Source organism: Globicephala melas, chromosome 3, assembly GCF_963455315.2.
Source record: "Globicephala melas chromosome 3, mGloMel1.2, whole genome shotgun sequence".
Taxonomy (NCBI): domain Eukaryota; kingdom Metazoa; phylum Chordata; class Mammalia; order Artiodactyla; family Delphinidae; genus Globicephala; species Globicephala melas.
Window position 1 is genome coordinate 111,251,454 of NC_083316.1, and position 213,438 is coordinate 111,464,891.

At 40.8% G+C, this 213,438-nt stretch overlaps 4 protein-coding genes, 1 long non-coding RNA gene and 1 pseudogene across 6 annotated transcripts; 2 read left to right on the top strand and 4 right to left on the bottom strand.

Annotated features, from left to right (window-relative positions):
• Positions 1–1,212: 1,212 nt before the first annotated feature.
• On the bottom strand, positions 1,213–22,693 carry PPP2CA (protein phosphatase 2 catalytic subunit alpha). The gene is made up of 7 exons (XM_070045195.1): positions 22,109–22,693; positions 9,371–9,580; positions 6,440–6,613; positions 5,774–5,863; positions 5,090–5,251; positions 3,726–3,844; positions 1,213–2,926 (listed from the first exon to the last, which is right to left on the bottom strand). Exons 1-7 carry the CDS (start codon positions 22,208–22,210, stop codon positions 2,854–2,856), a joined length of 930 nt encoding a protein of 309 aa, XP_069901296.1. The 5' UTR covers positions 22,211–22,693; the 3' UTR covers positions 1,213–2,853.
• Positions 22,694–28,773: 6,080 nt separating this feature from the next.
• CDKL3 (cyclin dependent kinase like 3) lies at positions 28,774–117,819 on the bottom strand. The gene is given in 15 exon segments (XM_070045194.1): positions 28,774–30,677; positions 31,450–31,558; positions 72,029–72,059; positions 72,061–72,121; positions 72,933–73,095; positions 74,517–74,607; positions 75,725–76,041; positions 76,148–76,301; positions 78,359–78,447; positions 83,563–83,702; positions 85,738–85,850; positions 102,704–102,882; positions 110,857–111,051; positions 113,978–114,160; positions 117,796–117,819. Coding segments are annotated over 14 exon segments (1,899 nt in total). The 5' UTR covers positions 114,143–114,160; positions 117,796–117,819; the 3' UTR covers positions 28,774–30,585.
• A 423-nt stretch (positions 117,820–118,242) lies between these two features.
• On the top strand, positions 118,243–132,615 carry UBE2B (ubiquitin conjugating enzyme E2 B). Of its 2 annotated transcripts, XM_030869623.3 has the most exons (6): positions 118,249–118,418; positions 120,553–120,633; positions 122,369–122,394; positions 126,106–126,195; positions 129,504–129,592; positions 130,851–132,615. In XM_030869623.3, the coding sequence occupies exons 1-6, from the start codon at positions 118,375–118,377 to the stop codon at positions 130,977–130,979; spliced, it is 459 nt and encodes a 152-aa protein (XP_030725483.1). In that variant the 5' UTR covers positions 118,249–118,374; the 3' UTR covers positions 130,980–132,615. The 2 variants fall into 2 exon arrangements, with proteins under 2 accessions (XP_030725484.1, XP_030725483.1); XM_030869624.3 differs by lacking the exon at positions 126,106–126,195 and having other exon boundaries at positions 118,243–118,418.
• Positions 132,616–140,070: 7,455 nt separating this feature from the next.
• CDKN2AIPNL (CDKN2A interacting protein N-terminal like) lies at positions 140,071–146,928 on the bottom strand. Its single transcript, XM_030869613.2, has 3 exons — positions 146,652–146,928; positions 145,237–145,336; positions 140,071–140,452 (listed from the first exon to the last, which is right to left on the bottom strand). Exons 1-3 carry the CDS (start codon positions 146,888–146,890, stop codon positions 140,441–140,443), a joined length of 351 nt encoding a protein of 116 aa, XP_030725473.1. The 5' UTR covers positions 146,891–146,928; the 3' UTR covers positions 140,071–140,440.
• A 24,955-nt stretch (positions 146,929–171,883) lies between these two features.
• Positions 171,884–192,956, bottom strand: LOC138842613 (uncharacterized). The gene is made up of 6 exons (XR_011377310.1): positions 192,797–192,956; positions 191,597–191,772; positions 176,232–176,735; positions 174,416–174,489; positions 173,357–173,430; positions 171,884–172,260 (listed from the first exon to the last, which is right to left on the bottom strand). It is a non-coding gene; the product is annotated as an uncharacterized lncRNA (long non-coding RNA).
• An 11,626-nt stretch (positions 192,957–204,582) lies between these two features.
• On the top strand, positions 204,583–205,143 carry LOC115860277 (ADP-ribosylation factor-like protein 2-binding protein pseudogene; annotated as a pseudogene).
• The last annotated feature ends 8,295 nt before the right edge of the window (positions 205,144–213,438 follow it).

Genomic DNA, 213,438 nt, shown 5'->3' on the forward strand with positions numbered 1-213,438 from the left:
CAATATTCTTAAATTTGTAGTTGGGAAACTGAGCAGCGGTTCTTAAATCTAGACGTAAATTAAAACCACTTGGGAAACTTAAAAATACTTACGCCTGGGCCTTCCTCCAAATAATTTAAATCATAACCGCTGTGGGCATCAACGTTAAGAACCACAGTAAAAAAAAATCCTTTCCCTATTAAGCTAAAGCTAGGTCTTTCTGAAAAATTATCCAATACTGACACGCTACACTTCTATTTAAAACACACCTACTGCAACCAAGAAAAGGAAGAGTCATCTATGTTTGCTTAGGATATTCAACCTAAGAAATGAGCACATAATTTTATCAATTCATTTTATCCTTATAAAATTAAGTTCCAAAGCAAATTTCTCCAAGTCCTCAGTCTAGAACACTCAAAAACATTCATTTTTTTTGAACAAGCTTTGTAAAACTGAAAATTCTATTTTAATCTGTTACTAATTGAGAAATCAGCAACAGCAATTATATGTTTTTAAAGGAAATTACTATACTTACCAATGCACTTTCTTTCTTTTTTAAAAAATTTATTTTTTATTGAAGTATAGTTGATTTACAATGTTACACCAATGCATTTTCTTTACCCATTTCATAATCAGGTAGGTTACTAACACTTTCTAGATTAGATGGCCAAAGTCCAATTATTCTCTACAATTAGCCAATTCATTTAAACCCTGGTAATCATTCTAAACCCAAGCCAGTCTGGCCACAAGCCCCACCCCACCCCCTTTTTTTTGGTCATGCCACATGGCATGCATTATCTTACTTCCCCAACCAGGGACTGAACCCCTACCCCCTGCAGTGGAAGTTCAGAGTCTTAACCACTGGACCACCAGGGAAGTCCCGACAAGCCCTTTTCTGTTAACCACAAGGTCTACTTTAGAGAGGTTGTACCTGAATGACAATAACACACCAATTACAAGATACTCGTTCTTTTGGAGTCAATTTTGATCACAGGACCTGAAAAATCACTGCTTGGTATCAATAGATCAGTTGGAAACTGGATTATGTACTGCACATTAATAAACTATTTGTTCGGTCAGAAAGAAAACGCATAAACTGACAAAACAAAAAAGAGACAAAGGGACGTATTTCTTATGAAAGCATAAAAGAGTAAAATTGAAAGGGAGAAATGCGGAAAAACTAAGGGCTTTTGGACAATCAACTCCACGAGCTACCAAAAAAATAGAAAGTGGACCACTTAAAAAATATATATATTGTGTATGTATTTTCTTCAAGCATCTTAGAAAGAGAAATGCAAAAATTTCCTCATCAGTTCCAAGTTCAACACAGTACAAAGCAAAGAAACTTTTATTACTATACCCACACAATTAATGATTAAGTGTCTTGAAGTCTACCCTGGTAGCTTAAGACAATGAAGTATTAGTTTCCATAGAAAACCTGTTTTAACTTTCTAATCCTATTCAAAGAATAAAAGGGAGGGGAAAAACTCAGTATGTGCTTATCACCGCCACTTCATTTCAAATGCCATTTTTGTCCTTGGGTGAATGTACATAACACTAAGCCATGATCCAGCAACAGTTTTCTATTTGGTTTAACTAGTATCATTTAAAGAGCATAATACAGGATAATGCTTTAACAGCTATATCTTATCTGAGACAAATTTAACTTTAAGATCACGTGACAAGTAATGTACAAATATTCGTTAAGAACTTACCACTCTGTCAATCATCTTACAGTGTCCACATTACATAGCAATATTTATAACCAGAAACTGCAGTGACTGATAAGTAGATACATTATTTAGTTTGTTAACCTCTACCTGAAAACATGCTTTTTTCATTAAAAAACAAAACCCGAAAAACATAAATCTCGATTTATATGGTTTTACAATCAGGTCTTACTGAAGCAGCAGAGACTTCATTTCCTTTCTTGCAGACAATATGCAGGAAGAAGAACCCACAAAGAGCATGCTGGCAATCTGACATATTGTACTATCTGGACTACAAATAAGTCCTGAAATTCATTTGAAGGATGTCAAGGAGTTACGAGAGAGATTATGTAGTGGCCTTGATTTTTATTTTTCTTTACCTAGAATTCTACAAATTCTAAAATTTATCAATTGATGTATCTTTTAAATAAACAGCACCAGTCTTGCCCATTGATACAATTAAAATTTGACTTTCTCAGTTCTTAGTTCACAAGTTTATTATGAAAAACACTGCAGTGCTCTTGTGCAGTAACATCGTCTTACAGGAGGGAGGGAAAAAAAACAGTTCTGTTCAAAACAACTCACCAGGATCTGACAGTAACAAAGAACAACATGAGGCTGAGATTTGAGAAGGGGAAAAAAACTGAGTGCAGACAAATCATACAATTAAATTAAACAGTATCCCTGAAAATAAACAAAACGATTTCAAAACTCACAAGTAGAGGGGAGGCCTTGGTACTTAATTTTAAAAATGTTCATTAAGCTCCAATGATTGTTTGCTGCTATTCTTATCTACAGTCATGCTGAGTAAAGCTATAGCTAAATGGAAGTTAAATTGTATTCACGAGGTGTTAATGTTTACATCTTATTATCTGCAGTCTCTCAGAGAAAGCAAAGTAACTACAAATAGCGCTATGCCAGAAACTGGTTTCTTGACCAACAATGTCGCTTCAGCATGCAATGAACTGGTTCATTCTAAAGTGGTCATGGCTGTTGATGACAAGAGGCTTTGTATTTTTATATGGCACATCTTTTTGGTCCGTGTGAAAACAAGTTTTTTGAATGTTAACTATTCTCTGACACTTTGTGGAGTTACTGTTGCTCTTCCCATTTCCGTTAGGTCAATATATGGTTCATGGCAATACTGTACAAGTTTAAAATTTCGTTACAGGAAGTAGTCTGGGGTACGACGAGTAACATGTGGCTCGCCTCTGCGAGGTGCTGGGTCAAACTGCAAGCTGAAAAACAAGACATATTTGTTGTTCATACTCCAAGACATCAATGTACTGACAATTAAAATCAAGAATATTAGTCTTTGACTCTACACATTTTTTTAATAGTTTGTTTTTTTAAAAACTGAAGTATAATTGACTTACAGCACTGCTTTAGTTCCAAAAGTACAACAGTGTTTTGAAATTTCTATACATTTCTATACATTAATTCTATACATTAATTCTATACAATTAATTCTATACATTTCTATACATTAATTATATGATCTAGATAAGTCTAGTTACCACCTGTCACCATACAATTATTACAATATTACTATATTCCCCATGTTGTACATTTCATCCCCGTGCAGATTTTTACACATTTTCCCCCCATCCAATAACTTAATGTATTAAGAGAACCCTAATCATGCATTTAATAAGGGTCTTCTGGCTGCACGCCTCCTCAAAGAACCAAGGCAACTTCAGCTAGACGATATGCTTCTGTATATCTGTAGTTCCTTCTAAGACCATTTGAAAGAAGGATTCTACTAAATAAATAAAGTTTAAAGAGCCTAAGGTACTGTTATCTATTATCTCATCCTCAGGATATATTTTATTAACTCTACAATAAAAACATGGATTTAAAAGTTAAATCCCTAATAATTCATATTAGGATCTAGGTTTCTGTTGATGTGTTTCAAAGGAAACTTTAAAAAATCCAATTGGAATCTGGATTTAGCATAAGCTCTTGAACTGTTCAACTTCACATTAAAACTAATATATTCAAGTAATGGTAACCAACGACTCAAGTGTATATACTTACAAAGAGTATTTTAGAGTATCATCAAGTTCCATGATTGCAGCTTGGTTACCGCAACGATAACAATAGTTTGGAGCACTGAAAATCGTTACTACATTTCGGTCATGGCACCAGTTATATCCCTACAAGGAAAAGAACAGAAAATAATCCCCTATTTTACTCCCTTATTTACACAACTAAATGTGACTTCTCTCAAGAGGGGAAAAAAATATCTCCCCTTCTGCCCAAAAGGCTTTTTAAAAAGTATTGCTTTGTTTCTGGATGATTCAATAATTTTCGTACTCCACACAACTTTTTTTTTTCTTTTTGCTGTGCCGTGCAGCTTGTGGGATCTCAGATCTCAGTTCCCCGACCAGGGAATGAATCCAGGCCATGGCAGTGAAAGCACCGAATCCTAACCACTAGACCACCAGGGAACACTCCTTCTGCCCAACTTAAAAAAGAACCAAACGTATTTATTTTTTCCCAAAAGTATAAAAGTTGTCTACTATAAAAAGAAAATCCCTAAAAAAAATCACCGATCAGAAAAGGATAAGCTACTTCTTATATACCCGACTTTCAGTAAATAACAGCATTTCTTCAGCCTCTCTTATTGCAGTAGCCCTAAACATGATACAAGAATGAGTATATGGCCATTTCTTGTAGAGGCAGACACATACTCCTGGAGACCAGAACCTTATTAATTCTGTCCTCAGTCAGTACAGGTATTACCTGTACTGCCCAAGGTATAAAGGAGAGGCGCCTCTAGGAACTCCAGCCTCATTGTCTCAAAGCCCATCTGAACGCATGAGTTACTTTTCAAGTATTAATCACAAATTTCTTTCCCTATCTCTAGCAAAGTCAGACTTTATTGATAATCACAATACAGCTGTATTAGTATTAATCTAAATAGGACCTTAATTTTATAAGTATGCTAATCAATGTCCTATGCTAAGAATTTAGCCCATTTCCCTTTAGCTTCTTCTTTCAAATCACCTGTAATCCTATCATCTAAAGGACCACTTAAACATTTTGGTGTATTTCTTCCCAAACTCTCTTCCATACATACACATGTTAAATACATGAAATAAAACTGAGACCATAAAATATTATTTTTCACTCTCCCCCATCTTACTTTCCCAGCCTTAAACCCCAAGCACTACTCAGTCATTAAGAGTTCTCTGAAAACATTTTACCTATGAATTTCATTTGGATCAAAAGTTTGAGATTTTAATTCTAGTGTGCATCTACTGAAAAGGCTAAGGCTATAATGGCAAATTCATCAGAAGAATACATGGCATGTTCTCACTATATCATATAATTTAAAATTTCCTAAGATCTTCCTTCATTAAGTTTACTTAAAAATCAAATCAAAGAACAGAACATACCTCCATCACCAGCTGATGAGCTCTAGACACCAACGTGAGGCCATTGGCATGATTAAATGTCTCAGAAATATCTTGCCCAAAGGTGTAACCAGCTCCTCGAGGAGATATACCCCAACCTCCACGGTCATCTGGATCTGACCATAGCAAGTCACACATTGGACCCTAAAAAGCAAGTTATATTTTAGATTGCCTTTTGCAAAATTGGTTAAAATATATGATCTGAGTAATTCACCAGAAGCAGCACCTACTACGTCACTTTTTGAATGGTGTTGGCTGAAAATGGTAAAAGGTTTTGCAGATAGAGTCAAATAAACAAACTACTTCCAGGTGTCTTTAAGAGGCAGAGCCTACATCAATGAGTCCCAATAGCAACAAGCCCTAACTAATTAATCTGCCTAGTGTATGCAAATTTCAATGTTAGGCAGCAGAGTTTAGTAACTAAGGGAGAAGCTCTTAAGACAACCAACACCTAGGTCCTAAACCCAGTCCCAGAGCTGTTGTGATCTTGGTAGGTTTCTTAACCTTAGCTTCTTAAGAATGGGGTCAACAACAGTGCTCATACCACATGATCATTTTTGAGAATTAAACAAGAAAATACATACAATGAACTAAGTTACAATTAAATATTTCCTCTCTCTAAAAAGTTTTTTGAAAAGATTTTATTACCAAAAATAAGGGCAATACCTCATGGGGAACTTCTTGTAGGCGATCAAGTGCTCTGATGTGATCCAGTGTATCTATGGATGGTGAGAGGCCACCATGTAGACAGAAGATCTGAAAAGAGTGGTTTACAACATTACCCTCATTTAAAATAAACTACAAACATTGTGGACTAAGCTGCAGGCTGTAGCCCACATCACTCGGCCCTGTTGGTGTTTCTGTGTTCTGCCAGAACCAGGCTTGTTTCTGCAGATCTATCTTTCTTGCCTCCCACTCTAAACTATGGAATACACTCCCTTTCTTCCTGATAAACCATCCCTACTGCACCCAAACCCCAATCAGCTCTTCTGAAAACATTTCTCTGACCTTACCCTCCATCATAGACAATTATCTTCCTTCTCACAGAATTTTCTTGCAGTTTCTTCTGTGCACTGCTGCTCTACTGGGACCAGTAAATAGCTAATTACATCTCCCTGACATGTCCAGAAACAGCCCAAAAGGATGGACGGGCTACATTTTCCATCCCCCTATGGTCCCAACATATAGTTCAGTGCCCCTCACAAAGACTGCACTTCATAGAAGAATCCCAAAGGGATGTGAGGATGGAAAAACAAGTTACTGGCACCTAAATGTAAGAAAGCAGATTCTTGAAAATAATCACCAATGTAAGTTTCAAGAAGACCTACATACCTGCCCATCCACCAAGGCAGTGAGAGGAAGATAGTCAAAAAGATCTGTAAAATATTTCCAAACATTTGCATTTCCATACTTCCGTAAACACTCATCATAGAAACCATATACTTGTGTGATCTGTCTGCTCTCATGATTTCCTCGAAGAATGGTGATGCGTTCACGGTAACGAACCTGAAACAACAAATGTGAAATCATGAACGGCTGGCTCCTTCAAAAACCAAATAAAAACCCAGCAAACATTCTACAGGGAAACAGAATTCCAACTTTGCTGGAAAAAACATCCCACACCCCTACATCACACAAAAGTGAAATCACACCTACAGATCATTTATCCCATGGGGTATCTGCCAACCCCATTTCAACTAAAATCAAACTCTCACTACCACTAACTTTATCCCACGCATAGTCACCAGCTGCAAAACTCCATCCATGAGTTTTTTTTATTACATTATACAACCACCATTGCAATCCAGTTTTAGAACCGTTCCATTAACCCAAAAAGATCCCTCGTGCCTGTCTGCAATCACTCCCGACTCCCACTCTCAGCAACTACCGATACTTTGTCTCTTGAGATTTGCTTTCTCTAGAAATTTCATATAAATGGAATCAATACAATATGTAGTTTTTTTGTGTGTCTGGCTTCTTTCACTTAGCGGAATATTTTTTAGACTCATCTGTGAATGGATCAGTGGTTTGTCTCATTTTACTGCTCTGCACAGTATTCCATTGTATGGCTATACCATATATAGCCATATTTTGGTTTTTTATTCACCAGTAGACTGAACATTTGGATTGTCTGCAGTTTTGGGCTATTATGAATAATGTTCTTATGATCATACCACATATAAGAAGTTTCTGTACGCATATATGCTTTCATTTTTCTCGGAGAGATTCCTAAGTTTCTAATCTCTCCAACAAACTCACTAACATACGGTATTACTAGCCTTATTGATGAAAGCCATTCTAATGGGCCTGATTCTGACTTTAATTTGCATTTCCCTGATGACTAAGGTTTGAGCATCTTTTCATGTGCTTAATGACCATTCATATATCTTCTTGGGTGAAACATCTATTCAAATATTTTGTCCACTTAAAACTTATGTCTTCTTATAGGTTTTAAATATATATATATGAATACAAGTACTTTTTCCTTAGTGATGTCTTTTGAAGAACAAAAAATCAATTTTTATGAAGTCCAATTTATCAGTTTTTTAATGGCTTGTGTTTTTGGTATCATATCTAAGACATCTTTGCCAAACCCAAGGTTACAAAGATTTTCTATGTTTTATTTTAGAAGTTTCACAGTTTTAGCACTCATATTTAGATCTATGGCTGACGTTGATCCATTTGTAAGGTATGAGGTAGCTAAGTTCATTTTTTGCATATGGATGCCCAACTGTTCCAGCACTATTTGCTTAAGTTTCCTTTCCCCTGTATTAAGTCTGCTAGGGCTACCATATGAGGTACCACAGAATGGAAGGCTTAAAGAACAGAAATTTATTTCCTCACAGTTCTAGAGGCTAGAAGTCCAAGATCAAGATCAAGGTGTCAGCAGGGTTGGTTCCTTCTGAAGGCCTCTCTTCTTTGGCTAGATAACGGCCATCTTCTCCATGTGTCTTCTCATCTTCCCTCTGTATGTGTCCTAATCTCTTCTTATAAGGACACCAGTCATATTGGATTAGGGGTCACCTGTATGACCTCATTTTACCTTAATTACCTCTTTAAAGGCCCTACCTCCAATACAGTCACATTCTGAGGTACTGGGAGTTAGGACTGCAACATATGAATTTGGGGAAGGGGTGGTGGTGGCACAATTCAGCGCATAACACAAACATGAACTCTTAAAGGTAGCATATTTATTCCTCCTCTGAGCACTGGGATTCATCCTGGGCTTTAAGTGCAGGTTAGCTTGCAAGGCTACTTTCATGGCATCTAGAGTCACTGCAGAAACTTTCCATCATTTAATTCAACTCCTTCAATTTACAGATGCAGAACATAATGACCTCCAAAAATGTTTTGTAGCACTTTACATGATTCAGACCTGTAGCTTCATGAACACTTACACTTTGTTAATTGCCTAAACTTCAGCTCTTGCCAAAACCACATCTCACTGCTTCTCCAGTACTAGAAGACGCTGGCAGCTATCTTACCATTCTACATATTCTTTAAAATAAAATCATCTCCCCAAAAGTAAAGTCAAATAATTTCTTTTAAGGGAGAAAGGTCATCTCAAAAAAGCTTTTTACCATTTTGTGTTTCACCTTCAGATCTCTGTATATTTCCCAAAGCTACAACTGGTATAAAACAACATGCTTTCTTTAATTATCATTTCTATTGTTCTAGATTATGTCATGTTTAATGGCTGCAAACTATTCCATTGAGGTAAGCCATAATTTAGAAATTCACTTACCATTAGATATTTATATCAATTCTTTCTGACATTTAAGATGCTACAATTTATGTTTTCATGTAAGTAAAGCTCTTTTCCTCTTAAACTTCTTCCTCTGTACAATTTTAATTATATGATTACTGTGTCAACGGATATAAACATGCCAATATTTGAAATATTTTGCTCCTTTAAAATACTTCAAAAATACCTAGAAAGGTAATTATATTACCTCTCATATCCCAAATTACTGAACTAAAATTTCTATTTAATCAGCCTTCTAGCATTTTTAAATCATGAGGCATTTTCTTCCTTAGAAAATAACCTTCTTGTTTTTATTCTGTACCATTCCCTCATTCAGAATGAAGATAGACCTATGATTTATTAAGTCCCAAACCTGAATATCTAAATTCCTAAATGTGGGGATTTATTCTAAAAGCTAACACGCAGATGGAGAAAACCACAAATCACTGGGTAAAAAAGGACATTCAAGAGGACTGCCATACCCAGTTCAAAATGCTCAAACATAAAATTGAAATTACCTTAAGAGCTACAAGCAGAGTAACTGTTTCAACTGAGTAATATCCTCTGTCAACATAATCTCCCATAAACAAGTAATTTGTATCTGGTGATTTGCCACCAATTCTAAACAGTTCCATGAGATCATGAAATTGCCCATGCACATCTCCGCAGACAGTGACTGGACATCGAACTTCTTGCACATTGGATTCTTTTGTCAGAATTTCTTTAGCCTACAGATAGAGAAAAATAAACCAAGACATTTCACATTAAAAAACATTAACAAAGATATGTTTAATTACACATAAGATATGTTTAAGTTACCCTTAATATAGCTTTAAAGGGGCAGACTCAGCATAAGATGAAACTGCAGATAATTACGATCCCATTAAAATAAGGGGGCAAGACATGCCTGGAACCTATCCACCAGCTATCTCACCTCTGATACCTAGAAAAAAAAAATGTATCAAGATACATAGTCCCATTCCTCTCATCAGTATCATGAGTTTTAGATCTATCAGTTGCCATCTAAGTGCTAAAGAGATCATGATTAGCAGCCATATACAATAAATGAAAATGAAGCAAGACACTCAGGTACCTAGTTCCTGAGCTTTAGAGTTCTAACTACAATGCACTCTAGGATTCCAGGCTACGAGGAGAGGTTTCTTAGTCCTACTTTAAAAAAAAGACTTTTGGAAGACATTAAAATTTTGTCTGTATTTTGGGTTTTTTATCCTCTTTATATCAAAACATAAACTTCTCATTTTACAACTGTGACTATTCAATATACATGGTTTTTATGCTGCTTTCAGAAAACCGTTTGGCATCCTATGCATTCCCCCATGTAACCACAAATTCAAACATCACTTTTAAGAGCAACATAATATTCCACTCAGTAGAAACTCTTTTATTCATTTCAACACACATTTATTATCATTTATTGTATGCCAAAAACTGTGAAGAGAACTGGGAGATAATCATTCATTTGCTCAACCATGAGTGATACTCTGTGCCAGGCCCTGTGCTAGCCCCTGGAGGTATAGTGAACAAGATAAAGATAGATCATTCCCACACCAGGGCTGGGGAGGGGGTATAGGGGAACGACCACAAACAAGTAATCAAGTAACAAAGTACAGACTGTATTAAGTGCCATGGAAGAAAGGGAGAGAGTAACTGGTGGAGGCCACTTTTTAAGATATCACAACAAACAAGACAGCCCATGAACACACACAGTGGAGCAGGAGAGGCAGACAATAAATAAAAGATCATTACAAAAGAAAGGGCCAAGTGCTAAGACATGCTAGAGTAAGCAGCAGTGTTCCGGGCTCACAAAAACTGAGAGCTATGAAAACTGCCTGAGGTGCAAATAATGGGCGGGAGCTACAGAAATGGGATGGGAATAGGAAACTGGAGGACATCAAACAGCGGCAGATGCAATCATGCGTATAAAGTCCAAGGAGTTAAGCAGAAAAGGTTAACATGGCTAAAGCATAGCACGCAAGAGTAGAGAAGAGAGCAGACCGGGGTGGGGTCAGGTTGACAAACTACCCTGGTTTTTAGCACCGATAGTCCTGCTTCCCAGGAAACGCCTCAGTTGTACCCAGGCAAACCATGATGACAGTTGGTCACCCAGCTAGGAAATGTAGGAGGAGAATGGAGCATGGATATGGACTGAAAACAAGTCTAATCAAAGTAGTATTAAAACAAAGATCCACTGGCAGAAAATTTGATTAGTGAATTAAGGATTTCAGAGGTAGGGCTGTGGATACGGATATCTGAGGTGTAGTAGAGCTTAAAGGCCACCCACCAGTATTCAGGGACCAACCCACCGACAAGTCTTGCCTAGTCTCCTTCCAAAACATCTCAATCCATATGCTTCTATCTTTTTTGCCAATATCCTGGTCCAAGACACCATCAACTAACCTGGATTACTGTGCTAGCCTCCACAAAAAACTCCCTGTTTCTAGTCTTCCTGCCTCCAATTTAATTTCCATGCAACAATCAAAGTGACAGTTTAAAAAATTATCACCAGATTCATTTTATCCACCATTGTCTACACAGCACCTCGCTAGAACAATGCCCCACGCGCTTAATATATATTTTGAGGGAATCAAGAACTTAAACTGAGACAGGTCATCTTTAGGGAGAGCCATGGATGTCTGCCAGGACAACAGCATAAGTACAAACCTGGAAAGTGGTACCAAGTTCTCTGGAGAATGAAGAAATAGCAGGTAATAACCGTAAGGAAAAATGTCCAGGTATCTAGGTAGAGGACAGAAGCCTGAAAAACACAGGGAATTTTATCCTCAAATAGAAGGATGCAGAACCCATCCACCTGGGAGGGCTACTAGAGAAGGTACAAGACTTCCTCAGGGAGAGTCAGTTAAGCCAAGAAGGTAAAAGTAATTTGTTCTGAGAATGGGTTTAAAGTGTTTTACTTCATATACCCAATCAACATTTATTGAGCATCTTCTATTTGGGATCAGCAGTATGGAATGGTGTCCCAGAATGTACAGTGGGAGGCTGGGTCAAGGGAAAGCAACACACTGCAATATGCGGGTGAAAATATCATAAGAGAATTGTTGCTAATGAGCCATTGCTCATTACATTTTGAGTGACAACCAAGGATGTCAAGGACTGGTTTTAAGGTAGTGGTATGCAACCTTAGCGGCACATTAAAAAATGACCTGGGAAGCTCTTTAAAAATATCCAGATGCCCAAACTACTCCTCTCCCAATTAAGTCAGAATCTTTGTCTGTGGGATCCAAGCGTCAATAATTTTTTTAAGTCTCCCCTCCCTACCCTATACTAGTGCTTTCTTAGGTGCTGCCAAGTTTAAGAACCACTATTTTCAAGTCTCCAAACATTTTGGGAAGCCTATTTCAGGACATTTACCAACCACTGACATCACAAAGTTAGTTATTAATTTCATCTAACGTTTTTAAATTTAGAAAAAATTTCCACTGTGTTTCAAAAAGAGTTATTTCTTAAGAAATACATATAATCCATCTCTCTACAGTAATTCCAACTTCCCAATTTATTATTACTAAAAAGTGGAAGTTCACTAGGCATATTCCATTACTAAACCTGTTTGGAATTAATACCAGGACTGATGTTTTCAGCACCAGTGCATACTAATGAAAACAGCTATGAATGAAATGATAGGTCCTACTTAAAAGAAATTTGCAGGACTCCCCTGGTGGCTCAGTGGTTAAGAATCCACCTGTCAATACAGGGGACACGGGTTCGAGCTCTGGTCCAGGAAGATCCCACATGCCGTGGAGCAACTAAGCCTGTGCTCCACAACGAGAAGCCCCCGCAATGAGAAGCCCACGCACCGCAACCAAGAGTAGCCCCCGCTCGCCACAACTAGAGAGAGCCCACACGCAGCAACAAAGACCCAACACAGCCAAAAGTAAAAATAAAATAAATAAGTTTATTAAAAAAATTTTTTTTTAAAAACGTACTTTTGGGGGGTTTGTCTCAACTTATCAGCTCTCAGATGATCACTACACAAAATACACTAGTCCCGGAACACCACAACAAAGAAGACTGTAGACGTCCTTATTAAAGATTATTCTAGTCAGGAAAACTAATCATAGCATAGCTTCTCTCAGACATCTCTTTTTCTATCACAGGAGTCAGGCCTTATAAATCCCAGAAGCACCTAATAGAACCCCCCTCTATGGGTCACCCAATGGGATCTCTAATGAGTCACCTTTAGTGCCTCCAGGCCTTCACCAACCATCAGTTTCAAAGATAGCTATACAACTTCAAATCTCTGGTTTAATACTCAAAGTAAATGGTACAACCAGACTCTCAAGGTAACTTAGTTAACATTAGAGACTAAAAAATTTTTAATAACTACCTTTTCACTCTCTGGTATTCTGACTCCCATAATTTAAAGCCTCATGTCACCTGAACCATGCAGAGAAGCAAAAGTAACACACACACCTCAAACTTTTGTTTCCCCTAAAACATTTTTCAGGGACTTCAAATGTCTCAGCTAATATAATTCATATTTGAAAAAAGAATTAAGATCAAGTTTTAAGAAACAGTGTAACTAGCACCGTACTGATTTATTTATTGGAACCCTACTGAAATTCAGTCAAATGATACAGACTGAAATGAATGAATTCAAGGGAAGAACCTTCCTAGAACAAGGTTAAAACTGGAACAAGCAATTCCATTAATGAGAGCTTATCACAAGTAACTGTGGAAAGTTAAAAATTTTTACACCTTCCTGAAATTTAAAAATTTAGATTCACCCAAAGACCAGCAACCTTCAGGAGCATTAATTTATTATTAACATCCTCTCAGCATTCTGAGTTCGGATTCAGAAATCTCACTCTATTTTCAACCTCCTATAAAAACATCAGGTAATAAGGCCAATGACCTGTAGACTTAAGTAAGTCTTAGATATGGACCATACCTAACCACCATAACAACATGAAATTACAAACAAATCAGATTTAAAACAGACCAAAAGACCAACAGATCATCCAATCCAAGATTTTTCAAGGAAGACAAGTAAAAGAAAAAAACATGAACCAACAACAGATTTACCAACCACTTATATATATCTATTAATTTCCTTAAGGATATACAACATTGATATCATTCCTACATAACTTACACAGTAGAAAAAGCCACGCAATGCATTTATGCATTTTTAATTATTAAAAGAAAAAACGTATTTATGCATTTTTATTAAATCAAGGAACCATTTTAAAATACAAAATGATTACAAGGTAAAAATTCTTTGTGTAAAATGACTGGAAAACAATAAAGTCTTAACAGATTGTTTATTTCAGCGGTGAGACTGTAAGAATGCTTTCTCAATTCTGCCACACCAGCAAAAACTATTCTCATTTCTTTGTATTCCCTTACAGTTTACAACTGGTCAACATCTCATTCTGTGTCCTGAATTTTCATATTCACTGACCCCATTTCCTATAGCATTACAGTGATCATTGTAAACCACTATATAATATGCTCCTGAACAGATCTACACACGTATTACTGTTTATTTGAATTATTTTCTTTCAGGAAAATTTCAATTGTGGGATTACAGAGCAAAACAATATTAACAATTTTTGTTCCCTATGTACCACTGGACCTATGCCTAACTTGTGCAGTAATAAATTTAAGACTGTATCCATTCTCAGCTATTTCAGATATAAAGTGTTATCTTCTAATTTAACTGGAACTTTTAATTTCAGGGTTTGAACTTTTTATTCCATGTTTATACAGTATCAGTTATTTCTCCTCTTGTATAACGTGTCCACACACATTCTTTGAGTATTCATAGGGAGCCAAATGTTCTTAGATATTTTTCTATTAAAAATCTGATTACTAATTATAATGTTCATTAGAACTCTAGTTAAGTAAATTTAACATTTCATACTCTAATCCCAGTTGAATACATCTTCTACCAATAGAGCCATAAAGACATAAGAGATGAGAAACAAAAAACAAAAAAAAGCGATAATTAATCTTTGAATTTTACTTCTCAGTTCAAGTAAAAACTGAAGACATTTGAAAACTTTTTTAAAAAGCAAAATAATTGGGACTTCCCTGGCAGTCCAGGAGTTAAGACTCCGTGCTTCCACTTCAGGGGGCACAGGTTCGATCCCTGGTCAGGGAACTAAGACCCACATGCCGCATGGCACAGCCAAAAAATATAAAATACCTGTAGGGTCAGGCAACCATGACACACATCCTGACCAGGCATGGAAAAATATTTTCTAAAATAAAATAAAAAGCAAAATAATTAAATTTGCAAGCAAGAATCAAGCTTTTCAATATCCTAAGAGAATTTCATTTTGCTTCATACTGCTTTTATGAATCAATGGTAGGTTTCTTTGATTTTCATAACTGTGGAAAAAAATTTAAGGTTCATGATAAATTAAGTGTATGTGGCTAGATTTTTATTTTGGTGTGATACATAGGGTAGGACATATTACTAGCCCTGGAAGCAAATGAATCTTTAGTTAATTGTCTTCAACTATCAAATCTTTCTCCATACCACTTGTCTTTCATTAATTATACTGATCAGATGCCTCTAATATTTTATGAAATATTTGTCTTCTTTGATTAAAATCTGTATGATTATAATACTTTCAAAGTATCATAACCCTTCACATAATGTTCTGCAAACAAGTATCTACTATTTGGTTTAGGGCCTAATGGAAAGAAAAGGTCAGGGATGAGGGATAATTCTAAATTTATATTAAGAGAAAATATGTAAGGTGATGTTTTCCCATCTGTTTCTGTAAAACAACCATCTTCACCTCTGACCAAAATGAATGACTGCTTTCTTTAAAGCTGTGTGTCTCACGTGCAACAGACTGGCCTCCATCTTTACCAAGGAACATACCCATGTGCATGAATTAAACAGTCTCAATCATTCCTGCATAGGGAAAAAATGTTAATCTACTGAACTGAGAAATGTTGCTATATACACAGTTGTTTAAAAATTTTCACCGTAACAATCCATGTTGAATGAGATTCAACCACTCTGGGTCTCAGTCTCCTCCCTCATCTGTGAAAGGTGACTTGGCCTAGAGGATCTTTGAGGTTTTTTTCATTACTAAAATTCTACACATCCTAAAGCACTTCACTTCTTAAGCCTTTTTAATGAAAATCAAAGCCACCCAACAGAGATAGCAGGCATTACTGCTAGTTTACAGATGATGGGTACCAGAGAAACACAATTAACTTGATCACCACTAGCACAAAAATTCTAAAATCTTTCCTATCTGGAGTTTACTACAAGTTCAACCTCCTGACTAATCCAAAACCCTGCTACTAGAGCAAAACAACTAACAGATCCCTACAATTATACTATTTAGACAAAGCTCAACAAATAGTGAAAATAGTACATATAAAGGAAGCATAATAAATTTTGCTTGAATGGACTTCCCTGGTGGCGCAGTGATTAAGAACCTGCCTGCCAAGGCAGGGGACACGGGGTCAAGCCCTGGTCTGGGAAGATCCCACATGCCACGGAGCAACTAAGCCCATGCGCCACAACTACCGAGCCTGTGCTCTAGAGCCCGCGAGCCACAACTACTGAAGCCCATGTGCCTAGAGCCCATGCTCCACAACAAGAGAAGCCACCGCAATGAGAAGCCCGTGACCCGCAACGAGAAGCCCGCACGCCGCAACGAAGAGTAGCCCCTGCTCGCCGCAACTAGAGAAAGCCTGTGCGCAGCAACGAAGACCCAACACAGCCAAAGAGAAATAAATAAAAAATAAATTTAGGGCTTCCCTGGTGGCACAGTGGTTGAGAGTCCACCTGCCGATGCAGGGGACACGGGTTCGTGCCCCGGTCCGGGAAGATCCCACATGCCGTGGAGCGGCTGGGCCCGTGAGCCATGGCCGCTAAGCCTGCGCGTCCAGAGCCTGTGCTCCGCAATGGGAGAGGCCACAACAGTGAGAAGCCCGCGTACCGCAAAAATAAATAAATTTATATATATAAAAAAATTTTGGTTGAATGTATTCCAAAAACAAATGCACACTGTCACAGTTAATAATAATACTGACACTCCATAACCTGTGTGAACTACACTTTGCATGACTATCTAGGTAATGTTTGTCTTCCAGGTGCACTCTAGAACAAAGGTTCTCAACCTTCTTTCAGGCCCCTCAACAACAGAAAGGTAAAAATTCCCATTGGTGGTAGTAACTAAATGACTAAGGCAGAGGTGGGGACAGGGTGTGCCAGAGTGACTGGCCAGCTGGTCATGTACAGTTTAGAAAACACCCAGATGCAGTACATACGTCTCTGTCACTGCTTTGTCTATCCATTCCAAACCACAATACCAATATATCAGTGGCAATAGCAACCTTGTATTGTGAAGAAATTAAGCTGTTAATCCCAGACTGCTCTTCACAGTTCTTCCAGACCCCACCCCCACCCCCAGCCATTTACTGGCAACCAGACCTCTCTCTGTCAGCCTCTTCTACAACTTCTGCTCCAGAAGCTGAAAGAAAACCTATTTTAAACAACAAACAAAATCTTTCCCCTTCCCAGTTCTAGTCCATTTCAGATCTCACTTGTGTAGGAGAGGGCAGGTTGAGGGTTTTTTCAGAAAAGGATGGTAATGTGAAATGCGTAAGGAAAAAGGTGAAAATAAGAGAAACAGGTCAAAGTATAAAGAAAACGGTAAGGGGTGGGGGGGTGGTTCTATGCCTCACATAACTTTTCCTACCTCTCCTCAGCGCCCTCAAAAAAGACCCCTCTCTGGCACTTCTCTGGTGGCGCAGTGGTTAAGAATTCACCTGCCACTGCAGGGGACACGAGTTCGAGCCCTGGTCTGGGAAGATCCCACATGCCGCGGAGTAACTAAGCCTGTGAGTGCGCCACAACTACTGAAGCCCGCGCGTCCAAAGCTCATGCTCTGCAACAAGAGAAGCCACCACAATGAGAAGCCCGCGCACCACAACAAAGAGTAGCCCCCACTCGCTGCAACTAGAGAAAGCCCACGTGTAGCAGCAAAGACCCAACGCAGCCAAAAATAAATAAATAAATTTACAAAAACAAAGAAACAAAAAACACCAACCCTCTCTACCATGCGTCAACCCAAACCCAATGTCTCCTGGTTTTCCTAGCTTATCTCCTCCAAACTAAACAAGCAATACTCCACAGGTAACTGACAAACCTGACTTACAATGAGATAGGGAAAAAAAGAACACCAAACTACTGTTAACTCAAATGCTGTCCCAGTGCCCATCATTCTTTCTATAGCATGAGTTTCACCTTAGTCCTACTGCCCATATTTGCAGACACAGAACTCTTGGCTCTGATAGAGAAAACAAAGGCAGAATGGGACAGGGGGTGGGGGGAACTTGTGTGTCTGAAGAGAAGAACTGTTCACCTTTTTGGTGTTTCCTCATTAAGTCAACTCAAAACCAACTGCACTACCGCTTCATGCCTGGGAGATCACAGAATACACACAGGCAAACAGCCTTGACTGTGGAAGCTATGAGGATAAAAAGAAAGGCATTTTAACAAGCTTAATGAAAAATTTAAATATCAGTTACATTTTATTAGAGTATTTTAGAGCTTGGTCTCTGGATCATGATTTACACTATCTGAGAATACATAGAAAATTAACTGGGGTTTTCATCTCACTAATCTTATCTGCGAGGCAAATGCAGTTAGCCACGTCCAAATTGAAAAATAATTAGTTTCCTCCTCCAGGAGAGAGTGGGACAACAGTATGTGACATGAATAGGAAGCTTTAAAGAACAAAAATTATGCTTTCTTTTACAGAGCTGTTAATTCTACAATTCAGTCTGGCCCCAATTCATCTGTGTCTTCATTATTAACACTACCTCAGAAAAGAGAAGGGGGCTGTGAAGCAAGACTAAAACATTGGGCTTACAAACCATAAACCTAGGCAATCTCAATTTAGCCCCTGTAGTCAAGTCACTTTATCTTTCTGAGCTGTGGTTTCCATCTCTAACTGAGGATAACTGTCTCATAAACCTGTTAAGAGAACTGTGTATGTGAAAGTATGATGACAACAATATTCTGTATCATGCTCCCCCCACAACTGCTTGTTCTCAATATTCAAATTACCTTTATGGAAATAAGCCAAACCACCTTTTAAATTAAACACACATACAGACTCACAAAAATATATTACCCATTTCATATAGGAATTTAACCTTGGCCAAGTACTTGCAGGTCATCCAACTAGCAGGAAGACTCATGCTGCATTTTATTTATAGTGCTTGTACAGCAATGGAAAACAGCATACCTAGGTAAAGAACTCCTTTGGAAAAAAAACCTGGCTATCAAACAACATTCTCCACAAGTTTGGTAAGACAAGAAAGCACAAAGCCAAAAATCATACCTAAATGAAACCACTGCTGAACATAACAAAAGACTGTTTACTATAGTTAAAGCAAAAGCAAGCTGATACTATTTACTTCTTCCAATAGGTAGATGGAAACATACCAGTCCAGTTATACAGGTGTAGTAAATGACTACAGACCTGTGACTATAGGCAAAACTGCTTCACTCACAGCAAATTTTTAAACAACCAACAAATTATGATCCCCAAAATGACAAGGTATATCGCACACACAACAACCCTGTCTTTGATATAGACCTTCATCACATCTTGGGGGGAAAAAAGCTTAACTAATTAATAACATAAAAACCATATTCACCCTTGTCTATAAACACACTTTCCTTCTTATAATCAAAAAATAATCAACTATTATCAAATAGCTATCTCCATCAAGTATCATTTCTTTAAAAGGAACAAAAGAAAGAAAAAAAACCTATTATACTAATGAGAACTTTTGCTTCACTAAAAAGATTTGTACAAAAGATGTTTCAAGTCATGCACCCTATCTTATCCCATAAACCTAAAGAGCTGCCTTCAAATTAACTTAGTCTGGAAGGTTAATAATGCTCCAAAAGTTGGAATACTTACAAGTTAAAAAGTTTGAAGGCTGTGTGATAGCCCCCCAAAAGGATTCATGTTTTAGAAATCTAGCTTCAAATATTTTCTCCCTTTTTTTGGCTCTAAGAATTAAAATCTTGACACAGTAGATGAGCAAGGGAGATTTAAGCATAAATTGATTAACCTCACTACATCTTAGTTTTACAAACAGGTGGCAAACAACGACCATTTACCAGATGGATCAAGCTTCAGCCACCCCACTGTAACTCCAGTATTATCTTCTATTGTCTCCAACACAAACCCTCTACTTCTGTGTTCCATCTACTACTGACTTCCAACTAGATTCAGGCTCCTTGAGAATAAGCATGATTGCTTTTCATTCATCTCATAAAAGTAAGCAATCTTGGATATCCAGTAAGCATTCAATATTTAAACACAGAGTACTAATTTAAAATGGAACTGTATAATCTAAGATTAGAAGGAAACTTGGAACATCTATTTTAATTTTAGTTTATAGACAGGAAAATGTGGACCAAGTGAAGTGGTTGCCTCAAGGTCAATCACAATTAGTTAGTGGCAGAAAGAGGACTAGTGTCCCGTTCTAACTCACAGTCCAGTGGTCTTCCAATTACATCACTGCTCTCTTGCGATGTTTTCTACACAAATGACTAGTCATCTAGCCAACTACTGACTCAAAGTCTTATACAGAGTAAAAACTCAACCTTAAAAGTCATTAAAATCATCACTTATAGTACCTAGAAACTAAGACCTAACACTATACATTAAATAATTTTTAAAAGCCTATTTCTAAACCTTTAAAACAAATATTATCCTCATTTGATGTAAGCAAATTAAGGATCAAGAAGCAACAAAAGACTACAATGCTACCATTAAAATTCAGCTCCAAGAGATTATGTGCCACCTCATCAACTAATAGGAGAGTTTTGTCGAAGCATGCGATAAATAAATCTGAGTTAGACTCACTTAAATTGCAATTATTCACAGAACAGTTTCTGAAAAAGCCGGTTTTAGGGGCATATACATCAAACTCATGAACATAATTTTCACATCAAGCCACAAACAAGTCAGCATAATTGCTTTCTAATAATTCTTCACTAATACAAAATGCTAATATGATATTCCACAATTCTGTGGAACTAAAAAGAAATGCTGCAAAGTTAATTTTGAAAAGGTAAATTGAAACATTCATGGTGGAGCTCATCATTTTCTCTACTTAGGAAACTGAATTATAACACAAACCCAACAGGCTATCTGTTTCCCCAACTCCTTGGAAAAAACAAATCAGAAATAGGTAATTTAAAACGGCCTTACTAAAATAGACTACAACATTCCATTTTCAACACCTGTGAGATAAATTATTTAAACCTAAGCACAATATCTGGGATACTGTAAAAGCTCAATCGACAGCTATTCTTATCATTACTACCACTATTTAAAGTCACAAATATACAAACAACTTTTCCAAGGAAAAGCCAGGATACAAAATTTGCTCTTACAGTTTGTTGCTCGTTTTAAAAAGAAATGGCAAAATGCCAAGTACGTTAGACTTAGAGAAGCGTTTCACACTACCCAATTTGAGTCGGCATATAAATCATAAACCGACACTTGATTTCCAATCCCAAAGCTACTTATGTAGTATGACTCACCAAATTCTCCATTCTTCCAACTATGAAAAATAAGTTATACTCCTCCCTATGACTACCACCATGACATTCGTAGAAACTAGGTTAGAAATTGATTCTAACGTTCTTTAAAAACACGCTTCAAATAAGTCTCTGGAAAAGATATCTCGGTGAATTTAACACAAACCACCCAAGACAGTGCTAAAGCTGTGTGACCTTTAGAGAGGTCCTAGATCTGGTCTACAAGGGCCGTTCGGGGAGCTTCTGGACAGCTTTGGACCTAAGAATTAGGTCTGAGTACAAGTAAAAAGCCTCTTACTCACCTGAGTCCCAGGCCCCACTCCCAGGCCATAGAACTCAAGTCCTCTTACCCACATCTCAAAACCGTCCCCAACCCTGACCCACAGGGTCTCCGCTCCCCACAGCCACCTCGCCCCGCGCCAAGACCGCGAAGCTCTGAAGCCCCGGAGTTGGGGCAACGGCGCCATTTTAGGCGGCGGTGGTAACGACAACCAATCCCTGCGCGGGAGGCAGAGGGCGCCGGGTCGCCCGGGAGCCGCCGCCGGGCCGCGCCGGGCGCCGGTCTGGGAGGCTCGGGGGGCCGGGGCCTCCGCCATGTTGCACCCTCCCCATGGCCGCCTTCTTCTTTGCGGGCTCGGCCCGCCGCGGCTTCCGCATCCGAGGTGCAGCTCACCTTCTCGCAGAGGCTCTTGACCTGGGACTCGGAGAGCTGCTTGCACTCGTTCAGCTGCTCGACCCACTGGTCCAGCTCCTTAGTGAACACCTTCTCGTCCATGATGCCACCCGCCCGAAACGGCTGCCGCTCCGCGCTCCTCCCGCGCCGCCGCCCGCACACGGGCCACACACACACGCCGCCGCCGGTTCCCGGGGTACTTGTGCGGGTACTGGCGGTTGCTCGGCACTAGCGCTGGCCCGCTGGCTCGCCCCTCCGTACTCGGCCACCGGCCGCGGCCGTCCTCCGCTCACTCTAGCCCCAAAGCTCTGCTCTCTGTAATGGCGGCCGCCGGCGTGGTGACGTCACGCCCGGCGTCAGGAGGCGGCGGGGTAGATGGGCCGGGACCAGAGCTGCGCAACTGCAGCGCCAGCCCGGATCAGCGGCCAGACTGGAGTGCTAGGGGCCGAGGCGCAGGCGCAACGTAGCAGGCTGGTAACAGACACCTTAGCCTTCAGGGCGTTGTCCTCCAGAAGGGAGAGGCCGAGGGGGAAGGGAAGACCGAGACCGAGCAGGGGGCTAGGCTTGCAGCTGGGAAGTAGGCTAATCCCAGAGCAGTACGTCCTGCGCGGCTGAGGCGCGGACGTGGCGCAGGCGCAGTCGGGGTGGGAGGGTGGCTCCTTGCTGCTGGAGACTTTTTCTCTAAGGCGATACGCTTCGGCTCTTCACGTGGCGACTGAAATCAAATCACGGAAATTAGAAATGCGACCCCATGCCTCCTCCGTGATACAACACTGGAATTGCGTGGGATTCCTGCATCTTGGGGGCAAGAACGGGCGCCGAGTGGTAGCCTGGTTGGAGTGGCCACCTTCGCCTCCGGGCGCGGCCGGCACCTTGTAATTAGGTCACTCGTAGGCGGAGGAGGGTGTACCTGTCGGGGGAGGGCCGCGCAGTGCACCTGACTCCCCCGGCACACACCTGTCCCCAGGCCTAGATGTCTCTTCCGGCGCGATGGCTGGGGCCTCGTAGCTCTCCTGGCTTCCGCACGCCCTGCGCAGCCTCACCCCTTGTACCCAAGGTGTGCGCCTTCCTCCTACTCCGGTTCCTCCTGGGGAGAAACGCTCTCCTCCCCCAACCCCTGCCCACTCGGGCCTACTTTCTCAAGGGAAGGCCGCAAGGAGATAGATGCACCCGTCCTGCCCGGGACCCGGTCGTATTAGAAGCGGCAGTGGTCCGCGCTTTAAATAAAGCTCGGATACCCTAGGATCGGACCTCTGTCTGGCTGTGAATCTCTTTGAGATTTGTGAACTGTTTTCACATTTCGTCGTCCTTCCCTTCACAGAAATATTTGGCTCCGTAGAGTGCCAACTATGTGCTAGATCCATGACTAGGAGACAGAAGGGTCATCCAAACAGACACGGTACCCTACCCTGGTGGAGCTTGTATTCTCCCAACGGTACTTCCTAGGATGGTCTGCGGATATGTAGGCAGAAGAGCGATTATGATGTCCACAGGACCTGAGAGATAGAAGCTTTACAAAAGACATTAAACCTTAAAGGGCAAGGCAAGAGGTGAACCTGGTCCCTGTCTTCTAGACTCCTTACCCGCAATAGCAGCCAACCCAACTACTCAGTAGTGTGCTGGAGGAGAGCTCTCACTCTGCAGCCTTGACCACATCATCCTGACCAACAGGCTGAAGAAGGCCCTAGAGGCCAGAATAAGCCAATGGTGGGACTGAAAATTCTCCTTCATCCAAGACAACCTGCTTGACGAGGCTGACTGGCGTGGTCTACCCGGGCTGGAAATTGCAATTCCACTTTCTCAATTTCTGACTATGTTTTGCAGTTAACGTCCCCAAACACAGAGGAATAAGAGTTAAGACTATGTGGAATGAATGAGGAAGAAAATCATCACTTGGTGCCCGTCATTATAAAGCTATGCCCAGGGCTTCCCTGGTGGCGCAGTGGTTGAGAGTCCGCCTGCCGATGCAGGGGACACGGGTTCGTGCCCCGGTCCGGGAGGATCCCACGTGCCGCGGAGCGGCTAGGACCATGAACCATGGCCGCCGGGCCTGCGCGTCTGAAACCTGTGCTCCGCAACGGGAGAGGCCACGGCAGTGAAAGGCCCGCGTACCGCAAAAAAAAAACCAAAAACAAATAAAGCTATGCCCAGTGTGCTATCTTATTCACCATTGCCCTGTACCTGTGAGAAGTGGTCCTTTCTCATCAGGCAAGAAGCAGACAGGCACTCAGAAAAGAGAAGGAAGTTGCCCAAGGTAGTAGTCAGGATTTAAAACTTCATACTCGCAAGTGCAAGGTCTCAGCCATACTCACACAACTGACCTCAAAGGACTGAAATATGGAGTAGGCTCAGTATAATTTCCCTTTGCCTGAGTTCTTTATCTAAAAAGGTGGGGGTGATGTTAGTTTGGCAGATTAAAAAGTATTGAGTACTCAGTATACTCCTAGATTATAATGAGTGGGTTTTTCCAAAATGCTGTGAGATCCTAGCTGGTAGCATTAATGCAGGTATTATTTTCTCTTGATGCAGATGACTTGGCTCTCCACCACCACAAAAATGGAAGATATAATTATATATACTTAAAACATCCTGCCAAATAATTAGATGCCATGACTTAACTTCTTAAGGAATGAATTCTAGGAAGCTCTTATTAGCATTCAAGCCGTGAAGTAAAGCATATATGATTATAAACAGTACAGAACTAAATCAGAATATCGTTTCCTTTAGAAGAAATCTAGAATTTTTTTTTTACTCTGTAGAACCCAAAATAACCAACGGATCTGAAAATTCAGTTTGATTTATCTGGTCTTGGCTAATTAGACCTGACTGTCTCAATTCTAGAGCTGAGGAATACCTGGAACAAAAAGTTAAAAGTGGGACTTCCCTGGTGGCGCGGGTGGTTGGGAGTTCGCCTGCCGACGCGGGGGACAGGCCTGTGCGCCGCAATTGCTGAGCCTGTGCTCTGGGGCCCGGGGGCCACAACTGCTGAAGCCTATGTGCCTGGAGCCTGTGCTCCACAGCAGGAGAGGCCACCGCAGTGAGAGGCCCACGCACCATGGCGGAGAGTGGCCCCTGCTCGCCGCAACTGGAGAGGGCCTGCGCGCAGCGGTGAACACCCAATGCAGCCAAAAAGATAGATAAATTAAAAAAAAAAAAAAAGTTAAAAGCAAGCCAAAAAGAATTGTTCTTTTTTGGGCTTCCCTGGTCGCGCAGTGGTTAAGAATCCACCTGCCAATGCAGGAGACACGGGTTTGAGCCCTGGTCCGGGAAGATCCCCATGCCGCGGAGCAACTAAGCCCGTGTGCCACAACTACTGAGCCTGCATGCCACAACTACTGAAGCCTGCGCCCGTAGAGCCTGTGCTCTGCAATAAGACAAGCCACTGCAATGAGAAGCCCGTGCACCGCAAGGAAAAGTAGCCCCGGCTCACCACAACTAGAGAAAGACTGTGTACAGCAACGAAGACCCAATGCAGCCAAAAATAAATAAATAAATAAATTTATTTAAAAAAAAAATTGTCCTTTTTTTTTCTTGGCAAAAACCAGAGAATGAATAAAGGAAATATGCTTTGAAAAAGAATCTTTGCTCAGGTGGCAAATTCAGTATACAGTGAGTCTGAGGGTTGCCTATGATGTTTAAACACAAGTATAAATAAAAATCATCTGATGATGGGGGCGGGGTATGAGGAAGATAACCTTGAGCAAATAGCTTTATAAAGGGCACTCTTAGCCAAGGTATAAAAATTGACATTAAACGTGGAGAAGGAATGAGATGTATTTTATTTGTCAGCAATTCTCTTTGCCTTATGTTAGGTATATTTTGTTGTTTCTTCTAGTTCCCTGACTTCTAAACTTACTGAGACAGAAAGTAGGGCTGTGTAGGTAAGAAATGGCATCTGGAGTCAGATGGACCAGCTTTGAATTCCAGTTCTGCAACTGCCTAGATGTGTGAGGTTTGGCAAGTTACCTAACTTTTCTGAGTTTTTTCATCTATAAAGTGAGGATCATTATAATAGCCAATAAAAGGGCTCTTCTGAGACTTAAATGAAATTATAAATGTAACACACCAAAGAGTATATCATAAATGTCCAGTAAGTATTATTATTATTATTATTATTATTTCTAAGTGGTCTCTGATTCTAAATATGCTTTAATGCCAGTTGGAGCCCCTCAGTGTCTGCCATGAAATACATAGTGGTCTTTGGAAACAAAACGTAACTATCAGAAACACTATATAGGGAATTCCCTGGCGGTCCAATGGTTAGGACTCTGCGCTTCCACGGCAGGGGGCCCAGGTTCGATCCCTGGTTGGGGAACTAAGATTTCCACCCCCAGCAAAAAAAAACATCATATAGACATAAAGCCATTGGATCAAGCGGGGAAGGGGGAGGATATTCAAAGAAAGAGAGTAGAGATGGAACAAAAAGAACACCCTCTCTCTTCCTTTGCCATCAAGCAAACATTCAGAAGGTTTGCTGTACAGAGAGTAAGTCACTTAGCAATAAATCCAAAAATTAATTCAGTTGGTCAGTCTTACGCTGTCTCCTCTCTGAAAAAGGTGCCATATCTGATAAGACACTCTTTGCGGCAAGGCCGTATATGCCCCAGAAACCCAAAAACAGACCTGAGCAGTCAACATCTTAGTGGCTCTGCCCATGAGAAGCCTGCCGTGCTCTGATCAACTGGGCCTGCCCAACTCCCAGAAGATTTTTGCACTCACGATACGCAATGATGCTTGCAACTCATTGGTATCTATCCCTGTTCCTTTCCTTTGTGGTTTTCAGAAAAAATAAACTTATACTTCCCTTTCACCTGAAATTAGAATTTTATAGATGTGATCAGAATTTTGTGACCAGGAGCTTTGCCACAGATATAAATCAGCCCTTTCCCTTAGCTCTGCAGTTTGGCTAAAGAAAATATGACCATGTCCCCTAGTAATGTCCATGACATTGTCAGTTACAGAGGGCATATTCTTTTCTGTTAAAGGAAAAAAAAATCTGAAATGGAAAGCAAAGTTCATCACTCGGGAAGGCTGGGTAAACCTTAAGAATACTGTCACCAACTGTGCAGCTGTTAAAAATCTTATCATAGAAATATGTTTATGACATAGAACATTATTTGCAATATATATATATTATATAACATATATATATACATACATACATATATATATATATATGTGTGTTTTTTGTTTGTTTTTTTTGCGGTATGCGGCCCTCTCACCGCTGTGGCCTCTCCCGTTGCGGAGCACAGGCTCCGGACACGCAGGCTCAGTGGCCATGGCTCACAGGCCCAGCCGCTCCACGGCATGTGGGATCTTCCCGGACCGGGGCACGATCCCATGTCCCCTGCATCAGCAGGCGGACTCTCAGCCACTGCGCCACCAGGGAAGCCCTATTTGCAATATATTTTAAGTGAAAAAAATACCTTTATAAAACAGCATGTATGAAGTAGTACTAAAAACTGAGAGCAGGTGTTTATAGAAATTAGGTACTGGAATCACTCAGTTATGTACCACAGTTAAAGAGATAAGGTCAAAAGTTCCCAAACTTTAACCACAGTTTTAATTCGATTTAAATGCTGGCATCATCTAAGAGTGGTTTTACAACTTCAGAAAGTTGGCTCTTTTACCCCATCCAAACTTCACTGGGTCAGATTATTCCAATTTAGATATGACTTGAACATAATAAACTTGTACCGTGTGGCAGCAAGCTCATGCATACATCACCTAACTGTACACTCTCCAAATGAGGCCTCTTAGTGAATATAAATATTCCATTAATCCCAGTGTAATTCAAACTATGAATGTACAGTGGTTAGGCTGGAGATACTCCTAGTTTATGGGGCAGATGACACAGGAAAGTTGGGAGCCAATAGTAGTGGCTGGGGTATGGAGCGGTGATGGGGAGCACAGACAGAAACTTTACCTTCAGTTTTAAAGATATTATGTATATCGAGATATAAATTTATTGCAGCAGAATCTTATTATAACATGGGGTTTAAAAAAATCATTTGCACTGGGGTTGGCAAACTTGTGTAAAGGGACAGAGAGTAAATATTTTAGATTTGCCATATGATCTCTGTTGTATCTACTCAGCTCAGTCATTGTAGCCAAAAAGCAGCCACAGTAAAGTGTAAATAAAGGAGTACAACTGTGTTTCAATAAAACATTATTTATAGACAAGGAAAAAAAATCATTTCCATTGTAAGGGGAGTCCTACGTTCCAACAATGAAAACACCTGGACAAACAAAACGCCTGGAATTTTCTGTTCTTCTTGTCTTCCTGGGCTTGTGCTAGGCTCAACGCAGTGCCACCAATGGGAAGTTCTCTGTGGAACTATATAGGAAGTTTTAAACATGTATGAGCTAACATCTATATTAAGTAGTTGGGCAAAAATTCCTTCGGTGATCTTGTATTAACTGAAATTTGGAATGTTATCATTTATGTGATAAAGTAATTGTAAAAATTACCACAGGCCTTAAAAAATAGCATGTATGATGCCGCGGAGCGGCTGGGCCCGTGAGCTATGGCCGCTGAGCCTGCGCGTCCGGAGCCTGTGCTCCGCAATGGGAGAGGCCACAACAGTGAGAGGCCCGCATACTGCAAAACAAACAAACAAACAAAAAAAACAGCATGTATGATATAACCCTAATTTTATTAAATATATATTATAAAATATATGTTTATAAGAGACTTTAGAAAGATACACAGTGAGGTGTTGACAGCAGTTGCTTCTGGTGAGTGGGATTGTTTGGTATTTTCTTTTTACTTCTGTAACAAAACATATTGCTTTTATAATTGAACGCTTTTATTATTGGGAAAAAAAAACCTTCAGAATACCTAAGTAAATATGACACGGCACATTTTAGGGGAGTCACAGGCCCAAAGAACATGTAGCCAACAGTTTTAGTAAATATTCTACCATGCCCTGGAATATTACTCAAGGGCCCTCACTTTCTTGAGAAAAGAAGTCTCACCTCTCCTGTGGTCTTCTCAAACGGTCTCCTCACAAAGCATTTCAATATGGCCTTTTCTCCTGCCTTACCTCTCACTAAAAGCTCTTCCACTCAGCTCAGTGGGCCCCTAAATCTCCCAGACCAAAGCTATCCTCATCCGTTCCATTCCTACTTTCACCTCTTTGCTCAGCCTGTCCCTGCTTCCCAGATAGCCCCTTGTATCTACATGAACCCTACTTGTCATTCAAGCCCCACACCCTCTGAACAGTCTTCCCTGATGACTCTAGTTCTCTCCTGATTGGGAGCGCCTAGCCCCAGAATCTAGTGGAACCTCAGAGAGACCTGGCACTTGTCAGAGCAGAGAGCTATGAATGGAGGACTTCTTGGTGAACCCATGAGAGGTGTTCCCTAAAGACTCCCAGAAACACTGCTGAGGAGGGGGACATTTTGCCGGAGGCGGGAGTGAAAAATCTGTTCATATTTTGTTCTTTATTTTCCAGATTAATCAGTTCACCACCGCTCTAACTTGATGCTAGGAAAGATTTAAAAATCAGATCCCCCAAAGAAGGTGAATTTGCAAGCACAGAGGCATTTAAACAGTGCTTTGAAGTTCATCTGTAAAAATAGAAAGATAGGACCATACTGCACTCCTGTCAGATGGAAAGAAACAAACTTTCCCCTCACCAGAGTGTTTGTTCCCTAAGCCATTAGAGGGAACACCAGACAGGGAGACCCCTTGATTACCAGGTACTTATGTGCTCCTCTTTAAGTTCTCATTGTGGTGGATGATAGTGGAATTGGGTCCACAAACAGAAGAAGGAACAGTGTGTGCAGAAAAGAGAGAACCGGTGGATAATTTAGTGCCTACATGTTGATGGTTGTTTCTTAGAGGAAAGATGCTAACCACTGTCTCTGTCTTTGGAGGAACAAGCAAGAGGAAATGAGCCTCTGTCAAGTAGTAACAATTATAAGGCCAGCATTAATTAAGTACTTACTATGTGTCAGGTACTCTTCTAAATGCTTTACATTTTTATATAATTTATTCCTCACCACTCATGAGGTAGGCACCATTATTATCCTCCTTTTACAGATGATGAAACTGAGGCACAAAGGGATTAAGTAACTTGTAAAATAACTAGTACAGAGTACCTGAACTCTTAACTACTGGAGAGCCTTTAGCATCAGATCACAAGCGATTTTCATAAAAGGAATATCTTGACCACTCGACCATCTGACACTTTCAATGCCTAGCAATCTCCAAGAATAGAACAATAACTGGTGTCCTTAAAGGCTGCAGCTTAGTGAGTGGCCTGTGGTCCAACCCACCCCATCAATCCTACTCCCTAAATACACCTATCCCATCCCCTCCTCCACTGTCTTCTCCTCCTACCATGCCTTTCTGCTCTCTTTCCTCCTGATGTCCCCTCTTTTTCTTCTCTTTTTTTCTCTCCTACTCCTCCATTGCTACCCTATTGGGATAACCCATAGGCACAGTTTGGCTCCCCTTATGGCACTCAGAATCAAAAAGGCTGCTGGTCCCTAAGCCACACCTTTCCAAGCCACCTTCTTTGGGAATGAGATCCTTCCCATCCATAGGCTGAGTACAGGCAGCCTAAAAAGCAATGAGAAGAAAAAAAAGACCAAATAATTCTGCAAACGAATTACCCAGCTTGCCCCCATGTCAGGGAATATCAGTTGCCCTGATTGGTTTGTCTTGCCTTTAAGTCAAGAAAATAGCACAATGTGGACAGCACTCTCTTCCTCTTAGGAGCCAGCTGTAGTGTAAGGAAAAGAAAGTGGGCTCATTTCCTCTTCTGCCTCCAACAATCTGTATGACTTTGAGCACATCATTTCCCATCAGTTTCCCCTCCAACGATGTAGAGATTAGACTATATTGGGGAGCTCTCAAATTAGGAACCATGGGTGAATTCAAGGGGATATATCAATTCCTAAAGGATAATGTACAGGATTTTTCTTTTTTATTGAAAATTTTATTGAGATAATTTTAGATTCATATGCAGTTGTAAGAAATAACAGAGATCCCAATTTCCCAGTGGTAACATCTTGCACTATAGCAGTACACAACTGGGATACTGATATTGGTAAAATCCACCTATTTTATTCAGATTTCCCCAGTTTTACACGCACTCATTTGTGTATTTGTTGGTGTGTGTGTGTGTGTGTGTGTGTGTATTTACTGCTATACAATTGGGAATTTTCTTTTGCATGTGTTTTCTGGGGAAGGGTTCTTAGCCTTCATCAGATTCTCTCCAGTATCAGAGATGCAAAAAGGGGATTGGATCCCAGCTCTGAGAATTCTAGAAGACCACACCACAAACCTCTACAGCTCTCTGTTCCAACAGCAATATTTAATTAGCACTTACCAGGGACTTCCCTGGCGGTCCAGTGGTTAAGACTCTGAGCTCCCAATGCAAGGGGCACGGGTTCGATCCCTGGTGGGGAACTAAGATCCCGCATGCTGCATGGCGCGGCCTAAAAAAAAAAAAAAATTCCAAAAAAAATTGCTAATTAGCACTTACCACATGGCATGCACAGGGATGCTTGGGGGGGAGAGTTGATGGAAAGAGATACAGGGAAAGCAGGGAAAACCTAGAGGTGTATAACACAGTCCACTGGGCTATGCTACAGCAGGGGAAGACAGACAGTCCGACAGGTAAACAAGTCATTTATTAAACATTTATAGAAGAGGGATGGCCTTGTTGCTTCAGGCAGCTTGGGAAGTATTTCCACAGAAGCTGATGCTTGAGCTACATCTTGAAAGATAGTCCAGAATTCTTCAGCTGAGAAGAGAAGAACTAACTGTTAAAATTCATTCCTCTTAAATCATATCTGTTCTAGCTGTTTTGAAGAAAACATGCCTACATTTGTTTATTCTACAATGTTAAGGTGTCAAGTTCTTCAACTCCCGTGTGTTGGTGTTGAGACCAAGGGATTTTTTCCCCCTGAGTCTACTTTCCACTGTCTTGTCCAAATTGGATACCATATCCTGCTGACTGAGCTTGAGAAAGGCATTTTATCTCTGACGCCTTGATCACATCAGAGCTTATATTTAAAGCATGAGTGATGAGAAGAGACCGCAGCCAAGTCCCTGGCTCTGTCCCATGCCTAGAGCACCCTCTTCTCTCTACCGAAGGCTCCGGATACCAATCCTAGTGCAATGGCTGGTGGGAGTTAGAGCTGGCCAGAACCATGAGTAAAAACATCTCTGCTCTCCAGTCAATTCTTCAATAAATGGGATCTCCTTTTCCACAAGGGCTCATCAGAAATCCTCAGGGCTGGGTGCCCTGGTTCCCCCATGTCTGCCCTCCCCACGTTCAATGTTTGGCTCCCTTGTATGGGCTCTGGCTCAGGCATCCCTTGGGGTCTCTTTCTCTGTGTGGATTTCAGGTCCACATCAGGCTGTTTAGTTCCCAGTGCTGTTTTCAGAAGCTCATTCTCTCTGGTGGAGCCATCCCTGAGTCAGGGAGACCAAGACCCTTCCATCAGGCTTACTCTTTGAAGAGCCCCCTAGAAGCCTGATTCAAGGCACCATTTCTTAGGACTTCTATGTCCTCATGCAAGTTATTTAAGCTAAAATTCAGTATCTTCATCTGTAAGATAGGGATCATAATAGTACCATCCTCACTGGGTTACTTTAAGCGTTAAATAAATTAACCCAAGTAAAGCTCTTAGCACATGACAAATACTGCATCTACATTAGCTACTACTATTAACATCTAATTTTATAATAAAATTATTTCTGATTGTAAAAGAATTAATGATCACTGTAGAAAATTTGTGAACTACTGAAGAGTTTAAGGAAAAAATAATCATAACATCTAGGCAAGAGTGATATAATCATTCTGATGTATAGTCTTCCCAGTTATTCTGTGTGTGTGTATATATATATATATACTTACAGGAAATAAAAAAACTGGGTTCATATTGTGTACGTCTGTTCTGTAACCCATTTTATTCAACTGATATATAGTATTTTCCATACATTGGTCCTTAAATACTCTTAGAATATTTTAAAAAGACTACCTTTTTTTCAAGCGTATCGATGTAACCCAACTTAGGTAACTAATCCCTTAGTTTGGTAGTTAGATTGTTTCCTATTTTTATATTTGTAAATACCGTGATAAATGTCCTTGTTCATAAATTTTTGTGTGCATCTCTGTTTATTCCTTAAGATAAATGTTTAGAAATAGAATAACTGTGCCAAGTATCAATAACTTCAGTGACATTTCTGGGACTGTTTTTATTTTATTTTGTTTTGTTTTAATATCAGGTTCTCAGAATTGAATTAACCACAATCTTTGGTTCATGACATTATCATAATTGTTACTGGATGGCCTGATTTTGTTAATTTAGGTGGTAAATTCATTTCAATAATGTAATCAGTACCTGTGAATCCACAACCTCAAACAAAAGCTAGGACTTCAACAATAACCAATATTTAACCCATAAGGGCTTCCCCCTCATTTCCCTGCACTCCCCAACCAAGGGAACCTGCATCAGATGTTCATTTCTGTACTTTTCCTTTTATATGGTTTTACTGTGTTTGTATATATTCCTAAAGAGTAATTTTTTAAAATTGTTCTTAGCTTTATAAAAAGGATATCATGTTACATGTAATCTTTCAGGATTTTTTTTTCACTTAATATTACTTTGCTAAAAATTCATCCATATCATTACATTTTACTGTAGTTCATTTTGACTGGTGTAAAATACCCCAGTGCGTAAATACACCACAGTTTACCATCCACTCTTCCACTCATGGGCAACTGCATTGTTTCTAGGATTTAGCTCTTGTTCACATTGCTGCTATGAACATTACTGTAAATGTCCCCTGTTGTACTTGCACAAGAGTTTGTCTATGGAGCCGGTTTATACTTCCACCAGCTGTAGGTGGGAGAGCCTCTGGGTCTATTGTCTCTGCTACACCATGAATCCATCTTGTCAGGTTGCTTTCCAGACGGGTGGATCAATCTACCTCCTTCCAGCAACGTATGAGAATGCCAATTTCCCCCAAACTCTTTCCAACCCTAGAGATCATTTAAAATGTTTGACCATTTGACAAGAAAAAATATCTCCCTGCTGTTTAACTCTGTGGCAAGGTACTGACCCCACTAAAGGCTGAGAGAGAAGGGGTTTGGCTCAGAGAACTGTTTCCAGTCTGATAACTTCAGTGACATTTCTGGGACTGAATCCCCAGTGGCTCAGCTGCTTTCCCATGTCCTAAAAGAGGTGACACAGTTGCAAAGAGTGAGGGGGGCCAGGATGGGAAACAAGCCCAACTCACCACAGTGTATGCTTGTCTCCTGGTCCCGGCCTCTGCCAGTGTCAGATCACTCTTTCTCCTTGATGAAGCAGGCATTCTCTCTCCCCATCCCCACCCAAGAAAAGCCAGTATAATGCTGCCCTTTGTTATTTGAATTGATAAATTTAAACCTCTTTCCCTGCTTTGCAGTAAAAGAACTTTCTATTTTGGGCTTAGTGACATAGCCAAAACCAAGCAGAGAGCAGCAGGCTGCAGCATGAGTTAATAGTCTTTCTTCAAGAAGAGAACTCACATGCAAACAGAAGGACCTTCCAAGATATGTCATCTGTATAGCAACATGCAGCCTTGTTGCCTGCTTTTCTGCTGACATAGATTTCAAGGTTCAAAATTGAACACTACCTAACTTTTGGAGTAAGCTGATGGATTAAGCCTGAACAATCAGGTTTCTTAATTCAAATCAATTTGATAGGATCTCCTCTGTGTACCTAGTGCTGCGCTGGGTATCGTCAGGGAAGAGAAGTCTGTCTTTAAGGGGAATTCTAGCCACCAAAAATTACACTAATTTGAGGAGATCCTAAACATTTACCTAAGAATATGCTTTCCTCTGCTAGTCTGCTTCTCTGCCTGAAACCTCCACATTAGTGTAGGGTCCTGGGTCTCAAGAAGCCCCCAGAAGTGCACAGAGATCATGTTTATAAGAGGAGCAATCTATTTAAACCATAGGCACCTGTTAGCACAAAACCACAGCCTGGAAGAATAGGACAGAGGACCTACCATCCTCTTTTGTCAAACTTTTTCTTATGGGAGTTTTCAAATATGTACAAAACTAGAGATAATAATGTAATAAACCCCCATGTACCTATCACCTGGCTTCGACAATTATCAACATATGGCGATCTCGTTTCATCTGTACCTCCCATCTCTATTTTAAAACCAATTTAAAGCAAATCACGGATATTTTCATATTTAAATACTTCTGTATTTATCTGTAACAAATAAGACTTTTTTTCAATAACTACTGTATCACATTTTAAAAATTATCAATAATCCCTTCTTTTATTAAAAAATCAATAATTCCTTCATACATCTAGTATCCAGTCAAAAGTCAAACTGCCCTGATTTTCCCAAGTATCTTTCTGTAATACTTTATTCTAATCAGGAGCCAAGCAATGTCATCTGTCTTTGTTGATATGTCTCTTCTGTCTCTTTTAGTTGATAATTTTTTAATATTTAATTTATAACAGTTTCCCTTCCTCTTTTACTGCTCTGCATTTTGGTGTTGTTGAAAATAACGGATATTTTAGTTACTAATGCTGTGTAACAAACCACCCCAGACTTAGTGGCATAGAACACCACCAATTTATTGTGCTCATGGCTTCTATGTGTCAGGAATTCAGAAAGGGCACGGTGGGGATGGCTTCTCTCTGCTCTTAGCTGTCTGGGGCCTCAGCTGGAAGGATTCAAAGTCCGATGATGACTTCACAGCTGGGAGCTAGAAGCATCGAAGGATTGTTTTCTCACATGTCTGATGTCAGAGCCTGGAGCACTCAAAAACTAGGACTGCTGACCAGGGCACCCACATGCAGCCTCTCCATGGCACCCACATGCAGCCTCTCCATATGGCATGGCTTCCTCAGAGCCTGGCTTTCCTCAGCATAGTCAGACTTCTTACATGGCAGCTGAGGGCTTCAAGTGCAAGTAAGCGTTCCAGCCAACAAGGTGGATGCTGTATCACTCTTTATGACCTAACCTCAGAAATCACAGTGTCAACTTTTGCTGTGTCCCGTTGGTTGAGAGTAAGTCAACAAGCTCACCCAAACTCAAGGAGAGTGGAATTAGTCTCCACCTTTATAGAGGCAGGAGCAAAGTTCCACAAGAGCATGTGGGATGGGAGACACTGTTGCTCCACCTGGCAATTAGGATGGTCAGTAAGGCCTGCCTTTCCTAGACCAACAAGCAAAGATGTTACAAACAGTGGAAACCCAGTGGAAGAGAGAAGAGGGGAGTTTATTTGTTTGCAGGGCTACTTCCTACCATTGTGCGGATTGTGCCCTGAACAGCAGAGGGGGTGAGTGGGGCTGCAACGCAGCTCCACTTGCCACACCTGTACCTGACTATGGGGTTGTGTCTTCAGGAAGAAGAGGCACATTTCTAATACACATAAGACTCCATACGGGGAAGAGGTGTCCCTGAATGGATGGTAAAAGATCACTCAACCTAGGAATTCCCTGGCAGTCCAGTGGTTAAGACTCTGCACTTTCACTGCAGAGGGTGCAAGTTTGAAAGATCATTCAATCTAACTTATGCTTATTGGGTACCTATTGATTGAACACATGCTAACTTGGAGAATATTAGGTCTTCTTTTGGTTAAAGTTGCACACACACTTGGCCAAGAAATATCTCAAAAATAAAAATTATATTTTTTAAATGGTGAAAGTTTTTAGCACTAGGTACTTTATGACTGCATTGGTCTAGAATGATCTAGACCTATCTTTGAAGAAGCCAAGACACTGTATTCCAATGACTGAGGGCCCAGTCTGACCCATCAGCTGCCAGCCTTCGCTGGATGCAAAAAGGGGATGCAGGATTTATAAGGAACCAGGCCAAAAAGAACTGAGGATTCTCTTTTCTTCTTTGCAGCCCCTATTCTTCATTCATATAGTTTTTATAGTTTGATTAAATCCCCAGGGAAGTAGATGCTTTCATTTCTGTTTATGGCTAACAGGAAAATAAAATAATATAGGTAAGACAAGGAATTTCCAAGGACTTTAAGGACCAGGACAGTATCAGACACCTCTGAGTTTGACAAAGGCAGGTGTGTTATAAGGCAGCTCACACAAGTCCAGATATAAATCTTTGTAAATGAGATAATTAAAAAGCTGTGATCATGCTGATCAAGCCATGCTGGTGGTCCACAGAAAGCCTCAAACCGCAAGGCTCAGGGCACTTAATTTAATTTTATTTATTTATTTTTTTACTTATTAGGCCTCAGGTGCAGAGTGTTAATCACTTTTCAGTTCATGCTGCGCTTTTATGTATGTACGCATGTATTTCCTCTTATGCCCACTCCTCACTCCTGTCCTTTCCACAAGCAACCATTTTATTTGTTTGTTTGTTTATTTATTTATTTACTGCACTGTGCGGCATGCAGGATCCCAACCAGGGATCAAACCCGTGCCCCCTGCAGTAGAAGCATGAAGTCTTAACCACTGGACCCCCAGGGAAATCCCAGGCAACTGTTTTAATCTTTAATTCCATTTTTTGGCTTGTATGTGTTCAAGGGAGTGTGTGTTGTTGTCTGGTTTGCATGCATTTTAATTTACATCCATAGCCTTGTGATATAGATCTCACTGTGTCTTACTTTTTCCACTGTGCACTTTGTTTTTAAGACCAATCCACACTGCCATGTGCACTCCAGTCCACCATTCCTGACGGCTGCAGAGGACTCCACCATGTACACACGGCATGTGGCCTCTCTGCTCCCCAGTAATGGGCACTCCTGGTGCCACCCAAAACAATGCTGCCATGAGCAGCCTCATGTGTGTCCAATTTTGGACCCATGTGGCAATCTTTTTAGACAATTTCTCATCCATGTGGTGTCTTTTTATGCATCAGAAAAGGCACCTCTTCCTCCTGGAGGACACAGCCCTTGCACAAGGCTTGGCAAGGTGGAGTTCAGGCTTGGTTTCAGCCCCTACTGGCCCCCTCAGTAGAAGCCTTGCTCAGGACACAATCTGCACAACTGTAGGAGGTGGCTCTGACAAAAATCATTTCCCCCATCCTCACTTCCACCAGGTTTCCACTCTTTTGAACAACACTCCTGATTGTTGCAGGAAGGGGAGGGTGTTAACAGACTGCAGAAATCTCATCATAGGATATGTGTATACTTAATGTGACCAAGTAGTGCCATATTGCTCGAGCACTGTATACTTGGGCTGTACACAGTTATCCTTCTCAAATGGTTCCAGCATGCTTCATCCCCTTCCATACCTCAAACCTGTGACACACTGCCACCTCAGTGCCCTGGAGCCTGCCTCTTGCCTCAGTGTCTCTTGGTTAGCTCGCCAACCTTACATTCTAGGAGTTACTAACTCATATCTTTGGCTTATTGATGTTCCCTTTAAAGACTTCTGGGTCAGGGCTTCCCTGGTGGCACAGTGGTTAAGAATCCGCCTGCCAATGCAAGGGACATGGGTTCGAGCCCTGGTCTGGGAAGATCTCACATGCTGCAGAGCAACTAAGCCCATGTGCCACAATTACTGAGCCTGCGCTCTAGAGCCTGTGAGCCACAACTACTGATGCCCGCATGCTTAGAGCCTGTGCTCTGCAACAAGAGAAGCCACCACAATGAGAAGCCCACACGCCGTATCAAAGAGTAGCCCCCGCTCGCCACAACTAGAGAAAGCCCATGCACAGCAACGAAGACCCAACACAGCCAAAAATTAATTAATTAATTAATTAGGAAAGAAAAGCCAATCAAAAACTGGGCAGAAGACCTAAATAGACATTTTTCCAAGGAAGACACACAGATGGCCAATAGACACATGAAAAGATGCTCATCATCACTAATTATTAGAAAAATGCAAGTCAAAACTACAACAAGGTACCACCTCACATAGGTCAGAATGGCCATCATTAAAAAGTCTACAAATAACAATTGCTGAAGAGGACATAGAGAAAAGGGAATCCTCCTACACTGTTGGTGGGAATGTAAATTGGTCCAGCCACTATGGAAAACTGTATGGAGGTTCCTCAAAAAACTAAAAATAGAGTTGCCATATGATCCAGCAATCCTACTCCTGGACATATATCCAGACAAAACTATAATTTGGAAAGATACATGCATCCCTATGTTCATAGCAGCACTATTCACAATAGCCAAGACATGGTAGCAACCTAAATGTCCATCGACAGATGAATAGATAAAGATGTGGTACATATAAACAATGGAATACTACTCAGCCACAAAAAAGAATGAAACAATGCCATTTGCAGCAACATCGATGGACCTAGAGAGTATCATACTAAATGAAGTCAGAAAGAGAAAGACAGATATTATACATATATGATATCACTTATATGTGGAATCTAAAATATGACATAAATTAACTTCCATGGAACAGAAACAGACTCACAGACATAGAGAACAGATTTGTGGTTGGCAAGGGGGAGGCGGGTAGGGGAGGAATGACTTGGGAGTTTGGAATTAGCAGATGCAAATTATTATATATAGAATGGATAAACAACAAGGTCCTACTGTGTAGCACAGGGAACTATATTCAATATCCTGTGATAAATCATAATGGAAAAGAATATGAAAATATATACATGTGTATAACTGAATCACTTTGCTATACAGCAGAAACTACACAACACTGTAAGTCAACTATACTTCAATAAAATAAACTTTTTTTAAAAAAGAAGTTATTGTGTCATCTCAGATGACTAATCAAGAAGAAATGGGCCGGGGACTTCCCTGGTAGCACAGTGGTTAAGAATCTGCCTGCCATTGCAGGGGACACAGGTTTGAGCCCTGGTCCGGGAGGATCCCACATACCACAGAGCAAATAAGCTCACGCGCCACAACTACTGAGCCTGTGCTCTAGAGCCCGAGAGCCACAACTACTGAAGCCCACGTGCCTAGAGCCCGTGCTCCATAACAAGAGAAGCCACCACAATGAGAAGCCCATACACCGCATCGAAGAGTAGCCCCCACTCACCGCAACTAGAGAAAGCCCACGCACAGCAACAAAGACCCAATGCAGCCAAAAAATAAACAAATAAATTAATTAATTTTTTTAAAAAAGAAGAAGAAATGGGCTCAAATTAAGGCAAGGGAGATTTAATTTGGCTCCTGATGAAGTATTTCACAAAAGAGGAAACACAGGCTGGACTAGGCCATGGGCAGGAAGATGGAAATGTCATCTCATTCCAGAGTCCTTCAAGGAACAGAAAGAGCAGGAGACCTTGCCTAGTCTAGACTCGAGGCATGCCTGTCTGCAAGCAGGGGAAGGCCAAGGTGCCTTTCAGATCTGTTAACACTTCTGCAGAGTGGCTAGATACTCTAGCAAGCTGGATTTTTCATTCTTAACAACTGACCAAGAACCTATTCCTAGAGGATAAAGGAGGGCTGAGAGCCTGGCTAGGAGTCCAAGAGCTCAGACTACCTGCTCTGTCTGCTCTCTGGAACCCCTGGAGCATGGGCCTAGTCACTATTCATTTTCTTAACCACTTTTACAGGGCCAAGGGAAGGGGAATCTTAAAAGTTAATGTCCATTTAGTGGAAGAAACTTTCAAATAATCGAAGCTTTCCTGTTGTATCACAGCCATATTTACCAATTATCCATGTAGAGCTGCTATAAAAGGTTTCTCCTAAAGAAAACTTCCTGGAGGTATTGAACAATGTCATACACAGAAAAAATGAGATCACAGCAGTTCCTAATGAGTTCCTTGGAGAACACATATGAGCAGGTCCATCCTAAGAGCCAGCGGCTCCCCAGCCCTTCTCAGCTGGGGCCCAGCAAGTGTATGAAAAAGTTTCCCCCTGTTGCTTCAGCCAACAGCTAGGAAATCCTAGCTGCACATACCAGGCTCCTTAAGCAATGATGAATCTGCTTCACTTCCTCCTTTACTTCCTAACCAAGAGTAGCAGTTTCAGTGTGGAAGCCAGAAAGGGCTGACAACATCACCACTTCCCCACAGCAGCTCACTCCGTTATCTTAGCACATTGCTTAAGAGGAAAGTCACCCTCCTCAAACTTCCTTTTGAAAGCCAGAACTAGAGATTATAGCTCTTAAATGGGGCACTCAATCTATCCCTTGAATCCTATCAGACTAAAATTTTCAAAACAAACCTCCAAGGTAGATCTCTAGGACCTAGGTGGAGGTGGGAAGTTGGCTGGTAGAACTGAGACCCGGCTTCTGGTATCAGCCGTGCTGTATATACCTGGCGCAAGACCCTGCACATTCAGGGTCTTTGGATAACCTTAAAAATAATGCTATGGCCTTTCACAGCAGTAAAATTTTCTAGAACTCTATGCTAAAAGAGGAAAAGAGGCTGCAGTTGCTACAGAAGATTTCTGGAAGCAATTTCACCTACTCAGAAGAGTTAAAGCTGTGTTGGAGATATACCAATAAGAAACAAGACCCAGGGTTGTGGGCACAGCCACCTGGGGACAGGTCCATTGTCCCTTCCACTTAGGAATGAATTTTGGAACAACCACTGGGTGACTGGAGAAAATTGCTGCCATTCTCACCCCTGTTTCCCTCCTTTTCCCCTCCTCTCCCTTTCCCATTCTGAGACTAGATTATTTCTGTTTTACAGGAAGAAAAAATATAATGTATTCCCCTTAGTTTCAAAGAGAATCACTGTTGGTGACTAAGTGAACTCAGCTGTTTCTGACACATAAACCAACATTTAGATAATCACCATCTTTTTGCAAGTCTTTTGAAAAATACTGGCTTACACTGTTTGATCTCCTATTTTATACTTTTAAATTTTATCATTCTTGGAAAGTCAGAGTACTCAGTGCTATGGAGTGAAGGGCTGATTACATGGAATGTCCTGACATGATGAGATTACTTATCTAATGCAAGAGAGAAGGCAAAGGTGAAAAAACTCTAGGAATACAGATAAAAGGCAGGCAAATGCATAGGACATTAATCATAGCTCTACAGAGTTAGTGTAGCCTTGGAGGCAGGTGATGGACAGAATAGTGTATAATGCATTACAAAGAGAAATTACTGGACTTGCACATTTTTCTAGAACCAATTCATCAGCATTTCTCCTTTTTCACTACAATACTCAACCCAAAATCTAAACATTGCTAATTCTGCCCTCTACATAAAGAGTGCTCATTTTAAAGTTATGTATAATTTAAAACATATAAAAAGTAGACCTTTTATAAAGCTAATAATTATTCACTAACATATAGTGAATAGTATGATTCCCCATGCACCCAGTATCCAGCTTCGACAATCATCAACTCATGGCCATTATTATTTTATCTACAACCCCCCACTGACTTCCCCCATCCTGTGCCATTTTGAAGCAAATTCTAGTCATCGTACACTTTCATCAATAAATATTCATTATGTATCTCTAAAAGACAAAAACTCATTTTAACATAATTGTTCCCACATTTGAAATTAATAATTCCATACTATACAGGTGATTATCTTTTAGGGAGCAAGTAAAAAATGTTGACCAGTGCAGAGAGGTGAAATATCCCCATAGTCATAGAGATGTGAAATGGTCATTGCCACAGGCTCTGTGGTTAAATAGGACATGCTTCTAGCTTTGCTGATAAGACCCAGAAAGTGGGTTATGAGGTCTCACAGTCAACCTAATTGTTGTTATTTGTTTACTCTGCACTTCTGGGTGGGGAATCATGGGATGAAATCCTCCTGAAAGGAAGATTAGAGAGCCTGCCTTCTCATGCGTGATTCCCTTTGGACAAGTTGAGACTGTGTAATTAGCCCATGTCACTGTGTCACACATTGCCTCAGAACTACACATACAGCTCAGGAATGTGAGCAAGCATCTTAAGCCACAGAATTACTTGTAGATCCAGAGCACAGCCCAGAAGCAACAGTCAGAGAGTTTTCCAATGCCTAATTCTACTGGTTTCTATTTCTTTGGAAATATTTCAGGAATTTATTGGAGATATAATAACATTTAGTGGCATTCATAAGGGTTAGAAGAGAAAGCAGAGTCCTGTAAAAAAGGGGGGTTTGTTTTAAGAGATATATACATATTCCCTATATTCCTTTGTAATGACTGATTCACAAATGTTCCTTTAAGAATGTTACATTAATACAGGGTGGTTTACACATTCACAGAAAGATAGACAAAATGAAAAGGCAGAGGACTTTGTACCAGATGAAGGAACAAGATAGAACCCCAGAAAAACAACTAAATGAAGTGGAGATAGGCAACCTTCAAGAAAAAGACTTCAGAATAATGATAGTGAAGATGATCCAGGACCTCAGAAAAAGAATGGAGGCAAAGATCGAGAAGATGCAAGAAATGTTTAACAAAGACCTAGAAGAATTAAAGAACACCTAGAAGAATTAAAGAACAAACAAACAGAGCTGAACAATACAATAACTGAAATGAAAGATACACTAGAAGGAATCAATAGCAGAATAACTGAGGCAGAAGAACGGATAAGTGACCTGGCAGACAGAATGGTGGAATTCACTGCCGCAGAACAGAATAAAGAGAAAAGAATGAAAAGAAATGAAGACAGCCTAAGAGACCTCTGGGACGACATTAAATGTAACAACATTCACATTATAGGGGTCCCAGAAGGAGAAGAGAGAGTGAGAACCCAAGAAAATATTAGAAGAGATTATAGTCAAAACCTTCCCTAACATGGGAAAGGAAATAGCCACCCAAGTCCAGGAAGCACAGAGAGTCCCAACAGTATAAATGCCGAGATACATAGTAACCAAATTGACAAAAATTAAAGACAAAGAAAAATTATTGAAAGCAACAAGGGAAAAACAACAAATAACATATAAGGGAACTCCCATAAGATTAACAACTGATTTCTCAGCAGAAACTCTACAGGCCAGAAGGGAGTGGCACAATATATTTTAAGTGATGAAAAGGAAAAACCTACAACAAAGATTACTCTACCTGGCAAGGATCTCATTCAGATTTGACGGAGAAATCAAAAGCTTTACAGAGAAGCAAAAGCTAAGAGAATTCAGCACCACCAAACCAGCTCTACAACAAATGCTAAAGGAACTTCTCTAAGTGGGAAATGCAAGAGAAGAAAAGGACCTACAAAAACAAACCCATAACAATTAAGAAAATAGTAATAGGAACATACATATCGATAATTAACTTAAACGTTAATGGATTAAATGCTCCAACCAAAAGACACAGGCTCGCTGAATGGATACAAAAACAAGACCCATATATATGCTGTCTACAAGAGACCCACTTCAGACCTAGGGACACATACAGACTGAAAGTGAGGGGATGGAGAAAGATATTCCATGCAAATGGAAATCAAAAGAAAGCTGGAGTAGCAATACTCATATCAGATAAAATAGACTTTAAGATAAAGAATGTTACAAGAGACAAGGAAGGACACTACATGATGATCAAGGAATCAATCCAAGAAGAGGATATAAAAATTATAAATATATATGCACCCAACATAAGAGCACCTCAATACATAAAGCAAGTGCTAACAGCTGTACAAGAGGAAATCGACAGTAACACAATAATAGTGGGGGACTTTAACACCTCACTTACACCAATGGACAGATCCTCCAGACAGAAAATTAATAAGGAAACACAAGCTTTAAATGACATAATAGACCAGATAGATTTAATTGATATTTATAGGAAATTCCATCCAAAAACAGAAGATTACACTGTCTCCTCAAGTGCACATGGAACATTCTCCAGGATAGATCAAATCTTGGGTCACAAATCAAGCCTCAGTATATTAAGAAGACTGAAATCATATCAAGCATCTTTTCTGACCACAACACTATGAGATTAGAAATCAATTACAGGGAAAAAAACATAAAAAAAAAAAACACATGGAGGCTAAACAATACATTCCTAAATAATCAAGAGATCACTGAAGGAATCAAAGAGGAAATCAGAAAATACCTAGAGACAAATTAGAATGAAAACACAACAATCCAAAACCTATGGGATGCAGCAAAAGCAGTTCTAAGAGGGAAGTTTATAGCAATACAAGCTTACCTGAAGAAACAAGAAGCATCTCAAATAAACAACCTAAACTTACACCTAAAACAATTAGAGAAAGAACAAAACCCCCCCAAAGTTAGCAGAAGGAAAGAAATCAGAAAGATCAGATCAGAAATAAATGAAAAAGAAATGAAGGAAACAATAGCAAAGATCAATAAAACTAAAAGCTGGCTCGCTGAGAAGATAAACAAAATGGATAAACCATTAGCCAGACTCATCAGAAAAACAGGGAGAAGACTCAAATCAATAGAATTAGAAATGAAAAAGGAGGAGTAACAACTGACACTGCAGAAATAAAAATAAAATAAAATCTCATTAGAGATTACAACAAGCAACTATATGCCAATAAAATAGACAACGTGGAAGAAATGGACAAATTCTTAGAAAAGCACAACCTTCAGAGACTGAACCAGGGAGAAATAGAAAATTTAAACAGACCAATCACAAGCACTGAAATTCAGACTGTGATTAAAAATCTTCGAAACAAACAAAAGCCCAGGACCAGATGGCTTCACAGGTGAATTCTATTAAACATTTAGAGAAGAGCTAACACCTATCCTTCTCAAACTCTTCCAAAATATAGCAGAGGGAGGAACACTCCCAAACTCATTCTACAAGGCTAACATCACCCTGATACAAAACCCAGACAAAGATGTCACAAAGAGAGAACACTACAGACCAATATCACTGATGAACACAGATGGAAAAATCCTCAGCCAAATACTAGCAAACAGACTCCAACAGCACATTAAAAGGATCATACACCATGATAAGTGGGGTTTATCCCAGGAATGCAAGGATTCTTCAATATATGCAAATCAATCAATGTGATACACCATATTAACAAACTGAAGAATAAAAACCATATGATCATCTCAACAGATGCAGAAAAAGCTTTTGACAAAATTCAACACCCATTTATGATAAAAACCCTCCAGAAAGTAGGCATAGAGGGAACTTACCTCAACATAATAAAGGCCATATATGACAAACCCACAGCCAGCATCATTCTCAATGGTGAAAAACTGAAACCATTTCCTCTAAGATCAGGAACAAGACAAGGTTGTCCACTGTCACCACTATTATTCAACACAGTTTTGGAAGTTTTACCCACAACAATCAGAGAAGAAAAAGAAATGAAAGGAATACAAATCGGAAAAGAAGAAGTAAAGCTGTCACTGTTTGCAGGTGACATGATACTTTACATAGAGAATCCTAAAGACTCGACCAGAAGACAACTTGAGCTATTCAATCAATTTGGTAAAGAAGCAGGATAAAAAATTAATGCACAGAAATCTCTTGCATTCCTATACAATAATGATGAAATATCTGAAAGAGAAATTAAGGAAACACTCCCATTTACCATTGCAACAAAAAGAATAAAATACCTAGGAATAAACCTACCTAAGGAGACAAAAGACCTGTATGCAGAAAACTATAAGACACTGATGAAAGAAATAAAAGATGATACCAACAGATGGAGAGATATACCATGTTCTTGGATTGGAAGAATAAATATTGTGAAAATGACTATACTACCTAAAGCAATCTAAAGATTCAGTGCAATCCTTATCAAACTACCAATGGCATTTTTCAAAGAACTAGAACAAAAAATTTCACAATTTGTATGGAAACACAAAAAACCCCGAATAGCCAAAGCAATCTTGAGAAAGAAAAACAGAGCTGGAGGAGCAGGCTCCCTGACTTCAGACTATATTAAAAAGCTACATTAATCAAGACACTATGGTATTGGCACAAAAACAGAAATATAGATCAATGGAACAGGATAGAAAGCCCAGAGATAAACCCACGCACATATGGTCACCTTATCTTTGATAAAGCAGACAAGAATATACAGTGGAGAAAGACAGCCTCTTCAATAAGTGGTGCTGGGAAAACTGGACAGGTACATGTAAAAGTATGAGATTAGAACACTCCCTAACACCATACACAAAAATAAGCTCAAAATGGATTAAAGACCTAAATGTAAGGCTAGAAACTATCAAACTCTTAGAGGAAAACATAGGCAGAACATACTATGACATAAATCACAGCAAGATCCTTTTTGACCCACCTCCTAGAGAAATGGAAATAAAAACAAAAATAAACAAATGGGACCTAATGAAACTTCAAAGCTTTTGCACAGCAAAGGAAACCATAAACAAGACGAAAAGACAACCCTCAGAATGGATGAAGCAACAGACAAAGGATTAATCTCCAAAATTTACAAGCAGCTCTCATGCAGCTCAATATCAAAAAAACAAACCATCCAATCCAAAAATGGGCAGAAGACCTAAATAGACATTTCTCCAAAGAAAATATACAGTTTGCCAACAAACACATGAAAGGATGCTCAACATCACTAATCATTAGAGAAATGCAAATCAAAACTACAGTGAGGTATCACCTCACACCAGTCAGAATGGCCATCATTAAAAAAATCTACAAACAGTAAATGCTGGAGAGGGTGTGGAGAAAAGTGAACCCTCTTGCACTGTTCGTGGGAATGTAAATTGATACAGCCACTATGGAGAACAGTATGGAGGTTCCTTAAAAAACTAAAAATAGAACTACCATACGACCCAGCAATCCCACTACTGGGCATATACCCTGAGAAAACCATAATTCAAAAAGAGTCATGTAGCACAAAGTTCATTGCAGCTCTATTTACAATAGCCAGGAAATGAAAGTAACCTAAGTGTCCATCAACAGAAGAATGGATAAAGAAGATGTGGCATGTGTATACAATGGAATATTACTCAGCCATAAAAGGAAACGAAATTGAGTTATTTGTAGTGAGGTGGATGGACCTAGAGTCTGTCATACAGAGTGAAGTTAAGTCAGAAAGAGAAAAACAAATATTGTATGCTAAAACATATATATACGGAATCTAAAAAAAAAAAAAGGTTCTGAAGAACCTAGGGGCAGGACAGGAATAAAGACACAGACTAGAGAATGGGCTTGAGTACATGGGGAGGGGGAAGGGTAAGCTGGGACGAAGTGAGAGAGTGCCATGGACATATATACACTACCAAATGTAAAATAGATAGCTAGTGGGAAGCAGCCACACAGCACAGGGAGATCAACCCGTGCTCTGAGACCACCTAGATGGGTGGGATAGGGAGGATGGGAGGGAGATGCAAGAGGGAGGAGATATGGGGATATATGTATATGTATAGCTGATTCACTTTGTTATAAAGCAGAAACTAACACACCATTGTAAAGTAATTATACTCCAATAAAGATGTTAAAAAAAGAGAAAGAAACAAGAAAATTCTCAAATAAACAATCTAACTTTAGGCCTAAAGGAACTAGATAAAGAAGAGCAAACAAAACCCAAAGTTAGTAGAAGGAAAGAACTCATAAAGATCAGAGCAGAAATAAATGAAATAGAAACAAAGAAAACAATAGCAAAGATCAATAAAACTAAAAGCTGGTTCTTTGAGAAGATAAACAAAATTGATAAACCTTTAGCCAGAATCAACAAGAAAAAAAGAGAGAGGACTCAAATCAATAAAATTATAAGTGAAAAAGGAGAAGTTACAACAGACACCACAGAAATACAAAGCATCCTAAGAGACTACTACAAGCAACACTATGCCAATGAAATGGACAACCTGGAAGAAATGGACAAATTCTTAGAAAGGAGTAACCTTCCAAGACTGAACCAGGAAGAAATAGAAAATATGAACAGACCAATCACAAGTAATGAAATTGAAACTGTGATTAAAATCTTCCAACAAAGCAGCCGCATAGCACAGGGAGATTAGCTCGGTGCTTTGTGACCGCCTGGAGGGGTGGGATAGGGAGGGAGGGAGGGAGGGAGACGCCAGCGGGAAGAGATATGGGAACATATGTGTATATATAACTGATTCATTTTGTTGTGAAGCTGAAACTAACATACATTGTAAAGCAATTATACTCCAATAAAGATGTTAAAATGAAAAAAAAAAATCTTCCAACAAACAAAAGTCCAGGACCAGATGGCTCCACAGGTGAATTCTATCAAACATTTAGAGAAGAGCTAACACCCATCCTTCTCAAACTCTTCCAAAAAATTGCAGAGGAAGGAACACTCTCAAACTCATTCTATGAGGCCACCATCACCCTGATACCAAAACCAAAGACACTACAAAAAAGGAAATGACAGACCAATATCACCGATGAAAATAGATGCAAAAATCTTCAACAAAATACTAGCAAAGAGAATCCAACAATACATTAAAAGGACCAAACAACATGATCAAGTGGAATTTATCCCAGGGATGCAGGGATTCTTCAATATATGCAAATCAATCAATGTGATACACCATATTAACAAACTGAAGAATAAAAACCATATGATCATCTCAATAGATGTGGAAAAAGCTTTTGACAAAATTCAACACCCATTTATGATAAAAACTCTCTAGAAAGTGGGCAAAGAGGGAACCTACCTCAACATAATAAAGGCCATATATGACAAACCCACAGCAAACATCATTCTCAATGGTGAAAAACTGAAAGCATTTCCTCTAAGATCAGGAACAAGACAAGGATGTCCACTCTCGCCACTATCATTCAACATAGTTTTGCAAGTCCCAGCCATGGCAATCAGAGAAGGAAAATAAATAAAAGGAATACAAATTGGAAAAGAAGAAGTAAAACTGTCACTGTTTGCAGATGACATGATACTATACATAGAGAACCCTAAAGATGCCACCAGAAAACTACTAGAGCTGATCAGTGAATTTGGTAAAGTTGCAGAATACAAAATTAATGCACAGAAATCTCTTGCATTCCTATACACTAACAACAAAAGATCAGAAAGAGAAATTAAGAGAAATTTTATTGCATCCATCATTGCAATAAAAAGAATAAAATAACTGAGAATAAACCTACTTAAGGAGGTAAAAGACCTGTACTCAGAAAACTATAAGACGCTGATGAAAGAAATCAAAGATGACACAAACAGACGGAGAGATATACCATGTTCTTGGATTGGAAGAATCAATATTGTGATAATAACTATACTACCCAAAGCAATCTACAGATTCAGTGCAATCCCTATCAAATTACCAGTGACATTTTTTACAGAACTAGAACAAAAAATCTTAAAATTTGTAAGCAGACACAAAAGACCCCGAATAGCCAAAGCAATCTTGAGGGAAAAAAATGGAGCTGGAGGAATCAGACTCCCTGACTTCAGACTATAAGACAAAGCTACAGTAATCAAGACAATATGGTACTGGCACAAAAACAGAAATATAGATCAATGGAATAGGATAGAAAGCCCAGAAATAAACCCATGCACCTATGGTCAACTAATCTATGACAAAGGAGGCAAGGATATACAATGGAGAAAAGATGGTCTCTTCAATAAGTGGTGCTGGGAAAACTGGACAGCTACATGTAAAAGAATGAAATTAGAACACTCCCTAATACCATACACAAAAATAAACTCAAAATGGATTAAAGACCTAAACATAACACCAGACACTATAAAACTCTTAGAGGAAAACATAGGAAGAACACTCTTTGACATAAATCACAGCAAGATCTTTTTTGATCCACCTCCTAGAGTAATGGAAATAAAAACAAAAATAAACAAATGGGAATCTAATGAAACTTAAAAGCTTTTGCAAAGCAAAGGAAACTACAAACAAGACGAAAAGACAACCCTCAGAATGGGAGAAAATATTTGCAAATGAATCAATGGACAAAGGATTAGTCTCCAAAATATATAAATAGCTCATGCAGTTCAATATTAAAAAAACAAACAACCCAATCAAAAAATGGGCAGAACACCTAAATAGACATTTCTCCAAAGAAGATATACAGATTGCAAAGAAGCACATGAAAAGCTACTCAACGTCACTAATTATTAGAGAAATGCAAATCAAAACTACAGTGAGGTATCACCTCACATCAGTTAGAACGGGCATCATCAGGAAATCTACAAACAAGAAATACTCGAGAGGGTGTGGAGAAAAGGGAACCCTCTTGCACTGTTTGTGGGAATGTAAATTGATACAGCCACTATGGAGATCAGTATGGAGGTTCCTTAAAAAACTAAAAATAGAATTACCTTATGACCCAGCAATCCCACTACTGGGCATATACCCTGAGAAAACCATAATTCAAAAAAACACATGCACCCCAATGTTCATTGAAGCACTATTTACAATAGCCAGGTCATGGAAGCAACCTAAATGCCCATCAACAGACAAATGGATAAAGAAGATGTGGTACATATATATAATGGAATATTACTGAGCCATAAAAGGGAACGAAACTGGGTCATTTGTAGAGACGTGGATGGATCTAGAGACTGTCATACAGAGTGAAGTAAGTCAGAAAGAGAAAAACAAATGTAGTATAATAATATGTATAAAATGGATAACTAAAAAGGACTTGCTGTATAAAAAAATAAATTTAAAAAAGTACCATATATTAACGCATATATGTGGAATCTAGAAAAATGGTACAGATGAACCGATTTGCAGGGCAGAAATAGAGACACAGAGGTATAAAACAAATGTATGGACACCAAGGGGGGAAAGTCGCAGGGTGGTTGGTGGTGGTGTGATGAACTGGGAGATTGAGATTGACATGTATACACTAATATGTATAAAATAGATAACTAATAAGAACCTGCTATATAAAAAATAAATAAAATTCAGAAATTCAAAAAAAAATACAGGTTGGTTTACATAGTTCCCCAAGATATGCAAAAAATTCTGTAAACCAAATCCTATTTTAAAAGCTCTCAAAGGGAACACATTTTGTAAAGCTAAAAATTATTTCCTAAATTATGTTCTTTTTTTAAGGGCTTTTTTATTATTATTATTTAAAAAAAATATTTATTTATTTTTATTTATGTATTTATTTGGTTGTGCTGGGTCTTAGTTACAGCAGGTGTGCTCCTTAGTTGTGGCTCATGGGCTCCTTTAGTTGCGGCACATGGGCTCCTTAGTTGTGGCAGGCGAACTCTTGGTTGCCGCATGCATGTGGGATCTAGTTGCCTGACCAGGGGTCGAACCCTGGCCCCCTGCATTGGGAGCACGAGTCCTAACCGCTGTGCCACCAGGGAAGTCCCTATGTTCTTTTTGAGTCTAGATTTTTAAACATGTTCTTATTTTTCTTAAAATGAAACAATCTCAACTAGGCTTGCAAGAGGACATCACATATTCTTGGGGCTCTGCATGCCTTTTCACTCCTGTACCACTACTACAAGAGCCACCTAACTGGTTTTTCTGCTTCTCATCCTGCTCCTTCACATCGAGTTGTCTTCCTAAAGCACATATCTAATCGTGCCACTTCAATAATAGGCATGTAATACTTCCATCACCTTCCAAAAATCCCTGATTCCTTAGGATAGCATTCCAAGTTCTCTGAGATGTGTCCCGGACTTATTGGAACAACCTTATCTCCCACTGTTCTCCAATCTCCACATATTCTATTCTCCAGCCACATCAACTAGTAAATATTTTTAGAACATGGTCCATGTTTTTCCAAACCCTAAAAGACTTATTTCACTTCCTAGGAAAAGGAACAGTCGCAGCCAAAAATAAATAATTAAAAAAATTTTTTAATTAAAAAAAAAAAAGAACAGTATAGCCCAGTGTTTAAGAGCATACCCATCATGTCAGACTAGATCCAATCCTGACTCTGTCACCTTCCAGCTGTGTGACTTTGATAAAATCACTTAATCTGCCTGAGCCACAATTTCTTCATCTCTAAAACGGGGATAATGATAGTGCTTTTCTCATAGAGTTGCTTGGAGGATTCTGTTGGATTATGCAAGCAAAATGCTTAGCACAGTGCCCAGCACATAATAAACATCCAATATATGATAGCCCTTATTTCAGTCTATTAAGGTCCATCTATCTGTCAAGAAACACTACCCCTTGAAGAATTTTTAGTTCCCCCAGTCTCATCTCTCCTTCTAGGATCCCATAGATCATTCATACCTCTTTCTCCACACTAACTACTTTCTGCCTTACATAATTATATTATTTAGATACATATCTTCTCTGCTTTACTTTACTGAATCCCTGCCATGTACTAAGTGCCATAGGGAAGAAAGGATGAAGAAAACTTGGTTCTTTGCCATACAACAGTTCACAATCTAGTTAGTAAACAGACATTGGTAACTCAATACAATTCACTCAAATACAATGATTGTTGAATAAAGCTGTGGCTCATTATCATTACTGTTATACTCTGTTTCCCTGAGGTCCTCTTGTACAGAATAAGCTCAAAGTATAAGCTAGATTTTAACCCAACGACCATGACCATTTCCCCTACTACCAAGCAGAATTTACCTCTTGAGAGCAAATACAGTGAAATACAATTGAACATAGCTGAGTTTAGGGGAATATCAAGGGAAAAGTTCTATCAGTGATGTTGTCAGATTCAAACGATATGATCAAACTATGACTTCCTCTGCACCCAAAGCTTTTTCCAAAATAAATGCACAAAGTGTTGGACCTAAAATATGGTACAGGGCTAGAAGCACTTTTAGCCTCCTTTTCCTGATGATGCAGTTGTGATGTGTATTCGTGGTGTGTTTGTAATTCGAGAGCAGAACAGATGGTGAAGGCTGCATATCCATGCTGCATCCTCTAACCCTATAGATTGTCAAGACCATGAGGTCAGTGATTACCATTGAGTTTTAGCTGCAGAAAGAGTCCTCTGCTTTGTACTAAATGATGCTTTATGTCAGTGCCAGGTTCTCAGTGTCAACATGACTTGAAGTGAGACCCGCTCAGGTCCCTGCCTCACCCAAATACCAGAAGATGACTCCTACAGCGCCTACTACAGCAGGAAACAATGCAGTTGGACAGCATATTGGGGGCATTAAACTGGGCACATGTCATCACGATGGCATCTCATGAAGTAATTGCTCTGGATTGCCAGAAAAAGAGGAGTGTCTTCTTGTCCCAGGCAGAGCTCACCTCCCCCTTTTCCTAGACTGCCTGAGTCCTACGACCAGGAGCAGAGCTAGGCTGGTTTTCTCCCTCTATCTCCAGAGTTCTAGCTCTGTGGGTAACTGTGGGAAAGGAAGCCTATTCAACTACAGGCAGTTTCGTGTTTCTGAAAACACATTCAAAAGTCAGGTGTATGGTCAAACATACATTTTGTTTAAATGTTTTAAGGACAGTTCATTCTCAGAAAGCTAAAAACATTATAAAATCCCCAATTATGTCTCACATTTTAATCTCACATTTTAAAAAACATTATAAAATCCCCAATTATGTCTCACAGTTTAATCAAACAATATATTTCCAGCACTTACAGATATTCTTTCTTTTTTTCCTTTCCTTCACAACTGAATACGTCATCTGACATGTGACATCTGGCATGTAAGAGTCCAGATGAGGCTTAAGATTAATTAGCACCCTCTTAGCACCCCTAAGGAGCTCATCTTTGTCTTAATGCGATCACATTCATGAGAGTGAGGCTTCTTTTGTGTGTGTGTGTGAGGAGTGAGGCTACTAATCACTAGCATCAGCAATCTCATTTTTCCACTGCAAATAATTTTCATTTTTACCCCCCAAAAAAGTAAAATATTCAAATTGTCACATAAGCACCACTATGGCAACAATGAGAGCAGCACTTTCAAGACTGCACCATGGACCTGGCAGAGGATACTAGACTGCATAGCCCAAATGATGGATGAGAGCCTGAATATAAGACAGGTGAACTAAGGAGAAGCTGGGATTACAGTGAGTACGAAAGTAAAATGTTTGAGAGAGGAGGCTGCTTGTTCTGTTAAAACAACCTGTGGGGCTTCCCTGGTGGCACAGTGGTTGGGAATCCGTCTGCCAATGCAGCAGATGGGGGTTTGATCCCTGGTCCGGGAAGATCCCATATGCCGCAGAGCAACTGAGCCCGCGCGCCACAACTACTGAGCCTGTGCTCTAGAGCCCGTGAGCCACAACTACTGAGCCCACGTGCTGCAACTACTGAAGCCCACGTGCCTAGAGCCCGTGCTCCGCAACGAGAGAGGCCACTGCAATGAGAAGCCCGTGCACTGCAACGAAGAGTAGTCCTTGCTCGTCGCAAGTAGAGAAAGCCCACGCCCAGCAACGAAGACCCAACACAACCAAAAATAGATAAATAAAAATAATAAATAAATTTATAAAAATTAAAAGAAAACAAACAAAAAAACCCCACAACATGTGCACAGATAGCACCTGATGGGTTACAATCTACTTCCAGGTACATTATCATTTGGCCATCACCTCACTCTTTCATCTCATCCCACAACCCTTCCTTCGGTTTCAAGGAAGAACAAGGATGGTAGGATGATGGAAGTAAGTATTTGTTTAGCATGGATTATATGTAAACAGAAAAGTATTATTTATACCTTTCCTTGATATGGTAAATATTGAGTAACTGCATAACCATCTAATAGGCTGCTAAGAAGAAAGATATGTTACAGGAGTTCTTTACCCAAGGTCTATAAAAAGGACAAAAAACAACATTATCACAGAGTTAAATGATTATCAGTGATGAACAAACCAGGCATCTGTGGGAATGGCTGCTGGTTTCCCACAAGCCACCTGAAGAAGTCTAGATTCTGAGCCCATCAATGGAGTGAGTGAGCTGCCCTTCACTCAGAGTGAGATCTTCAGCCCCGCACATTTTCAATAGAACTTCACTCAAGATGGGCTACCCTTGCACAGGGTAGCCCATCAGCAGTTTAAAAAATTAAAAGAGAGCCTTGATTCAAACAAAATGTAAAATCAGGAGAAATATGGAATGTGAACACTGATTGGATATTGATAACATTAAGAAATTTAATAGGGCTTCCCTGGTGGCACAGTGGTTAACAGTCCGCCTGCCAGTGCAGGGGACATGGATTCAAGCCCTAGTCTGGGAAGATCCCACATGCCGCGGAGCAACTAGGCCTGTGAGCCACAACTACTGAGCCTGCGCTCTAGAGCCCACGAGCCACAACTACTGAAGCCCGTGTGCCTATAGCCCGTGCTCCGCAACAAGAGAAGCCACTGCAATGAGAAGCCCGTGCACCACAATGAAGAGTTGCCCCTGCTCACCACAACTAGAGAAAGCTCATGCAGCAATGAAGACCAAACACAGCCAAAAATAAAATAAATTTATATATTAAAAAAAAAACTTAATAACTGTTGTAAAGATGTAATTATGTCTTTATAAAAAGAGGACTTAGCTTTTAGATATACACATTGAAATATTTAGGAAAGAATTATACTGATGTCTAGGATTTGCTCCAAATTAATACAAGAGGGGAGGAAATAAGTGGCGGAATAGATGAAACAGAATTGGCCATGAGTTGATAATTGTTAAATCTGGGTGATGAGTACATGGGGGATCATTATGCATGTATCAGAATGATACTCCAGGGCTTCCCTGGTGGCGCAGTGGTTGAGAGTCCGCCTGCCGATGCAGGGGACATAGGTTCGTGACCCGGTCCGGGAGGATCCCACATGCCGCTGAGCGGCTGGGCCCGTGAGCCATGGCCGCTGAGCCTGTGCGTCCGGAGCCTGTGCTCCGCAACGGGAGAGGCCACAACAGTGAGAGGCCCGCGTACCGCAAAAAAAAAAAAAAAAATTTTAAATGGCCAGCACCAACCATATGCTGCTTAAAAAAAAACTATATATATGAAATATATAGCAATACTGAAAGTAAAAGGAAATAAAAATATGTACCATACAAAAAAGCTAGCGTAGCTGTACTGATAACAGATGAAGACTTTATGGCAAGAAGCATTACTAGAGATAAGATATATTTCATAATGAAATATGGTACACTTTACCAGGAAAATATAACAAATCTAAATTTTATGCACCTAAAAACATAGCCTTAAATGTATATAAATAAAAAATTGATAGAATCAAAAAGAACAAATAGACAAATCCACAATCATAGTCAGAGATTTTAACACACACCCCTCAATAGCTTTTAGAATAGGCACATGCCAAAGAAGCAGAAATGGTATAAAGATTTAAGCACTATAATTAACGCTCTTGACCTAATTGACATCTATAGAACAGTGCACCCAAATTTACTATATGCTGGTGTATAAAACAAGTAACTACATTTCAAAGGGCCGAAATAATACAGCGTGTTCTCTGACCACACTCTAATTAAGCTAAATTCCAACTTCAAAGATATTCACATGTTTGGAAACTGAGAAGCACATTTCTACATAGCTCATGGGTCAAAGCAGATATCACAAAGGAAATTAGAAAATATCTTTTACTGAATAATAATGAAAATACTACATATAGAAACTTTCAGTACAGTTAAAGCTGTGCTTGGAGGTAAATTTATAACTTTAAAATTGCTTATTAGAAAAAGAATAATGGCTGATAATCAATGACTTAAATTAGAAAATGAACATAAAATTTAACCTGAAGAAAGGAGAAGGAAAAAAATAACACAGAAGCAGACACAGAAAACAAACATACATAGAGTGGATCAACTTCATTGAAAAGACTCTGAAACTGATAAATTGCTGTCAAAACTTATCAAGAAAAAAATGAGAGAAACCACAAATGACCAACATTGATAACGAAAACTGAGACTTCACTACAAATCCTACAGACTTTTATAAGGGATATTATAAACAGCTTTATGCTGACAAATTTGAAATTTTAAATGAAATGGACAAACTCCTAGAAAAACATAACTTACAAAATTGACACAAGCAGCAGCAGCAAAAATAAATAAATAGGACTTCCCTGGTGGTGCAGTGGTTAAAAATCCATCTGCCAATTCAGGGGACACGGGTTCGAGCCCTGGTCTGGGAAGATCCCACATGCTGTGGAACAACTAAGCTCGTATGCCACAACTACTGAGCCTGCGCTTAGGCCCACAAGCCACAGCTACTGAGCCTGTGTGCCACAACTACTGAAGCCTGCATGTCCTCCACTTTTACATTTTCTCCATATCCCTGCATATTGATCATATGTTTTAATTTTCTGTATTTCTATACTTTGGCATCTTGAAGTCTTGCTGACCCTTGAGCGACTGCCTCCTCCTAGGGCTAGTCAATGCCTAGAAATAGAACTCATCTGTAAACATGTCTTTCATATGCAGTCAATCCATATGTGTCCATATGCCAACTAACTTTTTTATCAGGCTCTTACACTCCAGGCCACTATTCCCCTGCCCTAATCACCCCAGGGCCAGGTACAGGACAACTAAGGACAGCCTCTACCCCACAGAGCCTGCTGAAATAATTCAAACTAGCCATTCCTAAGATTGCTTACCTGCTTAGCACATTCTTCCCTGTGGAAGCCACAATAAAAGCTCTTTCCCAGGTTTCCCCCTCATTCCCTCTGCCTCCTGACCAACGCTGATGTTTCCCCTTGTGGCCCTCTGTGGCATGTTGTGCCTCCTTCTCTTGAGATCTGTTGAGTATAACAACAATCTTTTCAATGGTAGTTTTCTCCTGATCTGTTGGCCTCACCATACCAGAATAATAATAAAACCTGTGTTTAATACACCCTGAGTTTTAGCAATTTGATTATTATGTGCCTTGCTGAAATTTTGTGTTTATCCTGCTTGGGATTTATTTACCTCCCTGGATCTGAGGATTTATAGTTTTCAATGCATTTGAAAACATTTCGGTTATTCTTTTTCAAATATTTTTTCTGCCCTTTCCTCTATTTTTCTAGGAACACAATTACATGTATGTTACAATGATTAATATTGTACCAGAGTCATTTTGCTTTTATTTCAGTTTTGTTTCATTTTATTTCCATCTTCCTCTATGCTTCAATTTGGATGGTTTCTATTGCTATGTCTTAAAGACACTGATATTTTCTTTTACAGTATCTAATTTGCTTTGGACTCAATTCAGTGAATTTTCATTTCACTTCACATAATGTATTTTTTTTTTTTTTTTTTTCTTTTTTGCTGTACGCGGACCTCTCACTGTTGTGGCCTCTCCCGTTGCGGAGCACAGGCTCCGGACGCGCAGGCTCAGCAGCCATGGCTTACGGGCCCAGCCGCTCCGCGGCACGTGGGATCTTCCCGGACCGGGGCACGAACCTGTATCCCCTGCATCGGCAGGCGGACTCTCAACCACTGTGCCACCAGGGAAGCCCCCCATATAATGTATTTTTTAGCTCTAGAAGTTCCACTTGGATCTTTTAAAATATTCTACTTCTTTCTTCAATATGTTTCTGTTTTCCTCTAAATATTTGAGCATTTTATAATAGCTGTTCTCAAGTTCTTGTCTGCTAATCCATCAGCTTTTTTTTTTTTTTCCTGGCCTCACCACATGGCATGCAGGTTCTTAGTTTCCCAACCAGGGATTGAACCTGTGCCCCCTGCGGTGGAAGCACGGAGTCTTAACCACTGGACCACCAGGGAAGTCCCCCATCATCATTACTTTATCTCTTTCTATTGACTGATTTTTAATTTTCATTATGGGTCACTTTTTTGAGTTGTTTTCAAGTCTAGTAATTTTAGTTTGAATGGGAGGTGTTATGATCATTACATGGTTGAGTATTAGTATTTTTTTTTCCTTCAGAGAGGTTGAAATTTGTTTTGACAGTCATTCGAGTTACTTTCAGATCAGCCTCGTCTGTTAGAGCTTGCTTTTAAGAGAAGATCTAAATTGACCTTTATTCTATGACCTTTATTCATCCTGCTAACGTATGATTCTTCTGGGATCTCTACTGAATATGCAGCTATTCAACAACATCATTCCACACTGGCTGTCAGAAACTTGAGTTTCTGCTAGCTCGGTGTGATCTCTAAGAAGTATTCAGCTTATAGCTCCCTGGCAGATATTCTTTGACTGGCCTCATAAACTTCCTCTATGCATGCCTTGTCAGTCTGGTTACTCCAAGAAGCAGATGCCAAGAAGAGGATTTGACATGAAAGAGATTTATGGAAGTAAACACCTATAAGGAAAAATGGGAAGGGAGCCAGGGGTAGCTAAGAGAGTCATAAGATTGCAATGCAGGTCTAACCCTTGTGAAGGGGAGAGGAATGAAAGTAAGACTGAGTGGAAAACATTTACACCGCACTGTAGCTCCAAGGAAGTTTGGGAAGCTGATGTGGAATCCTCAAGCTTTAGTCTCCCATCAGGAAAACTGCATTTCTCAGGAACAGGCCTGCCTTAGATCCCTGATGAGCTCAGTCATTAACTGGGATTAACATGTGGGAAGTGTAGCTTTAGTGCAAATGCGGTGCCAGATTTCAGAGTGCAGCAGCTGGGGCTCACTTATGCTCTCCACAGTCAGAGATCTAAGAGGTACATTTTTGTGGCCACCAGAGATTCACCCATTGCACCACATATATCTACTTCTCACAATTTGGAGAGAGGTTCCTCCATGATTCCTGTTACCCTTCTTGAAAGGAAATTCAGAGGATGGAGAACAATGAGACAAATTACAGCCCTCATCACTGCAGTTGATCTCAGGGCTGCAACTGGTACTTATCCTCCTCCACGATTCATTTTGCATTTTCCTCACCTACAAGTCATCATTTTAGCAGGTCTTGGTGGTTTACCTGGTAGCGTGACCCAAACCTACATTCCTGGGCAGTCTGAACCCTTGGTAATCATACCGTCCTCAGTCAGAAGTTGCTACATGAGTCCATTCACAGTTACAGTAGTATGAGGGAGTAACACGGGGTACTCAAATGGATATCTTGGGTTTAACACATATCCCACCTTGCCCCCTTCGTGTAGCAGTAATCCTACCTCCTGCTGCTCAGGGCCAATTACCCCTACCAATATGGTGACTCCTCTTCTTGCTTGCCATGGGCACAAGGAATCCAGAATTCCATGGTGACAACTCAAATTTTTAGTTCAATGGGACTCTTGCTGTGGCCCCTAGCAAGAGTGTGCCCCTTCTGGAGACCAGGAACTCCAATTCTGCCAAAACCCTGGGTTGCCAGGGATGGAAAGTACAACATCCCAAAGTAGGTCATTAGGAGTGATGTTAAATGGAACTAATCCTCCTTCCATGCCTTCGTCCCCAAATCCATGGGGATCTAGCACCCTATTATTCCTTCGTCCCCAAATCCATGGGGATCTAGCACCCTATTATTCCTACTAGGGATACAGCACTCTACAAAATTCCTCTGATTTAACACATGTTCTGCATCCTGAAGAGTGGCATATCATCCTTTTATAAGATTGCCTCTGAGGTGTCACTTCAACTGCACCTTATAAAGCATCCAGTGTTCTATGATGGTTATGGGACCACACCCACACCTCCTTCAATGTGAAGTGGTTGGATGCTATGCTGTGTGTATTTCCATGCTTGTGGATCAGGTTTTCTGTAAGTTCCAGGCTACCAAGAATCTGCAGGCAGGAAAGCATAGCCATATTCAGAATGGGTATCTATCTCAGGGAGGATGAAACCCTAGCTCTTCAAGGATGGAAAGAGCCTGATATATTTGACTTGCCACCAAGCAGCCAGTTAGTCTCCTCAAAAAATAATGCCATGCCAGGGGCTCAGCATTAGTCTCTTTGCTGTAGGTTTCAGTATATAAGTCTTGCACTTCCTTTCACTAGGGTATTCTTTTTTTTTTTTTTTAAATTGAAGTATAGTTGATTTATCACCAGGGTATTCTTAATGGACTTGGTGAATGACGGGTCCCCTGGGTCCTCCCATGGAACATTATTGTCTGGTTGTCTTCTGGTCTTATATAATACATTTATTCTAGCATGCCCACTTCCTTCAGTCTATTTATTTCTTCCTTTGTCACTGTAAGGGCAATTCAGACATTTCTACTTCCATGAGCGTTGGCCACAGTTTTCCCCGGGCTTAAGAGCAAGCACAGCAGTGTATTTTCTATACCCCCTAAGGTCCTTGCTAGGGTGTTAAATCTCGTGTCCTGAGAAGGTTCCCTCAAGTCAATGAATTCTTGCTTATCTAGGCTTATATTCCAGTCACCTTGATCAAACACCCAAAAATCTAATTCCAGGGGTATTTTCCTGAATCCTCCCAGTAAGCTAGCTAATTTTTCTTGTTTCTTTTCTTCTTTTTAAAAGATCAAGTCCTTTGTTTAAAAAATTTATTTGTTGGGGGCTTCCCTGGTGGCGCAGTGGTTGAGAGTCCACCTGCCGATGCAGGGGACACGGGTTCGTGTCCCGGTCCGGGAAGATCCCACATGCCACGGAGCGGCTAGGCCCGTGAGCCATGGCCGCTGAGCCTGTGCGTCCAGAGCCTGTGCTCCGCAACGGGAGAGGCCACAACAGTGAGAGGCCCACACACCGCAAAACAAAACAAAACAAAATTTATTTGTTTTATTTATTTTTGGCTCCATTGGGTCTTTGTTGCTGCACACAGACTTTCTCTAGTTGCGGCGAGCGGGGGCTACTCTTTGTTGCGGTGCTCAAGTTTCTCATTGTGGTGGCTTCTCTTGTTGGGGAGCATGGGTTCTAGGCACGCGGGCTCAGAGTTGTGGTGCACAGGCTTAGTTGCTCTGCAGCATGTGGGATCTTCCTGGACCAGGGCTTGAACCTGTGTCCCCTGCATTGGCAGGTGATTCTTTTTTTTTAGAAGATGTTGGGAGTAGGAATTTTTTAATTATTTATTTTTGGCTGTGTTGGGTCTTTGTTTCTGTGCGAGGGCTTTCTCTAGTTGTGGTGAGCGGGGGCCACTCTTCATCGCGGTGCGCAGGCCTCTCACTGTCGCGGCCTCTCTTGTTGCAGAGCACAGGCTCCAGACGCACAGGCTCAGTAGTTGTGGCTCACGGGCCTAGCTGCTCTGTGGCATGTGGGATCCTCCCAGACCAGGGCTCGAACCCGTGTCCCCTGCATTAGCAGGCAGACTCTCAACCACTGCGCCACCAGGGAAGCCCCTGGCAGGTGATTCTTAATCACTGCGCCACCAGGGAAGCCCCTAGATAATTTTTCTAATTCTTTTGGTTTAAGTTAAATTACACTCCCTGCAGTTGGAGCTCTGGGAGGTGCATTTTGATGTCTGCAACACATGCACAGATTACTACTCAACCAAAGATTGGAGGAGAAGCCATGCAGATTTCTAAGTTCCTTCCCTACATAGCTTTCTCTTCTCTTGTATTTTGCCTTGCAAACTCTAGCCACCTTGACCTCCCCAAACTTATATCCCTACCGCATAAACTCACCAAATGTGCCAGACTATCGGTGAATCACCATCTCCCTGTTTAGTGATCCAGAAATTGAAGAAAGCCTGTGTGATCATAATGATTGCTTCAACTCATTTTTCTTCTCTCAGAGATCAGTGTCCTGGGCTGCCTGTTGCCCAGTGTCCAAGACAGTTGTTTCATATTTTTTTCTATTATCTCAGAAATTGGCAGCAATAAAGCAAAACCTTTGACTTGTTAGAGTTTAATACAAATCACCACTTTCACTACTTCTCTGATAGCGCTAACTGTAAGGAAAGCTGGGAAAAGTAGATTTTATTCCAGGCATTCATGTGCTCAGTTAAAAATCAGGGATTTTATTACAAAAGAAGAAGCAAAGAACAGATATTTGGAGATGACTATTAATAACCTGCCTCAGTATTCCAAGTTTACAGCTATTTTTGCTCCATCCTTAGAAAATATTATTCCAACTTTCTTCTGACTTTCATTGTGCTGTTGAAAAGTTACTGTCATTACCCATCATTCATTTGTAGTTATCAGTCTTTGACTACTTTTAATCTTTTTTTCACTTCTTTGGTGTTCTGCACTTTCATGATGATGTGTCTGAGAGTGGGTTTCATTTTAGTTATTCTTGGATTCACTGGGATTCCTGAATTTGAGGATTCTTGGGTTTTTTTACACAATTCTGGAAAAATTATCAGCTATTATTTCTTTGAATATTGTATTTCCTCGTTCTTTCTATTTCTTCCTTTTGGAATTCTGATTAGTATTATGTTAGACCTTCTCATACTTCATCCATGTCTCTTAACTTCTATTTTATCTTTTCTACCTCTTTGTCTTTCTAGGCTATACTCTGGGTAGTTTCTTTAGATCTATTTTATTTTATTTATTTATTAGTATTATTATTTTTTGCGGTACGCGGGCCTCTCACTGTTGTGGCCTCTCTCGTGGTGGAGCACAGGCTCCGGACGCGCAGGCTCAGCGGCCATGGCTCACAGGTCCAGCCGCTTCGCGGCATGTGGGATCTTTCTGGACCGGGGCACGAACCCGTGTCCCCTGCATCGGCAGGCGGACTCTCAACCACTGCGCCACCAGGGAAGCCCTAAATAACATTTTTTAAAAAATTAAAAAAATAAAGTGCATTCCTCCAGAGAGTATTTGTGTTTGATTGATTCTGACAGGTAACAGGATTCATTATTTACCCATTAGCACTTTAAACCACATTCTAATCTTGGGTTTTTTGGATCACACGTGTAGTTGAAATGTGACACCAAACCTGTATGAAGGATGGTTATGAGTTCTCAGGTTGTTGGTTTGATTTTTTTTTTTTTTTCCATCCAGAGCCAAGGACAAGACAAACAAATTTCTCTATAATCACACTTTGAGGAGTATATTTTGTCTAGTTCACTCTTTACTAAGGGTATCACTTTTTAAGGACTCAGCTTTATGTGTAGTTTCCAATACAACTTCTTACCTTGCTTAGGCCCTAGACTTTATCTCCAATGCTCTAAACCACCAGTAACTTTTGGCCATTAATGAGAAGTTTCATAATTGGAATTTTTCAGGATATCCAACACATACAGTCAGATATCTAGTACACGTATTGCCAAGAAAAAGTAGAATTGCTTTTGATCTGAGAAGGCTGAAACTTGATAAAAACTTCAACTAAGCCCTCCTAAAGGCATACAGAATTGTGAGTGCTCTGAAGTTTTAAAGAACTGCAACATGACACCACTAACTGCCAACCCAAGATCTCTTCTGAGAAGCTTGCTCTGTGACATCCATGCCTCAGATTCTTACTGATCATTTTTAACATCATTCATTGATTCTTCAGCAAGTCTTCAAACTACTAAGGTCATTCTGAATTTAAATTATTTGTTCCATACATATCAAGGTACACAATTATATGAAGGTACTGGGGGTAGGATGTAAAAGTACAAAGATATAAATTAAGAGGTAAGTAACTAGCATCATAAAGCAGGATGTGAAACATAAATTTGTTTATATATAATATACAGTATTATATTAAACAATAAAAAACGGTAGTCTAATTTTATTCTTCAAGGTGTTAAATGCATCAGGGTACTTCCTATCACTGTGACTATATTCTATGTTCCTTCTTCCAAAGGAAAGGAAATGAGTGTCACATAGCAGCAACCTACTGAGCTACCAGTTGTAACCCCTTCCACTTACAACAACTCCACTTGGCCAAAGGATTGAAACCAGGACTCCTAATCATCACATGAATATCTACCCAACAGATTTCAAAACTTGACCTGGTTGACTGCCAATTCAGCTGCCACTGCCTCTGCTGTTCCCACTTCTCTGCATGACTTTTGGTAGCCACAGAGAACCAAGTAATGGCAATCCCATCAGCCCCGGTCCGGGAAGATCCCACATGCCGCGGAGCAACTAAGCCCGTGCACCACAACTACTGAGCCTGCGCTCTAGAGCTCACAAGCTACAACTACCAAAGCCCGCACGCCTAGAGCCCGTGCTCTGCAACAAGGGAAGCCACCACAAAAAGCCCGCGCACTGCAACAAAGAGTAGCCCCCGCTCGCCAAAACTAGAGAAAGCCTGAGCACAGCAACAAAGACTGAACGCAGCCAAAAATAAATACATTTATTAAAAAAAAAGTAATGTAACATTTTATACATGTAGAGCAGACATGTATTTGTCATCCATGCCAACTTCACATCTAAACAAATAGAGACCAAGGCACAGTTTCCCTCAGAATTTCACAGGCAGTGTACAACAACAGTAAAGGGCACCCGTAGACCTAATTTACTACCAAAGTGAAGGAAGTCAGGATAAACTCGGACAACTTGGACAAAAGAACTAAGATTAAAGACCATAATTCTGGGGAATTCTCTGGTTGTCCAATGGTTAGGACTCTGTGCTTTCACTGCTGTGGCCTGGGTTCAATCCCTGGTCGGGCAACTAAGATCCCACAAGCCATGTGCGCGGCCAAAGAAACAAAACCATAATTCTGCATCTTTGAAGGAGACAACTACATTTCATCAGTACAGTACAAACTCACTATGTCCTGTGTGTATTAAACTTTATCTCAGTAAGTCCTCACAAAATCTCTAAGAGATAAGCTATTCTTGTCCCCATTTTCCAACTGAGGAAAACTGAGGCAACAAAATACCACACACATACTCCCCAGTGAAGAAGTGGTAAAAGCCATGATTTTAATTTAAGCAATCTGATTATAATCTGGACTCTGTTATACTATGTGGCTTTTTTTTTTAAAGATTTCTTTTCATGTGGACCATTTTTAAAGTCTTTACTGAATTTGTTACAATATTGCTTCTGTTTTACGTTTTGGCATTTTGGCTTTTTGGCCCCGAGGCATGTGGGATCCCAGCTCCCTGACCAGGGATCAAACCACCTCACCCCCTGCATTGGAAGGAGAAATCTCAACCACTGGGCAGCCAAGGAAGTCCCATACCACAATGCTTTTAATAAAAATTGAATGTTCATTCAACAAATATTTTTAAAAAGAAAAAAGCCCCAGAAATTTATAGGTATAGTTTCAATAAATATTCTGATACCACTAGATATTCTGTTTAAAGGACAGCAATTAAAAGGAACCAATTTTCTAAACTCAAATCTATCAAACAACAATCCAAGGAAGTCTACTGATAGCAGATTATTCCATTATAAATCTGGTTTTTAAGGTTTTTCATGAGGCAGCAGATGCTTTAAACATTTTAATAATACTGTTCAATGTAATAATTAGTAGCCACAAAGAAATTACTCAGAGATGCCCAAGAGATGCTGCCTGAAATTTATGTAAATAATCTAGGGCTTGGTTTGAAAGGTCCTAAGACTTTGGAGTCATTCACCTGAGGAAACCCAAATCCTAGCATGCATTTTTATTACATTTCTCATCTCAGGGAGTAAAAACCACTGATTTAGAGCAAAAAGCACTGCCTCATTAGGATCCCATCTTCATACACTAGTTCAGTCCAACAGGGAACTGAATGGCTAGTCCTGTTAGATCAGAGCTGACACTAGCTCCAGGTCCTGAAAATGCTGGACATTGAGCTCCCTCTGGAGGAGATTAGGACTAAGTGACTTCAAAGAGAACTTCAGAATCACCTTTACTCTTTGGCAAGAGGGCCACAGAGACCATGTAATAGCCCCTGGATAGCTGGAATCTCTAAACTGTTACCCATTAAATGAAAAGCCAATTGTGAAGAGCAAGCACCTTAACCCAAAGTTAGTCTGAAAGTCAATCGGAAGCAAACTTCATTTTATTTACCTCTTTGAGTTATATATTTCGTTTATTCTTTCGATACTATCCAATTAAGCAAGCAAATTACTTCACTTATTCTAAGCCAAGAGAGTTAACTGAGAGACCTTCATAACACTGAGACAATACTCATATAATTTCTCACTCTATGAAAAGTACTAAGGGTACTAATTTAGGACTTGCCTGGTCTCCTGACACGCAGTCACTAAAGAAACAGAAATGTGGTGACTTACGGTGGATAATCTAAAATTCTGACCCAGATACTGTAACTCACTTAGTAGAGCATTATTTTTTTTTACCCTTTCACTTGTCTTACCTGAATTTCCTTGTCTCTTTATAAATTTTGAGATACAATTTTTCTAACTTATCTGAGATTCCTCTGAATTCTGTTTCTAAAAAGCATCTTTCAGTTTTACCTATAAATGTAACTAAGTTTCAATTCCTCCATTAAAACACTAACAAACTGTAAGTTCACCTTGTCTACTTCACCTTTAAACTCCGTGCTGAATGACTGCTATTCATTCCTTGTTCAGCTACTTGAACAATGAATATTAGCATGGTATAGGAAGCACATTCTACCACACCAATAAAATTATTTCATATTTTATTCTTTGGTTTTTTTCAAGTGATTACTATGTAGGTGCTTAATAAATTCATTCATTCATTCACAAAGAAAATGCTATTGAGTGTCAATATATGCTAGGCACTATTCTATGCTGGGGAATACCGCAACAAACAAAACACTAAATTCCCTGCCCTCATGTAGTTCACAGTTTATTGGAGGGACACCATTAATAAATAAAGCTTGTCAGATAGAGAAATGCTATATGAAGAAGTAAAACAGGAAACAGAAATGGGAATGGGGAAAGTTGTCATTTTAAGTAACATGGTAGAGAAAGCTTCATATACGAGTAAAAGGAGGTTGTCCTGAACAACAGAAGAAGGTAAAGGAGGGAACCATGCAGTGACCTGAGGAAAGATATTTCTCAGCAGAGGAAACAGTAAAAACAAAGGTTCTGAGGCAGAAGCATAGTCAGGAACAGCAAGGAGGCCAGTGGGCCTGGAACAGAATGAGCAATAGAGAAGAGAAGTAGCAAATAGCGTCAAAGAGAGGGTAGAGGCATACTGTGTAGGGTCGTGGAGGTTATTGTAATGTCTGCGCTTTTCCTTTGTGTGAAGTGGGAAGCATGGGGGGTTTTGAGCAGAGCAATGACATCATCTGATTTATGTTTTATTAAGAATACTCAGGCAGGGGGAAGAGTCAAGATGGCAGTGTGGGAAGACACAGAGTTAGTGTCTCCCCACAACTAGGGCTCCTGCTGGCCGCTGGTAGGGGACTCTGACCCCCAAGAAGATGGGAGGAAGCCCAGAGTGAACCGGTAGGATGTAGGGGGACCAAGGGGGGAGGAGAAGTGGAGGCCACACAAGTTCAGCATCCCTGAGGCTGGGGAGATCAGGAGAGGCAGATGGGAGAGACTCTCCAGGAAGAACAGGAGAGGAGCGGAGGGCGATTGCCCCACCCACTTGGGCCCAGGGAGCCTGCTGAGAGGGTCCCCTGCCCTCCAAGACCCGCCCTTAGCCCTCCCTGCGCCCCCCCCCACGCCGCATTGGTCCTGGGGGCATAGGAGGGAAGGGGGAAGTGGGGGGGTGGGGGATGGGATCAGGAGAGGCAGGTGGGAGGGGCCCTCCCAGACCCCAGACTGGAGGAGACTTGCCAATTTGTATTTTTAAGATTTAAAAGAAAAGACACTACCAAAAAAAAAAAAAAAATCTGTTCCTCTTCAAATTCTTCCCCTTACAATGGCCATCTCCACCCTAAAATTAGAAACCAAGCCAAAAAGTGGGATAAGAATGTAAATACATGTTGCCAAAACCTCGCCTGTATTAATGTTAAATTATATGTAACAATATATTCTATATAAACTATTAAATGATAAACATGCTGGTCAAGCCAAAAGATTTGCTTCAATGCTTTGCTCAATTTCCATCCTTTTAAACAACCTTCATGATGTTTAAATACTGCTCCAGAACATCCAGTGTGAAACCAAACCCACATTTCATGCTTATCAAGTGTATTTGTTTGCTCAGAAATGTTTGGTGCTCCCAGACATTGGGATCTCACTTTATTACACATTTAGAAACTCTTCCATCTATAATTATAAAGTTCTGAACCAAAGCTAAGAATGACCACTGATCAAACATGACTGAGATAACAGGTCATCAAATAAAATTATATGACTTAACGTAAGCTGTAGTTGTATTAGGATGTACCAGTCAGGAAGTTTTTATAAATTAATGTTCAAATTAAGAAAACATGAATAATTTACAGATTAATAAATTTTAAAACAAATTTAGGTGAGTATACACATAACTACACAGGATTTACGATATATCTGTAGAATTCTCTAGTCAGCATTTTTGTGTATGTAATATTAATAAAAAGGATTTTTTTTAACCATATAGTGATTCTGGGGTTCCCTGAATTTTCAGCTGCTGCATTTTCTACTCTACATCTGGCAGGTTCTTCTTCCTTTCAGTTTTTGCATTTCCTGTATTCTAAACAGTAAATAGAAACAGGACCTTAACGGAGGAAATGGTGAGTCTTTGGCTAAGGAAATACAGCCACAGATAAGTACTTGTAATTTGCACCTGGGGGTTATTTTATAAGGTACAGGAAGACTATTTAGCAAAGTATTCCTTATTATCACCATGAGACAAAACTGAAGGTGGCTTTTCTATGGACTCTTCTCTCTTGCCTAACTCACTCATCAGCAGTAATTAGAATTTCTCTCTAGGTCACAGAGTCTATTCAGTTCATGTATATACTATTAACTGGGAAGTGCCTGGATGTGATTTGGTAATTCAAAAAGAAATCAATGAATAGAACAAATAAGTTGCCATTCCCTATCTTAGTTTTTTAAAACATGTCATATTCTCTCATGCTCTAAATTAGCAAACTACCAACTCGAAATTTAGGAAATTTTCTTAATTCTCACATTAATTTATTAAAAGTATTTGAACCAGTCATATGCAATTTCAGTAGCTTGTCAGAACTGCATTTGAATGATTACTACAAATAAACTACAACCATCATTGACGACTTCTGGATATTTCTAACACCTACAACTGTTTCAATGTTACTTTTTTTTTTTTTTTTTTTTCAGTACGCGGGCCTCTCACTGCTGTGGCCTCTCCCGTTGCGGAGCACAGGCTCTGGACGCGCAGGCTCAGCGGCCATGGCTCACGGGCCCAACCGCTCCGCGGCATGTGGGATCTTCCCGGACCGGGGCACAAACCCATATCCCCTGCATCGGCAGGGGGACTCTCAACCACTGCGCCACCAGGGAAGCCCTCAACGTTACTCTTAAAAAGAGCGTCTTTTCAGGAGTTCTACACCATATGTACAAAAAGGGGTTTTCCTTTCCTACTTACTTTTGTATTTTTAAAATGACAGAACTGTCTTAAGAGTTCCTTTCTTCCTGCATTAAAATGTCATTTTAGTTCTGGGGGCTCTCATAGGACAGTAGGATAAACACATGTAGCACATTACTAGTCCGCCCAAACTCAAGAGCCCTAACTCACCCAATCATTCAAAAAATCTGCAAATGGTGTGCTGTTCAACATGCTGTGACCCAGGTTTAAAAGTTTAAAGCCACCTTATTACTTTTTATAACAAACTAAAAGATGACCATTAATGCCTTTCTTGTTCTACCTAGAAAATATTTCTTTTCTGCAAAGTTGACTGTGGACTTGTTAACAAGTTCTAGGCCAGGAATAAGGCATAAATGTCACTGTGAAAATATATCTAACAGTGTCTGATAACTCTTACCTGAATGTTGTAGAGATTCAATAGACTTAGTTAAAATACATCCTTACATAATTTCAGATCAAAGTTTCTATCTTCTAATTTCTTCAGATTTCCTTAGGAAGTATGTACTAATTTTATCATGAATAAAAATGTAGTCAATTTTATTTAGAAAATAAGAAACTGAGATAACAAAGTTAATGACCTCACAGGTGTACAGGATAGAAGACTGTCAATATAATTTAATTCAGTGGGTGCTCAGCATAATCTCTTTCCCTTAAAAGAGTACCTAAAGAGTATTCATTTAGATGTTGATGGCTTCAAGATTCCCAAATAAAATTCAAGATTATCTGATAGCTGAGAGCAAATCTTTGAAAATAGGACAGGAGGTGGAGAGCAGAGATGGGGGAGTAAATTATACAAAAAAAACAGGAAGAAAAAGGCTAAAGACAAAATACATATGTTCTTGTGGCCAGTATAATCCTATGTTTATACCATTATTCCTTTCCTCTGGCATGGTTTACCCACCACCAGGTAGTATACATAACACACATACTATTTTCCCTGGGTACCATATACTCAATCACTCAACATTCAAATGAGAGTTCATATTTACTACCCTCAAAAAATAACTTCTAAAAATCTTTTGTAATTGGTTATTCTAGGAAATTTTAGTTCTGTTTCTAGAGGTCAAAGATTACAGAATTATGAATTTTTATCTGACTTTCCAACAGTAGTAACTAAAATTATATAATAAGTCAAGGGTTCTAAACAGCATTACTTAGTAAAAGCTATAAATAAAAAAGTCTTACCTCTTGTTTTTCTTGATATTGATCTGCATTAAGTTGGTATTTTAGATGAATCTGTTTTCTTTGATTTCCTCTTCATCACTTTTATCTGTTTAACTTTTGCAAAAATATCTACAACAATGAGAACTTTTTACTCCTACCTTGAAATTTTACTTTACTTTTCAAGAGTTTTAAATGGAAATTCTGATATACACTAAAGTCAGTTTCTGAGTTTATTATAAAGGAACTGAACAAATCATGAGTTGTAATGGTATTATGCGCCAAACATAAATGATTTGCTATATAATTTTACTAACAGTCTACCAGTCTGTCCTCTAAATAAAGAGGACATTTATTTATAAAATTCTGAGTATAACTGTTAAGTGGATCAGATAATTCTTCTTGAGCTATGCAAGTACTATTTTCTTGCTCTTATATTATCTTTTCACAAGGTGTCACTGTTCTTCAAAGAAACATAATAACACTGAAAAAAATGAGTTTCATTTTATGAGCTCAGTACATGTTATAAATCTTAATCTACTAAATCCTTGGATGCCTGAAGCACACATATCATTCCTCCTATTATATGCGCAAGTTATCACAGAGAAACAGAGGAAACTGATTTACCCTAGGTCATATACTAAACCAAAAACACCTTCCTCAAATACTGTTCTAACATTCCAACAAAATTGAGCTAATGAAAATTTTACTTTTTAAAGTTTTCTTAACACTGTTTTAAAGTTATCTCCTTTAAGTCTTACCCATTATTTCACTATGGGAAAAAATTTTTCATCAGCTGAAAATATTTTACATAGCAATATACTCCTTTCTACCTAAATCACATTATAACATCTAAGTTATATTACCAAAAAAGGTCTTGTAAAAGATTAAGTCTGTAGATTTCCAAAGCTATGCAACAAATGTGTACCTTCCATTCCTTTCATCCCCTTTGACTGTATTGTGAAAGGCAATTCTGGGAAATGGAATTCTTTCCTGTTAGTTCTGGAAAAATTCAGCTTCCTTTTGTTTCCATTTGCCATTTGGTCACTTTGACCTGTTCGCTCATTAAACACACCCTTCTCCATTTGGCTCTAAAAAAACCAAATAAACAAGCGTTAATTTGAAGAAAGGTATGTAACTACTTATTGAATGACAAGCCTACAAATGCCAGCCATTTGGATGGTATAAGATAGGCATACAAATAACTATCTTTGCAAGGTTATTTTAATAAGTAAGAAGTAGAAGAGAATACCATCAAACATATAAACAGATCAAACTCCAATAAAAATTTTATAAAGTAAACTTTTTCTAGCATATTCAATATGCTAAGAATAGTCTTGACCACGAGAACCACAGTCTCAACTTTTAATTTTTGATCCTATTCATTGCATTTTGACTTTGGACAAATTGCTTCAGTTCGTTTTATTAATAACTTATTTTTCTATTTACAAAATGATGTGCTCTGGACACTGGGAAAACCCAAAGGAAAAAATTACTTGTGAACTCAGCATTCTGGAAAAACTTTTGTGTTACCTGTTTTTGCTCACTTGACAACAGATGATAGAAACTTTCCTAGGTTAATGAACACTCTTCCACAATGTAATGCATAGTATCCCACTGTGTGGATGTACTTTAACGTACTTAACCAGTCACTTGCTCTTGGATGGATCTGTGTTGTTTTCAATGTTTTATTATTATAAATAACACTGTTGCGGCCTCTCCCGTTGCAGAGCTCGGGCTCCAGACGCGCAGGCTCAGCGGCCATGGCTCACAGACCCAGCCGCTCCACGGCATGTGGGATCTTCCCGGACCAGGGCACGAACCTGCGTCCCCTGCATCGGCAGGCGGACTCTCAACCACTGCGCCACCAGGGAAGCCTGTGTGCTTCAATTTTTAATTGAACTATTTTCCTATGTGAAAAATGAGGAAATGAACTACATTGATTATGTTTTCTTGTGAAAGATGTAACTATTTGGTAATTGCTCTTAATCTAAAAAGTAAGATATTAAAATCATTTCTTGGAAGTGAAAAACCAAAAAGTCTTGTGACTTTTTTTTTAATATTTATTTATTTATTTGGCTGTGCCAGGTCTTCATTGAAGCATGCGGGATCTTTTTTTTTTTTTTTTCAGTTGCGGCATGCAGGATCTAGTTCCCTAGCCAGGGATCGAACCCGGGCCCCTGCACTGGGAGAGTGGAGTCTTAACAACTGGACCACCAGGGAAGTCCAGTCTTGTGACTTTCGGATTCCGACTCAGTCTTGTGACTTTTAAAGGTGAAAATCTTAACTTCTTTTCCCAAGTCACACATTAAATACACAAATCAAGTTATAAGAAATTAAAATTGTGAAAGCACTAAGGAAATGATGACCTATTTTCACTTCAGGAAAAAAAAAAAAGGAAACTAAAAGCACGTTAAAAAAAATGTTAGAGCCCCAAACATAGAGAAAATGACAGAAGGTGGGGGGATAAGTTGAAAGAGGCCATATTTTAATGACGAGCTTCTTGCCTTACTTGAGTGGGACCTGTATCCTCATGCCTATTAAATATAACTTGTCCAATAGATTGTGAAGAAGTACGTCTCTTTTTTGCTCTTTCAGTTAACCTATTATTTAAAAAAGAATGAGAAGTTATTAGAACTTCCCAGAAGTGCTTCTGTTTTAGCTTCAATAATGATGTTATACCATGGTAGTCTACTATTTGAACAATAAGTGCGAAAATGCAACTGTTAGTCCTTAAGTACCAATTGCTCTAAGTAAAGAGGTGAAAACAGTGCAGAGAACAACTCACACGTGGCTAACATCAGTGGTGACAACCATGTTGTCAGGTTACTCCAGCTGGCCTACTTGGTCCCTTCTGTCTGTTCTGAACCTGGATCTCTTAACTACTGGGTTCATGACCTTCCGAGCTCTCTGACCAAGGCTAGTTTGTAACTATGGTTATTGCAACCATGGTTTAGGAGTCACCTCAAGAACGATTGGATGCCTGCTGTCTATATTCTGTTGTACAGACATGTCCACTTGCCACCTCTGCAGACCACTAAGCTTCACAACTTATAGCCCAAATCAGTCTGTTAGGATTGGCTTAGGATAACTGAACTAAGCCTGCTTCCCCAACTAGAGCCACAGTAATTTCCCTAAATTTAGAATGGGCCCTGATGCCTTGCTAGGCAGACCCTCGTCATCCTATACACTGCCCTTGATTAACCAGACTTATGGTACCAGTCTCTCAATCTGTATTAGTAGTTAAATCTAAAATCGGTCCAATATGCTGTTTTTATCCCAAAATTTGACCTTGAAAAGCTACTTGACTACACACGATTATTTTCAACTATCTTTTCTCCATTTAGACAATTTGCTATGATACGAATATAAAGCTTACTTTATTATTCAAAGGCACATCAATACCAAAACTGAGGTCACACTACATTTTTCTCTTCAAATGGGAAGTAATTTTTCTGAGAGACTTTTTTTTTTAATGAGGTTTTTCCAAACAGCATTAGTGAAAAACTAAACACCTAGAGAGCCAAGAAAAGTTAATTTCTTCTGTAGCATTCATACGAATCACTTAGTAATGGTCCATTATATGATTATAATTTCAATATACCTTCAAATTCAGTTTATATATAGACACTACGAAGTTGATTCTTTGAAATACCATTATATAAAAACACTGTATTACTGAGGTCCATTACCTTCTGTTTCTTTTCTGTTAAAACTCACCTTGAATTGTAGTGGAAGAGATTTGAAGCCATCAAATTCCTGCTACTTAGATTGATAGGTGGCATCACCATACTACTTCCAGTATGTGGATCGTCTTTCATGCCCATAGAGTTAGTGCTGGGATTGACAGGGTTTGGTGGTCCACTGATTACAGGTTTTATATCTTGAGACACAGTATGAGCAATTTCAACTGCATCCTGTTGAAAATGTCCACCTTCACACTCTATCTTTTTTGGTTCTAAGATATCTCCTTTTCCTCCTTTAACTTTAATAACTCTGACTTTGATCTCCTTGGGCTTTTTCTTTTTTTCCATTTCCTAGAAAAAATACATCCAAAATCTGAGTCAGGAGAACAGTTATTTTTATCATTAGAGTACTAACTATAAAATAGTTATACTGGCTAAAAAGAAGACCAATTTTTACCTTTCCCAAAACTGAAGTACTTAGCAGTGTATTGGTATAAACTGTTTTTCTATCATCTTTCATAAATTCATTTTCTTTAGAATTCTCTTTTGGCTTTATGAATGAATTGACTTTTCCTTCTTGTAGCAATTTAGCTCTCAGTTCCGGTATGAATCTGATAAAACAAGCAATATCAAATACTTTTATTTATGTTGATAGAGTATCTTATCTTTAAAAGACTTTCTAATCAATTAATTTGCATTTGAGCTACAGCATAAATAAGTTATCAGTAATGCATGCCAAGAGATGGCACAATATTTACCTAATACAAATTGTGTCCTGGTAAAGATACATCTTTCTAAAATTTTTCCGCGGTAATCTACTATTAATAAAATTTTACAAGATAGACTTATATGAATTAGATTCCTTTTGTGATGCAATGTTTACTTAATAAAAGCATCGTTTTTAATTTTGATAAATATACTATTATTTTCAAGGAAGACTCAGGCCACTTTGTCCCTTTTGTGGTTCTTCAAAGTAACAGGACTTAAAAGATGAACCAGTTTCTAAAATCTTACTCTAGACAAATATTTTCAGAACAAAATGTAATAGAATACATCAACATTGAAGGGAGATTGTTTTGGTTTTAGTTAGGCTTTTTTAAAGTTATTTATTTTTTAATAGAAAATCCATTCACATGGCTCAAAACTCAAAAGGTTATACCGAAAAGTCTCCTTTCCACCCCTCTCCCGGAGTTGCACAGTTTCCCTCCTTGAAGCAGCTACTGCCATCAGTTTGAGACTGAATGAATTCTACCATGAATGAATTCTTCCCTAGAATTATAGTAAAGGGTAGTGTGAGGAGATGAAGAAAATAACCAGTATCATTAGTTTGGCTGAATAAGAAAATGCACATTTCTGTTAAAACTTCCTTGCATTGCAGAAGGTCCATGAAAAAAAGAGGCCTCTTACCCAATTAAAAGGTCTTCCCCCAAACATTTTCTGAGGCTCCTATTATTGGAACTCAAGAACTTTCACCCCATAATAGTAAAATCCTAATATCTAAATACCCAAGAGAAATCAGTCTATGTAGAATTGATAGGAAACAATTTTTTTATTCAGTAACTGACACTTCTTATCAATGGCACTTTTTTTTTTTTTTTTTTGCGGTATGCGGGCCTCTCACTGTTGTGGCCTCTCCCGTTGCGGAGCACAGGCTCCGGACGCGCAGGCTCAGTGGCCATGGCTCACGGGCCCAGCCGCTCCACGGCATGTGGGATCTTCCCGGACTGGGGCACGAACCCGCGTCCCCTGCATCGGCAGGCGGACTCTCAACCACTGCGCCACCAGGGAAGCCCTCAATGGCACTTTTAATATATCTTCTCATTTTTTTAGATTAAAATTCCTGAAATGCCTGAAGTTCTAGTTACTCTCAAAGATTCCCTTTTCTTTGCCTTTTTCTATTTTGGTCTATCTTCAATGGAGGTCCTAGTCTTTTCTATGCCTGATCTTAACTCCATCACATTTTTAATTAATATTCATGTTTGTGACCTCGTATGCAAAGGCAAACTGAATGATTTTGCAATTAATGAGAAACCTTTCCTGTTTCTTTCAAAGCCCAAATAGAAAATGGTGTGTTTTTTTAAAAAGCATGGCTGACTTATGAGTCTACATTGTCATTATATATTTTAGATACAATGTGAGACAGAGACAGGCTTTAAGAGGCATGGTCCCTGTCTTCAAGGAACTTCCAGCTTGGTGGGGAGAATAAAACAACAGGAACTGCAACAGAGAATAAGTAAAGCAGAGAAAAAAAATCATCAGGGGAATGAATGCTAATTGTAATATATAGATCAGAGATGCTATCAGAGAGGAAAAACTGGACTATTCTGAGTCAGAGGTCTAAATGGAAACAAAGCTAGAAAGTATTTATTGTTTATTTAATGTTATCTCTGGCCTATAATGAGAATTGAAAATGCATGTGAAGAGCTTAGCACACTGCCTAGGACATAGTAACTGTGTAATGAATGTTATGTACACTTTTTTTTATTATTAGAATTTTCACCATGACACCTGTAAGTCTACCATATACTTAGTCAATACAGAAACTCAGTAAGCTTTTGATAAATTGAATTCTTCTGTTGTGTAACATTAACCTACATAGCAATTTTCATGCTAGCAAAACATCCTAATATAAAACACGAAAAAGTCCACACTCACTCAAAATGCTTACTTTTCAATAAATCCATCTCTAGTAAAATACTCATGATGCAAAAGATCAGTAGATGATATCCGCTCAGCAGGATCAATTTGTAAACAAGCCTAGAAAATGAAAAAAGATTCTATGTTAAACAAACTCTTAACAGGGCTCCTAAAGGTAAATGTTAAATTTATTTCACAAATGTAGGTGTAATTAATTACCCAGAGCTAAAATAGTTCTTGAAAAGATGGAATTAGACCTCAGGAATTTCTGACAGTGAGTTCTGACGACTTATTTCCCTAAGAAATTTGTACTTGTAAGGCATTATTACAGGTTAAATGGTCTGTGATTCTAGCCAAAACAGAAGTCGGTCTATTTCTGCTGGAATTAGCAGGAATTAATTAGCTCATTTTGATCCTCTTATCAGCCCTGTAAGGTGGAAAGTTCATGGATTATCATTTCCATTTTACAGAACTAGAAGCATGATTAGTGATTTGCCAAACTAGAATTTTAATTCATATTGTCTGATTACTAATCCAGTGCTCTTTCTACGGCATAAAACAGTTTCACAAATATCCAAGCCCCCAAATCTTTCAATAACGCAGTATCAGAACAGCTCTTTTCTGTTTCCCTAACTTGGGAGGACTTCAACTGAATAGAGAACCAAAAAAACCCCCACAAAACAAAAAGAGACAATAGAAGTAAGAGTTTTGGATAAGGGGCTTCCCTGGTGGCGCAGTGGTTAACAGTCTGCCTGCCAATGCAGGGGATGCGGGTTCGAGACCTGGTCCAGGAATATCCCACATGCTGCAGAGCAACTGAACCCACGTGCCACAGCTACTGAAGCCCGCGTGCCACAGCTACTGAAGCCCGCATGCCACAGCTACTGAAGCCCGCGCACCTAGACCCTGTGCTCCACAGCAGGAGAGGCGACCACGGTGAGGCCCGCGCACCACAGCGAGGAGTGGCCCCCGCTCGCCGCAACTAGAGAGGGCCCACGCACAGCAACGAAGACCCAATGCAGCCTTTAAAAATAAATAAAATAAATATAAAAATTTAAATTATTAAAAAAAAGAGTTTTGGATAATAAGATGCACATAATGAACCTATATATAATTAAATAATTATAAATAGAACACATTTCTTTAATCAAAATATTAAAGACAGAATTTGAATAAAAGCTATTTACCTTATAATATTCATTCTTCCTCTAAAAAGCGGCAAAACACACTACTAATAGTTAACTTTTATTTATGCTTACTATGTGCCATACAACACTCTATCTAGCCTCTTCCTATTACTTGATCCCAACAACAATCCTACAAGGTGGGTAGTATTACTATCCTCACTGTACAGATGAGAAGACTAAGGCCCAGAGAGGACAAGTAATTTGTCTAAGATCTCATAAATATAAAAGATAGTTAAAGTCCAGAATATCCAAAGTAACTGCATACAATTTATTACACTTTTGTTTATTTCAAAAGGTGTACGTTTAAATTGATTCACAGAAAAAGTCGTAGAGATCTGCTATACAACAATGTGAATATAGTTAACAACACTGTACTGTACATATTAAAATTTGGTAAGAGGACAGATTATATGTTATGTGTTTTTTACCACAATTTAAAAAAAGTTGACTCACAAAGTAAAACTGAGTCCATTATCTTTATGATGTGGGAATATTCAGATCCTTAAGACCGCAACTAGCTAAAAATACGTGCTTATATTAGAACATAATAGTTATCCAACAACAAAACTTAGGAAGAAAAATGCTAAAAGGTCATAGCCTATTAGAAGCAGATAGATATTCTTTCTGTGAATAATATAATTCACAAAATTTAAATACTTGCCCTAGTTTGGAAAATGTAAAATACCATACTTTGAGAAACAGACTGGCAGTTCCCCCTGAAAATAAAAATACACATCTACACAAAGACTTATAAGTGAATGTTAATAGCAATTTTATTTGTAAAAGCCAAAAAGAGGAAACAACCCAAAACAGGAGAATAGATAAAAAATTGTGATATATCCATACAATGTAATACTACTCAGCAATAAAAAGGAACAAACTACTGATACACACAAAAACATGAACTGAATCTCTAGACTACAATGCTGATAAAGAAGCCTGACATAAAAAAGTATATCCTGTTTGATTCCATTTGTAGACTATTCTAGAAAATGTAAACTATAGTTACAAATAAATCAGTGGTTATCTGGGGATAGGAATGAAGGGAAAGATGGATTACAAAAGGACGCAAGAACATTTTGGGGAGTGATGGAAATGTTAGGTATCTTTGTTGTAGTGGTGGTTTCACAGGTGTATACATCTATCAACTCATCAAATTATACATCTGAAGTACATATAGTTTACTGTACAGAAATTATACCATAATAAAATTGTTTAAAAAATTTAAATCTAGGAAAAAAATACATGCTCTACACCAGGTATTAAGATGTATTTTAGGGAATTCCCTGGTGGTCCAGTGGTTAGGACTAGGCGCTTTCACTGCCAGAGCCTGGGTTCAATCTCTGGTCAGGGAACTAAGATTCCACAAGCCGTGCGGTGCAGCCAAAAAACAAAAAGATGTATTTTAAAGTTACACTAATCAATCAAAACTGTATCTGTACTAGAATAAAGAGAGAAGTCAACAAAATAGAAACAGACCCAAGCACGTATAAGCATTTTGTCTACGATAAATGTGGCATTCCAAATCATCAGATTATTCAAGTTGAAAAAAAGTAGTTACAACATATACAACAAAAGACTAATATGTTTATTATTTTGCAAATCAATATAAAAAGATACTTGAAATGACAAATAGGTTAAGGATTCTTAAAATAAGAAATACAAATGACCAATTAATATTAGTAAAATATCCAACTTTCCTGTAACGCCCTAAGTGCAATTTTAAGAAAGGTATTTTATTTCTAGTTTATTAAGTTGGCAAATATTTTTTAAATTATAATATTCTGGGACTTCCTTAGTGGTGCAGTGGTTAAGAATCCGCCTGCCAATGCAGGGGACACAGGTTCGAGCCCTGGTCCAGGAAGATCCCACATGCTGAGGAGCAACTAAGCCTGTGAGCCACAACTACTGAGCCTGTGCTCTAGAGCCCGAGAGCCACAACTACTGAGCCCATGCACCACAACTACTGAAGCCCACGCACCTAGAGTCCGTGCTCCTCAACAAGAGAAGCCACCACAATGAGAAGCCCATGCACAACAATGAAGAGTAGCCCCACTTGCCACAACTAGAGAAAAGCCTGCACACAGCAACGAAGACCCAATGCTGCCAAAAATAAATAAATAAAATTTAAAAATAAAAAAATTATAATAATCAATGTTAGATTGAGAATGGAGATTTATATCCAGTGCTACTTGAGTATAAATTAATGAAACCTTTCTGGAGAAAAAAACAGCAAAATATATCAAAAGTCCTAAAAAGTGTAAACCCTTTGGTCCACTAGTCACACTTCTAGGAATTTATCCCAACAATACAAGTTCAAAAAAACATATAAAAGATGTTTACTGGGCTTCCCTGATGGCGCAGTGGTTGAGAGTCTGCCTGCCGATGCAGGGGACATGGGTTCGTGCCCGGTCTGGGAAGATCCCACATGCCGCGGAGCGGCTGGGCCCGTGAGCCATGGCCGCTGAGCCTGCGCGTCCGGAGCCTGTGCTCCGCAACGGGAGAGGCCACAGTGGTGAGAGGCCCGCGTACCACAAAACAAAAAAAAAACAAAAACAAAAAGATGTTCACTGTAGCAACTTTACCAATAGTGAGAGAAAAAACCTGAAAACAAATGTCCAAATTGCAAGATCAGTTAAATAAACTATAGTACAGTCACACAATGAAACACTATGTAAGCCCTAAAATTATGATGTAGCTCCATACTTACTGACATGGTAGTATGCTTAAAATATACTGCTAAGTGAAAATAAACAGATTACATAGCAGTGTGTAAAGTATGATACCTTTTAAAAAGCATAAACTTCTATGCTTGTAGTTGGTTGGGAAAAGCCCAGAAGTATATAAACCAAAATGTTAATAGTAATTTTTCCTGGATTGTGGGGTTGGGAAAATCTTAACTTCTCCTCTTTGTTTATCAAGTATTCCTATTTTTCTTATGATCATTAGGTATTCTTTGTATGATCAAAACTATGACATGAAAAAAGAAAGAAACTGAAGTGAAAATGTAGTAAACAAGTCTTATCCTTTAATAAACTCTAGTTCTTTCCAAGTACCAAAGAAACAACTTTCTTCCTTTGATAATAGTCTTTAGATGTTACATGTCATATGTTTAATTTTATCTAAATAACAGCAACAACAGTTAACATTAACAACATTTGTTGATAGCTTCTTCAAGGCTCTGTGCTGAGAATATTTCTACCATTACCTCATTTAATCCTCCAGCTCCAGAAAATAAATATTGTTAATGTTGTTTTACAGCCCAGTAAACTGAGGCACGGAGACTGACTTGCTCAAGTTTACAGAGCTAATTAGTGACAGAGCTGAGTTTTAAACAAAGTTCATGTGAATCCAGAGCCCCTTCTTATAAACATCACACTATACTTGCTTTGAAATTTAGGTAACCACTTTTTTAAGGGCTGTACATTGGAAACAAGATACCTTAGTTGACCCTGGGAAAGGAAATTGGCTGGAAAGAGAAAATAAATAGAAGCAAGTAACTCTCTCACATTTTGAATTTTGTACTAAGTATGCTGGTATATTTATTATGCAGTTCAAAATAAAATTTAAATTTTAAACTAATTTAAAAGTGCTATATAATGTTTTGCTTCCTCTGATTCAACCTGAATTTTGGTACTGGTGTATCCTGAAACAACATTAAAACTGCAGCTGCGAACGCCTTGTGCATACCTTAGAATACCACTGTACAAGGAACAAATCCCTTGGGTAGACTGCTAGGAAGACTGGCTGTTAAGAGGTGTTGATAAACATGGTAAGTCCTTAAAACTTTCCAGTTTATCCCTAATTATCAATAAAATTGGGATAAACAAAAAATAATAGACAGGATTACCCCAGGGGCCTTTCATTTCTAACAGCCTGTGACTTTTAATTTCTCTGAACTTAAGACATAAAGACAGAGGAATATAGTAACTTTTAACAGATAACATTACTTCATGAATCCTTTTGGAATCTCATTAAAGTAATATCCTAAAACTGTATTATAATTTATGCAAATTTCCCAGTATAAGTCCTTAATCTCTTAACATACATGAACAATATCTGCCAACAATCCATTTAGCTTTGGGTATTTTTTTCTTGCATTTTTGGGGTGTTGAACTTGAGGAAGGACCACCCCAGCAAAAATGGGATTCTTGGAAAAGATATTCTGCAAGTGAGGTGTCAAATTGCCTGAAAAGAGAAAAAATATATACATAAGAAAACCAGGAAATTATTCTACAATCAAAATAATAAATTGTTATGTAGTCTGCATTAAATTACTAAAAAGGGAGAATAACAGTTAAGTTCTTTTAATTTTTTAAAGTTGAACAAGAAACTATCTGAATACAGCATAAAAAAATGTGAGTTTCCCCAGTAATCTATTGATAGTACATAGGCAGTAGAAAATATAAAACCACATGTGCATATTCTTTTCCCAAAATACAAGACATATAATGCCATTAGAAAAGGCACATTCAAACTTTTACATATTTCTATAAGGGTATATAAATGGTTTAACTAGCAAGTGTTCATCAGCAAACCCTTACTCAAAACAGCTAAAATACTAAAATTATATATAAATAGGAATTCCGCAAAGAAGAAACAAGGCTATAGAGTAGTAGTAGAATGGAAAGAACTATAAATAGGAGTGGAGAGAGCTAAATTCTAGCACTAGCTCTGCTATAACTAATTCTGTGACCTTGGGCAAATCTTCCTTTTCTGTGCCTTGGTTTCCTCATTTGTAAAATAACAAAATTGATCCCACCGTCTCTAGAGGTCCTTCTAACATTAATCTCATAACCAGAACTTTAAAGATGACAGAAAAAAGTATGATGCTTTAAGGCTCTGAACTGTATCTTTAATCAATATTTACCCAGATTCACGGTTTTTATAGTTGTTAACAGTACCTTTCTCACGATCCTGTAATTACATGTTTATGTATAGCTTCCTCACCACAAAAAAGGCTCCTCAAGCTCCTCATTCAGAGGTATATACATATAAAATCCTTGAAACTCCATGAGCAATGCTAATCATGAAAATGTTTTGGTAATCAAAGCAGATGAGCTCTCTGCTTATCTACTGTGGTTTAAAAAAAGTTTTCTCAGTAAATAATTGGTTTTCTATTTCCAAGCACTTTATTTATTTATTTATTATAAATTTATTTATTTATTTGTTTTGGCTGTATTGGGTCTTCATTGCTGTACGTGGGCTTTCTCTAGTTGTGGCGAGTGGGGGCTACTCTTTGTTGCGGTGCACGGGCTTCTCATTGCGGTGGCTTCTCTTGTGGAGCACGGGCCCTGGTTGCATGGGCTTCAGTAGTTGTGGCGTCAGGGCTCAGTAGTTGTGGCTCGTGGGCTCTAGAGCGCAGGCTCAGTGGTTGTGGTGCACAGGCTTAGTTGCTCTATGGCATGTGGGATCGTCCCAGATGAGGGCTCGAACCCATGTCCCCTGCATTGGCAGGCAGATTCTTAACTACTGTGCCAACAGGGAAGTCCTCCAAGCACTTTTAAAAAACATCAAAATCAACTCTATTACTCAAAAGTCCTCTCTGAAAGAAGCAAATATTTGTAGAAGCCAAAATTTTAAAACAACTTTCAGACAAATTGAAGTAGGTTCCTGTTTTACTATTTTTCTTAGTATCAACCATCAAAACATGGCATAGCTATTTGCATCCTGGCAAAGAAAAATATTATCTTCAAAAACAGAGGAGAGGGACTTCCCTGGTGGTGCAGTGGTTAAGAATCCGCCTGCCAATGCAGGGGACACGGGTTCGATCCCTGGTCCAGGAAGATCCCACACACCACGGAGCAACTAAGCCAGTGTACCACAACTACTGAGCCTGTGCTCTAGAGCCCGTGTACCACAACTACTGAAGCCCATGCATCTAGATCCCATGCTCCACAACAAGAGAAGCCACTGCAATGAGAAGCTCGAGCATCGCCATGAAGAGCAGGCCCCGCTCACCACAACTAGGGAAAGCCTGCGTGCAGCAACAAAGACCCAATGCAGCCAAAAATAAATAAATAAATAAATTTATATTAAGAAAAAAAAAAAGGAGGAGAATTTTCTACCTTTTTTATCAGCCCACAGCATTCATCTACTCCCATCTATCAAAAAAATATGCTTCCCTGTTCTTATAAAGAAAACACTAAATTTGAAAATCAAGCAGAATTGATCTGGAAACACTTATTTGAGGCATTTAACAGTATATTTCAGTAATACCTACCTACTTTTAAAACAATTTTATGAAGTAAATCCAAATCAGAGCTGCTAGGAAGATAGGGATTTCCAGTGGCCATCTCAATGATCATACAGCCCAAAGCCCAGATATCCACAGGTCTGAAACAGACAACAATAAATCACTTTTCATAGAAAAATATATGAAACATCTTTTCTGAAAAAACTTTTTTTTTTTTTTTTTTTGGCTGCACTGTGGGGCTTGCGGGATCTTAGTTCCCCAGCCAGGGATCGAACCCATGCCCCCTGCAGTGGAAGCACAGAGTCCTAACCACTGGATCACCAGGGAATTCCCTAAAAAAGAACTTTTAAAATAAACTTAAGGCTAAAGAAAACAGAATGGTTAAGTGGTATCATTTATCAATTTTCACTACAATATCATATAGCAACTTTAGGATATATATTAAATATTATCATGTTTTATTAGTAACTTAAATAGTTTATATTTAAGTTGCATGAGAAGCCATGTAGCAGTCCAAAATAATTAATTATAATGCTAAAACTGTTTCAAATACTTATATAAGGACATTATGATAAATGGTTTATGACGTAGAATAGCTGAATACTAAAATCATCTTGTACTTAGAAAGTAAAAATCTTAAATATTTTACCACTTACTTTATTTATCTTAATGCATTGTGAGTCATCCATAATTCAAGCTTTTTTTCCCCACATAATCAGTTTTTTTTTTAATTTAATTAATTTATTTATTTATGGCTGTGTTGGATCTTCGTTTCTGTGCGAGGGCTTTCTCTAGTTGTGGCAAGTGGGGGCCACTCTTCATCGTGGTGCACGGGCCTCTCACTATCGCGGTCTCTGTTGCTGCGGAGCACAGGCTCCAGATGTGCAGGCTCAGTAATTGTGGCTCACGGGCCCAGTTGCTCCATGGCATGTGGGATCTTCCCAGACCAGGGCTCGAACCCGTGTCCCCTGCATTGGCAGGCAGATTCTCAACCACTGCGCCACCAGGGAAGCCCCTAATCAGTTTTTTAAATAGATAAAAAGATGCCCAAACTTACATTCAGAAGAAATTATAAATAAACACTATAAGGAGATCTATTTTTCACTGATCCAACTGACAAAAATTATAAAATTTGATAACTGCTATGTTGGTGAGGCTATGGAAAATGAATACTCACATGTACTGCTCTGGGAGTATAAATTTAAACAACTTCTTTGGAGGAAAATTGGCAAAAGCTACTAAAATTTTAAATGTACATACTTTTGACTAAACACCTTTATTCTTAAGAACTTATCCAAAGATCTACTCACACATGTGCACAAAGATAAATTATAAGAGAATTTCACTGCAGCACTGTTTGTAGTAGAAAGATTGGGAACAACCTAGACATCCATCAATACGGGAATAGCTATGTAAGTTTTTGTACAACCACACAATGAAATATTAGTTGTTAAAAAGAATAAGGTAGGTCTATCTGCATGTGTTAATATAAAGTGATCTCTGAAATAAGCTCTCAAGTAAAAAAAAGCAAGATTCATTAAAGAAATCAGAGGAGATCTAAATATAATAAATGGAGAGACATTCCATGTTCATGTATACGAAAACTCAATATTGTCAAGATGTCAGTTCTTCCCAACTTGATCTATAGATTCAACGCAGTCCCAATCAAAATCCAATTTGGAGAGGACTTCCTTGGTGGCGCAGTGGTTAAGAATCCACCTGCCAATGCAGGGGACACGGGTTCGAGCCCTGGTCTGGGAAGATCCCACATGCCGCGGAGCAACTAAGCCCGTGCACCACAACTACTGAGCCTGCGCTCTACAGCACGCAAGCCACAACTACTGAAGCCTGCGTGCCTGGAGCCCATGCTCCACAACAAGAGAAGCCACCACAGTGAGAAGCCCACGCACTGCAACGAAGAGTAGCCCCCGCTCACCGCAACTAGAGAAAGCCTGCGCGCAGCAACGAAGACCCAACATAGCCAAAAATAAATACATTTATTTTAAAAAATCCAATTTGGATATCAATAAATTGATTCTAAAGTTTATATGGAAAGGCAATAGAACCAGAAAAGCCAACATGATGTTGAACAAGAACAAAGTCAGAAGAAAGACACTATCTGACTTCAAAATGTACTATAAAGCTACAGTATGTGAGACAGTGTGATATTGGTGAAAAAATAGACAAAAAGATCAAGAAAACAGTATACAGTGCCCAGAAATAGACTCACAGAAATATACTCAACTGATCTTTTTTTTTTTTTTTTTTTTTTTGCGGTAGGCGGGCCTCTCACTGTTGTGGCCTCTCCCGTTGCGGAGCACAGGCTCCGGACGCGCAGGCTCAGTGGCCATGGCTCACGGGCCCAGCCGCTCCGCAGCATGTGGGATCTTCCCGGACCGGGGCGCGAACCCATGTCCCCTGCATCAGCAGGCGGACTCTCAACACTGCGCCACCAGGGAAGCCCCTCAACTGATCTTTGACAAAGGAGCAAAGGCAATTCAGGAAAGAAAGTCCTTCTAATAAGTGATACTGGAACAACTAGAAATCCATATGCAAGAAGAAATGAACCTAGACATAGAGCTTGCACTTTTCACAAAAATTAACTCAAAATGGATCATAGACCTAAATGTAATATGCAAAACTATAAACTTCTAGACAATAATATAGGAGAAAATCTAGATGACCTTGTGTTTGGTGATGAGTTTTTAGATACAATACTAAAAGCATAATCCACAAAAGAAAAAATGGCTAAGAAGTACATCATTAAAATTTAAAACTTTTGCTCTGTGAAAGACACTGTTAAGAGACTGAAAAGAGAAGCCACACAGTTGGAGAAAATATTTGCAAAACCCATAACTGATAAATGAGCTGCATCCAAAATATACAAAGCACTCTTAAAACTCAATAATAAGAAAACAATCAGGGACTTCCCTGGTGGCACAGTGAATAAGACTCCACACTCCCAATGCAGGGGGCCCGGGTTCGATCCTTGGTCAGGGAACTAGATCCCACATGCATGCCGCAACTACGAGTTTGCATGGTACAGCTAAGGAGCCCACGTGCTGCGATTAAGGAGCTGCTGAGCCGCAACTAAGGAGCTGCTGATCTGCAACTAAGGAGCCCACTGGCCACAACTAAGACCCTGTGCAACCAAATAAATAAAGAAAACAATCAAATTAAAAATTGGGCAAAATATCTGAACAGACACCTCACCAAAGAAGATATACACATGGCAAATAAGCATATGAAAAGATGTTCAACATCATATGTCATCAGGGAACTGTAAATTAAAACAGTGAGATAGATACCACCAAACACCTATTAGAATGGCTAAAATCTAAAACACTGACAATACCAAATGCTGGTAAGGATGTGGAGCAACAGAATTCTCACTCATTGCTGTTGAGAATGCAAAATGATACAGCCACTTTGGAAGACAGTTTGACAGCTTCTAACAAAGCCAAACATAGTCTTACCATACAATCCAGCAAAAATTGCACTCCTTGGTATTTAGCCAAATGAGTTGAAAAACTTATGTCCACAAAAAACCTGCAGATGAATGCTCATAGCAGCTTTATCCATAAGTGCCAAAACTTGAAAGTAGGTAAGATATCTTTCATCAGGTGAATGGATAAACAAACTGTCAGACATACATACGATGGAATATTAAATGATTACAAAGAAATGAGCTATCAAGCCATAAAAAATATGAAGGAACCTTAAATACACATTGCTAAGTGAAAGAAGCCGTCTGAAAAGGTTGCATAATGTATGACTCCAATTATACGACAGTCCAGAAAAGGCAAGTGTATAGAGAGATTTAAAAGATCAGTGGTTGCCAGGGGTCCAGGGAAAAGGAGGGAAAGATAAAATGGTAGAGCACAGAGGATTTCTGGGGCTGTGAAACTATTCTGTATGATACCATAATGGTAGATACATGGCATTATACACTTGTCAAGACCCATAGGAAACACAATACAAAGACTGAATATTAATATAAATGATGGACTTTAATTAATGATAATGTATAAATATTGGTTTATCAATTCTAACAAATGTACCAAACTAATGTTAGATGTTAATAATAGGGAAACTGTGCTGTGTGGGTGGGGGTAAAGGGCATATAGGGAAACCCTGTACTTTCTGTTCAATTTTTCTGTAAACCTAAAACTGCTCTAAAAAAGTAAAGTATATTAATTTAAAAAATTAAAAGAGAGAAAAAAAGCAAGATTCTATACAATATATATAGTATGTTCCTATTTCTGTTTAAAAGGAAGATGTGTATCTGTGTGTATTGCTAGATAATGATTTTAAGGAACAAATGACTTAACTGTGGTGTATACAATTTGTTAAGCCCACATTACAACAAAAACTGGATAATAGGAACTTAAAAGCTTGCTTACTTCACAAGTTTTAAGAACTTACAGCAGAAACTAACACAACATTGTAAAGCAGTTATACTCCAATAAGAAAAAAGGAAAAGAAAAAAAAGAACTTAATAGAAATTTATAAGTTTTAGTGAGAAACACTAAAATTAAGACCAACTTATTGCCTTCAAAGTTTTAAGTAAATTATTTTTAGGCACTCTCCCTACAGTATGAAATTCTTACTCACCTCCTCCACTTCTAACAGAGGCACTAAAAACACTCCTACACAAATACACAGCTTGTTCTGAACTTTCACAGTTCAGTTTGGTAAGGTAAGGCATCATCTGCAGAACTGTAAAGAATTATCTAGGCAGGCCTTTCAAAGAGCAATAGGAGACAAAATACATATAGTTGATTGTCACTGCAGTGCTAATCTTAATGGGCTCCCCCATTATCTGAAGTATGAATAAATCCTAGGATAACATGCAGGAATAAGAGGAGGATTAAAAAGAATCACATGGAGGAAGAACTTGGAGATCTGCTGACCTACTCTCCAGTGAAACTGCTGAAAATTATGAAAAAAACCCCACAATAATTAAAACCTCTAGAAATAGTCCTAAGGGCAAACAGTGGGGGAAGGACTTGGAGATCTGCTGACCTACTCTCCAGTGAAACTGGTGAAAATTATGAAAAAAACCCCACAACAATTAAAACCTCTAGAAATAGTCCTAAGGGCAAACAGCAAATGAAAAAAAATCTATTCAAGAAAATCTATGAAGGGACTTCCCTGGTGGCACAGTAGTTAAGACTCCAAGCTCCCAATGCAGGGGGCCCAGGTTCAATCCCTGGTCAGGGAACTAGATCCCACATGCATGCTGCAACTAAGAGTTCACATGCCCAACTAAGGAGCTGGCAAGCCGCAATTAAGGAACCCAAGTGTCGCAACTAAAACCTGGCGCAACCTAATTAATTAATTAAATATTTTAAAAAAGAGAAAATCTATGAAAATTTGTTTAAAAAGATGAGTCTGTGGTATTTGAATCAAGACCACTCTCTCCCTCCTCCACTCTAGCTCAGTAAGGCAAAGACACTACCCTACACAGTTCCAGCCAAGAACTTCAGGCTTCCTTTTTCCCTAGCTCACAGTCAGAGGGCTTTATTCCCAAGAGGAAAACTTCAGTATTTCTCATATTTCCCCCAGTTACCTGTTCCTGAGGCTAAGTCCTGGGTGAGTGTGGAGAAAAACTTCAAAACAGCAAGAGAAAAATAATTCATCACTTACAGAGGAATCTCCTTAAGATTAACAGTTGACTTCCCAATAAAAACAATCTAGGCCAGGGACTTCCCTGGTGGTCCACTGGGTAAGACTCCACACTCTCAGTGCAGGGGGCCTGGGTTCGATCCCTGGTCGGGGAACTAGACCCTGCATGCATGCTGCAACTAAGAGTTTATACGATATAACCAAGGGTCCACATGCCGCAACTAAGGAGACCTCGCATGCTGCAACTAAGACCCAGCACAGCCAAAACAGATAAATAAAAATAAATAATAAATAAATATTAAAAAAAAACAATCTAGGCCAGAAGGCAGTGGTACAACATATTCAAGCTGCTCGAAGAAAAAATTATTAACTAAAAATCCTATATCCAGCAAAGTTATCTTTTAAAAATGAAGGTGAAATAAAGACTTCCCCAGATAAACAAAAATTAAGAGAATCTGTTACCAGCACGCCTGTGTAACAGGAAATACTAAAGGAAGTTTTTCAGGCTAAAAACAAGTGACCCCAGACAGTAATTCAAGTCCACACAAAAAACAATGAGCCCAAGTAAAGGTACTTATGTCATTATAAAAGACTGTACATTACTTAACCATAAAAAAGAATGAAATTTTGCCATTTGCGACAACATGGATGGACCTAGACGGTATGCTAAGTGAAATAATTCAGACAGAGAAAGACAAATACTGTATGATATCGCTTATATGTGGAATTTAAAAAATAAGACAAATGAACAAACATAGCAAAACAGAAACAGAATTATAGATATAGAGAACAAACATGTGGTTGCCAGAGGGGAAGTGGGTGGGGGAAGAGAACTAGGTGAGGGGAGTTAAAAGGTACAAACTTCCAGTTACAAAATAAATGCGCCAAAGGGATGAAACATACAGTATGGTGAACATAGTCAGTAATTATGTAATATTTTTGTATGATGACATATCATAACTAAATTTATCATGGTGATTATTTGAAATGTATAGAAATATCAAATCACAGAGGGTTATAGGTCAATTACATTGGGTTGGCCAAAAAGTTCGTTCGGGTTTTTCTGTAAGATGTTACGAAAAACCCGAACGAACTTTTTGGCCAACCCAATACTTTAGAAACAAACAAACTCATAGAAAACGAGATTAGATTTGTGGTTACAGCAGAGGCAGGGGGATGTGGGGGGAGGGTAAAATGGATGAAGGTAGTCAAAAAGTATAAACTTCCAGATATAAGATAAATAAGTACAAGGGATAATGATAAATATAATTAACACTGCTGTATGTTACATATAAAAGTTGTAAGAGAGTAAATCTTAAGAATTCTCATCACACAGAAAAATTAGTTTCTACTTCCTTAATTTTGTTTCTATGTGAGATGATAGATGTTTACCAAACTTACTGTGATAATCATTTCATGATGTATGTGAGTCAAATCATTATGCTGTATACCTTAAACTTATATAGTGCTGTACGTCGATTACATCTCAATAAAATCGGAAGAGAAAAAGACAGTATAAATTCCTATTTTCCTCTTTTATTCTCTTGATTTATTTTAAAAGCAATTGTATAAAATACTCTGCATATAGTATATTGTTGGGCCTATAACATATAGAAATGTAATGTATGTGTAACATTATTTGCCAATAACAGCAAAAAGGAGGTAAGAGAGAGCAAAACTGTTTTGGCTAAGGAAATTACTATAGATTATAAAGTAATAATTACAACAAGGTATTTTGGGGTTTGTAACATTAATAAATTATTATACACAGCAAAAATACCACAAAAAGACAGAAAAGGGAATAAAGCTATATAGGAGTAAGTTTTCTATGTATATATCACTGGAATTAAACTAATATAAATCTGAAGCTGATTATGATAATTTAAGGTGCACATAATAAACATTAGAGCCACCACTAAACAAATCCCCAAAACATATAGTAAAAAAAAAATCATTAAAGAAATTGAATTGAGGGACTTCCCTGTCTGTCCAGTGGGTAAGACTCCATACTTCCAATGCAGGGGGCACAGGTTCGAACCCTGGTTGGGGAGCTAAGATTCCCACATGCTGCACAGCGTGGCCAAAAAAAAACAAAAAAACAAAAAAAGAAATTGAATTGATACATTACAAGATATTCACTTAATGAAAAAGGAAAGCAGTAAAATGGGAACAGAGGAACAAAAAGGACATGAGACACAAATAAAGAAATAAAGCAGATGTATGGACTTCCCTGGTGGTGCAGTGGTTAAGAATCCGCCTGCCAATGCAGGGGACACAGGTTCGAGCCCTCGTCTGGGAACATCCCACATGCCGTGGAGCAACTAAGCCTGTGTGCCACAACTACTGAGCCTGTGCTCTAGAGCCCGCAAGCCACAACTACTGAGCCCACATGCCACAACTACTGAAGCCCGCGTGCCTAGAGCCTGTGCTCCACAACAAGAGAATCCACCGCAATGAGAAGTCCACGCACCGCAATGAAGAGTAGCCCCCGCTCGCCACAACTAGAGAAAGCCCGTGCACAGCAACAAAGACCCAACACAGCCAAAAATAAAATAAATACATAAATAAATTTATTTTTTTAAAAAAAGGATATATTAAAAAAAAGCAGGTGTAAATCCAACTATATCACTAATAACATTAAATGTGAATAGATTCAACAATCTACTTAAAAGGCAGAGATTGTCAGCCTGAATTTCAAAAAAACATAATTCAACTATATGCTGTTTACAGGAGACACATTTAATAAATTTTACACATTTATTCAAAGATACAAACAGCTTGAAAGTAAAAGGAATGAAAAAGCTACATCATGCAAACAACAAGCACAAGAAACTGGACAAAGTAGACTTCAAACAGAAAATGTTACTAGAGATAATGTTATAATGATAAAAGTGTCAATTCATCAGAAAGCTGTAACAATATAAACATGTTGAGAACAACTGGACAGAAGATCAACAAGGAAATAGAAGACTTGAATAATACTATAAACCAGTTAGACCTAATAGACATCTATCGAATACTTCATCCAATAAGAGAATACACATTCTCTCAAGTCACATGGAACATTCACCAAGATAGACTATATGGTAGGCCATAAACAAACCTCAATAAATTTAAAAAGACAGAAATGATACAAAGTATATTCTCCTATCACAATAGAATACAATTAGATATAAGTAGCAGGAAAATTTGGGAAATGACACATTACTAAATAACAAATGTATCAAAGAAGAAATCAAAAGGGAAAACAGAAAATACTTTGAGATGAATGAAAATGAAGAAACAAAACAAAATTTAGGGTATGTAGGTAAAGCAGTGCTTAGAGAGAAATTTACAACTATAAATGCCTATATTAAGAATTAAGACAGACAACACACCTATCCCTATCTACACAGCAGCACTATATACAATAGCCAAGACATGGAAACAACTTAAATGTCCATTGACAGATGAATGGATAAAGATGTGGTATACATATACAATGGAATACTACTCAGCCATAAAAAAGAATGAAATAATGCCATTTGCAGCAACACAGATGGACCTAGAGATTATCACACTAGTGAAGTAAGTTAGAAAGAGAAAGACAGACACCACATGACATCCCTTATATGTGGAATCTAAAATACGACATAAATCAACTTACCTATGAAACAGAAACAGAAACAGACTCACAGGTTATAGAGAACTGACTTGTGGCTGCCAAAGAGGCTGGTGGGGTGGGGGAGGGATGGATTGGGAGTTTGGGATGAGCAGATGCAAACTATTATATATAGAATGGATACACAACAAGGTGGTACTGTATAGCCCAGGGAACTATATTCAATATTCTGTAAGAAACCATAATAGAAAACAATATGAAAAAGAATATATATCCATGTATCAATATAACTGAATCACTTTGCTGTACAGCAGAAATTAACACAACATTGTAAATCAAATACCCTTCAATAAAATTAATTTTTTTTAAAAAGAATTAAGACAGATATTAAATCTACAACCTAACCTTCCATTATAAGACACTGGAAAAAACAGAGCAAACTAAAACTACAGCAACCAGAAGGAAGGAACATTATTAGATTAGATTAGAGTGAAAACTAATGTAACAGAATTTTTTAAAATAGAGAAAATCAATGAAACCAAAAGATGGTTCTCTGTAAAAATCAACAGAATCGACATTTAGCTAGAATGACTAAGAAAAAAAGAGTGAAGACTCAAATTACTGGAATCAGAAATGAAAGAAGTAACACGACTACCAACTTTACAAACATAAAAAGTACTATCAAAAAATACAATGAACAGGGACTTCCCTGGTGGCGCAGTGGTTAAGACTCCGAGCTCCCAATGAAGGGGGCCTGGGTTCGATCCCTGGTCAGGGAACTATATCCCACATGCATGCCCCAACTAAGAGTTCGCATGCCACAACTTAGGAGCCGGTGAGCCTCAACTAAGGAGTCTGCCTGCTGCAACTAAGACCTGGCACAACCAAATAAATAAATAAATAAAATATTTTTAAAATACAATGAATAACTGTATACCAACAAATTAGAGAATTCAGATTAAAGGATAGTTTCTGAGAAAAACACAAACTACTGAAATTGGTTCAGGAAGAAGTCAACAGGTACTTCCTTGGTGGCCCATTGGTTAAGACTCCATGCTTCCACTGCAAGGGGCACGAGTTTGGTCCCTGGTTGGGGAACTAAGATCCCACATGCTGTGTGGTGCAGTCAGAAAAATAAAAAATAAAAAGACAATCTAAATAAACCCATAGCAAGTGAAAATTCTGAATCAGTAATCAAAAGCTACACACAAAGGAAAGCACAGGCCCAGAGGGCTTCACTACTGAATTCCACCAAACATTTAAAGAAGATGATCATGTGAATTCTTTACAAACTTTTCAAAAAATAGAAGAAGTATGAACAGTTCCCAACTCCTTTTTAGAAACCAGTATTATCGCGATACCAAAATCAGACAAAAACATCACTAGAAAAGAAAACTACACACCAATATCTTGTACACATATGGACACAAAAATTCTCAACAAAATACTAGCAAATTGAATCTAGCAACATATAAAAAGAATTATACACCATGATTAAGTGGGATTTATCCCAGGAACACAGGTTAGCTCAACATGGAAAAATCAATTAATGTAATACATTATATCAATAGATTAAAAAACAAAAATTCGCATGATCATCTCAGCAGGTGCAGAAAAAGCATTTGACCAATACCCTTCCATGATAAAAACCCTCAATAAACTAGGAATTAAAAGGAAACTTTGTCAACACAACAAAGGGTACCTATGAAAAACCCACAGCTAACATCATACTTAATAGTGAAAAGATGGGGAGTTTTTCTCCTAAGATTTGGAATAAGACAAGGATGTCTGCTCTTATCACTTCTATTCAACATTGGGCTGGAGGTTCTGGTCAAAGAAATTAGGCAGGAAAAAGAAATGGAAGGCATCCAGACCAGAAAAGAAGTAAAATTATCTCTACCCAAAGATAACGACCTTTTATACAGAAAGTATAAATCCACTAAACAATTATTAGAACTAATAAGTTCAGCAAGGTTGCAAGATACAAGATCAATACACAAAAATCCCTTGAATTCTTTTACACTTGCAATGAACAATCTGAAAATGAAATTAAGAAAATTTGATTTACACTAGCATCAAAAAGAATAAAATACTGGGACTCTCCTGGCAGTCCAGTGGTTAAGACTCTGCACTTCCACTGCAGGGGATGTGGGTTCGATCCCTGGTCAGGGAACTAAGATCACACATGCCATGCTGTGTGGCCAAAAATAAAAAAATTTTTTTAAATAAAAAAATAAAAGAGGGCTTCCCTGGTGGCGCAGTGGTTGAGAGTCCGCCTGCTGATGCAGGGGACACGGGTTCATGCCCCGGTCTGGGAAGATCCCACATGCCGTGGAGCAGCTGGGCCCGTGAGCCATGGCCGCTGAGCTGGCGCATCCAGAGCCTGTGCTCTGCAACGGGAGAGGCCACAACAGTGAGAGGCCCGCATACCGCAAAAAAAAAATAAAAGAAAATAAAAAATAAAAGAATAAAATACTTAGGAATAAATTTAACAAAATAATGTAAAATGTAACAAATGTGGCCTAATTAAACTCAAAAGCTTTCGCCTAGCAAAGAAAACCATAAACAAAACAAAAAGACAACCCACAGAATGAGAGAAAATATTTGCAAATGATGCAACCGACAAGGGATTAGTCTCCAAAATTTATAAACATCTCATGCAGCTCAATACCAGAAAAACAGAAAACCCAATCAGAAAATGGGTGGAAGACCTAAAGAGACATTTCTCCAAAGAAGACATACAGATAGCCAACAGGCACATGAAAAAATGCTCAACATCATTAATTATTAGAGAAATGCACATCAAAACTACAATGAGATATCACCTCACACCAGTCAGAATGGCCATCATCAAAAAGTCGACAAACATAAATGCTGGAGAGGGTGTAGAGGAAAGGGAACCCTCCTACACTATTGGTGGGAATGTAAATTGGTAAAGTCACTATGGAGAACAGTATGGAGGTTCCTTAAAAAACTAAAAATAGAGCTACCATATGATCCAACAATCCCACTCTTGGGCATACACCCAGAGAAAAACATGGTTTGAAAGGATACATGCACCCCAGTGTTCATTGCAGCACTGTTTACAATACCCAAGACATGGAAGACATAAATGTCTATCAACAGATGAATGGATAAAGAAGATATGGTACATATATATAGTGGAATATTACTCAGCCATTAAAAAGAATGAAATAATGCCATTTGCAGCAACATGGATGGACCTGAATATTATCATACTAAGTGAAGTAAATCAGACAGAGAAAGACAAATATCATGATATCGCGTATATGTGGAATCTAAAAAAAATGGTACAATTGAACTTATTTACAAAACAGACTCACAGGCTAAGAGAAGGAACTTGTGGTTACCAGGTGGAAGGGTGGTGGGGAGGGATATATTGGGAGTTTGGGATTGACATGTACACACTGCTATATTTAAAATAAAATGCCTTACCATGAAAAAATGTAAAATGTATGTGCTAAAAGCTATAAAGCATTGTTGAAAGAAATTAAAGATCTGAAAACATCTTATGTTCATAGATGAGCAGACTTAACATTAAGACAGCAATATTCTCCAAACTGATTTATAGATATGCAATCCCTATCAGAATCCTAGCTGTCTTATTGGCCAAAAACCCCACAAAATTGATAAATCTGATCCTAAAATTCACATGGAATTGCAAGGGTCCCGTAACAGCCAAAACAATCTTAAAAAAGAAGAACAAAGTTGCAGCACTCACACTTCCTGATTTCAAACTAGCTACAAAGCAATGGTAATCAAGACAGTGTGGTTCTAGAACAAGGATAGAGATACAGATCAATGGAACAGAATCAGAAGTCCATAAATAAACCATCTGATTTTCATCAAGCGTGCCATGACCATTTAACAGGGGAAAAAAATCATCTCTCCAACAAATGGTGCTGGAACAACTGGCTAAACACATGCAAAAGAATGAGGTTAATTAAATTAACTTCATTTAAATTAATTAAATTAACTTCACATTTAATTAAAAATTAACTCAAAACAGATGAAATACTTAAATGTAAGAACTAGAAGTATAAACCCCTTAAAACAAAACAGAGGGGTAAATCTTCACAACCTTGGATTTGGCAAAGGATTCTTAAATATGACACCAAAAGCATAGGCAACAAATGGAAAAAACAGATAGAATGGACTTCATCAAAATAAAAAAATTTGTGTGACAAAAGACACAAGTAAGAAAATGAAGAGACAGCTACAGAGTGAGAGAAAATACTTGCAAATATATACCTGATAAGGAATCTGTATCTAGAGTATGAAGAATTCTTCCAATTTAATAATAAAAGCCAATGTAATTTAAAAATGGGCTATGGATCTGAACAGACATTTCTCCAAGGAAGATATATAAATGTCCAATAAGCACATAAAAGATCAACAATGAAGTTCAACAATCATTAGTCATCAAAGAAATGCAAATTAAACCCATAATGAGATACCACTTCACACCCATTAGGATAACCAGAATCCAAAAGTCAGATAATAACAAGTCTTGGTGAGGATGTGGAGAAATTTGTAACCCTCATACTCTGCTGGTGGGAAAATAAAATGATGCAGACACTTTGAAAAACAGTCCGGCATTTCCTTAAAAAACTCGACATGGGGCTTCCCTGGTGGCACAGTGGTTCAGAGTCCGCCTGCCGATGCAGGGGACACGGGTTCATGCCCCGGTCCGGGAAGATCCCACATGCCGCGGAGCGGCTGGGCCTGTGAGCCATGGCCGCTGAGCCTGCGCGTCCAGAGCCTGTGCTCCGCAACGGGAGAGGCCACGACAGTGAGAGACCCGCGTACCGCAAAAAATAAAAACAAAAAAAAATTCGACATGGAGTTACCATATGACCCACAATTTCAAATCCTAGGTACATACCCAAAAGAAATAAAGACACATGTCCACAGTAAAATGTGTATACAAATGTTCACAGCAGTATTATTCATAATAGCCAAAAAGTGGAAACAATCAAAATGTCCATCAACTAATGAATGGGTAAATAAAATGTGGTATAACCATAAAATGGATATTATACAGCCAAAAAAGATAAAGTACCGATACATGCTGCAACACGGATGAATCTTGAAAATAGTTAAGTGAGATAAATCAGTCCCAAAGGACCAGATATTGCATAATTCCACTTATATGAAATGTCCAGAATAGGCAAATCCAGAGAAAATGAAAGTAGATTGGTGTTTGCCTAGGCCTGGAAGGGTTGGGAGGAAATGGGGAGTGACTGCTAATGAGCACAGGATTTCTTTTTGGGGTGATGAAAATGTTCTAAAATTGAATGTGGTAATGGTTGCATGACTCTAAATATACTAAAAACCACTGAATTGTACACTTTAAATCTGTCAATTGTATGGTATGTGAATCATATCTTTAAAAGAGCTGTCATTTAAAAAGGCTAGATTAAACTAAGTAGATACACTTTTGTGTAATAAAACTATTAAAAATGCAAGAAACTGATTATAATAAAAGTCAAGGGACTTTCCTGGTGGCGCAGTGGTTAAGAATCTGCCTGCCAAGGCAGGGGACACAGGTTCGAGCCTGGTCCGGGAAGATCCCACATGCCGTGGAGCAGTGAAGCCTGTACGCCACAACTACTGAGCCTGCGCTCTAGAGCCTGTGAGCCACAACTACTGAGCCCATGCGCCTAGAGCCTGTGCTCTGCAACAAGAGAAGCCACTGCAATGAGAAGCCCGTGCACTGCAATGAAGAGTAGCGCCCGCTCACTGCAAGTAAAGAAAGCCCGTGCGCAGCCATGAAGACCCAACACAGCCAAAAATAAATAAATAAAAAAATTTTTTAAAGTCAATATCATGGCTACTTTTGAGGTTAGAAAGAATATTGTAAGTGGAATATGGCACATAGAGGGTTTTATGGGGTAGCCTGCAAAACTCTATTTTTCCATCTCGTGATGGAAGTATACATTTGTTGTGTGAGCTTTTCTTGTATCTGTGTTTTATTTTACATGTTTTAAAATGTAAAGATGTTAAAATTTAACATGTTTTAAAAACTCACTAGCAAATTTATTTCAAACTCAATGTGAAGCCTTGCATTAGAATCCAAACTGACTATACACAAGGCATCAATTTTGGCTCTCTAGAATACAAGAGATTACACCTATCCTCAAGGAATTTATCTTTCAGCAAGAAGAATATTTTAAAAAGAGGTAGATAGAACTAGGCCATATTAAATATTAACTGGCACAAAATCTACATATAATGTACAACAGGATTTAGAGAAGGATATGATTTGGGGGGCAAGGGATAGGAATAAGGGGGTACATCAGGAAAGGAATTTAAGTAAATATCACAAACAGGGTAAAACTGGGAGAGATCTTACAAAGGCTACATTGATTGAGCATTTACTGCTTTTTCATTTTTCTCATTCATTAAATCATTTAATCCTCACAATAAACCTATGAAACTGGTTCCATTATTATTTCCATTATACAGATAAAGTAACTGAGGCACAGAGGTGGTCTGCATACGGTATCAGTGATAAGTACAGTTGAAAACATACCCTGGATAGACTTTGGGTAAATTAGTTTACTTTTCTTAGTAAACTTACTCACTTTCTTACTTTTTTAGTGTCTTACTCACTACCTGCCTTAGTGTGTCGTCTTATCTGAAATGGGGATAAAATACTAGCACCTTCATCAGAGGGTTGTTGTGAAAATTAGATAATTTAATGCATGTAAAGCATTTAGAACAGTTTCTAGCTTTAAAATAAGTACTTAATGATATTAGATTTAAAAAAAATAAATTTATTTATTTACTTATTTATGGCTGCATTGGGTCTTTGTTGCTGCGCGTGGGCTTTCTCTCTAGTTGCAGTGAGCGAGGACTACTCTTCATGGCCATGCATGGGCTTCTCATGGCGGTGGCTTCTCTTGTTGCAGAGCACAGGCTCTAGGAGTGTGGGCTTCAGTAGTGTGGCACGTGGGCTCAGTAGTTGTGGCTCACAGGCTCTAGAGCACAGGCTCAGTAGTTGTGGTGCACAGGCTTAGTTGCTCTGCGGCATGTGGGATCTTCCCGGACCAGGGCTTGAACCCATGTTCCCTGTATTGGCAGGCGGATTCTTAACCACTGCACTACCAGGGAAGTCCCAATGTTAGACATTATTATAATAACAGAACAATGGTTTCTAGGAAAAGCATGTGAGAATTATCCCCACTCCCATTTCTTGTATTCAGTTGTACAACTTGGTCCCTTTGTTCTTCAAGATTCATTATTTGTTTATTAGATTGTTGTTTCCTATACTGTTTCGCAATAGACTGAGACCTTTCTACTTTTTGAGGCATCTAGAACAGTTCAATTTAAAAATGATTTGCCAGTCTTTGCAAAGATTGTGCCGTATTCAAGAAGCAGGAAATCTGGCAGATCCTGTGGTAACACTGGCAGAGTATAGTAAATGTAGAGCCTACAGATAAGCAGAGGAGGCAACTCTGTTAAGAGTGGGGCACAGCTTAAAGCAAGCATGGATACAGCCTGAGGGGTGACTGCATAGGTCTTCCGGGGCTGGGGCCACTCAGCCCCAGAGGGCAAGCGTGGTAACGTCAATAGCAGGGCAGGTGCCTAGGGTCTCTCTGCTCTATTTTGGGGTGTCCCTTTTCTAGCCCAAACCCAGATGCAGAAGGCAGAGGATGTCAGTAGTATGGGTGACAGATACACCAAGGGAAAAAAAGAGACGGCTAGGAAAGGCCAAGCAGGATTCCCAAATATACTTACTTTCCATAAGATGTATCTTTTAATACTAATTCTGGAGCTCTATACCAGCGTGTGGCCACATAGTCCGTATAAATGTCTCCAGGAGCTGCTAGCGTTCGTGCAAAACCAAAATCACAGAGTTTAGTAATTCCTGACTGGGATACTAAAATATTCTCAGGTTTTATATCTCGATGAATGATCTAAAAACAAACAGAAGATGCAATAGATTAAAATGAGCTTTCATTATCTAGAAAATCTCTCAACAATTACATAGAGAAAATCTAGCTAATTAAGACAGGAAAGCTATTTTCTTACCAAATGCAAATGATTAAGTACACAATGCAAAAGCTAAATAGTTATATACTTTCAGTTCTTGCCCCATCCATCATCTCCAAACAAAGCCAAGAAAACAGACATAATACTGAAAAGGTAAATCACATTCATAAAAGGAAAAGTAATTAAAAGAACTTAATGGAAAAAGTTTAACTTTCCTTTAACCCCATGTCACACTCCAAGTACTGCTCTTTCTCTCATTTCCTTCGCAGCTAAACTTCTCGAAGACATTATTTTTACTCAGTCTTCACTTTCTGTCTTACCACTCATTCACTCCTCAAGGTAATGCAATCTGTCTTCTGCTCCCACATTCAAACTGCCCTAGCCAAAGTCATCAACATCCTTGTTGCTACATCCAACACACACCCCTCAATACATATCTTACTTGGTATCTTAGTGTAAAAGATATCAACCAGTCTTCCATTCCTGACTTCTGGGACCTAAAATTCTCCAGTCTCCTCCTATGGCAGTTCCTTTTTCTCTCTCGGTCCGTAAATGTAGGGTTCTGGTCTTAGGCTTCTCTTCTCTTACATCTTGTTTCCTGCACAATCTCAACTACTTTTTTTTTTTTTTAGCACTTTCTTCACTTGGTTATGGGAACACCATATTCTTTTGGGCTTCTTCCCATCTATTGGCTGTTCCATCTCAATCTCACCTACTATTACAGCCTTAGTAACTATCCATAAACTGATGACTTCCCTATTTCTATTTCTATCTTTCCTGGTTTCCACAAGGAATGGAAGTCCACAAGAAGTCCCACAGGGCTGAACCACACATCCCACAAACTCAGCAAATCCAAAACTAAACGCATCATCTTTTCTCCCAAACTCATTTGTTCTCAACAGTCCTTTAGCTCAGCAAATGGAACCAACATAGATCCCATAGCTCAAGCCAGAAATCAAGGCACTTTTCTCCCTCAGGTTCCATACTCTCAACCTGTCTACTTCTCTCCCTAGTTCAAGTTCCCTCAGTTCTCTCATCAAAATTACTAGCTTACCAAATGGTCTCCCTGAATTCACTCTAATCCCCTCCAATCCATTGTCCACAGTGAAATCACAGTACTATTTTAAAATCACATGTATGATTATGTCACTCCTTCAAGGATTCCCTACCCGACAGGACAAATTTGAAGCTACGTGAAATGGCTGGTGAGGCCTTATAGGATTTGGTCTCTGCTCACATTCTCAATGTCCCTTCGCTAGCCTATTGAATATTAGCTCCCCAATTCTCCAGGTTTGTGTCATTATTTTTTGCATTTGCTGATGCTGTTCTAACCTCCTAGAACACTTTGCTTGGCCAACTATTTCCTCAGGTCTCAGCTGAGATGCTTCTATTAGATGTTCCTTCTATATGTTCTCACATTATTCTGCACTTCCCCCTTCACAGCATTTGTCATGCTTATTATTAATTGCCTATTTACTTTTTTGTCACTCCCGTTAGACTGTAAGTTCCATGAGGGCAAGATGTACGTCTGTTTTGTTCAGGCTATATCCCCAGGGCCCAGTACAATGCCTAAAACAAAGAAGGCATTTAAAACCTTTATCAAATGTATTAAGCATATTCTCGTCACCAGAAAAGTATCATGACACGAGTGAAAATATCTTGTTGACAGAAATCTGGGATCTTTCCTTTTTTATACAACTTGCTGCTATAAGCCTTTGGGGATGGCTCTTGTTCTGCCTCACTCTTCCTCCTAAATGGCCAAATAATTAATTTAGGGTAATGAGTCACCTTAAAGGAGACATCTATAAAACTACATTAGTCCTGTTTTACTTCTACAACTTTTATTGAGTGACTACTATATGCCAGGCACTATACCAAGATCTGAGGATATAACATGAGAAAAAATAAACATGGAAAAGCACGTTAAGATACCACTTCACACATTCTGCCTACTACACATCCATCACCCTCCTCCTCAGTGCTCTAAACATGGGGGAGAAAGATTCACTCAGCTGATGTCCTAATGTTCTCACTCGTTTTAACAACTAACACCATGACTACATGCAGAACTCTATCCTTGAGAATCAAGCACTCTCTAAATCCCAACTTTTAAAATTCTGTGTTTTGACAACATCCTCCTTGGTCTTCCACAATCACTGAGACCTCTATAAACACAGTATTTCTTTCTATGTGTCTAGATCTTCTTTAATTTCTCTCATCAATGTTTAATAGTTTTCAATGTATAGGTCTTATATATCTTTTGTCAGATTTTCTCTAAGTATTTTATATTTTTGATGCTGTTACAATGGTATTTTTAATTTCAATTTCTGATTGTTTGTTGCTAATACAAAGAAATACAATTAATTTCAGTATATTGATTTGTATCCTACAACCTTGATAAACTTACAAGTTAGTTCTCTTAACTTTGTTGTAGATTCCATAGAATTTCCTACATAGATGATCATGTCATCTGTGAATAAAGACAGTTTTACTACTCAAAAAAAAAAAAAAAAGATACCACTTCACACCCACTGGAATAGCTATGATCAAAAGACAATAACAGGAGGATGCAGAAAAACTGGAATACATTGTTGATGGGGATGTAAGATGGTACAACCACTTTGGAAAAAGTTTGGTAGTTTCTTTAAAAAGTTGAAACATAAACTAACCATGTGATGCAGTAGCATTCTTAGCTTGTCCTATTTCTATTGCTCTCTCCCCAGCTTCTGGTAGCTTTGTAAACCAACAGCCCGCCAAATCATGGTGAAAACTAGCAGCCTAGCAGCCACCAGAGGGAGTAAAATAGGGCTGTATCTCCTCCAAAGCGCCATTCCCAGGTAATAGTCATTATTTGACATGTCTGGCAGATCACTGGAAAATCATACTAGAAGTCTTGTCTTTACTGACCTAACTCAGAGCTGGCCCAAGCAATCAGCCTTCTTAGCAGCCACTATATAACATTATAGCCACCTGAGGAAGCTATAACAGGACAAACAACAAGCTGACCAAAATACTTAATTAAAAAGAAAGGCTGTTTAGAATGGATAAACAACAAGGTCCTAATGTATAGCACAGGGAACTATATTCAATATCTTGCATGATAAACCATAATGGAAAAGAATATAAAAAAGCATGTCTCTATGCGTATAACTGAGTCACTCTGCTGCACAGCAGAGATTGTCGCAACATTGTAAATCAACTATACTTCAATTAAAAAACAAAAGAAAGGCTGGAGTTGAAAGGTATTATAAAGTTTAAGCACAAATTGTGGTGAGACTAACAGGTTCAAATCCCTACTTTACCCCTTGATATTGTGAGAGTGGGGCAAGATTCATAAACATGGCTTCTTCATCTATAAATGGGGGTGAAATAAATACATATTTCCTAGTGTGGTTTTGAAGAATAGTACGTATGCCTTAATATCTGTAAAACACTGAAAACGTTTAAAATAGCGCCTCATGCATGCTGCCATAAAAATGTTGATTACTATTATGATTCTTCTGTAAAAAAGAATTGAAGACATTCTCTGTATTCTGACATGGTGTGACCTCCAAGATATAATGTTAAGTTAAAACAAAATATGTGTGTAAAACAAGAGAAAAGAAAGAAAGAAAGGCTGGGAGTGAGATGTCCGTAAAGGGTTTGAAAAGTTCCAACATATTCCTGAGAATCATGGAGGGTACATGCACAGCTGTGCACACACCCAGGGAAGACCTGAGATTGTCCCTAAGCTCTCAAGACTGGCGGACTTTAAGGTTCTACACAAGCAGGAAGGTAAGGCTAAGGCAGAGTTGTAAACTGCCTGCCTGAACATTGAAGACATGGCCCAACACAGATAAAGAGCCCTCAGTAAATATGGCTGAGAGATTTACTGGTTTCAAGAATTGAAGGAAATTTCTGTCCAAACCTTAGCTGACCACTAAACTAACTGAGCAGAGATTTTAGTGGTCACACTTGATAAAGAATTCAGACTTCACAGAATTAGTTCAGCAAAGTAACTAAACAAATAGCAAAAACTACAAACCCTGAGAGATGGGAAATTCTGACTTCCAGAGTTAACACATATTATTTTAAATGTCCAGTTTTCAACAAAAAATTACAAATGTCCAAAAAAAATCCCCCCAAATAGGTGTGCAAAGAAACAAATATGGCCATGCACAGGAAAAAAAAAAAAAGCAGTCAATAAGAAGCTTTCCCTGAAGAAGCCCAAACATTGAAGCCACTAGACAAAGACTATAATTGGCTATTTTAAATATGTTCAAGGTTAAAGGAAACCATGTCTAAAGAACTAAAGTATGAACACATCTCACCACATAAAGGATATCAATAAAGAGAAAGAAATGATTTTTAAAAAAACCACTATCAAGAAGGCAAAAAGGCAATCCACAGAACGGGAGAAAATATTTGCAAATCATGTATCTGATAAGGATCTAGTATCCAAAATACAGAAAATACAACTCGACAATAGAAAAACAAATAATCCAATTTAAATATGGGCAAAAGACTTGAAGAGACATTTCTTCAAAGAAGATATACAAATATAAACTTGCCTATTCTGGATTTTTCATTTAAATGGAATTTATACTTATGTCTTTTGCATTTTGACTTTTTTCATTCAACATAATGTTCTCAAGGTTCACTCATTTTGTAGCACGTATCAGTACTTCATTCCTTTTTGTGTTTGAATAAATCCCACTGTAGGGTTGTACCGCATTTTGTTTATCCATTCATCAGCTAATATACATTTGAGTTGTTTCCACTTTTTGGCTACTTTGAATAATGCTGCTATGAACATTCCTGGGCAGGTTTCTATGTGAACATATGTTATCAATTCTCTTGGGTAGATACCTAGGAGTAAATGTGCTGGGTCATATGGTAATTCTATGTTTAACTTTTCGAGGAACTGCCAAGCTGTTTTCCATAGCAGCTGCACCATTTTACATTACCACCAGCAGTGTATGAGGGTTCCAATTTCTCTACTTCCTTGCCAGCATTCATTCTTGTCTGTTTTTTAAATTACAGCTAGACTACTGGGTGTGAAATGGTACCTCATTGTAATTTTGATATGCATTACCATAATGACTCAGGATATTGAGCATCATTTCATGTGCTATCAGCCATTTTTATATCTTCTTTGGAGAAATGTCTATTGAGTCCTTTGCCCATTTTTAAATTGGGCTGTCTTTTTATGTTGAATTGTATTTTATATATCCTGGATACTAGTTGCTTAACAGATATATGATTTGCAAATATTTTCTCCCATTGTGTGAACTGTCTTTTTACTTTCTTGATGGTGCCCTTTGATGCACAAAGTTTTTAATTTTCATGAAGTCCAATTTGTCTTTTTCTTTGATTGCTTTTGATGCATTAATACATGATCACACACAGACTTACATCTATGTTTTCTTCTGAGTTTTATAGTTTTAGCTCTTTTTAGGGTTTTGATCCATTTCAACTTAATTTTTGTATATGGTGTGAACTATCAGACTTTGGATTCAGTGAGTTTAATTCTTCTTTATTTTGTAGTGAAATGCTCCAAAACTACATAGAACTCCATATTACAATGATTTATAATAACTCTGCTCCATATGCTTGAATATTTTTGTTTAATTTTTTTTTTCCGCTGCACCATGCAGCTTGTGGCATTTAAATCCCTGACCAGGGATCAAACCCTGGCCCTTGGCAGTGAAAGCACAGAGTTCTAACCACTGGACCACCAGGGAATTCCCCTTGAATTTTTTTGACTATTGATTCACTTTCTTTGTTAGTTTTAAGATCATTTATATTTTTTTCCATTTGGATTCCATTAAGGCATTTTTGTTTGTTTTAGTGAACTATTGTTGACTTACAATATTGTGTTAGTTTCAGATGTACAGCAAAGTGATTCAGTTACATACTTTTTTTCAGATTATTTTCCATGATAGGTTATTACAAGATATTGAATATAGTTCCCTGTGCTATACAGTAAATCTTTGTTGTTTATCTATTTTATAGTAGTTTGTTATCTGTCAATCCCATACTCCCAATTTATCCCTCCCTCCCTTTCCCCTTTGGTAACCATAGTATGTTTTCTACGTCTGTGAGCCTGTTTCTGTTTTGTATATAGATTCATTAGTATTATTTTTTAGATCCCACACACAAGTGATATCATATATTTGCCTTTCTCTGATTTAACTTAGTATGATATTCTCTAGGTCCATCCATGTTGCTGCAAATGGCAATACCTCATCCTTTTTATGGCTTAATAATATTATATATATATATATATCTATTTAGATATAGATATATCATCTGTCTAAACCTATCATCTGTTGATAAGACACTTGGGTTGTTTCCCTATGTGCTTGAACTTAAACACCCATATAAGTTCAAAATTGTTACCTTAGTTTTACCTCCTCTTTGAAGTTTTCTACTCTCAGTCTAGACCATACTGGTGTCTCCCATTATTCAACAAATATTTTTAAAGTCTACTACAGGCAAGACACTATAGGGATACAGATAACATATAACTATTCCTGACTCCTTATCTGCACTATTTAATGAGCACTTAAAACACACCTAGTGTTAAACACTACCTACTACCTAATTTGATCTTTATAAAAAATCTGTGAGGTACTATAGTATCATTTTACAGATGAGGAAAATGAAGTTCAGAGAGGTTAGATAACTTCCTGGGGCCACAGAGTAATGGGGCTACCATCTTTCATTGTGCAAGTGTGAACTCCACAAGTTGTGTGGTTATCCATACATAAGCTGGTGGGTGAAAATCCAGGACAGTCTGATTCCAAGGACTGTGTGCTCTTAACTATTACATTATACTGCCCCCCCATGGATCCAGTCGGCAAAGAAATTACAATCTGAATTTCCAGTTGCTATCACCACCACATTTTTCAAAGCTGCAACATGAGATGCACTATTACCAAGACAGCAAATTAGAAATTAAGGTATCTGAAAAAGCCTAGGGTATATAGATGTTATGCCTATATCACTTACTAATAAAACTATTTTTGAAGCTTGTACTGTTATTTCACAAACATACATCTAACTTTACAGAAAGTAGAGCTCCTGTTGGGAACAAAGTATGTCCATAAAAACCTGCTGAGATAAACATTAACTAAACAATGCTAAAAGGCAGCACTAAAAATCAACAGTTGATCTTCTTTCCTTTCTTGACTTAAATGACAAGGCTTTACACCCCTCAGCCACTTTATTTCTCTCTGTTCTTTCCCTAAAGGCATCCACCTTCTCTTGCCATTCCCCTGGTCTAGTTTCCAGTTCCTACCTCCAAACCTCCCTTCATCTGAGCTGGCTTGACTTTTGATGTTTTAATGTACTTTCATTAATAAAAGATGCCCCAGTTGACTGCTGATTCCTCTGTACCTCCTTTAGCATCCCATAGTTGGTCTGCCCTATAGTTATACTATGCGTTCAATACGTTTTTTGGTTCTGCAACTGAATTATAAGGTAGTAACTCCCCTGATCTCTCCATTTTCAGGATGTCAATTAATATTGTCCAGAAAAATAATTTTAACAACTTTCATAAAAACAAAACAATGTTTAAAGGGCACTTACAATTCATATTCATCCTACAGTTTGGCTTATTTTTAAGCACTTACATTATTTTTTTAAACATCTTTATTGGAGTATAATAGCTTTACATTGTTGTGTTAGTTTCTGCTGTATAACAAAGTGAATCAGCTATACGTATACATATACCCCCATATCCCCTCCCTCTTGCGTCTCTCTCCCACCCTCCCTATCCCACCCCTCTAGGTGGTCACAAAGCACAGAGCTGATCTCCCTGTGCTATGCGGCTGCTTCCCACTAGCTATCTATTTTACATTTGGTAGTGTATATATGTCAATGCCACTCTCTCACTTCGTCCCAGAAGCACTTACATTATTATTGTGAAGATATTCAATTGCTCGAAGAATCTGGAAGAGGTATTTTCTAAGTCGTTTACTCTCTAGTCCATGACAATAATGTTGTAACTCATCTAATACTGTGTGGTCAATAAATTCAAACACCAAATGAATTTTCTTTTTCTGTCTAAAAACTTCAATCAGATTGACCAGGTTTTCATGACGAAATTGCTATTAACAAGAGAAATGGATTTTTAGTATTTCATGCACCATAATTTGCACATATAAGACCCATATAATTTTTAAAAGAAGAAATATTCTCTGCTTCTTTTCCTCCATGCATTTCAATAAAAATTTCTCAACTGGTTTGCTTACATTCCTATTTTTTAAATGTTAATTTATTTAATAATTAATATTTATAGAACAGAGGGAGATGTATTGCTTTACTTCAAGTTGACATTTGGTTGCCTACTAAAACAATTCAGAGTTAATGTACTAAAATGAAACTTGGTATTCTGCTAAGAGATATCTTCCTATCTTTTAAATTGGTTTGTGATTAAAAGGTCCTTATGATTTCAAATGAGCATGGATTCCAGTGCCACTGAGCATGTAATCTGAATTTACAGAAGTTAATTACTCTCTGAGATTTGTCCTGAACTCTCAAGAGTAAAATATAAGTTCCAGGTGGACGTTATAAATTCACCACACTATAACAAAAGGGTATCAAAATATCCAGAAACTTTTCATATATGTGAGATACCAATTTATATCCATAGGAACTCTACATAAATATACAATTATTTGTGGGTACATTTTTGTTCATTGTCTGTAATATTCTATTAAGCAACCAAACACATTTTTAGAATGCTAAGCACTCACTGTCAAGATAATTTCAAAATGTCAAAAATGGCATGTATCAGCTTAGAAAACAAGAGGTTTATCATTTTATGCTGCTAATTCTATTTTTTAACACACTGACTTAATTATAATCAATTCTCAAATATTTAACTTTCTCAAATTACCAAAAATATTTATTCATTTGGCTAAAAATTAAGGAATCAGTGACTTTCTCAGATAAACCATAAAACCACTAGAAATACTCCATTATCCTTTTTCAGCTTGTTTACTTTTGTTTTCCTTTATAAATAGAAAACTTTTCTACAGATATTCTCACTAATTACTCTAACTGTAATTTACTTAATGAAATTCCAGCAGATAAAACTTTAGTTCTAATTAAGTCATTATGGCAGTGTTTTTAGACTAAGAATGTTAACTAATCCAAGAAATCTCTCGTGGAATTAGATCTGATGAAACTAAAAATTCTACAAGAAATAAGCCAATGAGAAAAAATAGTTAAGCTATCTCTAAATAGTTTGCATAATAGTTGTAATAGTACATTTTCAAATTCATCTCTGTGTTCTTGCCACATATTGGTTATTTTTACAAAACAATTAAGAAGCAAAAAATAATTAGCTTAAATGAAACAAAGATGAAGAAAGAGCAAAAGATATTGCCTGGGAAAATGTCTCCTTCTAGTCAGATTTTCACTTACAGTGCACAAGTTGCCTTACAGTATTATTATGCTTTAGGTCATCAGGATAAGGACAGGTATCGCTCACAAAATCATAACATCTTTACTGACTTTAACTTTCCTTTTCATTGTCTAGAAATAGAGCAGTTCCAACAATCTACACATGCCTAATATATTTCTTCTATTTAGAAAGTAAATTGATCCATCATATCTAATATAGACTTACAAAGAAAGAAGAGAATATTACTTTTGTATCAGATAAAAAAGAACAAGAACAGTATCTGTTTTCTTCATCACATGTAAAAACATCTAGGCAATGAACCTTAAAGCATCTAGATAAATGCCAATAAACAAAATACATATGTATATTTATTTTTTAAATCACTAGTTTTGTACTCAATTGCCAATGAATCTTAATGCTCCTTTCTTTACACTCCTGAGGTCTTTCCACTAAGTGGACCAATCATACCTACATGAAATTCTATCTAGTCCCCTGATCTCTCCTGTTATTGTTCTCCCCCTCTAAACGCCTACCTATCATCTTTACTGCACTGTATTCCTGTCACCTCAAATTCAACATTTCTAAAACCGAACTAGTTCCCAAACCATGTCTCTTTTGGGTCTTTCATATTTCCATCAATGGTAGCAATCACTGAATCTCAAAGATACCTTTGATTCCCCTTCTGTTTCCTTCTACACTTTCATGTCTTTAGTAATATATTATGTTCTAACTCTACTTTCCATTCAAATTGCTGCATTCTAGCAAGGACCGTCACATTTAACAGGATTCCTGAATTAAAAACACAACAGATCTCCCTATTTTTACTTTCTCAGTCCTCCAATCTATTCTAAAAAATAATGCTAGATTAATATTTACAGTTTCTTTACTCTGAATTCAAAACCTCGCACCTCTCACAAAATCAAGTTTTGATTCCTTAGCCTAAAAGACAAGACTTTAAAACCTACCTCCAGCTTACTTCTCTAAAATCACCTCCTTCTATTTCCATATAAGAAACTCTACAGGCAAATGCACTTTGTCCTTTCTGCTCTGCTCTTTGTCCTGCCTTCAGCCTCTCTGAGCTTATGCCGTTCCCCTAACCTGGAATACAACAGTCTCTCCCTCTTTCCTAAATTCTACATACACTTTAAGGCCAAATTCATGTTCCATTTCCTCCAAGAAACATTCCCTACCCAACAGGACTTTGTGTTAATCACTTGGTTTTTATTATCAGCCACTTAATAGTCAGTATTATTTGTATATGCCCTCTTGTCTTTCTAATTAATAAAAGTCCTGAAGAGCAGGTACTGTCTTTTACATCATTATAGTCACAGCATCTGGCACAAAACACTGCACAAAGCAGACATTTCTACTAAGTATTATACCTGGATATTTCTGAATAATTATTTCACAATATTTGGCATAGCTTTTGTTACATTATACATAAGAACATATATCTAGTATCACTGTAAAATTACAAAACGTACACAGTAAGGTAAGCTATGACACTTGTTTTTCTATTAATATGTCCAAATACATGTTAACTGAAATATTCATTATATAATTTTTTATTCCATAACAACTCCCCTTTTGACTTACAGAGAGCAATTAAGGCAAAAGAAGCAAACCTTTAGCAACTTTATTTCTCTCGTTGCAATTTTGTTGACAGACTTTTCTGGTTTCTCATAAAATACCTTAATGGCCACTATCTGCCCAGTATCCTTATGTTTACATTTCATGACTGTTCCATAACTTCCCTCTCCCACTTTTCCAAGGGTTTCATACATCTCCATTTTCAAGCCCAGCTTCTTCTTCATAAAAAGAAAGGGGGGGGGAAGAAGGTTAAACATTTATACCTTTATTTATTCAAGGCGGATAATGCATTTCCACAATAAACCTATACTTAAAAATACGGAAACAGGAAAAGTAGGAATCTTTTCACAGATTCTGTTTGTCTTTGGGAACTCTGCCAGTTCGGCAGTAAGGGGTCCTTGTGGGGATCTGGCCCCCACCAGAACTTGGGGAGCTTCCTGCTGTCAAGATCATTCCCACCAAGAGTTAAGATTCGCTCACTACATGTCACCTATTCATTATGAGTGGGGTCCCCACACGTCCAGTCATGCCCGCGTCAAATATGAGGTTCCCGCAAAGCTGCAGTCGCCAACAGGTCAGGCCTTGGGGCCCAAGAAAACCTCGGTCCCACCCGCTCCTCAAACCAGGCGTCTTAGGGTCCTGGACCAGTGCCGCGCCCTTTGCCCCTCAGTCGACCTCGTCCGGACAGCCGCCGCCGCCTCAGCCTCAGCCCATTCTGCAGTCCCGCCGGCCCGGCTCCGCGCAGTCTCAGCCGGGAACCAGACACCGACCCTACCTATCCAGTCAGCTCCCAACGGTCTGCTGCCATGGCAACGGTGCACCGGGCCTCTCGCTCGGGGCCTAGGGCGCAAGACCGGAACACCGGCCAGGCCCGAACCGGAAGGAAAAAGAGGGAACAAGCAGAAAAGAGTTCCTGGTGGGCACTAACTGGAAGCCTCCTTGAGGGTGTAAGTGGCGAATACGAGCTGCTGTTGATCAAACTGGGGCCACTACACAAGGTTGGTTTTGAGTGGCGATGGGGGAGGGTCGCATTTTGACGGCAGCTTGAGTGACTGCAGATCCTCTAGGGAAGGGGAACCGGCGTGGAAGTTTATCCGACCTGCGTCTTAGATGCCCCCAGGCCCGTGAACACTGGCCACTTGTGTCGGATCCTAAAAGGATGCCTGGTGTCACCAGGCAGAGATTTCTTATAAAACGAAACTTCCAAGGAAGTCTTGTGTAATTATAGTTTTCTAAGTTACCTAGTTACGTTAATATTCTATAGATCTGATTTCGACCTCAGTTGTTGACATTCATCCTTAAAACAGGGATAAAACGATTCATCAATCAAGAACATTTCTTGAACACCTCTTATATGCTTAAAACGTTTTTTTGAACTCATAGTAATCCTCCTTTTAAAAAACTCCCTTCCTACATGTCAAAACTCTAAAAGTCCCTCTTGAAAAGCAAATAATTCAGAGGGCTCCACCCCACCCCCCCCGCAAAAGAGGCCTTAATCTAATTGCTTAAGAACTAGACATGAGGTTCTGCTGGAGTGCCAGCCTCCAATGAATAAACTGAATATCACTGGAAGCGCCCAAGGAGTGCTGTCTTTGTTAGGGCTTTCATTTCTTTTTTCTGTAAAAAGAAGTTAAGTGTAAGAGGCCAAATCTCACTGTGCTGCTCGGAAATAAGATAAAGCACTATTACTATCCGATAAATGCTAATCCAGTTGGTCTCACCCCACCATGCACGTTAAAATCACACCTACAGAGCTTTTTAAAAGGTCCCATCCCCAGAGATCCTGATTTAAATGAGTTAGGGTAAAGGAACTGGTATTTTAAAACCTTCCTAAGTGTTTTCTATGCTGGTAAGGTTTATACTGAGAGACGTGTGGGGAAGGAGAGGTGGTCATGGTTTTTTGCTTATCACCACCAAAATATTCAGAATTGTCTTTCCTTTTGAAAAGTTATTCAACCATGTTATAAAATACTTTCTATCTATGTATAAGAATATCATAGTAGGGCTTCCCTGGTGGCGCAGTGGTTGAGAATCTGCCTGCTAATGCAGGGGACACGGGTTCGAGCCCTGGTCTGGGAAGATCCCACATGCCGCGGAACAACTAGGCCCGTGAGCCACAACTACCGAGCCTGCGCGTCTGGAGCCTGTGCTCCGCAACAAGAGAGGCCGCAATAGTGAGAGGCCCGCGCACCCCGATGAAGAGTGGCCCCCGCTTGCCACAACTAGAGAAAGCCCTTGCACAGAAACGAAGACCCAACACAGCCAAAAATAAATAAAGAATAGAATTCTTTAAAAAAAAAAAGAATATCATAGTAAATCTTACAGTGGACCCAGACGTGTTGTAAAGCACATTTATTAAATATTTGTTGTTGGCTTAATATTGACAAGGGACAAAGCATGAATCAGAGTACCTGCTGTCAGTGAGCTCACCATCTAAAGCTACAGTCTCTACGGTATAAACTTATAGCTTTAAAACTATTCTTTCTACAAATAGGTTATAGCAGGCCTGGTAACCAGGACAGCCTATGATTCTTTCTTATACAGTAAAGCTCTAGGACTTAAATGAAATCTCACTTGATTTTCTCAAAAGCGTTACTTCATTTTGGAAAATCATAATCTGTAGATTTCCAAAACAATTATAATAAATTGCTAGACAAATGACATAACGGATTTAAAAAAAAAAGTTTCTCTTTGGCATTTCACTGTAGGTAACCCTACCAGTGTGTCTTCATCCTTAGTTATAGGGAGTATAAGGATTGCTGTGGCAGGAAGGCAAAAAAAATAAGAATACTCACCTTATTAGAGAACTACATTTGTGAATGCGTGTCTATCAAGAGTTAGGCCTGGCTAACTTGATTACCAAGGCAGTTAAAAAACAAGAGAAAGAATTCAGGGATTGAAGAAAGGGAGGTACCAGCGAAGTAGAGAACGTTAACCCTTTCTGGTTCCATGAAAGTATGGGCAACACTAAATTCCTCATTCTATCTTCCTATAACACCTTGGGCTGAGGAATTGCCCCAATGGGTTAAAAGAGCTCAGAGTTCAGACCAGCAAAGCCCTGAAGAACAGAAATTGGCGGCAATAGAGAAAAGGAACTCAATGACTAGAAGTAATGTCAGAATCCCAATGGTCAACATCCCTGAACCCCCTAGAGGCGGGGCGGGGGGGGGGGACATTTCAGGTCATTTACTTGCTAGTGTAGAAAACCTGAAATAAGTTACTCAGGCTAGATACATAACCCCCACCCATGTTTGCATGCTCTCTGCCCCAGATCTGAATCACAATATTAGGTTTCTCTGACAACCAACCACCTATTGATAACACTCTCTTGCGATCAACCCATTTCCGGACAAATACGACGGTACCCTATTGTACACAAATCCACGGACTCACACAAAACCTCAAATAAGAGGAGACCCATAAAGGAAAAACAATTCCGTAATTCTATGGGGATTGTAAACAAATATTAGATAATCTATACACGCGTTCTTTTATCTCTGCCCAGAATTTCCAACCCTGGAAACCCACTGCAATGCACATGCAGGATTTTTGGTGGCCCTAAGGAAGCATTTCAGGGGATTTTACTTAGTATGGGCCTCAGCATTGAGTTGGGGAAAACGGAGGTCCCTTCAGTGTTCCCCACATACCAGATTTGATAAGCCATTGAGCCAACTAGGGGGCATTTTAAGTCCAAATTATTTTTGGCTCTATTTTAAAGATTTAAGAAGCAAAACAAACTATTGCTTCCGACACCACCTCATCAATTGCCGTTCATTGGACAAACTGGACGGAAAACTAATAAAGGTGTATACCCGCCCTCAGCCCCGTAAATTTAACTACCCGGTTCAAAGACCTGGCAGAAACTCGGACCCAGGCGACGCTCTCACGTGATCCGTTCTAATCGCGTCATAGGGACACGTGGTTCTAGATACTTCGTCCCCTCCCCCTCAGGCGTGGATTGTTGACAACACCGCCGGCAGTCACGTGATCTTACGTCATCCTACCTCCTTTCCCTGATATCTCTGGCCCCGGATGCGTCCCTCTCTCCCCACCCGGTTGAGCCTAAACTAGTAAAAGAGGGGGAAACTGGTTGGTGTTTCGGTTTCGGTATTTCTTAATCACAATCTCCAGCCTGAGCACAGAGAACAATAATTGGTCGATTCGTTCAGGAAGCCAAAATGGATAGCGTCCTTGCTAAAGGGCTCCCACAACGAGCTCTCCTACGTCCCGTCCCCTTCTCCCCATCCCTCACTCCATGGTACTGGCGGAGGGCGGAGGGATCTGGAGGCGGCGGAGGGAGACGTCATTGCAGGGTTGTTTGTGCAACCTCGGCTGAGGCAGTGACCCACAGTGATTCGACCGCCGCGCCGGGGGGTGGGGGGGCTGCGCGGGACTCTTTTTTTTCAGACTGACCGCGGGGCAGCTGGGGAGCATGTCGACCCCGGCCCGGAGGAGACTTATGCGGGATTTCAAGCGGTAAGGGCCTTCATCTTCGTCTGGATGACGGCTCCTCCCCAAAGCTACGGGGCTGCAGGGCGGGGATCCGGGAACCTTCCTCTCATGACCCTAGGAGGGCCGCTGTGGGCCCAGCGGGACGGATGGAAGCCCAGTCCTAGCCCCTGTTAGCACTCTTGTCCTCGCCTGTTCATTCGTCCGACGTAAGAAATTTCGATACCTTCTCGCCACCCCTTCCCCCTCAAAAAGTAAAAAGATGGCCATGGGCTGTCCTAGGATTCCCTGCTGCCCACTTGTCCCAGTTGCCCGGTGTCTCGCCCTGGCGTTCAAACCTCCTCCCCCGCCCCTGCACCTTGCCGTACCTCCTCTCTCTGCCTTAAAAGCAGGCCCTTGCAGAAGCCTTTCCTCTCGCTAGCTGCACCAGTTAGCTTTGTTCGATGGCCTTGCGGTCTCCTTCGAGGGCCAGGGTTGGGGCCAAACCCTCCCTCCCTCCCCATTCTTTCTGCATGAGGGTGGGGTCTGATGCTCTGGGGCCGGGGGTTAACCGATCCTCCGAAACCCGACTCTCTCCCCGCCCTCCTGAAAGGACCTTGAGAACTGGCTTAGAGGGCTGGGACTCGGGCTGGCAACCCCAGCTGCCAGTGCTTTCTGGAACTCAGCTCTGTGGCCTGGTGTATAAAAGCCCTATCTATAGCCTCCAAAGCCTGGGGAAATGCCGCCCTGGAGACTGGCGCTAACCTGATACTCCCTGGGCCTCCTTTTGTAAAGTAGGGTTTTGTTAGGAGGTGTTGGGGTTAGTGAGGAGGAAGTGACTTTTTTACAGTTGTTTCCCGTTGATTGAATGCTTGGAGGTACGGGGAGAAAAATGACCGAGAAAACTTAGCGCTAGGCTCCTCTGCGCATTTTTAAGTGTTTTTCTAGAGAGACCCGCCCTGCTTGAGGCAAAATACCTAGTGTAAAAACTTAGAACGGCGGCTCGGGAAGTAATCTCTCAACTTCATTATAAACTCTTAAATGAGGCACTTGGAAGCCATTGTTTGGGGCTTTGGCCAGTTTATCATTGAGTGTATTTGTAACTTAGCCTTTATCTTTGGTGGGCGGGCTTCAAGCAGCATATCCTGTAACGCTTCTGTTCGTTGTGGCCTATTCTGCTTGAGGTTGACTAAAAAGAGCCATTCTGGGGGGTGACTAATATCAAGTATCTTACCACATGGCAGTCTGTATATATATATATATATATATATATATATATATATATATATATATATATATATATAAAAATATATATATAATGTAGCATTTATTTTTTACTGAGATGACAGTCTTTAAAAGGAGATGCTCATTTTGGTGCAGAACTCACTTTCTACAGCTTGAAACCAGTACATTTCAGATTAACTCCCATGAGTGAAATTCAAATATTAAAACTTCCCAGTTCGTGGCCATTGTTACCCTGGTTTCTTACTGCAATTCTCTGCTTAATTCTGAGTTGTATACTTGGCATCTTTGGTAGTTTTCCAAGGGTCTTCGGTTGCAAGAATTTGATTATGACAAATGTTGGAAGGTAGCTTTGTATTGAGTTGCATGATCTGAGAGGTAGATTTAGTGTTGGTACAGAGCTTTTAAAATAGGGACTGAGGGGAAAACCTAACCAAAGCTTTGATTACTTTAAAACCTATTGCCAATTGAAGCAAATGGGATAAAGTAACTCTACTGCTTAAAACTAGTTTCCTAATTAAATTGGATATATGTGTCTTTTCAGTCATTTAGTGTTTACACTGAGGTGGGTTTCTTTTGGTTTTGGTTTTGGTTTTGGGGGGAGGAATATTTGGTGGCCATGTTGCACAAGTAACTGTGGTTAGGACTCACGAAGTCTTTGCATGTTCACAACAGTAAAATTGTTTTTTCATTTGAGGTTTTTACTTTGTTGTTACTGTTGAAGGCAGTTCTTGAACAGATATCTTAACTTTGGTGATATTTGAAGAGGGATGACTCCAAGGCGCTTTTAAGTCATGGTTTATTCCAGCCCAGCACAAGAACAAGGAAATTGATTTACTTTGTTTCTCAAAGTAGATGGTGTACAGTCCATAGGTGTTCTGTTTGGCGTTCTTAGTGGCCTTAATGTTCAACTCTTAAAATTTCTACTCTGGATTTCTAGATTGCAAGAGGACCCACCTGTGGGTGTCAGTGGCGCACCATCTGAAAACAACATCATGCAGTGGAATGCAGTTATATTTGGGTGAGTTGAAAGAAATGACAAATGGTAGGTGTGGTGATTCTTCTAAGAAAAGTGAATGTATAACAAGTAGGAAAGGAAGCTGAGGGATCAGGGATCTTACAAAAACTGCAAGGTAAAAAAGAATTCTGAGAAGAGTTTCGGCAGTTACATAAAATTTATGATTTTATGATCACTTTGGGCTTTACTTGATAAAAATGTCATTTGAGACTAAAGGAGAAAGATAATTATTTTGTGGAAAATGTGCAAGCAAATTCTTATGCTTGCATTCTACTAGAACTGTAAAAAGGCTAGGAACCAAAAATACTAGAACTTCCACCATGGTAAGGATTTAAATGAAAAATGTTTCACACCTCAGTGTGAAATAACTGAATGGAGCCTTTTGAGATGCATTCTTACCTTTTACAGATAGTATATATTTTATATATGCTTTTTAATTTAAATTTTCCATATGGTTTTTCTTTAGTTTTCTAGAACTGGATTGTATTTTCTTTCACTCTTTTTAAACTAGGGTTTGCACTAAAACTTTAAAGGATTACTTTTTGTAAACAGAATTCTGAATTGCTCTTGAATCAGTTATGAGAGTCTACGTTAAACACTAGTGGAAAAATGAGGGTAGTTTACACTTCTAATTCAGGCTGTTAGCATGCTTCTTTGAGATCCTGAATGTGCCTTGCAAGTGGTAATTAAACTTCATGTTGCTGCTTAGGAAAGATGAAATTGGAATGTGGTAGCAAGAAAAAGATTTGGGCAAAAGAAACTGGCTTTCTTGGTGACATCAGATAAATCCAGTCGATTTGAACAAGAGCTATTGCTCTTTTGAAAAGCAGGACACTTTGGTGTCATAATTATCTTTTTTTTTTTTTTTTTTTTTTGCGGTATGCGGGCCTCTCACCGCTGTGGTCTCTTCTGCTGCGGAGCACAGGCTCCGGACACGCAGGCCCAGCGGCCATGGCTCACGGGCCCAGCCGCTCCACGGCACGCGGGATCCTCCCGGACCAGGCCACAAACCAGCGTCCTCCGCATCGGCAGGCGGACTCCCAACCACTGCGCCACCAGGGAAGCCCTTCTTTTTTTAATATAAATTTATTTATTTATTTTTGGTTGCATTGCTGTGCATGGGCTTTCTCTAGTTGCAGCGAGTGGGGGCTACTCGTTGCAGTGCCCAGGCTTCTCATTGCGGAGGCTTCTCTTGTTGCAGAGCACATGCTCTAGGTGCGCAGGCTTCAGTAGTTGTGGCAGGCAGGCTTAGTTGCTCCGCGGCATGTTGGGATCTTCCTGGACCAGGGCTCGAACATTTGTTCCCTGCATTGGCAGGCGGATTCTTAACCACTGCATCACCAGGGAAGTCCATGGTGTCATAATTATCTTAAACTAAAGGGTATTGATTTCCATCTTACATTGAAAGTAAGACTTTTCCTCTTAAGAATACAGATATTTACAAAAGCGTTGGTATTTATGAACTGAATTCTTTTTGTGCTAAAATTATGACAAGTTTTCTTTGTTTTGTTTTTTGAAAAGCCACCCTAAAAGGAAAACTTTGAAAATTAAAGTTACCCTTTATGTCTACATCAATAAAAATCCAGGGCTATGGTGATACTAAATTAATAATAACTTAAATACTCCACAAATTACCAGAATGAGCCCCTCTTTCTCTGAGTTTATTCTTTCCACTTGTGAAAATCAGGAAAAAGCAGAATGAAAAACTTCTTTTAATCAGAAATCTTCTTGTTTTCAGACCAGAAGGGACACCCTTTGAAGATGGTAAGTCATTCTCAATGTTTTCTATTAAGAGGCTTCTTTTAAGTAGGGAATTGTAACACCAACCTATCTAGTTAACTAGTTTCTATTGTTAATAGGTCAAATTGTAACTAAATAATGCTACTGAGAATTTATAGTTTACAAAGGACTGTCTTCTCAAATCAGCTTGATCACCTTCATTACTAGTTCCCTGTTACTTTGATATTGGCTGTAGAACTCTAAGCCTAGATTAGATGGTGGGGTCTATGTTGAGAATAGTTTAAATGGCTTTGTATCATGCTAAAAGTGTCCCTGAGGTAAACATCAGAAGGGTAATCATGCTTTTTTAACTTTATGTATATTGATCAGGTGCTGAGCTGAAATTGTTCTTAATCATACACAGCGGCCAGTAGCTTCACGTAACAGCTAGCATTTGACACCCGTAAATAGTTACCATTCTGCAGGACCTTTTGCGTCTTAAATTCAGTATTTTCACCAAGAGCCAGGAAAATGGAAAACTCCTTCTAACATGTTTTTATAGTTGAACTTCTCAAATTGATTTTAACCAGATACTTAGTTTCCCTAATTATAGCATGGATTTTTAAAAATTGTTAAACAGGTTTGTCTTAGTTATCACAGTGGCTTCAGAATTAACCCATCAAGGATATTTGTACAAATAATGATTGCAGAAGTATTTTTAAGGAGATAACCTGAATGTTCAATAGGAGAAGTGGTTAAGCAAATTATGATATATCTAGACTCTAGAATATTATATACCTATTAAAGAATAAGGTAGATCTGGACATATATCTGAGGAGACAAAAAAGTTGCAGAATGTTTGTTGTAATACCACATTTTTACTAAATACATGCATGCAAGTGTGTGTGGTTAAAGGGGGTTATATACCATACTGTTACCAGTGGTTACCTCTAAATGGGGGTTAAGGAGTTGAAGGGAGGTACTCAAGGAGTTCAGCTTTTTACTTTATACCAGAGGATTCTTAAGGGTGGTCCATAAACCCCTTAAGTTCCCTGTGACCCTTTCAGGGGTTCCATGGGATCAAAACTGTCTTCATACCAGTAGTGAGACATTTGCCTTTTTCATTGTATTAACATTAGCTCTGATGGTACAAAAGCGATAGTGGTTAAAACTGGCCCTAAGCAGTTTAGCACCTTGGCATATATCAAGACAGTGGCACCAAACTGCTGGGAGTCATTGTATTTTTTGCATTTTAAAAGATGCCAGTTTCAGTTTAAAATGTCTTCATGAAAAAGTGGGAATTTATTAATATTACTAAATTCTGACCGTTGAGTATGCATCCCTTTAACATTCTGCGTGATGAAGTTGGAAGTATGCATGAAACACTTCTCTTGCATACCAAACTATGATGGTCGTCTAGAGGGAAAGCAGTTCTGCAGTCGTTTGAGCTGCAACTTCAATTACTGCTTTTCTCGTGGAACATTTTTTACTTGAAGGAATGACTGACAAACTCTGGTTATTTAGACTCGAGTATGTATTTGGTTGACATATTCTTAAAAGTTACCAAAATAAGCTGTTAGGTCAAGCAAAGTGACTGACAGTATTTGTAGCTGCTGATAAAATGACGGCTTCCCAATACTTTTAAGACTTCTCTCATGAGATCAGTAGGTGGTATTACCTGTTGTGATTTTTTTTTTGATGGAGTGTATATGTAATGAAATATGGCTACATTTAGAAGATTTGGATAACTCAGTGAACCAATATTTTCCAAATGGCCAATGTATTAGAAAATTATGGATGGATAAAAGATATACGCAGTATGCAACAGTTGTTAATGTAACTGATGCAGAAAGTTTATGTGGTTTCAGATTCTATATTGAAGCTAACCTTTAAAAACGTACCATTTCTTCGGTGTAATATCAAAGAATATCTACAATTATCTGAAAAGGCTATGAAAATAGTCTTTTCCTTTTTCATTTGCATATTTCTGTGAGGCCTGATTTTCTTCCTGTACCTCAACCAAAACAGCACGTTGCAACAGATTGAACGCAGAAGCAGCTAAGAGAATGCAGCTGTCTTCTATTAAGCTAATCATTTAAGAGATTTGCCAATATGTAAAACAATGTTACACTTCTCACTAACTTGGTTGGGGGAAATATAGTTATTTTCATTAAATGTTACTTAGGTTAATGGGTATACAGTTGTTAATAAATATGTTAAGTTTTCCTTGAGCTATAGTTTCTAATATAGTAAATATAGATAGAGCCTGTGATGTGCTGGAGGCAGCTTATACCGATTATGAGAATAGATTGTTTAAAAGTTTTGGGGAATTTTTGCAAGTTGGTTATTAAAGAGCCCATATTTTAAAATTATTTTCAATTTTTGGTGGAAATACCATAAAATAGTATGCTGTTGCATGTATCTCTTCCCAACTTCACATTCACTGACTTCACTTTGGAAACTTGGCGTGGTTGGGAGTAAGAGTATAAAGGGGTCCTGAGACCCCATAATGTGAATTTAAAAAGGTTAAAAAAAGCTGTTTCATATTTGTGTTTGTCTGAAGTGTTTATGTTGTACATTTTTATAATTAAAATCAAAACTGTAAAATTATAGAATTAGGTATAAGGCTATCTTTGCTAATGAACTGTACATTTCATAGAATCTATTAATATATCAAAATGTGAATTAAATATCATCTTTGATTTTGTTTGTATCTTTGGCCTCCCTAATCCCAAATTTCCAAACAAAACATGTAAAGAGGTAGAGGTTACATACTGAATATATGACTAATGAAAATAAAATATTAAATATTTTACTGAACATATGCCTCTGATACTGGAGTCATGAGTTTAGAATTTAGGGTGAGAAAGGGTTTTTGTTTTGTTTTTTTTAAACTGCATTGATGAAATAAGGAAAGAAGCTTGTGGAGACATCTGGAATGGTTTTAAACTTTTATTGACTTCATTAGGAATAAGCCTCAACTTACTATGCCCAAGGTGTTGTGGTTGGAGCACGTATCCAACCTTCAGGTAGATTTCCTCAAAATAAAAGGACTCTGGATAGTGAATAAATGCAAAAGGAGGCTAGAAAGACAAACACGAAACTATTAACAGTGGTTGTTTCTGCTAAATAGATTTGGAATTTGAGTTAAGAGCTCTTCTTTGTACACTCTGAACAGATAGACTTTATTATAAATGCATAATTTTTTTTAAATGCCTGTCTCTTTTGACCATAAGATAATGGTTTAGACTGACCAAAATGTACTGTATTGGTCTATAACCAACAGTAGGCAGTTACACTAATGCTTAACTGATTCTTGGCATACTTAAGTGATAGGGACAGAGCAGACTTTTCACATTAGTGGCCATGCCTCCAATCTGAGTCCTTTGTCATGTGGTGGTGAGCCCATCTCAAAATCATTTGGCACCCCCTTCTAAGTTACAATAAATTATTTGTAGTTCCTCAAATGTGCATTTAAAATTTTGGTAGCTAGGGCAAAATTGCTTTCCAACAATATGACAGTTAATGTTCCCACCAGTAGCACATGTAAGTGCTGTACCCCCCAAGTGCTTGCCAATGCTGTATGTTATCAGTACATAAATAGTATATTTAGTATGTTTTATGCGCTAAACCAAAATTGACATTAATTTTTGTATGGTCGTGCAAAAGCCAGCATGGGCTTGGGAGTTCATTGATGAAGAGAGAGAAAAGTTATGTTTGTCTTTACTGTAATTATTTTGGTTTGTTTCTATCTAGGTACTTTTAAACTAGTAATAGAATTTTCTGAAGAATATCCAAATAAACCGCCAACTGTTAGGTTTTTATCCAAAATGTTTCATCCAAATGGTAAGTAGCAATTTATTAGCCTTTGCAAATGATAGGAGGAAAAAAGAGTTGTTTCATCCTTTTAGGTCTTGCCCATACTTCTCGTTATTAGGGCCCACTTCTAGATGTTGCTTCTATGTCAATATTAACCATACTTTTGTAGTCTGGAATCTTATCAAGGTTCTAGATTTGAGATAAAGTTTTGTTTTAATAACTTATGATTTTAAAGTAATATCTATTTATTTATCAAAATGTGAAAGATACTAAGGATTTATAGCTTAAAATTTAGCTTGCAGGTAAATGTACAAAATTAAGATCATGTTGTATGTAAGGTTAAGTAATTTATGTATAACATGAACATTTTCACTTATTAAACATCCTTTTGTATCTTTTTTTTTCTCCTCCTTTGGCCGCGCCATGCGGCTTTGGGGTCTTAGTTCCCCAACGAGGGATCGAACCTGGGCCCCCGGCAGGGAGAGCACGGAGTCCTAACCACTGGACCACCAGGGAATTCCCTGTATCATTCGTAATGGCTGCAAAATGTTCTGTTATATGAGTTTATCATTATTTATTTAATCATTGTCCAGTTGGTGATTTTTAATTGTTTACAGTTTTAAACAGCACATTTTTCTTGAAAATAAATCTTCTCAAATACCCATGAATAAGTTTTTAGAGGTAGGATTACTAGGTCAAAGGTTTGTATGTTTTTAAGGGTTTTTTTTAAATACAGTTTTCCTCCCTTGTTACTATTTTTACTTTTAGCAGTTTATTACTATTTTCCATAAATGATTGCTAAGTGACTTTTGTAATTAAATTTGCTCTTCCTGACTTATTGCTCTTTACTTCTAATAAATTTGTATTCCTGGATTATAAATTACTGTATGAAAGACTTATTTTCCAGAATATTTAAGTTCTCTTTCCCTTTTATATCCTTTGCACATTTAAATGTGGTTTTCCATCAGTTAACTTACTTTCAGGAGGAACATTTTCAGAGGTCCTCTTGATTGTGCATCTAGTCTAGAACTACAGACTACGTGAGAAAACTGCAGGCAGATAGGGATCTCCCTACTCATAGGAGAGAGGTGTGTTTGTGTGTCTGGAATCAAGGTGACTTCCCAATAATAGATTAGATCATAGATTTAGCCTTTGTGCTTTATTGCTGTGAAGTTGCTTTTTCTTTCAAGGTCTTCCCCACCCAGAGGCAAGGCAGCTTTAATTTTATTTTCTGTTTCTGTTCTGAGGAAATTTTCAAGTCACTTATTATCATTTATTCTACTGTAGCTTTACTAGCTTAGACTTGTTAGTGAATCGACCCAAACTGTAGTAAGGGAGCTCTGTAAATCAAGGTAGAAAAGACTGGAATGTGCAAGGAGTATATGTGTATAGGCTTAAGATTTTCAGCCTTAACAAATTTATAAGGAAACAGCGTATTTGATTTTTATCCCTTCATATTAATAACATGGTTTCCCTTTTTTCCACTATCAGTACCTTATTTAGTTAACTTCCTAGTTTGCTTTTTTTTAAACATCTTTATTAAACGATTCACATACTGTGCTACTCACCCATTTAAGTTGTACAATTCAGTGGTTTTTAGTATCTTCACTGAGTTGTGCAACCATCACCATTATCAATTTTAGAACATTTTTATCACCCTCCCCCCAAAATCCCATGCCTATTAGCAGTCACTCCCCATCCCCATCCCCCCCGCCTCCCAGCCATAGGCAACCACTGATGTATTTTCACTCTACAGGTTTGCTTATTCCGGACATTTCATATAAATGGAATCATTTAATATATGTGGTCCTTTGTGATTGATTTCTTTCAGCTGACACAGTTTTCAGGTTCATCTGTGTTGTAACACATACCTGTACTTCATTTCCTTTTATTGCTGAATGATAATCCATTGTATGGATAGACTACATTTTGTTCATTCATCAATTGATGGATGTTCAGTTTCTAGTTTACTTTTGGATTACTGCTCAAAAATAGTTACTAGTTCAAAACTTTAAAATCATTTTACAGTTTTATGGGTTTTACAGAGGTGATGATTTTTGCTTTGGACTTGCTAAGTTTGATGTTCCTATGGGATACACAGTAAGCGGTTGACTATGCTGCTTTAAGGCTGAGAGTTAAATCTGGTCTAACGCTAACAATTGGAAGTACCTAGCACATAGATAGTAATAATTGAGGCCATGAATAAAATTGCCCAGAGGGTGTGTAATGGGTAAGAAGGAAGAGGACCGAGGATAGAGCCCTGAGGAATGACAGTACTTAAGTGTAATTTGCCTCCTCTCCCCAAAAAGGCCTCACTTATTCCTGTTTGATGCAGAGTGGTCTGGCTTGTTCTGCATTCCACAGTTTGGCAGTATCTATAACATTTAAATATATTTATCCTTTGTCAACACAGCAATTCTGCTTCTGGAAATTTATTGTAGAGATAAATAATCTGGCAAGTTCTGGATAAAAATTTATGTTCATTGTATTCTCACATAATCAGTTCAGGAGGGGGGAAAAGCCTCTCAAATGTTAGACTTTTAAAATGGTAATCCCTTGATTTTTATTTTTATTATGAAAGGAATGCATACTTATTGGAAAAACAAATCATAAAGTACAAGGAAAGGTAAAGAAGATAATACCCTTCATAATCCTACTATTTACAGATATTTACATTTTGGCATTTAGTCTTACAAATGTTTTTGTGACTGCATATACTTCAGATGAAAATATTTATAAATAATTCTTTATAAAAAATGGAATTATCCTAAATAAGTAATTGGAAACTTATTAATGTAATATATTGAGGGTGTCATTCTACATTAATTAACATATGGTAGATGTATATCATTTCTGGCGGCAGTATTGGTATGTACCGTTAATAATGTACCATTATTTAGCCAGTCCCCTCACTGTGGACCAAAGGTAGTTTCCAGTTTGTCACTTCTATAAAGAGTATTATAGTGAACATCCTGTAAATAAAACTTTGCATGTCCATGATTATTACTTTTAGAGTAGAATTGCTATGTCAAAAATTCAGCTTTTTTATCCCCCCAAGAATTTTATTTAGGAATATTTGGAAATGTGGAATTTAAACAGATTTGCTACATGGTATGTAATGAAAAAATTTAACTCTCACTCAGCCTCCTGATCAAAAGGCGCGTAAAGAGTCCTTAGTTTGAGACTGATTTTCCTGTGAGACAAAAAGTTTTAGTTATTGACTAATGTTCAAGATTTCTGACTGAGCCAAGCATTCGGTTTGTGGTAAAAATTTCTCTTTAATTGTTAGAAATGACAAAGTTAATATGTAACCAATTTTAGTGTTGTCTTTGCAGTGTATGCTGATGGTAGCATATGTTTAGATATCCTTCAGAATAGATGGAGTCCAACATACGATGTATCTTCTATCTTAACATCAATTCAGGTAAGCATGTGTTAGGATGCGTCTTAACTTTTCAAGATTCTATGGGATATAATTGGCTCTTTTAGGATCAATTTAAAGGCCAAGTGAGCAAACTAACCTTCCCAACACTAAGGTAACCAGTGGCAGAGCTTGGACAAAACCCTCATGATTTTTATACAACCGATCTGCTTTTTCATTCCTGACCACATTGGATCAAATACACAATCATTCTGATCAAATTTAAGTATAAAGTGTTCTCACAGGTCAGGTGTTTGTTTTGTTTCGTTTGGGTTTTTTGGGTTTTTTTTTTTTGCCACACCACAAGGCTTGTGGAATCTTAGTTCCCTGACCAGGGATTGAACCCATACCCCCTGCAGTGAAGGTGCAGCGTCCTAACCACTGGACCACCAGGGAATTCCCTCACGGGTCAAGTATTATTCGTGCCCCAAAAGAAGAGTCTTCTTGGGGAGAGATAAAGATGATTGTTTAGAAAAAAACATAGGGACCTCAAGAAACTGCAGAAGTGCAGAGAAGCATTGAGTATGTTGCCCCGTCCAAGAAATTCTATTTTAAACGAAAGTAAATAACTATTTGCCAAAGTACTCTGGCAGAATATTTCAGAGTTGACCTTGAATGACAGTTTGGGGGAGGGGTGGGGGGTGAGTGATGTTTTAGTTATATGGATTTGAGAGGAGCAGAAGTAACGTTTTTGGTTTATGACCTTTTTAAAGTTTTTTCTGTCACACTTCTGCTTTAATTCAGGTCATCTTATAAAGTGTTTTCGGCTTTCCTGTTTCATTCCCTTGCTGCTAGGTGCATATGTTTTGTTGATTAAAGGAAACAAGGTACACCACCCAACTTACTGTCAGAAATTTGCAAACTTACCTCAGTAATAGAGTTTAACTTTGGAAAATGTTAGTTGCTAAGCTATTTTATAGATATTGTGTATTAACCAAATCAAGTTGTTTATTTCCTGGTTAATGTCTCAGTATGCTGAAGAATACTGTTCTTTTCCAATTTCTTTGAGATTAGAGATCTTAAGGCAATTAAGAACTATCTGTTTTGAAAGCTTAAGTTTTCTAGCAGCAGGAAACTTCTTACTGTATTTATCAAACCATTTCTGAAAGTACTTAGATCTAAAAATATGTAAGACGTACTAATTTCTGTCTTTCTTCATAGAATAATTTCTGTTTTATACAACTTCTGTGCTCCATATCGGACCCATGTTAATATAAAGAATAACTCTACAAATATGTTTTATCTCTGTCTTTCCTTCTAGTCTCTGCTGGATGAACCAAATCCAAATAGTCCAGCCAATAGCCAGGCAGCACAGCTTTATCAGGAAAACAAACGAGAATACGAGAAAAGAGTTTCGGCCATTGTTGAACAAAGCTGGAATGATTCATAATAGACAACTGGTCTGTTAATCTTTTTCATCATTGTTGTGTATAATTTACCTCTCAGTAGAAAGGCTAACAAATTTTAAGTGCCACAGGTTTTAAGGATTCTGCAGAAAAAAAAACCTTCGGTTTAGAACCTACAAAAGCTTGTGTATCTTGATTAATGTACTTTTTATTGCATGGTGTGAACTAAGTTATTGCTTACATAAATTTGTAATATATCCTGTTTGTATTTTTTTCCAAGTGTATAATGTTGGTGTGGAGTTTTCATGACAGAATATACACATTTTGTAAATCTGTACTTTTTTCAAATATTGAATGCCTTATTTTTGAATTCTTTAGATTTTTAAATTGGAGAAAAGCACTTAAAGTTTTTTATATATGAATATTACATGTAAAGCTGTTAAAATACATAACTTCAGTGCAAGAGACTTTGTCACTTATTTCCTTATCTGAGTAGGAGGGGTTAATAAGTCTCTAGCTCTCCATCAATTGATAGTTTCATTTCTAATTTCAAAAGAACAGATTTATATTTTATCAAGAAATTCTTCAAATTTGATTCTAAACACCAATTATAATCTCAAACTTTATTTTGAATGTACCTATATTAGTTTCAGTTGAGCAATTGTAGACATAACTGGTTTGATTCTGTCCAACTCTGTATTTAGGCCACTTGTTACTGTTTCTTCATGCACTACTTACTGTTAAACTCTACCTTTTGGGATTTCACAATTTGCACCTCCACCACGAGGAATTGGCACCTCTACCATGAGCAGAGAGCTGATGCAACTTATTTTGCTGCTTGATAGCACTTTAAAAGATTTTTGATAATGGAAAAAAGTAAACTGTCAACATTTACCAAAAACTCATGCCCCACTATTAACAATAAATAAGAACTTGTTGCATTGGTATGAACAAGGCAGATATTTGGAAGGAATCTTGGTGTAATTTAAATATTTGAAAACTGCCTTTTAATGCAATTGCCTATCTTTTTATTCTGGAAAAATGTTTTAACACCAGGGCCTGCTGAGTTGCTTTCTCTTGTGGAGATTTTTTCTTTTTAATCTCCTAAGTTGTATAAAATTTGTACTGCATTTTCATTTACTGGATAAACAAAACACAATATTGAAGAAAGCTAATAACAAAGCTATCCTATGCCTTCAAATAGTATAGAAAATGGAAAATATACAAGTAAATTCTGTTGAACCACCTGTGTAGTCTTTCTAGTAGTTAAAAGAGCTATTTCATTAACCCCAAGAGTTTCTTATACATTCATACTAGCTTAGTAAGCTAACAGCTTTTCTATTGAAAGACTGATTCCTCTACTGGAAGACTGTAGGATGGCAATATCTGTAGGTTCTATTTATTAAGCAAATTTTAGAAAGGATAAGTGCTGATGTTTCCCTTTAAAAGTTAATACTTGGGAAATTTGGGTAAGTATGATCTTAGAGAACTTTTGATACAATTGAGAGTTAACTCACTGGAATTATGCCCCCACCCCCCCAAAAAAAGATGCTTTATTTAACGGTACTTTTTGGTCATATCAAATGTGTGATACTTCTATATTCAGCTCTAAAACAGTTTCTTTAGACATGTACTCCAGTGACTGTCTCTTAGATTAAATATACAGTAGCTATGATAGTCTCCCCTCTTATTTCATTAAATGTTATTTGGATACTACTTCAAAATCTATTTTTATCCTTAACCTGTTTTCCCTATTTAAAACTGAAATATTTCAAGTATTGATAGATAATTATAAGGAAGTTACGTCTTACTTCGCAGGGAGTTAATGAGCTCTAATTCCTAAATTCAACACATGCATAAAACTCATATCTAGCCCCCATTCCAATTGGAGAAAATTCTTAGGAATGTTCCATCTCTCAATGACTCTTCACAATTTTTTTCTTCAGCCTTGGAAAAGATTCCTGTTTCTTTGGTTGAATAGCAGATGCACTTCAATTTACAAAGTCATGTCATGCAAAGAATGTTTGGTACAGCAAGAGGCTAGAACTAATTTATTTTGGTACAAATTTGGATTTATGTTAAAGATTAAGTGCATTTGTGATGTGCAATTCCTCTGTAACAGTACTTCTAACATAACTCTGTGCGAGGCACTATTCTAAGCACTTTAACATGATCACATTTCAAACTCAGAGTAATCTTATGAGGTGGGTACTACCATATTACAGATGAGGAAACTAGGTACAGATCAAGTAACTTTCTCAAGGTCAACCAGCCAGTATCTGATAGAGCTGGGATTTGAACCCAGGCAGTCTGGTCTTTTAGCCAATAACTATACTATCCCTTAAGAGATGTTAAGGGATTGAGTTTAGTTTTAAAATTCTACTGAACTTAAATATTCATCCCACTTTGTGAAAATATCATGTTGATTGAGTTTTATATAGACTTGTATCTATCCAGTGAAGAGGTTTTCACCATTTTCCACTTTTTTTTTGTAATGTAAACAAGTAAAATCTGGATATAGGAACACTCTGATCTCTGATAGAAAGCACTCTTGACTTATACACCAGTTTTTTTCCCCTTCCTAGAAATATCCTTGAGTCTGTACAGACACACACACACACCGCAAAATTTAAAAGTTCCATGAATATGAATAACTTCTGAAACTGATCTAAAAATTCTTCCTCATGTAGTGGAAGGTAGTGGAGAGGAAAGCTATTGAAGGTGGCTTATTTAGTAAGTCTGTTGTGTGCCCAGTAAACGAGGTACCTGTCTTAATTTATTCATTTAGTACTCTTGATTGATTGATTGATTGCGGTACACGGGCCTCTCACTGTTGTGGCCTCTCCCGTTGCGGAGCACTGGACGCGCAGGCTCAGCGGCCATGGCTCACGGGCCCAGCCGCTCCGCGGCATGTGGGATCTTCCCGGACCGGGGCACGAACCCGTGTCCCCTGCATCGATCGGCAGGCAGACTCTCAACCACTGCGCCACCAGGGAAGCCCCATTTAGTACTCTTTTAAAAGACAGAAGCCTGGGGCTCAAAAACAATTTAGAGTTATGTCTAAGGTAACCAATTCTCCCAGGTTTTAAGAGAGATCAAGTTTTTAGGTCTTGGTGTTATTACAATTCCTTTCTAGTGCATTCAGCAATGCAGAGTCCCAAAGGAATCTGGTATGTGGGGATTATGTATGTAAACAGAAAAGTCCATAGGTGGAAAGCTATTAAAGGTAAATGAAATTGTCCATAGGACAGGGGCCTTGTGCAAAGATGGTACTTCAGTTCCCATCTAGCTGGGGAAAAACTAAACTGTTGTCTGATATGGGCAAATTCTAGTTATCTTGTTCTAATATATGATATAGAGCACAAAGATATATTAGAAACACACACACAGATGTGTGTGCTGTTTTTTCAGTAATTTCTCCCCACCATCACTACAGGTTTTTAAAACAACTTTGTCAATAATAACCTGAGGTTTTTTAAGTTTTCTGTTCATTGCATGGACTAGGGCTTTCTTTTAGATGGGCCCAAAAGATGAACGAGGTGCACCCTATACAAAACTCTCTTAGTTCAGCAACATTAGTTCCTTGCTGGTTGAAATCAAGAGCCCTGGAAGGAAAAGCTCCAAGTTTCCCCTTTGGCATATGGAGGACTCAGACTTGGGCTAGAAGCCTGCATGGACTGTCAGGAACTCTGCCGTTGACTTAGTGCTAAAGCTTGGCCACAAGATGCTTTTGTTTACCATTGACTTCTGGAATCATATATTTGGAAAGACTCTAAATATAGAGTGTACTTTGCTGAGTAAAAGCAAGTAACCTTTTAGCTGGTTAGGTCTTTTTGTGGTGATGGTCTTCGTTTGGTTACAAGTGTGATGCTTCTGTAGTCCTTTGGGGGGATATTAGAGCTGACCTCAGGCACCATCAACCTGAATCATTTAGTTGTCATTCTTCCTGGAATGCAGGAGGGCTTTTGTGGTGTCTTGAGGGCTGCCAAAGTGCAAATGTAAGCACACTTAAGGCAGAACTCTTAATGCTGCTTCCTGTCTGAAGCCCTCTTCCCTTCCCCCTTTACAAACAAGGCCTTGTGCCAAGAATACTGTAGCCCACCAGCTAAATTGGACTAGCAGCACTCTTGAACAGAAGAATGTCAAACGCCGAGAGGTTTGCAGCTCTTTGGCTGGCATCTGCATAAAGTCATTCTACAAAACTTGAGTTGGGAGCTTTTATGTTTTATGTTTTTGTGTTGGTGCTAGTAGAAAGACAACAGGAACAGGAAGCTTCTTGTTCTTATAACCGTCCTGAGCAGAGAATAGAAAAGAATCCAGAGACTTTAGCTCATGGCTTCAGCTTCAGCTAAAGGCCTAGAATATCGCCTCCAAAGAAAATCTAGATTAGTGACCTTGCTGTATTGTAGTGGGCCTCAGCTATAGGACTGTACCTGCATGAACACATTAAGACTGTGGTTTCAGGTGGAGACTCCCTGGAACATCCGCTGGAAAGCTGCCTTTAGAATGAAGACTGTCAATCCCAGAGGTGGGTACAAGAGATCTCTCGCAAGCCAGAAAGATCAGCGAGGGCAGTACTGAGGCCTGGTGGTAAGTTGATGATACCATCTGTTAGGGAGAAGGTTTCCGTCCTAGCTTTCGTTAGCCCTTACACATTGGTTCTTTGGCAGGGGCTGGGTATTGTGCACAGAGCAGCTTGAGAACAGACTACAGTCACCATGGCACCCTCTCAAGACCTAAGTTTGAGGGATCAGGCTGTAAGAGCAACAATATAAGTACCAAAGATTGGAGCCAAACACTGGGAACTGCTTTCCAGATAGCCTCTGGCAGTATATGCACAGGCGTAGGGAGGAGGCCAACAGGACAGCAGTGGACCTCCAAGGGTCCAAGCTCTGAATCCTCTGGGGACACTTTTTAATTAGCGGCTTTGTTTTTTGTTATAAAAGTAGAACCTAGTCATAATAAATTTGGTAAGCACAAAGGCAGAAGGAAGCATGAGTCATTCTCACCACCTGAGAAGTTGAGAACAGCTGGTTTAAGGGGAAGTGAGGACTGTAGGTGTTGGTCCAAGCCCAAATGTTTCCAATAGTCTGGGGCCCAAAATTCACACCCAAAGTGATAAAGAATCCAGTCAGTTTACAGTATGAGACTCCAGGGCAAGCTTTCTGCCAGGCAGCTACGCTGTTCATGGAGAAAGGAGCATACCCACAGCCTTTGCAAGCCCCAGACCCCTAAAGGTAGGGATTCCAAGGCTGGCCACATGCTGACCCCTTTCCCCATCCTGCTTCTGCCCCCTGTCCAAAACAGCCTGGCATTTAATTTGTGCTGCATTGTTCAGTGCCTGCTGCCATTTGTTCTGTCAACATAACTACTGATACGTTGGCACCTAATGGGTGCCAAGCTGCATGTTAGGTCCACCCTTTTGCAGCTTTGGGAATGGAGACTGGTCTGGTGGGGTGATTATGGATGGTCATTTTTATTTTATGTAAATTTTAGTTGAAACATTTCATATCTTCCCAGCGTGGCCTCAAACGGAAAGTAGGGCAGAAATGAAGCAGTTCACTAAGTGCCAGGTACTTATACAGACATTGGTTTTTCTACGGAATCCTCCAATAAAGTAGGAATCATCCACACAGTGCAGATCCCTACACTGAGGAACTCAAGAGGAAGGAATTACTACCAGTTCACAACTACTGGGGATAATTCAACATTCTTAATAAGAGAAAATGCCGAAGGGAAGGAAAAATGCAGCCCTAACAGCATGAGATTTTGGTGCTAGCATTCACAGCAAAGCAAGGGCTTTAATCACTAGGCCCATGCAGTTCAAGGTTGACCTTACTGTTAATTGCCCCTCCACTAAAGCAGGGGTGGACCAAGAGCTGCCTCAGGGAACTTGCCTGGTGGTCTAGCGGTTAAGAATCCGCCTTGCAATGCAGGAGACGCGGGATTGATCCCTGGTCAGGGAACCAAGATCCCACATGCTGCAGGGCAGCTAAGCCTACGCGCTGCAACCATTGAGCTTGCGTGCAGCAACTAAGACCCAACACAGCCAAAAATAAGATGTTTTTTTTTTAAAAAAAAAGACCTGCCTCAGGCCCCTAACAGCTTCTTTCTCCTAGGCAAGTAAGTTGAAGGGCCATATTCAAGGGTATTTTTGGTTCACTGGCTTTTTTTTTTTTTTTAACTAGGCTGGGAAAGGAGGATGGGACTTGGGCTGTGACTACCTGGATTATGTTCTAAAGAGGTATCCTTGTCTGACAGCACTATCAAGGAAAAAAGCTCTGGTTCACATGCCCAGGTCTAGAACAGGTAGGAATTAGCTCCTTTCTAATAGGAGCTTAAGAGTCTCAACTTTTACTTTCTGTTTGATTTCCGAGGGAATCTGTTCAGGTGATGAAGTCTTTGTTACCCCACCTCCTCAGCTGGTACTCAAGGCTTCAGGCCCACCTCCATCTCTGATAGGAGCACATGCAAAGGACTGTGCCTCTACTGCTGGCGGTGTGAAAAAAAACCTTCCAAACCAAAATGAGAAAGGCAGTCAATACTACCACCCCTTGCCCTGGGTGTTATAACTTAGAAAGGACAGAGTAAACTTTGGGAAAGAAATTAGCAGGCTTGCTTTTCATTTAAATAAATAGGGTCTCTGGCTATTTATTTTAATGAAAAGCCAGGCGAGGTTCTCTTTCTTAAGAGGGAGAGGGAGAGCATGCATTTATTTGTTGAAGGAAGCAATTTCCATACGACCACCAACCTGTTTAAGTTCTAAAATTCTCTCCTCTTAAGGATTATGTTTACTCTTATTCCTACAGAACTGAAAGGTATCCCTAAACTAGTCAAGAATGATAGCCAGGACTAGATGACAAGATAACTAGATGACAGGCCTCAGACCCCAGAAGTTGACAGTCTCCTTCCAGACATAAGGGTACCCAGGCAGAGACTTTAGAGCTGGACAGCTGGGAAACACAAGTCACCTGATGGTTAGGGTATATATATCTCATGTCAGAGACAACAATTTGTATTTTCACTGCCACTTAGTACAGATAGCAAAGCAACAGAGGATGGGCAGTGATAGTTAATGTGATTCCTCCCAGTGCCCACAGAATAGGTAAGCCACAGGTCCAAGTGGATCCTGGAAAAGTTCAGAGGGAATCCTTTCCTTTGCAAAGGTAGAGAGTATTGATCGGGGGGGCCACAGACTCTGAGGAATGTTTCAAAAAGCAACTTTCTGGATAACATGAAAGGGCATCACTATTAACTGAGAACCCTAAACTGTACTGTTAGTATAGGTCACCCAAACACAGGTCTGAAATGCACAGGGCCATTTATATGTAAATTGTTTTCAATAAATATGTACAGGATCTGCAGTTGGTTGAATCCATGGGTTGTTCAAGGATCAACAGTACTTGCTTCTCAAAAGGTCTTGAGACTTATGTCTTTTAATAGATAAGATCCTCTCCTAGTCATTACTTGCAGTAATACTTTATTTACCACATCCCTTCCTGTGATCTCACTTGATCCTCACCCCATCTTGGGGAGGGCTGTATATATGAAGAGACCAGTAGCTTGCAGCTTAAATCTGGTGTGAGCTCCAGTTTCAGATCTAAGAGAGGGCCATTTTACTTGCACAAGGAGTGCTGCAATGCAAATTTTAGATTTCTATGCCACTTTCCACTCCAAAAAAACAAAGGATAAAATTCTAAAATACTGATTAATTTTATAGGTGAGATAGCCACAGAGGTTGTGAAGGTTAAGATGAAAAACAGGCAGCTTATCCTGGGAAGAGTAATGGGATCCTGAAACAGAAAAAGGATATTAAGTGAAAACTAAGGGAGTCTCAATGAAGTGTGGACATTAGTTAATAGTGTATCAATATTGGTTCATTAATTATAACAAATGTACCATACTAATGTAAGATGCTAGTAATAGGGGAAACTGTGCAGAGTATATGGGAACTCTGAACTATCTTTGCAGACTTCCTGTAAATCTAGAATTGTTCTAAAATAAAAGCTTATTTTTAAAAAGTTTTAAAAAAAAGCGCAGCTTAAACTGAGGAAATAGAGAAAACCCACTAGAAAATGGCACCAGAAAATTTGATTAACTAGAGAAGTCTTCAAAAACTATATAAAGACTTTGCAATGGATATGTTCCTGATAGGACATTTTATTTTATATCTTATAGAGAGGCCAAGTCTCACTGAGCACCGTGCTTGGCCCTCTAACATCTTAATCCTTGCCATAGGTCTTTGTGGTAGGTATTTCTATGATCTTAATTTTCCAGGGAAGGCCACAGGAGAAAAGTGGCCTGTCAGAGGTCCTGAGGTCTTCACTTGGCCCATCCTAGTGGTCACTACAGATTAGAGCTAGAAGCTGCACAGAGATGTGGTATGCTGTTTGGCCTTAACCGTGAGCCATGGGTGAGAGTCATCCTACTTCTCTGCTCCCAGACACCACGCTCCCACAGTTGCTCTCCTCTTCAGCACTTCAGTGACCTGAGTTTACCAGTAGATTAAGCTAAGGCTGGTCCACTGTTGTATTCTGCCACCCTGTCCCGTACAGTGATAAGTGAATCCTGCTGTGACTGTTACATTGTTGCCCCCCAAATGAAGTCCCTCTCTGTATTTATGCCTGGAGATAAGTACTTAAGAGTGGGTACTAAATAAGAAAGAGGAACAGGGAGGGGGTAAGAAACATACATCAACTGAAAGGGGGAAATTAATAAAACCAGAATTTCAGAGCAAAGCAGCACTGCACTAATAAGCAAGTATTTCTTGAGGGACTTTGTACAAGGCAATTCCTCAAGCCTAGAATACCGAAGCCTCAGGCTCCCTGCAGAAAAAGAGAATATGGGCTTTATTCAGCGGCCTGGAAGGCTTTGTAGAGAACCTACAATCAACTGGCTGCCTGGAACAAGCTGTGGAATCTTGTGTCAATGAGTTTTAAAATAAGGCTTTTTTATAGGCTGCCTCTTCCCATGAGCTGGTAGATACCTGAAGCCTATGATTTGATTTTCACTCAACTCTTTAAAAAAAAGATGAAGTGTGTGTGGCAATAGGGTACATGGATGGTGTAAACTTCAGGTAGAAATAAGGGATATGGTTTACCTCAGTCGGCAGGGAAAAAAGACCATAAAGCAGAATCACACATAAAGGTACGTTGTTGAAAAATCCGAAGTGTAAAATTCACTACCTGCCATTATTACATCAACATTAAAAAAAAAATAGGCATTTTTAACATTTTGACCAACATTCAAAACCTGAAAATAAAAAAGAGGGCATGATTTATAAATACATAAATATCCATGCATACTTTTACAATGATAGCTACTAGAAGAATGAGAACTTTTAAAACGCCAATCTAGACAAGATTCCCTTTCATTCCAATTGCCTCTTTCCTACATGTTGTTAATATCAAGAGTCTTAAGAGAGCTGCTGAGGTCAATGTCATATTCATTCCAGCCTCCTTTCCAAGCCTGTAACTAATGATGAAAATGTGATGAATCTTCTGCCTTAGCTTTGATGCTAGGAAAAAAAGAAAAAGTTAGTAACCATGTAGTCTTACATACAGAAAATTCAGCAAAACACTGACCATACTATCCATTAGGAAGCCAGAGTCTAATTTTTTTGTCTTGTCACTTGTGATCTATAAATGTTCACAATTTAAAGTGATAACAGAAATACTTAAAAAATAACTTTTTCCATGGCATGCTCTGCAGTGAAGGCTTCTAAAAACAGAATCACATAAACACTTATTGTTCTAAATTAAAATCAGTTGAATCCAGATAGTAATTTACAACATTTCACATTGAGTCAGGATATTTAGGAGATGTGAAGGTTATAGGTTTCTGGATTTCACACTGTTAGAAACTACAGAAACTGCATGTCTTCTAAAAGTGGTGAACTGAAGCAGATATATTCTTTCTGGGTACTCTCTAGCACCATTGGTAAATTTAAACTTGGCTTTAGACAACTTTTAAGCAGGGTGCAAAGAAATTATTTTGTCTGTCACCTTCTATTTGAATGGATTTCCTTAACATTTAGCAGTGCAAGTGAATCAGTCTGAGACTCTTTTTAGTAAGCAGAGTTTTCAAGGTATGACCTATTTCCTAGCTTAAGCCTGTCACTCCAGTCTTTGAGAAGTGAAGCGAAATTCCTCAGCAAAAGCAAAATATAAGAGGGCTTTCTCTTTTTAGGAGAATGCAGTATCACCTAAAGAAACCATCTTTAGTCCAAAAGGAAAGAGAATCCCCTAAGCCATCTCTCAAATTTCCCATAGGATAGACCAAGGCTATAGCAGAAGAGTTGCCACTGGCTTTGGCTGCTGCAAGTATGGTCTTTGACTCAAGGTGCTGGCAGGTGATTCACTCAGCCTGGGCACCAGGGAACAGACTGGCCTGTGGGCTCAGACAGAGCTTTTCTGGCTTCTTCTATTTCTGTGGATAAAGGGAAAAGAAAGGTAGCTCCATGGAGCATTTATCTTAGGATACAAGACAAAACCTGACTTAACTAATCTGATAAGCTGAAAAAAAGTTTTTTTAAATACTCACAAATAGTTGCCATCTTATTAGAATCACATCTCTTTCCGCCAATGGAGTGGCTGCTCCATTACTTTAGAGCTTGCCAAGACCATATATAATGCACAAAAAACCTCTTGAAAGGCAGGCACACTTGTGTTTCCAACTTCTTTCACATTTCATATTTAGTCACTTTCCATACTGCCACTTTCCCTCTTGGACAAAAATGTTCTTAGGGGGGACTTCCCTGGTGGCACAGTGGTTAAGAATCCGCCTGCCAATGCAGGGGACCCAGCTTCCAGCCCTGGTCTGGGAAGATCCCACATGCTGCGGAGCAACTAAGCCCATGCGCCACAACTACTAAGCCTGCAGTCTAGAGCCCGTGTGCCACAACTACTGAAGCCTGTGCGCCTAGAGCCCGTGCTCTGCAAAACAAGCCGCCGCAATTAGAAGCCCACGCACCACAATGGAGAGTAGCCTCTGCTCGCCGCAACTAGAGAAAGCCTGCGCGCGGCAACGAAGACTCAACGCAGCCAAAAATAAATAAAAATAAATTTATTAAAAAAAAATGTTTTTAGGAAAAATGAAGTAATTAAGTGGACAGATTTTTTGAGCCAATAATGATAACTTCTTAGTCAATCACTCCTCTTTCTCCTTAAGACAATGCCTTGGAAATATAAACTCTGACAGTCTTAGTAATAACATCATTCCTGAGTGAGCTGCTGCTCTTTGTTAATTATTGCTCATTAATGGGTAAAGCTGGTTGGTTAATCACAAAGTCTGCTAGTAGGTACCTAGGGAGGGCTCTTAGATAACTGAGACTGTTCAATGTATTTGTCTGAATCCCCCTTTTTCAAAAAAAAACCATACACTGCAAATATCTGACAAATACCACCTGTCAGAGACCAATGCTCATTTCTTTTCTCAGATTCCACATCCCCCTTCCCCTGCCAAAAAAAAGTTGGACAGACCACAGAGGTGTACTGGCCTTAAAACTGCAGAATAACCATAAAGTATTTTTAAAATCTTACTTTAAAGAACTTATGTCCCTAAGTTATCTTCACTATTCAGTCTCAGGATACCAATAATGCCAGGCGATTCATTTCCACTTGCTAGCTAGCTTCAAAACCCAACTAAAATAATTTTAGAGCTAAGGATCAAAGAACTATAACTGACCTTTTCAGGTGCATGGCTCAACATCAAAGTTTTTTTGTTTTTGTTTTTTGTTTCTGGCCTGGCAATGTTGCTTAATGTTTGCCAGCCTCTATCTATTACATGCAAAAACCTCAGGCAAGAAGACAAAAAAAAACTGCTGCAAAGCTCCCAGGGCTCTCTTTCCAGTGGGCTCTCAGGGTAGCCTTCAAAAGAGAAGGGATCGGGGCTTCCCTGGTGGTGCAGTGGTTGAGAGTGCGCCTGCCGATGCAGGGGACATGGGTTCGTGCCCCGGTCCGGGAAGATCCCACATGCCGCGGAGCCGCTGGGCCCGTGAGCCATGGCCGCTGGGCCCGTGAGCCATGGCCGCTGGGCCTGCGCGTCCGGAGCTTGTGCTCCGTAGCGGGAGAGGCCACAACAGTGAGAGGCCCAAGTACAGCAAAAAAAAAAAAAAAAAAAAAAAAAAAAAAGAGAGAAGGGATCAACTTAGCTTCATTTTCAGTGACATCAACAGTCTAAAACTTGGTTACTAAGAAAACATAAGTCTTATTTGAAGGAAGTTCAAACATATATAATCAACAAGCGCTATAGAAATACAGGCTCCCTGTAGGCTTCTTCCAGGTAGCCAGGTGCCAATCATTAATTAGTCTGATGGCAGAACTGGTTTCAGGAATGCCAAAGTTCATTTCTGAGGACTCTTCTCTGGAGACTGACACTGTGCAATTAAAGTGTCAAAAATGAACATCCCAGGACAGGGCTCCCTATATTTCTGAGGTTCAAGACCCCTTTACAATGTTTATAACAGTTTAGAAACTCAACACACATACATATGCTTCTTCACACTAGCCTATGGATAATGTTAGGGACATGCATATTAATTACAAAACCTCCTTAGTCTCTTCTGGAGTCTGAAGCCCAAATATCGTGAAGTGTTCTGACCTCTAATATCCCAGTATGACTGGAAAGAGAGAAGTATAACAAAATTTATGTGAAAATGGATCTTACGGAGAGCAGAATACCCCTTAAGACCAAAAGGCCAAGGAAAGAATCGGCCATGAGCAGTCAGGAAGTAAAGGCTCATCCTATTCCCTGCCTGCCCTGACGAATGGGGGGCAATCAGGTGGCTGGAAATTATCTAGACGCCCCATGCCTGGGCCCCAGGAACCTCACCGCTAGGATACTGAAGGACTTCCTAGAGGTTTTTTAAAAATATTATATAAGAGAATCCAAAAAGTCACAAACTCCCAATTCACAACGGCTCCCAGGCTACAAACAACAGCCTTGTTAACAGATTTTAAAAACAAAACAGGCCCTTGAACACAACCTGAACTTTTGATTCCAGGTTCAATTAAAAAACAATACTTTTTTAAAGAAAAATATCTGAAATCATGCGGGGTGTGCTGTTTGGGGCTGAAGTACTTTCTGGGCAGCTGAGGATTTGATTAGCTCCTGACACTCACACTAAAGGGAACCTTTTTTTTTTTTTTTTTTACGGTACGCGGGCCTCTCACTGTTGTGGTCTCTCCCATTGCGGAGCACAGGCTCCGGACGCGCAGGCTCAGCGGCCATGGCTCGCGGGCCCAGCCGCTCCGCGGCATGTGGGATCCTCCCGGACCGGGGCACGAACCCGTGTCCCCTGCATCGGCAGGCGGACTCTCAACCACTGCGCCACCAGGGAAGCCCTAAAGGGAACCTTTTTATATGCCCAGCTTCCCAAAAAAAAAGAACCAACTAGGGTGAAGCAAGGGCTTACCTATGTTTCTGACAATAGAACTATAAGAGAGGCCAGCAGTCTTTACTCTTTTGCTTTGGTCAATTTTGTAAGCATTTTCTGAGCATCTTCTCTGGATTATGCCTATACTAGGTTTTGGAATTAGAAGGACTAATATCTTAAGCACCATCTCTTCCCTCAAGAAGCTTACAATCTGCTCTTAAAAAGGTCTGGGTAAAGTGCTAAAGAAATAAACTATGGGAGATGAGGAAGCAATTAATTTTGTTGCCTGAGGAGACCAGGGCAAATGAGAAAAACCATATCTTGGGAGATTGTGAAAAGCAGTTGGGACGCCCAGCCCCATCCTCTGAGCTTCCTTCTGCCACACTCTCCATGGCCCCAGCCAAAGGACCCAGATTCAAGGCTTGACAGGCAGCAGCTCACCATGTAAAAAATCCACAGCCTCAGATCAGAACAAGCCTGGCAGAATAGGGAAAAGCTATGACGATATTACTCCATCTACATTTCCATCAGCAAGTCAGAGGGTCCAAACAGGTCTGGTGGGGTCCTCAACGACTGGGGTAAGGTTGAGTTAATGTTACCAACAAGATTTTTTAATAAGTGGGAAACTGTAGCACTCTAACCAACATTTTCTTAAAATTCAAGCAAAAAGCTCAAAACAGAATTTTCCTAAAGGAACTGAAGAGGTTGAGTTTATGTGTTACTCTACCAACAATGCATAATTTATCTACTGAGTTGTTCTCTAGTTATGAAAAGGCTTATACCAATTACAGAGAAATAAAATGAAAGGGCTTAGATTGGGGTAGTAAACAAGAGCATTCAGAAAACAATATACTCTAATACATCATCATAAAGGCAGGGGCCGTTAGCTCTATACCATTTCAAATGCACTTGGAAATCCTGTTTACCTTTTTCATTAATTGACTTCTGTTAGTAAATTGTGGCAGATCTTCCACTTCAATCCCATCAGCCATTTCCATCACCTTGTCTAAAAGGTCTTTGTTGTAACTGCACGATAAAAAGTAGTAAGATAAAAACCGTGGAAGAATTATTGTCACTGTGGGCTAAAAAGAAATTGCAGGTAGCTGGACTATAAACTCAACTCTCAGAGGAACGATTTGGTACTACTGGGGAAACTGATAATGTTCAGCATCAAGTCAGAAAACAGTTCTTGCGCATGTGGATACAGAAGCAGCACTAGGGATGCCAATGGAGCAGGTGTTTTAAGATTTACAAAACAAACAAGACTTACAAAAATAGAGGCAGTGTACCTCTGGCAGTATATATTCACGGATATGATATGAGGGCCAAAATTCTTTTTTATTTTTTTGAACATGTGGAGTATTGGTCTAACGGAATAACATTATTTGTTCATTTGTCCAATTTTCTGACATTTGCCTAATCTTGGATCCTGTTAACCAGAATTTACTAGAGGAACCTGGAAGTCAGAGAAAAGGGAGGGATACAGCAGGCACTGCTTCCCCATATCCAGTTCTAATAACTCCTCAAATCTGAAAAAACCACCAAGCAGCTTAGGGCTGGAGGGACCATGTGACCAGACAGCCATAAGGAGCACAGAAACCAGGACTAAGCCAAGTCATCTGGTTATCCTAACACAATTTCAGGAAATGCTAAATAAAAGGATGTGGGAGCCTCAAGATTTGCCACCTTCTTCATGGAGTGGCAGAGGGAGCGCCATTTCAAAAAGTCCCTTGAAGGCATTTGTTATTTTGATAAAAGGAAAGGCAGAGAGGCAAAGACTGCTTCTTGCTACAGGGTCCAGCAGACTAGGACATGGGGAGAAAAAGACAAGGGCCGCAGACTACATCCTGCCATAAATGGTAAAATCCACCAATCCTGCTAGATGCTGCATGACCTTAGGTATGTCTCTTTCCCTCTCTCAGCTTCGAAGATGTAAACTGGAGGTCTGAGTTTCTGTCCCTGCACGTTTGCCATGTGGAAGAAAGGAGCTAATGAGCTTAAAATGCCCTCTGCAAAGGTGACAGTTTGAAGTAATAATAATAATATAAATAACAATGGCAAATCGAACGCCTAGCATGTATAGAGCTCTTGAGAGATGACAGCCTGTGCTAAGTGCTTTTCACCCTTTAAGACTGTAGTCATCACGACTAATTTTCCAGATGAGGAAACTAAAGCTCAGAGAGATTAAGTATCTTTCCAAAGGATTGGCTAGGATGGAAACCTGCCTTAGGCCTTTCTAGTACAGTTGGAGTTTGGGGGCAGGGTCAGCCTTGGGCAGGGGTCAGCCCTGGGGGAGGGCTGCGGATCGGGACAGGGTCAGCCAGCCGCCAGGGGTCCGCACCTGCAACCCAGGAAGAGGTGATTGGCCCAGACCATGGAGAGGGACAGCAGCTGGTCCAGGCGGCCGCCGCCGTCTGGCGGGTCGCGGTAATCAGGCAGGTGGCGCAGGATGAATTCCATGCGGGCCTTCCATTGCTTCTCGCTCTCCGAGTAGGAGCGGAACTGCTCAGCGAAGTCGGTCGCCTGCCGCACACCAGAAACCAGCTCCTCCACAGCTGCAGCCGCCTCGCCACCCACCATGGCGCCCTCCGCCGCTGAGGGCCGGACCCGCCCACCGCCTTCCGTACACGCACTGCGCCACCTCCCCGCAGCTAGAGGGGCCGCAGCTGCGAGCGACTGCTCAAGAAGACTGGTCTGGAGCGCCCTCGGCGGGCGCGGCGGCCTCACCCGGCCCGGCCCCTCAGACTTCTGCAGCTGCGGCGGCCCCCGGAGTGGGTCTACCCCGGGGCCTCAGGGGCAGTTCTCGGCCCACCCCGCGGGGAACCAGTAGGGAAACCGAGGCCCTCCCAAGCACGGAGTAAGGGCGGCCCTCTCCAATTCGGCAGCCGGATGCCAGCCAGGACTGTACTGTGTCCTTGGCCTTGGAATTCCCCGGGCACCCGGCCCGCAGACCGATGCCCCCAGTTCTGAGGACGTATAGGTGTAGCTGCTCTGGATCTACTTTTATCGATTCCCAGAGGTCTCGACACTCCACCCAGGTTGCGGCCCGTCTTCCTGGAGCCAGTAATCCATCCAACTGAATACCTGCCAGACCCTTTGCTACGTGCTGGAGATGCAGTGAGAGCAAATTTAGAGCGCTGCTCTAATGAACTTTACAGTCGTGAATACTTAATTGCTCAAGGGTAACTTTTCAAAGTTGACAACTTTTAATAAAGGCCCTGAGTGCTAGGACCATGAATAAGCAAGAGACCTGATCCAGACTTGGAGGTCAGGGAAATGATGCTGGAGAGCAGAGAGATGAACAAGAGTTAATTACATGAAAAAGAGTAGGGCACTGCAAGAGAGCCTGGCCTGGTGAGAGAACTGCAAGATCTGTATGACAGATCCTAAAGTGGGGGACAGTGGGGGAGATGAGGCTGCAAAGATCACCAAGAACAGTAGGTCACGGAAGGAGTTGTGGTCTGGACCCTAAAAGGAATGGGGAGCCACTGAAGGATTTTAACCAGGTGTATCCAAAAGATGTTGGGAGGAGCCAAACTGGATGTGTCAAGAGGAGATGAGCAGGTGAGTTGGCCTAACAATGCTGTCTGTCCTAGGGTCAGGGAGACCCATCGACAAACAGAAGAGCTTCCTCATAAGAGGTGCATTTCCCATCCCGTTCAAGTACAATAACTGGGAAACCACTTGAGCCTCCATCAACCTTGGGAAATTATTGACCTAATAGGCTTCCCCATCATCCCCCATCAAATGTGGGACAGAGTACAGAGCTGAGCCTAGAATCCAGGATCCAGGATTCCAGTGTAGGTCCTATATTGTGAATGAGGCCGAGGGGCAGAGCCACCTATGTGTTGTCTGCTGCTTCTGCAGCTTCTGATGAGACATCAGGGCCTCCAACAGGCAGAAACCCCATATAGAATGGAAATATCAGGCAGTCTTATGAGTAGACTGTGCCTGTAGAACCAGCAACAGGCTCAGTGACATCCCATTGTGGTTAAAAATAGGGAGGCACACTACTCTCACCCTGGTGAACAGGAAGAATGTGAACAGGGCTGTGAAACCAAAGACAAACTCAGCTACTCTACATCAGCCAGGAAGAGGTGCCCAGAGCTGGGGCTCCCAAAACTGAGTGCAGATTATATCTCCTGAGAGCCTTGTTAAAATAGCAGATTCCCAGGGAGTTTCCTGGTGGTCTAATGGTTAGGATTCGGCGCTTTCACTGCTGTGGCCCAGGTTCAGTCCCTGGTTGGGGAACTGAGATTCCACAAGCTGCATTATGTGGCAAAAAAAAAAAAAAAAAAATAGTGGACTCCCAGGCCCATCACTGGATGTTGAGTCTAGGCTCCAGGTAATTGATTCCATCTGCAGCTGGCCAAACTTTGAAAAATGTTGATAAGCATTCTTGGAACCAAATTGTGGGTCACCTGATTGTATGGTGGAGAGGTTGACCCAGAAATAGGAACCTGGGCTTTGTGACCAACAGCTGCAGCTACACAGCTAACTCCGCCCCCCAGGGTGTGAAAAAGCTAAGAGGTCATCCAGCAACTGGCTCATTTAGCATCATCTTTGACAATGATGAGACATATGAATATGTGTACCTACACACAAACATATTCAGACATGCATGCAGGTTATAACAACTCAAAAGTACACAAATAGGTATTCTTTTTTTATAATATGATCTTGTTAACATTATACTTTCAAAACGTAAAGTAGCCTAAAATGATTAGATAATATTAACATTTTACCAGCCCCTGCGGCAAGTCCAATTACTGCCCAGTTTATTGTTTCTAACTCATTTCTGTGATTCAGGTTTTCTTAAAGTTACTTACTTATATAGACAAGGATCAGTTTTCCTACTTCATCTTCATTTTAAAACATCATTATTGATATATAACTCACATACTATAAAATCCACCAATTTAAAATACTCAATGGTTCTAGTATATTCACAGATTTGTGCAGCCATCAACACGAATATAGAACATTTTCATTACCCCAAAAAGAAACTCCATACCCATTAGCAATTGCTCCCCACTCCCTCAAGCCCCTGGCAACAACTAATGAACTTTTTATCTCTATGGATTTCCTATGCTGGACGTTTAATGTAATGGTTTCTTGTGACTAGCTCTTTCACTTACAGAATGTTTTCAAGATTCATCCATGTTGTAGCATGTGTCAGTACTTCATTCCTTTTTTATGGCTGAGTAACCTTCCATTGTATGAATATACCTTATTTTGTTTATCTTTTCATCAGTTGCTAGACATTTGGGTTTTTTCTATATCTTGGCTATTATGAATAATGCTGCTGTGAACATTCATGTACAAGTTTTTACGTGGACATATATTTTCAATTTTCTTGGTATATAGTGGATTGCTAGGTCTATGTTTAGCTTTTTGAGGAACTAACAGATTGTTTTCCACAGTGTCTGCACCATTCTACATTCCCACCAGCAATGTATGAGGGTTCCGATTTTTCTACATCCTTGTCAACTCTTATTATTTTCCCTTTTTTTGTTTATAGCTATCTTAGTGGGTACAAGGCTGTATCACATTGTGGTTTTGTTTTGTATGATGTTGAGCATCTTTCATGTGTTTATTGGCCATTTGTATATCTTCTTTGTAGATATGTCTATTGAGATCCCTTGACCCTGTTTTTTTTTTAATATCTTTATTGGAGTATAATTGTTTCACAATGTTGTGTTAGTTTCTGCTGTACAACAAAGTGAATCAGCTATATGTATACATATATCCCCATATCCCCTCCCTCTTGAGCCTCCCTCCCACCCTCCCTATCCCACCCCTCGAGGTGGACACAAAGCATCAAGCTGATCTCCCTGTGCTATGTGGCTGCTTCCCACTAGCCATCCATTTTACATTTGGTAGTGTATATATGTCAGTGCTACTCTCTCACTTCATCCCAGCTTCCCCTTCCCCTCTGTGTCCTCAAGTCCGTTCTCTACATCTAAGTCTTTATACCTGCCCTGCCGCTAGGTTCATCAGTACCGTTTTTTTAAGATTCCATATATATGTGTTAGCATATGGTATTTGTTTTTCTCTTTCTGACTTACTTCACTCTGTATGACAGACTCTAGGTCCATCCACCTCATTACAAATAACTCAATTTCGTTCCTTTTTATGGCTGAATATATATATTCAGCCATAAAATATATATATTGTATATATATATTGTATATATGTGCCACATCTTCTTTATCCATTCATCTGTCGATGGACATTTGGGTTGCTTCCATGTCCTGGCTATTGTAAATAGTGCTGAAATGAACATTGTGCTACATGACTCTTTTTGAATTATGGTTTTCTCAGGGTATATGCCCAGTAGTGGGATTGCTGGGTCATATGGTAGTTCTATTTTTAGTTTTTTAAGGAACTCTTCTCCATAGTGGCTGTATCAATTTACATTCCCACCAACAGTGCAGGAATGTTCCCTTGCCCTTTTTTTTTAAAAAAAAAAAAAATAGACTTTATTTTTTAGAGCAGTTTTTGGTTTACAACAAAATTGAATGGAAAGTACAGAGAGTTTCCATATATCCCATCCTCCCCTGACCCCCACCACACACGGCCTCCTGCACTACCAACTGCTCTCACCAGAGACACATCTGTTACGTTGACATATCATTCTCATCGAAGTCCGCAGTTTATGTTAGAGTTCACACTTGGTGTTGTACATTCTGTGGGTTTTGACAAATGCATAATGACATGTATCCATCATCATACTAACATTCGGAATAGTTTTACTGCCCTAAAAATCCTATCAGTGTTTTCTGAAGAGCAAAAGTTTTTAATTTTGATGAAATCAAATTTATTATTTTTTTTATGAGCCATGCTTTTTTGTCCTATCTAAGAAATCTAAGAAATCTTTGTCCTAAGGACAAATCTTTGTCTTATCTAAGAAATCTTTGTCTGTTTTCTTCTGGAAGTTTTATAGTTTTATGTTATAGGTCTGTGATTATACTTTTAGGTCTGTGATTCATTTCAAGTTAATTTTTGTATATGATGCAAGGTATGAGTTGTCAAGAGCAACAAAGAATATAAGATTTTATCCCACTTACAAGCTAATAGGTTACGCTTCCACAGTTTCAGTGGGTGCTGGCAAAATACTTAAGACTCTTAAAACAGAGACAAAGAACTTTGTGACTCAGAGCACAGCAAACATGAGTTTCATGTTTGTATTGGTTCCCCTTGTCCCATAAGTCCCACGGGGGCTATGCCAAAGGGCCCAGGTAGATAAGGTACAAACAGATACACACAGTGGGTTTGTATGACCACCGAGGAACCCCAAGTTTAAGGAACATCAATCTTTTTTTTTTTTAATTTATTTGGCTACGCCGGGTCTTAGTTGTGGCTTACAGGATCTTCAGTTGCGACATGTGGGATCTAGTTCCCTGACCAAGGATCGAACCCGGGCCCCCTGCATTGGGAGCATGGGGTCTTAGCCCCTGGACCACCAGGGAAGTCCCAGGGAACATCAGTCTTTTATAAAGGACTGTAAGCAAACCTGCTCAACCTTTGCCCCAGAGCAATACATTATCTTTTTTATGTGGATGGTAAACAAATTTACCCTTTGCTCTGAAGGTAGACACTATCCCTAGGCTGCTTCATGGACAAAACATCCTTGAAAAGACAGTCTGGAACAAAAGGGCAGTTAGTGTCTAACTCTTAAGATGTGCAGATACGTGAGAAATCCGTGGAAAATTATTTCCCAGCATAGGTTGAGATTTTTTTTTTTCTGCATATGGTTGTCTAACTGGTCCAGTACAATTTGTTGAAAAGATTATCTTTTTTCCATTCAATTACTTTGATACCTTTGTCAAGAATTAATTGACCATATATGTGTGAATCTATTTATGGACTCTCTATTCTGCTTCATTGATCTATGTGTCTTTGTACCAATACCATAGTGTCTTGATTACTGTAGCTCAAGAGTTAGCAAGCTTCTTCTGTTAAGGGTGGGCTACATATAATTCCTGTTGTATACTTTTTTTTTTTTGAATTGTAGAATTTTATTTATTTTTTTATACAGCAGGTTCTTATTAGTTATCCATTTTATACATATTAGTGTGTATACTTTCCTTGTTTCTTTTTTCAGCCATTTAAAAACATAAAAAGCATTGTAGCTTATGGGCCTTACAAAAATAGGCTGCAGGCTAATTTGGCCCATGCTGTAGCTTTATAGTCTTTCTTTTTTTAAAAAATATTTATTTATTTATTATTTATTTGGTTGCACCAGGTCTTAGTTGCGGCACGCGGGCTCCTTAGTTGTGGTATGTGAACTCTCATTTGCGGCATGCATGTTGAACCCGGGCACCCTGCATTGGGAGTGCAGTCTTATCCACTGCACCACCAGGGAAGTCCCTATACAGTCTTAAGATCAGGTCGTTTAAGGACTTCCCTTAAAGAATCCTCCTGCCAGTGCAGGGGGACATGGGTTCAATCCCTGGTCCAGGAAGATCCCACATGCCACAGAGCAACTAAGGCCCATGCACCACAACTACTGAGCCTGTGCTCTAGAGCCCGCGAGCCACAACTACTGAGCCTGCATGCCACAACTACTGAAGCTTGTGCACCTAGAGCCCATGCTCCGCAACAAGAGAAGCCACCACAATGAGAAGACTGTACACTTCAACGAAGAATAGCCCCTGCTCACCACAACTAGAGAAAGCCCACATGCAGCAATGAAGACCCAACACAGCCAAAAATAAATGAATAAATAAATAAGTTTATAAAAAAAAAAAGATCAGATCATTTGAGTTCTCCAGCTGTGTTCTTACACAAAATTGTTTTGGCTATTTTAATTTATTGCTTTTCAATACAAATTTTAGCATTAGTTTTTCAATTTTTAGAAAAACAAAAGCTGCTAGGATTTTAACTGGGATTGTATTGAATCTATAGATCAACTGGGGGAGAATTAGCATCTTAACAATATTGAATCTTCCAATTCATAAACATGGTATATCTCCCTGTATTTAGGTCTTATTGTTATGGTATATTTTAAAATCCGATGAAATATTAGATTTAAAACACATTTGCCACTTTATTTGTTCTTCCTTCATTCTCTACTTCTTACTTTCCATCTGTTTCATTTTTCTTCTACCTGAAAAATTTGTTAACATTTCCTTTAGTACAGGTCTGTTAGTGGCAAGCTCACTTTTTGTCAAACTTAAAATGACTTTATTTTGCCTTCTGTATTAGTTGTATGACTGCATAACAAACTACCCCAAAGCTTAGTGTCTTAAAACAGTAACCATTTATTATCTCACAGTTTCTCCTTTTTTAAAAAAAAAAAAAAAATTATTTATTTAGCTGCTCCAGGTCTTAGTTGTGGCATGCAGGATCTTTAGTTGTGGCATGCAGACTCTATAGTTGCAGCATGCACGATCTAGTTCCCTGACCAGGGATCAAACCCAGGACCCCTATATTGGGAGTGCAGAGTCTTGCCCACTGGACCACCAGGAAAGTCCCTCACAGTTTCTGTGAATTAGGAATTCAGGTATGGCTTAGCTGGGTGGTTCTGGTTCAGGGTCTCTGCTGAGGTTTCAGTACATTTGCTGGTGAGTACTTTAGTTATGTGAAGGCTTGTTTAGGGCCACAGGAGCCACCTCCAAGATGGCTCAATTACATGGTTGTTTGTCTCAGTTCTCAGTTTCTTACTACATGGACCTCTCCGCAGGGCTGCTTGAGTGTCCTCACATGGCAGAGGTCTTCCTTCAGAGTAAGTGAACGAAGAAAGAGTAAGGCAGAGCCACAGTATCTTGTATGACATGGACTCATCGGTAACATACCATCACTCTAACTTATTCTGTTCATTAGAAGTAAATCACTAACTCCAGGGACTTCCCTGGTGGTCTGGTGGTTAAGACTTCACCTTCCAATGGAGGGGTGCGGGTTCAATCCCTGGTCAGGGAACTAAGATCCCATATGCCTCACGGCCAAAAGACCAAAACATAAAACAGAAGCAATATTGTAACAAATTCAATAAAGACTTTAAAAATGGTCCACATCAAAAAAATCTTTAAAAAAAAAAAAGAAGTAGTAAATCACTGAGTCCAGTACACATTTGAGGGCAAGGTGTTTTAGGCTCCACCTTTTAAATACAGTGTCAAAGAACTTGTGAATGGATTTTATAAATTTATTTATTTATTTTATTTTTGGCTGTGTTGGTTCTTCATTGCTGCACGTGGGCTCTCTCCAGTTGCGGCGAGTGGGGGCTACTCTTCGTTGTGGTGCACAGGCTTCTTGTTGCAGTGGCTTCTCTTGCTGCAGAGCATGGGTTCTAGGCAAGCGGGCTTCAGTAGTTGTGGCACACAGGCTCAGTAGCTGTGGCTCACGGGCTCTAGAGCACAGGCTCAGTAGTTGTGGTGCACGGGCTTAGTTGCTCCGTGGCATGTGGGATCTTCCTGGACCAGGACTCGAACCCATGTCCCCTGCATTGGCAGGTGGATACTTAACCACTATGCCACCAGGGAAGCCCTGTGAATGGATTTTAAACTACCATATCTTCTTTTATTTAAAACATTTTTTTCTCTTCTCTTCTTACCTCTTCTTTCTTCTCCTCCTTCCTCTTCTTCCTCTTTCTACCCCTCCTCTTTCCTCCTCCTCCTAAGATGATCTTCTAGAACATTCCTCACCAATTCTTTTAATCGTGGGCCTGGAAACCTTGAGAGAATTCTAGAAGATACTTTAGAAAATACTCTAGAATACTTCTATTCAATTCTTTTACCACAAATTTATTTCTCATGTCTACATTGCATTGGTTAGTAAGTATAGCAGAACCTAAATATTAGTGTCTCTAGTATTTCCTTGTTAAGTAAAGTTTTGCTTTTCTGCTGAAAGAAAAACCTATTTTTCCATTTTGAGGAAGTATCCGTTGATTCCCAGTTTACTGAATGTCTTGTTTTTAATCAAGAATAAGTATTTGGGGGCTTCCCTGGTGGCACAGTGGTTGAGAGTCCGCCTGCCGATGCAGGGGACGCGGGTTCGTGCCCTGGTCCGGGAGGATCCCATGTGCTGCGGAGCCTGCGCGTCCAGAGCCTGTGCTCCGCACCGGGAGGGGCCACAGCAGTGACAGGCCCGCGTGCCGAAAAAAAAAAAAAAATATATATATATATATATATATATATATATTTGATTTTATCAAATGCATTTTCGGTATTTATAAAGTAATTACATGATTTTCTATTTAGAACTATTAGTATGATTTATATTGATAGATTTTCTAATATTGAACCTTATTTCCATTTCTAGAATAAACTCCATTTGGCCGCTGTATATATTCTTTCAGTGTGTTTCTCTGGATTCTGTTTGCTAAAATTTTATTTAGGGTTTTTTCATTAATATTTGTGAGTGAGATTGGCCTTTTTTTCTTTAATCTTATAATCTTTATATTTTGGTATTAATGTACTTATATTTGCTTTATGAAAATAATTTGTAAGCTTTTCTTTTTTTAGGCTGTGGGGCATTTTAGAATCCATTGGAATCATTTGTTCTTTAAAGATTAGGTTTGTTAGAATTCCCCTGTGCAACAATGAGCCTGGTGTTTCTTGGGGGTTTTTTTGGGGGGGTGAAGGGTAAGTATTTGACAAGTTTTATCAATTTACTTTGACAAATTATCTAATAAATTATTTATTATAAATTATATATTACATCTGTATACTTATATTTATGCATACTATATTTATTTCATTGAAATTGTTTTGACAAATTATTTTATGCAGATTGGTGTATTTTGGTTTTCTATCTTTAGTTTTCTGATAAAATGGTACATTTCATATAGGTTTTCAAATTTATTTGCATAAAATTGTATAATGTATTCTGTTATGGTTTTTTGTTTTGTTTTTTACTTTCTAATGTTTGTTTGACTATTTCCCACCTGTAATTTCTTACTTGAGGTATTTGTATATTTCCTCTCCTTATTTAAATGATTAAATTCGCTTGAGACTGACCTAATTTACAGATTTTTTTTCTAAGAACAAGTTTATTTATTTATAAGTTCTACTTTATTTTTGTTATATTAACTAGTTAATTTCTGTATTTGTCTTAACTTTCCTTTTGCTTTCCTTTGGTTTACTTTTAAATTATTTTTCTAGATTTTTGAATCAGCTGTTTAATTCACTTATTTTCTTTCATTTATGTTGATATAAACATTGGAGGCTATTAATTTTCCTTTGTGTACTACTTTAGCTATATTCATAGATTCTTCGATATGATATGTTCATTATTATTGTTTTCTAGAAATTCTACAGTTTTGAATTTGTATTTTCCCTTTGATCATGGAATTATTTTAGACCTCCCACACACCCCCAAATAGAAGGGCACTTTTTGTTTGTTTTCTGAATATGTTATACATGTCAGTGTTTATTAAGTTGCTATTATAGGATGCTATCTATATTCTTTTTACTGTGGGAATTTAATGAGGTTTGGTTTGTGGCCTATTTATAATCTTGTGTGTATGCAGGAATATCCCAGAGCACTTGAGAAAAAAGTATGTTCTCTATTCTCAGGGCACAATATTTGATGCATATCAATAACATCTACATTTTTTATTGTGTTTGTTGGACTTCTAGATCCTCATTTAATTTTGACCACTTGATCTGTTTTCGGTTGAGAAAGGTGAAATCAAAGCCTTCTATTATTATTGTGTGTTGTGATGGGATTTCTTCTGTGTTATGATTCCTACTCATCTTGTGAGAAACTCATAGAATTTAAGCTGTGTTAAGTAGTTCAAAATGGAGTCACAGTGGCCAATGTGAATTTCCATATTAGTTGTTTTGAAACATCTGATGTAGGATTGTGAGTGTCTTAGTGTTAGAAACTAAGAGTGTTACTTTAGATAAGAAATTTGTTTGTTAACATCTTAGGAAAGACTTCACTGGGACAGAAGGTACATCAGATAGAGACTAGACTCCCTGTAGTGTAACTATTATACCCTACCGGTGGACTCCTTAAAATAAGACCCTTTAGTCAGGTGACTTGAAGGCTCTTTGCTGGAGGACCCAACTCCAGGCTGCTGAGAGCTGTTCTAGACTGACACTGCCAGAGACTGTCAGAGCAGAGGGGAACTTCTCACTCAGGCTTGTTGTGAGACCTGTTGAGGGACTGGGGACCACTGCTGAGATGCCTTCTTCTGAGGACTTCCCCTTGGAGTGGTTCATTACCCCTTTTTTATTTTCACTACTTTGACTAACCTGTGTTGTGCATTAATTGTGTGCAGTAGACCAAGTGATTATGCATTGAGTATTGGCTGTGTTTCATACATCTCCAGTCCTGTGTTCTTACCTAGCCTTACCGCTGGGCCCTACCACAGTGTGTCTTTGTCTAAATCTCCTTGTATCTCTATAGTTCTATTATGTGAAAGTTCCTGCTGTGTTATTTGGTACATAGATATTCATAATTTAAATTTTCATGATGAATTATAGCCTTTAGCATTTAAAAGTACTTCTCTTTACCTTGTTAAAAGCTTTTTGTCCTGAATTCTGTGTTGTTAGATATTAAGACTTTTGATGTTTGTATTTTTCTGGTATGCTTTTCTTTGCCCATCCTTTCATTTTAACCTTTCTGAATCATTTTGTGTGTATAACCTCGAGTTGGATTAGGCTTTGCAATCTACTTTGAAAACCATTTTTAAAATAGATGAGTTAAACCCACTTATATTTATTGAATTGACAGATATATTTGGTTTCAACTCTGTCATATTATTTTATGTAGTGTTTTCATTATATATTTTTGAATTTGCCCTTTTTATTAATGTAGTTTTGATATTTAGGAAGGTTTGTATTTTTGGTCTAAAAGTTACCTTTATAAAATACCCTCAATCCACTCCTTTTGGGGACTGTATCTTGATTCCCTACTATGAGCAACAATAAAATTATCTTTTAATTTCATCCTCTCTGCCTCACCCCTCCTCCATCATTTAGTCAATAGAATTAACAATCGTAGTGTTTATGTTGCATATGATTAAGCTTCTACTTGATTTGGAAACTTTAAATACTATCCTTTGAATCAAGTAATTTGAGGTGATCAGTAAACTCATTCTTATTCCTATCTTCTCTCTTTCTTCTTCAATTTTTTATTAGTAATGAGAAATGTCTACAATATTAAGTAAGGCATGTAACATCTGCATTCTGATCTGTCACCCTAATCTCTATATTTGTTTTATTTCTACAGTTTAATAGATTCAGTGCTCAAGGAAGGTCCTTTTACCCTGATTTCCTCAGGCTTGCTTAGGGGTCCTGACACTGCTCTCCCATGGTTCTAGCAGGTTCCTCTGAAAGGGGTCATGAGAATGATATCCTGACTTCTTACAGATTTTTAAATGTTTGTCTGCAGGCTTTACACCTGAAGATCAGTTTGGCTGGATAGAATTCTTGGCCTTGAGGTGTGGCTCCACTGTTTGTGGTAGTGATTGTTGCCCTGGAGAAGTGGTGGAAGGGTGGAGAGGTGGGGCCGGGGGTGGGGGGGGGGGAAGCTCTCCGTTGCCACAGTCTTGGACTTCTGACATGGACTCCTTGAGAAGTCACCTGTTCTCTGGATTTCAGAGCTTGGTTGAGGAGAGCTTCTCTGTTTCCCAGATTTCTTTACAGCCTTTGTCTCTAGGAAAATGGACCCACTTTTAAACGTTTTCTTTTTTTCCAGTGCTTTCCGAGACTTTCCACTGTCCCCAGTAATCTTGCTTTGTTCAAAATGACCTTGTTCTCATAGTTCCCTTTCAGAATAGGGTCATTCCCTTCCAGAAGGGAATCACTGCTGGAGATTTCTGCCCTCTGAGGCTCTACATCCCCTCCTCACTCAAGGTTTTTCACCAGCTTTGCTGCTCATTTTCACCTCTGGCTGCTCTGAACAACACCTTGGAGGTTACATTTTTCTCCTGGTTTCACCACACGTGTAGTTGGCAGGTTTGTTGTTGTCCTTGTTGAGTGTGAGACAATTCAGAACTAAACTGCTGCCATGTTCCTTCTGAAATGGAACATTTTCCTATTTTAAAATTATAATAAAAAATCTTCATGCCACTAAAACATCCTTTCAACTAAACCTCAATGGACATCAGGGTCTTTTTTTTTTCCTTCTGAGAAACTCCTAAAAGTGAAATTCCTGGTTCAGAAGGGCATGCACACTTTTAAAGCTTTTACTATGTTTTGCCAAAGTACCCCCTAGAAAGTTTATACCTAAGTTTCCATATCTACCAGCTTCTACACAGGCTTCTTCTTTAAAGCCAGTGAACAGTTACTGCAATCACTGCTCGAACACTCTAATATTTCCAGACGGTCTTGAGCAAAACTTTCCTTCTCTTTGTGCAGGCCCCTACTTTGTGACTGACACTCTGTAGAAGTCCCCCACCCAGAGGCCGTGGCATGGAGGCCTGAGGCTGGAAAAACAGCTTGTCATTATTTACCTTCCAGCACTTTCAGCTCTTCTCTTCTGATCTTGGTCTTGAAAAGGGGGGTCAATCCAACAGGTGAAAACACTCCTGGAAATGGCTCAAGAAGGCCTCCTAGTGGGTGGTCAGATGAGAGCACTGAACCATGGACCCCCAGGGTTTCCTTTTTCTCAGCAAATAACCTAAATTCATAGCGGTCCTGGAGGTATCAAACAGAAAAAAATACCTAGTTCCCCTCCATACATGACAAAACTATTTCAAAATAGCCAAATGGACTGGAGAAGCGGTTTTATTCTTGCCCATCCTGCTTTGGAAAAGTTGAAAATGCAGGTGCATTAAAAATACCAAGTGGAGAGAGCTCTTGGATCCGGCTTCTCAAGCCTTTGTACAGGTTTTCCCAGCCAAAGGTGGGAAACATTAAAAGTTTTGAAACCCTGGGATCCATGGCTATTAAAGAAGTATCTAAATTCTAGATATTCCTCTCCTAGGGCTTCTCCCATATCCTGACTAGCCAACAGCAGAGGGCTCTCACAGGGACAAATAATATGCACAACTTTTTTTAGTCTGCTTATGATAATTGTCTCAAATTAACATCACAAGGCAGTGGAAATTACATTCCCCAGAGGCTTCCTACTGCAGGAAGTTACCCTGCTCCTTACTGCAAAGGTAGTAAAGATTAAAATTAGGTTAGCCTCTGTTTTGCAAAAGTTTGTTAATCCATCATTTATATTCATATAAGATGGTGTTTTGTATCAAAATGCATGAATGTTTTAACTTGTTGTAAATGTTAAGCTTAAGTTTTTTCTGTTGAATTAGGCAAGTCTTCTCTTTGCCAGAAGCGTTAAAATTGATATTCTTATAACAGCAGTTCAGCGGCTGCTTTAACCTAACTGAATGGATATTCAGCGCTCAGATCACAGAAAGTTCTAGTTCTTCGCTATTTTGTACGCCTCGGGCCATACCAGGAGTTGAGTCTGAGTGTCTTATTTTAAGCGCAGCACTGATGAACTGAAGTGCTCACAGGGAAGGAGATGGAGGAGGGGAATCAGAGACCAGGTTACATGGGGGCAAAGGACACAGTGGAGAGGCCCTAGGACTGTCTTCAGATCTTGGAAGGGCTGTTTTGTAGAGTACGGCTCATTCTTCGTTGCTTTCCAAGGCAGGCATAAGGCCAAAGAGTGAGAGCTCTATACAATTAGATTTAATCTTTAAATAAAAGAACTTTAAACAATTAGAGATGTCAGAAAAATACAAAATGCTTCGTTGGGTTGAACCGAGCTTCCAGTCATCTCACATCTACAATAAATTCATGATTGAACTAGATACATAATTAAATATTTTACGATTAAAAAAATATGGGGGCTTCCCTGGTGGCTCGGTGGTTGAGAGTCCGCCTGCCGATGCAGGGGACACGAGTTTGTGCCCTGGTCCGGGAAGATCCCACATGCCGCGGAGCGGTTGGGCCCGTGAGCCATCGCCGCTAAGCCTGCGCGTCCAGAGCCTGTGCTCCGCAGCGGGAGAGGCCACAAAAGTGAGAGGCCCGCGTACCGCAAAAAAAAAAAAAAAAAATATGGCCACAGCTATTTGTTTTTAGGAAGACCTGAAAATGTTTAAGAAAAGCAGACTCTTTTGTTATTCTATTAGTTTTGCTGAATAGGACCCTGTGGCTGATCATCTTAATCCTAATTGGAGTTCTGAAACCTGTTGCCTGCCTGGCTGCCTTTGACATCTACTCACATAAGGAATAATTAATAGCAAAACAACAAAAATGCTTTATATTGTGTTCTCCCTCTTTTTTTTTTTTTTTTTTGGTACGCAGGCCTCTCAGTGCTATGGGCTCTCCCGTTGCGGAGCACAGACTCCGGACGCGCAGGCTCAGCGGCCATGGCTCACGGCGCCAGCCGCTCCGCGGCATGTGGGATCTTCCTGGACCGGGGCACGAACCCGTGTCCCCTGCATCGGCAGGCGGACTCTCAACCACTGCGCCACCAGGGAAGCCCCTCCCTCATTTTTAAATATCTAAATTTTAGCTGTTTCTCTTTCTCTATATACATTTATGTATATGTATTTCCAAATTATGTATTTATATATTTCCAGAAATAATTTTAGCTTTCAGGAGGACTCACATATCCTTTGTATTAATTCTATTAACCCCAAAGAACAGTTTCCCCAGCACAAAAGGGAGAAAATTATTACATTCCTACTGTTAGTCACTGGTGGTAGAGGATTTTCCCACAGTTCAAGAACAAAATCCTTCTTTGAGAGTGAAACTCTTAAGTAAGCACACAGTACACTTTTTGTGTAAGAAATTTGCTTAAGGAGATAGTTCTTCCAAACAACCCAATCAAAAAATGGGCAGAAGACCTCAATAGACATTTCTCCAAAGAAGACATCCAGATGGCCAACAGGCATGAAAAGATGCTCAACATCACTAATTATAAGAGAAATGCAAATCAAAACTACAGTGAGGTATCACCTCACACCAGTCAGAATGTCCATCATCAAAAAGTCTACAAATATTAAATGCTGGAGAGGGTGGAGAAAAGGAAATCCTCCTACACCTTTGGTGGGAATGTAAATTGGAACAGCCACTATGGAGAACAGTATGGAGGTTCCTTAAAAAACTAAAAATAGAGTTACCATATGATACAGCAATCCCACTCCTAGGCATATATTCAGAAAAGATGAAAACTCTAATTTGAAAAAAATATATGCACCCCAATATTCATAGCAATACTATTTACAATAGCCAAGACATGGAAGCAACCTAAGTGTCCACTGACAGATGAATGGATAAAGATATGGAATATGGTACAATGGAATATTACTCAGCCATAAAAAGGAATGAAATAATGCCATTTACAGCAACATGAATGGACCTAGAGATTATCATACTGAGTAAGTCAGACAGAGAAAGACAAATATCACAAGACATCACTCATATGTGGAATCTAAAAAAATGATACTAATGAACTTATTTACAAAACAGAAACAGACTCACAGATATAGAAAACAAACTTACGGTTACCAAAGGGGAAGGGGAGGGGGAGGGATAAATTAGGAGTTTGGGATTAACAGATACACACTGCTGTATATAAAACAGATAAACAACAAGGAGCTACCATATAGCATAAGGAACTATATTCAATATCTTGTAATAACCTATAATGGAAAAGAATATATATATATATACACACACACACACACACACACACATATATATGTATAACTTGATCACTTTGCTGTACACCTGAAACCAGCACAACATTGTACATCAACTATACTTCAATTAAAAAAAAAAGGAGAGAGAGATAGTTTTTCAATAAAAAGCAAGAAGGGGGAATTCCCTGGTGGTACAGTGGCTGGGACTCAGCACTTTCACTGCTGGGCCCAAATTCAATCCCTGGTCAGGGAACTGAGATCCTGCAAGCCATACAGCCCAGCCAAAAAAAAAATAAACTAGGCAATTTTGGGGGTTTGGGTTTTAAAAAAAAGCAAGAAGAGGTGATATGGATGTGGTTCCACTCCTGAATTTAGCTAAGTTTATTTTTTATATTCCCCTCCCCTTCTCAAGAAAGAAAATGCAGCAAAGGGATGGTGATGACTGGCAAGAGGCCTGGGCTCATCTCCTGTGCTCTGAGGAACAGATGGAGGGAAGCAGCCAGGCATTGGGCCCTGGGGTGGACACTGCTGCCAGTCACAGGGCAAGAACTGCACTTTTCTAATACTTTTGGACTCACCAAGACTGGCCAGGGACTGGCTGGCACCACACCACGACTAGATAGCAGATCACTTCTCAGCATCTAACCAGGAAGTTCTGTCACCTGTTATATACTCTCGCACACTGTGAATATTAATTGCAGACAAACTTTCTGCTTCTGCCATCTCTTTAGCCATAGGATTAACCTGTGGGGCTAGTGAAAAGAGAACTACATTTTAGTGTGCCAGATTTAGTACACACAAAAAAATACTGGAAGCTAGCTTAAATGTGAATTTCAGATAAACAAATAATTTTTTAGTGTAAGTATATCCAGAATGTGTTTTCTCTGGCAATCTGCCACATTTTTCCAATCAATATTTAAGACTTAGAAAGAAAAATGAATGAATGAATGGTGAGGAAGATCAATAGGACAGAAACAAATCACAGAGGTGTAATTAATGCATGTCTAACACTTTTAAAATTTTTGTTTTTGTCAATTTAAAATATTTTCTATTAATTTTTCTTAATTTTTAAATTTTCATAAAAATAACATATATACCCCCAAAATTAAAAGGTTAAATAGTACTGAAAGAGACATGGTGAAAATAGCAGTCTCTTATCCCACCCAACCCCAGCTCCCTGTTTGATGCTCAGAGGTACCCAGTTAAACTCTTTCAGCTGTTTCTCCCAGTTTTAACCTCCTCTCCCATCTTTCTAAATCATATATTTATAGTGTTCTTTTGTTGATTTGTCAATTTTAAACATTACCCATTTTCTTGCAATCATGGGAGATGAGGATTGGTTTCTTTTACCTTCTTCCACCTACATCCTCCTTCCCTTTCCTCCAGCTTCCCATCACTGTCTCACAGCCTTTAGTTAAATCAATAATCTGTGTTAACATTATTATGGCTCTGTAAATTTTTTTGTGTTGCCTTTATCTTCTTTTACAGTTTTTGTGTTGTGGGGTTTTCTGTAGGTAGCAATTGCCTCAGATTTTTTATTGACTCAGTTTTTGGTAAACTTTTTCTCACAAACTTATTCTCACAACTAATTCTCACAACCATCTAATAGCCCCTCAACATAATTTTCCACCTAGTCACACCTGTTAGGTAATCCATCTGGCCCATCTCTGTCCTGAGTCCTCTATTCTCTGGCTCAGAGGGGGACATCCCTAGGCCTACTGCCCCCCTGGCATCCAGGTCTCCTTTACCATCATCCTGGGAATCCCTATGCCCTCTCCTGGGTATGTCTTCCTCATTCTTGGATTGTTCTCTCATTTGGGTGGAGAGCTTCCTGAGAAAGGGAGCATGAGAGGCAAATTACTTGTGATCTCCCATGTCTTCAAGTGTCTTTTATTCTACCCTTTCTCTTAATGGTTTAGGTTTGGATTTCTAAGCTATAAATAATTCTCACTCAGAATTCTGAAGTCCTGACTCCATTATCTTCCAGCTTCCAGTGTTGCTGCTGAGAAGTCTGGTGTCTTTCTGATCTTTTCCTGATCCTCTCAATTGACCTGTATTTCCTTTCTGAGTCCTTTTGGGGTCTTTTCTTTATCCCTGGTGTTCTGACATTTCATGAAAATGAACCTTGAGAGAGAAATCTTCTTTTCTTTCCCTGAAGATTTCATAGAATTTGTAAAGCTTTCTCCTCCTCTCTAAACTTATACATTCTTTCTCCCTCCCCAACACCTATCTCTCATGCCTGAGGCTTTCCTTAAATGTCTGGGGATCTTGGTTCTGAGATCATATTTAAGAGTCATGTGCTGAAGAGATGACTGGATGGTCAGCATGCTTGGGTAGAGCTTGTCTACCAGTGGATTGCCCCGTAGAAGGTGAGCTGGCTCTTCTATTGGGCGTCTGTAATGGGATCATGTCTGTATCTGTAGGCCTTCCCCTTGAGTCTGCTCGGTTTCTTCAGAAGAGTTCTTGAGTCTTCAGCCTGCGGTGTGCCTGGTTGCCAGGCTTCCTAGAAGCAGGGTGAGGAAAAGGGGCTGCAAGTTTACCTCTTAGTATCAGGGTTTCCATTTATTCCCCATATTTTCAGTTCTGTACTCCATACTCACCCTCCATAGTGCCTGATGAGCTGACCCAAAACCCCCATGGGCACTTGAAGTCTCCTGCAGGAGCAAGCAAGGTGTGGTGACCCCACTGCCCACAGGGACTGTGCTCTCCACCAGTTCCCCGCTCTCCACCAGTTCCCCGCTCTCCACCAGTTCCCCGCTCTGCGCCCCATGTGCAGCTCTGTCCTCCCTGTCCCAGCAGTCTGCCCGCTTCTCACCCAGAAGCCCTCTGTAGGCATCAGGCCTTCAGCCTCCCCCTTGCTGCCATGTGACTCGCCATTCCTTCCTCTGCTTCCTGCCTTCCAAAAATGTGCTGACATACTTCATCTGCTGCCATGTCCTCCCTTATCTGCATAAACCTTGTGGATTTGTAACTCTTTTTACTCCTTTATGGTTGTTTGTAGTAGGGCTTTGGGAGGGAGCAGATGGAGATTCATGAGAGGCTCTTTTGTCACATTTAGCCAGAAGTTCTTTAGAGTCCGTTTTCACTCTGAAGTACTTGAGGGGAACAATTTCCAGGCCACGTTCTGAAATAACTCCTGCTGTCAATCAACACACTTTTTATTGTGTTTTGGGCTAGGTGTTTCTTTGTGGGAAATGGAGCAAAGTCCAAACATACACATATGTTTAATATGTTTAATCATATTAGTAAAACACTTCTGACCTTTTGAACAAGATCCAAATGGGTTTCTCTGCTTTTGTCTAGGAACAGGGACAGAAAAGCATGAGAGGCACTTTGAAACATGGTCCCGGGCCCCAGTGCTTACCAGACCTGCTCTGTCTTTTGGGCTTGAATAAAAGCAGGGAGAATGCTGAAATACCATCTTCTTTGAATTAATCATGAGCCCCACCTCTCCTGCTATCCTGTGTTTACACATTACTGCTATTGTGTTGTATCTGCTGGTGGATCTCCTTTCATCTGCAGCCACACAAGCCCTCTTCATTTAAAGCTGCACACATGGCTCTTGAATTAAGAGGGCATTTTAGCAATAATTCCTCATTCCTCTTATTGAAGGGCTCAAAGTCTTAGGGAAGGATCACTGCTGTTTCAATTGACATCTAAAGTCCAGACAAGCTAAGGAGAGAGAGCAGGGCCAGGAGGCTGTCACAGGGAAACGTGGCTCTGTGGGTGGGGCAAGGGGTTAGCAGGATGAGTAGATCAGGATGGAGAGGGCCTTGAATGCCATACTAAGGACTTTGCACTGGCCTACAGGCAGTGGGGAGCCACCAAGGAATCTTGAGCAGGACAGTGACCTGAGATAAACTGTGCTTTAAGAAAATTAAGCTGATAGCTGTGGGTGGGAGGGTTTGGAACAGGGAGAGGCTGGAGTCTAGGTGGCCAGTTAGACAAAGTGGCTCTTAATCCTGACTTCATAGACCACTGGGAGACCTTTTTAAAAATCCAGACCCTGGCCTCCACCCTGCTAGATTGTTTCAGGTTTCTGGGGAGGGGACCAAGAATCTGTGTTCTAATACATTCATCAGGTGCAGCAGTGAGCTAGACGGCTATTTTTTTTTTAATTTTTATTTATTTAATTTATTTATTTTTGGTTGTATTGGGTCTTTGTTGCTGCATGCGGGCTTTCTCTAGTTGCAGCGAGCAGGGGCTACTCTCCGTTGCAATGTGCGGGCTTCTCTTTGCGGTGGCTTCTCTAGTTGTGGAGCACGGGCTCCAGATGTGTGGGCTTCTGTAGTTGTGGCACGTGGGCTCAGTAGTTGTGGCTCACGGGCTCTAGAGCACAGGCTCAGTAGTTGTGGCGCATGGGCCTTAGTTGCTCTGTGGCATGTGGGATCTTCCCGGACCAGGGATCGAACCCGTGTCCCCTGCATTGGCAGGAGGATTCTCAACCACTGCGCCACCAGGGAAGCCCTAGAAGGCTATTGAGACATGCCAGTAAAGGGCTCCAGACCTCAAACACGGGACTGTGGCTCTGGGAGGCAAAGGAGGACACAGATTGGAGGCAGGCTGCCTTCAGGGTGGGAAGTGGGGGGAGGGCAAAGGGGAGAGAGGGAGTCCCACCTGACCTCTGCCTGTTTCAGGACCTGAGGGGAGGGAGGCATGAGAAAGACCATCAAGTTGGGCCTGGAGAGCCAAATGGAGGCTGGGCCCCTCCTGCAGAAGAACCTAGAAGAAGATCAGATGTAGGAGAAGATAGTGACAGGGGACATTTAGGATGCCAAAGGGGCCTGGGACTTGGGGGAAGATGACTGCAAGCATCTGGCTCCCACTTGGTATGTGAAGCTGGGAAAAGGAGACTACGGTTCAGATCCCTCCAGTTGCACACGCACATGGACACACGCATGGCTACATGTGGACACGGACATGGACACACAGACAGTCTTCTTCGGCAGGAGGCAGAAAGTGTGGTGGTTCAGAGATTGGGCTCTGGAATCCAGCAGCCCTGTCCCTGTGACTCTGGGAGCCTCAGCCTCCTCACTGACAGAAAGCCAATGACGCTAGCAGTTAACTCAATATGGTTGTTGTGATGACTTGATGAGATGCTGTATGCCAAGTCTGGGCACAGAGCCTGGCACGCAGGGAACACTCCATAATGGTAGCTCTGAGTAATACTAAAAAAAATGTGATCTGACTTCTGAAGCCAAGGAGCCATAAAGTATTTCATTCAGTGTATCTCACTTCTGAAGCCAGAGAGTCATAAAGTATTTCATTCAGTGTTAGGAGACAAGTCCACGGGAAGGCATGAAACCTCTCATTTGTTGCTATCCACTCCGGGTGGCTTTCTCTGGGTGTGTCTTGATGAGTCCTTTGCCTTTTATTTCTAGGACTCCTGGAGAAATGACAGTCCCTTGCTGCTGCGTTTAATTGGAGAGGATCTCAGAGACCCGAGATTATAATTATGACACGTTAAATGCCGAGCTCTTCAAAAGTCTGCCCTTGCCCTCGCTGTCACCCTGAACAGCTCTGAGAACCCAAACCCTGCAGCCCCCAGAGTGTGCCCTGGGTCTCTCAGCCAGGCCTCACCTGGGAAATCTGAGTGATGGTGACGTGCAGGCAGCAGGAAGACACACAGTAAACCTAGGAGCCTGTGATGAGCTCAGGAGAGGTGAGTTGATGTTATGCTATTTATAGCCCCACTAAGAGGCTCTGGCCGCCAGCTCCATGTGAGGCTGGGTGGAAATGATGCCTCTGTGGAGCTGAGAGCACAGAATGAAACTGGTGATTCATGGGCAGCAGCCACTTGAAGTACAAACGCTCCTGCGTCCCAGCCCTGCTGGCCTTTCAGACGCCCACTTTGGAAGCCTACTGTCTCCAATCTTCATGCCTTTGGACAGGATGCGAGGACAGGCAGGTTCTGCCTCACAAGGGACCTAAGAAGGGCAGCAATGCTCCTCAGAGAACCCCAAGACCCTGAGCCCACCCCTCCCAGGACCTCAGCCAGAGCCCAGGTCAGGGCTGAGTAAGAGGCAAGCCCTGGGCTCAGGAGGCCTGCAGGTCAGGGAGAAAGGACTGTTCCTGCTCCTGCCCTCTGTCTCCAGGGGCAACACTGGCCACACAGCAGCGTCCTGATGACGCTTGTTCTGCTGAACATACAAATATGTACAATGAGGAAATCCTGGTAGTTTTTAAATTCCACCCCCCCCCCCAATTCCATAGCTCAGTACCTTTCACCTGAAATAGCTGTTGTTTATTTTCCTTGGTAATATCTTGGCTTCCAGGCCAAAGTATACTTGGAGGCCTCAACTCAACTCACACTCTGTGAGGAATGTGCTGGGGGGTCTCTTAGCTTTGTCAACCAAGACTGGATTGAAAGGGTCGAACCAGGATAATGAGGCATAACTGAGCTCTGGAGCCAGACTGTCTGGGCTCAAATTCCATCTCCACACTTGCCAGCCATGTGGCCACCATCACATTCTTCTCTTAGACCCAGTTTCCTCCCTGGTAAAGTGGCAGCAATAACAGAACTTACCTCAGTGGGTTGTGGGGAAGATGAAAAGAAGGAATGTATGTGAAGCGGTCAGCGCAGTGCCTGGCACACGGGAGGACTCAGGAAGTGGGAGCTGCCGCTGCTGCGTGCTTGTTCTCGCTGCAGCGGCTTGGCCCCTACACCGACACCATAGCCTGTGGCCCTGAGGCTCCTCATGGAGGTGGTGCCCTGAGCCTCAAGAGAGACCGTCTGTCCCTCACAAGCACAGCCCGCATCAGGCTGCCCAGCGTGATGGAGTCCACCCCTGGGCAGCTTGGCCCTTTGCGCTGCCTGCCCCTGCGCTTGCCTAGGAGCAAGTGCCTATCTTTTGGGTTGGGCCTTGCCTGGGCTTGGCCACTCTACTCTTCCACTCCTCTGGGCCTGGGGTGGCCCTTGGGGGCATTAACTATCACCGCCCAGTGGAGGACTTCACCTGAGGGCCCCAGGTATTAACTTGAGGTCTGTAGCCAGCAGGTTGCCCACCAAGGGGGGGGCCTGGACGGCAGACAGGTTGGGCCCACCTCACCTACCAGCTGGGCATACAGCACAAACTGCTGAATCATGAAGGCCCACGAGGCCTCGGCTGTTTGTACATTCTCTCATCTCTAGCTGTCAGCCAAAACATAATTGTAGCTGTCACTTTGGCAGCAAGATGCTGTGATGTGTCCTAGTACAACTGCCTCTGCTCCATGGCAGTGAGCTTTGGGGAGGTGGGAGGAATCTGCAGCTGCTCCCATGGAGAGAGCCGTTCTGGAAAGTGACCTGTGCAATGTTCAGCCAGGTGCGGCCTTAGGGATGGTGTGAGCACCAGGGTAAGGCCCTGCATTAGAACAGACACTGGCACGCCTACATCTGCATCTGCATAATGCAATTCTGAAATGAGGCATTTCGGGCAGCTACAAGGGCTTGGAAAACAGCCTTTAGACTTACACAGAAGTTGGACTCCAGTGTGCCTGGGCTGAATGAGTAGTTAGACAGTGGGGTACATGGTGTAGGGAGATGGTGCCAGAGGTATACCTAGGGCCAGATTGTGAAGCAAGGGGCTTGAAGGCCGGGCCATGGAGCTCGGACTTGATTCTGCAGGTAATGGGGAGCCACTGAAGGACTTAAGGGAGAGAGTGATGTAGTCATACGACATGGAGTGTCTGGGCTCTAACATCCAAAGTAGTGGCACTAGGCGTAAAGACCCCCCTTCCTCACAGCAGTGGTGTGCTGCGTAGGAGGGTGTTCTGGAGTACATGGGGCACCAGCCCCAGGATTTCAGGGGTGACTAACTCTGTGCTTAGTGGGTAAGTGTGGGAAGGGTCAGCTCTAGTCAGGCTAGCTGCAGGTGTTCAGCACGTGAGAGGAGGCTCATGCCTTCCTTATTCCTTGGTCCTCCTAGGCCAGAGTTCATTAATGAGGCACCTGTGTGCAGATGTGCCAAATGCAAGGGACTGCACACACTCATGCCAAAGGTCAGGGGAGGCTCCTGGGGCTGAGAAATGGTCCCAGTGCCTGTGGGCGTTGCCTCCCTCACCACACACATGCTAAGAAAACAGCAGAGACAAATACCCAAGCTTGGGGAAATTCTCTAGAAGGAAGGTTCTATCCTCATGAACTTAAAAATCTGCCAGTTCATAGGTTGGTTAATGAAGACAGAGAATATGAAGTGTTGGGAGCTATTACTAGTGGTTGAACCACCCAGGAGCATGGAAGCCAGAGCATATCTAGACCATCATGTAAGTCAGGAGGAAGACAGGATTCAACTGACAAAAATTGTGTGTACCCTGCTCAGAAGTGCATTGTTGTGCAAGCAGTGGTTTGGCAGTCATTATTCCCTTTCAGCTGCAAGCCAGGGAGGGAGGGATGCCTCTCAGCTGTCAGGAGAGGAAGGGAAGGGGGAAGGAATGTTCCCATTCTGGAATCATCTTCCATCAGTGTTCCCTGAGTTGGGCTGCCAGGAAGGCAGAAGGGAGGGGATGCGACAGCTACTGAACACTGAGGAAGGTGCCTCACCTGCACAGCCCCTGACACAAGGTGTGTGTGGAGGGAGGGTGCCTGGAACCCTCTGGCCTGTGGGTGGAACCTGAACCTTATCCTCTTCCCTGAGGACAGGCAGCACATCGTAACCACCACTGGCTGCCCAGGGCTGGCTTGGAGCAATATGCCAAGATGTAGTTTTTCCTATTTGGTTTGCTTTTTCCTTTAAATTTTAACATGGATCAGTTTTTTTAAATATAATATACAATCAGAAAAGTCCAAACAACCATATGTACAACATAACAAATAATTATAAAGTTAATGTTATTATTTTTTTATAGAGAAAAGTATAAAAAAAGAAAACAGACGGCCCTTAAACCTTTGCCTGGCCAACCTCCACTGACATTCTTTTAACATAGTTTAAAAATTAAAATAGTACAAAAAGATATAAAATGAAAAGGAAGTACCTCCCCCTCCCTCTTCCCCACAGGTGAACACTAACAGTTTCCTGTGTATCCTAAATTTTTTTCTCTGCATCAATAATATTTCTGGAGTATGGGATCACACAAGATTTGTCTGTATTTAACAATAAATTTTAAAAGAGGATATAATCGTGTCTGTCCCAAGATATAAAATGAATATGTGTCAAAGATTTAGTTTAACTCATTAATTAACGAGAGAACCACTAAAACGTTACAACCAATTCAAAGGAGAACTCAAAACTATCACACATGATAGTCAGATAAGGAATGCTGAAATCATTTCAGAAATGGATGCAAAATTGGTCAGAATCCACACAGCAATAGTCAGTTGCCTTCCACTAGACACAATCTGTGTAACTGTGAACAGGAATTATTTGCATTACTATTAAGGTGTTACAGCTTCACTTCCATCTTTAGAGCTGAGAAATACCTAGTCAAAGACACAAAAGGCAGAAAGAACCTAGGTGGGTAAGTTATTCAGGACAACCACTAAATTTCAACATCTTTCACAGTTTTCCCTACACTTGTAATTGGCTCCCCACCTACATCCCTCCATGAAATTCCCCTGCCGACAACCCCTGCTGCCCTGTTTGTACCAGTTGACATGCTGTACATGTTCCAGGTGATGGGCCAGGGCTGAAAGCCTAGCCTGGGAGAACCAACAATCACCCAGGCTGAGCCAGCCAAGTGCTCCCAAGGCCCTGATGCTCTGCTTCTTTGGTTGTGGGCCCTGGAGTTGTGAGTCATGGTGACTCAGGACTGGCGGTCATGTTGGGCCTTGTAAAAGATGGTTAAGGGTTTTGTGAAAGAGGGAAGAAATTAGAAATGCAGGGGGAAAGGGCCTGTAGTCCAGCACAAAAGACAAAATGTTTGTCTAATGAGCTTCCAGTTCCTGGGATGACTTTGTGCATTTGGATTCTGTGAGAGTCCTCTTTATGCTGGCGTCAGCTTGGGTGGTGTCTGTTCCAATAATTCCTTACCCAAGGGAGTAGCTGACATGCAAGATGTATTATGACCTAAGGAGCTGTGGTGGTGTCTGAGGCAGTTTCCCACAGAGCCCAGGGTCTGTGTTGGCACCACGGGGCATTATGTCAGCTGCAGAGAGCAGGGGCATAGTACACTCTATGATACAGTAGAGTGATCTGCATCCTTGTACAATCACCTCATCTCCTATGAACAGGTTTTCTTATCTTAAAAATGGGGCACCGTGCTCCTTTCTGGCTTCCTCCCTGGTCCCCATGGAGGTCCAGTGGGAGGCATGGGTATGAGTCTACTGCCCAGGCCAGTCATGTGGTAGGAACTAAGCCCACAGCACTGGCAGGGTGGGAGAGCTCAGCCCCTCTGTGCAAAGTGCTTTGGGAGAAGAGGTTTTGTGCAGAATGGCCAGTCATGATTAATTGATGGGAGGCTCTCAGGCAAAGGATCAGATTTCACAGATAAATACACACACACACACTTTGGCTCTCTTGAGAAGGAAATGTTCATTCAGCATAAGGCAAGCGTATCTAAATCAAGATTTTCCATACCTTCAACGGGTTCCTTTCCACCATCTTCATTCATTCACTGAGCACCTACTGTATGATGAGCACTGTCCCAGACACTGAAATCATGAGACAAAGAGTTAGCTCCTGCCCTTGCAGTGTTGGGAAGCAGACGTACAAAAAGAGCTTTACCAAGGAGTGTGATAAGAACAGAGAGAGGAACATGAAGGATATTCTAGCAGCACTCACCCATGACCCCAGTGTGGCATCAAGGATCCTCAGGGCATGGCCAGAGGAAAGTCTAGTGTTGCTGGAGTGCCATGGAAAGTAAGGGCTGGCTGCAGTGGGGCCAATCATGTGGGGACTCGGGGGCCTCAGGAGAAAGTCCATACTTCACTCAAGAAACTGAGTGCTGTGGTCAGTTTTGTACTGTAGAACTGTCACTCTGGCTGCCCGTGAAGAGTGGTTGGAGGGGAACAGACTAGAGGCATAAAGACCTGTTAGGAGGTGGCTACAGGCATCTGAGCAGGAAGTGATGACCTGAACTTAGTAAAACAAGTGGAGGGAACTGATTCAAGAAATGTTTTGGCCAGGATTTAACCTGAGAAACGAGACAATGATGACCGTCAGATTTTAAGCAAGGACAACCATGTGGTTAGGGTGTCGCCATCACAGGAGAAAGAAACCCCAGGAGGAGAAGCAGGTTTGGGGGAGGGGGATGGGCTGGACAATGGTGAGTTCAGTTTGAGACATGGTGAGTATGAAGGACCTATGCACATGCAGGTGGAAGCATTCTGAGGCAGATGGACACACAGGTGTGAAATCTAGGGAGCAGTTCAGGCTGTGAAGCTGGAGGGAATGTGGGCACAGACAAATTTACATGAGTGTGGTTGGGGAGGAGAGGGCAGGGGAAGAAGCGGAGGGGCATCATGCCCTTCGGCCCTAAAATTCTCACCTGCTGAGAATGAGGGTGGGGAAGGGGCTAAGGGCAAGGAGAGGATGCTCGGAACACCCGTTAGGGGAAATACCAGAGAATCTGACCTAGGCCTAGCAATACAGGGGCCCTGGTGGCTTTGGAGGTCATAAATCTGCATTAGCACTGACCTGTCCTCCTCAGGGTCTTCTCCAGGACATAGAAGGCAGGAAGGTTGGTCGGCCTGTAGTACTTGGGCTGCAGTCTTACAAGACAATTGTGGCAGAAGGTTCATTTCCTTTTGAGTGTGTAGCAGAGACAGCTAACTGTTCACCAAAAAAAAAAAAGTGTATCCCTTGCCCTGCCATAGAACAGAGTTGAGGCTAGGAAGGGGCGTCCCAGCAGAGGCTACATTTCCCAGCATATACCCCTCCTCTCACATCTGTTACATCTGAGAGGAGTCAAGTGACACGTTCTTGCCAATGGAATGTTGATCAGGGATGACATGTATTTTCCAGCCCCAAATAGTTAAGAAGCAGATGTGCCTTCTCCACCCTTCTTTTCCTCTTCTAGTTTAAGGCCCCCTTGGAAACCACATGTTGGAGATGGCAGAGCCACAAGGTGGAAGGATCCCGGTCCCTAAATCATCACTTGGAGGACACACACCACTGATCAGGAACACCCACGTGAGTTGTTTGTGAACAAGAAATCAGCTATATTGTCTGAGCCAATATACATTTGGGGATTTGTTTGTTATAGCATCTAGCATTATCCTAACTAATACCGGGTTTAAGAAAATTGTTGGTTGTTCAGATGATTCTGATGCGGCCAGACTGGAGAATCAATTGAAGCCTCTCGGGACAGAAAGTCTTTCTTGAGGTGCAAGAGCAGGAGTGGAGAGCAGACTGAAAATATCTAGAAAGCAGGAGGTCAAGGCCTCTGGTAGAATTCAGGAGGCTAACATTTCAGAGAGGGGCTATCCTGCAGTGTGGCAAGAGCCAATGGGAAAAGGTAAGGAACATTAAGCAGGTCCGGGAACTGTGATGCTGGGGGTCAGGAATCATGTTGGATGGTTAGTCTACTTGGAAATTGTGGTCTGTGACGAAGCAGGACATGGGGTGGAGAGAGAGTGTCAGAGGTCTGGCCACTGTCTTGCAACCAGGGCAATGGGAAGAAGTACTTTAGTTAAAAACTAGACTAACCATCAGGACTTAGCCATCACTAAGCCCTGTCAGCTGCCATGGCTGAATGGATCTGAGCAGGGTGTCTCATCATTGGTGAGGATTTGTTCATTAGGCCACAGAGATGCACACCCGAAAGCTGGTCCATGAAAAGGAGCACCTGTAAATGCTGAGGCAGGCTAACTGCATCCAGCCACAGAAACAGCCAGACCCACAGCAAGAGTGCTTTCTTCAGTTGGTAGAGAAGCTTGGCACTCTCCAAATTGCTTATTTACACGTCTGTTTGAGCCTCATGGACATCCCATATTAAAGACAGTGTCCCTCTGTGCCAGGTAAGGTCACCAAAGTGTTAAATAAATGATAGCACTCAGAAGGGAGTGGAGCCAAGGTCTCCTGATCCTTGGCCAGTGGTCCTCATTATAAAATCCCTTTTACAGACATTTTTAGACATTAACTACCCATCATCTTGGGAAGATTTAGGCCTCAACACACCCCTGGCAGCAGGAATGACGGGGATGGCCTCCAAAGGCACTTCCAGCTAGCAATTCTTAAAAGAGTTTCTGAATGAGCAGTTCCAAAATAAGACTAGGAATAGGAATGACAGAAAACGCAAAATAATAGTTGTGAAAATAAGAGAAGTTTATGTCTCTTAAAAAAGAGTCTGATGTAAAAAAAAAAAAAAGTCTGATGTAAAGGTAAGGGCTGCTATGGCCCTCCACAATTTCAGAGGGTCAAGGCTCCTTCTATTTTGTTTTTTTTCCTTTATTGTTGTGTAACAAATTACCTCAAAACTCAGTGGCTTATAACAACAATAAGCTTTTCTTACCTCATACTTTCTGTGCGTCAGGAATTCAGGAGTAATTTTGCTAGGTGATTCTGGCTTAAGCTCTCTCATAAGGTTGCAGTCAGGATGTCAGAATGGAGCTGTGGTCACTTGATGGCTTGAATGGCACTGCAACATTGGTTCTGGCTGATGGCAGGAAGCCTCAGTTCCTCACCACCTATAATCCTCCATAGGGTTGCTTGAGTGTGCTTACAACATGGCAGCTGGCTTCCACTAGCCTAGAGCAAGTGCAGAAGCTGCAGTGTCCTTTATGAAGTAGTCTCAGAAATCACACTATCATTTCTGCAATGTCCTGTCGGTTACACGGGTCAGTCCTGTTGAATACGGGAGAGAATGAAACAAGGACCTTCCAGTAGTTGAGAATTACTGGAGGCCATCTTGGAAGTTGGGCTACCATATCTGCCATCTTCAGAGAGTGGCTTCATCCCAATATTCTAATATGGCTGCTTTAACTCCAGCTGTCACATCACAGAAGGTACTTTCTGGCTGGCATGAAAAAAGAAGAAAGGAAGAAGGCATGCCTTTCAAGAAGTTGCATACACTATCCTACTTATAGCTTATTGACCAAAACAGTCACATAGCTGGAAAGGAGGCTGGGAAATCTAGTATTTATTTTGGATGCCATGTACTCAGCTAGACCAGATACTGGGGGACACTTGGCAGTCTCTGACACATCAGCAATGTTCCTGTGTATATTTCAAAGGATGGTGTGGGGAGGGGAGCACAGAGGACATCACTATCTTGGGTTACTGACCTGGCTAAGGACTTCTGACCCATCTTGTCTGGGAAACGTGTGTGTGTGTGTGTGTGTGTGTGTGTGTGTGTGTGTGTGTGTGTGTGTGTGTGTGTGTGTGTGTGTGTGTGTGTGTGTTGCAGGGACAGGGGAGGGGTGCAGATAAGTGCTTTATCCTGTAATTAGTGAATCTCAGTGTCAAGAGAAAATAGTCCTTAGAAGAACTCAGGAGACAAATGAACATTAAAAACAGACTGAGTCCTAGAAACCCAGCCAAGAGTGGTCCCAAGAATTAAGATGATCCAGAAAATGAGAAGGCCATCACAGGAGACACTGTGAGAGCAGCCTCACTCTGCACCCAGACATGCAAGTTTAAATAAATTCTAGGTAGCCCAACTTATGACCCCAATGCAGAAGCCCAGACGGGCAACTCTACCAGCTGTGTTTTTAAAAGATTGCATGATTCCTGATCAATGAACCAAAGAGACCAAATGCAAAAGTGTTTAGAGCTGAGCTGCAGATTTGCCCAGAGACCTGTTAGAGACCAGAGCCAAGGCTTGAGCAGCCAGCTGGGTGCTGACTCAAGCTGGGAGTGAGCCCGACATTGGAGCCTAGCTAAGCAGAAGATGAGCCATCAGCCAGCCAGAGAATTCTAAGGCTTGAGAAGCCCACAGAAAAGCTGCCCTGGCAGAAGGAGGGCAAGGCTCTGACTTGGCTGAGTGGCTGGTGACAGAGGGCACTGTCATCCTAGAGGAATGCAAAGTCTGGAGCGAGAGGCCTACAGCTGGGGCATCCAAGGGGGCAGCTGGTACTGCCAAGGCCCCTGTGGCAGGAGCTGGCTTCCTCTTCATTGCCAAGGCCTGCCTAGACCTTGGATCCTTATCTTGAGGGTGGAAGAGGTGGACTGAGGATTCAGAGGTGCTCGCTTCATGGAGGGTGACTACAGTCTCCTACCTGCCTGGCTAGTCTCGTGTGCCCTGCCCATAGCCCAAGCTGGATAACGTCCTGGGTCCTGAGTCCACACCAGGCCATCTCCAGATGGGGTATCAGGACACCCTGGGTAGGCAGCATGCTCACTCCACCTGGGTCACAACCCATGACCCTTATTGTACGTGGGTTGTCAATCATCACCACATTGCTGTGCACAAGGGTCCACCTCCAGAGCAGTAAGGGATAACCACAGCTCCAGCCTTCCTCACTCTGCCTTGGCCCGAGTGCCAAGGTCACCGAGAATTTGGGGGACCTCTACAGACTGCTAGTTTGAGGACCCTTTCAAGAAAGACACCTCCAGGTGTGGCTGACATTGGGCTCCAACCTCAGGTGGGGGTAGGGGGGTGTTGGAAGCTAAGGGTGGGCTGGTAGGGGGTAGTTAGGAAGGGTAGAGCGTCCCAAAGTGGCCTGGAATTGGCTTGGGAAATCCAGGACTGTGCTTTGTGGCTCTGTTGCAGCAATGCTTAGCGAGCACCTGCTCAATGAGGCAGACACTTGGCTACCCCCTGGGTACACAGAGCAGAGGAAGGCTCATATGACATCACACCAGACCATAAGTAAAGCAAAACAGCAGAGGGTGCAATATGCAGTGATAGGTTAAATACAAGACACAGAAACAATGGAGGAGGGGAATGTGCTGGTAGAGTGGTAAAGGGAAGCTTCACTTCACAGAAGAGGTGGTACCTGCAAGAAAGAACAGGAGTTCCTCAGCCACGATGGGGCCAGGTGAGGAAGGGAATCTAGGCAAAGGGAACAGCAAGCCCCAGAGCTCTTAGCTGTGAGACCACCAGCAGTACAGGAAGAGATTTTCCTTGCCTGATGTGTTCATTAGACTCTGAAATTTCTGGGCCCTTTCAAGGTGCAGTAGCCTTGATCTCTTTCCAATAAACAACTCAGAGGAGTCAGAGAGGGGAGAAGATGCTCCCTCCCTGCTCGTTGGGTTTTCTTTCAACTTTGAGTCCTTGGTAGCTGGTCATAACAGGGCGGGGGAACCATAATTATGAAGAGGAGAAGGGTTCTTTGATCTTGAAGAACCTGCCCAAGGCCCAGTCCATCTCTATGTAGGTCCTCAAGTGACCTTGGATGGCCCCTTAGGCATGACTGTCCCCAGCAGCCTCTGTGGGGCAGGAGGCAGGGCTGGGAGGTGCACTGGGTGGGGCACTCTAACCTACCCTCCCTGCTGTCAGACCCAGTCTGTTGAGGTATCTGGCCCTCTCTGGAACCCTTGGGAACCCCCAGCATTGCCAAAGCACCGTCCTGCATCTTGCAGGTGGCCCTACAGTGTGAGAATCGTCATCTGGCTCATGCTGACACATCCTACTAACTTTTTTGGTGGTGTACAGGCTTGCTTTTCCTCTAGGGCCCAGGAAAACGTGATATGCAAATGAATCACCAGGTGACCCCAAATCAAACAGCTGCTCTGGAGTTCTCTTGTGAAGGCAAAAGGAGCTGGAGGCCCCAAGAGGTCCACCTCCTTTCTGGGTCAAGGTGGGCAAGTCAGACTGAACCAGAGTTACACTGGGATGTCACCTTGTCTCTGGCTACAGGTGGACCAGGAACCTCAGGCAGAGCCGCCAGTGCCCAGCGAGGCTTTGGGAGGATTTGTGGTGCAGGTGGAGGGTGGGTCATCAGTGCTGAGGTCCTGGCCAGCCCAGCTCATTCATCCAGGAACCCCTTTCCCCCGACTGTTGCTCTTCTCACTGGGATATGCAAACAGCCTCATGGCAGGCCTGGCCTTTCTCTCACCTATGCCAGCTCCAGCCCCAAGGCCTAGCTCAGGTCACATCTCTCTGGTTCAAAAACCCCTTAATAAAAAAAAAAAAAAAAAAAAAAAAAAAAACCCCTTAATATAAACTCCTTGGTCTGGCGTCCAAGGCCCTACCCACTACAGTACTAACTCACCTCTCACCAGTCTTCCATAAACTCCTCCTCCAGCCCAGTGTGTGCCCATCCTTTTTGCCCTCTTCCCCTAAAGCTCTCTCATCTTTGAGCCCTGGATCTTGCCTTTACGGGGCCCAAAGGTCCCCTTGCCACTGCTGCCCTCCTGACCAGGCCCAGCTCCAGTGCCGTCTCACCTATCAAGTCTTCCTTGTCACCCTCTGCCCTCCGACCCTATGGCCTACAAGAGGGAACTTTTTACTAGATTTGTATCTTTAATTATAGGAGTGATACATGCTTGTAAAAACATCCCCACATTATAGAAGCATACACAGTAAAATGACTGTGTCATCCCAGCTCTCCTTTCCCTAGAACTCACCCCAGTCAACAGTCAGGCATGCACATGGGTGCCCGTTTTACACAACAGGAGAGGGGACCCTTGAGAACTTTCCATCACCACTTGACATGGCGGTGGCAGGGTGGTGGTGGTGAGGAGCAGAGTTGGTGACTTGTGTTGACTTTGGAAAAAATCACTGGCCTCGAGGTCAGTCTGTGGGACCCCTTGATTCCTTTCAAAGAACAGAGCCCCAGGGAGGCATTTCTAGTTCACAGGAAGATATTCATTCTGTTCACCCAAGAGCCAGAAACTCAAGTTCAAAAGGCAGCCAGGCTGCTTGAGAATCCTCTTGGCCTAGCACAACCCCCACTATAAGCCCGGGCTGAGCTGAGCGGAAAGTCAGGCAGCTTTAACGGCACGGTCACTCGGTCAGATGGAGAGACGCAGAGTTTGAACGCTGGCCTGCCTTTCTCCAACCTGGGCCCTTGCCTGGCCCCTGTAGGTCCAATGTTCTGGCTGGTCAGCCTGGAGCCCTCTACTCGCCGTGTGCCCTGCTGGCGAAGCAGTGAGTCTCCTTACAGCATGGCTCAGGAGAATAATCTGCCCAAGGGACTACTCACCCTCCTTAGAGTAGGAACTAGAGGAAGAAGCGGGGCTGTGCTGGCATCTCCTTCTCCAGAGGTTCCAGCCCACGTTTCTAGGCAGTTTGAGCAACAGGGGATAGATGTCTTCCCTAAATAACCCAAGGTACCACATCTCTCCCCCACACTCCAATTCAAATAAAATATTTAAGGAAGAGAAGGGACTGCGGTACACCAAGGTGGGAACACCTAACCCCAATTGAGAGATGTCAGGGAAGGCTCCCAGGTATTGGCATATACACTGACGCTTAAAAAATAAGCAGGATGTGGCCAGGTGAAGGTGAGAACAGCATTCCACACAGAAGGAACACCACTGGCAAAGGCCTAACGGTGAGAGGGAGCATGACTTTGGAGAAACTGGAAATTCACTGTGGCTGAGCCTAGTGTGTGAGGGGGACGTGGAAGGGGTGGGCTTGGAGAGGTCGACTGCTTGGGTGTGCAAACCTCAGGGCTTTGTCCCAGTGGCTAAAGGGAGTCAAGGAAAGGTTTTAAGAAGATAAGTGACATTTCAGACAGATGACTCATAGACCATGAGCTGGAGGTGATAAGTTTGGAGGAAATGAATGCCTTTGGGTGAGCAATAATGGTAGCCTAGACTAGGGCAGGCACAGTGGAAGACGAGAGGAAATAGAATTCAACACAGCATGAGGGGGTGAGGAAGAGGAAGGCGACCCTGGCTTAGGTGTTGAGGATATAGATCACAGATCGACAGTCACATTCAGCAAACAATTATTAACTGGACTGGACTCAGGGTGTAGGGATCTGGAGGTCCCCACATACTTTCATACGTAAAGAATTGAAGTCCAGTGGCCAGTGATAAGCCCCAATCTGGCCATCTAGCCTGCTGACATCAGGGCAGACCTGACTGGGCACCCAAATCTTGATTCGGGCATATCATGTACACACAGAGGCTGCTAGCCACCATAATCCTGAAGCAGACACCCCAGGTCCACAGCCGACCACTCTCAGCCAACCCAGTGCTCCCCTGACCTACAAGCCAGACATCCCTAGTCAATCAGCAACGCTCAGAAACTTTGTCTTTTGAATACAGAACAGAGATAGTTCATGACCAACCCCATTTCTCCCCCTTCCCCAACCTAGACTCTCTGCTGGAACAGTGTTTTGTTTGGCAGTAAAACTTTTCTACTCAGCACTCAATCTTTGGCCTCTAGTCTTAACTCAAGCCAGAGGCCTCCACCAGCCACAGGGCCTGAAGGGGCTTCAACAAAGTTGGATACACCTTATATGTTCTTTGCACAATTCTGATATTCTATACTCTGTGGTCCTTCTTTGAGCTCTCCTGGGCACCTGCGGGTGCAGTGAGCAGCCCAATAGGGGCTGAGGGTGTTATCTGAGGCCATGAAACATGGGGGCATTGGGCTGTGGGGTATGGTGGAAGAATACAGGTAGGAATCCCAAACCCTTGGTTATGGTCTCCAGCTCCCCAGGTGACCTTTCCTCTTTGGGCCCGTCCCTCCAACCCCCAGGCCTTTGCACATGCTGTTCCCTCTGCCTGGAATACTCTTCCCCTTCCCCTTTGTCTGTTTGACTCGTCCTTCAGGTCTCTGCTTTCTCAGGGAACACCTTTTTTTTTTTTTAAATAAATTTATGTTTTTGTTTTATTTATTTTGGGCTGTGTTGGCTCTTCGTTGCTGCGCGGGCTTTCTCTAGTTGCAGTGAGTGGGGGCCACTCTTCGTTGCGGTGCGTGGGCTTCTCATCGTGGTGACTTCTCTTGTTTTGGAGCACGGGCTCTAGGCATGTGGGCTTCAGGAGTTGTGGCACAAGGGCTCAGTAGTTGTGGTTCGTGGGCTCTAGAGCGCAGGCTCAGTAGTTGTAGCGCACGGGCTTAGTTGCTCTGCGGCATCTCACTGACTTCCTGATCCAGGTCAGATTCTTTAGTTAAATATTCCCATAGACCCATGTTCCATTACTTCTTTCCCTTCATTAGGGGTTTTTGTTTATTTGTTTGTTTGCTACCATCTGCCTCCCCCAGCAGACTTCCATGAGAGAGAGGTTCTGTCCTACTCACTGTTGTATCCCCAGGCCCTGGCAAGGGACCTGTCCAGTAGTAGGTACTGAATGAATGCATGAATGAACAGGTGGATAGATTTCACTTGGTAAAACAAAAGCTCAATTGGATGAGACCCTTCCCAGCACTGACGTAACCTTCTAGGCCTCTACCGTTTCATCTCTGAAATAGGAAGAATGTTCCCTGCTGGCTGCTTTACTTCTGTATCTAAAATGACTCCAGTTAGTCTGATGAAGTTTGGGATGCTTTAAAAACAACTGGGATAAAGGTTCCTATTTGGCTCAAGGACCTTATTTTCTGACCCCTAGTCACATATATATAAACATTGAGAGAGAAATTCAGGCTGTGCCAGAAACCCCAGGGCCCTCTGTCAGAGTTGGAGTTAGACAGCCCCTTCCAGAGAAGGATGAGTGGCCAGAAGCCCCAGCCATGCCTCCTAGAGTTAGGGCGGTTAAGGCTCTCCTGTGTTCCCATGGCCCGGCAGGCAGGGTGGATGAGTGTCACAGCTCAGAACTGGGAATGGTGCCCCCAGGGGCTCAAAGTCTACTCATTTATCCTTCTGTCTGTCTTCAGTGATGGACTGAGTGTAGGAGTTTTTCTGAGGCAAAGCCAGAGGTATGGCTTAGGGCCCAGTGAATCATCTCCCAAGAGTCTAGGCTGCACAAGAAGGCTGCCTGTGTCCACCACTGCTTTCACTGCTGCAGGTGGACCTCACCTGCTGAGGTCCAGATCTGCTTATAAGATGCACCAGGATGAGGACACCATCTTTATAATCTTCACGAAGAGATTCTGCCCAGCCATCCTCTCCCTGAGGGCCCATAACTACACATTCCTATTCCCCACAGTCTTGAGGGAACTTGCTCCTCCTGGAAGGGGTAGCTGGCTGGACTGGAAGGATGACCTGGTCAGGGTCTGGAGTGAGACAGAATCTCAGCCACATCAAAATTTGCGCTAATATCCCTAGCCAGGATAGGGAGTACCAGGTCCTAATAAGTCAATAAGGTTCTTCAAGAGCTGAAAGACCTAAACGAGGAAAAGGAGGAGGCATCTGATTCTGGAGGAGCCTTTTCAGTGGCTTAGGAATGCAATGCACATTATACAAATGGGTAAACTCCTGCCATGGAGACCTGTCTCTGATGGAGACCTGGGAAGAGCCAAAGCTTTCAGTATTTTAAAGAAGGGTAGCCCCTTGCCCCCTTCAATGTGCTAGCTCTGTGCCTTCTCCTTCTGCTCAGACCACCATTCATCCTTACTGCACTGCTGGTTCCCGGTCACCTTGGGACACCCTAGCTGGCCCAGGCCCTCCTTAAACAAACTCACAAGAGTCAATACAATCACTATCAAAATCCCAACAATGTTTTTTTCAGATATAGAAAAATCCATCTTAAAGTTCATATGGAATCTCAAGGGACCCTGAATAGCCAAAACGATCTTGAAAAAGAACAAACTTGGAGGTCTCATATCACCTGATTTCAAAACTTACTTCAAAGCCATAGTAATCAAAAGAGTGTGGCACTGACATAGAGACAGACATATAGACATATAGACAAATGAAATATAATATAAATATAATACAAGAAATACAAAAAATAAATCCTCACATGTATAGTCCAATGGTTTTTTTTGTTGTTGTTGTTGTTGTTTTGCGGTACGTGGGCCTCTCACTGTTGTGGCCTCTCCCGTCGCGGAGCACAGGCTCCGGACGCGCAGGCTGAGCGGCCATGGCTCACGGGCCCAGCCGCTCTGCGGCATGTGGGATCTTCCCAGACCGGGGCACGAACCCGTGTCCCCTGCATCGGCAGGCGGACTCTCAACCACTGCGCCACCAGGGAAGCCCCTAGTCCAATGGTTTTTGACAAGGGTGCCAAGACAATTTAGCGAGGAAAGAACAGTCTTTTCAACAAACAGTATTGGGAAAACTGGATATCTACATGCAAAAGAATGAAGTTGGATCTTTACTTTACACCATATACAAATATTAACTCAAAATGGATCAAAGACCTAAACATAAGAGCTAAACTATAAAACTCTTAAAAGAGAACATAAGGGAAAATCTCCATGTCATGTCATTGGATTTGGCAATGATTTCTTGCAAATGACACCAAAAGCACAGGCGACAAAAGGAAAAATAGATAAATTGGACTTCATCAAAGTTAAAAACTTTTGTGCATCAAAGGACAATACCAATAGAGTGAAAAGGAAACCCATGGAATGGGACCAATATTTGCAAATCATATAAGGGGTTAATATCCAGAATATATAAAGAACTCCCACAACTCAACAGCAAAAAACAAACAACCGAATTTAAAATTGGACAAAGGACTTGAACAGACACTTCTCCAAAGAAGATAGGCAGATGGCCAGTAAACACATGAAAAGGTGTTCAACATCACTAATTATTAGGAAATTCAAAATTAAAATCACTATGAGATACTAATTCACACCCATTTGTATGACTACTATTAAAAAACAGAAAATAACATGTGTTGGTAAGGATGTGGAGAAATTGGAACACTTGTGCATTGCCAGTGAGAATGTAAAATGATGCAGCTGCTGTGGGAAATGATATGGCAGTTCTTCAAAAAATTAAAAAGAATTACCATATGATCCAGTGATTTTAGTTCTGGGTATATACCTAAAAGAACTGAAAGTAAGGACTTGAACAGATGTTTATACACTTGTGTTCATAGCAGCATAATTCACAATAGGCAAAAAGTGGTAATAACTCAAATGTACATCAGTGGATGAATGGCCAAACAAAATGAGGTGTATACATAAAATGGAATATTATTCAGCCTTAAAAAGGAAGGAAATTCTCATATATACTACACTATACATGAACTTTGAAGACATTATGCTAGGTGAAATAAACCAGACACAAAAAGACAAATACTGTACGATTCCACTTGTATGAGGTATCTAGAGTGGAGTTCATAGAGACAGAAAGTAGAATGTGGTTGTGGGCTAGGGGGAGAAAGGTATGGGGAATTGTTGTTTAATGGGTACAGAGCTTCATTTTGGGATGATGAAAAACTCCTGGAGATGGATGGTGACGATTGCTGTACAACAATGTGGATTTACTTAATGCCACTAAACTATACACTTAAAAATAGTTAAAGTGGTAAATTTTATGTTATGTATATTTTACCACAATAAAAAAAGAAAAAGTTGAATGGGAGTAGGCACCTGAATCTGTAAGTGTCCTCTTCTGAGAGCTTACTCATGACCCTAGGAGATAGTGGGAGGGATGGGGGCAAAGGAAGGGGGCTGTCTGTTCCCCACCTCTACCACCAACCTCCCTTTGTTTCTGCCTCTCTAACTTGTGGTCATATCACATGTCTTGTTCTATGTGTGTTGTCTAGATTGTGACTGTCATTCTCAAGTAGGTAGACTCAAGAATAAAGAAATATGACGGCAAGAGGTGACAGGTGTTGGGGGGATAGATTCAGGTTCAGCAGGGATTCTCAGAGCCTTGGAGGGGGTTGGCAGATTGAAAAGTCTTCCCAGTCTTAAAAGAGGAGTAAGTGACAGTTAAGAGGCCACAGAGATGGGAGGGTCATAGTCAAGCTAGGGGCACACAGAATGAGGCCACTGTAGCTGAGTTCTGTGGTCAAGGTAGCAGGAGATGGGGCGGGAGTCAGATTGGGCAGGACATTTACCCAAGGGGATCATAGCGCCCTGGAGGGTTTGCAATAGGAAAGAGATCCATTTGACTTACATTTTGAGATGCTCACCCTGGCTGTTGGGTGAAGAATGGACAGCAGGGGGCATGGGTAGGAGCAGGCAGACAGTGAGAGGCTGCTGCAGGCATCCAGAGGAGAGGTGGTGGTGGCTTGGCCTGGGTGGTGGTAGTGGAGGTGGAGGGCTATGGACAGATCCTTGAGGTGTTGGGAGGAAGAGATGCCAAGGCCTGTGGCTAGATTGGACATGGGGCTGAGGGGCTTGCTGCCCAGGGGTCTTGGGTGGATGGGTGGATGGTAATACCATTTACTGAGCTCTAACCAGTGGTGGGACAGGTTGAAGGGACAAGTCTGGCACCTGGTTGCTGAGAGATGAGTGGTCAGTTCACCTTTGCTGGTTACACATCACAGCTCTTATATTCAGAAAGTTCTTCGAGTCTAACCCTGACCTTCCAGCTGCAACTGGAGCTCCAGCCATTCCAGGTTGCCCTTGGTGAGTCTGCTCGGTGCTGAGAGGTGGTGGGACTGAGGCATGGGCTAGCGGCCAAGGGCTTGGGTGGCAGGCGTGCCTTTTGCATGACCGCTATGAAGCATATCAACCTGTGGTGCCTGTCAGCCTCAGACCCAGGGAGCCCATGCCAAGGTGCGTGGGCTGGAGGACCCGGTACAGGAACCTCCTGCCCCAAGCACTTCAGGTCCGTACATGCCCCTCATCCTGCCTCTGGAGCCCTCTCTCAGATCAGAAGCATCCCCCAGGGCCCTCAAGAAGGGCTCTTCTTCATGATTCCTTCAGAGGTAGAAGGTGGAGGGCAAAACCTCTGATCTTGATGCCAGACAAACTCCAAGAAATTACTCATCAGAGTTCAAAGCTTCAGAACCGCCGGAAAAGGGCCCTGCCCCACAGTCTGATCGGAATAGCTGGTCAGCAGGGGCTGTGGCACAGGGGGCTTTCAAGGTTGGGGCCAAGGCCCTGACCGGGCACAGCTCCTTCCAGAGCTGGGCTGCCCTACACCTCATCTTACCAAACTACAACTGCGACCAGGGAGCCATAGGCAGAAGCCCCCTTGGATCTGCCCCCCAGCTGACCAGTTGGGACCCTCAAAGCCCCCAGACCTACCCAAGACTGACTTGCCATGTGTTTGGGGTCCCATCAGTGGCTTCCTCATCCCCGATCCCTATCATGCCCTTCTGGAAAGTGTCTATCAGTGCTGCAGCGGCCCCCATCCTGGAAGCCTGCTCCCTGACACCCTCAGGGAAGGGTCCCAGTATTGGCCTCTCATGAGCTTCCCATTCCCAGGAGCTGGGATCAGATGACCAGCCTACTCAGGTTTCCTTCTCCTGTCCACCCACCCACCGCTTAGCTCTCCTGGGCCTGGCTCACAGCCATGTCTGGTGTTAAGGCCTGCCAAAGGGTAAAGGGACGGGCACTGGGGAGGGAAGAGGTGACCGGGGCTCCACCTGGCTGGGAGAGAGCCAGGGAGTTGTCCCAGCAGAGATGACATTTTGGGAGTCATTAAATCTGGAGGAACAGAGTGGATTCACCCGGGTGGTAGCTCCCCCTCTCCTGAGCAGAAGCTTGTGTGGTGTAGCCTTGAGAGGCAGGCCTCTAGGGGAGGAGCCCTTTGGCAGGGCGCTCTTTCCCCATGATGCCTCCTGTTCTGTGCTTTCACAGCTTGAGTGGTGAGGACGCCTTCCCCATGGGAGCAGGGTCTCCAGGATGCTCAGCCCCAGGCCTGGTTCTGCCCTGAAGCCACACAGAAACGCCTGCCCCCAATCTTCCTCCCCACAATCCTGTGAGCTCCCTCAAACCACCCACTCCTGGCTGGGCTCCTAGATTTGCTCCAGAGGGCTGGACGGGGTAGGAGGGGCCTCACTAAGTGTCCAGGGTCCACTTCAGGCAGGGGCTGGGCCTGGCCGTGTGCAGAAGTGTTGTGCGGTGAGGCCGGCCCGGGACCCGTGAGAGGTGCCAAGAGAGGGGCTGATGGCTAGAGGGGTGGGCCATCAGGGGAGACTCAGCCAATGTGCTCTCCCAGCAGCCACCTCTGACGGCTCCAAGGGCTGCCCTAAATCCTACTGTCACCTTCATCTCCATTCTCAGCCACTACCAAGAGCCCTGGTCTCTCAAGGGTGAGCCAGTAGGTGAGCTAGCGAAGTCGGGACTGCCCCCTCCCTTCCCGCCACCCTTCTGCCTCAGGTTCTGGGCATGGGACAGAAGTGCCCATCCCTGCTTGCCATCCTACTCTGTGTGGTAAACAACGTAACCCACATGCCAGGCCCCTTCTGCCCATCAGATTGTGTCCTGTGGCTCTCCTGGGGGCATTAGTGCTCCCCCTACTTCCATGTCCAGACCCTGGCCAGGGTGTGCCCTCCATGCCTAGGGAGCCCCTCAGAGCTTTTCAGGGGCCATGCCATTTGTCTCTCTGTTCCTGGCAATGCCCTGGGAAAGGAAACCCAAATTCCCTGAGGATAGAAGGTCAGGCAGTCAGGGAGAGATGGAGAAGGGCACATTACCGAGAGGAGTGAGTAGAAAGGTGCAGACCCTCTTCTTGCCCCTTGTTCACCACCCTTCTCTGGCCAGGTGATTCTCCCACTTGCCACCACAGCAATCTCCGGGAGGAAAGAGGCTCTAGGGTCTCTGGATATTTGGAAAGATGGGGTCAGGGACAGGAGGACTGCTAGAAGTAACCTCCAGAGAACAACCATGACCTAGGATGGAGTCCTCATGGGCCTGTCAGCTTGCTCTAAAACTGGATGGGGGGCAGCCTCCATAGGGGCCTGAGGAACCCCCGCCCTCCCAAAGGATCCTGATCTTTGCTAGGTCCTGTAGTGTCAGGCTACTAACCCTGGTACAGCCTCCCACGCTGTTAGAGGAACCCTCAGGGAGTCAAACATCTGGGCTTCAGTGTCACTCTGGCTACTTGCCAGAGCTTCGTGAGCTTCCGCCCCTCTCTGAGGGCCTCAGTTTCTGCATCTGTAAAATCGATATTATCATTCCAAGGGCTCAGAAGAAGTTGGCTTTGTTCCTAATGTCTCCCTTCTCTGCCAGTCATTCATTCCAAAAGCCCGCTCTCCTTATTAGCGAGTTCTGGTTAAGCATTGCTCTAGTCAGATACTCTTGAAAGGTGGTTGGGGGCACAGTGAGTTTCTCATCTTTTGGGGAGGATGCATTTTCTGATGCCATTGGGCCTTCTAGCCCCTTTCCCCAGTGCTGGCCATGCCCCCATAAATTGAGACTTCTAGGCGGCACACTTGCCAGCACCCTGTGCTATGCCCAGATGATTCCAATCTAATGGACTGCAGCCTGGGCAAAGATGTCAACACAGCATTCCTTTGCTAATGGGAGCCTGAGCTGTCATTGGCCCAAGCAGGACTCTGACACTCAGCCATGCCACCCTCTATTTCAACTGACACCTGTTGGCTGAGTCCTTATTTTGCGCCAGGCACCTTGATAGGCTAGGAGGCAGGGAGTGGGCAGAGAGGAAGGTTAGCCATTCCATTGCCCCGACTGGTCCCCAGAGACCACTGGTATCCTCATACACATGGCATTGAGGTTCCATGCTAGCAAAATCCTCAAGGTGGGGACTTGCCCCTGAGAGTCAGTCAAGGAGGGCAGGGAAGGTTCAGCCAGGTCTCCAGACCCCCTCACACCCTTAATGAAGTGGCAGTGCCATACGATGTCTGGTCCAGCAGGCTGAACAGAGAGAGCAGTCCTCTCACATTTAAGAGAAAATAGGATGTTGGGTTTACTATCAGGCTCAAAAGCAGGGAGCTGGCAATAAATCAAGAACTGAAAAGCTATGTCAGTGCTTCAAACTGAATTTCCAAGCCCGGGAAACAAATGAGCATTAAAATCCATTGGAAGAAAAAAAAAATCTATTAAAATTTCAGGAGAAATGCTTTGCTATAAATTAGATTTTTCTGCTAACCAGGATAATTCAATAATTTCCTCTTGACATTCTTGAGGTTGCTCTTTGGGGGGAATTATGATGCTTTGAAGTTGGGAGCGATTTGTTTCCAAGAAAAGATGAAGAGTTGACTGGGAGTGGAGGTGAGAGGGCAAGGAGGGAACTCTTCTACTAAAGGGGAAGGGGGCCCCCTTTGGGGGCTCTGTGCCACTGGACAGAGATTTTCCAGGATGGCCAGGAGGACTGCAGTGCAGCGCTTTGACCAGGGGATGCCCCAGGCCAGACTTGACTCTGACAGGAGAGTGTGTGTATATGTGTGCGGGAGTGTTTGGGGAAGATCTTGGGGTCCTCCAATATCATCTTATAGTTAGGGCAGCCTCAAGTCTTACAGCTTTCCTAAATAACTGTCTAAAACCTTCCTCAACCCTTATGGAACCAGAGCTGGTTTCAGGTGCCCAAGGTCACTTCTTAGTCCTGGGTGCAGGGTAGGCGGAGGTGGCTGCCTGCCTCCCAGTCTTCCTTTCTTCCTTTGCTATGCAAGATTCAGCACCAGCCAGGACCCATCCCTTACATCTTATTTATCTCCTGTAATTTGGGGCTTTGATCCTAGCCCCTATCAACGCTTGTCTCTCTGTACAAGGTCCAACACAGCCATAATGCCAGACTGTCTCTGGCATCATTGACCAAAGCCACTCTGACTGGACAGGACAGCTGGCAGAGGAGGGTGCCAGGCAAGGGGAGGGATCTTGGAGGACTAGGCACAATCAGACAGGCCACTGGGTACCAGCCTCCAAGACAACTGTGGGGAAGGGGCAAGGGACCCAAGTCAGGACTTGGGTAGGACAGGGCTCCAAAGTCAGCCAGCCTGGCTGTGAATTCTGGCTTCTCCACTGGCAAGTGTCTTAACCTCTCTAAGCCTTGATACTGCTATCTGTAAAATGAGATAATACTAGTACCTACCATATAGATAGAACTAAATGTGACAATGTGTGTGAAGCCCCTAGCACCACGCCTGGCACGCAGAGGTGATACACAGTAGTATCTTTAGGACAGCTCTTCCCACTGCAGGATACCCATCCCCTGCAGCCCCTGCTCAGGCCCCCTTCTCTCTCCCTTCTCTCCCACCAAAACTTGCCTGTCCTTGCGGACTTACCTCCTCAAGCAGAATCACGAAGAATGACGTTTGCCTGTAGAGCTGGGCTGCCCGCTGAGCGCCATCACACAATTGTGCTTGGGAAGACTTTACCCACGGTGGTCACTCATTGTTGCTACCAACTACCCTCACAGGAAGGTTAGTTGATGTTAAAATACACTCATTTTGCAGAGGACCTGGGAGGTAAAGTGACACTGTTCAAGGTCACATATCTGGGAGAAGAGGTTGGAGCTGGGACTAGGGCCCAGGTCAAACCAGCTCAACCAGAGGCAGTCATTCATCTTAAAATACATCCTTCTTTCCATCCTTTCTTCCTTCCTTTCCTCCTTCCTTTCTCCCATGAATCAGAGCCTCCCAGAGCCCACACAATGGCCACTGGGACAGAGTGGCAAACTGAGGCAGGGATGCATGGGCGTCATCTTCTTTCCAATATTCTCCGAGTCTCCAGAAGGAAGATCATGGAGCGCAGCAGAAAGAGGTCAAAGGGGAAGGAAGTGGGAGAGTCTGGGAAAGTTTCCATTTAAGCAGCTGTCAGAACAAGCCATTCACTTGGACACTGCCTTCGGGGTTTTAAAGGTCATCTCATCCCACCCTCTTTTTGAATCATTTCGTCCACAGGTGCTCCCACACCCTAGATAACGGGGAGCTCACTACCTTCCAGGGCAGCCCCAGGGTGCTCTTTGTTCCTCCACCCTTTCTGGGGCTCAGACTTGGCTTTCTGTGGCACAGTCCTGGCCCTGACCCCACACAGGCAGGGGCTAGCCAGCAGCTTCTCACTTGGCAAGGTCCCAGGTTTGGGGAGCTAATCTGTGAGCAAGGCAGGGGCTTTCTGGAGACTGTGTCTCTCCAGAGGACAGAGCTGGGTGCTGTCAGGGCAGTGTTCCCCGGGGATAGCCCTGTTCCTAGGAGTTTCCCCTCAAAGTGGAGGTCAAAGGGAAACTTAGGGCTGGGAAACTTTGCCGCCACCTGAAACCAGGCTGGGAGTTCAGCAGACACGTAATCAAGACCACTGCAATTGCCTCAAAATGATAAATATTTGAACTGAGTTAGCCCCAGGCCAGGGGATGTCCAGGTTTCTGGTTTTGCCTAGGGAGGCACCCCCCAGGGGACCTGCTAGCACCTGGAGGGGCAAGACATAGGAGACATGGGAGCTGGGAAGGGGCAAGAGGTGTCTGGGGGTTTGGAAACTGTAGCCCTTACCATTCAGTAGCTGTGTGACCTTGAGCAAGTCGCTGGGCATCTCTTAACCTCAGATTCCATGTCTCTTAATGGAGGTAATAGTGGTGCCTGCTTCAGAGCCCTGATGGAGGTAACAAGACACGATGCCAGCAAAGTGCCTAACACTTAGTGAGCGCTCTGAAAGTGCCAGCCTTTGTTACTATTTGCAGCAGATGGGGAAACCCGTGGGAAATCCGGGCGCCTCTGGGAAGCTGGGGGTGGTGGGCCGGAACTTCCCGGAGCCCTGGGGCTGGGCGGGGCGTCCCGGGTTGGGCCCCGCCTCCTGTGTCCCGTTCCTCGGGGCCCGCAGAGCTTCCTTGCAGCCGCCGCAGCTGAGTCACTGCGGCCCGGCCGGCCGTTGGCCTTATCTCAAGACGTGTCTGCCCCTCGAAAGCCCCCGGCCTACCCGCCCGGCTACAGCTAATTTGCACCAAGTCCCTCCGGCAGTTCTGGAAAAACTCCCAGGGTCCCATAGGTTTGGGGTCCTGAGGAAGGAGGGAACCTCCTTCCAGGCTGTCTGGAGGTATCCAGGAAGCCCCTTGCCTAGAAAAGTCTCCCTGTGTCTACAGGCACTGTTCCTTTCTTTCCACCATTAGCTAAACTTGCCTTGGGAGTAAGCATTGTCTTCTACAGATTTCTCTTTTAAAATGCGCATTCCCACTCAATGCTTTAAAGGGGAAACCAGAAGACCGGAGAACGGGGCGGATAGACCCTAGGAGCCAAGAAGGGGAGGAGTACTGAGAGGCCGGCCTGGGATTTGGCTGCCTCCTAGGCTCCCTCAGGCCCCGCCTGCCATCTCCCAGCCCCCTGGACTCTAGGGGAAGTGGTGGGAGGGGGAGGGGGAAACAGAGCTGACAGATTCTGTAAACAGAGCTGGTTTGGGCCTCCGCCAAGGACTGGGTGTCCTGGCCCAGGCTGGGTGTGAGGCCCATCCGCGGCTCTCCAGGACACCCCGCCCTGACCCGCTAACCCCGGAAGTGCCCGTCCCATAGCCAGCTCCAGCCAGGATGTGTCTTGAGTTTGGGGAAGTTGGCCAGTTCCCACGTGGGAAATGTGTCCGAAATGGGGGTAGGGGTTGCCCTCTAAGAACCATCATTGATCGTTCATTCACCAAGTGTCAGATTCAGGCATGGGGACAGCATCTGGCCCCTGCCCAGGGGAGAAGCTGGTACTGGGTTGTCACCCCACCCCCATCTCACCTCCGATCCCGCCCTCTGCTCTTCTGCTGCCTGAGGCAGAGTCCCTGTGGGGTAGGAAGTTGAGTGAGGGGGCTCAGGTTCTGAGAACTCTTCAAGACCCACTCCTGCCCCCTTGGTTTGTTGTCAGGTGTGGTATCCCATGCCCATAACCTCACAAGGGCGACTCAGGACGCAGCAAGGAATGACCTGGAAAGGAGGAGGGAGAGCGGACAGGCATCCAGGGGTACTCAAGGATACTCAAGGTTGGAAGCAGTAGCCAGCAGTGGGTATGAGGTGGGAAAAGGGGTCTTTGGGTGTTTAAGGGAACAGGTGGCTCCAGCAGGTGGAGACAGCTGTGGGCTATGCCTTGGAGGAGAACATGCAAGATGTGGAGAGGACTGGTGGCAGGAGAGGAGAGAGGTTGACCAGTGAAATCTGTAGGGTGGGCCCCAAATGCCAGTCATAAGTTCTGGACTTTACGGTTAGGGTGATGTGCCCCTGGATGATAGTGGGTGGGGTGGACAGAAAAAGGGTCCCATGGAAAAATATGTTTGGGAAGCACTGCATTCAAAAGACTTAAATACCATTTACTGTAGGCTTTATCAGAGCCTTTCTTTCATATGCTAATTAATAAGCATCTTTGTTCTTCAAGAGGGGGACAGGGTATGCAGAAGGCCCTCTCCCACCTTAAGCCCAGCCCCATGGGACTTGGTGCTCTTCTGAAAACATTAGGGCCCAAGTGTATCTTACTCGCTGGCTCTGGTCCAGGTGGAATGGATGGCACATGTAGTCACCAAGAAAAACATGGTTTTCCTAGAAACCCAGATTCAATGACCATCTCCTCAAAGGGAGGTCAACCTGTAGAAGCCCAGGCAAGGGGCGATGGTCATAAGAGAAATCTTTATGAATGAGTTTAGCAGATTCACGATTCTGGGTTACAAGCAATATCCTGTTCCTCAAATCAGGTCCCCAGGTTAGCATCAGTGAATCAGGGATACCTGGTCATCATTAGGGAATCCCATGGCCTATGTAGAGAACATACTGACTTCGAGGTTATAAGCTGTAGCATTAAGGCTGATTGAGGCTGCACTCCATGTAGTTCCTCCACTAGGACATACCCTGAGCTAAGCTTCATATGGCCAAATGTCTGACTCCATAGAAAGCACAAGAGCAAAGGTAGTCCTTAAAAACTGGGCTTTCTCACTGCTTTAGTGAAGTAGTGACATCCAAGCTATGCTGCTCAGGGACCCCTCTGACAAAGCATAACCAACACCAACAAGAGCTGCATCCTCACTAGGAGACAGAGTGACCAGAAGAACAGCATAGGGAAGAGACAGCAGACCCTGCATGGGACCTTCCTGGACTATTCCAGAGCATTCCCTGGAGCTCCCAGAAATCCTTGGGGCACCAAGCAGGGGGCTGCAGAAGCCCTGCTTGAGCAGGTGGGAGTTAAGAGTCAGGGATATATAAGCTGGAACCATGCCTGGGTCCCCTTGTCCTCACAGGCTAGGGAAGCAGTGTGTGTGTTCCTGCATCCTCCCCATACATGGAAGCTGCTTCAGTAAACTGTAAGATATAGTATGGTGAGGACATCTTGTATGTAGTGTGAGAGCATGCTGAGAAGCAAGAGGTCAGTGGGAGCTAGCACCTCCAGGGAAGGGCTCCAAGATGAGGCAGGGTGTGTGGTAAGCCTTTCCAGGTTGCTAAGTTTTAGTGGTATAGAGAAGAGAGGACTGGCCTGGCCTGGCCAGTCCAGCCAGCATCAGGATAGAGGCTGGAGAGGCCCACAGAGTCATCATCACCATCTTCTCTGAGGAACTGGATCTCAGGCTTAGGAATATAATGTGTCTCATGGGGGCCTGCAAACCCCTAAGCCCTCCCCTGCATCAGGCCTCACTCCTGCTCGTCGACAGATGAGCCTCCCGAGTCTTCTGCAAGTATTTTCCTTTCTTCCTCGCTCACGTTATTCCCCAGCCTGTCACTTTCCAGCACCCCGACATGGCACTGAAATGGCTTTGGCTGGGTGTCACCAGAGTCCTCCTGACTGTCAGATCCATTGAAGTTTTGTGTTTTTTTTTTTTTTCCTAATTTTTATTTATTTATTTATGGCTGCGTTGGGTCTTCTTGGCTGTGCAAGGGCTTTCTCTAGTTGCGGTGAGCAGGGGCTATTCTTCGTCATGGTGCGTGGGCTTCTTATTGCGGTGGCTTCTCTTGTTGTGGAGCACGGGCTCTAGGTGCGCAGGCTTCAGTAGTTGTGGCACTCAGGCTTAGTAGTTGCGGCACATAGGCTTAGTTGCTCAGCAGCATGTGGGATCTTCCCAGACTGGGGATCGAACCCGTGTCCCCTGCATTGGCAAGCAGATTCTTAACCACTCACCACCGGAGAAGTCCCAGATCCATTGAAGTTTTAAAAAATAAACAGGTTGCTTGAGATCTAATTCACACACCATACAATTCACCTATTTAAAGTATACAATTCAGTGGTTTTTAGGGTATTCAGAATTGTGCAACGACCACCACAATCAATTTCAGAACACTTCATCACCCTCCTCCTCAGAAAACCATGCCCATGAGGAGTCATTTTACTTTTCCCCTCACACCCCACTTCTAGACCTAGATAACCACTAATCTACTCTCTGTCTTTATGGAGTTGCCTATTCTGGATGTTTCATTTAAATGGACTCACACAGTATGTGGCTTCTTTCACTTACATAATGTTTTCAATGTTCACCCGTGTTGTAGCATATATTAAAATTTCATTCCTTTTTATGGCTGGATAATATTCCATTGTATGGATATATTTCATCTGGTTTATCCATTCATCTGTTCATGGCCATTTAGGTTGTTTCTACTTTTTGGATATTATGAATAATGCTGCTGTGGAATTCATATACAAGTTTTTGTATGGGCATATATTTTCATTTCCTTGAGTATATTGCTAGGAGTAGAATTGCTAGATTATATGGTAACTCTATGTATAATGTTTTGAGGACCTGTCATATTGTTTTTCCAAAGCAGCTGCACTGTTTTACGTTCACATCAGCAGTGCGTGAGGGTTCCAATTTCTCCACATCCTTGCCAACATTTATTATTATCCTTTTCTTTTAATTGAGATATAGTCGATTTACAGTGTTGTGTTAATTTCTGCAGTACAGCAAAGTGATTCAGTTATACATATATATATATACATTATTTTTTATAGTCTTTTCCATCATGGTTTGTCACAGGATATTGAATATAGTTCCCTGTGCTATACAATAGGACTTGTTATTTGTCCATTCTATATATAATAGTTTGCATCTACTAACCCCAAACTCTCACTCCATATGTCCTTTTGATTAGAGTCACCCAAGTAATGTGACAGAGGATCTCATTATGGTTTGATTTGCTTTTCCCTAATGGCTAATGATGTTGAATGTTTTTTTCATGTGCTTATTGGCCATTTGCACTCTGTGTTCTTTGAAGAAATGTATATTCACCTCCTTTTCCCATTTTTTTAAACTGAGTATTTGTCTTTCTATTATTGAGTTGTAAGAGTCCTTTATATATTCTAGATACAAGTCTCTTGTCAGATACATGATTTGTAAAAATTTTCTACCATTATTTGGGTTGTTCTTTTTACTTTCTTGATTATGCTCTCCGCAGCACAAATTTTTTTATTTTGATGAAGTCCAGTTTATCTCTTTCTTCTTTGGTTGCTTGTGCTTTTGATTTCATAGCTAAGAAGCCATTGCCTAATCCAAGTAATAAATATTTATTCTTATGTTTTCTTTTTAAGAGTTTTACCTGTTACATTTAGGTCTTTGATCTGTTTTGAGTTAATTTTTCTATATGGTGTGAGGTAGGGATCCAACTTCATTCTGCATGTGAGTATTCAGTTGTGCCAGCACTATTTGTTGAAGACTGTTCTTCCCCTGTTGAACTGTCTTGATACCCTTGTCAAAAATCAGTTGACCTTAGGGAATTCTCTGGTGGTCCTGTGGTTAGGACTCTGTGCTTTTGCTGCTGAGGACCCAGGTTCAATCCCTGGTGGGGGAACTAAGGTCCTGCAAGCTGTGTGGTGTGGCCAAAAAAAAAAAAAAAAAAAATCAGTTGACCTTAAATGTAAGAGTTTATTTCTGAATTTTCAGTTCTATTCTGTTGATCTATATGTCTCATCCTTATGCCAGTATCACACAGTCTTGATTACTGTAGCTTTGTAATAAGTTTTGAAAGCAGGACGTGTTAGTCCTCCTTTTTTGTTCCCCCAGCTTGTTTTGGTTGTTCTTGCTCCATTGCATTAGCACATGAATTTTAGAATCAGCTTGTCAGTTTCTGCAAAGACACCCATTGGAATTTGATGGGGATTGCATTCAGTCTATAGATTACCATCTCAACAACATTAAGTCTTCTGATCCATGGACATGGGATGTGTTTCCACTTATTTAGATCTTTAATTTCTTTAAAAAATGCTTTGCAGTTTTCAGTATATATCTTACACTTCCTTGGTTAAATTTATTACTAAGTATTTTATTCTTTGTGAATTGTTTTCTTAATTCATTTTTGGATTATGTTGCTAGTATAGAGAAATACAATGGGTTTTTGTATATTGATCTTTTTTTTAAGATAATATTTTCTAAATATTTATTTATTTAGGCTGTGCCAGGTCTTAGTTGTGGCCTGCGGACTTCTTAGTTGCAGCATACATGCAGGATCTAGTTCCCCGACCAGGGATTGAACCCGGGCCCCTGCATTGGGAGCGCGGAGTCCTACCCACTGGACCACCAGGGAAGTCCCTGTTATTAATCTTATATCCTGAAAACTTGCTGACCTTATTTATTAGTTCTAATAGATGTTTAGTGGATTCCTTAGGAGTTTCTATATACAAGATTGTGTCATCTGTGCATAAAGATGGTTTCACTTCTTTCTGGTCCAGTGACCTTTTATTTCTTTTTCTTGCCTAATTGCCCTGATTAGAAATTCCATTACAGTGTTGAATAGAAGTGATGAGAGTGGACATTCTTGTCTTATTTCTGATCTTCAGGGGAAAGCATTCAGCATCTCCTCATTAAATAGGATATTAGGGTTTTTTGTAGATGTTCTTTATCAGGCTGAGGAAGTTCCTGTCTATTCCTAGTTTGTTGAGTGTTTTTAGCATAAAGAGCTCTTGAATTTTGTCAGAAGTTGTTGAGATTATCATGTGGTTTTTGTCCTTTATTCTATTGCTATAATATATACATTAATTGATTTTCAGATGTTAAACCAACCTGTGCTCCTGAAATAATCATATTTGGTCATGGTTTATAAAACTTTTTATATGTTATTGGATTTGGTTTTCTAGTATTTGTTGAGGATTTTTATATCTATATTCATTAAATATATTGGTCTATAGTTTTCTGGTTTTGATACCAGGGTAATACTGACTTCATAGAACGAGTTGGGAAGTGTTCCCTCATGTTTATATTTTTAAATGACTTGGTTTTCATATTGCAAAAATAAGAAAATACAGAAAAGTACAACTAAAATTAAAGTTACTTATAATCCCACTAAGTAGAGGTAACCACTGTTAATATTTAAGTGCATTTCCTTCCCATTTTTCCTATGCTTATACATGTTAAAATACAAAATTGGCATCATGCTCTATATGGAGTTTGGTATGCTGTTTTGCTTTTTGTTTTTTTTTAATGTTAAACTTACATTTGTGGGGACTACCCTAGTGGCGCAGTGGTTAAGAATCCGTCTGCCAATCCAGGGGACAAGGGTTCCAGCCCTGGTCCGGGAAGATCCCACATGCCATGGAGCAACTAAGCCCGTGTGCCACAACTACTGAGCCTGCGCTCTAGAGCCCGCGAGCCACAACTACTGAACCCATGTGCCACAACTACTGAAGCCTGTGTGCCTAGAGCCCATGCTCCACGAAAGAGAAGCCACCACAATGAGAAGCCCACGCACTGCCATGAAGAGTAGCCCCCGCTCACCACAACTGGAGAAAGCCTGTGTGCAGCAACAAAGACCCAATGCAGCCAAAAATGAATAAATAAATAAATAAATTTATTAAAAAAATAAATTACATTTGTGGGACTTCCCTGGTGGTCCAGTAGATAAGACTCCACGCTCCCAGTGTAGGGGCCTAGGTTCGATCCCTGTTCAGGGAACTAGACCCTGCATGCATGCCACGACTAAGAAATCCGCATGCCGCAACTAAAGATCCCCCATGCCACAACTGAGACCTGGCGCAGCCAAAATAAATAAATAAATAAAATAAAATAAAGTAACATTTGTGAGCTACAGTGGAATATTATTCACCCATAAAAAGGAATGAAGTACTGATACATTCTGCAACATAGATGAACCTTAAAGACATCATGCTAAGTGAAAAGCCAAACCCAAAACGTCATATATTGTATGATTCCATTTATAGGAAATATCCATATATTAAGGTAAATCCATAGAAACAATGCAGATTGGTGGTTGCCAGGGGCTAGAGAGTGTGTGTGTTTGGGAGGTGGGGGGAATGTGGAATGGAGAGTATGGAATGCTTAGTGAGTACAGGGTTTCTTTTGGGGGTGAGGATAATGTTTAGAACTATTTAGAGGTGGTGGTTGCACAACATTGTGAATACACTAAATGCCACTGAATCGTTCATTTTAAAATGGTTATCTTCATGTTATGTGAATTTGACCCCAATAAAAAAATTACATTTGTGAGCATTAGTGTTTGTGATTTAAAGCTATTTAAAAGTGTGATTCTAAAATATTTTATTAGATTTTTAAAATTACAATATGTACATATTTTGTTGTTATGAAGTAAAGTAGTAGTTAAGGTTTATGTGGAAATCCCAGAATCCCATAATGATTTCTCAGCAGCTACAAATATTTCATTACAGATATACTTTGTTTTACTGTATATCTAAGTCATCTGAAATTATTATTATATTATGCTATAATGAATATCCTTAAAATTGTTTTTTAGAAGTGAGTTATTATTTCCTAAGTTACTAGTTCCTAAATGAGTTGTCATTTACTTAGGATTGATTCCTAGAAGTGAGTGTTTGGGTCAAAAGGGAGGAATCAACATGTGTAAGATTCTTCAAGTTCACTGCCAATTTTTTTACACAGCTTCAGCAATTATAATATTTTAAATAAATCTTTGCTAGAAAAGGCAAAAATATAAGATACTATAGGAGAATATCTTCATAATTTCAGGAGAGAGAAGATTTTATTAAGCTAGACACACTCAAAAAATCATAAAATTAATACATAAATTGAATTATTCTCAAATTAAAATTTCCTGTTCATTAAAATATTACAAGAATTAACTGGCAAGATACAGAGTCAGAGAAAATATCTGCAAAACATATAATTAGTAAATGGCTGTATCCAGAGTATATAAAGAACTTCTATAAATTCATAAGAAAAACAACTGAGTAATAGCGAAAGTACTATGTATAAAAATTTTTGAGTATACCTAAGGTAGTATTTAGAGGAAAATCTATAGCATTAAATGTACATATTTGAAAAGAATTGTTGAAAATATGAGCCAAGGATGCATTTCAGGAAGTTATATTCAAAGTAGAAGAATGAAATAATAAACATAAGAGAAGAAATTAATGAAATAAAAACCAAACATACAATAAAAATTTTTAATATTAAAATTTATTTTTCGAAAAAATAAGGAAATTGAAATACTCTTTATTGTGAAGAAAAAAAGAAAATAAAGAAAAAAGAGAGAATAAATAAATAATAGTAAGAATGAAGAAGGGGATATTACTAGAGATCAATACACATTTAGAAGATACTAAGGGGCTTCCCTGGTGGCGCAGTGGTTGAGAGTCCGCCTGCCGATGCAGGGGACACGGGTTCCTGCCCCGGTCTGGGAAGATCCCACATGCCGCAGAGCAGCTAGGCCCGTGAGCCATGGCCGCTGAGCCTGCGTGTCCGGAGCCTGTGCTCCGCAATGGGAGAGACCACAACAGTGAGAGGCCCGTGTACTGCCAAAAAAAAAAAAAGAAGATACTAAGAAGGTATTAAGAACAACAATGCCAATAAATGTAAAAAGTTCAAGTGAAACGGAAAAATCCCTAGAAATAATAATTTATCCAAGGTGGCTCATGAAGAAATGGAAAATCTGAATAGTCTCATAAATATTAAAGATATTGAATCAGTATTTATCTATTTATTTTTTTAAATTGAAGTATAGTTGATGCACAATATTACATAAGTTACACAATTCACAATTTTAAAGGTTATATTCCATTTATAGTTACTACAAAATATTGACTATATTCCTTGCATTGTACAATATATCCTTGTAGCTTATTTATTTTATGCATAATACTTTGTACCTCTTAACCCCCTACTCCTATATTGCCCCTCCCCCCCTTTCCCTCTTCCCACTGGTAACCACTAGTTTATTCTCTATATCTGTGTGTTTCTTTTTTGTTATATTCACTAGCTTGTTTTATTTTTTTAGATTCCACATATCAGAGATATCATACAGTATTTGTCTTTCTCTGTCTGACATTTCACTTAGCATAATATCCTCCAAGTCCATCCATGTTATTACAAATGGCAAAATTTAATTCCTTTTTTATGACTGAGTGGTATTTCACTGTGTGTATATGTGTACATATACATGTATATGTAAATATGTACACATCTCACATCTTCTTTATCCATTCTTCTGTTGATGGACATTTAGGTTGCTACCATATCTTGACAATTGTAAATAATGCTGTTATGAACGTTGAGGTGCATATATCTTTTTGATTTAGTGTTTTTGTTTTTTATGGATATATACCCAGGAGTGGAATTGCCAAGTCATATAGTAGTTCTATTTTTAGTTTTTTGAGAAAACTCCATACTGTTTTACACAGTGGCTGCACTAATTTGCACCCCCAACAACAGTGTAGGAGGGTTCCCTTTTCTCCATATCCTCACCAACATTGTTATTTGTGTTCTTTTTGATGATAGCCATTCTGACAGGTGTGAGGTGATATCTCATTGTGGTTTTGATTTGCATTTCTCTGATGATTAATGATGTTGAGCATCTTTTCATGTGCAGGTTGGCCATCTGCATATCCTGTTTGGAAAAATGTCTATTCAGGTCTTCTGCCCATTTTTTAATCAAGTTGTTTGTTTTTTGGATGTTGAGTTGTATGAACTGTTTATATATTTTGGATATCAACACCTTATCCGTCATATCATTTGCAAATATTTTCTCCCATTCAGTAGGCTGTCTTTTTGTCTTATCGATGGTTTCCTTTGCTATGCAAAAGCTTTTCAGTTTAACTAGGTTCCATTGGTTTATTTTTGCTTTTATTGCCTTTGCTTTAGGAGACTGATCCAAAAAAATATTGCTATGATTTATGTCAAAGAGTGTTCTGCCTATGTTTTCTCCTAGGAGTTTTATGGTTTCTGGCCTAATATTTAGGTCTTTAATCCATTTTGAGTTTATTTTTGTATATCGTATTAGAGAATGTTCTAATTTCATTGTTTTACATGTAGATGTCCAGTTTCCCCAGCACCACTTATTGAAGAGTCTGTCTTTTCTCCATTGTATATTCTGGCATCCTGTGTCATAGATTGTCTGACCATAAGTACATGGGTTTATTTCTAGGCTCTCTATTCTGCTCCACTGATCTATGTGTCTGTTTTTGTGCCAGTACCATACTGTTTGATTACTGTAGCTTTGTAGCATTGTCTGAAGTTAGGGAGCATGATTCCTCCATCTCTATTCTTCTTTCTCAAGATTGTTTTGGCTGCTCGGGGTCTTTTGCATTTCCATACAAATTTTAAAATTATTTGTTCTAGTTCTGTGAAAAATGCCCTTGATATTTTGATAGAGATTGCATTGAATCTATAGATTGCCTTGGGTAGTATGGTCATTTTAACAATATTAATTCTTCCAATCCATGAACACAGCTGTCTTTCCATCTGTTTGTGTCATCTTCAATTTCTTTCATCAGTATCTTATAGTTTTCCAAGTACAGGCCTTTTACCTCCTTATGTAGGTTTATTCCTAGATATTTTATTGAATCAGTAATTTAAAATCTTCCCACAAAGAAAACTTCAAATCCAAATAGCTTTACCTGTGAATTATAGTGAACATTCACAGAAAATAAAATTTCATTCATACACAAACTATTCTAGAAGTTTAGAAGTTTCTACTCCCAGAAAACCAAAGCTATCCTCCTCAACTCATTTCATGGAATTAATATGACCCTAACCCCCAAATCTGACAGGATCAATATAGGAAAACTAAAGGCCAATCTCACTTATGAACACAGATATAAAAAATGCTAACTGACCTATTATTAAACAAAATTTAAGATCATATGAAAAGTATTATTTTAAAAATTTAGGAGCGTCAAGCTTAGTGAGGCCTGGTAGGGCTTAGAGGCCCGGCTGGCTGCAGCCGGGGAGCCTGAGGTCAGGGCGTCATGCGCAGGCCCTACTGGGCTGGGCCGTAAGCCACAGCCTCGGCAGCTGCAGCGAGATCTTCTGGACGCCGGTTGGGGCTCTGCAGAGCAGAGCAGAGGCTGCGCCTGGGCCATGGGCGGGCGTGGGCGGGGTAGCCCGCCAGCGGCCCGCTCCCTCATGCGCGGTGGATGCGGCCACGGTGATGCATGCCCTAGAGGAAGAGAGCTTCGCGCTGTCCATCTTTTCCGCCTCTGATGCAGAATTTGATGCTGTGGTTGGATATTTAGAGACCATTATCATGGATGATGAGTTCCAGTTATTACAGAGGAATTTCATGGACAGGTACTACCAGGAGTTTGAAGACACAAGAGAATAAGCTCACCTACACACCTATTTTTATAGAATCTATTTCTGTGGTAGAAAAGTATATGGAAGAACAGCTGTTGGAGCAAATTCCTGGATTTAACATGGCGGCTTTCATTACAACTTTACAGCACCATAGATGAAGTGGCGGGTGATATTTTCGACATCCTGCTCACGTTTACGGATCTTCTGGCTTTTAAAGAAATGTTTCTGGACTATTGAGCAGAAAAAGAAGGCTGGGGACTGGACTTAAGCAGCGGTTTAGTTGTGACTTCATTGTGCAAATCATCTTCTATGCCAGCTTCCCAGAACAATCTGTGGCCCTAGGTCCCACCTCCAGGTAATGGGATCTTTCTAGACATCACCAGCCCAATAGACTGGGAGAGGCTTTGGCTAATGATGTCAGAAGAATACATCTTGGAAAGACTGACTCTGTTCTGCAACTCTTCGTTAATGTTAAGTGTTGATGGGTCAGGAGAAAATTAGCTGACTTTCCTGGGACACATTCTTGTCTTCAGTAACCCTAGTACTCCTCCCCGAGTAGACACGTCTCTCAGGAGCTTCTGAGTATGGCTCCTGCATTAAGCCCAAGTCCAGCATTCCACCTGGGGGACACTTCCCCAGCATACATGTTGGTGTGTCCATGTTGGAAGAACCCACCATCATCAACTGTCTTGGCCCAGCAGGCCTTGCATGTCCCATGAGACTTTTTGTGGACTCACAGCTTTTTATATGGGTCAGAGTTTCAGTCCTGCAGTCTCAATGGGGTTTTTGACTGGGAGTATTTATCTAGGGTTTAACTCAAGCTAGCTGACCATCTCAAGATTTTTGAAAATCCTACTATCACAGTTCATCTTGGCTGTAGGAATCAACTTAGAGAGACTTCCTTTACCTAGAAGGTACATGTGAAAATCAATTCCTAGTCTTACATGTACAGTCCTTGTATCACTTTCTGCTGCTCCTGATGTAGTTCCATAGTTTCTATAACTCTCGTTTACGTGGTTTTTTTAAAAATAAGTTTATTTATTTATTTATTTTTGGCTGCGTTGGGTCTTCATTGCTGTGCACGGGCTTTCTCTAGTTGCAGCAAGTGGGGGCTACTCTTCGTTGCGGTGTACGTGCTTCTCACTGCAGTGGCTTCTCTTGTTGTGGAGCACAGGCTTCAGTAGTTGCAGCACACAGGCTCAGTAGTTGTGGTGCACGGGCTCAGTAGTTGTGGCTCGCAGGTTCTAGAGCACAGGCTTAGTAGGTGTGGCGCACAAGCTTAGTTGCTCCGCGGCATTTGGGATCTTCCCAGACCAGGGCTTGAACCCGTGTCTCCTGCATTGGCAGGCGGATTCTTAACCACTGCGCCACCAGGGAAGCCCGTTTACATGTTTTTGGAAAAATATTTTTATAGACGAATACTCAGGCTAACCTAGTGGATATAATCTTAGAACTTCCATGATTACCCACTTCAAGATCAAAGTATTATATGCTGTGTGCTTTTTGGCTATTAGTGTTATGAAAGCAAAAATGCTTTCTATATTGGTGTTCCTATTTTACTGGGCACCAATGAATGTATGCTGGAAATGGTCTAAAAGGTTTCCTTTTCTTAGAGCATGTTAGTATTTGTGCAGGTTTGCTTAAAACCCTTTCTTTGTAAATCAGCTCCTTAGGTTTTCTGTTGGGGTTGGGGCTCTGCACTTCCTTCTTGCTGTCAAAATAATCCTACCAAGACAGTGTTCCACTGGTCTAGCTCCGTAGGGGATAGCAAACAGCTTTACTGGCAATCTGTCTGCTTGGATTTAGTACAGTGTTTGATAGAACATTACTGACCAGAAAACATGGATGTCACATCTCTAGAAAGAAAAACTATAGTGGTTCAGTTCCTAATGTGTACCTTAGCTTTTTTTGTTTTGTTTTTTATTTTTTATTTCAAGTAGAAGTAAGAATCTCTACTGACTTTTCACTTGGCTGTTCTGGTTTTAAAGGATGAACTATAGGCTGTGTGTTTTTCTGTACCAACATGGTGCTTATTAAATACTTTTGTACCATGAGTAAAATTTGAGGTGTTTTGCAAAAATCAAAGGAAAAAAAATAGGATCTTATGATCAAGTTATAATTAATTTTATGAATGCAAGTTTTGTTTAATATTTGAAAACATTAATTTATCACGTTAACAGATTAAAGGAGAATAACCTTATGGTTATCTCAATAGATGCAGAAAAAGCATTTGATAAAACTCAACATCCACTGAATCAAATGGATGAATAATTCAAAAAAAATTTTGCCAAACTGGAACTGGAAAGAAAATTCCTTAATTTTCTAAAAGCTTCTTTTGAAAAATAACTAATGCAAGCATCATACTTAGTGGTGAAACATTGAAAGTTTTCCCTTTGAGAATTGGAACAAAACAAAGATATCCATTACTACCACTTTTTTTCAACATTATACTGGAGCTTATGGCCAGCACAGCGAAGAAAGAAAAGGAATAAAGACTGGAAAAGGAAGAAACAAAACTACCATTATTTATAGATGATAAGATAGTTTACAGAAGAAATAAAAAATAATCTACCAATAATTAGAACTATTAAGAGAGTTCAGCAAGTGTCCTGGACTTAAAAAAAATCAATGTGCTTAATAGCAGCAACAAAGAGAAAATTTTAAAAGGATAGCATTTGTAATATCAATTAAAAATGCCAAATCACTAGGAATAAACCTAATAAAAGTTGAGTAAATCTCCAATGCAGAAAAAATGAAAGCATTATGGACAGAAATTAAAGATCTCAATAAGTGGAGATATGGTGTTCATGGATTGGAAGACTCAATATTACAAATATTGTCCGTTCTTCCCAAAGTGATCTACAGATTCAATTTTATTTCTAATAAAAACTCAAAAACTCATCAGTATTTTTTTGTGGAACGTGACGAGATGATTCTTAAATTTATATGGACATGCAAAAGACCAAGAATAGCTAAGTCATTCTAGAGGAAGAACAAGGCTAGATGAATTGCTGTACCAGATTACTATATATTTATAGTAATTAAGAGAGTATGGCATTGATTGGGGGATAGACAATTCAATGGACTAGAGAGGAAGTTATGCAAACAGACCTGCATATCCAGATGCTTGATTTGTGACAGAGATGGCACGTGTAGCAGTGACAAAAAGACAGACTCTCAATGGAGTTGGCTGGAACAATTTGATATCCATATCAAAAAAGAATGAAATTGGAGGGACTTCCCTGGTGGCACAGGGGTTAAGAGTCTACCTGCCAGTGCAGGAGACGTGGGTCCGAGCCCTCATCTGGGAACATCCCACATGCCAAGGAGCAAGTAAGCCCATGCGCCAGAACTACTGAGCCTGCGCTCTAGAGCCCTCGAGCAACAGCTACTGAGCCCACGTGTCACAACTACTGAAGCCTGCACGCGCAGACCCCGTGCTCCACAGCAAGAGAAGCCACTGCAATGAGAAGCCTGTGCACCGCAACTAAGAGTAGCCACTGCTCGCCACAAGTAGAGAAAGCCCGCGCGCAGCAACGAAGACCCAATTCAGCCAAAAATAATTAATTAATTAATTAATTTTGAAAAGAATGAAACTGGACCCCTATCTCACACCATACACCAAAATCAACTCCAGGGGCATATGGACTTAAATATAAAAGGGAAACCTGTAAAGTTTCAAATTAATAATGTAGAAGAATATCTTCATAATCTTGGGTAAGGAAAGTTTTCTTAAAGCACAAAAAGCAATACTACAAAAGAAAGGTGAATAAAATGAAGAATTACCATTCATCAAAGACATTAAGGGAGTTAAAAGGCAAGCTACAGAATAGCAGAAGATAACTGCAACAGATAAGATTAACAAAGGGTTTTATCCAGAACTCATTAGAATTAATAATAAAAGACAACCTAATAGAAAAATGGGCAATTCAAACTCATCCAGTTGTATACATTAAATATGTACAGCTTTTTTTTTTTTTTTTTGCGGTATGTGGGCCTCTCACTGTTGTGGCCTCTCCCATTGCGGAGCACAGGCTCCGGACGCGCAGGCTCAGCGACCATGGCTCACGGGCCCAGCCGCTCCGCGGCATGTGGGATCTTCCCGGACCGGGGCACGAACCCGTGTCACCTGCTTCGGCAGGAGGACTCTCAACCACTGTGCCATCAGGGAAGCCCTGTACAGCTTTTTTTAATATCAGTCATACCTCAATAAAGTGGTTTTAAAAGAAATAAATAAGTAATAATTTAAAAATAACTTGGCAGAAAGAAAAAGAAAAATGGACAAAAGATAGGCACTTTGAAAAATAAGAAACTCAAAGGCCAATAACGTTAAAAAACAGTGCTCAATTTCTTTGATAATCAGGGAAATGCAAATTAAAATCATGATGAGATACCATTACACACTTATCAAATTGAATAAAATTTAAAAGTCACGATACCAAGGATCAGCAGAAATATTCATCCATGTAAATCTACACAAACTTGTGCAACCACTTTGGAAAACAGTTCAGCATTACTCAATTAAGCTGTAAATAACATACTCTAATGACCCAGCAATTCCACGCCTAGGCAAATATCCTACAGAAAGAGTGCTTATAGGACAGGAAACATGGACAAGAATGATCACAGAAGCTGTGTTGTAAATAGCCCTGTCACAGGTCAGGTTCCCAGGAAACAGATGCTGAGATGGAGTTTGGGGTGCCAGAAGTTTATTGAGGATGTGAGGGATCAGCATCTATGAAAGGGAGAGAAGCAGGACTGAGCAGAAGTCAAACTGTGATGCAGGTTCAGTGAAGTCTAGGCCATCTTGGTAGGGAACTCTGGAGCAAATATTCTGCATCTGAATACTCCTATAGCGGATAAAAATGGCCCAGCCTCTATATCCTTCCTTTGTTCAGTCACACCATGCAGTCTGCTCTGGGAAGAGGCAAGGCACTATCTGTAGCTCAGGTGGACCCTGAAGAAGCTATGACTGATCACACTCCCTGCAACTGGACAGCAAATCCTTCCTTGAGGAGGGATCTGGGTGGCACATCTTTGCATCTGACACAAGGCCAAACTGGCAACAACCTAAATGTCTGTACTGAAGAGAGGTTAAACTCTGCTATGTTCATACAACATACCCATAATTCCCCAGTGTTTCCTCCTGTACCTCTGAGGCCCATCTGTTCTAGGGCAACCAATGATCCTATCCTTGCCAATACTTAATTTGGACAGTCTTTTTAAATGCTAGTTCTTCTAGCATGTAGTTTTTTTGTTTTTGTTTTTGTTTTTGTTTTCGGTACTCAAGCCTCTCACTGTTGTGGCCTCTCCCGCTGTGGAGCACAGGCTCCGGACGCGCAGGCTCAGCGGCCATGGCTCACGGGCCCAGCCGCTCCGCGGCACGTGGGATCTTCCCGGACCGGGGCACGAACCCGTGTCCCCTGCATCGGCAGGCGGACTCTCAACCACTGCGCCACCAGGGAAGCCCATAGCATGTAGTTTTAATGAGTATTTCCCTAATGACAAATGATGTTTAGCATCTTCTCGTGTGTTTGTTATCTAAATATCTTCTTTGGTAAAGTTTTCTTCAATTCAGTTCTTTTGCCCATTTTAAAATTGAGTTGTGTATCATTTTTGTATCTTTGTATGTGTAATTTTGTATATGGCTCATACATATAGGCTTACAATCCATATCAACCTAACTTTTGTACATGGTCTATGGTGTGAGTAAGGATCAAGATTCATTATGTTGCATATGGCTATCCAATAGTTCCAGCATGATTTGGTGGAAAGATCGTTTGTTCCCCGTTGGGTTGCCTGGGTACCGTTGAAAATCAATTGATCGGGTATGGTGTGGGTCTGTTTCTGTCTTTACACTAATATCACACTTTTTACACTAGCTTTTTAATTTACCTGAATTCATTTAGTATAAGATCTAAAGGTAAAATCTGGATTTGTTTTTTCTCAAACAGTTAACCAGTTGTCCCTGGGGGGGAAAATATGCTTTCCTCTCTACTGTTTTAAGGGCCGAGTTCATTATATACAGATTATACCCTATATAAGAGTCTATTTCTGGGCAATTCTCTTTCATTGACATGTCTGTGGTTTTACTCTCAGTTCTATGAAGAGTGTTTTGACTAATATTCCTACCTGGGAGTAAGAGGGAGCCCAGAGCTCCAGTTGCTCTGGGAAGACTGCCTCTCCTCAGACCTCCAGACCACCGTCAGCAGGAGTGAAGAGGGCTCCTGACCTTTACTGTCTCCTCCCACCTCCCGACAAACCCAACCTGGCCACCACCCTCTGCCTTGGACCCCTCAGGCTGCTCTCATCAGTCCCTTCATCCCCGTTCGTATCAGTCCCCACAAGAGGCCCAGAATTCTCAGGGCATCCCTCACCCCAGGACTCTAAGCCCCATGTGGCTCTGTATTTCCCTCTTTGACCCCATTGCCCAGCCTACCCCACGTCCAGAAACCCTTTCACTGGACTCGCTGAAACTCATGATCTGGCAACAGTAAACTCCCCCATATCCTCAACTTCATTTCGAAATGTCCCTTTTGCTTTCTTGCTCTAATGAAAAACTGCCTCTCCTGTAAGGACTCCATTCTCCCTACAGCCTCTCAAGTGGTGGCTGTTTTCCCTCTAATGGTCCTTGTGTCCCTGAGTCTAGGAGTGGGCGGTGCCCATTTTGCTCCTCAGTGCCACTTCTAGACAGTTTGCCCTCCTCCTTAGAAACACCCATGTTTGGAAGCCATGTCATCAGAGAAGACCACCCATTTCTCCCCCTTTTTGCAGTCATTTATAGACTTCCTTGTCACTCTCCATCATTCCTTCAAGATTATAGCTCCTGGCCCACAGTCACCCTCTCCAAGGCCACTCCTGCCTTGGTTTTTATTTCAGCATTCATGTAAATAAACAGACCCCTTGGCCTCCTCTTCATGATCTTGGCTTCCACAGTGCCTCAGCCTCTCACTCCCATACCCAGACTTTAAACTGGTTGTGACCTGTCAGTGCACTCCCTTCATCACCTCAGTTTCATGCATACCGTTCTCCAGTAAACACTGCCTCTCTCTCCAGCTCACTCCATCTAGTACCCCCCTCCACCAGTTCTTTGGGGAACCAATCAAGTGTTCATTGCCCCACTTCCCTCCTCACCCAGCTCAGAGTTCATGATGCAGTATTATACTCTCTCCCTTGCCCCTCACTGCCCTATAGTCACCTGGCAAAACCACATCCCTGGTTAAACTCAACCCTCTAGCTACTCTCCACCTGCAGCCACAGGCTGCCCAGGACTGAAGAAAAAACCCACAACTGAGCTGAGCAGCCTCGCTTTATTTATTTATTTATTAAAGTGGTTTAGAACCTTTTTTAATTATTATTTTTTGATTTGTATACAATTTTAAAGGGTTACTTTCCATTTACAGTTATTACAAAATATTGGCTATATTCCCCGTGTTGTACAATACATCCTTGAGCCTATCTTACATCCAGTAGTTTGTACCTCTTCCTCCCTCATCCCTATGTTGCCCCTCCCCCCCACTGGTAACCACTAGTTTGTTCTCTATATCTGTGAGTCTGCTTCCTTTTTGTTACACAGCCTCACTTTAAATTAATGCCACAACCCTCCCTAAGTGAGACCTAAAAGCTTCCCAGCAATCATACTTCATCCCCAAGTCTCCTCACACCCTCTCTCCCAGCGGATTGCTCAGATCTCCTCCTCCACCTCACTCTCAGCTGACAACCTCTTCCTAGCTTAAGAAAATAGAAGAGAAGTTCCATGGGCTCCACCACTACTTCCTCCACCCACCTGCATCTGTGCTCATCAACTCTGCCTTCCATTTCGCTAATGTGGGTGAACCTTCCGTGCTCCTATTTAAGGACAGCCCCCTTTTTTGTGCACCAGATGCCATCTCTACCTGTTTACTCAAGGACTTCAGTCCAACATTTATTCCCCCTTCTCACTTGCATCATCAAAATTCCCCTCTCTCCAGCATTATTCCCATCAATGCACAAAAATACTGTAATTTTTCTACCTTAAAGAAAAACCTTCTCTTGGCCTTATATCCCCCTCAAACTGTCACCCTATTTCTCTGCTCCTATTTATGGCACAACTCCTGGAAGGAACTGACTCTCCTTGCCGCCTTCCAGTCCTTTCCTCCCTTCCTTTCTCCCATCCGCTCCCATCAGCCCTCACTGCTACGGCAAGACTGCCTCTGTCAAGAGTTCTCCACGTTGTTGAATCTCAAGCCTCACTTTCCTTGCCTCTTCATAGAATGTGGGAGTTCATCTGTCCCTCCTTGGCGCCCGGATTATCACCCCCCTCTCCTGGTTCCCCTCCTGCCTCTCTGGTTGCTCCTTCACCAGCCCCTTTGCTGGTACTTCTTCATCTCTAAGGCTTAATCCCTAGACCCCTTATCTCCACTCACTCTGTTGTTCATCTCCCCCAGTGTCCTGGCTTTAAATATAATTCGGTTGTTGACAACTTCCAAATTTATATCGCTGGCCTAAATCTTTTTCTGAATTCCCACTCATATTGTCTCTAGGCAGTCTCCTGAAGCTGAATCATGGCTGCCCCCCTCCAATCAGGCCCAAGCTTACCAAGTCTGCCTGGTCCAGAGCTCGCCCACATCCCATGTAGACATTTGAGTTTTAAACCCCATTAGAGGATGAAAGTTAAGACTTTTCCTCTGCATGGGCCTCTGGAGCCAGGGCAGTTGGA

Bases quoted from the DNA above. Each gene is read 5' to 3' on its own strand.
- CDKN2AIPNL (XM_030869613.2), bottom strand. From the start codon at position 146,890: ATGGTGGGTGGCGAGGCGGCTGCAGCTGTGGAGGAGCTGGTTTCTGGT. The intron at 145,337-146,651 runs GTGCGGACCCCT...TTTATCGTGCAG, and splicing joins CACCTCTTCCTGGGTTGCAG to TTACAACAAAGACCTTTTAG.
- PPP2CA (XM_070045195.1), bottom strand. From the start codon at position 22,210: ATGGACGAGAAGGTGTTCACTAAGGAGCTGGACCAGTGGGTCGAGCAG. The intron at 5,864-6,439 runs GTATGTAGGTCT...CACTCTTTTCAG, and splicing joins CTGCCTTGGTGGATGGGCAG to ATCTTCTGTCTACATGGTGG. The intron at 3,845-5,089 runs GTATGTTCTGTT...TTTTCCTTGTAG, and splicing joins CTCATCAGCTGGTGATGGAG to GGATATAACTGGTGCCATGA.
- UBE2B (XM_030869623.3), top strand. From the start codon at position 118,375: ATGTCGACCCCGGCCCGGAGGAGACTTATGCGGGATTTCAAGCG. The intron at 118,419-120,552 runs GTAAGGGCCTTC...CTGGATTTCTAG, and splicing joins CTTATGCGGGATTTCAAGCG to ATTGCAAGAGGACCCACCTG. The intron at 126,196-129,503 runs GTAAGTAGCAAT...TTGTCTTTGCAG, and splicing joins CAAAATGTTTCATCCAAATG to TGTATGCTGATGGTAGCATA.